At 47.7% G+C, this 287,156-nt stretch overlaps 1 protein-coding gene and 1 long non-coding RNA gene across 7 annotated transcripts; both read left to right on the plus strand.

The window, feature by feature from the left end:
• The first annotated feature begins 5,563 nt into the window (after positions 1-5,563).
• ROR2 (receptor tyrosine kinase like orphan receptor 2) lies at positions 5,564-209,566 on the plus strand. Of its 6 annotated transcripts, none has more exons than XM_023627543.2 (9): positions 5,564-5,944; positions 160,893-160,970; positions 176,721-177,008; positions 177,893-177,923; positions 196,840-196,967; positions 200,609-200,923; positions 202,239-202,484; positions 205,506-205,708; positions 207,086-209,566. In XM_023627543.2, the coding sequence occupies exons 1-9, from the start codon at positions 5,857-5,859 to the stop codon at positions 208,529-208,531; spliced, it is 2,823 nt and encodes a 940-aa protein (XP_023483311.1). In that variant the 5' UTR covers positions 5,564-5,856; the 3' UTR covers positions 208,532-209,566. The 6 variants fall into 6 exon arrangements, with proteins under 6 accessions (XP_023483311.1, XP_023483312.1, XP_070104906.1 ...); XM_023627544.2 differs by having other exon boundaries at positions 5,611-5,944; positions 202,239-202,450; positions 207,083-207,252; XM_070248805.1 differs by lacking the exon at positions 5,564-5,944 and adding an exon at positions 6,822-6,987 and having other exon boundaries at positions 207,083-209,566.
• Positions 123,271-124,078, plus strand: LOC111770215 (uncharacterized). The gene is made up of 3 exons (XR_002803328.2): positions 123,271-123,403; positions 123,734-123,839; positions 123,956-124,078. It is a non-coding gene; the product is annotated as an uncharacterized lncRNA (long non-coding RNA).
• Positions 209,567-287,156: the final 77,590 nt, after the last annotated feature.

Here is a 287,156-nt window from a genome sequence, read left to right on the forward strand (position 1 = left end):
AGCCCCGCCCCTCAACTTCTGGGGAGAGGAGAGGGGCCAGAGATTGAGTTCAGTCACCAATGGCCAATGATTTAATCAATCATGCCTACATAGTGAAACCCCTACAGAAACCCCTAAATGAAGAGGTTCAGAGAGCTTCCAGGCTGGCGAACACATGGAGGTGCTGGGAGGGGGGTGCGCCTAGAGAGGGCGTGGAAGGGCCATGCCCCTCAAGCCCATACCTTGCCCTATGCATCTCGTCCATTTGGCTGTTCCTGAGCTGTGTCCTTTCTAATAAACTGAATATAGTAAGTAAAGTGCTTTCCTGAGTTCTGTGAGCTGTTCTAGCAAATTATCAAACCTGAGGAGGAGGCTGGGGGAATCCCGACTTGGCAGCCAAGTTGGACTGGAGTGTCAGTAATCTGGGCACTTGAGGCTGGCTCTGAGGGTATCTCATGGGACTGGGCCCTTAACCTGTACAGTCTGATGCTAACGGCGGGTAGAGTCAGGCTAGAATTAAATTGTGGGACTCCCAGGTGCTGTTCGGAGAAATGGAGACTTGGTGTTGGAAAAGACCACACATTTGCTGTCAGGAGAGGAAGAAGACCTCTTAACATGATTAAGGAGATTCAGACCAGAGCTCCAACTAGTAGTGGCTTCCTCAAGATGACCACCTGCCAGGTGGGGATCATTTGTGGACAAAATGACGAGCAACAAGGGGCTGGCCCTGTGGCCGAGTGATTAAGTTTGCGCGCTCCGGTGCAGGCGGCCCAGTGTTTCATTGGTTCGAATCCTGGGCGCGGACATGGCACTGCTCATCAAACCACGCTGAGGCAGCATCCCACATGCCACAACTAGAAGGACCCACAACGAAGAATGTACAACTATGTACTGGGGGGCTTTGGGGAGAAAAAGGAAAAAAATAAAATCTTTAAAAAAAAAAAAAAGACAAGCGACAAAGGAAGGTATTGTTTCCTGCCAGTCTTCCCACTGCCCTCATTTCTTGACATAAAGATTGGAAATTTAAGATGAAGTTTCTTTGGTATAATGGTTGCACTCAAGCTTTGTGAACTTCTAAAGTTTGTACGTAGTGGTGAAAACTGGAATCTTTGTTCCATCGTACCTGAATCTGAATTTCTGGAAACCAGAAAGCCTATTTAAGCTGTATGTAGACATAAATGGTTTGAGATAAAATATACTTTACAAAGCCATTGTAGTTTTGGATGGATGTGTAATTTCAGGATAAGCCTATAAAAAAATTCATTCAGTGATGTAAGTGTGAAATGGAGAACCTGCTAGCATTATGTTGTAAAGATTCGCTACACATTAGAGAGAAAGGCACTGGGCCAGTAAATGAAGAATTTATTGTATTTGTCCTAAATCAGAGTTCAACACATGAGCATTTTCCTGCCTTACTTCCTGCCTCCCAGCCTCCCTCCTACATATGCTGCTACCACATCGCAGGCATTGGTGGGGATACACAGGCTGCTTTCCTATGGAGCTTCAGACCATTAGGGAAAACAGACCTCAATCAATAAGCTTGCATCATACGGGTAAGATTATAACTGTGAAATGTGCCTCCAGGGGGCCCTAGGCTCTGTCTGCATGGATCCGTGATCATCGTGGGGTGATGGAGGGAGAGGCAGCAGCCCTTAGGAAGTGACAGCCGAAGGGAGGAGTAGAAGGTACCCAAGTGAAGGAAGTCAGGGAGAACATGTTCCAAGCAGAAAGAAGAGCTTGTGGAAAGGCCCCATGTGGAAGGGAACTTGGCTTCTTGAGGAAATGAGCAAGGACTGGAGCAGAATGAGGCTGGGCATATATGGGTCAGATCCTTTATGTAATGTAAAGGTTTCCATCTTTGACTTGAGAGCACTAGCAAGCCATGGGGCAGCAACGTAGTTAGACTTGGGTTTAAAAGATCTTTCCATATGTGTGTGGAGAGCAGACTGGAGCTGGGTGATGATAGAAATGGGGAGACTAGTACGGAAGCTCTTATCCAGGCAAAAGATGAGATTATCTTGAGTTAGGGTGCTGGCAATGGGGAGAGAGGACAGTAGGCAGAAGGCATGCAGAAGGTAAAACCAGTAGAACATGGTGGAGAGGCAGGTGACAAGGATGAGGATTCAGGACTGGCAAGGAGAGTGGAGAGAGGAAATGGACCATCTTTTTTTTCTCCCTAAACCCCCAGGACACAGTTATGTATTCTAGTTGTAGGTCCTTCGAGATCTTCTGTGTGAGCCACCACCACAGCATGGCTACTGACAGACAAATGGTATGGTTCTGTGCCCGGGAACCAGGCCTGAGCCGCCAAAGCAGAGTGCACCGAACGTGAACCACTAGGCCCCCAGGGCTGGCTGGGAAACGGACCATCTTGTTTGACAAGCTGGGCTATTATCTTGTTTTGTCCTTGGACTTTTGTATCACTCGCTGCTAGTAGAGCAGAAGGGTATAATTCAGTTGAGGATTTTCCCAACTGAAAAAGAAATGAACAAGTGAAAAATCCCCTCACAGGGATGAGCGTGTATTCCACACAAAAGCCCGACAGGCAGAGGGTTGTGGACTGCAGGCACCTACTTTCCACAAAGTTTGGTATGCACAAGACTCCACTCTCACTGATTTTGTTTGGTCTGATCTAGCATTTAGTGAGACTCAAAAAGCACTACCTATAAGAGAAAACATTGATAAATTGGACCTCATCAATATGAGAAACAGCTGCTTATGAAAAGACACGGTTAAAAAATATTAAAAGACAAGCCAGAGACTGGGATAAAATATTATCTGTATCTACAGCTTTATCTGCCTGAAATGAACTTACATCCAAAACACGTAAAGAACTCTTGAAAATAAGGAGATATACAACCTAGTTGCAAGAGGAGCAAAGATTTGAACAGATATTTCACAAAAGAAGGTATGCAGGTGGCCAATAGGCTGCTCCTCAGATACCCTCAGACCCCTCGGCCTTGAAGCCTTGACATTGGCCAGACACTGCACCAGGAAGGTTTTTCCCCAGATGTCTGCGTCTCCCTCTCAAGCCTTCAATGGGTGCCTACCATCTTCCTGCCACTCTTGCTGGCACACACCACGCTCATTTCCTGGCCCTCTTGCCTGTCCTGAGGCCAGCACGGCTGTGCTCCATGTAAGCGGTCAGTCTCCTAGTGTACACACCTCTCTGTAGTCCCCTCTTAAACGAAGAGTGCCAGCAGGTGACACAACAGGATACTGCGGAAATGGCTGTGCGTGAATTTGAAGGCTGAGTTATAAATGATATCGCAGCTGCCACCTGGCTCTCTCTCTGGGGAAGCCAGCTGCCCTGTTGTGAGGATGCTCAAGGAGCCCTGTATCGAGGACTGGAGGCCTCCTGCCCCGCCTCAGCACTAACTTGCCAGGCGTGTGAGCAAGCTGCCTTGTGAAGACCCTCCGGACCGGGTCAAGCCTTTGATGCAGCCTTGGCTGAGGTCTGACTGCGGCCTCGTAGCTGACCCCGGGCCAGACCTCGATAAGCCTCTCCTGCATTCTTGACCCACAGAAGCCACGTGAAATTATAAAGTTTTCTGTTTTAAGCTGTTAGGTTTGGCGTGATATTTATGCAGCAATCGATAACTAATACAGGTGGGGGGAACAAGTGGCTGTAATTGGCTTTGGACCTAAGCTACATTCTGCTAACTGCTTAGAAAGCGCCTATTTTGGCCCCTCTCATTTATGAAGATAAACTTATTGTGTTTATCCTTCAGTTCTGAACCTGGAGAAAGGGGAGGAAGGACGGAGTGAGGGGGAGACAGGGGAGAGCCGGCTGGAGTTATAGGTAGGGAAAATTTGGGGAAAGAGAAATGCTGAAAAGATAATTTTTAAAAAGCTTTAAGGAATCATATGTGATATAACCCACATTTCTGACCCCACCCAAGAAACTGTCAGCAAAAATCGATGTTGTTGTTTAAACTCTGGGGTCAGGTTTGTGAGGAACCCAGTCATGGAAAATTGCACACAGATGAGCTGCTGAGGCGTGATTAGGTCATTTCCCCTAGGTTCACACCGAGAATAAAGGCAGAGCTGCTGACCGTATGGTTCTGGAACTCCCGCCTCAAGCCACATGCAGTGCAGCGCCACAGGAGGACAGGCCCGTGTCAGGGACAAAGCGGTGCTGACCCACCGGTTTTTGAGGGCAAGGATCCCAGGACCCTTGCTGCCGCCAGGTCTGGTTTTCACTAGATCCAGAATGGCGGAGTCTGGAACTAAGTGCTTCAAGACCAACTCTTAAAGCCTTATTTACTCTTAAAGCATCCTTGAGGGCCCCCAAGGGAAGAAAAACCCAAAGATAAACACCTGGCAGTTCTTAAACAGCCCCCAGGAGAGCGGCACCAGCGCGGCAGAAGGACGGCCTGTGCGCCGGGCTGGGGGGCGCGTCTGGATAATGATTTTACCATCGTCTCCCTTTTCCCCCTGGATCCCCGGCGGCCTCTGGCCAGTCACAGTCGCAGGCTCTCCGGTCTGCATTAGGAATGAGAACTGTGTGGGCTGTTCCCCCAAACAGATTCGGCAGAGACAGTGAGAGGCCTTGATAATTTTAACAGGGGTAATGGCCGGGGCTGGCTCGGCCATGTTGTCAGCAGACCCCAGCAAGCGAACTTGTATTTCCTGCCCTGTGAGAGGTGGTGGAGGGTCAATTCCAGGGGGGCAAGCTCAGCCGCCTCAGGGTCTCGCACCCAAGGCCCGGGCTCTCCCTAATTCACCCCAACTAGCAGGAAATGGTGCTTGAGCAAAAAACGCCCAACAATCTGCCTGATAATCAGTTAAAAGATAAATCTCACAAAACAAACAACGGAGACGCTGGAGCTTCCAAATCCTTTCTCCAAGAGAGCAAAAACAAAGAAAATTCCTAACTTACAAACAGGAGGGTCAGGCCTTCCAATTCCAGACCTTGGCACGTGTTAAGCGAAACCAAGAATAAGCAAGAAAATATGCTATTTGAATTGCGTTCAAAATGTCTTTTACAAGTGAAGCAAATTACTTCTGCATGTTCTGGGGCTCTGCAGAGAACAAATAGTGTTCTGCCTTTAATAGGTAAAATTATACAATTTGCTTTTAACAGTCAACCAAAAGCCGCAGTGGCTTCAGATAGCATCGCGCTCCTGAGGGCTCCCTTCACGCAGCTGCACTCCCAGCGGTTTCTGAGCATCGTGGAGGGACGCGATTGTCCCGGAGGGCGCCGGCGGGGACGCAGCCTGTTTCTTTCCTTAAACGTTTCTTTTTTCCAAGCCCTCGCTTCTCTTGCTCCCGCGCCGCGGATTTGCCCCAGTGGAGGCTGGCGGGGCGCAGTGTCGTCCTGAGTTACTGATTTGTGACCAGGCCTCCGGGGGTCCCGCCCCCTGAAGGTGGGTGCTAACTGCTCCGGGCGCCTCTGCGGCGAGGGCAGCCCGGGCCAGGTCTAGCTGGACGCCCCCAAGGCGCCACCTTTGCGGCCAAGTGTCCTGGGGCGCAGGCCGGAGGCACGTCCGGGGAGGGAGCGGCGGCCCCCGGTGCCGGCCCCCAGCTTCCCGCGCGCCCCGCCCGCCGCAGGCGCGTCCCTCCGGCAGAGGGCGCCGGCGCCGGTCTCGCGCTGCCCATCGGGGCGGGCGAGCCGGGGACCCTGCCTCCTGCGCGCCCGCGGTCCGCCCCCCGCGCTCGTCCCGGCGGCCGGCGGGACGCCCGAGCCCGCGCCCCGGAGCCTCGCCGCCAGCCCGCGCCGTGGCCGGAGCCTCGCGGCGCATCCGGGCCGGGAGAGGAGGAGCGCCACGAGTTCCTCGAAAGGGACCAACTTGCGAAGCGCCCGGGAAACAGAGCAGCGGACGCGCGGCCGACAGGGGTGGTGGCTCCCGCGCCCCGGCCCGCACGGCCCGCGGCATGGCCCGGGGCTCGGCGCTGCCGCTGCTGTGCGTCCCCGCCGTCTGGGCGGCCGCCGCGCTCCTGCTCTCCGTGCCCCGGACCTCAGGTAGGACCCGCCGCCCCGCGCCTGCCGCCTCCGTGCGCCGGGGGAGGCTCGCGGCTCGTGCGTCCGTCCCTTCCTCCGCGCCCGTGCCCCCAGCGAGGGGCGCCTGGCAGGCCCCCCCGCGCCCGCCTCGCTCCGGCTCCCCGGCCCGCGCCCGGCGCCCCGCCGCCCGGGGCTGCTTCCAATAAGGCGCGCTCTGGGGACGGCTAAGTGTTTCCAGAGGCCGGGGCGGGCGGCCCCGGCGCCTGCGGGGCGCCCCTCGCCGGGGGTTTCCGAGGGTTGTGAGTGTGGATGCGGCCCGGCCCGGGCTCCGCCGACGTGTCCCCAGGTTCTCAGGCCCTTGACTCGGCCCTACTCCCCAAGGTTACCCTTCCAGGACTCCCGGCCCCCGGGACCTCCATCTGCCCCGGAGTCGCCCCCAGGGTGGGCGCCACGGTCGGACGAGGCCCGGGGAAGGGGGCTCCCGACCCCTTGCCTCTGGGTCGAAGGGTCCTTGGCTTCCCTTTTGTTGGTCCTCTTCCCCCTCCCCCATCTCCGGGAGGAGGCCGAGGCAGCGTTTCCTGTGCCTGGGGTCGGGGGTCCTTGGGCTGCTTTTGGGCTGTTGGGGGCCAAGCCGCCTTCGGGCTGCACCCTTAGACCTGGGACCAGGGACGAGGCGCAGCTGGAGGGCGGGCTCAGCTCCTGGGTGTCGTTCTCCTCGAGGGGCACCCCCTGTCCCCCGGGGGCCCTGCGTGCGCTCGGCTCCGTGGACCCCGGGGCGCGCAGGAGCTGCGGCGAGGCTCAGAGGCGGCGCGCGGGACCGGCCTGGGGTGGGTGGAGGCTGCGCTGGCCCACATCGGCCTGACCGGGAAGCACCTCCAGCCCGCGCGCCGCCTGGCCGGATTTGGGCACCCTGATGGTGGGGAGGGCGGCGGTGCGCCAGGTTTGGAGGCCGAGGAGGTTCGCCTCAAGTCCTAGAGATGTGAGCCGCCGCCTTACCCGTGAGTGGGTTCCAGCGTCGCCCACCGCATGCATCGCGCACCCCCTCCCCGCATTCCTGCGGGCAGGTGAGCATTAGGGGACCGGCGCGGGGGGCGGGGGGGCTCAGCCCTACTGCCCACTGTGCTCCAGGGACCGGTGCTCCGAATCAGGAATGCTGGGCGGCCTTTCCTGGGGGCCGTTCAAGCAGATGCTGATCACGTCGAACATTCCTGGTTACTTGACTTGGCTGGGGGTTTGCATTTATGTCTCTGCCCCTTAAAGCATAAACCGCTCAGGGTGCAGGCTGAAAAGGTGAGTGAGGTAGGACATTCTAAGTCAGTCTGTGGGATTCCACCACATCCCTGTGGATTTCTGCATCCCTGGCCCCGCAAGAGCCCCGCAGGAGCCCCTCTGCCCTTTAGAGTCAGGCTCCTCTTGCTGCGCTGTGGGAGGGGGACAGGAGGGGGCTAAAACCCGGGGACTCGACGTGCGCTCGCGCAGCGTTTGCTTGGCGGCCACGCCGGGGTTAATTCCTCCGCCAAACTCGGGCTCCCAGACGTGGGGCTGCGGGCGGTTTGGGTTGCGTTTGCGGGGGAGGTGCCGTAGGCAGGAATTCGAGGGGGGCGAAGCAGGAAAGGTGAGGGGTCTCCTGCTTACGTCGAGGTCTTAACAAGACCGGGAAAGTTGCTCGCGTTTCAGGGTGGAGAAGTTGAAACATTGCCCTCCTTTCCGTTCGAATTTAAGAAATCTCTGAGGAACAAAGCAATCCAGAGTCAATTTACTTAATTTTTGGACCCTAATTTTCTTTTTTCCAGTAAGGCAATAATAACCTCTATAGGGGAGGGAGTAGGAAAGCTGTTTATAATTCTCTTCCTTCTGGAATGCTAGATTAAGTGAAAATTCAAAGAATACGATCATCCATATTTAAGATATAAGAACAATTTTGTGATTACAGGAGATTTGAGTGTTAGGCATCTTTTCTCCTGTGAAGAGGGATCCCTGTAATTTGAGTGTATTTTGTACACTAAACGTGAGTTGCTATGTGAAAACAGGGAACGGGTATTTATTCTAAAAGGATATGTAAATTCTTATTCTGCATATTTATAGAAGGCTCTGTTCTCTAAGGAGATGAATACCGATTGCGGACTATGTGCCCCTTCTAGGTAGGGTAGGCTGGGACGTGCTGCGAGTGGGGGTTTGGGGGTCCTCCTTCCCCCCCATATCGACAGAGTAGTGTTTACTTCTGGCCCAGATCCCTGGAGTGGTGGTCATAATAAATAATGATAGTGATCCTTCTAGAAGGAAATAAACGAAAACATCTTGAATAAGAAGACTTTGTGGAAAAAGAAAAGTTTTTGTGTATATAGCAAGGCAACATGTTTTTCTTATTATGGCTGTGTACCAAGCAGGGAAGCAGCACACATCTGAAATGTTTCCGTTTTTAACGGTGGGAGTGAGTTTAACCCTGCGTCTGCGTGATGGAGAACGCCATCCTGAGACCCTGCACAAGCCGGCCGTGGGACCCCCGGTGTAAGCTGCTGTGTCCTGCGGTGGGAGACTGCTGAGTGGCTCTCATCAGGGAGGCTGAACTTTTCCTTAGTAAAGCAAGTCATGGTTAGAAAATGGACAAGAAATCTGCTTGATATTCTGCGTGCAAAAAAGCAACATGGGTTTAAAAATATGCGTTTACCAGGGGGAGTTTTTGGTGACGGTGATCTGCCCGTTTACGAGGCAATGTGATATTGCATTTCTGTTTTTATTGTGAAACCTTTTTTCTCTTTGGTCAAAGTACAGCCACAGTTGGCGTTTGTGTGTCACTCTCTGTTATGGTGTGATTTGTGGTGAATTACGTGTTCCCCGTAAACGTGCAGCCTCGGTTTAACCTCTGAGACATTTTAGCCTGGCAGAGTCTGGGCTTAACGCCGCTCTTGCCGTTGGAATCTTTTCCAAGATCAATGGGATAGAAATGCAGGAGTAGGGGAACGGCCCATCTGGTTGGTAGGGAAGATTAATCCCCTAAAGGGGGATTTCTAAAGCAAGATTTCAACTGGAGAAGTGGCGCGCCTTTAAAATGCATTCCACGGGAGGCCAGGATGTGGAAAGTTATCATTATGATTGAAATGGAGACAGGGTGTGAGGGGCTTGGCCTCCCTGTGTTCGGCCCCCCGGCCAGTCTGATTAAGTACAGGAAGTTTGTGTACTCTGTGACTCTTTTCCCTGGGAGAGCTCTAAGTGCTCAATTCCAAGTTGTAGTCAGGGAAAAGAAAGTGGCCTACTGAGTGTTATCCCTACCCCGGGTTTATAACCATCTTCTAAATCATTCATTGATGTCAGAGGCCTTTTGGTGTTTATCTGGTCCATTCCCCAGGGGCCCCCCCATAGGCCTCCCCCCCTCCCCCAGCATCCTGTGGTTACCACGTGCAGAAGGGCTGGATTTACCCTGCTGTGCCCCACGGGGGGCTCCTTACCGGCTGTGACTCTGTTCCTGGTAAAGAAAGTTATCATTAAGAGATTTCCTTCTTTGGGGACCCTGCAGTGACTGCCAAGTGGACCCCATGAGTATCATGCATGAAAGGTTTCAAAGCGAAGTAACCAGGGGCTCTGCTTTCAGAGGAAGCTTTGCCGGTTAAGTCTGGATTTTGCTCGGGTGGGCAGTAGCAATTTCGTGAAAGGACAGTTGGGTTGAAAAGGACTAGTTTTGAAAACGCTGCTCAGTGACCCTCTGGGTTCTTTGGTTTTGTGTCGTTCGACTGCAGTGCTGTAACAGAAATGTTCGCAGTTCAGTGGGTAGTGCTGGCTTCTTGAGTTTCGAAGTAAAAATCTAAGCAACAAGAGTAGCTCCAGCCCATTAATTATGGCTGCAACTGGCTGGGGTTTGTACCAGCCTCTTTCTTCTAGTGTGTATTTATTTGGTTTTGTCGAGGACCTTGCCAAGTTGGAAAGAAGGGCGGGACAGCTCTGCTTGCCTGTGCAGTTGTCATGAAATATGTCTGGGGTGTGATCTGTTTAAAATCATATTAACAGAGTGGCCAAAGAATTGTTGAACAATGTTGGGAATTTTCAGAAAGCTTTTCAAAAATAGGGAATTGTGTTGGTGTGGTCTGCACCATTTTTGGGATGTCTGTTTTTTTCTTTTTAAAGTTCTGTCTCTGAAAGAAGCAAAAAATCAAAAGCCAAAGGGAAGGAAATAATTACAAAAAAATTTAGCCTAATTATACTAAGTGGCTCGTCCTCTAGAATGTCTTGAGTTCCAGGGGGAAGTGGTATGTGTGTCTTTAATTGTCATTGGAATGAGCTTCAGTAAGCACTCTGTCACTTTTGAGATGTTATCTGGGGAGAATGTGGCTGCTTCTTCAAGGCCTCCTGAGTGGGGGAGGGTTTCCCCAAATCCAAAATGCTCCCGCCTGATGGTCTCCACACCCCAGCGCCCTCCCAGAGGGCTAGTTAAGCCACTATGCAGTTGAGTTACAGATAGCCTCATTGTAGACTGGTGCTGTGGAGCGTAGTAGCTGCTAAGTATGTGTAGCTGTTTAGGTTAAAATTAATTAAACTGAAATGAAACGAAAGATTCAGTTCCCTGACCCTGCAAGCTGCATTTTAGTAGTTGAATGTGGCCGGTGGCCCCACTCACAGAGAGGACGTTTCCATCCTTGCAGGAAGCTGTGGCTGCCACCACTGGAAGAGCTGGTCCTCCTCTTTCTCCAGGGTCTGAGTGTTTGTCACTGTTGCTTCAAGAACATCTTGTAGACTCCAGAGCAAGGAGGGGCTTCACCTTTTTTGCTCAGAGTTGTGTTTGTTGACTGCGGGAGATTGGAAGGCAAAATGAACTGGATTGACTCTCATCTGTGGAACTCGAGGGCCCTGCCCTGAGAGGGGCTTAGCAGATGTGTGATGACCAAGGCACCAAACCCTTAGCGCTGTGCTTGCATACCAGACAGTGCCGATTTGGGGGAAATGTTAGTTTTTAAGCATTTGCATGTACCTTTTGGAGACGGGGCTAAACAATATGAACATGTGTGTGCACACACATACGTGTGCGTGTGTGCGTGTGTTTGGGAGGGGCGGCACCCTGCTTCAGGGCCATTAAAAGCCCATGAAGTGAGGATAGTGGCGACTGTTTACTTGAATTAGGCTGAGGCTGACGCAGTGGGAGCTCTTCAAGTGGTGGAAGGAAATGGATGTCATGGAAAGTGCAGATGTGAAGAGCACCAGCTGGGGAAAGGCCCAGGAAACCTCCCCGCTTACCTGTCAGGCCCCCGAGCTGTGCCAGGCACCTTTCGGGGTGCAAACGCAGGCTCCCACGTGGAGACCGAGATCACAGGGCCGGAGGAAGAGGGAGAAGAGAGATGACACCGAGGACGTGCTCATGACGGATTCAGAGTCAAGTCCGAACGGGAACGGAATCGAACGTGCATCAGCTGGGACGCGGTGGGGCCTTCCTGCCGGCGGGCAAGGAGATCTGAGATGAGACTGGCCATGTGGGACTCGTGGAATGTGTGTGCAGATGGGAAGGGGCTGAGGAGAGAGGAGGGCAGAGGAACTGAAAGCCCCCGAGCTCGGTGCTTGGAGCAGGGAAGTGGTGTGCAGTGAGGAGCGTCAGGATCTTGGCTGGCAGGGGGTTCGGGACGGGACCGGTGGGCCAGGATGGACTGGGCAGGGCAGGGGTGGCTGCTGCAGCCTGTTTGAGGGGGATGACTTGGCAGCTGCTGGTGGGGTTGTGGGGTAGTGTTTGTACCTAAGAAGGAAGGTGCGTGAAGAATCAAGGGGCCTGGTGTTGGACTTGTTGGGGAATCCCCAGGAAAGGTCCTGGGTGAGAAGCATCCTGAAGAAACTGAGGCAGGAGGAGAAGTCACTCAACCCTGAGGAGTCTAGGGGAGGACGCACACAACGTTTGGCTCCTGGAAGACAGCAGGCTTTGGAAAGGAGAATGAGTAGAGTTTGGGCACGATGAGGAGTTGGGTGGGGACGTGCGGGTTCCATCTGGAAGGTGAGCCGCCCACGGAGGGACAGCCGAGGGACTAGGAGGGAGCGGGGCGCCGCAGGCTGAGGACGCCTTCGGGCACGTTCGGGGCAGTCCACCTTGTAGCCCTATTTAGGATGTGATTCTGTGTTTTCAACTCTTACAGAACATTTGGAAATGGGGAATCTTCGTTCTGACAGTGAGGGAACCCCCAGGTCACCGTATGGCAGTCTTTGTGTAACATTGGATGCGTTTCTAGCCCGGTGTAGTGAAGGACTGGGGGCCACGGTAGGTCTAGAGGAGGAGATGGAGACGGCAAGAGCTCCGTCTTCCGTGGGCGCGAGGGGAGGGTGCAGGGCAGGATGGGGGCCTGGCTGGTTGAGCATCTGTTTCCTTCCGCAAAAGAAACACAGAAAGGAGAAAGCAGAAAGTGACATAAGTTACCTGAGATCTTTTTTATTATTATTATGGTAATATATGCATAAAATAAACTCTTTTGATCATTTTCAAGTGTACAGTTCACTGGCATTGAGTGTATTTGCCTTGCTGTGCCACCATCACCACCATCCATCCCCAGAACTTTTTTCTCCTCCTCAAAATGAAACTCTGTACCCATTAAACAATAACTCCATATTCCCTGTCCTTCCAGCCCAGGACAACCGCCATGCTACTTAGTGTCTCTGAACTGACTCCCGCGGGTGCCTCAGATAACTGGAATTCCAGGGCATTTGTCTCTCTGTAAGTGGCTTCTTTCACTTAGTGTAGTGTTTTCAAGGTTCGTCCATGTTGTAGTATGTGTCAGTATTTTCTTTCCTTTTAAGACTGAGTAATACTTCTTTCCATACAGACACACACACACCCCATATATATATACACTGCATTTTGTTTTTCTGTCTGTTGGGGGACATTTGGGTTGTTTCCACCTTTTGGCTGTTGTGAAGAATGCTGTTATGAACATGGCTGTAGAGACACCTGTTCCAGCGTCCCTGCTTTCTGTTCTTTCGGGTCTGTACGCAGGAGTGGAATTGCTGGATCCTATGGTAGTTCTACTTTAAACTTTTTGAGGAACCACCATACTGCCACTGCTTGTCATTTTCTGTTTTATTGATAATAGTCATCATAATGAGTGTGAAGGGGTACCTCATTGTGGTTTTGGTTTGCATTTCTCTAATGACTAGTGATCTTGAGCATCTTTTTATGTCATTTGTATGTATTTCATGGCCATTTCTATATCTTCTTTGGAGAAATGTCTGTTCACATCCTTTGCCCGTTTTTTAATCAGATTGTTTGGATTCTTTTGGTTGAGTTGTAGGAATTCTGTATTTTGGATATTAACTCCTTATCATATACGTGATTTGCACATATTTTCTCCCATTCCGTGGGCTGTCTTTTCACTCTGTTGATGATGTCCTTTGATGCACAAAAGTTTTTAATTTTAATGAGTCCAGTGTATGTATTTTTTCTTGTTTTACCTGTGCTTTTAGTCTCATATCCAAGAAATCATTGCTAAATTCAGTGGCAGGAAGATTTCCCCTGTATTTTCTTCTAAAAGTTTTATAGTTTTAGCTGTTATGTTTTAGGTCTTTGATCCATTTTGAGTTAGTTTTTGTATATGGTGTAAGGTAAGGGTTCACCTTCACTCTTTTGAATGTGGATGTGCAGTTTTCCCAGTATGCTTTGTTGAAAAGACCGTCCATTCTTCGTTGAATGGTCTTGGCACCCTTGTCATTTGCCATATATGTAGGGTTTATTCCTGGGCTCTCTGTTCTGTTCCACTGGTCTGTGTGTGTGTGTGTCTTATCCACTGTCTTGATTACTATAGCTTTCTAGTATGTTTTGAAATCAGGAAGTGTGAGCCCTCCCACTTTGTTTTATTTTTCTAGATTGTTTTGGCTATTTGGGATCCCTTGAGAGTCCATCTGAATTTTAGGATGGATTTTCCATTTCTGCAAAAAAACATCATTGGGATTTTGGTAAGAACTGCACTGAATCTGTAGATCGCTCTGGGTAGTATGGACGTCTTCATAAGTCTACTTCACAAACGCAGGATCTCTTTCCATTTGTTTAGATCTTTAATCTCTCTCAACAATGGTTTATAGTTTTTAGTGTGCAAGTCTTTTGTCTGCTTGGTTAAATTTATTCCTAAGTATTTTATTCTTTTTGATGCTATTGTGAACGGAAGTGTTTTCTTAATTTCCTTTTTGGATTGTTCTTTGTTAATGTATACAATGTACTGATCCTTGCCTGTTGATTTTGTATCCCGCAAGTTTGCTGAATACATTTATTGGCTCACATAGACTTTTTGTAGCTCTGTGTGTAAGATCCTGCCGTCTGTGAACAGGCATAATTTTACTTCTTCCTTTCCAATTTTGGACACCTTTTATTTCTTTTAAAATTTTTTTCCTAATTGCTCTGTCTAGGCCTTCTAATGCCATGTTTAATAGAAGTGGTGAAAGTGGACACCCTCGTCTTGTTCCTGATCTTAGAGGAAAAGCTCTGAGCGTTTGCCCGTTGAGTCTGATGTTACCTGTGGGCTTGTCATGTATGGCCTTTATTATATTAAGATAGTTTTCTTCTCTTCTTAGCTTAGTCTCATGTCTTTTTGTATAGTTTTGACTTTTGGAACATGTTGATGTTCTGCATGTTCAAAAAATAAAATTAAATCACTAGAGATAGCAGGAACCTAAACCTGAATTCAGGGAAGTAAATAAACCCAACTGTATTGCAAATGTCACATGACTACAGTGACGGAGAAGAAACATCGTTCATGTGAATGTGGACCCAGGAGTTTGACTGTATATCCTCAGTCTAGATTGAAAAACAAAACCTGAAAACAGATCTTGCATTTTTCTTAGTAGGTTTGTTTTTCATAGTGGTGTGGATATAGCAATTCTGAAACTGTTTTGTATGAGTTGTGGGATTAGGCACATGAGAAGTGTGTTGATAGTGCTGGAGTCAGTGTTCCCGCTGTGGAAGAAGGAAGATGCAAATTTGGAGTGAGGGAAGGCTGGGAAGAACCTGGAGGGGCTGGACTGGAGTTGGAGAGATTGGTATAACTCATGATGTCATGTATATACGTAGACATACACACACACATGTATACAAGATACACAGTATGTATTATGTTAAGATTGTAAGCTCATGATTTGTAAAATATGTATTTTCCTATACCTTACAGTTATTTCCTAGCGCCTCATTAGCAGTGAGCACTCTTAGTGCCCAGGCCTTGGTTTCTAAATACTGTTACACGTTAAAGAAACTAAACCAGCTTGGGCGAGCCAAGAGCATGTTCTTGTGATAGAAAATAAGTGATCACAATAATGGTGACGTATCAGTTGATTCTCTCATGGTTCTGGAAACTGGAAGTCCAAAATCAAAGTGTCAGCAGCCCATGCTGCCTCTGAAGGCCCGGAGGGAGAATTCTTTTTTGCTTCTTCTGGTTCCTGGTGGCTCCTGACGTTCACTGGCTTGTGGCAGCATCAGTCTGATATCTGCTTCCTCTTTACATGACCTTCTTCTCTATGTGTCTCTGTGTGTCCCCTCCTCTTCTTTTTTTAAGTATGCTTTTTTTTTTTTGATGAGGAAGATTGGCCCTGAGATAATGTCTGTCGCCAGTCTTCCTCTGTTTTTTTCCCCCCTCCTCAAAGCCCCAGTACATAGTTGTGTATCCTAGTTGTAGGTCATTCTAGTTCTTCTGTGTGAGACGCTACCCCAGCATGGCTTGATGAGTGGTGTGTAGGACCGTGCCCACGATCCGACCCGGTGAACCCTGGGCCGCTGAAGTGGAGCGTGTGAACTTCAGCAGTTGGCCACAGGGCTGGTCCCCACCCCGTATGTGTAAGGACACTGGTCATTGCATTTAGGCCCACTTTATTTTTTTTAATTTTTATTTGTTTTAAAGATTGGCACCTGAGTTAACAACTGTTGCCAATGTTCTTTTCTTTTTTTTTTCTTGCTTTTTCTCCCCAGATCCCCCAGTACATAGTTGTGTATTTTAGCTGTGGGTCCTTCCAGTTGTGGTATGTGGGACGCCACCTCAGCGTGGCCTGATGAGCGGTGCCATGTCTGTGCCCAGGATCCGAACCAGCAAAACCCTGGGCCGCCAAAGCGCAGCACGCAAACTTAACCACTTGGCCACGGGGCCGGCCCCCTAGGCCCACTTTAAATCCAGGATGATTTCGTCTCGAGATCCTTAATTCATTACTTCTGCAAAGACTGTTTCCAAATAAGGTCACATTTGAAGTTCTGGGTGGGTATGAGTTTTGGGGGGATATTATTTAACCTGCTACATTATATAAATAAATGGAAGGGCACTGCGAGAGGACTCTCCCTTACAGCAAAATGCCAACTAAGAAATCTGAGGTAAGTTAGAAAAATCACATTTTGCAAGAATAAATTGTACAGATTGATTTGGGCAAGAGTTGTCAGTGAATGCTGAACCTAATTGATGGGAATGTTCATGGCTCAAAGTATTTCCCTCAGAGTCCTTCTATGCAAGGGGACCATTAGTGACTGTAGACTAGAGAAACTGCCCGTCCCCCACACTGAGTGACCGAGGCTCGCACCACCAGTGCGCGCAGATGGACGTCGTCCTTCCGAGAAGGACATCCTTAGGTTGTGGTCCAGCTGGGGAGGCAGAACCCGAATCTGATGGTGACAAAACCCAGCATGCCCAAATGGAGGGGCATTTTATGAAACACCTGGCCTGCAGTGGAAAACATCAGTGTCCTGAAGGACAGAAACAGCCGAGGAACGGGTCCAGCTTAAAGGAGGCTCCAGGATGAGACAGCTAAATGCAGTGTCATTCCAGACGGGGCGAGAAGACACACTCATGTGGATTCATTGGAGCATTTGATGAAGTTGGAACGAGGAGGTAAATTATTTAAAAGTGTCATCACAGTTAGCTTTCCTGAATTTGGGATTGTGTGGAGGTTATGTAAGCAGATGTCCTTGCTCTTGAGAGGCATACGGCGCATGTTAAGGGATAAGGGCGTGGTGTCTGCAGCCTGCTCAGGGGGTGCAGAATGAAAACAGTGTGCACGGAGAGGGGTGATGAAGCACATGGGGTGAAACGTGAAAAACTAGTGAATCTGGTAAAGGGCCTGGGGGAGTTTTGTGCATGAATCTTGCACCTTTCTGTAAATTTGAAATTATTTTGAAATAAAAAACTAAAAATGTTCACTGGTACAAACGTGTGGCTGTAGCCACTGGAATCAACAAGAGAGTTCAGCAAATTCTCTTAGAAGAAAGACTCAAACGGTTCTAGTTTTGTTAGAAGTGGTGTCACACCTCACACGGGGAGGGGAGGGGCGGCATCCACGTGCTTTGGAGGCCAGGCAGCGTGTCCTGGACAGGACTGAAAATCACCAAATCTTAGTCTAGTTTCTGGATCGCCAGAACTCCTAACATGCTTTTCCTTAGTTTTTTATTATAGAAAACTTCACAAACATACATAAAAGTAGCCTAGGACAGGTGACCCCTATCTCTTTTTCACCCAGCTTCCACAGTTCCGCCTTCTGTTACTTTGTTTCATTTCCCCTGGCCCACTGAATTTATACCTGTAATGCGCCAGCACGAACTGTAAGGACGGTTTTCCATATAATCTCAGTGCTCTTTCTCAGGCAAGCATCATCTGATGCCCAGGCCCTGCCCAGTTTTCCCAGCTCTCTGGAAAATGGCCTTTTCCACGTGGTTTGTTTGCAGTGAGGTCCAGGCAAGGTGCGCCCGTTAACCTTGGTTTTCACCGTCAGAACGGCCTTCAGCCAGACCCCGGGCTTCCCGTTGGATCTGCAGCTCTGAATTGCAGCAGGTGCATTCCCAAAGCCGTGGGCTCTCGGAGCAAGAGGGAGCCCCGCAGAGCTGGGTCCTGGTTGCAGAGGCCCAGGGTGCCCCCTTGGAGGAGCGTGGTGTGTGGGGGTCCAGGGAGGGCCCCATGAGCTTTGTCTAGTCTGGCCCTTCCCCGTCCCTTCATTCTGGACCCCTCTTTTGGCGGGGTGCTCCTGTCACCACCTCCTGAAGTGCCCTGCAGTGCCCCGCGTGGAGTGGGCCATCCCCACCTTTCTCAGAGCCCTGCGGCCTGTATGACAAAGGTTCTGAAGGAGGGGGAGGGTTTCGCTTTCAGGTGTGTACTGCCCCCCCCTTTTCTCAACAACAACAATAACTCAGGACTCAGTTTTGTGCTTCCTGGTGTAGAGGGTTGGATGTCCCACTTGAAAATTCAGACTGTCGGATGAAGAGAATGAGTTTACACCATATCGGACAGATGAGGGGGTTTGTGTCCAGAATGTGTAAAGAGCCCATAAGACAAATAAGAAAATAAACGCACCACTTTAAAGAGAGACACAGGGTACAGCAGAAAGTTTGCGGAACAACACATACAAAAGGCCAAAAACTTAGGAAAAGATTGGACTTTATTAGGATTCAAGAAAATGCAAATTATGAGACAGTTATCCCAGTGTTCTGCCCGAGCTTAGGCTGAAGTTAGGGGTGGGTAATGAGGAGCATGTCAGCGATGATGTGGCGTGTAAATCGCCACCTTGGGAGCAGTGTGACATTTCCTGTTAACATTTAAAATGCACGTATTCTGTGGCGTGCTGGTCCCGCTGCAGCATTTCTAAGAGTGAGGAGTTGGAAGATCAGCCTGGCTCTTAATGGGGGCCAAGGAGGCACCATGTCTCAACTCTGGATTATTGTACAGCGGCCATAACGAATATGGAGACCTGTGAGTGCCAACAGAGGGAGATTCAAGGAGAGGTTCTGGGTGGGGAGAAAATCAAGTCGCAGAAGGATATGTGCTGCCTGTGATTGATCTAAAAAATCCCAGCCCTGTCCCCCCTTCCTGTGGGGCCGCCAGTCCCCAGAATAAGGTCTCTGATCCACGAGTCAGACTGACACTAGTGGGGGAAGATGGGCGGAGGTCATAGGAATCTTCAGGATCTTTTATACCATTATGCCCCCTCTGCTAGTGATGACTTTGTCAGATCCTTTCCTTAAGCCCCTAGGGAAGATGTTTAAGTAGGGCTGCTGCCACAGTTACTGCCTCTCTCCGATCGTCTTCCTCCTCGCTTTGTCAAAAGTCCTTGTCCGGCTCTGGCCAGAGGGGACGGTGAAGGGAGAACATGGGGAGTCAGTGTATTGAGGAGAGCGGTGCATCTTCAGGGCGCGTCTTGATCTTTGGGGCGTCCTGTGAACAGGTAAAGGAATGGAAGGTTGGAAGAGCAGGGAACTCATCTCAGCTCTTCTCTGGGTTTTCAGACTCTCCATGAGGGGCGTGTCTTGGCTTTATAGACATTTCGTCCACATCCCATGTTAGACCTATTTAACATTTTCAGAGCTGTGATGGAAACTTCCGCCCGAGGCTACTCATGCCAGCCCTACGGTGCGTCCGCGGGCATCCTTGGGCCACCCTTGTTTGGTGCAGACGGGAGCAACCATCTCTGTTTACTCCTGGAATCCCGAGTTTGCACCCAGAGCTGTTGAAATACTTCTACCTTCTGTAAATGGCCCAAGAATCAGACTTCCCTTGATATTCTGAAACTAAAGCAAAATACAGGACATCTAAAAGGATGCTGAGGTGGAAATATGATTGGATCCGTCTTTCAAAACTTACGGTTTCAAGTTTTTATGGCTATTCAGATGGAGATTCATTGCTCTCACTTAATGACTTTTTATAAAGAGAATATTACACTGTTAGAGGTTGAATTGTGTTTCCCCCTAAAAAGGTAGATTGGAGTCCTAACCCCCAGTACTTCAGAATGTGACCTTATTTGGAGAGGGGGCCTCTAGAGGTCATCAAGTTAACATGAGGTCATTAGGGTGGCCCTAACGCAGTATGACTGGTGTCCTTATGAAAAGGGGAAATTTAGATTCAGAGACAGACACGCACAGAAGGAAGACAGTATGAAGACACAGGGAGATGACAGCCGTCTGCAAGCCCAGGAGAGAGGCCTCAGGAGAAACCAAGCCGGCTGACACCTCCATCTCAGACTTCCAGCCTCCAGAACCGGGAGATGGTGAGTGTCTGGGCTTTGTTATGTCTCACACGTACACATCTACACTGACTTGCGTGCTAAGCATGTGCTGCTTTCTATTGATTTTATTTTTGGAGCATCTGCATAGGGATTTATTTGATAAAAAGCTTCCACTGCTCACCGACACCGCTTCTGTTCAGGAGCCCTCGGGGCTTGGGGTGGTAGCTAACTGGCTTGGTCCCAAGACTGGGTAGTGCTGTGGTCAGTAGTGGGGCACAGACTCCGGCACAGACTCACCAGGCCCAGCACGGGCCTCAGTCGGGGCGCCTCTTTGTGCCCCTGGCCTGACACGTTGAGTCACTTGGCATCAGAGGGCAGCTCCATCCTCCCGGAGAGACTGTCATCTGGCACTGCTTCCCTGGATGGTGCTGCGGCCAGCCCCGTGTGGCCTGTGGGGCACCTCTGTGCGGCCGGCCGGGTCCAGGCCTGTTCCCTGGGTGGTTGGTCAGCTGCCCATCGTCTCCTTCACCTTCCTACCAGCTGCTTGCCTGCCTCTTGGGAGGGGACTTGAGGCTCTGACCCCCGGCCTCCCAGAGGTCCAGGCAGAGTGAGGGGCTGGCGCCTCACGTGCTGCCCTCCCGGGCAAAGGCCCCGAGATGCCAGGCGCTGTCCAGGCCTTTGTTTCCTTTGGGGGAGCCTGGGTGACTACAAAAACAAACCCCAAGCGCACAGACATCCTCGGGCTGGGCCCGTGCGGCTGTCAGCATGTGTGATTTGTCCGCCCGGGAGCCTTTGAAGCTGAAGACGGCTGGACTCCTTGGAGGCCGGCACTGGGGAGGCTGGACGAGCCAGATGGAGAGGCAGGGGCCAGGCCGGCTCTCTGCGTCCGGGGCAGGGTCCCGGGAGGGCTGCAGAGGGAAGGCGCTCGCTCGGAGGGGCCTTGCTCTGTCCTCTGGGTCAGAGGGGCCTGCCCTCACTTTTGTGCTGTTCCCAGGCACGGGGTGGCTCCGAGCCAGTGGAGAGTTCCCTGTGGACACAAAAAGGCGTCGACTCCGCGCCGGCCCCGAGTCTGCCAAGGGGGGGCTCCTCGGTGGCTTTTGTGGAGACCCCCGGGCAGTGGGCGGGGTGCATGGCCAGCGGCTCATCGGAGAGGCACCTGGTGGGGGCCCTGTTGGGGCTCGAGGCTGGGGTACCCGGGGCCACGTGGAGGAGGCGTTAGGAAGGGGCACATGTGGGGTGTCAGCTGGAGCCAGGGGCTGGGGGCCCCTGACCTAGGGTGGCTTTAACAGAAGGAGCCCAGAGGATGCTTTGGGTGGAAAGGAGCTGGGTCCTTCTGGTACAGCCTCCTGCTGGGATGTGTAACGGTCAAGCCCATAATTGTTTTACTGGTAAGATTCAGCTAACTTTTAAAGAAAAATTTTTTTTTAAAGATTGGCACCTGAGCTAGCATCTGTTGCCAGTCTCTTTTTATTTTCTTCTTCTTCTTCTCCCCAAAGCCCCCAGTGCACAGTTGTGTATTCTAGTCGTGAGTGCCTCTGGTTCTGCTATGTGGGATGCCGCCTCAGCATGGTCTGAGGAGTGGTGCCGTGTCTGTGCCCAGGATCTGAACTGGCGAAACCCTGGGCCCCTGAAGCAGAGCACGAGAACTCAACCACCTGGCCACTGGGCCGGCCCCAGCCAGCTGTTTTGAAGTACACTACTTTCCTTCACGATTTGCAAAATTCAGTATGTCATTATCATTTTACTTTGGAAGAAGGAAAATCTGTTGTTTCGCAAGGCAGAGCCCGGGCACAATTACCTCTAATTAGTGAAGTGTTTTCAGAGTTCAAATGAGGTTCATGTACTTTTTTTTTTGCAATTATTCTAAACTGTGAGTCCACATTTTCTTTCTTTTTAAAAAATAATAATAATTAAGAAAAAAAGATAGTCAAGTTTCTTCTAGTTGACTAACCACAAATTTCTATGGGGTCTGAAAACCAAGCTGATTCTGAATGAAACAAAACAAAAGAAGAAGAAAGAATGAAAGCCAAGTGTGAGTATAAGTTGATCTGCCCAGGATTAAGTTTTTAAAAATGCTCTTTATGCTTGCTTTTAACCCCAGCCGTGGGATGAGGCTGCTATGACTTTTGGGGGTGTGTGTGGGATATTGAGGGAGCTTGGGCCCAATTATCTATTTATAATTGCAAGTGTTTATTTTTTAAAAATCACTATTAAAAACCCTCACAAACAAATTCTACATATTTTCTGTCTTTTATGTCGGCCGTTGCTTCCAAGAGGTCCCTCCTTGTGTTGGGGTGTGACCCAAAGGGACGTCACGTGGCGTTCTTTGGAATGTTTTAATGATATATCTGGGGAATGTATTTATGACTTAAGTAAAAATAAAGAAAAACAAAACAAAAACAAATGCCGATGGTTTGAAAAAACACAAAACAAAACTGAGAAAGATGTCAAATGAAAAGCATGCCTCACTTCTCACCTCCCTCCCGCTGAGTCTCCCCCAGATAACTCAGCTGACAGTCCGTGCTTCATTCCAGACATTTTCTAGGCACACGTGCTTGTCTGCGCATCTCCTTTATTTTTTTTTTAATTTCAGTAAAATATACATAACATGAAATTAACCATTTTAAATTACACAATTCATTGGCATTTAGTACATTTACAGAATCGTGCATCCACCACCTCTCTCCAGTTCCGGAACATTTCCAACACCCCCAAAGGAAACCCTGTACGTTAGCAGTCACCCTCCATCCCCCGCCCCCCACCTCTGGCAACCACTAATCTGCTTTCTGTCTCTGTGGATTTGCCTATTCTGGAAATTTCATATAAATAGAATCAGACAATATGTGACCTTTGTATCTGGCTTCTTTCACTGAGGATAATGTTTTCAAGGCCCATCCATGTTGTAGCATCCTTGATTTGTTTTTATATACAGTGAGATTGTACCATGCACGCTGAACCAAGGTTTACTGTTTTCACGGAACAATAGTTCTTGTAAATCTTTCCATCTTAGTGCGTACCAGGCACCTCATTTTTTTTGAACCTTTGCTGTTATCTGTCATTTGGATATACATAATTTATTTCACCGGTCTCCTATGGCGGATACTCCTGATTTTTAGCTATTTCATAAAACAGTGCTGTAGGGAACATCTGTACATACATTTTTTGTTTTTTTTTTTCACTTGTGTGAGTATCTCTAGAGTCAGTTCCCAGAAGTGAAATTTTTTTGTCCAACGTATTTCTATAAATTTTTGATAGATTCTACAAAGTTGCTCCCCCGGAAGGTGGCAGCAATTTATACTCCCAGCAAGGATGTGTGAGCTTTTCAGGTTTTTCTAAGCCCGGGCGAACGCTGGGAATTGTCAGGCATTTTAATCTTAGTAAGTCTGAAACAGAAATGGCATGTTAATTCTGTGTATTGACATTTTGAAAATTGTCAGTGAGGGGGCCAGCCCATGGCCAAGTGGTTAAGTTCACGTGCTCTGCCTTGGCGGCCCAGGGTTTTGCCGATTTGGATCCTGGGCGCAGACATGGCACTGCTATCAAGCCATGCTGAGGCGGCGTCCCACATGGCAGAGCCAGAAGGACCCACAACTAGAATATACAACTATATACTGGGGGGCTTTGGGGAGAAGAAGAAGAAAAAAAGAAGATTGGCAACAGGTGTTAGCTCAGGTGCCAATCTTAAAAAAAACCCAAATTGTCAATGAGGTTGAATGTCTTCATAAATCATTTGTGTTTCTTTTTTCTGGGAATTAAATGCTTTTTCTACTAATTTTCTGTTAGTTCTTGATTGTTTCACTGATTTCTAAGACTATTTAGCTCTCTTCCAGATCATATGAAAACGTTTTTCTCTCAGGTTGTCCTTCGACTTTGCTTATGGTATGTTTCCATGCAGAAAGTTTCATGGAGTCAAACTAAGCTAGCTTTTATTTTATGTATTGTGAGCTTTGAGTCATACATTGGAATCTCTTTGTCATTCCAAGATTATTTTTTAAAAATTATCCTTTTTTGGTGAGTTCTTATGATTTATTTTTTATGGTTAAATCTTTCATTCACGTGGAATTTAGATCCAGCTCTTCTTAGTCTCCCGGAGAAGTAAGTTGCCCTGAAATCCTTTATTGAATAATCTGTTCCTTTTCAATGATTGGAAAAGCACTCTTTTTTTTTTGGTATTAAAAATTCCATTTTAGTTTGGTGTTATTTCTGAATTATTCAGTGTCCAACTTGTAATTATCATAGCTTATAAATTTTAATATTTGGTGGGATTAATCTGCCCCCTTACCCATTTCACACAGAATTTTCCTGACTAGTCTCAGTTTTCTAGATGAATCTTAGAACAATTTTATTGTAAGTAAGGCTAGTTCTTAAGGGTATAAATTTTCCTATGAGTGTAGCTTTGGCTACAGCTTTTATATTGTTTTACATGTTGCATAATGTTTTTGTTACTTTTCAGATACTTCATAATCTAATTTAAATTATTTCCTCTGTGATTCAAGAATTGTTTAAGAAGAACTTTTAATACTTCAGGGAGATATTTTCTAGTTTTATTGGATTTCTCTCCTAGAGAGTGTGGTCTGCTGTATTCTGGTGTTGGGGAATTTGATGTTTTTTAGTGTTAAAATATGCTAATTATTTGTTACTCCCAATGGGAACGTAGATATAATCTCAGTTAAGAGCAACCTCATTGATTATGTAATTTCATTTTTCTTTATCTTTACTTAACCTTTTTCTTTTCTTTATTTGCCTAAGGCAGAGAGGTGAATTCGAGCATCCTATGCCATTTTTTCTATTTCTCTGATTTTACTTCAGTTTTTGTGTTTTGGACACTGTGATAGTTGCTACATATACAGAAGCCCTCCCATGCGGATTTCACTTTCCTCAGATCCAGTTACCCGTGGTCTGAAAATATTAAGTGGAAAATGCCAGAAAAAAAAATTCGTAATTTTTAAATAGTGTACCATTCAGAGCAGTGTAATTAAATCTCATGCCGTCCTGCGCCGTCCTGTTGTGTCCCACCCAGGATGTGGCTCAGCTGTTTGTCCAGCAGATCCATGCTGTAGATGCCATGTAGTCACTTAGTAGCCATCTTGGTTATCAGATCGACTGTCACAATGTTGTGGTGCTTGTGTTCAAGTGACCCTTGTTTTAGCCTCAAAGTACCAGAGTAGTGATGCTGGCAATTTGGACATGCCAAAGAGAAGCTGAAAAGTGCTTCCTGTAAGTGAAAGTTCTTGACTTAATAAGGAAAGAAAAATAATTGTATGCTGAGGTTGCTAAGATCTATGGTAACTTTTATTACAGTATATTGTAATTGTTCTATTTTATTTTTAGTTGTTGTTAATCTCTTAGCGTGCCTAATTTATAAATTAAACTTTATCCTAGCTATGTATGTCCAGGAGAAAACATAGTATATATAGGGTTTGGTACTATCCACAGTTTCAGGTGTCTGCTGGGTGTCTTGGAATGTATCCCCCACCGATAAGGGAGGGACTCCTGTGTTCATGACAGGTCCTCATTGAGAATTATACCCTTAATAATTTTAAAGTGTCTCTTTTGCTTTTAATTAATTCATGTATGTTAATGTTATGTGATTCTTTCTTATTTGTGATATTTGCCTAGTCAATCATTGCCCTTAAAAGTTTGTATGCCTCCTAGTTGTTTAGAGTTAGACAGATATTTTAAATATAGCAAATAGCTTTATTTGGATTTGATCCTATCTGATTGTCTTTTTCTTCTAGACGATAAGAACTTTTTACTTAGTTATATTTATTGAGAGAATATGTCTGGCATTAATTCTGTCACATTTTTGGGGTTATATTTTCTGTTTTCAGTGCTTCCTTTTTCTTTCCCTTTTGTTTGATTTGTTTCCTTTGACTTCTATGTAGCATAACCTATCCAAATGCAAGTGACCAGAGGTGGAAAATAAAAAGAAGGGCAAAGATTTGAAAGGCAAATATTATGAATTCTTGAAATTCAGTAACTTCACCAGTTTGTGCTCTGATGACCGATCTGTACCCATTTTTCTTGTGACCCATTGTGCCACTTAATTAATTCTTCCTTTGTTTCATTTTCGTGTGTTATGCCTCTGCATGTATGTTCTTCTGTTTGTTGTGTTCTCTCCTCAGGGTCCCTGCTTGTAGGTATGTTTCGTCTGTGCCTCTGTAGTCAGCAGGTCCGCCCTGGCTCCTCGACTTCCCTCTAACCGAGGGATTTGCAGCCTTGCCTGCGAGATGGACTCCCTTGTGGAGCTTCTCATTAGTCTCGAGTGGGACCCAGGTCGTGTGCAAATGCTTCCAGTCACTCTAATGAGGATCTTTCTTTTCTGGAGAGCTTTAAAAACTATGGTGCCTGGGTTTCCCCCTCCCTCCATAACATTCTAATTAAACTGGCAGGCGTGTGGCTTGCATGTCCTTTTTTTTTCATTTGAGTTCATAACAGTTTACATCAGTGTGCAATTTCAGTTGTACATTATTTCTTGTCTGTCATCACATAAATGCTCTGCTTCACCCCCTGTGTGTACCCCCCACCCCGCTTCCCCTGGTAACCACTGAACTGTTTTCTTTGTCCATGTGTTTGTTTATCTTCCACATATGAGTGAAATCATCTGGTGTTTGTCTTTCTCTGTCTGGCTTATGTCGCTTAGCATAATTCCCTCCAGGTCCATCCATGTTGTTGCAAATGGGATGATTTTGTCTTTTTTTCTGGCTGAGTAGTATTCCATTGTATATATATACCACATCTTCTTTATCCAATCATCAGTTAATGGGCACTAGGGTTGCTTCCACGTCTGGGCTATTGTGAATAATGCTGCAGTGAACATAGGGGTGCATAAGTCTCTTTGTATGGCTGATTTCAAGTTCTCTGGATAAATACCCGGTAGTGGTATTTATCATATGGTATTTCTATTTTTAGTTTTCTGAGGAATCTCCATACTATTTTCCATAGTGGCTGCACCAGTTTTCATTCCCACCAACAGTGTATAGGGTTCCCTTCTCTCCACACCCTCTCCAACATTTGTTATTTTTAGTGTTAGTGATTATGGCTATTTTTTAAAAATTTTATTGAGTTTATGATAGTTTACAATCTTGTGAAATTTCAGTTGTACATTATTGTTTGTCAGTTGTGTTGTGGGTGCACCCCTTCACCCTTTCTGCCCACCCCCCATCCCCTCTTTCCCTTGGTAGCCACTAATCTGTTCTCTTCGTCTACATGTTTAAATTCCTCATATGAGTGGAGTCATATAGAGATTGTCCTTCTTTATCTGGCTTATTTCACCTAACTTACCTCAGGGTCCATCCATGTTGTTGTGAATGGGACGATTTTATTCTTTTTTATGGCTGAGTAGTATTCCATTGTATGTATATATACCATATATTCTTTCTTTATCCAATCATCTGTTGATGGGCACTCAGGTTGCTTCCATGTCTTGGCTATTGTAAATAATGCTGCAATGAACATAGAGGTGCATGGGACTTTTGGAATTGCTGACTTCAAGCTCTTTGGATAGATACCCAGTAGTGAGATGGCTGGGTCATATGATATTTCTATTTTTAGTTTTTTGAGAAATCTCCATACTGTTTTCCATACTGGCTGCACCAGTTTGCCTTCCCACCAGCAGTGTATGAGGGTTCCTTTTTCTCCACAGCCTCTCCAACATTTGTTACTTTTTGTTTTGGTTATTTTTGCCATTCTAATGGGTGTGAGCTGGTATTTTAGTGTAGTTTTGATTTGCATTTCCTTGATGATTAGTGATGTTGAACATCTTTTCATGTGTTCATTGGCCATCTGTGTATCTCCTTTGGAAAAATGTCTGTTCATATCCTCTGCCCATTTTTTTATCAGGCTAGTTGTTTTTTTGTTGTTCACTTGTGTGAATACCTTATATATTATGGAGATTAACCCCTTATTGGATATATGATTTTCTAATATTTTCTCTGAATTGGTGGGTTGTCTTTTTGTTTTGATCCTAGTTTCTTTTGCCTTTCAGAAGCTCTTTAGTCTGATGAACTCCCACTTGTTTATTTTTTCTTCTGTTTCTCTTGTCTGAGAAGACGTGGTATTCAAAAAGATCCTTTTAAGTTTGATGTCAAAGAGTGTACTACCTATAGTATCTTCCAGGAGTTTTATGGTTTCAGGACTTTATCTCCAAGTCTTTGATCCATTTTTGAGTTTATTTTTGTGTATGGTGTGAGATAATAGTCTACTTTCATTCTTTTGCATGTGGCTGTCCAGTTTTCCCAACACTATTTATTGAAGAGACTGTCTTTTCTCCATTGTATGTTCTTGGCACCTTTGTCGAAGATTAACTGTCTGTATATGTGCAGTTTTATTTCTGGGCTTTCAGTTCTGTTCCATTGATCTGTGTGTCTGTTTTTGTACCAGTACCATGCTGTTTTGATCAGTATGGCTTTGTAGTACATTTTGAAGTCAGAGATTGTGATGCCTCCAGCTTTGCTCTTTTTTCTCAGTATTGCTTTAGCAGTTCAGGGTCTTTGGTTGCCCCTTATGAATTTTAGGATTCTTTGTTCTATTTCCATGCAGAATATCCTTGGGATTCTGATTGGGAGTGTATTGAGTCTGTAGATTGCTTTGGGTAGTGTGGACATTTTAACTATGTTTTTCCAATCCATGTGCATGGAATCTCTTTCCATCGCTTCATGTCGTTATCTATTTCTTTCAGTAATGTCTTACAGTTTTCATTGTATAAGTCCTTCACCTCCTTAGTTAAATTTATTCCTAGGTACTTTATTCTTTTTGTTGCAGTTGTACGTGGAATTGTATTCTTGAGTTCTCTTTCTGTAAGTTCGCTATTAGAGTACAGAAATGCAACTGATTTTTGTAAGTTGATTTTGTACCCTGCAACTTTACTGTAGTTGTTAATTATTTCTAATAGTTTTCTGATGGATTGTTTAGGGTTTTCTATACATAAGATCATGTCGTCTGCAAACAGTGAGAGTTTCACTTCTTCCCTCCCTATTTGGATTCCTTTTATTCCTTTCTCTTGCCTAATTGCTCTGGCCAAAACCTCCAGTGCTATGTTGAATAAGAGTGGTGAGAGTGGGCATCCTTGTCTTGTTCCTGTTCTCAGAGGGATGGCGTTCAGTTTTTCCCCATTGAGTATGATGTTGGCTGTGGGTTTCTCATATATGGCCTTTATTATGTTGAGGTAATTTCCTTCTATCCCCATTTTCTTGAGTTTTTATCATAAATGGCTGTTGGATCTTGTCAAATGCTTTTTCTGCATCTATTGAGATGATCATGTGGTTTTTATTCCTCATTTTCTTAATGTGGTGTATCACATTGATTGATTTGCAGATGTTGAACCATCCCTGTGTCCCTGGTATGAATGCCACTTGATCATGATTTGTGATCTTTTCGATGTATTGCTGTATTCAGGTTGCCAATATTTTGTTGAGGATTTTTGCCTCTATGTTCATCAGCGATATTGACCTGTAGTTTTCCTTTTTTGTGTTGTCCTTGTCAGGCTTTGGTATCAGCGTGATGTTGGCCTCATAGAATGTGTTAGGAAGTGTTACATCTTCCCTAATTTTTTGGAATAGCTTGAGAAGGATAGATATTAAATCCTCTCTGAAAGTTTGGTAGAATTCCCCAGGGAATCCATCTGGTCCTGGGCTTTTATCCTTTGGGGATGCTTTTGATTACTGTTTGACTCTCTTTACTTGTGACTGGTCTATTCAGATTTTCTATTTCTTTTTGCTTCAGCTTTGGGAGGTTGTACAAGTCTAAGAATTTATCCGTTTCCTCTATATTGTCCATTTTGTTGGTATACAGTTTTTTGAAGTATTCTCTTATAATCCGTCGTATTTCTGTGGTATCCGTTGTTATTTCTCCTCTTTCATTTCTAATTTTATTTATCTGAGCTTTCTCTTTTTTTCTTTGTAAGTCTGGCTAGGGATTTGTCAATTTTATTTATCTTCTCAAAGAACCACCTCTTTGTTTTCATTGATCCTTTCTACTGCCTTTTTTGTTTCAATAGCATTTATTTCTGCTCTGATTTTTATTATTTCTCTCCTTCTGCTGACTTTGAGCTTTGTTTGTTCTTCTTTTTCTAATTCAGTTAGGTGTAGTTTGAGATTGCTTATTTGGGATTTTTCTTGGTTGTTAAGGTGAGCCTGTATTGCGATCAATTTCCCTCTTAATACAGCTTTTGCTGTATCCCATATGAGTTGGTATGGTATGTTTTCATTTTCTTTTGTCTCCAGATATTTTTTGATTTCTCTAATTTCTTCAATGATCCATTGCTTGTTCAATAGCATGTTGTTTAGTCTCTATATCTTTGTCCCTTTCACAGCTTTTTTCTTGTAATTTGTGGCTTTATAGCATTGTGATCTGAAAAGATACTTGTTATTATTTCAGTCTTCTTAAACTTATTGAGGCTTGCCTTGTTTCCCAACATATGGTCTATCCTTGAGAATGTTCCATGTGCACTTGAGAAGAATGTGTATTCTGTTTTTGGATGGAGTGTTCTATATATGTCTATTAAGTCCAACTCGTCTAGCTTTTCATTTAATTCCACCATTTCCTTGTTGATTTTCTGTCTGGATGATCTATCCATTGATGTGAGTGGAGTGTAGAGGTCCCCTGCTATTATAGTGTTGTTATTAATATCCCCTTTTAGGTTTGTTAATAGTTGGTTTATGTACCTTGGTGCTCCTGTGTTGGGTGCATAGATATTTACAAGTGCTATTTCTTCTTGATGGAATGTCCTTCTGATCACTATATACTGCCCCTCTTTGTCTCTCTGTACCTGTCTTATCTTGAAGTCTACTTTGTCTGATATAAGTATTACAACACCTTCTTTCTTTTGTTTGCTGTTAGCTTGGAGTATCGTCTTCCATCCCTTCACTCTAAGCCTGTGTTTGTCATGGGAGCTGAGACATGTTTCCTGGAGGCAGCATATTATTGGGTCTTGTTCATGAATCCATCTCGCCACTCTGTGTCTTTTTATTGGAGAGTTCAGTCCATTTAAGTTTAGGGTGATTATTGATATGTGAGGGCTTAATGCTGCCATTTTGTCACTCATTTTCTGGTTCTCCTGCATTTCCTTTGTTTCTCATCCTGTGTATTTTGGTCTACCAATCGAGTTATGTAGTTTTTTATGTTGTGTTTCTTTGTTTTCTCCTTATCTATTATTAATGTCTCTATTCTGCTTTTTTGTTTAGTGGTTACCATGAGGTTTGTATTCGAAATCTCGTGGATAAGATAGTCCCTTTTCTGATGGTCTCTAATTTCCTTAGACTAAACCGATTCAGTCCCTTTCCTCTTCCCCTCCTAAGTTGTTTTTCTCACATCTTACTCCATCTTGTGTTAGGAGTTTATGGTTAAAATGACAAGATTATGTTTGTTTTTGGTGTTTTCCTTTTGTTTGTCTTTAATGCTATTTTTGAGTATTTGCTATCCTGCTCTGATTCTGTCTGCCAATTTATCTCCTTACTCTGTGCTTTGTGACCCTTTTCTCCTGTTCTTTTTTTCAGGTCTGAGGGCCTTCTTGAGGATTTCTTGTTGGGGGGCTTGTATCTCTTGGCTGTGAGCTCCCTTAGCTTATGTTTGTCTGGGAAAGTTTTTATTTATCCATCGTATCTGAAGGATAGTTTCACTGGATAGAGTATTCTTGGCTGAAAGTTTTTGTCCTTCAAAGGTTTGAATATGTCCTTCCAGCCTCTCCTATCCTGTAAGGTCTCTGCAGAGAAATCTGCTGAAAGCCTGATGGGGGTTCCTTTGTAGGTTATTTTCTTCTGCCTTGCTGCCTTAGTGTTCTTTCTTTGTCATTCACTTTTGCCAGTTTCACTACTATGTGCCTTGCACTAGGTCTTTTTACATTGACACATTTAGGAGATCTGGCAGCCTCTTGCACATGGATTTCCATCTCCTTCCCTAGGTTTGGGAAGTTCTCTGCTATTATGTCTTTGAACAAGCTTTCTGCTCCATTGTCTTCTCCTTCTGCTTCTTGAATACCTATAATTCTTATGTTGCATTTCCTAATTGAGTCAAATATTTCTCAGAGACTTTCTTCATTTCTTTTTGGTCTTAGTTCTCTCTCCTCTTCTATCAGGAGGATTTCGACATGTCTGTCTTCGATTATGCTGATACGCTCCTCTATGATATCCACTCGAGTGTTCAGGGATTACATATTTCATTCTATTTCTTCCATTGTGTCTTTCATCGCTAATATTTCTGATTAATTCTTCTTTATAGTTTCAGTCTCTTTTGTGAAGTGGCTCCTGAACTCATTGAATTGTTTCTTTACGTTCTCTTTTAACTCATTGAGTTTTTTGATGATAGCTATTTTGAATTCTGTCGTTTAGATTACATATTTCTGTGTCCTCAGGACTGATTTCTGGGTACTTGTCCTTTTCTTTCTGGTTTGGAGATATGATGTTTGATATTGCTAGAGGCAGTGGTTCTTTTTTTCACATCCTGGTGTTATTTGGTTGCAGTTACTGCCTATCACCACTGGGTGGGGGGTGTCAAGAGCCATGTAGTCTGAGCCCTCTGCCGTCAGCCAAGATCCCAGGTGCTGGAGCAGAGCTGCATGGGTGGGAGGAGGGGCGCTTTCTCCCATGTGCTCTCGGGGTTTTCTTGCTCTGCTCTCACTTTCTGCTCTCCTGGGGTGTTAGCTTGATGAGGTCACCCCCCGCGAAAGCTTTTGCCCCAGTAGAGGGCTTCCCTCTAGGCTGCAAGAGCCCACCAGGGTCCTTGATGTTCCCGTGAATGAACGCCCCCTCCCCTGTTCCTTCCCTCTCAACACCTCCTGTGGTCCCAGATTGCAGTCTTTAGGGGAGGAAGCGATATTTTCTCTTACCCCTTTCCACCTCCTCCAAGGTGGGCTCCAGTCTCTCCGCCCTCTGTCATATGGCTGTGTGGGTCTCTGACGTTTTTTGTGTTCTGTCTGGATGTCCTCTGTTGGAGTGTGAATGTCCTTTCCATTGTATGTTGGAGGGGAGAGATTACTGGGGAAGCTCCCTCTGCCATGATGCTGATGTCACTCTCAGATTTTTTTTTTAAAGCATCCATTGAAACCTATTGCACCATCCGAGTTGAGCAGCTGCTGTAGGACCTGAGTGTGGGAATTTGAAACAAGGGCAGTAGATTTGCTTGGCTTTTCCGTCACCCTCGCTCCCTGGTTTCTGTGATGTGGAAACAAGCATGGGAGAGCTCCTTGCTGAGCAGTGACCCGCAGTCCTGTGACCTTTGTCCCTGATGAGGCTGCTTGTTCACTGTGGTTGGGCAGGGATGCCTCTGGAAGCTTTAGGGTCATCTGTTTTCCTTGTGAGGTTATGGGGGTGAGTTTGGGCTCCCTCCTGATTTGTTTCTAGTTTTCTGGTGGGTTGGAGTTCAGGCTGTTCTTACATTGTCTTGAAAATGGGGAGATCTCGCATGGGGAGTAGACTAAAACATCTCGGCTCTCCCATCTTTTATCAGAAGTCAAAATGTGATTGGATCATATGTTGAGTTGAAAAGAAGTTCCAAGAGGACCAGAAGCAAATTCTGATGCTGATTCTTTTGTGTCTTTGGATGTCACTTATTCTCTGGGTGCTGCTTCCATCTCTTGATGATGAACGCCCTCCGTAACACAGGATGGGAGCCGTCTCTCTGCTGGTCACCCCATCATGGAGTTGTCTTAGTCTCCTCTGCTTAACTGCAGAGTATTTGTAGTCTGGTGGCATCCATGCTGACTGCTGTCCTGGCCTTGAAGCTGCCACAGCCTGGTGTGGGTCTCTCACATTCTCTTCTGTGGCTGCAACAGCGTTTCCCAAAGTGGGTTCACCTGTTCACTCCTCCCCTGAATTCCTTCACAGAACAGCTCTGGGGCAGCATACTTGGAGACTGACGTATGCCGTTTCACAAAAACCTGACTTGTACTTTTTATGAGGCCTGAGCCTTTATTGGGGTTTCCTCGGAAAGGCAAGGCTGGGCAGAGTGAACAGCTTAGGACTGGCCAGTTTGAATAATTCTGGGGGGCTTCGGGGTGTGGGAGCTGTCCCCCGTTGTCAGGTATCCAGCCTTGGGATGATTTAGGTCCTAAGAATATTGGCTGTGTGTGTGAGAGATAAAGGAGGTGGTGGGGGTGTGGGTTGTTTGCATATGAAAGTCGTGCCCTCCCACCTTTGCTGTCTCTAAGAGCTGGCCGCCCCTGGGAGGGGCAGTCTCTCCCCAGTGGTCAAGGCCACAAATGCCAGAATACAGAAAATAAGAAAATATAGTGAATATGATTGGGCCTGTGAGGAGTGATGCCAAATAGACAATTCCAGAATCTAAGATGACACAGTGAGAACCCCTGGGTGGGTGGGCCATGCCCTGCGCTTTGGCCCTGGCGGGCTGTCCTCCTGTGAATGGAGAGGAGGGGACAGGAGGGTTCTCCTGTGGGCAGGCTGCCAAGCCACACCTAGGCTCCAAGTATGTGGTTGTTTGGGATTTGGATGAGCAAATCCAAACAGGGTGGGGACCACCAAGTGACTTTAAGATCTCAGTTTCCAAGGGTCTTGGGCTGCTCTGTACTGTGTCGTCCTGTCCCCATCATTTAGCCACTCAGAGTAGTTATTGAGCACTTGCTGTATGTCTGGGGGCTGCTCGTTTGTTGGTTTATTCAACAGTGTCCGTGTAGCATCTCTATGTGCTATGCACTTGGAAGTCCTCAGAGCTGAGTCTTTATAGGGTAACAACATCTCTTGACTGTCTCATACTGTTATTATAAATGTCTTTTTTTTAAGTTGGAAATGTCTTTGGGACAAGGGAGTGGCTATATGAAGGTGGAGGCGTCTTGGGCAGGACGTGCTCGGTGGGGGCTGGGGGAGGCCGTGTCCACTAGCGCCCTGGCGGGATGGGCTTGTGGGGACAGTGCTTGGAGGGGCTGTGAGCTGTGCACCCAGGAAGGAGGGGCTAGCTTGGGCTGGTTTGTGGAGCCTGACAGGAGAGGAAGTGCTAACGCCGAGGAGTCAGTCAACAAGCTTTGGAGAAGAGTCGCATCTCATGGTTTTAAAAAACATTCTTTAAATCTTCTTAACGTTCAACATTTAATGTGGACACCACACTGTTAATGTTTAAACCATTTCTCATTGGATTGCAAAGAAGATGGGACCAACTGGGGAAGCTGGTGTGGCTCCACTCGCCCTCGTGCAGACCATTGGCGGCTCTCCTGGGCACGTGGAGGCGCCGGACTGTGGGTCGGGGTGTCTCTGCCTGTAGGTTTTGAGGCTCCACCAGACTTTTCCACAGCGGCTGCACCATCTTACGTCCTGCAGCAGTGCGGGACGGGGTTCCGATTTCTCACTTCCTTGCCAGCGCTTGCTGTTGGCCTACTTTTTGATAATGGCCCTCCTCAGGAGGGTGCAGTGGTCTCATTGTGGTTTGATTGGCATCTCCCTCATAGCTAGGATGCTGAGCATATTCACATGCTTGTCGGCTGGTCCTACGTCTTTGGAGAAACGTCTGTTCACATCCTTGGCCCAGTTTTACTTGGTTATTCGGTGCAGGCCTCTCCGTCCCCTCGAGGTACAGGGGAAGAGCCTGGTGACACACGGAGGCTTGAGGTGCTTATGATTAAGTACAACGTGAGCCGTGTCCTCTCCCCGCCTGATGTGCCTGGGATTCCCCAGCCCCTGCGAGCCATTGCCGTCCTGATTGTCTCACTTGCCACAAATACATTTTAAAGAAAACTGGGAACAAGTGTAATTCACCCACATAAAAGATTTACCACGTGTGATTGGTCCAAAACTCTGATTCAAAGTTTTTATCTGAAGTCCACTTTTAACTTCACTCTGTATTAAGGAAAGATGTTCTGTTATGTGTTGAGGTTGAGTTCTTGACTCACTTTGTCCCGCAGGTCACAGGGAGCATGAGGATGTGCCCAGAGCCAGCTGGGGGACCCTTTGGGGAAAAGGGTCAGTGCTTCCTCCTGTCCGCCCCTACTTGGGGCTGGCCACTTGTCACTTGGCACTTGGCTGGGATGGGAGCCTAGTGTCCACTCCAGGATGCTGCGCATCTCCCCCCCCAGGGGCAGGTCCACCTCATGGCAGAGACTCTGGCGTGAGGTTAGCTCTCTGGTGCTGGCTCACGTCCACAATGTGTGGCTGATTTCATTATTAGCTGGTTCTATATTTTAGGTGCTGAGAAAGTACTGTATATAAAACCTCGAGCTTCCATTTTGATACAGGTGCGTGAGGCACATCCCTGGCCCTGCCTGATTGTCTGGGGCCACAGTACTTGAGTTATGTTCACTTTACATGTTGGCTTCCATTTCCCATTTTGTCCACAAATGTCCATCCCCTCCGAACATACTGTCTACTTGATCTATTCATGATGCGTGTCTTTTTTTTTTAATTGCTTTTTCTCCCCAAATCCCCTCCGTACATAGTTGTACCTTCTAGTTGTGGGTCCTTCTAGTTGTGGCATGTGGGACGCCGCCTCAGCGTGGCCTGATGAGCGGTGCCATGTCCGCGCCCAGGATCTGAACCAGCGAAACACTGGGCCGCTGAAGTGGACCACGCAAACCTGACCACTCGACCACGGGGCCTGCCCCGCGTGTCTGTTTTGTGTCTGCTTGCCCGGCCCCGGGTGCACGTCTTCCTTTCCTCTGTTGATAGACCCCCCGGGCGCCTGGAAGAGCACCTGCAGGAGCACCTGGAGCACAGCAGGCGTTCAGGAGGTGCCTGCAATGCCAGCCTTCCCCCTCCGACTCTGCCCCCTTCTCTGCGTGTCTCAGGTGGGAGGGGAACGCACGTGCCTGTCCTTAAGTACAAACAAGAGCCAAAAGTTGAAGGAAAAATTAACACCATAGTTCCAGAATTTTCCAATCAGGCACTATGCTATATGTCAATATTGGGGCCTGATAAGAACCTGTCATCTCCTATATAATTCACTGAGGATTAAGTTCTTTTCTAAATTGTTACCAGTTACTCAAAAGAGGAGGAGAAATACCTCTCAAAATTTCCATTTCACAAGGTGTCCTCTTAATAGTGGGGGTTGAATTGGACTTATGGGGGCTTTCTGTCACTTGCAGACACTCGGGGCTCAGGTGGCCTTGGTGGGGCACATGTGGGTGGCGGCCTGGGCTGCTCAGGGCAGTGCCATCCAGCCTGGGGAAACATGTTTCAGAACACGTAGGTTCAGTAAATGTTGGAGCTGACGGTGGGTTCTTCTCTTCCTCGACTCCACCCCGTAGTGCATGGTAGATGCCTGCTCTAAGGGCATCTAAGGCCCCGGCGAGGTCACAGGGAGCAGAATCCGAGGCCGGTGGCCCGCTCTGCCCCTTGCAGCCCCTCGCCCTTGCCATAGGCTTGAAGACCTGAGTGCGCGGGTGGAAGCAGCTGAAATGAGGATTTATATCGCCAACTGTCAAAAGGACAAGTTCCTCCAGAGACTGACAACTAAATTGGTATTGTAGGAACCAAGGTACACATTTGGTAAGAAGAAAAAAATTAAATGAGGCCGTTAAACACGTGAAACGATCCTCTGAGGGTTTTGAACAGCGTTAGTGCTGGCAGCGAGGGGAGGTGGAAGACTAATGCTTGGCAGGCTGTAAATCTCGGGGCGGTTGTTCAGATGGTCCTGTGTCAGAGACACAGGGATCTGTGGGTTCCAGCGAACCGTTATTTTTACGAGCTGGCCTCTGCTTTACTGTGAATTTATACTGGATGAATTTGGTGTTTAAAGAAAGAACAGACTCACAGAAAGTAGGCCCGTGTACAAGTCCAGAGCACATCGTGTCACGCAGTTGGGCTGAGGAGTTCTGGTTGTCAGAGAAATCAACTGTCTAAACACGAGGAATGTTCTGTAAAAACCCTGCCTGTCCTCAGGAACGATAACACTTACGCAGTGCCAGTTTAAGAGCAAAGTGTTGTCTTGCTGACGTGAAGAAGTTCGTTCATGACATAGTGTTTGTCCTTAGAGATTTTCCGCTGTATTTGGGAAGCTGGACTGTGGACGTTTAAACTGATGTGAAATGCTCGGCGGTGCGATTGTGCTGAGAGGCGTGACCTGGACAAGGAGGTCAGCAGCGGGTGTGGACTGTGGAGGCAGGTTGCTCTGGGCGGGGAGCCTAGGGACGATCTGGGGACGGCCAGGAAGCTCAGTGTGTGGGCCTGACCAGGGCCCAAGGGGCCGAACGTTAATTCGGCCTGGTTTCGTTATTTCACCTTCAGTCATCTGCAGTGAAAGCAGTTTTTGCTCTGCGTAAGCGAGGCTCTTAGATTTGACCACAAACAACATGCTCAGGACATTGGCGGCTGCTTCCTGCCCCTTACATGTTAACTACAGAATTATTGAGATGGAGTACACAAACCATAAAGTTCCCTTTCACTGTGTACAGTTCACCGTTTTTTAGAATATTTACAGACTCCGATAGTCATCACGACTATCGGATTGCAGGACATTCCATCACTTGTGCCTATTTTGACAAGCTATGAGGTTGCACCGTCGAGACTGACTGTCTTTGACTATTTTCAGCCTGCAACAATGGCAATCTCATAGGTTCCAGCTTTCCAGCATTTGTCTTAGAAGACCTCCTCTTGAAAGCTGGTGTAAGGTCTTTCCTCCATCTTGTTTTAAGCCATCCTAAAAGTGTTTGGGGTCAGGAACCCCATGTGTGGAGAAGAGTGAAAGGGAATTTCTGGGCAGGCCTCAGATCCTTGACATCTGTCACGTGGGAGAACTTGCCCAGTGGCTCAGTGCGCTTTGTCTTCAAAGGGGACAGTAGGATCACTGGATCGCCGGGAGGAGGTTATTGGGACCCAGGCTTCAGTGTGATACGACAGTAGACTTTCTAGTTATAAAGCTGCCTGACCAACGAGCCGGGCTGCGTCCAGGTATCACTGGGTGAGCTCGAGTGTGGTGGGGTTGGGGGTTGCTATGGCTTCTGCTCACCTGTCCAGGTGCTCTCCTGAACACCCCACATGGGGTGCACACTCAGCATCCTCGGCTTGCAGGGGCAGCCTCTTCTGCCCGAGAAGCCCCCATGTTTGCCTGGCAGACCCCACTCCCGGAAGGTGCCAGCTTCAGTGGGTCTTTGTCCTTGTCTGGGGTCCCACAGGTGAAGGATGGTGGGACCCCTCTCAGGGCTTGTGTCCCATGTGGTCTCGGGGCCCTGGCTCCCCTGATGGACCTGAAGCTCCCCGAGGACAGGACTGTGGCCGCCCTCCTCACTGCCACGCCCCCAGCCTGCTCTGTGGTGGGCACAGGGCCCTGAGGTTCCCAGTCAGGGTCGCAAGAAATGACGGGACTGACCTCGTGAGCAGGCGAGTGTGTGCACGTGTGTGCATATATGTGTATACATATACATATGTCTTATTTTGTATGCATCTAAAGGAAAATGATTCTATTAGGTTGAATGAGCAGTAGGAAATCATTGCCTTTGTAGGTCAAACGTAGTTGTTAGTAAGTGAAAGAAGCCAATCTGAAAAGGATACAGACTGTTTGATCCCAACGATATGACATTCTCGAAAAGACAAAACTATGGCCACAGTAGAAGGGTCAGTGGTTGTAAGGGGTGGGGAGGAGGGGTGAACAGATGGGGCCCAGGGATGTCAGGGCAGTGAAACTACTCTATATGATGGTGAAATGGCAGGTACGTGACTTAGGCATTTGTTAAAACCCGTAGACTTTTGTAACAGAGTGAGCCCTAATGTAACTGGGGACTTCAGTTAACAGCGGTCTGTAGATGTTGGTTCATCATTGTAACAGATGTCTCCCTCCCACGCCAGATGTTGATGATAGGGGAACAGTTGAGGGGGTGCGGAGGGAGGGGGCATTTAAGGAGGGGGCACATGGGAACTCTTGGTACCTGCTGCTCGATTTTTCTGTAAACCTAATCTGCTCTAAAAACAAAGTCTATTAATTTAAGAAAAGGTTGAGTAGCACCAATTTGATATGATTAAACTTTCCTTCTGTTAGATTCTTTTAAAATAACAATAATAGGGGCTGGCCCCGAGGCCGAGTGGTTAAGTTTGCGTGCTCTGCTTTGGCAGCCCAGGGTTTCGCCAGTTTGGATCCTGGGCGCGGACATGGCACCACTCATCAGGCCACGTTGAGGCAGCGTCCTGCATGCCACAGCTAGAAGGACTTGCAACTAAGATATACAACTATGTACCGGGGGGCTTTGGGGAGAAAAGGGAAAAATAAAATCGTTAAAAAAAAAAAAGAACATGAAATGCCTTTAAAAAATAATAATAATAATAGCTTTATATGATTTGCATACCATAAAATTCACCATTTTAAAGTGTATAATTCAGTCATTTTAGGACACTCACAGAGTCGTGCATCCATCTCCACAGTCAGTTTTAGAACATTTTCATAACCGCCGAAGGAACCCTCCACCTTGGGCCCTGGCCGCCCGCCCTCTGCCGTCTGTCTCTGTGGCTTTACCTGTTCTGGATATTTCATGCGGTAAATGAGATCATACAATAGGTGGCTTTTTTCATTCAGCATGATGTTTTCCAAGTTTGTCCATGTCATACCATGTATCAGTACTTCATTCCTTTTTAAAATTAGAATAAATTCTTTAGAGCAGTTTTAAATTTACAGAAAAAGTGCAAAGATGGTCCAGAGACTTCTCATATACCCCACACTCCATTTCCCTAATTCTTAACGTCTTAGACTAGTATAGTCATTTCCCAAAATTAGTGAATCAAACTGCAGTCCACACTTTATCCATATTTCCTTGGCTTTTACCTGGTGACCTTTTTCTGCCCCAGGATCCCACATTACATTTAGTTGTCACATCTCCTCAGGCTCCTCTTGGACCTTGTTTTTGATGACCGTGATGGTTTTGGGGAGTGCTGGTCTGGTGGATGGAGAGTGCCCCTCCATTGGTGTTTGTCTGATGTTTTTCTCATCATTAGACAGCTTGTGGGTTTTGAGAGGAAGAGCACAGAGGTGCGGTGCCCCTCTCAGCACATCACATCAAGGGTGCGTGCTGTCAGCCTGGCTTATCAGGACGATGTCCACCTTGGTCACCTCTCCCTCCTTTTTATTGCTGAATATGTTCCAGTGCGTGAAATACCACATTTTACTTATTTATTTGTCGATTAATGGGCATTTGATTCGTTTCCACTTTCTGGCTGTCGTGAATAATGCTGCTGTGAGCATTCATGGAGCAGTTTTGGCATGGACGCACATCTTCAGTTCTCTTGGGTATCTATCTGGGGCTGGGATTTCGGGGTCATATGGTAACTCGATGTTTAACATTCATTTATTTTTTTGGTGAGGAAGATCATCTCTGAGCTCACATCTGTTGCCAGTCTTCCTCTTTGTGCTTGAGGAAGAGTGTCCCTGAGCTCACATCTGTGCCAGTCTTCCTCTGTTTTGTATGCGGGACACTGACACTGCATGGCTTGATGAGCAGTGCTAGGTCCACGCCCAGGATCTGAACCAGCAAACCCTGGGCTGCTGAAGTGGAACATGTGAACCTAACTACCACGCCACTGGGCCAGCCCCTATGTTTAACATTTTGAGGACCCTCCAGACTGTTTTCCACATTGGCTGCACCATTCTCCATCCCCACCAGCAGTGTATGAAGGTTCCAGTTTCTTTACATCTTCACCAACCCTTGTTACTGTCTGTCTTTTTGATCAATTCTGTTTTCTTAAGAGACACAGGGCTAGCTCTTTGAAATTACCCCTGGACACTTTCTGAGTGTCACGTGTGTTCTCTGTCCTCGAGGCCAAGGAGTTTAGCCGTCTGTCTGTCTTGCAGCTCAGAAGCAGCAGGGAATGGGGTCTGTGCCTGCATGGGAAGCATGTCTGGAGGGTTGGCAGATGTTGGGTGCTGGGTCCTCCCAGGAAGCCTTCTCCGTGTTTCCAGCTCATCCATCTCTTTCAGCACAGAGGGCTCTCTGAGGGTCCAGGAGATGTGGCCCAGTGGCGCCTTCCACAATGAGGGCACAGGATCTGCCCACCTGTTGCATGATGAGCAGTGTCCCAAGACTCCATGGCTTTTTCTGTGACATTAATTGTACTTCCCCATGAAACTTCTTTTCCTGGCAGTTTTTCTCCAGGTGTCTTCTTCCCTTGAGTATCTGGATTTTGATTCTTTTTCCTGAGATGATTTTCAGATAGTAGTGGCCAAAAGTTTGGAAGTAAGAAACCTGCAGAACAGTGGAGGCGGGGAAATGATAGTGTGAAAGAAAGAACCTGGATCTGTCTGAAGAAGGAATTTGAAGTTCGTGCCAGACCAAAAAGGGCTGAGCCGAAGGGCTGCTCTTCTACTGTTTAAGGGAGTGGAAGGGATACAGCAGGGTCAGGAGGAAATTAATGACCGACGACGGCCGGTTGGTGATGAAACTGATAAACAACACTTGAATAAACACAGGGAATTAATTTTGGAGCTACCGGGAAGGAGAAAACTAAAGAATTATGGAAGCACACAGTGTCTCGTGGTTTCATTTGTTGCCTAAGACTCGGGTGCGGCAAACATTTTCCATCCGAGGATGGGAAAGCCTTGACCTCCCGTGGAGCCTGGTCTTTCTAAGGATCTTGAGAGTCTTTCTACCCTGTTGGTGGCCAACCGCAGTTTTCTTCCTTCTTTGCCTCTTTCTCTGGAGAAGGTGGTAGTTCAGTATCATTGACATAAGGTTTCACATTCTATAATTCAGCACCATTGATATAATAAGATTCCGCATTATGAGTGTTGCTAAGTTTCTCTTCTTAAAATTACCAAAAAACAAATAGATTTATGAAATACCTGGTATCAGAGCATGGAAAAGGGCCCCAAACACAGTAATTGTCATCTGTTTGGAGGCTGAATTACCATCAGGAAAACAATGACCATAATGCAAACAGATGGGATCAACTGGCTAATGGTTAGAATACTGATCTTAAGGGAGGGTTTTTGGATTTGAAGTCCAGTGGACGTTGCCACTTGGGCAGAGGAGGGGTCCTGAGGATGGAGGTGAGGCTGGGAGTGGGTGGAGGCCAGGCTCCCTCAGGGTCACCCTGCAGGAGGGAGGTGCTCAGAGAGGCTTTGGGAAGGAGGACCGGGGAGGCAGCAGGAGCCAGGCGAGATGGGGCTGCTTGCTGACTGAGCATCCACAGGCAGGGCGTTCACATGGGAAATGCTTGGCGAGAGTGAAGAACTCACCAACAGAAAAGTCTTGGAAGCTTCCCCTGAATAAAATAAACTAACAGGGCTTGAAATCCCTGTAAAATTATTCATGACTTTGAGTTTCTAATTTCATTCCAGAGTTATGGGCTCCTGGGAAGACCATGGGAAAATTCCAGGTGCCCAAATGATTAGTGGCCGAGGAAACAAATTTCCGTGATTTGATGGTCAGCATTGGCTCCCAGGAAGAGTCACCTTGCCCTCCTTTCTTGTGGCTCTCCTGAGTGGAGCCGGTTGTAGCCAAGATGTGACTTCACACACATCCCAGAATCTGCTGGGCTTCCTCAAGTCCTCTGTAAGACTGTGTTCCTAGAGCCTTTCTCAGTAGATGCTGCGATACGATTGAGGAAGAGATGTCAAGAATTGCCCAACACTCAGTTCTAGAGCCTAAGCGAGCAGCCTGCCCTTTGCATCCCCCTCCTCACTTCCCCCAAAGGAAACAGAAATGTTTTGAACTCTTCTCATGATGGGTGCATAGGAGGAGACGGATCCTAATGAAAAGAGGGCCACTTATGGTGGGCCACCTGTACAGGTTGTCTGTTGGGGGCCACGTGTGGCCGTCAGAGTCCTCGGTTCGCGTCATGATCCTGTGTGAGGTGGAGGCCGTTCTACTTGGATTCCTCCTCCATCACAAGGGGGCTGACACCGGCTGGCCACTAAGCTTGGTGTTGAGACATCAGTGCCTGGAAACACCAGGTACAGAAAGCCTGTGGGCCCCTGCTGCACTTCTTAGGATGGCGGCGCCTTTGTTTGAAGGGCCAGTTGCTGACCCTAGAAACAGTCCTGATGTCAGATGCCACATTAGGGGAATGGAGATGCTCTACAAGAATGATGGAACCACCTGTGGGTATAAAAGGTGGCAGATCGGCTCTTAAGTAGTGGTGTTGAGTAGACTTGTGATGTTTTAACCTGGAAACCAGCCAAAGAAACAGAAGGATTAAGCCTTGTCCATGTTCTCCTCCACCTTCCCTGAGGGCTGCCCTGCCCACCTTCTTGTGTCTGGGAGCAGGGTGAGGTTCTGAACTTAGCCAGGGCCCACAGGACCACTAGTCATGATTGGCCAAGACCTATCATGGCGACCACATTCTCCTTTGCCGGTGATTGGTCTGAGGCCAGTCTATATCCTGGTTCTGACCACTGAGATGTGAGGGAGGGAGGGGCTTCTTTTCCAGGAATGAAGAGAGTTTCTTGGGGAAAGCCTTTGACCATGCCCCCTCTTTGCTGCTCGTTGCTGGTGTGATGCCTGGAGCTGCCATCTGTGACCATGAGGTGACCAGCAGGAGGGCATAAAGGTCACTGCTAAGCATGATGGGATGGACAAGGAACCTTGGGCCTCAGTGCTGTCACTAGACCCCTCCCTGCAGACCCCTTCCTAAGGAAAGACCTTTATGGTTAGGATCTTTCTGTCCTACCTGGGGCCCCAAACATCCTCGCTGCTGGACAGGAAAGAGTTGTATTGCGTGCGTCTCTCTTAGGAATTTAGTCTCATTCTAGTGCTTGATTTGCTGAACAAGACTGAACTGAACTTTATTGGAGGCTTACACTCTCTGAAAATACATTTGGGATATTGTCACATTATTTTTGCTGGGAAAAATAAAATTGATCCAACTACAGGTAGACCTAGTGAGCTAAAACGAAGCTCATCTGTGCCTGACTTCTTCACTTGTGAACTTGAGGTTGACTTAATTCTGCAGAGTTCCATGCCTGTGGCTTCCATCCTTCCTAGGGCCTGGCCGTGGTCGAGGCCCTGACGATGGAGCATGGCCGAGCCAGCAGACGGGTCCACCTGGGCCGGTGCAGCGGTCAGACTGCTGGTTGACTTTGGTGAGCAATAGGCTGAGTATTTCCAATTCGGTATGAAGAGTTTCCCTGGCTGGAAACTCTCCAGAGGGACCAGTAATCTTATTCTGGGAAAGCTTTTTATTTTTTTAACATTTCGAAAAATTGTGGTTGCCTATATACATAAAACTTACCATTTTGGCTGTTTCTAAGTGTACAGTTTAGTGGCCCTAAGTGCTTTCACATTGTTGCACAACCATCACCACCATCCGTCTCCAGAACACTTTCCATCTTGCAAAACTCAAATCGTCCCCATTGAACACTGACTCCGCGTTCTCTTCTCCCCTCCAGCCCCGGGCACCCATCATTTTACTGTCTTTTTGAGTATCCTAGGTATCTCAAAAGTGAAAGCTTTTTGAGAATCACATTTCGTAAACTCTCAAGGCAGGTGAAAGCATAGACTGGCCGGAAGAGAGGAGCACTTGGGAGAGCTTGGAAAGGATGTCCCTGGGCCTGAGCCTCCAGGGGAAGCAGAGCTCGTGCCCTTGGGGGAGTTCTCTACAGAGCAGGAGGTGTTCGTTGCCGCTGCCTAGCAGTCATCCTGAGTTAATCCCTGCCCGTCACCGGTTCTCAGAGCCTTCCCTGGTGGATTTTAATTCTCACCTTCCCATTGCCAACTAGCTTTAACCAGCTGTGTCAATTGATGTTATATTCTTTTTTTTTTTTTAAAGATTTTGTTTTTTTCCTTTTTCTCCACAAAGCCCCCTGGTACATAGTTGTATATTCTTCGTTGTGGGTCCTTCTAGCTGTGGCATGTGGGACGCTGCCTCAGCGTGGTTTGATGAGCAGTGCCATGTCCGCACCCAGGATTGAACCAACGAAACACTGGGCCGCCTGCAGCGGAGCGCGCGAACTTAACCACTCAACCACGGGGCCAGTCCCTGATGTTATATTCTTAATTAATGGTGGATTCTGGGGCAGCTTTTGGTAGTTCTGTCTTCCTCTTGGTCACCTTTGGCCAGTGAGTCCCTAGAAGGCAGCTGAAAAGTTCTGGTGAGTTCTCCCAGCTGCCACACCATAGATTTCATGCCATTTTCATTGATTCACAAAGCCGGGACCTTTTTGTAGAGAGAAAAGAGACTAAATCTTTTCAGCATGATTTCATTCCAAAGAATCAAAACTCCTCAGCCTGTATCAAGCGCGAATCCTCGTTACCAGGTGCAGTTGAAGGCTTTATGTCAGATGGTGTCATCTGATAGATTTTTTTTGGTCATTTTAAATTCTAATAAATATTGTCAGTTTTTCCTTTAAAAAGGTATACCATTTTATCCTTTTCACAGGCCTATTGCTTAAGTATTTCCTTTTTTTTTGAGGAAGATTAGCCCTGAGCTAACTACTGCCGGTCCTCCTCTTTTTGCTGAGGAAGACTGGCCCTGAGCTAACATCCATGCCCATCCTCCTCTACTTTATATGTGGGACGCCTACCACAGCATGGCGTGCCAAGTGGTGCCATGTCCACACATGGGATCCGAGCCGGCGAACCCCGGACTGCCGAGAAGTGGAACGTGCGAACTTAACCGCTGCACCACTGGGCCGGCCCCTTAAGTATTTTTATTTTTGTGATCTCAAGAAAATATTAACTAAATATCTAATTACTCTATTAACTCTAATACAATATGGGAAATAGAATATTAAAGAAATAGTCCAGTTAAAAATTGCTTAAAGAATAATTATAGCTGATAAATCAAAAAGATCCTAAAATTTCACCTATTTCATGTTTGATGGATTTGCTATTTTTTTCCGCAATATTTATCGATAACTTCGTATTCTTTCACATACAAAGGTTTTTGCTTTAACTTCAGAAGAAAGTACATCCTAGCAGAAGAATACACACACCCACACCTGCATTATTTCTCTTTTGAAATACTTTTACATGTATAGAAACGTTGCAAAAATAGTGCTGTTCCCCACACCCTTCACCCAGCTCCCCAGTGTTAACGTCCTGCATCAAAGCAGCACGTTTATCAAAACTAGGAAATTAACGTTGGCGTGATACTGGGAACTGAACCGCAGACCGTATTTGAGTCTTGCCAGTTTTCTCACTAATGTCTGCTTTTGGTTCGGGAACCAATCCAGGATCCCACATTCCATTTAATTTACATGCTTCCTTCTTTTCCAGCCTGTGACAGTTCCTCAGAATTGCTTTGTTTTTCTTGACCTTGATACTTTTGAAGAGTACTGGTCCGTCATTTTGTAGAATGTCCTTTGATTTGGGCTTGTCTGTTTTCTTATGCTTTAGATCTGGAGGATATGTTTTTGGTTGGTCGAGGACGGAAGCGATGCTGTATTATATCAGGAGGTGGTGATGTCCACATGTCCCTCTGCTGCGCACGTTAGCATCATCCCTGGGTTAAGGTGGTGTCCGCCAGGTCTCCGCTGTGCAGCTTCTGCTTTTTCCTTTTTGATTAGTGCCCATCTTGCAGGGACATACTCTGAGACTCTCGATAAATGTTTCTTGCCATGCTCTTGCGCACTGATTTTAACAACCAGAATAATTACTGTGGTTTTTGATTAAGTTGGCTATGTATTTCCATCATCCTTTCTACATCTGGCAATTGGAATGTCTACCTTCAAAGAACCTGTGTGTAGAACACTGAGTGTTGTCTCTTTTAAAAGGAGCAGGTGACAAGATAGAGTCAGAGTGATGGGACCATCACGGGCCCGGATCCCTTTCTTTGTCCCAAATGTTTGTTTGGAAGCGTCATCAGCAGTGAATGCACAGGGTGTTTTAAACATTTTTCTACCGTCCTTCCTATATTAAGTTACTTCCATTGCTCCATATCATCACTAGTAATACATATTTTATGCATTAAATATAAAGCTAAATTTCCTTGACTATGAGTGTCTCTCTGTGTTTACAGCTGTTTCTGAAGTGTGGATTCCCATATGTGAAATTCCTAGGTCCTCAGCATATTTTGGGGATGCAGATATTAGCTGTAATAACAATAATAGGTCCAAGTATCTTGCGGTTTGATAGATCTGACCAGATGGCCTCCAGCACACGCTCGTCAGTCTGCTCTCCAGTCAGCAGTGTCTGCGGTGGCCTGTTCACTACCCCGTTGCCAGCGTCGGACATTGCCATTTAAGTTTCTTTTCTGCTAAATTGACAGGTCAAAAATAATGAGACTCATAAGGCTTAAAAAAAAAGCAGATGATTTGAAGGAAAAGCAGACTATTAATTTTGGGGAAAAAGTTTCCCAAGGGATCAAAATCCGCAGTTGGAATGGTGGGTTCCCAGATCCAAGGTGCAGTTAATCGTGGGAGTGAGAGGCAGAAGCGGGTGAGTACTCTGTGGAGGTTTGGTCTTCGCTCATGGTTTCCCAGTCAGTGGGGATGGACCTCTTGCCTCCCGTAAGAAGAGGAGCTTTCCTGCTTTTGGAGATGGGAACTGGCTGTGTCCAGCCTCGTGCGTGCTGTTTGTCGTCCTCGACTTGTTTGGGCCGCCTCCCAGGAGGCAGCTGTGCGGAGGGGTGGACGCTGCTGCCTGGGCACAAGGATGCACCTACTGGACTCTAGCTACCCCGGTGGGCACAGTGCACCCGTACCCAGAGATTCCAAGACAGATCCCTGGAGAGGAAAAGCTGTTAGCAAGCGTTCTAATTTTCTCATCCGAAAGAAATTCTATAGGTTGTTTTTGGCAAAGCGGTGTGTTGCCATCTACTCTGGTGCTGTGTAAATTAAAGAGTTTTGGGGTCATTGTGGTTTCTTCTTAAATTCCTTTTGTTGGCTCAATGCCGCCAACAGCCGGAACCATCATGATGTGCTAATTTGGGGTGATGGAAGGGAAACTTTCCCTCCTGGTCAGCAGACTCCAACTGTCCAAGGTGTCAGCTTTATAGGTTTCCATAATGAAATTATAAGGGGTTTGCATTTCTAGGAATTTGAGTCACTTTTCTTAATTGGCACTTTCCACTTGAAATCTCAGTGCTGTTTCTCTTGGCTCAGTTGAGTGTTTTAAAATCTCAATGGAGCTCATTTTGGATAATCTCTTAAATATGACATTAATTTTGTTATTCATATCAATTAATAATCAATCAGTTTTGAAGGAACAGTGGAGGGATGTTGAATTTATTTTAAGCATCTTTCTTTGGGACTAATATTATTTCCCCATGCTAATGGTGCTCTGGATTCTTATATAAAAACCCCTCCCCTGGGGTAAGTACTGCTTCCAAACTGTCTCATGGGGTCCTTGTCTTGGGAATTACATGAGTTAATAGTTTTACAGCCCTTAGGACCAGGGCTTGGCTTGCAGAAAGTGCTAGATGGGTGTTTGTTAAAATAACTTTTATAGACCCTGTTTGTGCTCCTTGTTAAAAAGTCATTAAAATTTATATTTTCCCTAGCTAAATATTATATTTAAAAAGCCATTTGCATTCCCATGGTTGGGAGATGTTCTCAGGGGCTGTATCTCCAAAAACAGACTTGTCTCCGGCCTCCTTTGGAGTCTACTAGCCTGTTCTTCGAGGCATGGAGAACGTCCCCTCCATTCCCCTGTGACCCAAGCTCCCAACTCCCTCATCTCTTCAGCCCCCCCCTCCAATTGATAATGCGGTGATGTCAGTTTCAGCCCCAGATTAATTTTGGATTCCTCTCTTGTTCTTATTCCTCCCACCTAACCAGTCCCCTGTCTGCCACCTCCGCTGTGGGTCCCACTTAGATCTGCACAGGACCCTCATGTTGACCTCATCAGGTCCTTTCCTCGACAAGGGCCTGCACGTTCCTCCCGCGGTGCAGAGGTGCCTCCCGCAGCTGCACCGATGTGGGCAGGCACTGCTCCTCCACAGGCACTTTGGGGGTGACACTCAAGCTGCTAAGGAATTCAGAAGTGGCTTCCAGAAGCAGCCTTAGTGCCTGAGGATAACCCCGCTTCCTTTGCCACGCCCTCTCTTCCAGGCTGTGCTCCTGGCAGCCGGCCTCCCCTCCTGCTTCCATGACGCCTCAAATGAAAAGCAGAGCACAGGAGGCTGGAGGACAGTGGCGGGCTTCGTTTCAGGGTCGACATTCCACTGAGCTCGCATCTGCCTTCTCCAGCCTCGTGACCTCCTCATTCTTACCCCCGCCTCACTTAGTCATCACTGTGCATATTTTGAGCGAGCCCTCTGAGATTATCACTGATGGGAAGAGGCGAATTTCTGGCAAAATGACAAAGCCCAGGGTGAAAACCGAAAACTTCCCTGAGGAGAAGAAAACTAAGGCCACCTTGCTTCATAAGGCGCTGCCCATGAATCCTGGTGCTCGTTTAGAAGCATCTTTACCAAATCGAGAATCTGTGGTCCTCAGGCACATAGCTCGGCTCATGTCTGTGGTAATGAACAACTTAATTCCTGGTTTATTAACTTGGAAGGGGGGTGGGGGCTGCCTGTTCCTGGGACCTTGTACCCGGTTCCCTGTTGTCTCCCAAGTGCCCAGATGCACGGAAGACCCTTAATAACTCATCTTGGATTTTTTTTTTTAAAGATTTTGTTTTTCCTTTTTCTCCCCAAAAGCCCCCGGTACATAGTTGTATATTCTTCGTTGTGGGTCCTTCTAGTTGTGGCATGTGGGACGCCTCCTCAGCGTGGTTTGATGAACAGTGCCATGTCCGCGGCCAGGATTCGAACCGACGAAACACTGGGCCGCCTGCAGCAGAGTGTGCAAACTTAACCACTCGGCCACGGGGCCGGCCCCTCATCTTGGATTTTTTAAAAAAATCTTAAAATATTTTTAATTGTGTTAAATCATACCTAACATAAAATTGGCCATTTTAACCATCCAGTTCAAGCAGTTAAACAGTTAAGTTCAACAGTTCTGTGGTATTAAGTACATTCGTGTTGTTGTGCAACCATCACCACCGTCCATCTCCAGAAGTTTCTCTTCTTCCCAAACTGAAACCATTAAACAACAACTCCACATCCCCCTCAGGCCCTGGCAACCGCCATGCTACTTTCTGTCTCTGAATTTGACCCCTCTGGGTACTTCATGTGAGTGGAGTCATCCAGTGTTTGTCCTTTAGTGACTGCTTATTTCACTCAGTATCACGTCCTCAAGGATCATCCCGGTTGCTGCGTGTCAGGATTCCCTTCTGACATCCCATTGTATGGATAGACCTCATTTGGTTTCTCCATCCCTCTGTCCGTGGACGCTTGGGTTGCTTCCACCTTTTGACTATTGTGAATAATGCTGCTATGAACACGAGCGTGCAAATATCTCTTTGAGACCCTGCTTTATTTCTTTTGCTTTCAATTCTTTTCCATACCCAGAAGTGGGATTGCTGCCTCATGTGGTAATCCTCTTTTTGATGTTTCATTGTGGAGTTTTTGCCTCATGGCATTTGCAGTCTCCAAGGAAGTTATTTTCCATTACAGTTGGTTCCGTCACAAACCCCAGATGTTTCCGGGAGGACCAGACTCACTTTCTTTCACCTTACTCTGCACGTTTGCAGTGCCTCCACTGGCGGTGTGGGGTGTCCAGGGCCCGCCGGACACATCCTGAGCCTGGAGGTGGGGGCGGCCCCCAAGTCCTACACCACAGCTGGATGACTCGGAGGAGCCTGTGCTGGCAGGAGGCTCACCATTCATTTCACTCCATTCTCGGGTCCATGTACAAGAGAAGAGTTTCCTTAACGTCTCCCTAGAAGATGACTTCTATTGCAGGGATGCAAGCTGCCCCTCTAGATATTAAAGTGAGTGGAAACTCCAGGTGTGCTGGCCAGGCGGGCCCTCAGTATAGCTGCTGAGGATGCGGTTTTCTCAGAAACATGGCGTAATGGATTCCACTTTGATCCCTTCTGTTTTCACATCACTGTTTCCAGCCCTTTATATTTTGGTTTTCCGTTCTGCAGAATCCCACTTCACTTCGGGATTAACATGGTGAACTCCTAAAAGAACTGGGGCCGGGAAGCCGCCCAAATCCTCAGCCCGAGGAGTGCAGGGGAGTCTGTCCTTCACTCCCTTTCCTTATGGATTTTGGACAAATTCTGTGCATCCATCTGTGTTCGGGATGGACATTCCCAAGTGTGTCGGCTCCCATGACACTGGCACTGTCCTGCCCCGTAGTGCGAGGAAGGGTCTGGGGACTGTGTACTGTTCAACTGGCAGGAAAATATGAGTGCCCCTGAGGCATGGGGCCTGACCTCCTTTTAGGGAGTTTGTAAATAAATGGCTTCCTGTTAGGGTTGAGAGATAATCCTGGAGATTTCTCACTTATGTGGAGCTTCATTGCTGCTGAGGTTTGGCCCCTGTTAGTTGATCTCCCTTGATTCAGAAAGTAGATGAGATCCAATGGGGAGCTGTTGGGGGGGGCAGAGCCTCAGTTTTGCAAGATGAGAGGATCTCTTAAATGGACGGTGCTGCTGGCTGCACAGCTGTGGGAAGGTACTTAGTGCCACTGAACTGCACACTGAGGAATGGCGAAGACGGTAAATTTTACTTTGTGTGTTTACAATTTAGGAAATCTTAAAAACAAAAATATCCTGAAGACTGGAATGCCCTGGGCTGGGTGGAAGCTGTGACATTGGCCAGTAGTCCCCTGTTCTTCTCAGACTGGCAGGGAAAGAACTGCGTGATTTTTTTCCCCCAATCATTGCAAACCAGTGCTTTTCTAAAATAGAATAAAGAGAATTAGTAGAAGAATAAAGACCAAACAGTAAGATGAAATCTATTTAATAATGCAAAGTCCATATGACCATGACTCTGAGGGAAAAGCCAATCAAATAAAGAAGACCGAAGGGATTTTCTTCAGCCCCGTGAAGGAAGGGCCCGTGTGCGGTGAAAGAGCCTGCCTCGCTGGTCCTGGGGAGGTCAGGTGCCGGAGGGGCAGCCCGGGTTAGGTGGTCCTTCGGCTAGAGCTGGGACGGTACACGTGTGATCGCAGCTCGGCGATTTTGGTGGCACCCTGCCACCACGTGGCGGTGGGAAGGCCTCCTGGGGTTTGGTTTGAGCGCAGATGTTGAGCTATCTTCCAGGGGCTCTTGGTTGCTATGCACAGACCTTGTTCTATTGGTCAGGGAAGAATTTTCTTTATAAACCTCAAGTTAGTCATTGCCCACATCCCAGGTCAGCACCGGGGATGAGCTACTGAAATGTCCATCTGCCCTCCCGGGGGGCTGCCTGCAGCCTGGGGACACACAGGCTCCCCTGAAGCAGCTCCTGCAGGCCAGGCCCGCGGGGGCCCTGGGGAGGCTGTTCTCCGAGCCCACGCGTCCCCAACCCTCCCCCTCCTCCTGCAGCGAGAGCTGAGGTCACTGCTGGGACAGCAGGCGCGTCAGGGGCAGCCGATGCCTCTCAGGGTTTTGGTGTGGTTTAAAACGTCCACTGAGTTTTCTTTCTTCTGCCTGCTCAGCAATTATTACTATTTTTTTTAAAGAATTCTCTTCAAATGAGCAGTATTTTTACCTCTTCATTAGTAATAGTTTCTTAAACCAGCAATTCAGCGTTGTACATAAATCTAGTCTGTAATTTTCTACATTTTCTTTAATATGCAATCTTCTACTGGGATCTAGAATTTCCCAGGAAAGGCTCCACTCTTAGGTCTTAAAAGAAAAAAAAAAAGGGCGTGCTGGTCGGCTCCCTTTCTTTGTTCTTGAACTATCTCCCTGATTTCTTCACATTTGCTTTCATTTCCACTTCTGTTCCATTTTGTTTCTCTTCTGCAAAGGGTGCCTTTTTGCTCCCTCCTCTCCCCCGCATTCATCTACCCTGTGGATGAAGGGCTTGTGGTCTTCGAAAAAAGAAAAAAAATTGGACTGTGTGTGTCCATGCATGTATGTGCGTGCGTGTGCATGTGCGCCTGCGCATTCACGTACATGTGCTCGTGTTCTGCAGTTGTGAGCTCGGCGCAGTCCCAGGCAACAGGTGGTATTGAAGGCGGTGAATAATGAGCATTTTGAATTTTCCCTTTTGGATGTTCTGTCTCATTCACTTGGAACCAGGGGCCCCTAAAGCCACAGGTGGCACCAGAAATGAGGAGCCGTCCGAGGCCCACTGGGGAGTGAGGGGATGAGCCGGGGGTGTCTGATCTTGGAGACTCAGCCTGGAAGGGCCCTAAAGTGCGTCTGGTTGTTCTCCACCCTCACACCTTCCTGTAGGGCTGGTGGCTGCTTTCTGTGTGCCGAGGGGAGGCCCCCGCCCTCACGTCTCAAGGGTAGCCTGGGGTGACTGGCACAACGCCTGGATGTCTCTTGCCCTCTGCTTCAGTCTCCTCATTGGGAAACAGAAGGGGTGAGGGTGTGTCTGGCTTTGGCCCAGGTCCTGCCACCCACTTCCGGAAGGTGGCTTGGAGGAAGACGTCCCCTCCACCCCCAGGCTGAACCGGCCTGCTGGAACCTTCTTGCACCCTGGTGACCTGTGGGCATCCTTGGGTCAAGTGACGAGCTCTCAGGTGCTGAGCTGGGGACTCTCCTCACTCCGATATCCTCTTATTGTCCTGCTGCTCAGTCTGGCTCAGGGTTTCCCTGAGGCTGCCACTCTGACAGGGTGGGGCAGCGAGGCCTAGCGTTGTGTTTGGCTCACCTTGTTATCCTTGTTCCTCTGAATATGTAAAGCCACTGCCCTTTAAACATCTTTCAGCTGTCAACTGATTGTGTTCTTGGAAATCAGATGGATTTTGTTTTGAGAATGCTGCAGTATCTCTTTAAATACAGAGAACAAGCATGCACATTTTATTGCTGTGTACTTCTTAGCCGACTCCAGTCTCGGGTATTTTTATGAGCTCCTGGTAAGCTTGCTCTAGAAACTGACTGAATTGCTCATCAGCCCCCTTTGTCTGCAGAGCTGCTTGCGTTTGCCCGAGATGACCAGGTTGACCGTGGAGGGGGGTGGCGGGCTGCCTTCTGGAACATTGAGAAGACCCATTTCTGGGGAAGGAGCCAATTTGCTGGCTTCAGGGAGGAAATTACCTTCACAAAGTATACTTAAGTTGAGGTGGTTTGTTCTGCTGGTGTCTGCCTTTGAAATGTGCCGTGAAAGAATTTGGAGACGTGGAACTAGACTTCATTTCTGACTTGAGAAGAAAAAGTGTGGTTGACCTCTCGGGGCCCAGGCCACCCCAGGCTGAGGCACGGACCCGGACCTTCCTTTGGCTTTTCCAGCGGGGGGTGCCACAGCAAGCGTGTCAGAGCCCCCATGCGGCATCTACACAGGCTCCTGCCCAGCCGGCATGGATCATGGCTGCCCACAGGTCCTTCCAGCCAGAGCACAGAAAGTCTGATCACTCTCTCAAAGCGGCAGTTTTCCTTTTCCTTGAATTCATACTTTAGCAGAGATTTTTCTGTTTTTTGTATTTTGTTATTTTTGAGTATTTTTTTTCTTTGTTTTTTTATGGTGGTAAAATATACACATCATAAAATTGACCATTTTCACCGTTTTTAAGTGTACATTTTGTTGGCATTAAGTACATTCTCCTTCTTGTGCAGCTGTCACCACCATCCATCTCCAGAACTCTTTCCATCCTGCAAAACTGAGACTCTGTCCCCATTAAACACTCACTCCTCCTTCCCCTCCCCCAGCCCTGGCACCCACCCTCCTACTTTCTCTCTATGAATTTGACCCCTCCAGGCACCTCATATACGTGGAATCATACAGTATTTGTCCTTTTGTGACTGGCTTATTTCACTGAGCGTAATGTCCTGGGTTCATCCATGTTGTAGCAGGTGTCAGAATTCCCTTTCTGGTATATGGCTTTTTAACCGGCCATTTGTTTTGCCAGCAGATAAACAGTTCATTTGTGAACTCCACCCCGATGACCAGGTTCATATTAAAATGAGGTCAGCCGTGTTCTTTCATTGTTACTATGGGCTGGTGTGTCAGGGAGGGCCAGTCCCACCCGTGGGGTCTGATGGGGGTGGGATTCTGGACATTCCGGGCCTGACCCACAAGCAGGTAGGGGGTCCCGGTGCGTGGACATCTGTAGCAGCCCCCCATCAGGACCCGCCTTGGGAGACCGGCTCTCACTTGGCGCAGCTGCAGGCCCACGGGGCTGGAGGCCTGGGAAGACCTGACTGCAGCTGAGGTGGGAGGGTGGGTCTGCTGGAGAGCTGATGTAGGGCCTGGGCTTGGGGTTTCCTGGAGGGAGAGAGAAGGAAGGGCCCTGAGAGGGCAGGGGAGGCTCACTTTATTTTGTGCTAAGTGAGGATAGAAAATTGAGCATTCTGCTCAAACTCAGAAATGAGGTGTTTCTCCCTTGTTGGAAAGAGTTAAAGGAAACACGAGGAAAGCTTTTTTTATTAATTGCTTCTCGCCCTTTCCTCTCCATTTTTGTGGAGTTCATGCTCTCAGTTATTTGTGGAGCCTGTGGAACGTCAGTCAGCCATGTTGAGACTGTTTTCCGCGTGACCCGTGGTGGGTGGACTCTCGATTTTGGAGGAGATTCCGTCCTGTTCAGGCCTCGCGTTTGTTGTTCAGGAGAAAGCGCCAAGGCAGAAGGTCCCGGAGCTAGGACCTTGAGCTGGTGGGAGCCCTTGTGAGTTATTTCATCTCCTGGGCCTCAGTTTCTGCATCTGCAAAATGGGCGTGACGACCCCATGGTGGGGATTAAAGTGTTGGGGCTTGTTGAGTGGACTGAGGGAGACGCCCTGCACCCCGCAGATGGTCTCTTTCAGGGGCCTCCACTGCTCTTGGTCTGATGCTCTAGCCTGGGCCGTGAGCCGGCACCTGGCGCAGGTACAGATGCCTCGTTGGCACCGCAGCTGAGAAATGGTAAACAAAGCTCCTCCCCAGCCTCGGGTTTAGAGATGTCACAGCACCTTTCTCTTTAACCCTCTGCAGAAGGGGACAATGTACTGAGCCAGCGTTGGACGTCACAGGGAGCTTAGTTCTAAATTGGGGAGAATAAGCCATTTGGTTGTTGTAGGTTTGGTTACATTTGAAGCAACCTGTAAACTGTGTCTGTCTCCTCATTGTAGGAGTTTCATGATTTCCCACAGGTATCCCAAACCCGTCCACAGACTGTTAACGTGCAGCCTTGCATGTCCGATGGGTATGGTTGGATATAGTATAATTTATACTAGATATATGGTAGAATTTATCTATTTATATACACCAGGTAATTTATACTGTCCCTATTTATAGTATAGTTTGCATTTCAGATGGGTAGAGTTGGGCCTTCAAGTAAAAAGATTTGACAAGACAGCCCTTGTTTCTTTAAGTTGAATGACAGAGAAAAATGAGAACCACGAGGGACGATGGCGTTGAGGGTCCTGTGCCCGTCTGAGCCGTTGGCAGAGGGGCTCACTGTGCAGTTTCCTGGCCTTTAGCTTTTTTTTTTAATCTGCCCAGAAAAGGGATTTATAATCTAGTACCTGATTAAACAATGTGTTTTTCAATTCCAAGAGTTTTACTTCTTAGTTGGTCTTTAATTAATAACGGATTCCCTTCCTAGAAACAGATGTGCATTCCTGACTTGGAAGTTTTTTGCCTCCATGAGGGACTTATGTTCCTCTCTTTTCGCAGAATCAAGGTGCAAAGTAGGTATAGCCATAGTGACAGTTTGGGGACCGTGGTTTAATGACACAGACGAGAGCTGGCAAGGGGGGTCAGCATGCCCAGTGGGAGCCCACAGTCTTCCCTTTTCTGGCTGCTGCTTTTTCAAGCTCCCCTTGGCCGCTTTTGAAAGGTTTTCTCTAGGAAGCCAGTGTATCGACTCTGGAAACTCTTCCTCAACGTTTTCCCCCAGCACCACGGGTATTTAAAATTGCTGTGCACATTACCAGCTCGCAGAGTTCAGTCATTTCTCGTCATTTTGTGTCCCGGTCAGCCCCAGCCTTCACCGCAACCCCAGCCTCCACCCCAACCCCACCCTCATCTGTCAGCCCTCAGGGCAGAATGGCCCCAGATTGAGAGTCTCTGCTGTGCTTCCTGGCCTGGGGGCTGCCCCCACCTGCGCAGACAGGGAGGCCCCCCGCCCAGGGAGGCGGGTGGCAGCAGGCGGGACCACCATGGTCTGTGGCCAGGCTCGGGGGCACCGCTCAGCCTTTCCACCTGATGTCTTCTAGGGGATGCTGTCCTCTCCGGGACCCCGTTTGTCGCCACTGCTGCTCCAGAACGCTCCATGTTTGTTTCTTCTTCACATCCACGTGGTGCCAGCCGCTACTGAGAGGTGCAGGCTGGGACCTGGTGCAGCTGAGAACTAAAGTGTGGGCTCCACGGGGCCTCTCGGGGTTCAGACCCAGGCTCTTCCCGTGTGTTTTTGGGCAGGTCATTTAATAGCCTGGGTCCCAGTGTCTGTCTGTAAAAGGAGACACCACTCCTCCTTTCTCAGAGGTGTGACCGGTCAAGCACTGGCACAGTGCTGGCCACCTGGTATTGAGCGGATGACCACTGTCATCACTTGGGGTCTTTAAGTAGGCCACAGGTCACTTTCCCTCTGAGGGAAGTTTGGAATGGACCATTTGGAGAGAAGAAAGTGGCAGCCATGTGGGACTTCTTTTCCGGAAGTGGTGACCACAGTGGTGAGGCCCCAGTGGTGAGGCCCCAGTGGTGGCGCGTTCTGTGTGGCCTGTCTGTCACGCTCCCTCCATCTTCAGGCATCTTCCATCTGGTCCTTTGTTGCTCCCAGGCGTGAGGGCTGCTCCTTCTATAAACACAAATATGCACGGGGACGTGGTGAGGCAGCCCAGGATGCCCCAGGAGCGCCATCATGAGGGAGGGAGCTCTGGGTGTCCTGGGTGGGTCTGCCCCTCGGATTCCCACCTGGCCTCTCTCTCGGAGCCTTGGAGTGGATGTCCCAGGACGTCAGGTGATTTCGTTTAGAAGTGGCGAGGTTCTGAGTGAGCTAGCCCTGTCAGAGCCCTTCTTGGGTGGGCCCCAACAACTGCCCAGCTGTACTCCCTCCTCTGGGTTCCAGGAAGCCTGTCACCTGTCCACCCTGGGCTCCTCACGCTCCACCCACATCCCAGCCTCTACACCTTTGGCTGGCCAGTTCCTTCCATCTGGAATGCCCTCCTGCCTCTGCCTTTGGAATCCTGCTTGTTGGTCTCAGTGTGACTTCCTGCTTTTATCTGATGAAAATCCTAGAGTGATGGAAGTGTGCACTACTTTTTAGGGGGGCCCCACCACGGGATTATTTACACCATTTATTAGCCCCATGATCTCTGGTAGTGCATTAAAGGAGGGCATTCCAGGAGACCCCAGTACAAATAGGGTGGGAATGTGTGCCCTGAATCTCCATGTGATTATTTTGACCTCAAATAGGAGACTGTGTTTGGATGCACTTTGAAAATTAAGTCATATAGTTTTACTTGCTAATATTAATAATTAGCTTGACTCTCAAGTCTAATGGGACTGGCAAACTCTCCACCTCCCATTTAATTTAGGGGTGTTAATTCTGATCACAGCACCTTGCTGGTCTGGGCAGGGGTCTCTCAGTGCCCTTACCATGACCAGGAGGTACCCGGCTCCCAGCACTAAATTTAACCAAGTAGGAAGAGGAGCTTTTCAGGGGGAGGAAACAGCCTCCTCCTCTTCTCCGCCTCGCTCTCTCTCTTCCAGTGAGCTGTGTTACCCTCAGGAGAGGGTCTGAGGAGAGCGTGAAGGGTGGTGGAGCCCAGCGGTGTTCGCTGGGGCCCAGCCAAGTGGAAAGCGGGCCTGTCAGGAATGATTAAAGAGCCCAGTGTTGGAAAAGAACAGGCCTTTATGTTGGTGGTAAAGTGATTAGGAAGTAATAAGAAAAACGCAGGTTTGGACAGAACATTGTTTTGTTTAATCAGTTCTAAGCCCAAAAGGAAAAAAAAAAAGGACCCTTAGAAGTCATTTAAAAAGGGGATTACAACATACACGTGAACATTTTTCCACCCAGTTTACGGGTTTAAGCTTTAGGGGGAAGGGGCCAGACAAGTCGCCATTCCTGCTTCTATTCCTCATTCGGACGAGGCAGTTTCTATAATGGGAACCTGAAGCAGAGCAGAGGGTGAGTGAGAAGCAGACTGATGTGAGCAGGAAGCGTCACCTGGTGATTGGCGGTTCTGTCTTCTGCACAGATCTTCCCAGAAGCCGAAGGGAGAAACCTGGAATTTGATCACCTTGCAAAGAGAAATGGAGCTTGGTTTTAAGTTAGAGTTTCTGAAGATAAACTTGATGGGGACAGAAGTGTGGGGAAGCAGAGGGTCCAAGATTGCATCTAGAAGATTCAGCCAGAGACAAAGTCACCGGCTACGAACGTGCCCCATGGAACGGCACTGGCAGGGCCTGATGGGGTGGCCTGATGCTGCTTTTTCTTATATACTACAGGATACAGATGACTTGAATTCCCCTTCTCGAGGCAGGAAGGCAGGCAGATTCTGGGACACTTTTCCAATTGTGAGTCCTAATTTCTTTTGGACCTCGTGGATTTTTATCATTGCTTGCAATGTTAAACTTTGGCATTTGTCAAACATCGTGCTGGCTGAATATTGTTAAATAATTTGACACAGGTTAATGCTAATATTTAGCATTTATATTTTATTAATATATTATATATAATATGTATTTATTATATATAATATATTAATATATTAGCATTTATATTATATTTATATTTAGGTTAATTTACTAATATTCTAGCAGTCCCAGAGCTGCTACAGGTCCCTCTGTTCAGAAGCGTTGGCTCAGGGCTGGTGTGGATGGACAAGGCCTTCTCTACATCACCAAAAGCCTGAATCATCAATGAAAGGAAGAAGGGTTTTTGTTTGTTTGTTTGTTTTTAATGGACTTTATTTTTAGAGCAGTTTAGGTTCAAAGCAAAATTGAGGAGAAGGTACAGAGGTTTCCGATATATACTCTCTGCCCCCCACATAAGCACAGCCTCACCTGCTATCACCATCCACCGCCATCATGTATCTTTGTTATAATCGATGGACCTACACTGACACATCATAATTGCCCAGAGTCCATAGTTTACATTAGTGTTCACTCTTGGTGTTGTACATTCTATGGGTTTGGACAAATATATAGTGACAGGTGTCTACCATTACAGTGTCACACAGAATAGTTTTGCTGTCCTAAAAGATCTTGTGTGCTTCACCTATTTACCCCACTTTCCTCCCCAACCCTTGGCAACCACTGATCTCTTAACTGTCTCCATAGTTTTGTCTTTCCCCGAACGTCATATAGTTGGAATCACACAGTATGTTGCCTTTTCGGATTGGCTTCTTTCACTTGGTAATATGCGTTTAAGCTTCCTCTGTGTCTTTTCACGGTTTGATAGCTCGTGTCTTTTTAGCACTGAATAACATTCCATTTTCTGGATGTACCACAGTTTATCCATTCACTGAAGGACTCTTGGTTGCTTCTGGGTTTTTTTTTAAAGATTGGCACCTGAGCTAACAAGGGTTGCCAATCTTCTTCTTCTCCGTTTTTTTTCTTCTTCTCCCCGAAGCCCCTCAGTACATAGTCGTATATTCTAGTTGTGAGTGCCTCTGGCTGTGCTTGCTTCCGGTTTTGACAATTAGGAATAAAGCTGCTGTAAACATCCATGTGCAGGTTTTTCTGTGGCCATAAATTTTCATTTCATTTGGTTAGATACCAAGGAGCATGATTGCTGGATCCTGTGGCAAGAGTATGTTTAGTTTTGTAAGAAACTGCCAAACTGTCTTCCAAAGTGCCTGGACCACTTTGCATTCCCGTCAGCAGTGAGTGAGAGTTCTTGTTGCTCCACGTCTTCAGCAGCATTTGATGCTGTCAGTGTTGGATAGGAAGAGTTTTCAGTGAGGAAATAATTGAGTATCCTGAAGGGACCAGGAAGGACAGAATTCCCTTCATCCCCAGGAATAAAAATGGAGATGCCCAGGGACATCCAATGTTTCAAACTAGGGTCCTGGGCGTATTTTGGTCACCTACAAGTTCTCTATGAAAATTTTCAAGTTTTGTGTTTTTCTCTTCAGTGGTAATCTAATCTACAATTGGTGTTCATCAGTTAGCAAATGCACATATTATGATGTCAGGGGAGATCAGATGAGCCTAGAGCACACTGTGCAAATGAAGGGAGGAATGAGAGCCAGAAGCACTGGGATGTCTGAGGGAAGACCTTTCCTGGGAGAGGGAACGGCCAGTGCAAAGGCCCTGAGGCTGGAACAAGCTTGGAGTGTTTGAGGAACAGCACAGAGCCTGTGTGGCTGGAGGTGGGTCCTGGGGGAGCAGGGCCAGGGCTTGTAGGGCCCTGAAGGCCACACTGGGGATTTGGATTTTCTTCTGCATGCACAGGGAAGCTTTGGAAAGTCTTTGAGCAGAGGAAGGTTGTGGTCTGGTTTTATGAAAAACACCGGCCCCGTGTCAGAGCCAGAAGTGGCGGAATATGGAGCTCAGGCTCAGGTGTCTGGCCTCAGGGCCAGGCTGTTCTGCCTTTCCTGCCCCACTCTTTCGTCATTCCGTTCTATTATGTGGCATGGTTGACTTTAAGAAAGGGAGATTATCTGGCTGGCCTGGCCTTGTCGAGTGAGACCCAGCTGGGTCTAGAGGTCAGAGACAGGCAGCCAGGAGTGGAACTGTGAGAAGCATTTGATGGGCGTCGCTGGCTTCGAAGATGGAGGGGGCTGCGTAACAAGGAATGTGGGCGTCCTCTAGGAGCTGAGCGTGGCCTCTGGCCGACAGTCAGTCAGGGGATGGGGACCTCGGTCCTCCAGACAAGGAACTGAATCCAGACAACACCCAGAGTGCGTCTGGAGGTTGACTCTTTCCAGAGCCACAAGAAACAGCCCTGCTGACCCCTGGTTTTAGCTTTCTAAGATCCTGAGCTGAGGACTTGCCACGCCAAGCCTGGACTTCTCATCTACAGACCTGTGAGCTAATCAATGGGGGTTGTTTTAAGCCTCTAAATTTGTGATAATTCATTATGCAGTAGTAGGAAACTAGTATACTGAGCACAGATGCCTTCTGAACGCTTGAAAACACAGAGGCAAAAATCCTGTATAGAATTCAGCAAATAAGACCTGGCAATGTGTTAAAAGAACAATAATAAAAAAAAGCTTTATCCTAAGAATTCTAGGATGATTTGGCATTAAAAAAATCCACATTAAATATTAGAGGGAAAAATAATCTTTTGCATGCTATAAATGCTTGTGCTAGACTTCGGGATTCTTTGCTGATGGAAAAATTAGCAAAACAGGCTTAGATAACACAATAAAAGGAACGTTTTGGAAACCTACAGTGAATATTACATTTCAAGTAAAACATTTGAAAGTCAGGGACGAGGTATGAATGTCTGCTTTTGTTGTTACTATGCAGTGCTGTTCTGGAAGTCCCAGCCAACAGGGTAATTAGAAAAGATGAGAGAAAGCTGTCATTATTTGTAGATTATATAAATGTTGCTCTGGAAAATTCAGGAGAATCAAGTGCCAAGTATTGTAACCGAGGAGAGCGTTTAGCACAGTGACTGGATATGAGTTAACATGGAAAACCCGTCAGTTTTCTGATGCATCGAGTGACCTATTAGAACAAAACCAAAAAGTATCCAGCACCTTGAAATAAGTATAATAAGAAATGTGCAACATCTATGAGAAGAAAACCATAAACTTTACTAACAGACACCAGAAGAAGACTCACATGAAAGGAGAAACTATGGTTGTCCAGGAAGACTCAGTTTTGTTAAAATGTCAGTTCTCCGCCAAATAATCTATAAATTCAGTGCATTGTTAATCCAGATCCTAAAAGGCTTTGTCATAAAACTCAACGAGCTGACTCTAAAATTCTTGTAGAAATGTAAAACCTCAAGCAATCAAGACCATTTTGAAGATGAACAACAAAAGTGGGGTATCTTACTAGATACCAGAATATAGGCGAAGGCGCTAGTAGTTGGGATCGTGTGATGTTGACATAGGAGTAGACAACTGCTTTGGGCTGAATTCTGTCCCCCACCAAGTTTGTACATTGATGTCCTAACCCTGGCTACCTCAGAATGTGACTGCGTTTGGAGATAGGGTCTTCAAAGAAGAAATTAGGTTAAAATGAGGCCTTGAGGGTGGGCGCTAATCCTAGGGTGGGTGTGACTGGTGACCTTGTAAGAAGAGGAAGTTAGGACACAGATACCACAGAGGACAGACCGCATGAAGACACAGGGAGAAGGCAGCCGTCTGCAAGCCAGAGAGAGAGGCCTCAGGAGAAACCCACTCTGCTGACATGCTGATCTCAGACTGCCAGCCCCCAGAACTGGGAGAAAATAGATTTCTGCTGTTTAAGCAGCCAGCCTGTGGTACTTTGTCATGGCAGAAAACTAATAGAAGAGCCAAATCGGAAAACAGAAGAATCTGGAAACTGAGCCGTGTCTGTGTGAACATCTAATATGAGAAAGATGTGGGGGCTGTTGGGGGTTCATTTGGGGAAAAATAGCTCTTCCCTCACCATTCACAGAAATGAATTTCAGATGGAATATTGATCTGAAAGGTTAAAGAAGTGCATGTGAGCGGTCAAGTTTATAATCCTGGGATGAAAGTCTTCTTAGTGAATACGAAATAAAAAAAAACTACGTAGGAAAAGATTCCTGCGTTTTTTATGGGAAACATATTCCACAGTGACGACTTCAAGTGAGTGATTTTTTTCTATTACTTTCCTGAGAAAATCTCCACTTTGAAATCTGATTCAGCGGTCTCTTGTTCTGGAGAAAGGAGGCCAGCTAACGGGAGGGGGTCGGAGAGACCCCGGGTGGGTGGTGGAGGTGTCGCCAGTGCCGTGCGGGGTTAGGGGTTTTGTCTGAGAGCCACTCAGATCCAGACATGTTTCTGCCGGGTCACATTCATGGGACAGCCAGTATCAGTGTTTTCTCACAAATCCTTGTTTTAAACCGTGTGTGTCAGGCATAGAATCATGGTGTTTACCCCAAAACATGCAAAAAAAAAAAAAAAGCCTCTTTGGCTACATAGAGGGGATCCTTTTTCTGTTGGAAGAGCCATGGAATCATTAATGGACTCAGCGTGTAAATCTTGGTCTTTAAACATTCGTTTTGTGCGGCATCTTTTGAGCCCCTTGAAGCCCAGCTGGGTTTTGTAAGCTGTAGTCACAAAGTCAGTCCAAAAGTTCTGGATTCGGGGTGAGCAGACAGTCTACGTGTACACACGCGGGGGTCCCTGGGGCACCCTGACAGTACCCGGGGCAGCCGGAGCATCTGGGCTCCGCTCTCTGGATGGGGGTGTGGGGAACCAGTGCTGGTTCGAACAGCCTGTCACAGAGAAGTCTGGAGGGGTGGTGGGACACACTGCCCGCAGGAGGGAAGTGGCACCATTGTCCCGACGGACAGGCTGCCCAGGGCCCCTAAAAGTTTCGAGGAGCTGGGGTTCACGTTGCCCTGCTTGAGGCTGAGCGCGGCTCCCTGGGGAGCTAGTCTGCTCACAGGTGTATCCTTGCCCAGCTTGTTGGTGTCCTCAGAGGCGGCCTTTGAATTGCTCTCTGGCCCCTGATGTTTTTCTTCCAGGAAACTGAGGAAAAGAGGTTGTTTCCACTTTTTAGAAAAGAAGGCCTCTGACCCACACTGGGCTCTTGGTGGTCACACGGCTGCAGGCGTCACCCCCCATCCCCCCTCGCCCCACCGTTCAGGGGGCAGCCGATCCGGGTGGGTTGCAGATCCCGCGAGGCCTTCCTGCTCTGCCTCGGGTGGCTGGGCTGGAGCCTCGGCTGCAGGAGCAGCGACTCCCCGACCCCAGCATCACCGCCAGTGTTCCCAGGGGCCCAGGCCGGAGGTATTCTGGGGCCTGTCCCGTGCGAGGGCCTTCCTGTGTGGGTCAGCCACGCAGCACTTGGTTTCTCAGCCTGCAGCCCCTAAAGAGGCGAGGAGCACAGAGGTGGGTTGTAAAGCTGAGCAGTGGGTTTCCGACCTCGAGGAGTTTCCGAGTCAGCCTGTCTGAAACCAGGCCTCTGGGCCCAGTGTGGGGGAGTCAGCAGGTTCTGGGCTGTCTTCGAGGCTGCCCTTGGCCCAGGCATTCTTAGGAAGCCCGTCATCGTCATCGGGGCTGAGGCGGGAAGGAACTGCACAAAGCTCTGGCCCACCAGGTCCCAGGAGGTGCGGTGGCCGGGAGGTGTGCCGGAGAGGGGGCCTCTGTCCAGGCCCCCGGAGGGAGGGATGACGGGTCCAGAGCTCAGGCCTCCTGACCTGCAGGCCCAAGCATGGCAGGTACGTGTCGGGACATTTCTTCTCGGTTGCCCGTGGGGTGACCTTCACGATGTCGGCTCGAGATGAGGGCCTTCACCGAGTGTCGGCCTGTGGGCCCGTGTGTGCAGTGGCCCAGCGGTTGTGTGTCTGGGGCCCCTGAGGGCTTGGGCATGGGCCCGCACCTGGCCGCCGCCTCCGCAGCGGCGTTGTTGCTCAGCTGGTGCCCTGGGCCCGCTGCGTCCTCCTGCCCTCTCGCTGGAGAGGGATCAAGACTTAGCACTGCGTTGCCCACGAGTCAGGGAAGCTGCCACCAGCCTCTCTTTCATTGCACGGCCTCTCTCCCGAACGCGGTTATTCTGGGAGCGCCTGTTTTTTGCGAGGAGTTGTTCAGTTCCAGTTAGAAAGTGAAGAAAAATGGATAGAGCCATAAACGTTAAAAAGGGTTAAAAAGCTTGTTGGACAGCCTGAGGATGAGTAATAGTGAGGAAGGGGCTTCGCCTGGAGCTCCTTGCTCTCCCACCTTCCCCCCGGCGCTGGGGACCAGGGTCAGCTTGGTGGCTCGGAGGGGCTCTCTGGGCCGAGGCCGCTCCTCTCCTGGCGGTCACTGGTTTCTCCTTGTTGGTTTAGTTTGGGCACCCCTTCTCCAGTTACACACCTGAACACGTGCTTGAGATATAGCCTTGGCCTTGATCAGCCTCTGAGGACAGAGTGGTCCAGACGCCCGGGCAGGGAGGGGAGAAGGGTTTCCTTCTGTTTCACCCCCACCGAACCCCCCACACTTGTGACTCTGTAGACAGCGAGGTTAAGCCGAGAGGGAGCCTTCCGAGTGTCTACTGTTAGCTAGAGAGCTAGTGGAACGGTGCTGCATCGAGTCTCAGGGGAGGGAAGCAGTGTCGGGGGAGGGCGGTTATAATCCCCACCGGGTATTTTCCTGCATACATCGTGCCCTGGTGTGGTACTTTCTCCCATAGATCAGTGTGGTTTGTGGTCCATTGTTTGTACCTTTAAGTCTGTGTGAATATCCACATTCCCCTCTATCTGAATAAATGGAACTCAGAAATATCAACAGGCAGTTCTCCTGGGGGGAAGCCTCGGAAAGACTCATGAACTGGGAAACGCAGGTTAAAGTCTCGAGGAGGTCCGCTTTGGCCCCACCAGGCTCACAAAATTTAGAAATCTGGCCCTTCCAAGTGTTGGCAAAAACGTGCTGTAGAAGAAACAGCTGGAGGGAGTGTCCGCTGGTACACCCACGTTATCAGGCAGCTGAGCCCTTCCTGGAAAAGTTGAATGGTGCGTGTCCACCTGCAGTTCCACTCCGAGGCGTGTACCAGGGGTACCCTCACCCAGGGTGGCCGAAACCACAGCGCCATGTTCATAGCGGCTTTGTTGGTTCGCATAAACTGCAAACAACCCAGATGTCCACTGACAGAGCAACGGGAAGACATGGCGATATATTTACTGAGTGGAGCCAGAGGTTCCAACGTGGATGGCTCTCCAAGCATAGCCAGAGCAGGGAAAGCCAGTTGCCTGGGGTACTGTTTATGTAAGGTTAAATCTATGCAAGCAATCTTCTGTGTTGCTTTGGGGTCAAGACATGTGGTAAAAGCATACAGCTATGTTTGGGAATGCTACATATAAATTCAGCGTAGTGGGGACCTTTGGAGGAGCATTGAGAAAGGGAATAGGGCCTTACTTTGGCTGTTGTATTATTCATTCACTTTTTTTGGGTACGTCTGAAGTGTTTACATACTCAAAATATTTCCAAACCTGAAAAACAAATGGACCCTGAGACCTTTGAATAATTGGGTGTTAGAAATGGACCTTTAAAAGATTTTCTTCTTCCCGCTCATTTGCCCTGTGCCCGGGATGGGAGATGTTGCCTGAAAGCAAAACCCCGCCTTGCCTTTGTGGCTCTCTTCTGGGAGCCTGCCTGAGACGTTAAAAGCTGTTTTGCTATGGATTCTTGAAGAGGTTGAATTTCCCTACCCTCCTGGATAAAAGAAAGGCGGGCTGTCTCCCCGACTGTCAGGGGAGCGGCTTCTGGGGCTGTATTTATGTATTCCTAGGATCCTCTCCTGCCGGGCTTTTAAATGGTAAGTAATGGGTTCATGACCCTCGGTGAGAAGAAAGATAACCCCAGCAGGTAATATTATCTTTTCCTTTCATCTGCTAATCTCCCCACGGCCGGCCAGACACCCAAGAGCGAGGGGTCTGTGTGCTCGCCAGAACCCTGCAATTACACCCTTTGCCATCCCTCCCCCCCACCCCCCACCTCCCCGAAGCTGGAGAACCTGATTTTCTTAAGGAGCAAAGAAAAGAAACCTCATCCCGGGAACGGAATTTGGTGTGTCTTTCCAGAGAAATGTGGGGTGGTCAGGGATCACTTCCTGCCCCTCCAGCACAGCCCCCAGAGCGGGGAGTCCCGTCGGGGAGCAGGAGGATGGCCTTTGTCTCAGCACGAGGGGCAGCTGCTCCTGGTCCTGGCCCCTCTGCCCAGATGCTGCGGGGTAGACAGACAGTCCGCGGTGTACATGGAGTCCTCCGTGTGTATGTCATCGGTCCAGCCGGGTCAGCCTGGACTCGTGTTGCTCCCTTGAAATGGGGAGGGAGAGGAACTGATGGGCAGTTTGCATGACAGCGAATTTCAGACTCCTGCAGACGCGAGGGAGCGGTGTGGACCTCCCACTGGCTCCAGCAGTGATTGCCCACTCACCTCCCTTCTCTCCCCCTCCTCTCCAAGACATCCCATCATTTCATTTGTAACCATCTTATTATGTGTCTGAAAAAGATTAAGGACTCCTTTACGAAGGAACCACACTGCCGTGATCACACCGAAAGCGGTGAACAGTAATTGCATAATAGAAAATGTGCAGTCAGTGTTCACATTTCAGTCTTTATTTCGTGGTTTTTAAAAATTTTTTATTGTTCAACCAGGATTGAAATAAGGTCTAGACATTGCACATGGTTGATTGACGTAAACACATTAAAATAAATTAAATTAAATCTCACTGCTGGAGGAGAAAAATCACAGCCTGGGGGGAGGGGCTCTGAGGTCTCCTCTTGGCGAGTCCCCCCAAACCTTTCAGATGCCAGCCTCACCCAGGCATTTGGCCCTGTTCTTTAATTATATGCTGCGTCATACTCACCTGGTGCAGTAATATGGGCGGTGGGGTCGCACTCTAGTTCTGGCCACCGCGAAGCCGCTCCCCTGCCACCCCATGGGGGGATAAAGGGATGCGAAGTCAGTTTAAGATAAGTGGTTGTCCTGACGTGATAGCGTGCCCTGGGAATTCAGCTTTATGAAAAGCACAGTCCTTGGAGGCTGGTTCGTTGCTGGTGAAGAGGTCCAGGAACGGGGCCTGCAGCACCGTAGCCCGCCCCTCAAAAACTTCAGGAGAGGGTGTGTATTTGTTTTAACTTCTCTGCTGCCCTTTGCCCTTAGCCTTCCCCGCCCTCCCTTTGTTCTCCAGCCGGCTGAGGGCCACGCTGCCATTTGGAAACCAGGCTGTCTTGTCGGCCTGATGAACAAATGGGAGAGAGCTGGGACGCCTCTCAGCGAACGTTTTGGGGGAAGGTGGAAAGTGGAGAGAGCTGCTGGCTGTATTACCTTGGGTTCTGGGAACGGCCAGGTCTGGGGCTCCTGAGCTCAAGGCTGTTAGCTGTGTAAGTGGAAGGCTTAGTGAGCTTTGCCTGGTAACACAGAAAATGCTGAGTTAAGGCAATAAAATGTTTCCTACAGTGTCTCCCCGACCAATTAATCACCTTCTCAGCACAGGAAGTCCGTGACTTAATTTAGAAAATATGATTGAAAAAAGTTGGTCCAAAGGCTGTTTGGACTTAATTCAGTGCGTGTTAATATCTATCCAGATTATATCCTGACATTCATTAAAAGGAAAAAAAAGACTTAAAAGTTTTGCCAAACTGGAAATGGAAGTGGAAGCATGCTCAGTGGACGGAACAGTCTTGGATGTGCTTGGCAGCCCGAGGGGTGCTCTAGCTCCAGCTCAGGCCGAAAATCCAAGAGAGGAACCAGTTTGTCAGATACTCAGATCAGAGAGAAGACTGAGGTAAGGCCGCCAGCGTTAATTTTCTGACAATATTAAAAATGATCAGAAAAACAGGCATGGGGAACAGAGAATGTAGAATGCAGAATTTCTTATCTAGAAGGCTTGCCTTTTTTTTTTTTTTAAAGATAATCAAGGATAAGTGGGTAGTAAGTAATCCTCTTTGTAAGTCAATTAGCTAAATTGCGCCTAGATCCTCCCTTAGTGATTCCTGGAGTGGGTGCCATCTGTCATGGGGCCCGCCAGCACATATCGCCTCGAGGTGAAATCTGAAATGCTGGTTCCGAGGCCCTTGACTGGTGTGCATTGTTGCCTGTGTTTATTTGGACTTAGTTCAGCGGAAGCTGTCATGTGGATGGGCGAGGCGGGCTTCATTGGATGGTGTTGAATGAGGAATGATGGAACTGAACTGAGCGGGACTGACAGATGGACAGAGTGGTGACAGGAAGGAGAAAAGAAAGGGATTAGACCAAGTACCTCGACTTCCCACATTGAGATCCCCTGTGGCGACTCCTCCACATTCTTTTCTGTTGAGTAGCGTGTTGGTCCTAGCCAACCAGAAGGTGGGGAGTGTGTCTTCTCTCTGCTTTTCCCTTAGGTCTTTCACGGTGACCATAGCACACTCTTTCCAAGACATGCATTTGCCTGGCGACAACTGTGCTGGTGTGAAATCTCCTGAGCTTTTACTCCCAGCCGGAACTCTTGCTGGAAAAGGGCCCGGGGTGGGGACCTCCTCAGGAGAAGGGATTTTGGCGGGATTTCAGCTCTAGCAAGGGCTTTGTGGAAGTAATGCAGGAACTTCCAGCAGCAAGGGCACCCTGGAGGGTTGGGGCTGCAAAACACAGAACAGAGGCTGAGGTTTCCTCTGGGGAGGGAGAGGATTCTAATCCTTGGATGTTGTGTCCTGATGCCTCTTGTTGGCAAAATTGTATGGAGCAGCAGGGTCCAGTAGAATCTCCTGCCCGGATGGAAATATTCTTTATCTGGGGTGTCCAGATCAGTGGCTACTGATGGCTATTGAGTGGCTGTGGAGCACTTGAAATGTGACTGGTGTGACTGAGGAACTGAATTTCTAATGGTGATACTTGATTTTAATTAATTTAGATTTAAAGAGCCCCAGGCAGAGTGGCCACCATGCTGGACAGTGCAGGATAGAGATCCAGCTCCCTTTCACCTTTAAACGTTTAATATCATCCATGCGAAAGAGTCTATAAAATGCAAACGTACAGTGTGAAGAATGATGAAGTGAGCAGCTGGGTGTCTGCCACCCTCTTTAGGAAACTGAGCTTCCTTCTCAGTTCCTGTGAAGCTTGCTGGGTCCCATTGTCTCCCAAGGAACAATTGTCCTCCATCTTGAGTTTGTGATCCTCTTGCTTGTCTTTGTAGTTTTACCACGTGGTAGTGCGTATCCCTGAGTTAGCGTCCTAGGGCTGCCATAAGAAGGCACCACAGACTGGGAGGCTTGGACAACAGAAATTTATTGTCTCACGGTCTGGAGGCTGGAAGTCCGAGATCAAGGTGTCAGCAGGGTTGGTTTCTCCTGAGGCCTCTCTCCTTGGCCTGCGGATGGCTAGCTTCTCCCTGTGCGTTTGTGCTTCATCTTCCCTCTGTGTGCAGATTTCTTGTATAAGGGCATCAGGCATATTGGATTAGGGTCCACCCTAATGACCTTGTTTTAACATAATCACCTCTGTAAAGGCTATCTCCAAGAGACAGTCACGTTCTGAGGTACTGGGGGTTAGGGCTTCAACCGACGAATCTTGGCGGGACACCATTCAGCCTATAACAATTACTAACTGGGCTTTTTTTGTACTGACATTCTGCCTGGCTAACGTTTGTGCTGAAAATCCAGTTTTGACCTCTTTAACCTTGCTAAGAATCTTCTCAGACAACGTGAGTGCAGACAGAGACAAAGGCTGTGAGTTTAAGAAGAGGCGTGGCAGGATGGAGGTTGGAACTAGACTCTCTGTAGTTCCTGTCTAGGTTAATAAGACTCTGGTGATACTTGGCGAGGTCTTCCCTTGGTCTGTGGGGTCCAGGCTGCGGCCCAGACTTTTCCTGGGGTTTGTCTCTCGGGGGGCATGCCCGATGTTGCATGACTCATGAGGAGGTTTGGGGAGGGATGGTGTGGGTTTGTCCAAGGCCAACTTAACTCCTGCCCGGGCCCCTGCAGTTCTGACCAGCATCAGTGCATGACTGGACATCAGAAGAGAGCAAGGATTTATGGATATTTAAAGAAAGCTGAGGTCATTGCCTCTGCGGAGTAGGGGATGGGTGGCCTGGGGATAAGGAGGCCTTACTTTTAATTCCTTTGTAACTTTTGAATTTTTTGCCTTGCACACACACACACGCACACACACACACATAGAACCTATTCAGAAAATAAATAGAATTTATCTTTGAAAAAAGAAAGTAGAGCGATAAAGAGGGTTGGTGTTGCCTCTCACAGCTTGTCCTTTGTCCTTAAATTTAGAAGGACGTTGTCACCCTCTCGGCTGCCCCTGTGTGGTGGCATGGCCCGGGATGCTGGGATCCCCTGTCTCCTCTCCTGGAAATAGAGCCCAAGTCCTGTTCTCCGGTGATGTGGCTGAATATATGGCACCCATGAAGAGCTCCTTTTTCTGTGTTTGGTCAGTTTCCATGGCCTTTCTTTTGGATTTGTGTTTTAGTGAAAAGTGGAGTTTTTTTGGTAATGAGTTCTTTGTTGGGGGATTCTGGAAATATGGTTGGCGTTTGATTTTTGGTCTCTAGAGAGTGAGAGCCCTTCTTACCTTGTGTACTTCTTAGAAAACAATGGACCACACTTTGGTTTAGGCCTCTGAATGGCGTCGCAAAGAGGCCAGTTTTCCTTATTCATCTAAAAAAACCAAGGGGTGTCAAGGCCAACAGAGTGCTGGATGTGTAATGAGGAGCTTCTGGGACTGTTGGCAAGGAATACACACCCTGTCCTCAGGGAACTCACATTTTATAGAAGGAGCCGAACAAGTGAATTATTGTTCAGTTTGGTGGATGCTGTAAGGTGGGTCTGTATGAAATGCTGTGGGGACCTAGGCAAAAAACACTTGCGTCTGCCAGGTGAGGCCAGGCAGGCTTTGTGGAGAGGATGTGGCCGCTGGAGCTGACCATGGGGGGCAAGGCATCTTCACAGAGAAGGAGGAGGTGTGAGGAACATGGGCCTTAGACCCAGGGAGGGGAGGGGGCTATCGTGGTCTGTTGAGGCTAGATCCATTCATTCATTCTTACTGCCCCTGCCTTCCCCTGCACCCCACCAGACTGTAGAATAAGTGAATTTAATGGACGTTTGCAAAGTGCTGCTCTGGTATTTTCCTAGCAATAGAGGGATTTCTCAGGTACTGTAAATATTCCATTTGTTGGAGGAAGCTGGAGGTGGTACTGGGGCCCTGTGAAGTTCTAAACATTCTGGAAGTCTTGTTAAAGCTGGAGGCTTAAGCAAATTAAGGGGTCTCCATCCTTAAAGCCTTTCTTTGTTAGCCTCCTTTTGAGGAGAAAATAATTGATTATCTTTGGGGATAATAATATCTTGAGTTACTTATAGAGCTCTGGAGCAGTTTGCAAATGCAATCTAATTATAAGTCTTACAACCTCCCACTGAGGTAGGAGGCAAGAATTAGTACCCCTTTGGCCCTGCCTGTTTTAGCAGAAATCTACACCTGGGAGATGAAGCGACTTGCCTGAGTTTAATTTAGTCTGTCAATAGATGTAACAGGAATGTTTGGTATATAACAAAACTCCAGCTGTAAAATGACTTGATAATGTCATTTGTGATGGTTCTTGAGAATTATCAGATGCTGAACAAGAGTTGACTCTTGGGGGTGAATGGTATAGTCTCATCTGGGAGCAATTAATACCTTTCCTAGAAAATCCATTTATTTGGGTACATCTAGATGTTAATTTTCCCGTGATAGGTATATCTCTTCTTTCCCTGAATGCCGTGGTCTTTGGCCTTTTTGATCTTTTTCTGGTCACAGAACCCCTCAGTGCCCTGGGGAGCTTGTTCTGTGTCTCTCTGCCTCCTGTCAGTCTGTGCTGGGCATGTGACTTAGGAGTGGGCTTGCGCCCTGGGGCTGCCTGAGCTTCTTGCAGGAAGTGTGGATCAAACCTTGAGTGTGTGGTGGTGAGTGAGGTGCGTGGAGGGAGGCATAGGAAGAGGAGACAGGAACGTTCTAAGAAATGCTGTGTAAATGGTAAGTTACACACACACACACACACACACACACACACACACACACACCCCTCCCCCTTGGTAGCTTGGCTGGGTATCATTCTCAATCGAATGTCATGTTCCTTGGAACCTCACCCCATAGTCACCTAGTGCCTGTGCTGCCTTCTGAGAGGCCCACTGCCACTTGGAGCCTCATTTCTTTTCTGGTGACTTGTTTTTCTTGGAGAGATTTGGGGATCTTCTCTTCCTCCTTGGCGTTCTGAAATTTCATGATGATCTATTAGATGCACCTGTCTTTTGGTTCATTGTTCTGCTGGTTTGGCTCTTTTAATATGGATTCTCGAGTCTTGCAGCTTGGGAATCTTCTTTGGATCCTTGCTTAGTTAACCCCCTCTCCCATTTTTTCTGTTCTATCTTTCTGAAACTCCCCTTTTCCTTTTTGTTTTCCGTGCTGTGGCTTTTCAGCTTAACCTTCTGACCCTCTATTGAATTTTGCTTTTAATTTTGGCATCGTGTTTTAATTTCCTACAGCTCCTCCTTCTTTGTTACTTTTTCACTGCATTCTGGTAATTTTTAAGGAATCCAATACCTTCTCTATGTCTCCATGGATTTAATTTTCTTTCTTTTGGCTCCTCCAGAGTCGTTTGTTTCTTATCTTGGCACCTCTTTTGGTTTTCTACTCGTCCAGCTATAGATTTGCAGTCCTGCTGTTTTTCACCCCTACCTGCTCTCTGATGCACCTGGGATTTCTGAGTTCTGAATCTTTCTGTGCCTGTACTGGCCACCTGGACCCCTGTGTGCTGTCTGTCCTTCATTACATCCCTCAGAGATCCCCTGGGCTCTGGTTCTCCTGCCTGTGGAACTGTGCGTCTGTTGACTTGCTTCCTTCTACAAATTTGTGGCGCTCTCTCATCTCCTGTGACCTTTCTCTTGTTCTGTATGTGGTTATGGGTTTGTACCTTATTTTATTTCATTCCTATTCTTTTGTGGGGCTTTTAGAAAGGAAAACAGAAAAGCATGTGGTCAATCCAACATTTTTTCACTGCTGGATATAATAATTTGAGAAGCACTGCAATAGGCCTTTTCCTATTTTCTGCTGGCTCTTAACATAAGAAAATTAACCAGTTACTTTCTTAAGGGCACTTGGAAATTCTTTAAAAGTGTTTACATTTCTACACCTCTGTCCTGTGGCTTGAGAGCATTACTGGGATTTCTTCATACGCTTCTTATTGCCAGATGTTTGTTGCTTCTGATTGAGTCAAATTCTTGTCCATTTAAAAAATTGGTATAGAGGCTGGCTCTGTGGCCGAGTGGTTAAGTTTGCATGCCCTACTTTGGCAGTCTGGGGTTTACCAGTTCGGATCCTGGGTGCAGACCTACACATTGCTCATCAAGCCATGCTGTGGCAGCACCCCACAGAGAAGAGTTAGAATGACTTACAAGTAGGATATACAACTATGTACTGGGGCTTTGGGGAGAAAAAGAAAAAAGAGGAAGATTGGCAATAGATGTTAGCTCAGGGCCAATCTTCCTCACCAAAAAAGCCATAGTTTTAAAATAAATAAATTAATTAAAAAAATTGGTATCAACAAAAATATGAAAGCACTTGGAGAATATCTTCAGACATTTCACTGACAGCATCACATGCTGAAATTGGAGTAGACATGGGCTTACGCACTGCCATGGGGACCCGTAGCTGGGTGCGCTAACCAAAAAAATGCCTTTTAAAGTTAGAGGAAGTAATAAAACAATACATCCATTTATTAAACATTGTATTCAACTTAAATCATATAAATGTCTGTGAATTCACCAGTCTTTTGATGTAGGCCAAGGTGTTACAGTGAAGGTCACCTGATAGAGGCCCCAGTTGTCTTTTTTACATAAACTGCATCCAGGGTTTTCAGTTTTGCTTTTTTAGAGATGGAAAGAAAATTGAAAGAAACTTGTAAAGCAGGCCAAGGTCAGACATGTATAATATTTTTTAATCATTTACAGTTTTATGTCCCACCCTTCATTCTAACACAGTTTTTTTCATTATGTTGAGTCTTTTCAAAGCCAACTTAGTTTTCCTAGAGAGAACTCTTTCACCCTCATATTTTCTCATAAATGTTACATATTTAGATATTTAGTTTTATAATTTGATTACTGTAATAAGTGCCACTGGCATAAACAGGTTTGGGAACAGATGTGGTTGTGTCCTGGTGAGCGTGTGCGTCACTTCACGGACGGGAGTGAAGAGTGTGGACTTGCTGTGATTCATCAGTGCATTTGACGGGGGCCACGAAGAGCCTAGCGTAACCGGAGGAGCTGGTTGAGTCGAAGGTGGTTGGGAGCCTTTTGCTGGAATAATTTTGCTCTGAAGCAGACTGAGTTGCCCACCATCCGAGTCGAAATAAAGGATCTTCTCTCTTTCCCTGAGTGCGAGCCCAATTTTAAGGGCTCCTAGAGGCCCCTTCTGGGAGGCAGGCTTTGTCAGTCCCCTTCCAGGTGGCTGCTGTCATTTCCCCCTGACCTAACTTGATTCTTATGGACAGACACTGAATTACATGCTGCAGGTCATCGTCGAAGCAAAAGAAACCCACTCCCCCAGCCAATTCAGCAGACCACCAGACGGAAGGGCCTTTAATGTACTCCTTTCGATGCTCTCCTTTTAAAGTCTATCTCCAAGGAGAAGTGAAATGAAAGTTAATTTGTCAAAGGTAATTTACAGCCTGAATTTTCAGGGGAGAAAAAGTTTCCCTGAAGGCACCTCTTTGTGGAAGAATCTTGATGTAGGACGAGGCGTTGGACTCTGGGATTCAGCTGCTTGGCACTGGATAAATTACAGTGCTGTCAACGCACCGATATATTTTGCCTGGCTGGGTACAGAACGTTACTGTAGAGGTGCTGTGCGCACTGCCCTGGCTGAAATGCACTTCAGATGTCCGTGAAATGGCAACGGGGGGCCTGTTGCACCCTGTCTTCCCTCTGGTGGTATTTAGTCTTCTTGCTGGAGAGTGCTTCTTCCAGTGGTTGACTTGGGTGTGTGGGCCAGATGCACACAAGCAGTAAGTGGTAAATGAGTTGACGTGCAGTTATTTAAGTGGAAGTGATGGGATGGGGGCAGCGCGAGGAGCGGGTAAAAAACAACCCTTATGTTGTTTCATCCAGAAGAAGGAACCAGACCCATGGGGCCAGAGCGTAAGAGTGGGGACAAGCCTTAGCCCACAGCTGTCAGAATTGGAGGGAAGTATGATGGTGACAACAATGATGATAACATGAAAAAGTTGAGTCTCCATGAACTTTAATAAATTTCAGAGGAACTATACCCAGGTTCTTCTGCAGAGTCAAAGATGTAAGTCATGCCACAGTCAAGGGGACACTGGGCCTGTAGATCTGTGTAGGTCTTGTTCTTTAGTTATATGCAAAGCACGCCAAGGTGCCTTTAATTTTTCTCAGTGTGAACAGGACCGCAGTGTCCAGGTCCTTCTCTGCTTCCCAGCATGTGTCGTTACGTTGGCTGTGAGCCATGCCTTCCTAATTTACACTGAGGAGCTGCTAAAGGAGTTCTTATTCTGCGTATTTTTATATTTCTAGCCCAGCCTCCTGGGTTACATAGTAAAATGCATGCCCTGTGTTTTGGCAGTCAACAGTGCTGCCTACTGAGCCATGTGTAGGATGAGGGGCTGCACTGAGGACCTTGCCCTTTAAGCACACCAGCCCTAAGTGGGAGTTGGGGAATACTGAGATGAAAGAAGAGTTAAGTTTCTAGTAACCATACAAAAATCCGTGCTGACAGTAATAGGGTTGATTTCGGTCTAGTAGAAACCCTGCCTGATGCCTCCTCAAGGCTGAGCAGGAGAGTGAGGAGGAGTTGTTGGACATATTGGAAATCTTGGGGATTGCTGACATCTGTTGAGAGAGAATAGCAGCTTCCCTTGGGTTGTGTAATTATTCATAGTCAAAATGACAAGATGGATCAAAGGGCCAACAGTGCCAGCCTGAGGTCGTGGCTCTAAATGCGTTTGTCTGAGGGACCCGGGTCAGAGCATTTCCCGGGAGTTGTAGACATGGTGTGACTGTACCAAAGGTGGGGAGTCTCTTTTATGCTGTTTTCCAGAAAGCACAAAAAGAAACAGAAAAAAGGCAAATGAGGTTGAATAAATAATGTAAACGTCTTTATTTAGAATTATTTATGGAGAGAGTGAAATTCCTCTACAGATCTGTTTTGGTTATCTATTGCTGTGCAATAAAACAGTTCACGACTTGGAGGTTTAAAATGATAATTTGTCATTATGTCCCCCAGTTCTATGGGTCAGCAGGGTTCCTACTTGGGATCTCTCATGTGGTTGGTGGTAAGATGTTGGCTGGGGCTTCATTCTCACCTGAAGGCTGGGCTGGGATGGATGCTAAGATGGTGCACTGACGTGGCTGGTGGTTGATATTGACTGTTGGCTTGGAGCTCAGGGGGTCCTTCCACCTGAGAACCCATACGAGGCCTCTCCACATGCTTGGCCTTCTCAGGGCATGCCACCTGGGTTCCAAGGAATCTCCCAAGAGTGAGTGTTCTAAGGGTAGAAAGTGAAATCTGGCCAGTTATGGGCTTCATCCTGAACTGGCGCATGGTCACGTCCTTTATATTCTATGGGTCAAAGCAATCCCAGGGCCCACCCTGATCCTGGAGGGTGGGAGATAGACCCCAACTCTTGATGGGGGTCTGCCAGGGTCACCTTGCAGAAGAGCATGTGAAATGGGAGGTTTTATTGTTGCAACCTTCTTTGGAATATATAACCTGTCACAAGATTTTAAAATCAAAATTGGATATAAAATCCCTTTAAAATAGGCATGTGCACTTTTGTATTCTTACAGCACATGAGCACATTCTTCTAATCTGCAGGTTGATTCACTCATTCGTTCAAAAGACTTTTATCTAGTGCGTGCTATGTGATGCATCATGGCCAATAAATGATGAGACGGGGAGGAATGCTAGAAACAGAGAGTAAAAGACACAGATAATGGTTTAGATAGAGAAAGACAAACACAGAGTGATATATATATCAGACAGCTGCTCTGCAGTTGGAGGGAGCCCAGTGTATAAACAGAGAAAGTGAGACTCTCACGAGGGGAGAGGGGGAGGAGAGCTGCGTGTTGGAGCTGATGAGGGGCAGCATAGGACCGACCCCCTCAGTCGTCCTTTCTCAACTCTGGAGACAGTGGTGGACTCTCACCCTGTGGGCCATGTTAAAACAAACAGAAATTTCTGTGGCCCAGAGAGTCCCTAAACCTGGATGTTAGTGCTTCTTTCTTTAAAGAGTAATTTGATTGAGTCGTAGACTAATACTGCTTTTAATGTTGGTGTTAAGCATTCTTTGTGATTGTACTTAATACAAACTCTTCTCGTAGCATTCTGGAAACTAAAGGATGGTCATGCCTCTAGTTCTCTTGCCCCTGTGAGTGTCATTAGAATATTTTCCCCAGGTATGTAAAAATATTATACACACTTGCTCAGACTCTCCTTAAAATCAGTTCCGAATCTGTGCCTTAGGGCCATTTGCAGGCTGCGTGAAATAATGCAGTCCAGATTTGTTGAAATATGAGGGCTTTTTTTTCCCTTCTGACATCTGTGCTTTCAGCATTTAGTGTTTTATTCAACATTAAAAAATTACTTTTGATCCTGAGTTGCTTTCAACATCACAAGTATAGATAGATTTGTGTAACCACCAAAAAAATCAAGATGCAGAACAGTTCCAGTATCCTCCCAAACTTGCTTGCGGTACTCCTTTATAGCTGGCCCCCCCACCCCAATAAGCCTTGGCAACCACTGATCGGTTCTCTTTCCTATGGTTCTGTCTTCTCAAGAATGTCATCTAGTAGAATCATAAAATATTTAACCTTCTGAGTCAGCATAATTAATACCTTTGTGATTCACCCATACGTTGTTTCAGGTATCAATAGTCCATTCCATTTTACTGCTGAGCAGTAGTCCATTGTATGGACAAACCACAATTTGCTTGTCCATTCACCTGTCAAAGGGCATTTGGGTTATTTCTGATTTTTGATGATTATAAATAGAGCTGCTTTAATATTTGTGTATGGATTCTTGCGAGAATATGGGTTTTCATTTCTCTATGGTAAATACTTAGGAGTGGGATTGCTGTGTCACATGGTAAGTGTGTGTTCAACTTTATAAGAAACTGCGAAACTGTTTTCCAGAGTGGCCGCACCATTTTGCATTCCTGTCAGCAATGTAGGAGGGTTCCTTTTCACCATTTTTGTTCTTCTTTCATTCCTGATCATGGAAGTTTTTCTGATATTAATTCCGTTCTGTATAAAGTGCTTTCTTTAGCAGTTCTATTACTGCAAGTCTGCTGACAATGAATTCTGTTAGTTTTGCTTCATTTGAAAATGTCACCTTCATGCCTTAAGGCTGTTTTCACTGGATGGGTATGGAATTCTGGATTGATATTTTGTTTCTTTGAGCGCTTTAAATATGCTGTTCCACATCCTCTGACCTTCATTATTTTTAATGAGAAATCTGCAGCCATTAAAATAGTTTTTCCTCTATAAATAATTTGTTGTTTTTCTGTGATTGCTTTTTAGGTTTTTTTCCTTGTCCTTGTCTTTAGTTTTTTGGCAGTTTGATTATTATATGTTTGGGTGTAGATTTTTTTGTGTTTATCTTCTTAGGGATTCACTGAGTTTCTTTATTTTGTGGGTTTATATTTTTTGCAACATTTAAGAAGTTCTTGGCCATTACTTCTTCACTCTTTTCCCCTCTCCTGGAGCTCTGATGATACAAATGTCAGACCAGTTAATTTTGCCCCATAAGTCTTTGAGACTCTGTTCATTTTGTTTTCAGCCTTTTTGTCTCTTTTGTTCAGATTCTGTAATTTTTATTGACACCTCTCTATCATCTCCATGCTAGTATCAATCCCATCCAATGAGATTTTTCTTTCAACTACTACTATATGTTTTCATTGAAAATTTCTGTTCTTTTCTTTTTTATATCTTCAGTTTCTTTGCTGAGACATTCCATTTTTCTGTAGGTTTCCAGAGTGCTTATCCTTCCTTGGAGCATTTTTATAGTAATTGTATTAAAATTTCTGTTAGGTAATTCCAACATCTGTGTCATCTTGTTTTTAATGTCTGCGGATTGTTTGAGATTTTCCTGGTTCTCTGTATGTTGGGTAATTTTGGATTGTATTGTAGAGACTTAACACATTATATTTTGGCTGTGAGACTTGAGTGTTGTTGAACCCTTATGAGGAATGCTAATTTTCTTTTGGCAGGCAGTTGATCCATTTGGGTTCAGCCACAAGTTCCAAACAGCCTTCTGTATTTGTGGTTCCAATGTCAGTCATGCTTTCGAAGCCTTTGTAGTGCTCTTTGGATCTGTCCCATGTTGCACCACGCTCTGGCCAGTCTGGGACCTGGGTGGTGTTCCAGTTTTCAGTTCTATTCTCAGGGTCTGTTTGGGGTCAGATCCACACATGCACAGCTCATGGTGGGGGGTCCTCAGGAATTTATAAAGAACTTTAAGGAATCGCTTTTCTGAATTTCTCCCTCCCCACAATCTCCCCTGTACTTTCTGGTTCCCTGGGGCTCTTGTTTTCAATCCCCTGGCACAAAACCTTCGGCTTTAGCTACCTGTTCTGCTACATACTCACCTTGACTGTGCCCGTGTCCAGGGCTAAGCAGCTGGAGGACAGAAAGAGCAAAAGGCAATGGGGTTTTACCACCTCTGGACTCCAGCTCCTCTGACTGCAGAGGTAAGTTCTTCTGCCTCAGAAGTTTACGCTTCTGCAGTCACCTGTTGCCATCTCCAGCACCACCTCCATAGCACCCCCTAGGGCTAGGGACAAGAGAATGAAGAAAATGAATTGGGTGCTCCCTACGCTTTTAATAAGGAAAGGCGTACCTATCTGTACACCCCACAAGCAGAGCTAGAAGTCTTCTCCAGGCACTCTCCCTTCCATGCTGGTGTCTACGCGTTTTGGGCTGTGTTAAGTTCAGGTCTCGGGGCATTGCCGAAGCCCCAAGTAGCTGCTCCCTGCGTTCGTTCAGTGGGAGAGATGGGCAGAGTGTGCTTACTCCAGAACCACAACCCTCAAGGTGTTTTGATCATGGTAGATAATTTGCAAATTTTATTTTCTATTTTGCCGTAAAACACAATAGCCCCAACCTCAATTTGAAAAGGATTGGCAGATTTCAAGTTGTTTCAAGATCCTATCCATTTTTTCTCCCAAGCAAAAACATCTACCTGCAGTGGTTTATTAGATTCCTTCATCAGTTATGTTCCACAGAACTTTGGGGGATGATGGAAATGTTCCACATCTGTGTGTGATAGCCACTTGCCTCATGTGTCCCTTTAGCACTTGAAATGTGGTTGGTGGGCCTGAGTACCCAAATTTTAAATCCTCTTTAATTTTAATTAACTTAAATTTCTGTAGCCCCGTGTGTCTAATGGCCCCCTTACAGTACAGCGCAGCTCGAAAACGTGCAGCTGCCCAGCTTGGATTCGGGGCGAGGGAAAGAACATCTCAATTTCTCCCTTTGCCAGTTCACACAGAAGTGTTTTCGCTGTAACTTCAGCGTTGTAACACGACACCTAGGTGCAGTGTTTTGATTTAGGTAATTCAGGAAGTGGCTCTTTTTCAATATGTGTTGCTAACTTTGGATAGCGTCCTGTGTTAGAGGCATATCCTCTGGGGCAGTTGAAAGAAAACGTCTTCGTCTTCGTATTACATTTTTGGCGGGGGTGGCGGGGGTTGGGGGAGCCCTATTGAACATCTCTGGCAACTCTGATTAAGCTGTTTAAGAAATGGCCTTGGGCAGGTTGACGTGGCCTCGGAAGAAGCCAACATTTTTTCACTGTTTCCTCCACCCATGCTTCTAGCTGAAAACCAAAGGAGGATTTATTCCACAATCTCATAATTGCGCGTTTAACATAAACTCGTGTCTCAGGCCCATATTTGGAAAATGAAACGTTATCATGCCCTTGTCTAATTTTTTAAGGAATGGTGAAGGACTGATCTCCAAAAGGATGTCTCCTTCTTGCTTAGAATAGGATATTTACCTAATTGCTTTTGGTTGCTGTGTGTGCTTTTAAAAATGAGAGGACTCTGCCGCCCTCCCTAATATTACTCCTGCAAAGTTAGCACTTGGATATCCTAATCTGTCAAGAGGAGGAAAGTTAATGTGATTAAAGTCACATTATTTTCTAGTTATATTAGGGAAAAAAAATCTGGTTTCACAATTGAGTCATTTGATTCCTCCAGTCTCTAATCTGGGGACTGTTTTCCTAGGCTGAGGTGTCACTTACAGAGAGGTGTCACTGTCAGTCACAGGAAGAACCTGTTAGTTGGAAGTGTGCAAACTGCCTGTTTACTGCGAGTGACGGGCTTAAGAACAGGGAGTGCCTTCTTGTGGTTTCTCCCTTTGTTGTCCTAGGAGAGAACTGGTGGAGATCTTTTTAAGCCTTTTATTGCCGTATAGAATTACCGTATTTGAAAACTATACTGAAAAAAAGTTTTAGCCTTAGCTTTTACTTTGGAGATTTTGTAGGTCACAGAGAACCGAGTCAAAGACTTGGCTGTTTGGGGGAGAGTATTTTGCAAAGCACAAAAATTCCTGGCTAAGGGAAATACTGTGGCTATTTAAATTTCCCTTTTGAGGAAGGCTGTCCGTGAGAGCAGTGTGAGGGAACTTGATCGTCATGATTCACCCTCGCGCCTGCAGAGCAGACAGAAGGAAGACATAACAGCGTGTGGGACATCAGCACAAGTGAAACATATGGTGCATTTGGATTTACCAAGATCTGATTTATCTGTTCCTTTATGCATGCTCCGTTATGGTGAAAATAATCTATCTTTGAAATAAGTTGTTGTCTAAAACGAGCACGTTCTGAACACATGCTGGCCTCGTTGACTCCTCTGGCGTGGCCTCATGGACGTTGGAAACAGTAGATTTGGGACTTCTGCTTGGAAGGGGAGCCAGTTTACCGCAGACCCTCTTGATTCCTGTGACTCTTGCAGTCCAGGCTGGGCGTCCTCCGCGTGCTTTGATGTACGGCGGCGTTTTCCTGCAAAGCTTGGCACGAGAATCATACCGTCTCTAAGTCGTAATTGAGACTGGATGATGGGGCTGGAATAGCGTCCCTTTTGCAGTGTGTGCATTGACGCTGCTTCCTGTTTCATGCTCCTTCTCCTCCTCGTGTCCGGGGCCGTATTCTCAGCTCCCAGGAGAGGGCTGGATAGGGGACGGAGAGTGGGTTCATTGATGCGGAGTGGAACGTGGGTTTTGCTCCATTGCAAGAACCAGGCCCAAACCAAAGACGAGTGTGTCAGAAACGGGTGGACCTGTTTCCCAGGGTGATGTCTGGTAATCTAACCAGTCGTGGGTCCTTTCCGGTTGAGTTTAAATTTTAGGGGACACGGATGAGGAAGTTAGTCTGCCTATGAGGATAAGGATGGGAACCTTGTGTGTTGAAGTGGGTCCAAGAGTTCATCTCCCAAACGGAGGCCACCTCCTGCTTTCCCTGAAACCACTCTATTTTCCACTTTGTTCCTGCTTCCTTGCCTTTGTTCTAGCTTTTACATGCCGGAGCCTGTCCCCTTTCCCTTCCCAATTGCAGCGTCTCCAAATTTTATCGAGATTATAATTTACATACAAATGCAATTCAACATTTAAAGTGTGCAATTCAGCAATTTTTAGTATATTCATAGAGTTGCGCAACCATCTCCACCGTCACTTTTAAAACATTTTCATCACCTCAGAAAGAAACCCATTCCCTTCAGCCACCATCCCATCTCCCCGTCCCCCACCGCTCAGCCCAGTCCTTCACGAATGTGCTTCTGTCTCTAGGGATTTGTCTCTGCTGAGCATTTCATGTAAATGGAATCATCCGTATGTGGTCTCTGTGGCCAGCTGTTTTCTCACTTAGCTTAATGTCCTCACGGTTCTTCCATGTGGTAGCATGTGTCAGACTTCATTCCTTTTAATGGCCAAGTAGTATTCTATTGTATGGCTAGGCCACATTTTATTTGTTTATTTATCGGTGTGTGGACATTTAGGTGGTTTTTACTTTTTGACTGTTACGAACAATGCTGCTGTGAACATTTCTGTGCAAGTTTTTGTGTGGACATGCGTTTTAATTTCTTTTGGGTATATGGGCATACCTTGGAGATATTTTGGGTTCTCTTCCAGACCACCACAATAAAGTGAATGTCGCCATAAATCCTGTCACATGAACTTCTTGGTTTCCCAGCATATAAAAGTTATGTTTACACTATACTGTAGTCTTTTAAGTATGCCAATAGCATTATGTCTAAAACAGCAATGTGCCTACCTTAATTCAAAAATGCTTTATTGCTAAAAATTGCTAACAGTCATCTGAGCCTTCGATGAGTCATAATCTTTTTGCTGGTGTAGGATCTTGTAAAAAATGCAATATCTGCAAAGCTCAATAAAGCAAAGTGCAATAAAACGAGGGATAACATCTGAGAATGGAATTGTTGCGTCATATAACTGTATGCCTAACATTTTGAGGAGCTGCCAGACTGTTTCCCAAAGCAACTGTACCCCTTTATATTCCCACCAGCAGTTGTGTGAGGGTCCCATCTTCCCTGTATCCTTGCCCACAGTTGTTATTATGTATCTATTTGATTGTAACTATCTTATAAGGTGTGAAGTAGTATCTCATTGTGATTTTGATTTGCGTTTCATGGATGGCAATGATGTTGAACATCTTTTCATGTGCTTATTTGCCATTTGTGTATCATTGTTAGAGAAATGACTATTCAGATCCTTGGGCCATATTTTTATTATTTGTCTTTTTTGTTATTTAGTTGTGTTTGTCTTAGTCACTTGGGCTGCCATAACAGAATACCATAGACTGGCTGGCTTCAAAAACAGAAATTTATTTCTCGCAGTTCTGGAGGCTGGAAGCCCAAGATCAAGGTGCCAGCATAGTGGGTTCCTAGTGAGAGCTCTCTTCCTGGCTTGCAGACGGTCCCTTCTCGCTGTCCTCACATGGCGGAGAGACAGTATGAGCTCTCATCTCTTCCTCTTCTTATAAGGGCACTAATCCCATCATGGGGTCCCCACCCTGATGACCTCATCTAAATCTAATTACTTCCCAAAAGCCCCAGCTCTAAATACCATTACCTTGGGTGTTAGGGCTTCAACACACGAATTTTAGGGGGACATATCATTCAGTCTGTAACAGTGTTCCTTATATATTCTAGATACAAGTCCCTCATCAAAGATGTCATTTGCAGAGTTTTTCCCCCATTCTGTAGATGTCTTTTAACTTTCTTGGTGATATTCACTGAAGCACAAAAGTTTTTAATATCGATGAAGCCCAATTTATGTATTTGTTTCTTGCCTTCTGTTTTGTAGTCATAACTTAGAGAGCATCATCTAACTCAAGGTCATGAAGACTTACAGCCATGTTTTCTTCTAAGTATTTTATAGTTTTAGCTCTTGCATTTAGGTCTATGATCTATTTTGAGTTAATTTTTGTGTATTTTGTGAGGAAGATCCCAGCATCAGTTGAATTGTCTTGGCAGCCTTGGCAAAAATCAGTTGACGTAAATGTGAGGGTTTATTTCTGGGCTTTGAGTTCTGTTCTGTTGATCTATATGTCTATTCTGTTTTAGTACCATGCTGTCTCAGTTACTGGGAAGTGTGAGGCCTCTAACTTTGTTGTTCTATTTCAATATTCTTTTGGCTCTTCTGGGTCTCTTGCATTTCCATATCAATTTTAGGAGAAGCTGGTCAATTTCTGCAAAAAAAATCCAGTTGAGATTTTGGTAGGATTCTTGTTTAATCTATAGAAAAATTTGGGGAGTTTTGCCATCTTAACAATATTAAATCTTCCAATCCATGAGCATAGGATGTTTTTTCATTTACTTAGATCTGTATTTCTTTCAACAATGTTTTGTATTTTTCAGACTTTAAGTTTTTTCTTTTTTGGCTGAAATTTATTCCTAAATTGTTCATTTTTTGGGTACTATTATAAGTGGAATTATTTTCTTGATTTCATTTTCAGATTGTCCATTGCTAGTGCATAGAAATACAGTTGCTTTTTGTATGTTAATTTTTGTATTTATATTTTGTATATTGATCATCCATATGCTCACAGGTGGATTAAATATCTCCCCTGTGAAGCTGGTCCTTCTTCCTGACTCCTCTGTTCCTGATAAGGTCCCTGTCTTCTTCCAGAGAGCAGGAGACAACCTTGGGTTGGATTCGATGTTTTTCACAATCAGGGATGTCCCCTGTGTCCTGCCTTGCTTCTTCACAAACCCCACAGCCCCCTTCTCACAGTGGAGGAGAGTGGGCTTGCCTCCTTGCTCTCTCCCCTCCCAGAGGTGGAAGGTCTCTGTAAGCTGGTCATGGGCTCACCTTTCCAGAAGTCCCTGCTAGGAAGGGCCTGAGACCTTGAGCCCTTCCTGTGGGTCTCCTGTTTCCTCCTGTGCCTTCCTCAAACTGCCCAACTGGAAACTCCGCTTGCCTCCCGGAGAAAGGCCTCCTGCCCTGCAGCTTTTCCAGAAGGAGCCCCATCACCTATCTGGATAGCATCCTGGGCCTGCAGAACCACACCCTCCCTAGTGCCCCTCTGAGTGGGTTGGGGATGGGGGTGGCTGGGTCTTCTCGCTGCAGTTTTCTTTGTGATGCTCCCACCAGCTGGAGCTGCGCACACCTGTTGTGGCTCAAGCACATGTCAAAGGACAGACTGTAGTTCTTAGGAACTTTACTCTACAACACTCCAGAAAATACCCTTGCCTTCATCAGAATCTTTATTGGGTGTTTGGGAGAAAGACTTTCAAATGTTAGGTCTAATCAGGGCTGAGTTACCCCCGCTGGGACTTTCATGATCCTCACCCTTCATTTGGGGCAGAGTCAGTGCTGGCATCTCCTCGTGGGTCCCCAAAGTTCTCATTGACTGGCCTGCCCTGGCTGGGCCTTGCTCTTGGCTGGATCCATAGGCTCCTGAGCCGTCTGCCCCATTGGCCTTTCTAGCATCTGTGCTTCATCACTCCTCAGCGGGGGCTCTGGAAGGCCGGACTGGGTCCCATGTGATGACTGACATGGTGTGTTTAGGAGGTGGATACTGGGACCTGATTCACTGGCCCTGATACGTCACTAGCTGTGTGACCTTGGGCAAGTTACTCACCCTTTCTGTGCTCCAGTTTCCTCACCTGTGAGGCGAGCTGTTGGTGCTAGCCTCCAAGGTGAGTGCCCTTGTTATTACTGCGTGAGAGTCCATAAAGTGTTAAGTGGACTTGTAAAATCACTCTTTTTTAAAAAAGCATGTAAATGGACCTTATTTGTAGGGCAGATTTTGGTTCACAGATAATTTGGGTGGAAGGCACGGAGGTTTCCCATATACCCCTGCCCCGCACACGCGTGGCCTCCGCCTCCATCAGCATCCTCATCATCGTGGGTTTGTTACAGTCGATGGACCTGCACTGAGACATCCACAGCAGCCAGAGCCCAGAGGGGCTTTAACTTAGGGCGCACTCTTGGTGCGTAGTCTGTGGATTTGGACAGATGTCTAATGACGTGAATCCACCCTCGGAGTGTCACGCAGAGTAGCTTCACTGCCCTAAAAGTCCTTTGTGCTTCCCTTGTTCATCCCTCCCTCCCCCTGCCCCCCGGCAACACTGAGCTTAGTGTCTCCGTGGTTTGCCTTTTCCAGAATGTCATACAGTTGGAATCACACAGCATGTGGCCTTTTCACATTGGATTCTGTCACTTAGTGATAATGCATTTCAGGTTCCTCCAGGTCCTTTCATGGCTGGCTAGCTCGTTTCTCTTCAGTGCTGAGTAATACTCCAACTCCTCTGAATGGCTCTCTTATTTTAAAGCCAGTATTTGGCCTCTGTGAACTCAGACCTGTGCTAGGGAGCTGCGGTTCTCCACCGTTAGCCTGGGGGGCTTGTTACACAGATTGCAGCCCCACCCTCAGGTGCTTGATGCTATAGGTCTGGGGTGGGGCCTGAGAGTCTGCATTTCTAAGGACTTCCCAGGGCTGCTACTGACCACTAGGCACTTCGGGAACCACTGTTCTGTAGGGTATGTGTGTGCATGCATGTGTGCATGCACGTGAGTGTGCACATGTGCACACATACGTGTGCACGAACATGTATGTGCACACACGTGTATGCATGTGCATATGTGCACGTGTGCATTCATATGAGTGCATGTGTATACCTGTGCATGCATGCACAAGTGTATCTGTGTACCTGTAAGCACGTGTCCATACTTGTGTACCTGTGCGTGCATGTGTATACTTGTGTGTGTGTGTTCACATGCACACACATATGTGTGAGTGTGCATTTGCATTTGTTTATGTGTGTATATCCGTGTGCATCTTTCCATTGCCCAGGTGGGCTGCTGATGGTCACCACCCTCCCCAGGTCAGCCCTGGGGTGGGACAGAGGAGCCCAGGTTGGGGGCTGCAGGAACATGGGCCCCCGGGACAGCCCGGGTGGGCATTGTCTTTATTCCCCAGTGTTGTAGTCAGGCGGGGCCGGGCAGCCTCTGCCCCCGGCCGGATTCTGAGTGGGACCCGGCCTGGGTTTTCATTTCCTGGGCTGGCTTCCTCCTAGAGCCAGAGGACCTGTGGGCGTAGTTTCCACCCCTCTTCACATTCACCCCTTTATTTTCTCATGTTCGTTTCAACAGGATTTATGCTCGATTAAGTTACTCTCTTTTATCATAATTAAAGAAAAATGTGGTGGGAGAGCACTCCAAACTCGGCTCAATGAAAACCAGATTGTTGAACCTGCAGGCAGACAAGCGCGGCCTGTCGCGCCTGCGCTGGCGTGTCCCCGGCCTCCGGGGAGACCGAGGGGCCGTGGCCACGGCCGCCTGCCCCCCCAGCCCTGGGCCTGCCGAGGTGCTGGGCCCACAGTTGGCTTGAGTGCAGCCACAGCCCGGCTCATGGAGGCCCTTCCTGGAGGCCTGCGAGCCCCTCCTGCACAGCCCGCGTGACGTCTGTGGAGAGTGCCTCTGCTGGCTCAGTCCCCCAGAGAGGTCGCCTTCGCTCATAAAGGCGACACTGTGTCCGCGTCCCGATGCCACCCTGCTGGTCTCAAAGCCCTCACTCCTCGCCAGGGCCAGGGAGGTGAGGGCCCTGGAGGACGTGACTCAGCGAGGTCGAGGCTGGCGGCGGGGAGGGTCTGGATGCGGAACAAAGACTAACAGGCTGCTGCTTGTGAAATTGCTTCTGTGGTATACGTGGGAGGTTTCGAATGCTCAGGGACGGAGCTCCGAGGTCACAGACCTGCAGAGCTGGACGGGGAGGGGAGGAAAGGGTGCTGAGGAGGGGCGACGGCCACCAGTGAAGTCAGGAGCTGTTGTCCAGTCCCTGTTCTGCTGCCCCCCTCCCACCCCCCACAAGTGTGCACTGGGTGCCCTGGTTAAGGGGCCGTTAGCTGTGTGGGTGTGAGCATGGATTCTGGAACCTCGCAGCCCGGCTCCCAGTCCTGGCCCTGCTGCCTACCAGTAGGGTGAGCCTGGGAGAGCGACTTCTGCAGAGGATGGCCACGTTTGTTCCTCTGTCCATTGTGGATAATAAAAATAATACCCATTGTATGGGGTCGTCGTGGCGACTGAATGAAATCACACACCTGAAGCATCCAGAACAGCCGGCATCCAGCAAGCGTCGGGAATCGTCGCTGTTGTTATGGGCTGTCTGTCTCAGGAGGCAGGCCTCGGACCACGGCATTGTCCCGGTCAGTTGGGCTGCCGTAACAGAGCACCACAGACTCGGGGCTTGAGCCACAGACATTTATCATCCCTTAGTTCTGGGGGCTGGAAGTCTGAGATCGGGGTGTCAGCAGGGCGGCTCCTTCCGAGGCCTCTCTCCTTGGCTTGCAGAGGGCCGTCTTCTCCCTGTGTCCTTGCCTGGCCTTCCCTCTGTGTAAAGAGAGACTGCCCCCTGGACTGTGGAGGAGGCCAGTGTCCAGGGAAGGTGATGCAGGGAGATGGAGGGAGGTCAGGTTTGTCACTCAGCTGGTGCTCACTGAGCCCTTCGTGTGCTGGCACCGGGCACGCAGCGCCTCTGCCCTGACGAGGCTGACAGTTCTGGGGTCTGTCCTCAGTCCTGTCTGCCTCTTAGACCCTCACCTACCACCTGGTTGCAGGAAGCTCATGGGGATGCACTCGTAGAAATATCACCGACTTTGGCTAAGGCATTCTTTGTTCAGCCACATTTCATGAATCCTTGTTTTGCTGACAGTTCGCCCTTTCCTCTCGTCTTCTGTGTCTCTACCATTTTACGCAGTCCGTACGGGCCCCACGGCACTGTCAGACCGCGTTGGACATTCATACGTGGAATATGACAGAACTCAGCTGTTCATGCTTTACTGTCATGGTATCAGCCCTGTGCATCGTCAATTCACGTAGCAGGATGTCAAGCGGGATATGTCTTGTTGTCTTGAATTGGCAACCAAGACTCAAGCTGAGGAGAGCTGGGTGAAGTGTTCCTAGGGGTGGTCCCCACTCTGCAACTCTCCCGAGCAGGCCCTGCCACCTCCAACGCTGGGTCCACCTGAATCTCCTGCTCATGACGATTGGAGGGTAGTGAAGGGAAGGAAGCTGGACAGTGGTTCTCCTAGCCACCTCAGTTTTGTCACAGTGTCTTGCATGACCACAAAGTTGATCCATGTCGATGGCTCATGTGATGTCCTGGGCTTCCTCATCTCCAGGCACTTCTCCTTCTCCCCGCGCCTACACCCAAAGCTCTGTTATCTGGGAAAACCTCCCCTCCTTCCACGTCGTGGGAGCCGCCAGCCCACCTGACCTGTTCACAGTGTGGTCACCACCCTGCCTATTCACCGCGCACGCACCTTTTCTGGTACTCTTTCTTCAGGTCTTTAAACTTGGTGCCTTCTGGTCATTTAGTCCTGGCACCATCTGGTAAGGCCCAGCCCTGGAGAAGTCCAGCTGGCTGTGGTCTTTGAGTCTGGGCCTGGGCAGCTGTGCACAGCTGGAGGGCATCCCATCCTGTTCGAGTGGTCCCATCCTGTTCACTTGTGATCAGGACCCCCTGTGGGGTCTCTCACTGTTTGGCCGACTCATCACCTCGCTTGGGGGGCTTGTCGTCTTCTGCTCCACAATGATTATTTTCATCCGTTCACTCAACCGGGATTTCTTGAGTGCATTCATGGAGCTTAGGTTCAAGAGGGAGCAGAAAAGCAATAAGCAAGCAGACAAAGCTGGATAGTGTTAAGTGATGTGCCGCACATCAAGCAGGATGTTGCGCTGGGTGACTGAGACCTGCTTCACTTGCCCAGTTAGAAACCTCCCTTCCTTTCACCTCCTCGCATGTTCCTGCCTTTTGAGTGACAGAGAAGAAAGACGGCTTCAGAAGGGAAATCCCTCATGTTCCTGGCCTGCATCCTACCAGCATCCTTGCCTTCTCCCTTCCTGCTAGGATGGAAAAGATGTCTTTCTTTTTGAAGGCCAGTTCCTTGACTTACTTTGTGGACCTCATTCTTTTCCAGCTTATTATGGGCTCACATCGTCTTGCATTGATTTCGTTTGTTTGTTACCCTGACCTGTCAGCTGGATTCTTCTCGTCTCGCTTTAGATGGCTCAGATTTCCTGCATTTGGGGATACAGTTCTGCCCACCACACCTCTTGAAGGAAGTCGCCCTGTATTACATCTCGAATGCACCCCCTGGAATGGAATGGAGTGGGGTGGAATTAGTTGCTTTATTTCCCGTCACACACTGGGTAGTTGTATTGTAGTCATATCCAATATTAGGAGAGGCGAAAGCAGTCCCGAGAACACTAGGAGGTCGTAACGAGCCAGATGAGTTTATTTGATACAACAAAGTTTCTCCAAGACAGAGTTAAATGAGGCAAACAAAAGGTATATATTTTTTAAAGTGGTGAAACTATTATTAATTGCAGTTGGTTCAGATTGTCTGTGTATAAAAAATGCAGGGAACTCAAGTTAAACATTTTAGAACTGAGAAGGAGACATGGCGAGTTGGCTGGATTCAGGGTCAACTTAGACACATCAGTATCGTTTTTCTATCCCTGTAATAAACTATGAGAACAAGCAATGGAGAATAGTCCTGTGCACAGTAGCAACAAAACCCATCAGATACCCAGGAGTAACCTTCGTAAGGTGTGTGCAGCAGCTCTGTGACTTACTGAAGGATGTAAAAGAAGGTTGGATTAACCCGGGAGGGAAACCGAATTGTTGGATGGGAAAGCAGTATATGAAAGATACCAGTTCTCCTGACATTAACATATAAATTTAATACAGTTCCATTTAGTACCCCAGTAAGTTATTTTATAGAATTTGGCTTGCTGTTTCTAAAATCCGTGTAGAATTGAAAATTAGCAAAAAGAACCAAGGTAATTTTGACAAAGAAAAACTACTGTGGTCTTTGTTCTATCTGATATCAAAATATGTTATAATAATGAAATAGACAAATAGATCGAAGGAATAGAATAGGTAGTGCATTAACAGACCCACAGAATATATGGGAATTTATTAAATGATAAATATCCCCTTTCAAGTGAGTGGGGGAAATATTGAAGTTTTTAATAAATAGTGTTGGAATAATTTAAGTGTGCTTTTGGGAGAATATCATATTAGACATCTGCTTTCTACCAGTCACCGAAAAAAAAAAAAAAAAAAGAAGGATATAAGAATTTGTTTATGACCTTGGAGTAGGGAATTCATTCTTAAATAAGGCACCAAACTCCATAATAGAAATGATAAATCTTAGAAGCTCTGTTGGGCAAAGGATATTAAAAAAGGAATTTACAGAAAGGAGTAAAAAAATCGACAGTAAAATTAGAAAAAATACTCATCTTTAGTAGTTGTGCAGTTTCTCAGTCTGTTGTAACAAATACCATAAACTTAATTGCTCAAAACAACACAAATGTGTTCTCTTAGACTTCTGGGGGTCAGAAGTCTAAAATGGGTCGTGGGGCTATGCTGCTGCTGGAGACTCAGGGGAGAATTGTTTCTGTGCCTTTTTTAGCTTCTGGAGGTGCCCACATTCCTTGGCTCCTGGCCCCTTCCTCCGTCTTCAGAGCCCGCAGTGGAGCATCTTCCAGGCTCTCTCCCTCTGCTTCGTTGTCACATCGCCTCTTCTTACCCTCCTGTCTCCCTTTTATAAGGACCCTGGTGATGACATGGGACCCACTGGGATAATCCGGGATAATCTCCCATCTCAAGGTCCTTCACCTAATCACGTCTGCAAAGTCCCTTTTGCCATGTAAAGTAACAGAACAGTAGGTTCTGGAGATCAGGACATGGACATCCTTGGTGGCCTGTGATTCTGTCTACCACACTAGTATTAGGAAACAAAATGAGTTATGATTTTTAGCCATCATTTTGTCAGGGTTTGAGGAGTTCGTTAAGGGCTGGTGAGGGTGTGGGGAAATGGGCATTTTCGTAGACTGTGGATTGTAGATCGTGCATCCGTTTTGGAGGGCAATTAGCCATCTTTCTTAGAATCAGCCACGCGTGCCCCATGGACCTGGTGATTGCGTGGCTTGGGCTTGCGTTCCAGACTCCCTGAGTGTGAGGTGCCGGGTGTAGGAGGTATTCCTGGCAGTGTTGTTTGCGAAAGAGAAAGAGAAGCATTAACTCTTCGTTGCCTTGGAAATGGCCAAAAACCCCCAAAAACAAACTCACAAGCATGGCATATTCATTCTAAGGAATATTATACATTTTCTGTGAATGAAATGAAAAAAATGAGGTGGCTCTGATTTCAAAGATCATGGCTCGGTGAACAAAAGTCATTTGTAAAATAACATGCGTACGGTGATGCTATTTAGGGAAAAAGATACACTCAAAACAACATATTTCTGTGGCGGAGAAAGATTTGGAAGCATAAATGACACAGTGCGAACTGGTTGTGTCCGGGGAGGAGGAGCTAAGTCAGAGGGAACCTCAGCTGTGTGTACGCGTGGCTCAAAGTGGGCAGTGCTTTCACCTCCCTTATGCACAGTGTAAAAGAAGGGTGGAAAAGCAGGGGCGGCTTACTTGAAACAAAAGGTCAGATATTGGGTGGTGAGCCCCTAGCAGTGTGGGTTCTTTGGGAACGTGAATGGGATTCCTGGGCTGTGGGTTCCGTGTGAGCTTGGCCGTGTGGCTGGGTCGGAGGCTCAGGCAGGAGCCTCGGCTCTTGGCAGTGGGCTTCCTTGTGAGTGTTAGTCCTCACGGCAAGTTGAAGAGCAGAACCCGGAAGCACATGTCAGAGGTTGCGTTTTCTCACCACTGGGGCCACCTGGCTCGTCCGTGTGGCAGTTTATCTCCACCTCTGGGGCCCCTTCGGCTGGTCTCTTGTTCTCTGTTGCTGCCCCGGGACTCTCAGTGTTGAGATAAGAGAAGCCTGGGAATGCTGTGTGACGGTGGCTGGGATGTACAGTGGAGTTTGCGGGCACAGTGCCTATGAGGCGCCTGAAATCACAGAACCACACAAACGAGTTTGGTCCCACATTACAGTTGACCAAGATGATCTCGCACAGCAAGCAGCCGTCCTGTCGTCGGCTCTGGAATGACACAGTGTGAATATGGACACTTCAGTGGGCTTGTGGATGGTGACGGCAGAGGTCTTGGGCTCTCAGTTCTCTCGGGTGGAGTGTTAAGAATCCTCATTTTCCTAGAGAAGAGTACTTCTGAGAGTTGAGATTGCTTTAAATGTCTTTGAACACAAAAGTATTGCATGTGTTTCTTTCCTTCATGTATTACCTGAAGATTATTATAAGAATGTCCCCAACTGTAGGCCAGCAAGAGTCTGGCATGATAGTATGTACTAAAGCCTTATGTCCTGCTGTTTATTGAAAAAGTAATGCTTCAGGCAAACTGGGGAAGAAAGTGGACAGCCCTGTGCACCTAAGTCATGCCTCCTTGCGTCTCTGGGTGGGTGGACACGCAGATGTCCAGCCCTTTCTGAAAAACCAGCAGGGCTTAGATCAACCTCCCTCCCTTGCTTTAATGACCTTAGAACCTCTCTCTGAATCCTGACCTTTGGGGACGTTCTCAGGAAAGTGTCCTTCATCTGGCTCATGGAGTGGCCTTTTCCCCTGATTGATGAGAACCAGTGTGCATCCCTTATTGGGAATAGAAATCAAGAAACAGAATCAAACCAACACATTTCCTTGTCTGGTTTTCCATAAAGCACATCCCCCGCTCAGGTGTGAGAAGACTCGGGTATCATTAGTTTTGTGCCCCAGGTAAGAAACCCCTTCAAGTTTCTGCTTGCTCTGAAAGATTCCACAATATAAATAACTTTTTCTGTAAAAGGCTCATCTGTTTTACATTTCGAGGCCGTTTCGACACCGCTGGGTGGGGGATGCTAGCCTGGGAGTTCTGTGGAAGCTGGTGTATGCGTACTTCCCAGCCTGGAGAATGAGCCTCTGTGCTTCTTATAAGATCAAAGACGGATCGCGTTCAGCCGAGCAGAACTTCCGCTCTGGGGAGTGTAATTTTTGGGGGCGGTGAAGACAGGAAGGATGCCTTCTTGCTCGGCAGCACCCTCTTGGATGCAAAGAGCAGGGTCCACCGTATGCTGGGGGTGTTCTCACCTGATCTCCCGCCTCACCCAACACAGAAATGAGAAGAACAGCGAGTTAGCGGATAGTTGCATCTTACCTGTTAAGACTTATTTTTAAAGGTTGGAATTGTTGCATTGTTTGTTGCCTCTCCCGTCATCTCCTCTGGCGTCCTTGGAGCCTGCCTACGTTGGGGGCTGCTGGGGACTGAATATCTGTGTCCCCCAAATCCATATGTTGAATCCCCAACTCCCAGTGTGATGATGTCTGGAGGTGGGCTTGGGGAGGTGATTATGTTTAGATGAGGTCATGAGGGTGGGCCCTGTGATGGGATTGGTGCCCTTATAATCAGAGAATCAGACCAGAGCTCGCTCTCTGGACCATCTGAGGACAGGGAGAAGGCAGCTGTCTGCAAGCCAGGGAGAGAGTCCTCACCAGGAACTGAATCTGCCGGCAACTTGACCTTGGACTTCCAGCGTCCAGAACTGTGAGAAATAAAGGTCTGTTGTTTTAGCTGCCCATCTGCAGTGTTTTGTTCCAGCAGCCCAGCTGACTGAGGCAGGGGCGTTAGGTTTGGGAGCCCTACGGGGCGTATTCAGGCTGCTGTGTGGCATGTGAATGCAACCTTCTGTGTTTCCGTGCATTGCACAGAGAAGCAGGGGGATAAGTAAGTACTCAGTAGGAAATGTGACCTTGAAGGGACCTCTGGGAGCTCAGAGAGGCATAGCCCTGCCTGCTATAATTAACATAGGCCTCTGCCGAATGAGAGGACCCAGGAGAGGGATGGAAGGTGACCTCGCCCAGGAGTCAGGTACTGTGCCCTCTCCCCCAGCCCTCGGCTTGGAGCCTGTTGGGATTGGGGGGCAGTGCTCCTTTCCAGACCCCAGCCTGTCCCAGCTATTTGTGGAGCTGGTGCATGCTGATACCTTGAATCTCATCTCATTCCTCTGTTGAGTTTTCTGAAAGTGGGACAGGGTTCTAGCCTGGGCTCAAGGGCTATTGTGAATGGCTGCCCATACAGTAGCCCCAGGATACTTTTGAGAAGGATGGGGGTCATGCTCACTTCAAGCCCAGACTCCTCTGTGCAGCTGCTGCCTCCCACCCTCTTTGTTCCCCACTTCTACCCCACATTGTTTTGTGCCTTGGTGCCTTTGCACATGCTGTTCCCACAGCTTGCCATGTCCTTCCCTCCATTTCCTGGGAGATCCACTCATCTTTGAGCCTTGGCTCTGCCCATGGCATCTCCACACTGTGTGCTCTGGTTGGCCTGGTATCTGATGGGCACAGCTTCTTACGCATGTCTTTATGCACTTAGACACACAGTTTCTGGACGCACAGTTCTGTCCCTGAAGTCATTGATATTTGGATCATGGGCTTTTCCAGGGTCACGTGTCCCATCTTTCTTGGAAGGCAAGGGAGCAATAAATAGAAAGACAGTCTCCAGCCCCGCAGCCTTCCAAGGGTGCTCTCCAGGGCACTGGATTCAAAGGAAGTTCACCCACTGAGGGGGCAGCGAGACCCCAAACCCCAAACCCCTCACACACTTGAACAAGGTAGATCCCTCATGTGTTGAGCTGTGAGGTTTCACCTGAGATTTCCTTCAAGGAAATGGTTCGGCTGCTGAGCTGAAGACTGTCGTGGTCAGCTTGGGGTGCCACAACTGAACAGCACAGACTGGGGGCTTACACGACTGACACTGACTTCTCACAGCTCTGGAGCTGGCAGTCCAAGGGCAGGGTGCCGGCACGGTTGGTTCTGGTGAGGGCTCTCTTCCTGCTTGCAGACTGCCTTCTTGCTGTGTCCTCACATGAGAGAGAGTGCTCTTGGATCTCTTCCCCTTCTTATAAGGACACCAGTCCTGTGGGATCAGGGCCCCACCCTCACGACCTCACTTTACCTTTGTCACCTCCTCATAGTCCCCATCGCCAAATATAGTCATATTAGGGGTTAGGGCCTCAACGTATGGATTTGGGGGGACACTGGCCAGTCTAGAGCAAAGTCCAGATCCACTGTACAGCATCTTAGTTTTAAGATGAAGAGTTTGAGGCTTAGCTTGATCAAGGTCATCCAGATTCGACCAGCAGGCCTGGGACCAGGCCCCCGTCACCCCCACCACCCTGTTGGGCTGTTGGTGTAATCACCTAGCCCACAGGAGTTCTCGGAGGCGGCATGCCCTCCTCTTGTATCACAGCCATCTCTGACCATGCCGGCTCACTGCGGTCAGTTCTGCCAGCTGCTGCTTAGAGCTTCTCGTGGCCGTGCTCACATCGGTGTCTGTATTTGTCAGCACTCACCAAGATGTACACCTAAAATGGGTGCATTTTACTGTCTGTGACTTATACCCCAGTGTAGTTGATTGAGTCGTTCTTTGGTGGGACGGCGTGCTGTGGGTGTACGCCCCTTTGAGTCTACCCCAGAAGAATGGTGGGTCAGGGTTGGAAGCGCGCTCATCAGGAATTCTCATGTGTTTGTCGAGTGGGCGAGTTTTGTGTAAGAATTAAATGGTGATGAGAAGGACGGTGGTTTTTCAGGATGGATTTTTCGTGAATGTCCTTTGGGTTCAACACCTCTTTCAGCAGAGTTGGCCAGGGATTCTCAGCTTTGCGGGGGAGACCTGACCTTGCGGCAGCCTCAGAAGAGATGACGACCCCCCCGGCCGTGAGTCAGGGCCTGGCAGCCCAGGCTGGACACTGGGGGTAAGGGATGCTGGAGGGAGGGGTCCAGAGGCCCCACTGTGTCCTGTGTTGCTGGACAGAGGGCCATTTCTGAGAAAGTGCTCCCCGTCCCGCTGGGGGCACCTGGGGGTGGGGAGGGCAGGGAATCGGGACCCGTCCGTACACCAGCTGACCACTGTAACTTCTCCTATTTTTGATTGGACTCAATTTTGAACTGTGTCAAGAATGCATTTTGCTTTATTTAGCAGCATTTTGCAAACCGTGAAAGGGTTGCTTTAAGTCAGGACACGTGTGGAGAATGCAAGAATTATTCCTCCCTGCTTTCTCCCTTCAGCCCTGACCCACAGGACGACAGCTGAGATTATGGAAAAGAATTACTAAATGGGGCCTTTTTTGCCTCAGTGAATTCATCCAGGTTCTGGCTTTCCTTTCAACCCTGCCAAGTGTGTAGGTTCTGGAGGCATCATGGTGTTCCCCAGCCACAGAGGGAACCTGCTCTGTTGCAGACTGCCGAAACATCTTGAGTAAAACCACAGTGTGTGTGACAGCGATTGGCAGAGAAGTCAGTCGTGGCAGCGTCCTTGGGTCTGTCTTCCTGCCCCAGGCTAGGAACAAGTGCCTGTCTGTGGAAGGAGCCAGAGCGCAGAGCCCACTGCGCCTTCCTGGAGGAGGCCCCGGGACCAGTCAACAGTGTTTCTTTGTGCTCCCGGCTCCCAGGACGCACGGCCTGAAGCTGGTAGCTGGAAGTCTAGCCACCAGGCAGCGGTTTAAATCAAAATAATCACTTTAAGAAACGGTAGGGAGCTTAGCTGGAGAACCATTTCCTCTGCCCGAAATGCACACATTCTGATTTATGCTGCTGGCTCTGAGTGGCTTGCTGAAACTCAGTTATGATGACGCCTCCCTCCTTCCTCCCCCACTCCCGGGATGAAAAGCATTTCAGAAGGAGAGTTCGCGGAGGGCCTTCAGTGCCAGCGAGTGGCTGTTGAAAGGACGCAGATCTGCAGGGAAGTGGTGATGGGACGAGATGCGTGGACAGCGGCTGGGCCAGCTGGCCAGGTAGTGCCCGCCGAGGCTTGTTTCATTTCGTTCTGACTTGAGATTTTTAGGAAAGCTGTGCTCTGCCCCTCTAACTAAACAGGGTCACTTGAATTCGCTGTTGGAGACTCCCCTTCCTCAAAGAGAAGCAGGGACAGTGCCAGCCGTCTGTTGCATTGTCCAGTTGTGGGCCTGACACGCCACTGTGGAGTTACATCATGACGTCACGTAGCTCACCCTGAGGGTGACATCGCGAAGTCACGTGGCTTCTCTCTATAGGTGCCCTGGCTGCCTCAGTTCTCCCCTTAAGCAGATGTGGGTCTGGGGCTGGATGCCCATTTCCTCCCCTTGGCAGCAGGTGGGCAGGTGAGGAGAGCGCTACCCTGATGGGGTGAACGGGCCATGCTGCCTGGCACCCAGACCTCCCGGCTGGCTCTCGTGTCTCCTCCTTGGTCCAGTGAGGAGCGTTGCACTCTCCTGCCCTCAGGGGGGTCTAGTCTGTTGGCTTTTGGTTTTCATCCAGGAACACTTGCTACCTGTGCTTGGGGTGAATCCGATCTGGTCCCTCCTCTCAGGCAGCTTTGTTGGCAGGCAGGGACGACCTCCGGGGACAAGCGGACTCTGCCAGGTGTCTGGGGAGGCCTGAGTTCCAGGAAGAAGAGGAGGAAGAGAGAGGAAGAATGGCGGCAGGTGTTCCAGGCTCCCGTCTGCCCCAGTGATTTCTTACATAGAGACACTGATGTACACGTAGATGGACAGACTGTCGTGTAGGGTCTAGACATACCGTAATTGCTAAGTGGGAGCAAGCTCGTGGGAATGGGCAGAGAGCCCTGTTGGGAAAGTCCATCTTCTCCCAAGAAAGTGGGAAATTGAAGTAATAATGCCCTCTCCAGCCCAGCCGAGGTCAGCATTTCTTACAGATTGCTGTGGGCTGTCAGGATATATTATGTGGGGGATTAAGAACGTTTTTGCAACAATCAGTAATTTTAGGATAAACAGGTCGTCTTGGTGGGGCCATGTGGGTCTTTGACCTGCTCCTGTGCCTCCCCTGGGGGGAGTGTGGCGTGCCCACCGGGGACACGAGCCAGCTGCATCCCTGTGCCCCTGGTGGTCTTCCCACCAGCCCGCTGGCCCCTCCCGAGGCCCCCAGACATCCTCTGTTCTGAAATTCCCTGGAAAACCAGCCCCCAGCGGTGCATCGAGTGAGGAGATTGGGAGCACTTAGAAACCTGAGGGAGGGCAGAGGACAGAGGTGCCAGACTCTCAGCCACCCAACTCCTCAGGCCCCTGCAACCCCCGCACCACCAGCCGTGCGTCTGCTAGGTCTGTAGGACCCCGAGCTACCCAGCAAGCAGCTGGAGGCAAAAGGACAGACGTCATCTCAGGCTGCTGACCCCCCGGGGCAGCAGGGGCAGCATCCTCCCATGGGCCCTCCCATGGGCCATCCCATGGACCAAGGTGCCTGCACACCCCACTAGTGGAGCCCCTGAGGAGCACACCCACCTTGTGACATCACCAGGTTTATTCTTAATCTCCTGTGACACTGTGTCTGTGTCGTGAGCCTGGCCCGTGGGCGCATGTGGCCACGCAGAGGGCCCTGCGCCTTGTGGAGCGCGGGCCCTGAGTATCTTCATTTCAGTGTCCTTTGGACTCCTTGCCAAGTGCTCTTTGGACTTGGGACCCGTCCCTCTGGTGGGTTTTCCTCTCCACTGAAGTGAGATGTGTCCAGTTTCCCCACAGAGTTCACGAAGAAACCTCTCCAGTTTCTGCTGAAGTAGACTTCCACTGTGTGCCAAAAGATGATTTTCTTGTTCTTTGTGCTCTTTTAGTTAAAACTCCAGAGTGGAGCATTTGCTTTTGTGAATGTCGGATTTCGCAAAAGTTCATAACATCTGGAATGGTGAAATGCATAAACACACAATACCTGTTTTGCTACATTAAAAGGGCCTGGCAGGATAGATCACATTTTCTGACTGCTTGGGGTCCCCAGGATCCCAGCCCACACACATCCGGGGAGGACACAGCCAAGCTGTGGGTGTCCCCCTCTGTGCTCTGTCGGGCAGTGGGGGCCCTGGCTGCTGCACACTGGCTCAGAAATGGAGGATTTTTGAATGTGAGAGACCCTAAGTCACAGTGGAAACCCCTGGGTTTGATACCTGAGTGTTTTTGTGTCCTGTTTTATTTAAAGGTGATTTACGATGAAGGGAGACAAGGTAGAGGGCTGCCCTGCAGGCGGGACATAGCTGGTGGTTCTGGAATGTTCCAGGTGAGGGGGGGAGGGAAGTAACTGCAGGTACGTGCGTGGGGCAAGGACAGTTGCAGCCCCACCCATGGCCGGAAGGCACACTTGGGGACCGAGGTGCCTTTCCAGGTGGGCTTGGAGGAGAGGCCTTGCAGCTCAATTCTGCACGGCCTGGGCCTCTGACCAGTGGGAGCCGGGCCGCGGCAGGCACGATGGGCAGCATGGAGCTTCCGACGGGCTGGACCCGGATCCTGTCTCTCTGGGTCATCAGGTTTATGCAATCTCAAACTTGTGGTTTGGGTGGCTTGCTTTGTCCCTGAATGGCCTTGTATCGCCTGGTTTAATTTGCTCGTACAAGCCATCAGGCATAGTTGAGCTTTGAAAGGAATTCTATTTCCCTCTTCTGTCAATTACAGCAGACTCATCTTTCAGGATTCAAAGGGAGAATGATGCACATCGGATGTGCCCAGATTAAGGCATAGGCTGAAGATGTTAACTGCCCAATCAACTCTAAATCCCAGAATAAACTCCTGGACAAGGCAGGAAAAGCTCGAAGCTGAGATGCAAACATGAAACTAGTTTTGTGAGGGTAGTGGGAATATGGGGGGGGGGTGGTTTCTGTTTTTCCCCAAATATGTATTTAATGTGCAGTTTGGCAATGAAAACTATCATTTAAGACTTTTTTTCTTTTATGTGTTCCAGTTAGTGTGTGTGAGCGAGTGGCACTCCGGTCTCCATCTCTTATTTTTTACTCCTGCTTTGTAGTTTAAAGTCAAGGTATGGGGCAGATAAATTGAACCTACAACAGCACTTAAAAAAATACTCTTTTTCTACTTGCCAGATTTGTGTGGATCAATCTAAGAATGCTGGGCCTTAAGACGTTTTCTTGTGCACAGTTGGAATTTTTCTTCTCCTTTTAAAACACTTTAAGCATCTTGAAAATGAGACAACTGGGAAATGAACAATTTATGAGAAGCCTTTGAGAATAACAGCCGACCCTTTAATTGGCCGGCCCCCTCTCCAGATCCCCTCAAGACCTATCGCCTTTGGGTCGTGTTCATCAAACGTGCGGGGTGAGGGCTTGCTGTAATGCAGCCAGGTTGTCCCCTTCCCCTCTTAAAATAGTTAAGTCTCAGCTTATAATATTTGGTGATTTTTTTTTATTGTTACAGTTTTTGGTTTCGTTATAGTGGATGTGATCTCGTTACATTTTTTATATTTTTTTTTGGTTTTAAGACTAGGAAACACTGCAGAACAGAAATTCTTAAGGAAAGATTTAATAATGAACACATAGGTAGTTTTTAAAATCTGAAATGAACTTTTTAAAGATTTGTATTTTTTTCCTTTTTCTCCCCAAAGCCGCCTAGTACAGAGTTGTGCATTTTTAGTTGTAGGTCCTTCCAGTTGTGGCATGTGGGACGCCGCCTCAGCATGGCCTGATGAGCGGTGCCATGTCTGTGCCCAGAATTCGAACTGGCAAAAACCCTGGGCCACCGAAGCAGAGCACGCGAACTTAACCACTTGGCCACGGGGCCGGCACCCCGAAATGAACTTTTTAAATAGTTTTCCTTGGATATATATTCCTTAGAGAAAAATGATTTCATGGATTTTATTCTGATGGTTCTCAAATCCAATAATCTTAAACTATTGTAACTTCTTTCCTCTGGAAAGCAAGATACTGTATACCATTGACTGGAGGACTGGAGTTGCGAACAAAAATCACCCCGATTTTAAGTGTTGTGGTTAGTTCAGTGCATTGGAGCAGATAGATGGAATGAGGGACAGGGCTCAGGTGGCCTGAGGTGTTGTCATCTGGCACCTGGGCTGGGAAGCTGGAACCCTGGGCTGGCAGAAGTCACTCTTCTCTTTCCAGGTGTGTGGGACCCAGGGCAGGTGGTGTCTCACCTGGTGGTTCAGGCTCCCCAGGGAGTGCTCCGGGAGACTGGAAGCAGAGGTGGCCAGGCCCGTGAGACCTGGGCCCTAGAGCTGGCACCACGTCACTTCTACCTTACTCTTCTGGTCAGTGCAGCCATGGAGCCCGCCCAGGTTCAAGGGGAGGTGGGAGAGGACCAAGGCATTGGGCCGTCTTCCGTCTGCTGTGCTACCCCACCGTGGACGCCCCTTTGGGCCATCTCAATAAACAGTGAAGCCCACGCGCATGCCCGGAGACTCTGAGTTCATTGGTCCGGGGTGTGGCCTGGGAGTATGTATTTTTAAGAGTGCCCTCAGGTAGGTCTAAAGTGTGGCCAAGGTTAAGAGCCAGTCGTGATTGAATGGAGTTAGGTGTTTGGTGTGCAAGTTGGCACACGCGGAGGGCCTCAGCTAATACTTATTTAGTAGAGTGAGTTCCCCTAAGGTGCCTGCTTGGGCAGGACACGGATTGTTACAGAGATGACCGTCAGACCCCGAAGGTCTGGATGCACCAGGGGCTGCAGAAGGACATCGGTCCGGAGACTGTTGCTCCCCAACCTCTGCAGGAGCGTCCCAGCACCAAGCATGAGCACCGAGTGTGTCACAGACACGTGCATGGTTTAGTCCTTGGCACGAGTGTGACTCCTGATGGGACAGGCTGGGAAGACCACGGCTCTAGGAAGTTCCGGAACTTGCTGTGAGGTAGACAGCCTGTGAGCAGCAGCTGCGCAGCCCCCAGACCCTGGCTGGGGTGGTCCCTGCATCTTCCCAGCATGGACACAGGAGACCTGGTCCCGAACATTCCCTCTTAAATGAGCAATGGCTCCATGAGTTGGGACCTCTTCAGATGCTGGAGTTGCACAGGCCAGTACAAACGCACGCTTTGAGCCACATGCCACGCCGTGGGTGAACCCCCACCAGGATGTCAAACCAGAGAGGGCAGCCATGGGCGAGTGTGTGGGATTCCACAGGCACAGTCGTTTTCACCCGGGCAAGCAGTGTAGGTGGAGGAAGTATACAGAAAATCGGGGAGGCGATTCCCACAAAGGCATTGTTGTAGTGTCGAGAAGTTGAGAGGCGGTCTCCTTCGGGAGAGTAAGGAGGACAGGGAGCAGGAAGGACACTCGGAGGAGACGTGTCATGTCTTCTTGACAGACAGGCCTCACAAGGCGTCCTTCCCAGGCTGGGGGGCGGCTTAGCCTCACTGGGTCAGCACCCAGTGTCCGCTGTGGGTGCAGGTGCGCATGTCACTGTCTGCTGGCCTGTCTGCTGCCTTCCTCTGCGGGTCTTCCTGCAGACTCCCTGCATGTTAGGTCACGGATCTTACTGAAAGATGCCCAGCGCTGCTGCTGCTGCGGGCTCCTCAGTCCATGGCTGCGAGGTGGGAGCATTACTGGGAACGTCTTTCCTCGTAGATGACGGGGGCCGGGAATGGGGCAGCGGGGCCCGGAGAGACCTGTCTCAACATACACTGGACTTGAAGCAGGCCAAGCCACTGGGGACTGGGCCTGCTGCTCTTGCCGCGGCCACCTTTTCAGCATGTGGCATGGGGGCTGGGCGGGGGTGTGGGGACAGCGATGGCGCCCTTAGACCAACGGGAGGTCACAGTGCAGATGTCTCCTTAAAGAGGCCACCGAAATGGGAGGGTTTGAAGAAGAGGAGACAAGGCTGCCTCTTGGGCACGGTTGGTAAGGGAGGCCCCTCCTTGCTTTCATTGGCCTGCGGCCTCTCTGAGCTGGCTGGCAGTGAAGCCACAGGGCACTGAGGGAGGCGGTCGCCGAGCCAGGCCTCGCCAGCCCCTTCCATCCTGGAGCTTCCAGCAGGAGGGCAGCGCGACGAAGGCCGAGGGGGCCGTGTTTCTGGAGCGTCCTCGGGCACCTTCGGTTCCGTCGCCGCGTCTTCAGACTCAGGCAGGCCCCTGGCCCTCGTCCCCGGCCGCCCGGTCACAGGCCGTTTGTGCTCAGAGACAGAAGACAGAGCGCATTCCTGCGCCCGACTGGAGAAGCAGCCATTTCCTGCCGAGGGCTTGGTGGAGCTGCACAGGGCCTCGCTGGAGCGGCGCCCGCGCCCTCACGTTTTACGAGGCCTGTGTTTGTCTTGAGCCCCGCGGGAGTCAGGCCGCTGCTCGCTTGGAGCTTGTGGGTAACCCTGCGGGCTGCGACTGTGGACCACGCCTTCCTCCTCACAGGACGCACAACTGTTTTCCTCGGCTTGAAAATCGCAAGAGCTTTCGCTTGGGACCCATGCCTTTTGAGAAGGCCTTAAAAATTCGATTCCACGTCAGGTTGTCATTTTGAAGCTGTGTTTGGATAGATGGGTCCATTCCAGTGACGTGTTTGTGTTTGGGCTGGAGCATAAGTCCCGCGCTGTGCGTGGCCTTGAAGGAGCAGCCCTGCTGACCGCGTGCTGGGTCGCTCCCTCCCCGTCATTCCACATGTGTGGCGCGGAGGGGGCGTCTGCCACTGCCGCTAGAGTTAGATGTAATGAAAATTCACACGGAGCACACACTACCCAGTTCAGGATTCCCGTTGCTCTGTGGCTGGATTGAAAAATAAACCACAAAACACAGTTGTCCTTCAAGCAGGGCTGAAGAGCTAGCAGCTGTCGAATGACCTGTGGGTGGTAGATTTGAATGGTGGGAAGCTGTCCTGGTGGCTCCCTGGAGCTGGTGAAGTGAGGGGGAGAGGGACGACCCCAGGGATCCCCGGGGTTTGTCCCATGGGAGGCACACCCTGCTCCAGCTCCCTGAACCATGGCTCCCAGTCCTGTCCCCTGAGTCAGGGGTGTGCCTTTCTCTCTGGGTAACAAGATTTACTGGTCTTCGTCACAGAGATCAATTTGCAACCTGAGACACATTTTTACTTTCCGCTCAGCAGCTGGAACAGAACTTGGGTGAGCTTTACAGCCCTGTGGCCCAGGAGGATAGGCCAGCCCTTCTCCATACCTTCTTGGATCATGCCTGACCTCAGGCATGGCTGCCTGAGGCTGGGGGCAGGACCACTGGAAGAAATCAAGTTTCTCATAAACACCTTGGATTTTTCCCAAAAGCTGAGCTGGGAGAAAGTGTTTCTGATCAGTGCATTCAAGCCACCCCTCACAGAGGGCCCAAGGAGCTCACTCTCATCGCTGGGGTGGGGGGTGGGGTGGAATACGAGCCTGTCCCCTGCATGGGGGCCCAGCAGAGTGGAGAGGAGAAGGCTGGCAGGACAAGAGTCGCTAAGGGTGGTCAGGTCACATGGGGTCCACAGGCTGGGGCAGGATCTAGGCTGTTCTCCTAGTGAGGGGAAGAGGCCCAGAGATGGTGCATGGAGCTGGGATGTGTGGATCCTGGTGGGGGGCCAGGGACCCTGAGCACCTGGAGGATGTGGCTGCCATGTGCTGGGAGGTGGGCAGTGGTGGGTGGGGGCAGAGCTCGGTGCACTTCCCCATCTCCATGTTCCTCTCTGGGGCTCTTGGGGGTCTGGGGAGAGTCCACCTGCGCCTGCCCACCTACTTGTAGTTTTCAAGCCTGGCAGTGCTGGGGGGCTTCTTCCAGGGAGAGCTGGGCGGGGTGGGGCCCCAAGGGCTGTCACTGCAGCCTCTTCTCTGGGACCTCTCCTCACCCACACCTGGAGCCCTCTTCTCCACTGAGATGCGGGCCTGCGGGAGTCTCCTGGTCCCCCCCAAGATGGAGATTGCATTTCTGTTTCTCCCTTGTTTTGGGGTGCTTGGGGAGTGTTTCAGTTGGGGGTCAACAAGAGAAACAACCAGCAGGAGATACGGATGAAGAGATTTATCGTGAGGAACTGGCTGGTGGGGCAGCTGAGCAAGTGGAGACCCAAGGAGGGGTGGGCCAGGGTGGACCTTGAGGACGGGCTGGACTCCTGCTGGCCTGAGGCTGCTGCTCACAGCCGGAATCCTTCCTCCTCAGGAGAGCCTCCACCCTGATCAGTCAGGCCTGCCCGCGTCTTCTGGGATGACCCTTCCTTGATGCCAGCTGGTGATGGATGTGAATGACATACAGCATATACCTTCGTCTTTGATTGGGTGCTGGACTGTAGCCAGACACGTGAACCCGGCCATCAGAGCGGGGAGCACATCTTTTCTCTGCTGTCTTAATGCTTAATTTAACATCTTGTTGATGTTTTAAACAAGCAATCAGTGCTTTCTTCTGTAGCTAATTACTATGTTTAAATTTTAAAGTAGAAAAATGTACCAATGTCTCCCCACTGCCCGGAATGACATGGACTGGACAGCCCCTGTGTCCTGGGCACTATGACTGCCTCCCTTGGGCTCTCTCCATTCCTTGCACCAGTTCTATGAGGTCAGCCTTGCCATGTCTGGTCAAGATGACCAAATAGTCAGTTGGGAAGTCCAAACAGGGCAGGACACTGTGCGGAGCCTGACGTGCCAGGTCTTTGGTTTGGGGATTCCTGGTCTGGATTCCTCTTCTCGAGTCAAGGACATTGTAGGCTAGCACTTGGCCTCACACAGAGTGTCTTTTTATGGGGGTGGGAGATGGGGCAGCCTCTCCTGGCCGCGCAAGCCCCTTGAAGCCGCTCTCCTGCTGTTCTTCAAGGGAGCGATGCTGTGCGCACAGCTGCCTCTAAGAAATGGCAGCACCAAGTCTTTGTTGCTTTCCAACTAAATTCTACTGATCCCTTCCAGGAAGTCATTTGATTCATCCATTCCCCAAAATTTTTTCTTAAAAACAACAAACTTACGTTGCAAAAGTAATGATATGAATTTTGTTAAAAAATTCAAATCATAAACAGTATGTCATGTCAACTTCTAACTTCCCATTTCTCAAAAGCCAAATGTAGTTACTGATAACAGTATGGTGTCTATCTTTCCAACTTTTTTCTCTACATATACAAAAACAATTTTTTCTTTTTGGTAAGAAATGTTCATATTAAATGTTTTTTAAAAGACTTGGTTTTTTCTCTTAATATGGCTACACAAACATCGTTTACTTCAAGGACTGGATGTATAGTTCTTTCTTATTCTTTTCAATGGCTGCAAAATAAACTAGAAGCTCCCTTCCCTCTGTGAATAAACCGACAGTCACCCACAGCACAGCAGCACGGGAGGCTGCTGGGTCCCTCTCCCCCTAAGGCTCCACATTTCTGCTTCCACGCTGGGGCTGTGTGTTGTTAGCTGTGTGTGTCCCCAAACCTGCTTCCAGGAGCTGTGCTTGTCATCGCACATGAATAACTTACTTGCATAACCTGCTAAGTCCAAGGGGATACAGTATAAAAGGAATGGAAAACTCAACTTGAATGCTTTGAAAATGCAGAATGAAGGAAAACTTGTTAAAACAGTTGCTGTTGAATTAGCTCTGAGTCATAATGAAAATTGATCAGAGTTTTGTGTTCAGGTTCCTAGGTATATGTAAACACGTCACTTTAAGGAAACCAACCCAGGAAATCGATGATATAATATATGTGGTTTGTGAAGAAATTAATGTAAATAGAAATGAATAGCTTTTTGCTCAAAGAAAGAGTCTGGGCTCTCTATCAATATGCTGATTAAATGATGGTTCATTTATGTGTTTTAGGTTAAAGTTAAAATAAAATCTTTATTGTAGGTATACGTCATTTTTTAGGATTTCACATCTTTATATGATGGACTTCCATCAGTCAACCATCTATGAATCCCAGTCATGTTGGTAAGAAGGTGCCCACTGACCTGGATTCCAGAACACGGCTGTGCCTTCTTCTCATCACTCCTTGCTCTAATTATTTCAAATTTTCTTTCGTGTGGTTCAAGATAATGTGTAAATACTCACAGATTACACCTGAGCTTGCTGCCTGCTGTGGGATGTCTATTTAATTACAAATGTGCATGCTTATGTGGCCCTATGTTTATGAGAATGGCATCGTGTGTTAACTCATTTGTCTTACTCTCAGTGCCCATCAGGGAGGGGACTGCACATGCAGGTTGTTAGAGGTGCGACAGTGTGACCATGGCTAGTTAGTGTTTGTTTAAGCTATTCCTTGAGGTCTTTTGAAAATAGAATTCTCCCTCATTGTCAGCTAGTGTTTACTTTTTGATATCTGAAATCATTTTTTTTTTTCTGCTTTTTCTCCTCAAATCCCCCCAGTACATAGTTGTATATTTTAGTTTTGGGTCCTTCTAGTTGTGGCATGTGGGATGCCGCCGCGGCGTGGCCTGGTGAGCAGTGCCATGTCCGCGCCCAGGATCTGAACCGGCAAAACCCTGGACCGCCGACGCGGAGTGCGCGAACTTGACCAGTTGGTCACAGGGCCGGCCCCTGTAATCATTTTTAATGATTAAGAAAATTAATCACACATTTCTCCTTAAAAAAAACATAAACTAGAGAAAGAAGGATAACTTTTTATAATGTTAATTAATGTCTATGCCAAACTAAAAACAAATATTAGTGGTATAACCCAGATACTCCCATTCATAACGAGGCCAATTAAAAAAAGCTTTATGTGGCGCTGAAGTCTTGACAATGTAGTAAGACATGAAACAGAAACAAGGGGGGATTTAATGGGTTGTACAAGATGCAGTTATTGCTTTTATGAGACTATGTGCCTTAAAAACCCAAGTGAATAGACTAAAAACTTTTAAAAGTAATTAGTAAATTTATTCATATATTTGGATAAAATATATATTGGAAAAGCTTTCCTATATATCACCAATAATCAGAAGCTGTATAGGGGAAAAATCCATGGCAAAAATCAAAAACAGATAAACCAGAGGCTGGCCCGGTGGTGCAGTGGTTAAGTTTGCACGTTCTTCTTCGGTGGCCTGGGGTTCGCCAGTTTGGATCCTGGGTGCAGACTTATGCACCACTTGTCAAGCCATGCTGTGGCAGGCGTTCCACATATAAAGTAGAGGAGGATGGGTGTGGATGTTAGCTCAGGGCCAGACTTACTCAGCAAAAAGAGGAGGATTGGCAGCAGATGTTAGCTCAGGGCTAATCTTCCTCAAAAAAAAAAAAAAACCACAAAAAACCAACAGATAAACCATACCACCATATCATCAAAGATGTGTACTTCTATTGAAGTAACTTAAAAACTATACCACAGGATATGAGGGCATGTTATAATAATGAAATTTTTAAGAAGGACAATAATTTATTCATGCTCTGGAAGGCTCAATGTTATAAAGATGTCAGTTCTTTCCAGGGTAACAAACACTTAAAATAATCTCAATCCACATCCCAGGAGGACTTTTGGGGGATGCTGGACAGAATGACCCTGGGGCCCATCTGGAAGAATAAACAAATGATGAATGGTAAGAGAATTTTGAGTAGGAAAAGTGGTAAAAGGAGATCATTGCTGTGTTTTAAAAGATATTGTAAAGCTGCAGATGCTAATATGATTCTGCCCCAAATGCCAACTGGCCAATAGGAGAAAAGGCAAAGGAGACGAGTGAATTAGCAGGAGAAAAAGACTAATGGGCGGTACAGAAATTTAAAAAGTCCTCAGAATCCTTCAAAATCCAGAAATAGAAATGAAGCTTCATGATGGACTACTTTTTGGCTGTCAGATTGCAGAGTTTTACAAAGTTCTCCCCTTACACACAGCTGGTGGATGTGTGCATGGAGCAGCCTTTCTGCCCCGTGCTTTCCCTTGTAGGAATCCGTCCTGGGACCATGAGGAGACAAACAGACAGATTTACAGACAGGGCTGTGTATCGCAGCTTCATCTGGTGCAGTTCACGATGAGGGGACAGTCTGAGTGTTCACTCGTTGTGGAATAGTTAAGTCAGCTTTATGGGCTACATAGAGAAGTATTTTGTAGACATTTGAAAAATCACATTTTCAAAGCATAATCATACAGTGAAATCTTCATAGTGTGATGTTATCTATAATGATATGGGAAAATGTTTACAATATAATATTTATCTGTTTAATGATGACAGACTGAGTGCTTCCTATGCAACAGGCAGTGCCCCAAACTCCAGGCATCCCTTTCAACTATTGGCTGAGCCGGGATTTGAACCCAGGGAGCAAAACCATAGGACATCTACAACGATGGCGTCGGCATTCCCTCCTGGAAAAGCAGTTATTTCCCCCACAGCCGGGGGCCAGAACTGCCCTGTGCACCTTCCCATTTTCCCACCCAATTCGGTTTTCATAGAAGCCACAAGGGAGAGTGCCTAAAAGCCTCTGTCCCTGGCACCTGGGGATCCTAGCGGACTTAATGAGCCATAATGCCTTTCATTGATGCATTTGCTACAGGGAGGACCTTCTCTTTCTTTTCCCTGCTGGAAAGTCAGAGTGTTTGCCCCAGTCAGCAGTTTGTGGCAATGGAGAAATTCTGAGGATTCTCTCTGCGGTTTTGCTAAATTGATGGCTCTTCTTTCACAGTTCAATTCAGAGCTGAATCAAAAGTCCTGTGATTTAGAAAGAGAGGACATGTGATTGCTGTCCCCATTATTGTGGGGGTGGGGGGGGCCCTGTCCCTCAGGGCATCCCAAAAGATGGGAGCTGGGGTGTTTCTTCAAAGCTGCCTTCTCCCTCTGTCCTGGGTCTCAGGCCGGGTATTCCTGTAGAAATCATAAACAATTCGGGCAGTGGCGGCTCTGCAGGTCTTCCTAGGATAAGATCTCAAGGTGGTTTCTCAGATACTTTGCTCCCTGTGTCACCTTTTCACCCTAGACTGATTAGAGGCCCAGTTAAATGTGAGCAGGACCTACTGGTTGTCCGGCAGGTTTGGAAAGTTCCTGGCCCCTCAGCATGAATTATCCAGGCTGGGCATGTGGCCTGGGCCCGTCCTGAACGCCCCGTCTCGCATCTCGGAGCATCCGCTTTTGTGTGGGGACAAGTGGCCGAGTGGAGGTTTTCCTCTCTTGCTGGTGACTAGTCTTCCAGGACTCCCAAAAGCCTTCTTCCACATCCGGGGAGGGGCTGGTTTTAAGGGCTTCTGTGTATTACGGACTCATTGCCAGTGGTGGAAACAGATGTGTGTGTTTTTCTTATTGTCCCCTCAGTCTGAAAGACACATGTTATTTGTCACTGGCTTCCTTGAGGCCACAAAGAAACATTCAGGGCCCCAGCCATGTGGCCTGTCTGACTTGGGGCACGTGACTGAAGCCCAGAGCTCCCTCTTCACTTCATTTCCTGGAGGCCAGAGGACTGGGGGTGCCCTGTGGGCAGTGCTGTTCCCTGGGTTAAGGGGGCCTTGTTTTGGCAGAGAAGAAATTACGGCTGGCAAGAGGCCTGGCTGGGCCCTCCCCTCCTGCCGGGGCGGGCTGCTGCCTAATTGCAAACACATGGGCTGGTTCCAGAGCACGGGGATGGATTTCACGGCCCGCCCGGTGAGAGCCGTGTGTGTTTCACCCCGATGCCCTGTTTCTCGTCAAGGAAACCGGGGGGCCACATCCCAGGACCACAGTACAGCTGCCTCAGCTCGGGCAGGCCCCCAAATGTGCCTACCTCCAACATTTTTTGTGTAAGTTGGCGAACATCGGGATTTGGTTCCATTTCAGTCATCCTCGGTTTCCTCCTGCATTTTTGGCGAATGATTTTGAAGTCTTTCTCTCTTTTCCTTTCTCTTCCTCTGGACGTGTTTGCTCTTATAAATACACTCCTTAAACGGGGTGCCCTTCACACGGCCCCACCTCCTGTGCACACGATTCCCCAGGGCATGCTGTGGCTGCCCTGCTGGAGGCCTCCCTTAGAGTGGGAGGGCCCTGCCTAGACAGCAGAGTGGGTGGGGTTGTGGAGACCTCATGGTCTTGGAGCAGACCGATCTGTATTCAGTGCCCAGCTGCTCACTTCCTTGTGGCCCTGACACCTGTTGACCTTCCTGAGGTCCAGTCTCGATCTGTAGAATGCCGGCAGCAGTCTCTCCTGCAGGGCGGTCATGATGATGACTGAGAACGTGTGAAGGAGGGCCTGGCAAATGCGCGGTCAGGAGACCCCATTCTTATTTTCTCCCTGAGAGATGCATTGCATTGCTTTGAGCTAATGGCTCACTGTGAAAGACCTGCCTCCTGAGAGCTCAGCTTGTGGACCTGTGTGGGAAGAGCAGCAAAAGCTCTGAGGCCCTTAGAGGGACCACCCTGGATACAGCAGGTCGACATTTCAAGGAATTTGGGAGACTGAGAAGCCTCATGTGTCAGGAACTTTGTGGGTGCTGCATATCAGCACCCTCCCTGGGAACCTAGCCGTCTAGTTGTAACCCTGTTATTCTGCAGCACCCTGCCAGCGTGGGCCTCTTTGTTTCTCCTCATCTTTTGATCATGAAAGTTTTCAAGTATGTAAAAAAGTTGAAGGTGTGTGCAGCAGACACATATAAACTCTCCACCGAGACTTGACAGTCGTTAATGCTTCTTGTTCTCTCTCTCTGCCGCCTACACACACATTTTCTAAAACTGTTTGTTGAGTAGTTTGAAAATAAGTTGTTGACATCGCGACATTTCCGCCCACTCAATACTTGAGCACCCGTCTTGTAAGAATGTCTTTCTTCTAAGAATGTCTTTCTTCTACATAGCGGCAGTGTGGTTCTTGCACAGAGGACATCAATCATCAATGTTTGCCGGATAGTCACTCTTCTCCAGGTCTCTCCAAAGTGTGCTGGATTCCTTTCTTCTCCCCAAACCAGGATCCACTCAAGGTTCGCTCATTGATTTGGTTGTTATAACTGTTTGGTCTGTTGAATCCAGAACCTCCACAACCGCCACCACCACCCTTTCTCTCGTCTCCATGACATGGACGATTTGGAGCGCACAGGCTCGTTTGCTTGTGGAAGGTCGCGCGTTCTGAATCTGTCGGACTCCTTCCTCCCAGTGATGCTGTGCTGGTTCCTCTCTCCCTTGTGCTTGCTCTTAGGCCGACACTTGAATGTCTGTGGCCGGAATCCTGAATGGGTGAAGCTCTGTGCTCCCTGCCTTATTGTACGTGGAGGTCAAATGGTCCCACTGGCAGGGATGCTAATGCTGACCATGTGTGGTGACCACCCTCCTTTCCTGTGTCAAGGCGCATCGTTTTCCTGTCTGTGAAGACACTTGGACATCTTGCATAGATCCTGTTACCCAAAGAGGCTTCCGCTCAGTGCTTTTGCCTGAATCAGCTGTTACAGAGCAGGTTGCAAAATGACGATGTTCTCATGTAGTCATTTCTACTGAAAGGTGTCTCCCCACCCCAATTTTTGAGAATCGTTAAGGACTGATGATTTTTTAAAGGAACTCAATGTAGGATGATTACTTAAAGTCGTTTCTGTCTTTCCTGATACTCGCATTTGGTCAAGGCGCTGCATTAAGCTGGTGCCTGAGTCCTTCACTTGACTCTGCAGTGTTCGCTGCTTCCTTGCTGTCTGGCACAGTGGTGTCCTGGCTCACCTTTGCATCCCCTGTCCCAGACTGACGATCAGCCATTTTCCCAAGGAGCCTTGTGGTAGAGAAACCAGCGTGTGGGCACTGGGGTGCCCATAGCACCTGGGCTCTCGCTGCTTCCAGGCCCTTTCCGTGATTAGCACCAGGAAACATATGTTTTAAAAAATTGTGACTTTGTCTAGATACTTCCAATCCAAAGTTGATATTGGAACGCAGGCCTCTACATTTCTATCACTTTCCTGAATTCCCCAGGTCCCCCTTTTGGTTAGCTGTTTGTTTGCCATTTGAAGGGTCTTTGCTTGGTTTGTGTTGAGTAGTGAGTTTTTTAAGCTACCTTCCTTCCATCTCTTCTTTGCTCACGTCCACCCTTTGCTAAGTTAAGCACCAGTTTCACGTGACATGCCCAGGAAGTATAAAGAGAGGGACCCTAGGTCCTGGGCACAGGGACGATTTGGTCTTATGTTTTTCAGCCGATTTCTGCTTCATCCCCTTAGAGAAATGTACATTTCTGGGAGAGGGAGAGCCTCACAGCTTGAAAGAATTTGTCCAGTTTTGCTGTATCATTCCTAATGAGTTCAGTGTGTGTTAGACACCCGTAGGACTGTACTCCTGCCCCCGTGGGATATTGCCGTGGGAGGATTATCCTCGCTCCCGTGGCCTTTAGGATAGCATGCCATCTCTTTACAGTGGCCTGCTGGCCCCTCCTTGTGGGGGGCATTTTCAGCTTTCCTCACACCGTGGACGTCTTTAAACCCGTTTCTGTTCTCACGAGCGTTGTGACCCCCTCAGTTCCCTCAAGGAAGCTAGACTGACCCTGAGCCATCTTGAGTGTTCCACTTGCTGACCCTGTGCCCCGTGGCCAGAGCTTGGCTGGGCTGGCCGTCCCAGGAGCACCTTAGGAGCAGGTGCCACCGCTAGTGACCCGCTTGAGAACATGCAAGTGGATGACTCCTAGACAGGCTGGGTGGGTATGGGTCTCCTCTTGTCCTGGGATGTGGGGTGAGTGGCTGCTGTCTCCATGGCGAAGGTGGGTTGCTTTGCTGCCCGGCCTCAGGGTTCAGCAGCACTTTGCCTCGGTCGTGTTAGACTTCTGCTCCACCTCTGAGTGACCTCCGCGTAGCCCTGCAGGCCTGGATGACGGCGGCCCGGGGAAGAGAGGTCTTGCCTTTGTAACACGATATGTTGAAGCATTCCCCTTTGTGTAGAGATTCACGATAGCCAAGTGTTTCACTTGACGTGGATTTGTTGTTGGTGTTGCTATTTTGTTCTATTGCAAGAATCAGTTATCCAATCTCTGGGTTTTCTCTGAGGGTATCTGAAGCTTCTGGATCTGGAAGACCCCAGCTTAGGTCCTGCCACCTGGTCTGCTCAGAAGGGCAGAGCCCAGGTGCTCGCCTGTGGCGGGTCACTTATCTGCAGCCCACCTTGCTGTGCCCGCCACGGGCTACGAGCCCACACAGAGTTTCTGGGACCCTGCCATCCTACCCTGGCTCGGCCAGGGCCACCCATACTTCCTGGTGGAGCAAGGTGATGGAATTAGGGGGGCAGCTGTGACAGGAGGGGTAGCTGTTCTTACAGAGACCCGTGTGTGCGTGAGTGTGAGTGTGTGTGTGTTCTCTGATGACTGGAGACTTGCTCTGCCCTGAGGGAGGGAATTGCCTTGTGCCCACGGATGGGATCTAATGGGTTTCATGAGCATCTAGTTTGTGCATGGCCCTTGGCTTTGTTCTCCGGGGGGATGTAGGAGAAATATAAGCCCTGGCCTTGCTCACTGGAGCATCCAGTCCAATTCCTGCTGGGTTTTTTGTTTCTTTGTTTTGGTGAGGAAGATTGGCCCATGAGCTAACATCTGTTGCTAATTTTCCTCGTTTTGTTTGAAGAAGATTTGCCCTGAGCTAACACTGTGCCAGTCTTCCTCTATTTTGTATGTGGGATGCTGACACAGCGTGGCTTGATGAGCAGTGCGTAAGTCCTTGCCTAAAATTGGAACCTGTGAACCCCAGGCTGCCAAAGTGGAGTGTGCGAACTTAACCACTACGCCACCGGGCAGGCCTCTGATTGTTTGTTTTGTTTTTTGGTTAATAAAGTTTTTATTTTCCCTCTGTTACTTTTATGGCTTGTCTGTTTTCTTTCTCAGTCATTTCATAGATTAGATTTGAGCAAAGCCACAATATGTTTTCTCATGTGGTCCGTCATCACACCTTGGTGAAACTCAGATCGGGCAATTCTGTGACAAGATCTCACGGGTAGCTTGATGCAGTCCTGCTCTTGAGGACATCTCGAAGGGAGCCTGTTCCACCAGTCCTGCCTCACTTGCTCCCAGGGACTGAAGCTTCCAGTGCACTAAGCAAGGGACCTTTGATTTCCAATTTCCTGAGCCAAGATCCACATGCCTTCTGTCTTGGAGATGAGGCTTCGAGAGCTCATATCCCATGCCTGGAGTGAGATGAGAACTGGGCTCCTCCAGTGACCGGGGTTTCTAGTGGCCTACCCTATTGAGTTGTCATGGGGTGGTGTGCACATGTGGCATTCACCACAGGGCTAGGAAATGCCAAGTGATGATGCTGAATGTGCCAGTGTGGTAGGATGGCAGAGCTACTGGGGTCCTTGCCCTGACAGCAAGATGGTCTTTCCTGGCGGAAATGTTTATGTCCTGGAGTGAGCGTCTGAGCCAAGCCTGTGCTTGAGGGAGTGGGAGACTGAGGGTGAGACCCAGGCAGGTCGGCCTGTGTCTGAGTGAGTGGAACGGGGTGACTGAGCAGCACTCTGGCTGTGGAGGGTGGGGTGACAGGAGCCGTGACCAGAGGGGCTGCCCTGGGGGACAGCAGGTGGACCTGTGGGTGTCACTGAGGGAGTGGGCTGCAGTGGGTGTGGAAAGGAGAGCAGGATGGTGTGGAGAGCAGAGTGGTGGCTCTATGGTGGAGGGGAACATTCCGTCACTAAAGAGGAAGCTGGTGAACAACAACAAAGCGGCCTGAGTGCCCGTCACACACCGTCCACGTCAGCTGGGGCCGCTGTGACAAAGCCTGGCCCGCTGGCAGCTCCACCAGCAGACCTTTACCATCTCACGGTCTGGAGGCTGGAAGTCCCAGATCAAGGCGTCGGCGGGGTTGGTTCCTTCTGGGGGCTCTCTCCTGGGCTTGCGGACGGCCCTCTCTTCCCCGTGTCCTCACATTGTTTTCCCTGTGTGTGTGTCTTGTCCACATTTCCCCTGTTTATAAGGACGCTGTCATACTGGATAGGGCCCACCCTAATAAGCTCGTTTTAACTTGATGACCTCTGTAAAGGTCCTCTTCCAAATAGGGTTGCATTCTGAGCTGCTGGGGGCTAGGACTTCAGCCTTTGAGTTTTAGGGGATGCTATTCAACCCCTGCAGGTACATAGATTGTGAAGCTCTGGGCTACATAGTAACCAGTGGTGCTTTGGAAAAATCAGTGCCTACAGGTGTAGGAGGGGGCAGGGAAAGGAGCTTGGGGACAGACCCTCCCCGTGAATGGTTTGCAGCTGCTTTTGTGACTGTCAATCTTGGGACTATGTTGAAGCCACTGTGCCTGTTCTCTGTTCTGGGCTGGGGACGGGACCTCCTGGCTCTTCGTAGGGTCCCCAGGACACCTCCCTGCAGAAAGTTCTGGGCATTCCTCTTTACTTGTGGCATGCTATGCCGTTTCTAGGGCAAACCTCCAAATTTGGTTTTTCAACAGTTTTCACCTGCTGTGGCCACAAACAAGTAGGCAAGTGGACACTCTGCTTTTCTTGGATGAGTAGAGGCGGATGGTGGAAGGAGGGCTGCGCGGCTACGTGGGCACCTTCTGCGGTTGGAATTTCTAGACTTGCTTCTTACTCTCTTCTGCACCAGTTCTTGGTAGATTTTTCTTGCATAACTATTAACAAGTGGCAAAATCTAATGAAAAAGTGCATCTGACCCTGATCTGAGGTCTTCTTTGTTTCGAGGTCATCCCCCTTGTTAATGGCAGTCGTTTCTCTTCTGCTTCTCTGTGGGCAGATCCACTGGGCGTTCTTTTATAGGTGACCTCCACTTGGAAACATTCTCTGTCCTTCTCTCTTGTAGCCATCACCTGTGTGTCCTCTCCTGGCTTTTCTTTCTGTGTCCATCCTCTAAATGCCAAGGGCTGGGGCCAGTCTGCTCCCTTCCCCCCGTGCCCCCTGCCTCAGCTTTCAGGCTCTTGTGGAAGCTGCAAGCTCCCAGATACTCATCTCTGGTCCAGATACGGCCACGACAAGGTTCTCCTTTCCCTTGGAGACACTCCCGCGGTCATCTTGACATCTCCAGGCAGCTTCTCTCTAATTGCTGTTGCTGCCCAGGAGGGGTTATGTGGCCTTCGTAGGTGCCAGGGAGCTGGAGCCTGAGGACCAGGGACGCTGGCCTCTCTGAGGGGAGGACAGGAACCTGCACCATCCCAGGTTCTATCCGGAAGGGAAGAGGCGGAGGGAAGGGGGGGTGGGTTTGCGGATGGGTTCCCAGGGGAGCCAGGGTCAATCTGGAAGCCTGGAACATTGGTGCAAACGCTCCAAAGGGAAAGATAATAAGCGTTCCAGCCCTGGCACCTCCAGGTAGGTCACAAATCCTCAGGGGCCACAAATGGCCCGGTGTGTGCAGCATGATGGAGGTAGCCTTGCTGAAACACCGGCTGCTCTACCCCGGGAAGCGTAACCTCAGAGGACAGAACCCCAGCGAGGGGATCATGGCTGCAGCTTATATTGCCTGGTGTGATCTCATTTGCACGGAGCACTTTCAAGTCTGTTTATTCTTCTGTCTTTTCAACCCTGGCTGCATGTGCTGGAATTTCCTGGGGTCCCAGTCCCGGGGTTCTGATTGCATTGGTCTCTGTGAGGCCCTGGCATCCATCTTGCTCAAATTCCCCAGCTGATTGCCATGTGCAGGCAGCACTCCTCTGATCTAGTCTGCCCCCTGCCTTTTTCAGAAGGACTTGGGGCTTAGGCAGCTCATGAGCCCCGCCTGGAGCCATCCTCTTACTCTGGGGCTGGTACAGCCTGGCTGGAGGAGGTCCCTGACTCCCCAAATATGAGGCGACGGTGGTGAGCTCACACAGGGGAGGCCTGGATCAGGCACGCAGACCTGAAGATGACAGCTGTCTTTGAAATCTTTTTTTCTTTTTACTTAAAAATTAATATGAATTTTGATTGTTCTCTATTACAAAGCCATGTTTGTTTTGATTTTTTAGATTTCCCCTCGAATTTTCAGTTAATAAAAAAAACCCACTGCCTGGGAAGATGGACAGGTTTCCCCTGTGGCTCCTGACTCATCTAGCTCCAGTCACACACACATGCATACAGGCAAAGACACACAGACACACACACACACACACACACACATAGATGTGCACAGAGACATATACACAGACACACACACACTCACACACAGACTTCTCCCCCTGCCTCGGGACCTCACGGGGAGGAGAGTGAGAAGCGTGTGCATTCTCTGTGTGGCTACGAGGTGCCCCGGAGGTGGAGGAATCAGAAGCCTGGGGAGGAGATGGAAGCAGACGGGTGCCGGCTGAGCTTCTGTGGTGTGATTGTTTTGTTCCTGTGCTTTATCAGTTCTTGCCCCATTAAAGGCGTAAACTGTGCTTCATCGGAACTAAGCCCTGGGCTGGTGCATCGTGAGTCCCCAGCGCCCCGGCGCTCTGCTCCTTGCCCCTGGCCCACCCCTCCGTGGGCTGCATTGGAAGCTTCCCTCGCATCCCCGAAGCCCACCTGGCCCAGGTGATTCCCGGTGGTAGGCACGTCCCTGAAGCTGGACCACCAGGCTCCTTGCTGGTGTTGACGCTGGGAAGGAGGGGTGACGTCTTCCGGGTCTGCTTGGGCAGGGCTGTGGGAGCAGTGGGGATATATTTTCTTCATGGAGCAGAAAGGAGGGTGCCATTTTCCAGAACAGAGAAGGTGACGTGGACACACAGAGAAGAGCAGAAAGGAGAGGCAGAGAGCGGATTCTGCAGGCCCGAGAGGTCCTCTTTCAGAACGTCCGCAGCTCCGCCGGTCGGAGGCAGGGAAGTGACCCAGGGTCCGGGGTCAGAGTTCGCTAGCGTTGATTCCCGCTGAGTTGGTTGCATCTGTTCCAACTCAGAGAGGCTGAAGTGCTTACTCCTGGAGCTCTGGGGGCGTCTCTTCCCCACTCTGGGTGGTGTTGTGTGTTTCCAGGCTGCCTTAGTCCTTCGGGCTGCTGTAACACAATGCCACGGACTGGGGTGCTGACAGACGACCGACATTGATTTCTGGCAGTTCTGGGGGCTGGGAGCCCGAGACCCTGAGATCAGGGTGCCGGCGTCGTCGGGTTCTGGCGAGAGCCCTCTGCCAGGTTGCAGATGGCCACCTTCTCCATGTCCTCACTTGGTGGAAGGGGCGAGGGAGCTCCCTGGGCCTCTTGTATAAGGCCACTGATCTCATTCCTGAGGGCCCCACCCTCATGACCTAGTCACCTCCTGAAGGTCCCATCTTCTGATACCATCACATTGGGGATTAGGTTTCAAATGTGAATTTTGAGGGGTCGCAAGCATTCAGACCATAGCACGAGTCCACCGGGGCGGCTGCAAAGTGCCCCTAAGTTCTGCCCCCATTCTTTCTGTTTTCTCTTGTATAAAAGGGTTAAACTTATGTACAACCAGCTCAGGCAGTTGTTCCAGTTCCTTCTACAGAGAGCCACGGGGGTTTCCTCTGTAACAAGTTCTTCCCCCCTCTGCCCCAGAGGGCTCTGTTAGGAACGATTTAGTGTACTCGGTATCTGGTGTCCAGGCAGCATGAGGTGCTCAGCGGGGGAGGGCTGGCAGTGCCACTTAGGGGAAGTGAGTGGCTGTGGTGGGGTTGAGGAAGAGGATTCGTGGGGACGTGTGGCCTTTTGTTCTGGTTAAAGATATTACAAGTGATACTAGTGCATGGAGAGTGTTGTTAAGAAACGTTGAGTGTTTCTGCCCAACTTGAATGAAAGAAAGGCATTTAGCTGTGCATATCAAAGAATAGAAATCTGTCATCTTAGAGGTCACTAATTTACAGTTATGTGACACAGATTTGAGTAATCAGAGGATTTGATCACCAGGCATGTGAAACCTATACAAATGTTGGTCGACGTTCTTGGAAAGAAGTCAAACTTTGAGACTGTTTGAGCAAGTCATGACTCTTTAAAGGTTGCCACAAACTGAATTGATTTAGTTTGGCAGAAACTACAAAAACAAACATGGAGTTTAGAAAAGCAGAGGCTCATGTGATCACAACTCTGGCCCCGGAGAAAAGGAAATGCTTCATAAATTGCACCGTGGACCAGCTTGCTAGGCTCCCTCCCCCCACCTGATAATTTTAAGATCGTCTGGAACAGCTATAAACAAAAGCTGGAGACGCTGAAACAGCCTCATCGGCCCCTCCCCCCTCTCCTGCTTTCTTTCCCCTCCTCCCGTTAATAACCCGCTGGGCTTGTGGTTTCTTTCTGCTTTTACTCCCTAAGTAAATCTTCATCATGGTAGTTAAACCTGGCCTTGACTGTTCCTCTGTTTCCATGGATACCAGATGGGGCCTGGGCTTTGCAAGATGGCTGCAGCACTGCCCAGATCCAGAGGGGCCGTGGTGCTGCGTCCCTGGGCATCAGCACCTAGACCAGGGGGACTGAGGGAGGCCCCTTCTTGGGGCCAGGCTCGTGCCTGCCAGGTATGAAAAGGTGGGATGACAGCCATCAGGGTGCAAACCCCCTTCTCTGGCTCCTTGTAGTACACAGTCTCTTCTCAGATGCGTCCACACACTCTGAGGCCACAGTTACGCTGGTCCTGACTTGGCCTTGCTCATTTATGGTGACCATGTGATCCCATCATTTAGCCATAGGGCTGGCATAGAGGTCTAGGCAGCCACCTCTATCTCTGGACACCATGGAAGGCCTCCCCAACTGTTGGAGACAGTTCACTGTCCTGGAACGACCTCGGGGAGTGGGGGCTACACCCACCAGGTCTGCCCCCAAGCTGGGTCCAAACCTTCCTCCCCCAGCTCAACCGCAGAAGTGAAGCAGAAGTGAAGTTGGCCAAGACTGAGGCCAAGGGCCTCGCCAGCATCGAGCTTCCAGGATGAGTTGCCTGTTGTGTTTGAAGTGGGGGTCAGTGCTCCCCCTTGCCTATGGGAGGGAGGGGAGCGCCTGGGAGGCAGGCAGAGCTGGGGGGTGCCAGAGGCCATGGGGCTGCCTCCCAAGAATCTTCATCTCTCTTTCTTCAGAAATGCATGGTGGCTTCAAAGTAATCCAGATGCATTGGCGGTCAGTTAAAATACATTTTGTCACATTTTTAGGAAAGTCAAAAAAATAATGTCAACTTAAAATAAAAAGTACAATTTGCTAGTGAGTGGTTATAAGTGTTTCATAAGTCCCATTTATAAGTGTCTTTTCTTTTTGAAGTTGGGTTCAAAACCAGTAACAAATGGTAAATCATGGTCATTGACTTACTGTGCTGTGTTCTTGCTTCTTTGTCTCATGTTTAAATTCCCTGTGGGTTGTCATGTCATTTCCCTTGAATATACACAACCCACCAATTCTCGAGGGGAGTAGAGGCCATAAACAGCTAAAAAAACATACAAAGGATTGAGGACAGAGGTGAGGCAATGAAGACGGACTGTGAGGGGATGTGACAGAGTGATGGGGCCTGGGGACCGGGGGATGCTTTCAAGGAGGTGGCATGGAAGGCTAAGCAGGGGCTCATGTATGGAAAGCAGGCCAGCGTCTTCTGGCAGGAAAGGGTAGACCAGGGCCAGCAAGGAGGGCAGGCAGCTGCTCTGGAAGGAGAGGAGGCCTGCCACAGTGAGGACTGGCCTTTGCAGCGGGTGGTGAGGGCTGGGGGCTGCAGTTGAAGTGGGGTGGGCGGCTCCTTGGAGGGTTGGAAGCAAGGAAGTGACATCATGGGATTTATCTTTTGAAAGGACCCCTCTGGCTATGTGCTAACAGATGGGTTAGGGTGGTTGAGTGTGGAAGTAGGGAGCCTGTGTGGAGGCCATGTTGGTGGGCCAGAACAAGGATGGTGGGGTAGGGGAGAAGGAGAGAAGGAACTGGCTTTCGGACCTGTCCTGGGGGTGGAACTGGACTCCTGACACACTGGTGGCTAGGAGTTAGGGGAGGTTAGAGCAAGATGATGGCTGGTGTTTGCCTTGAACAACTGGACCAAAGGTGAGACTGTTCATCAGTTATTAAGAAGGTTTTTAAGAGAGGGAAGCCGTGCGCTCTTAGAGTTCTACAAGGCTGTCTGTTGTCAGTGGCCCGTGGCTGTGAGCCTACTGAGAGAAGGGCCGTGGAGAGCAGGTGTAAGGGCAGCCCGTCCCCTGTTGGTGGTTATTGCTTTTGTGTTGTTGCTGTTGGACTTTTGAAACATACCCATCTTTCAGACATCTGGGTGTTGCCTAGGGATTTGGTGATTTCCTCCTAATCAATTAAAAAGGGCCCCCAGAGCTACTCTGCATTGCAAAGTGGTCCTTTTTGATTTCTTTGGCATTCCATCAAAATAGTTTTGGTTTGCAGGGAATTTACATGATGTTTACATGAAGTTTACATCAGTTTCTCAAAGGCTGACAGTCGAGGTGCTGTCACATTTTCCGTCAGGAATACCCCTCGATAGCCAGCAGGCAATTTCTGAGCTAAGAACAGTATTTACACTGTTTATTTGAGGATTAGTAAAAATCCTGTAATTCTCTATGAGCCTGTCAGAAGCAAGAGGAGCTTGATTTAAGGCCTCAGTCTTGAGCAGAATGCATTCGTTTCACCTATAAATAGTTAATGTTCTCTTTTAAGCACCTTTTCTGACCCTTGTATTCTAATTGCCTTAAAGTTTATTTTTCAAACCGTGTGATAACTTTTATTATGAATGAAAATGCCTGTGGTTTCTTTGCGACTGAGAGGGAGCTGTAGGACTCTGCAATAACCGCTCATCAGAGAGCAGTCCTTTTCTGTACGCCATGAATCTGTAATGGGGCATCTTGGAAGCCATAGATCATTTTCAAATGTAATGCGTATCATTTATTATGGAAAAGGGTAGTTGACATTATTGGATTTCCTCCTTGAAAGTTAATCTATATACCCATGATGTTTTTCTTAAACCCATTACACAAGTAGCCTTTCACAATTCACTGGAAGAATTAAATTTCTTGCATTCGCCAATCCTGACTTAGAACCGTTGTCATTTTTCTGTGCTCTGTTTTCTGAACAGGTGCTGAGAGAGAACTTTGCTGGGTGGCACACACTTGACCAGGCACTCTGCAAGAACAGTTTATTTCTCATCCTTTCCTGTGACTGCAGGAAGCGGGGAGGACTGTCACCGAACAGATGAGCCCCGTGGGTGATGAGGAAGGGTACTCAGTGAGTTGAGCTGTGGAAACCAGCAGGGCCTGGGTTTGAAATCAGTGTTCTTTGTTTTGTTTTTCAAATTCCAAAGCCTCAGTTCTTATTTTACAATCAAGCTTCGGGTAATCGGTACACACCCTATCTCCTTTTCCTCGGAGTTCCATTGTATTCCCACCATCGTCCAGATCCTTGAGCTGCAGGAAGGAACCCTGTCACTTTTAGCTTACAGGGAAGGAATTAGGAGCACTGATGGAGTTCCTAAACCTCAGGGGAACGGAAGTGAACTTTTTTTTAATGTGGTCCAAAGTGTGGTCCTTAGGAGCTGGTCTGCTTTAGCAGTATTGCTTATAGCGATGTTCTCCTTTTGTTTTCTGTCTAGAAGTCAGGCTTGTTGGCGGTGCTGTGGTCACTGAGGGAGAACCCTGGAAGGTGACTAGAATCTGGGATGACTGCCATACTGTCGCCTTCAGGAAGCCCCTGGAGCCTGTCATATCTGCAGGGCTGGTGCCCCTCCTCGGCAGAGCGCGCACAGGGCTGCGGTGGAGGCCAGAGGATGTGTGCATGGGAGTGGTTTTCTGTTCTCTGGGTGCTGACAAAGCTGGGCTGTTGCCCTCCAGACATGGGAGATGACTTCCAAGGGTAGAACTATACCAAGGTTTCTTTTACTTTAATTTCTTTCCCCTTGAACATTTTTCTTCTTGACAGAACACCTCATTTTGCAATTTCTTCTCCTTTTGGAGAGAAAATTCAGTGCCATTCAGGATTACTATTGAGCACCCATAGTGCCCACCAGGTCCTCAGCTCTGCTGTTCTGCCATCTTTAAGTTTTCCCAGTGGATTTTGCTTATGTCCTTGTGTCCAAGGGCCTTGTCTTAACTGGGCTTGAGGAGCCCTCACAGTCCTGGGTCGTCAACACTCTCTCCCGTGGCCTGCATGGTTACGATGGGATGCATCATAGGGAGGGTCAGAAGGGCCTATTCAGAGAACTTTCTAGAGTGGGCCCTGACTTCATACTGAGTGGTGCATTGCAGCCAAGGGGACAGAATCTTCTAGAAGACTGCTCTGGGCTCCGGGCAGGGACGAGTTGGGTTTCTGCGGTTGGATGTTTTTTGATATCCCATTGCTGTGTGGTTACTCAAGGATCTAGAAAGCAGGCCTCACAATGTGGGCCTATTTACAATTCACAAAGACCCTCTCTCACGTCATAATTTCCCCTCTGCCCATTTATTTGGCTCCTTTAAGCGTGTGGGTTCTGAGTGGTGTTCCACAGACGGCAAACCCGCCCCGACCCAGACGCGCCAGCCCCAAACAATCTGGTTACTGTTTAAACAACCGGTGTAAATAATGAGTCCCTCCATTCCTGGGAGTATAAATACATTTAGACAAGTAGGAGTTCTGTCGAGTGAAAGTTTAGGTTATGCAAAAACAGCAGCAGCTGTAATTTGTAGGCCCTTGTAGAGAGAGGGGTGTGAGTGATGTAAACTGGAGAAAGCCTGCGTTCCGTTTATGTATATTTTGTCATTGTGCCAAGAGGCTAACTTTGCTATATTCCCTTCGCTGTGAATTAATCTTGAGAGGGCAGCACCTGCCAGAAATTCTTTTTTTTTTAGCCAAAAGTCAATTTCGTACGGGTGGCTGGTGTTAACGAGCACCCTGGCAGGCCTGGGTTGGGGATGACCGTTGACTTTGTGTGGGGAGCAGAGTTGGTTAGCTGCTCTTTTCCTAGCGCTGAGAAAATAATTAAAGGCAGACCCCAAAGGCGTGTGATTAAGGTGAACTCAGCAGCAAGGAGACAGAGGCGCACGCACAGAAGAGCCGGTGGTGGCGCTGGGCCGGAGCCCCGTGCTTCCCGACTCTCGCAGCCACGGAGGCGGCTCAGCCAGCGGCGGCTCTGGTGGGGCCCTCCTGGGGAACGGGCAGAGCAAAGGCCCCCTCTTTTTATTTTTTTGGCCAAGGTAGGAACTGTCTGAAGACCTATAAAATTAAGTGTTCTTTACAGGGAGAAACCGGCGAGGCGAGGGTCGCTGGTCGTGGGGGTTTACTGGGCCTTCTCCCCACGATGCACCCGTCACGCCTTCCCGGCTCCGATCCAAGGCCTGTTTGAGAGGGTCCCAGTGTGCGAGACGGCCACACACGTGTGTGTGCCTGACCCTCAGAGGCACAGATCCCGCTTTATGTTTCAAAGTAACATTTCTGTCGATTTTCACAGTCACTGTGGATTTGTGGATTAGCTTCTGAGGCCCCCGCCCAACGTCGCCTCCCACCCAGATGCTCAGCCCAGCCTGGGGGCTGAGGACATCTTTGCTTTAAGATGACCCCTAGGGAAGGTGTCCGGATCACGTGATCTCAGCTAGCTGTTTGCCAATTCTGCTCATTTTCTTCCACGGCTCCACTTCCAGGAGACACGAGCTGCTGATTCCACACGCACACACGAGGCACTGAAGGGGTGGTATAGGTTTTAGTAGAAATGAAGAGTCAGGTGAACTGAAGCCCAGGGCAGGCCAAACCTGAGTCTAGAGTCAGAGGGAGGCAGGCGCTTGCTGTGGGGGGCCTTCCCCTGACAGCCAGGCCCTCTTCTAAAGTGTGCCTGGGATTTGTGTCCATCAGGTAGGGTGAACGCCCTGATGTGGAAATGACTGTCCTGAAGAGAGAAGTTCGTATCCTTGTGGATTCCTCGAAACAGGAGGCAGGGCCTGCAGGGCCTCGTGGGGAGCACCAGGGTCAGGCAGAAGGCAGAGGGGACATGTGGGCAGGAGCCTTTGTTATGGGTTTCGTGGGAAGAAATGGGTGAGGCCCAGTGAGCAGGCTGAGCAGCTTAGGGTGAGGGCCTGCCCTTGTTGTCTGGTCCCTGGCCCTGGTGATGAGGGCAGGGCAATGGGTGTGGGAGCCTGGGTTGGTTTGCGTATTGGCCAGCCCTGTGGGGATGGGGGGGCAGTCTCTCCAGGGTCTGCAGGCTCCACATGTCAAAACATCAAAAATACCGAAGATGAAAAGGAGTAATTCATACAGCCCCTTCCTCAGGGAGGCCTCTGCTGGAAAACAGCTGGACGGGGCACTTAGGGGAAGTGGTCAACTTTCCTCAGCAGGCTGAACACAGACTGCTCCCAGCCACATCCAGGAGAAGGCTGTTCTCCCACGGGCCTGGGCTTTTCCTTGGTCCCTGTATGTGGGCCCAGGTGCCCCGGAAGGACATCTCAGGGCCAGCATTCCCACTGCTCCCATGTGACAGCCCCACAGGGGAGGGCTGCTAGCCCGTGGTCTGGTTGGGGAGCTGACGGCGCTGCAGGGCAGGGCAGGGGTTCTGTAGGTTCTTCCTGGGGGCAGTGCAGGATGAGGGGGCTCAGTGTGGGTGAATTCCATGCAGAAGCCACTGCCCGCCAGCATCCCCCATCCTCCCAGCCACCCCTCCTTGGCCCCTTAGGCAACAGGGAATGGGAGCTCTCCTCTCTGTTTGTCACTGTGCTTGGGTGAACTTTACCCACTCCCTAGTCCTTTGTGTGAGACTGCACATTGTACTTCTGCTGGGGAAAGAGTCCAGAGGCACGCAACACGGAATCAGCACCATTCCCCCACCTTCCCCGAGAAACTCTAACAAGCATGTTGGGTGTTTGTTCTGGAAATGCTCCTCCACGACAAGACAGCCTTTTCCTATCATTCCTAGTCTGTTAACTATTAAATTGCCAAATCATAAGGACATTTGCTTGTAGTAGCAACAACAACGTAGACACAGTGACTGCAGAGCCCCAGGGGAGAGCAGGGTGCGTCCTGTGCATTCATGCCATGGACTGTGCTGCTGCTGCTAAGAAGAGTGGGGTCGAGCTCTGTCAGTATCGAGAATACTTTTGGAGAAAAGAATGGAAGGATGCTTGGCAGGCTGTACAGTGGTTACCAGATTATTTGGAATCAAAATGTGATCCAGGGGTTGGCCCCGTGGCCTAGTGGTTAAGTTCAGTGCGCTCTGCTTCGGTGGCCCGGGTTCACGGGTTGGGACCCTGAGTGTGGACCTACACCACTTGTCAGCCATACTGTGGTGGCAACCCATGTATAAAGTAGAGGAAAATTGGCACAGATGTTAGCTCAGGGCCAGTCTTCCTCAAGCAAAAACAAAAATAAAAAAATGTGGTCCAAGGAAAAGGTGAGATGTGTATGTCCCCGGGGAGATAGTCCAAGACTGTCTTAGACTATATGAATAGCTTAGAATATATATATGTGTGTATGTATGTGTCTATCAGAGAAATCATTTTGTTTAGCTTTTTTGGATCACAGAAATGTATTAGGATCCTGGGCATCAGAGTTCATTTCCTTCACCAATATGTGATACTTATATGAAGGGAAAACGAACTAAATCATTGTGAGAAGAATTTCAAACCACAGCTGGCCGGCCGACCCTTTCCTTGTGCTGCCCAGCTCGCCGTAAACAAGGCATAGAGCGGTTCCAGGCAGTTACGAGATTGCAAAGCTTCTCATGTGTTGGTGTATCTATCGCCTTACCTTCTCCACTCATGCAGTTCTGGAAAGATAAGTCACCTGGGCATGTGGTGCTTCTCTCTTCTTGAACCCGAGGCGCCATCATCTCACAATTCTGTGTGCTGGAATCTAGCCACTCGAAGGTGGGCCCCAGCCTGCAGCCCCGTTCAGCTCTGCCGTTTGCTTCCTGTGGGTTGTGCTCCTGAGCCTCCCAGGCTGGTGAAGACCAAGTCCGTATCCGATCAGGAAATGTGCTTTGGGATTCACTAGGCAGATGGTTTCGATGATGTTGTCATGAAGACCCTTGACTTCTTCTAACTATTCGCTGTTCCTTTCAAGGATACATAGGGATTCTAGTTGGACTCTAGAAATTTATTACCCGATGGGGCCTCAGAGTTCATTTATTGTCCCCTGTCCTCATCCCAAAAAGGAGCTGATGGCCGTGGCGTGAAGAGTTGGGGCTGTTGGTTCTGCTTCTAGCAGGACTGGAGATTTGCCCTGACGCTGCTTCTCATTGACGTTTTAGTAAGTGGCAGTGGAGTAAGCAGCTGCGGGGAGCTTGGGGTTCAGCCCGGCATCGTGCTTCTTCACTGTGGACATCCTCCTCATCCAGTCCAGGCCCCTGCATCCTCGCCATCTTGTCCCGCTGCAGACCACCCTCACTGCCCTGCTCGGTTTCCTGACTCTCTGGCATCTTCTCCTTCAGCCCGGCTACCTCGTCCTCCTGGTTCCCCTCACAGCTTGCCCCTTCCAGGGCCCTGGAGGGCCTCCTCCTGGCCACACTCGCCTGTCTCCCCAGCTTCTCACCCTCAGCCCGACCCCTGCAGGGGACCGGCCACCTCCGTTGGCACGTGGCAGGGTTTGTGGCCTCTCGCTGCTAGGTGTGAGCTGCAGGAGGGCTGGTGGGATCGTAGGATTCTTGGAGTCTTTCCTTGCAGGTGCCTGTGAGTTGTCCTTGTCTGCATAGATGGCCACACCTGAAGGCTGGCAGGTGTGTGGAGGCCCAGCTCTGATGTTGTGCAGCCCAGAAAAGAGGATGCCTTTTTACACTGGGAGAGATGACTAAAAGCGGATTATAAATTGTTGCAGGAACAACAGCAGGTAAAAGCGGCAACAGCAGGGAGCCGGAGAGGGCTGGCCTGCTGTTTGACTCCTATGGGAGACGAGCACCACCCCGGGCTGCTGCAGTGGCCTTCGCTCTGCTCCTCCACCCTGTCAGCACTTAGCGACGGCTCTTCTTTTCAAAAGATGCTGTATTCGTTTGCCAGGGCTGCTGCAACAAAGTGCTGCAGCCGGGGAGGGTTAAACAGCTGGCATTCATGGTCTCAGTGCTGGAGGCTGGAAGGCCGAGGTGGGGTGTGGGCAGGGCTGGATCCTGCTGGGGCCTCTCTCCTTGGCTTGCAGATGGCTGTCTCCTCCCCGAGTCTTTGTGTGGTCTTCCCTCTGTGTGTGTCTGTGTCCTAACCTCTCTTGTAAGGACATTTGTCATAAGGGATTCAGACCTACCCTAATGACCTCATTTTACCTTAATAACCTCTTTAAAGGCCCTGCCTCTAAACACACTCCCATTCTGGAGTACTAGGGTTTAGCACTTCAACACATGGATTTTGGGGGACACACTTCGGCCCGTAACAGATGCCAACCTGAGAAAGCAGGAAAGTGAAGCTCATTCTATCCACGGGGCAGACTGAACACCAGTCAGTGGTGGGAATCCTTGCTGGGCTTCTGGGACCTCACCTTCTGTTGTCCCCATCACTGGCACCTTTGGGAGGTCTCTGGTCAAGGTAGGGAGCCACCCCCTCCCTGTGCAAAGTGACCAGGCCATGTGCAAGTCAAACACACCATTGTTCCCCTCTGGGCCCCTCGTCCTGGCAGGAGAAGTGATGTCATTGCCAAGGCCTGTCCTCACAGGGGCTACATTCCGTGTGTGTGACCCGCATGGCAAACAGGACCGGTCAGTGACTCCCCGCCTTCCTGGACGTCCCTAGTCCTGCTGTGCCCTCCATCACCTCCCAAGCCAGAGCTGTGAGCAGAGACAGCCTCGTCCCTGCTTCCCAGGCCATCTCCGTGACCCAGGCTGCAGGGCTCACCATGCTGCACTCAGTGAACCATGTGGCACCTTCTTTCTTGAGCATGCAGGCTTCTGTCGGGAGTACCTGGGAGGCGCCCTGTGTTAACACCCTGTTTGAGGGTGAATTTATCCTGTGTTCGCCATCTGTGGGCTGCAGGGTGTCATGTGTTGTGGCCTCCTCCTCCCAGTGTGGCCGCACGCTGCAGCCCTGGGCCGGGCTCCACACAGCTGACAGCGAGGAGTGCAGGGGCCTGGAACCGGGCGTGCCTCCACTCATCCCAGCCAGATGCACAGAGGCAGGGCCAGCTTCCCAGCTTGGCTGATGTGTTTTGGCTCCTCCCGTGGGACTCTGTGACCGTGTATCACAGGATCACAGGTAAGCAATACCTGCAAAAACATCTGCTTAAGCACAGTGCAAAACCACACCTGTCAACCTGGCATGCCTTGGGGTCTTGATAGTCGCTTCTAAGAAGGCGTTTGCTGGCTGCTGCAGACATCCTTGTACACGAATGCTTTAGAATGAGCTTGTTTCCACCGTGAAGTAGTAGGATCGCTGTGAAAGCTTTCCCAGAGGCATGGGCAGGTGCGAGAACACTCTGGAAATTCAGGAAGTCCTTATGCCCCCTTCCAGATTCTGTCGCCGGGGCAGCCTCAGGCTTGGCGGAAACCAGCTCAGCCCAGTGTTGTGAGCGCGGTACCTGGCCTGGTGGCAGGCTGTCACCTCCTGTCACGCTCTTGTGCTTGGTCGTTTCAGAGGGTGGAACCTAGCCGCCTACACGGCAGAGTGTTGCTGGCTATTAACAACACAGTTTGGCTGGCATTTTTCCTCTCGGCGCATATTATCAGTTTTATTAAATCGCCACAATTTTGTGTCTGAGAGAGGCACTTGTGTCCAGTCACGGCTGCCCTTACTCTAGACACTGTGATTGGGTCAGGAATGTGTTCAAGCCAGTTCCTAGAGATGTCATTCCCATCCCATTAAAGGTTGACATGAGCCCTTAGAACGTGCTCAGTGGGGTTCATGGAAACTCCAGGCCTGGACTGGGGGCACGTGTGCTTATGGATACACGAAGTAGTGAGGGCGCCCACTCCCTTTGTCCTCCCTTGCTGCCCACCAGTCCCCAGAAACCACCAGGAGACGTTGCCACATGTCAGTGAAATGCTAAAAGTGAATCACCCTGGGGAGTGCTGGCAGGCCGCTCACTGGGATTGGAGTTTGGCCCAGGACCTGCCCCTTTAGTACAAGCTGCAAACAGCTAGGAGGCAGGCCTCCTCCCCCCCTTCATAGCTCCACCTCCTTCTCCCCTTTGCTCCCTCACCTCCTCCGTCTCCTTCTTCCCCCCACTCCTCCCCCACCTCCTTCTCTCCCTGTGAGGCAGCCCTGGCTTTTCCCTTTCACAGCCCTTCTTGATCCTGCCTCCTCGCCATCCTTTTCCCCTCCTCCCCCCCTTCCTCCTCCTCCTCTCCCTTCTTTTTCTCTCTGTCTCTCTGGGATGTGTATGTGTGGGGGTCGGGCAGGGGGGTCAGTGGCTTATCAAAAAGGATGTAGAAAACTGTGAAGCAAAATTGTTGTTTTTGCCAGAAGCGTGACTGAAAACGTATGTGGTTATTTGCAGAGCAGCAGAAATCATAGGAAGCAGAGAAAAGCTAGTGCCCGCTTACTGCTGATGGGCCCAGATGACAGAGGGCAGGGGAGCAGCCCATGGCTCCTGGCCTAAAAGGACCCTAAACTCTGTGCTGGCTCATGAGCAAAACGTTAGGCTTCCTACCAACATTGCTATTGAAGGGATTGTCTGCATTTTTTTCAGGGAATATTGGCATAAAAGCATACCTGCTAAGGATGGGGGGAAGGGGGGAAGGGAGGAAGGAAGGGCATTGTGGACAGTTTAGGGACCCCGGAAAGAGGCAAACCATGGAGATCCCCTCATGGGAGCATGAAGCTTTTGATATCCAAAGGGGCACCCAAACTTTCCTTTCTTTTAGGGCATGTGGGGTTCCTAAATGAGAGACGGCCCTGAGGTCCAGTTGAGGAAATGGCATCGCACCTGTGGATTCTTCTAACGTGGCTGTAATTTCTGTGAATGCACCTAAATTGAGGGCCCAGTCTCAGATCCTGTCTCGGGTGTGGCTCAAATGATGTGACTGTGGGCAGAGTGTCCAGAGGAGCTGTTGTCGGGTTGGTCCTGGACCTGCAGCGTCACCTGGGGACAGATTGGACATGCAGGTTCCTGGGCCCACCCAGCCCTGCGAGCAGGAAGCAGCCGGTGGGCACAGCGCTCTTTCCACAGGCTCCCAGGCGATTCTGATGCCCACTCAGGCTTGAGGCCACTGGGCGCAGGAGGCTGCCCCTCTTACGGGAATGGCCTGTAGGGCCACGTGGGGTGGATAAAAACCAAGCGGTCTTGTGACTGTCGTCAGCGAGTGGGGGTGTCCAGAGCCTGTGCTGGCGCTGTGTGTCTATGTGACAGCAGCGGGCCTGTGCGTGTGCTTGGCAGTGTGTGCACGGAATGCCGAGGCACGAGAGAGGGATTCTGTGGGGGCGCGAGAACAGTCACATGGCTTTTGAAGACCAGAAGCCGTTTAATACGGTGTAAGTCACCGAATACTGACTGCTGGAGTATTAAGGAGTGTTACATGGAGAAGTAAGCGCTCTTCTGTGAGGAGAGGAGGTTTATGGCATGTACCTTATTCCTTCCCTGCTTCTTCGTTTGAGCTCTTAAATCATAAAGAAAAAGCAAAAGAGATTTTCCTGGGTGACAAAAAGTACTAATGGAGAAGGTAGCATAACACAAATGAAGCTTTCGATGATTCATTAATTAAAATGGGGGAGGACAACTCAAAAGTCGACTGCTAGAGGAATTTAACAGCCATGTCATTCATCCTTTTAGTCTCCAGAGCTCAGGGCTGCCCCACTCGTAATCCACTGCTGTAATTTCGTCCCTGAAGATTTGTTCTTGGTGGTGGATCTGGGACCTGGGGTGGCCTGGGGACTGTGGTGGCATCTCCAGGAATCGGCGCTGGGCAGGAGCCACCTAAGTACAAAGCAGCCGCACTAATGATGGCAGGCGGGGTCACGCGCCCTGGGAACGAGGCTCTGTGTCAACCTGCCAGATCCTGACCCTGAGAGGTGGTGGCCTTTCTGTCCCCTCCGTGCCCAGGCCAGGAGAGAGCCTTGGTCCTCTGTGTCCGTGCCTTGTGGTCACACAGCACTTGGCCCAGGGAGGCCCTGCTCGGGTGGTCCTGAGTGGCTGCAGTTTAAGAAGAGGCTGCCAAGCCAAGGCCCCTCCCAGGGCAGTGGGTGACCTTGCAGCTGTGGGGACAGGCACAAGCTCTGCCAGAACAGCTCCTGGGTAACAGTGGTGTGTCAACTGACTCCGTGTTTCAAATCAGAGGGCTGTTGGAGAGGAGAGAGTGGACAGCGTCAAAGACGGTCTGAAGTGCTTTCCAGCGTGAGCGCTGAGTTAGGTGATGCTTGCGGTGGGGCCAGCTCGGCTCAGTGCGCCTGGGCCCGGCCCCGTGCTGCGCACCGTTCAGGGCTGGGTGCTGTTACTATTGCTCCCCTTTCCAGATGAGGAGACTGAGCCACAAGGAGCTCCCCCGATGTCAAACGTTTAGAGACGAGTGTGTTTCTGGTGGTGATAGCCTCCATGGAGTCACAGTACATGACAAATAAAATCTGAAGTGTCTTCATCCAGAGGAGAGATGACCCCACAGATCATGTGACGTGGGCCTTGGTGTCGCCCTGACTCAGTGGGATTCTAGGCAGCCTTGAAGCAGAACTTGAGTAGTCAGAATAATTCTTGAAAGTGACTGAGGCCCCGTGGGAAGGACACACCATGCGGCTTCGTGTGCAAGGCTGCAGACAGTCCCCAGTGCACGTGCGCCTGTGTTCGTCCACCTGCGGCTGTGGTCCCACCGAGGGCATGTACATCGTTCTGCATGAGGACATTGGCACTTCTCTGCTTGGAGCATTCTATGTGGGTATCCCGGCTCCAGCCTCTTGTGTCTTTCTGTGGAGTTCTCATCTAGCTTGCGTGGGTTTGTTTTTTAATTGGGGTGAAAAAAACCTCCTAACATAAGCTTTAGCGTCTTCACCGTTTCTGAGTGTAAGGTTCAGGAGTGTTCAGTGCATTCACGTTGTTGTACAACCAAACTCCAGAACTTTTTCATTTTGCAACACTCTAGCTGTGTACCCATTAAACAACAGCTCCCCGTTTCTGTGCACGTGACTACTCTAGATACTTCATAGGAATCGTGTAATAGTCGTCTTTTCATGACTGGCTTCATGACTTAGCGTACTGTCCTCAGATTCATGTTATACTATGTGTTAGAATTTCCTTTTTAAGGCTGAGTTGTATCCATTGTGTGTATATTCCACATTTGTTTATCCATTCATTCATTCATTGGTGGACACTTGAGTTGCTTCCACCTTTGGGTATCGTGAGTAATGTGTCTGTGGACGTGGGTGTGGAAATCTCTCTTCAGGACCCTGCTTTCAGTTCTTTCGGGTGTATACTCGGAAGTGGAATTGCTGGGTAGTGTGGTGATTCTATTTTTAATTTCTTGAGGAGCTGCCATCCTGTTTCTCCGCAGCTGCACCGTTTCACATCCCCACCAGCAGTGCGCAAGGCTTCCAGTTTCTCCACGTCCTTGCCAACGCTTGTTATTTCCCGTTAATGGATGTGAAGTGGCATTTCGTTGTGGTTTTGTTTTGCATGTCTCTAACGATTAGTGATCTTTTCATGTGCTTGCTGGCCATTTGTATGAATGTCTTTGCAGGAATGTCTGTTTCTGTCCTTTGCCCATTTTTCGATCATTCCCTTCAACTCTTTATGAGGTGGCATCCCTGTGCAGCCCCCACGGCCCTGCGCTTGCTTCCTGGAGTAATGGTGTGGTGGTTCCTTCACCTCCGGGTGGTCAGGAAACCAGGAAAACCTTGCATTTTTTCCACCTTGGCTCTCCTGGCACACGTCGCCCGCTCAGCCTGGATTCAGGCCATTTCCTGTGGGCAAGAGGGGAGGCGTTGCTGGTGCTGTTTAATGGATGTTCTGAGAGCCTCCCCCCTGCCTTCTCTGCCTGTCTTTGCCGAGCCCTGGAGTTGAAGTTGCCTATTAAATGGCGTTTGAAGAAGCTCCACGGTGGGGAGAAAGCACTGCTCTTAGAGCCGTGGGCTACAAACAGCAGTGCCTCTGGAAATGGTTTCTTCTGCCCACAGTTGAGACTCAGGAGGAGTCTCCCCCCCGATGCCTGCAGGGCTCAGGTGGGTAATATGAATGCCAAGTGTGTGCTCCACCTAAAACCTCCCAAATCAAGAAAAGGGTTCTTTGGGATGGGCTTTGTTGACCAGTCAAAGGAGCTGGTGATGGCTGCCAGTCTTAACCCTGCTCATCCAAACGGGCATGGCCCGTCTGCCCGGAAGCCAAAGACGTCATTGCTCAGAGGGGTCCACAGACCAGCAGCATCGCATTGCCTGGGAGCCATTAGGAATGCAGAATCCCAGGCCCCACCCACAGAGTCAGAAGCTGCTCTTAACACGCTCTTTGGGTGGTTTGTGTGCTCGTTCAAGTGTGAGAGGGCTGGTCCAAAGGGATCACCTCAGGGTAGACACTCACTGCTCCTGGCTGCTACCCAGAGGATGGAAACTTATGTTTGCACGAAAACCTGGCCACAAATGTTCTTAGCAGCTTTGTTTGGAATAGCCAAAAACTGGAAGCAGCACAGATGTTCTTCAGTGAATGAGTGGATAAACAAACCGTGGTCCATCCATCCCGTGAAATACTGTTTTGCAAAAAAGATGAATGAATTATTTCTACAGGCATCAAATTAGATGGCTTTCAAAAGCGTTATGCTGAGTGAAAGGAGCCAGTTTCAAAAGGGTGTGTAGGGGAGGGAAGGAATTTCCTCTACTCACTGAGGTTCTGTGACTGGGACCTGGGAATTAAACTGACAAAAGACAGCTTAACAGGAGAAAAGGCATACAGATTTTATTGATGTTTATATTTTTATGTGTAGGAAGGCTTTACAGAAAAAAGTGAAAACCCAAAGAAGTGATTAGACTTGGGTGCTTATATACCATATAAACAAAGAGTGATAAAATTGTGGATATGTGATTAGAAAAGGGAAAAGAGTTTGGGCTTCTAGGGGCAGAAGATTGTGAGAAAGTGACTAGGAAATGTATGTGGGAAACTAATGGTGGGTAAGAGTTATTTATGCCAACTCATCTTGGTGCCGTCTCCATCTCCAGTGATGGGTTGTTCTTCCCTTCCTGGTCCAAGTGAGGATGACACCTTCACAAAGGGAAATTTATGTCCTGCTTTTAGGCAGATGGGGGAGGGCAGAAAGCTCTTCTTGTCTCTGCTGGTTCTCAGTTGTCTTCACTTCAAAATAATCCTTATGCCAAAGTGGCATATTTTTGGGGTGGCGTTTTCTGATCCCGTTCAGTTATATACTGTATGATTCCATTTTTCTCAAAAGGACAAAACTATAGTGATGGAGAAAAAGTCAGTGTGTGTGTGTGCGCGCACTCGCGTGCGCATATGTGTAGTATGGTGTGATGTGTGTGTGACTGTAGAGAGAGAGCATGAGAAGAATTTTTTGGGTGATGACACCGTTCTCTATGTTGATTGTGGTTGTGGTGACATGAACCTATTTGTGTGTTACAATTCATAGATCTGTGCACCAAAAGACAAAATACAAGTCAATGAAAATGCAAACAGAAACAAAACTCAGTGCTTCAGTGAATGACCGTGCACACATCATTTCACACACGTGAGTCATTTTGTAGGATAAATTTTCTAGTGGTGGACTTGTTGGGTCACATGTGTGTGCCTTTGTGGATACAGTCATTGTCCTGCATAGTTTTTCCCAGTTATACACCCACCGTGTGTCCTACCCTCCCTCAGCCTGGCCTGGTCATGGTGTGACCCAGCCTAGTGACCTTTGCGCTCTGATGGGGGAAAGCCATCACGGTTTTTACATGTTGGGTAACCTTTGGTTCGTGGGCAGCTTGCAGCCTGGACACCCAGGTGGACTGTTGTGTGTTGGAATCGTTTCCACGGCAAAGCTTCACCCACTTCCCCTCCAGTTAAACTGAAAGAATTAACTCCTGTTGGCAGCCTGTCCACAGTAGTTTGTCCTGCATGTGCACTTGTCACTCAGGACATGGTGGCAGAGCAGCCCCAGGCCCCCTCCTTAGGACCTGGCCACAGTCCACCTGTTGACAGGTAAGGATGCTCCAGGGGGTTTGGACAAACAGCAGCCGCCCTGGAGTTCTCGTTTCTTCTCCGAGTCCATCCTTGTCCAGTCTGCTGTGCACGGCTGCTCCCTGGGCCCTCAGGGGCCCTCGTTTCTGATGGCCATCCCATCTTTGAAGATCCTTCTCTCCTTTCCGAGTGGACGCTGCCTTTGTCACTGTGCGGGACAGCCGGTGTGGCTTGGTCCGGGCACTGGTTTCTGTGCTCACCGAGGAGAATTTGTCCCCACCAGGTGCCTAGCTGTCATTCTTCCCTTTTGAAAACTGCCCTGGAGATGGTCTCGGGACTTTTCTTTCCTCTTTCACTTCCCCCTTTAGCACAAGGCCTGGGGGTGTGAGTCCACAAGAAGCCTGGGGAGAGGATGAAGCTTCTCAGGCTGTGGCCAGCCCTGCCCTGCCCATCTTATGTCTTGGTGGTCCCTGTGTTCAAAGCCTCCTCAGGGAACTCGCTATGGGAGAGCAGAGCTGCACAGAGCCCCCGGGACTGCTCAGCCTCCTGTCGCGTGTGTGTGCAGTAGACTTGTCACAGATGCCGGTGTCCACTTTATCTAAACTCGTCCATGCTGCAAATTCTTTAAACATGAAGATAACGGTGCAGAAAAGTGAGGCGGGTGGGGTCTGCTCCTGCTTCCTCTGTGGGAGCGTCTGTGCTGCTGGAGTGCGGAGTCCGGAGGCCACCTCATTGGATGCCTGGGTCTGACACCCCCATTTATGCAAAACCTTACCCTCCAGGACAGAGGTTTCCCATGTGTTTTTTACATGGTGTTAGACTTGGCGTCTGTTTTGGTAAATATTTTAAATAGGGCTGTGGCCCATTAGGAGCTCCGTACTGTCTGCATGCCAGTGCACACTCGAGGACGGCTTGTTTGCATAAATAATGAGTCTCTTTGGAGACGTGGCTGTGAACTTTACTGTGGTGTAGTAACTAAACTAAATGCGAAGCCAGCTGGGAAGGGTTTCCAGGATTGGAGTTGTGTGTTTGAGTGGGTGTGTCCGCCATAGCCTCTGGCCCCTTCATTCCCCTGGCCCCTTCACCTCTTTCCATGTCTCTTTCCTGATCCAGCCTATGTTCTGTTTCCTTGAACTTCCCTTTCGTGTTTGCTTTTTTTATTTTTGGTGAGGATGATTAGCCCTGAGCTAACATCTGCTGCCAATCCTCCTCTTTTTGCTGAGGAAGATTGGCCCTGAGCTAACATCTGTGTCCACCTTCCTCTACTTTATATGTGGGACGCCTGCCACAGCATGGCTTGATGAGTGGTGTGTAGGTCCGCACCTGGGATCCGAACTGGCGAACCCCCGGCCACTGAAGCAGAACATGCGAACTTAACCGCTGCACCACTGGACTGGCCCCTGTGTTTGCATTTTTATTATGATGAGAAACCCTGGGATGGTGAGTCCACGAAGTCCTTCTCGCCCGTGTATAAGGGCAAGAGTTTCCTCAAATAGTTCGAATGTCTAGGCAACCGGAGTCTCTCTCCAGCCAGCGACAGCATCCCCACCTGTCTTATACTAAGAGGGGCTGGCACTCCACAACACACTGATGATGACAACGTCTGCAATGATGTCGCTTTCTGAGAAGCCAGATCGTTATGAGAAACAAATCAAAGTCACAGAAAAGGAAAGTGAGGCTCTAAGCATTGGTTCTGCCCCTTCCCTTTCCTTCCTAGCTGTGACCTCCCTGCCTTGTGACCCCAGGTCACATATACCTGGTGCTGATGCTGGTCCCAGTGGCCGTGGGGCATCCCACTGAGGAAGGAGCCGTGGCCCTGGCTGAGAAAGCGTTCGTGGTTGTCCACAGGCCTCACAGGCATCAAGGGATATCTCCCAACTGAGTTGGAAGAGGAGGAAAAGTTAGAAAAAGGGGGACAGATGGAGAAAAAGAATAAGCATTTATAGGCTTCTGTGTAAGGAATGTAGAGCACATCCGAAAAATTTTGTGTGAATCTCATCGAATTGTCACAGCAACCCAGGAGTGAGGCCTCCTTGTTGCCATTTCACATTTAATTAGACAGAGATGCCCAGAAGCCGTTCCTCTCACCCTCGGTTCAGAACTAGTTAGTGCAGAGGCAGGACTTGCGTGGGCGTCCGTCTGACTGAAGGTGGGGCTTTTCCGGCAGACCAGAACCTTTCGGAGGCTCAGTTTCTGTATGTGAACTGGAAGAAGGATGAGCAAGGAGTCGACGGCTGGATGAGAGTATGTCTAGATTTTGCTTCAACTCTCAGGCTTGCTGACTGTAAGAACATGCAGGAAAAAAGAAGTTAGAATGGACTCGACCAGAGTTCCTCAACCTCACACTGTTGACACCTGGGGCTCAATAATGCATCGTGGTGGGGGCCGTCCTGTGGACTGAGGATGTTTAGCAGCTTCCCTGGCCTCCACCGACTAGATACCAAGGGCACCCCCCGCAAAGGTGTCTCCAAGCATTGCCAGATGTCCCCAGGGGGCAAAACCCTCCTGCCTGTTGAGAACCACTAGATAAAGGAAAGATCCCTTTGGGGGGGCAGAAAGAGAATTGGACAGAAAACTGAAAAGGGTCCACTACAACTTCCTGTGCCCCCCACCAGAGACCCCCAAAATGAAAAGGGAAAATACAAAATTAAAGTGAGCGAGAGGGAGAGGAGAGGGGTGTGTGTGAGTGTGTGTGTGAGAGAGAGAGAGAGAACGAGTAAGGGAGAGGGAGGGAGAGAGAACTTGATCTCTATTAACTTGGTTCTGTTGGAAAATTCTTCACAGGTGCGTTTCCAAAAGGGTGTTTTGTCCATGAGAAATTGCCTGCAGATGAGCAGGGAGGGGATGTTCTCTCGCTGGCCGCTGCTCTCTCCCTCCTGCTTCCTCATCCCAGGGTCCACCCAGCCTCACAGAGATGTTAGGGGCAGAAATAGCAGGATTTCCTCTGAGTTATGCATTGGGAAAGAAAGTTTTAGGAAAGTAGAACACAGTGCTGGAAGATTTGATAGGAAGCATCTTGTGCTGCCATTTTCATGGCAAAGAAGGAGAGCCCAGGGGTGTCAGCCCCCACCCACGTGCCCAGGGATGTCAGCCCCCATCCGTGTGCCCAGGGATAACGGCCTCCACTCATGTGCCCAGGGATTCGGCCCCCATCTGTGTGCCCAGGGATGTCAGTCCCCATTGTTCTTTTCATCAGGTCACATTTTTCTCTGAATCCAACTGCTTAAGATTGCTGGAAGCTTAAACCCATGAGGAGGGAGCCACAGGGAGCCTCTGGGTCGCGGGAGCACGTGTGTGTGCATGTTTCCTGGGTGTCCGGCGTGTGTTTACATTCATGTGCGTTTTTGTGATAATGACTGGGAGAGAGCTTCCCGGGCGCCATTTGGTTGTTGAGGCGAAAGTGCTTTAAAATACCAAGCTGAGCGCGCACCTGCAGCCTTGAGAGACAGACAGGCCAGTCAGCCGCGTGGTGATTACCCATGACATTAGGCCATGACTGATTAGTTTAGGGCTTCTGGCTGTGAAAATAAAAAAGCCGCAAAGAAAAGCCTGAAACAACCGTGATTTATGAGTTTAAGAGTCTCAATTAGATAAAACGATGGATTGAAAAATGTCCTTTTTTATAGGGGCACGGGAAATAAGGAGTGTCTGGTGATGTGATTGCTAACTTAATTCTTTCCATAAATTCTTTTCTTTGAAAGGAGAAGCTTAGAAAAAGCAAAGACATTAATTTATAGACAAGATGATAGTTGGCAGTTACCAGTGGTGTATATTGCTTTCATATATTCAATATTAATTCTACAAAACTGTAACTATAAAATAAAAATATTTGTGTTGCTATTACAAAATCCTTGCTTTTTATATTGAAGACATCAGACATCATCCAGTGGTACCCCCTGTGGAAAGATGGTGGGTGGAAGATATTGAGGAAATAGAGTCTGAAGCCTCTGTCTTCAAGTTGTTTGAAATGCGTGGGGATGGGGGCAAACAGAGAGACACAAATACAGCTACATCTGATGCAGTAGATATTTTAACTTATATAATTTACTAAATTGTTAACATTCTTAAAAAACTAGAGAATCTCGTTAATTACCGCATTTTCAAGGTGAATTATTTTCTTTTACTTTAAAAAAAGATGTAACTAGTGTTTTTTTTTAATTGAAAGTGAAATAGCTAAATTCATTAAAACAATTCAGACGCAGGCTCACACTGTTCCCTGAAGTCTCCTCACTGATCTGTTTCCTGTGTAGCTTCCAGCGACTGTAACCAGCCCAGCCTGTGGGTGACCACCGGGGCTGGCAGTGCACAGTTGGTTCTTGCCTTGCTCACTTGTGAGTCTGTCTTTACCACTCTTCTGCATCTTGCGCACAGTTTCTTCGTGCTGCAGGCCCCGTGAAGTGTAGCTGTTTCTTTATGGGTGATTGGAGGTGACAGTAGACGCTCACGGGGTCCTTTGAGAGTTAGACAAGATAATCCGTTAAGTTATGCCCAGCATGGGTTAGATGTTCAAAATTTGTGGCGATTGCTATCATTATTGTGTAGGTACTATATCCATTATTATCTGTTACACTTAATCTTCTGTGTCTGTACCATTTACCAACCAGTAGTGGCTTGATCTGTATTCGGGTACCCTCCTGTCTTCTGCTGTGACAGCCAAGGCTGGAACAAGCACCCTTATAGTGGTACCTTCATGTCTCCAGAGTACCTGAAGGTAAACTGCTGGCCGTGGCATTGCTGCCCGGGGACCTGGTTGGTTGGGTGGATGGCCACAGTAGCAGAGATTCTGAGACCCTCTGCCTGCCCTGGGCCGGGCAGGAGGTGCCCGCTTCCCTCCCTTTCCGGTGCAGCATGTGAACGTTGGTCTCCCGCTTCAGTTCACCTTTGTTGAATTAACGCTGTGGTTTTAAGTCTTTTCTTAGATTTATTAGCCATTTGAATTTATTTGCAAACTCTTCGTGTCCTTCCGCTCTCTGTATTGGGCTGTTGGTTTTTTTCTCATTCATAAGCAGAGCAGTTTATGCATGGTTTCGTATTATATGATTAAGTCTGTGATCAGCTGGAATTTAGTTTTTAATGAAGAGTGATAGAGTTTCAGCTTTATTTTTTTTCCAGATGGCTATCTTGTCCTAGCGATTTGTGGATTCATTCCCACTTAGTTGAAAAATTTTATTTCTAATTGCTGTTTCCATGTATACTCGGGTCATTTCTGGATTCGCAAATACCATCCTATTGATCTGTCTATCCATGTACTAGTGGGAATAGACATCTCTCCAAAGAAGATATGCTGTCTATTTGTATTTTGTTGAGAACTTTTGTATCTGTATTCATAAGAGGTATTGATGTGTGGTTTTGATATTGATGTGTGACGTCTTTATCTGGTTTTTGATATCAGGGTAATACTGGTCTTAAAGAATGAGTGGAAACTTTCCCCTCTGCAATTTTTTTGTGAAGAATTGGTGTTAATTCTTCTCTAAACATTTGGTAGAATTCACCAGAGAAGCCATCTGGTCCTGCGCTTTTCTTTGTGGGAAGTTTCTTGATTACTAATTCAATCTCTTTACTTGTTATAGATCTGTTCCGATTTTCTATTTTTTCTCAAGTCAGTTTCAGTAGATGTGTTTCTGTAGGAATTTGTCCATTTTATCTAAGTTATCTAATTTGCTGGCAGACAATTGTTCATAGTATTCTCTTAAAGTCCTTTCTATTTCCATAAGGTCAGTAGTAATTTCCCCTCTTTCATTTCTGATTTTAGTAATTTGAGTCTCTTCTCTTTTTTTCTTGGTCACCCTAGCTAAAGGTTTGTCAATTTTGTTGGTCTTTTTGAAGAACCAACTGTTGCTTTCATTGATTTTCTCTGTTGTTTTTCTACTCTCTATTTTATTTATCTCTGCTCTAATTTTTACTCTTTGCTTTCTTCTGCTAGCTTTGGGTTTAGTTCGCTCTTTTTTTTATAAGTCCTCAGATATAATGTTAGATTATTAATTTGAGACCTTCTTTTTTAATATAGACATTTAAAGCTATAAATTTTCCTCTAAGCACTGCATTAGCTGTACCTCATAAGTTTTGTTATGTTGTATTTCATTTTTATTGATCTCAAAGTATTTCTGATCTCCCTGCGATTTCTTCTGTGACTCCTTGGTTATTTAAGAATGTTTTGTTTAGAGGCCGGCCCCGTGGCTGAGTGATTAAGTTCACACGCTCTGCTTTGGTGGCCCAAGGTTTTGCTTGTTCAGATCCTGGGTGTGGACTTGGCACCACTCATCAAGCCATGCTGAGGCAGTGTCCCACACAGCAGAGCTGGAGGCACTCACAACTAGAAGATACAACTATGTTTTGGGGGGCTTTGGGGAGAACAAGAAGAAGAAGAAAAGATTGGCAACAGATGTTAGCTCAGGTGCCAATCTTCAAAAAAGAAAAAGTTTTGTTTAATTTTCACATATTTGTGAATTTCCTATATTTTCTTGTTACTGATTTCTAATTTCATTCTGTTGTTAGACAACATACTTTGTGTGATTTTTAACCCTTTTAAGTTTGTTAAGGCTTATTTTATGGCCTATAATGTGGTCTATCCTGGAGAATGTTCTGTGTAAACTTGAGAAGAATGTGTATCCCACTGTTGGAGTTGGAGTGTTCTGTAGTGTTAGGTCTAGTTGGTTTGTAGGGTGATTGTTGTTGTTGTTGTTTTTAAAAGCTAACCTCTTTTCTTCGTTGTCGTCGTCGTCTTCTTCTTCTTTTTTTTTTTGGTGAGGAAGATTGGCCCTGAGCTAACATCTGTTGCCAATCTTCCTCTTTTTTTTTTTTTTCTTTCTCCCCAAAGCCCCGGTACATAGTTGTATATCTTAGTTGTAGGTCATTCTAGTTCTTCTCTGTGGGATGCCATCACAGCATGGCTTGATGAGCAGTGTGTGGGTCTGTGCCTAGGATCTGAACCAGCGAACCCCAGGCTGCTGAAGCGGAGCACATGAACTTAACCACTTGGCTGCAGGGCTGGCCCTCGTAGTGTTGTTTAAGTCTTCTACTTTCTTGCTGATCTGCCTAGTTCTTACATCCATTATCGAAAGGGGGGTATTGAAGTCTCCAGTTATTATTGTTGAATTATCTATTTTTCCCTTCATTTCTGTAAGTTTTGCTTTGTGTGTTGGGGTTTTGTTGTTAGTTGCATGTATGTTTATCATACATTGGTGGATTGACCCTCTTATTATAAAATGTCCTTCTGTATTTGTAACAATGACTTTTATCTTGTAGTTTATTTTGTCTGATACTAGTATAACATTTCCAGCTTTCTCATGATTGCTGTTTGCCTGATACATCTTTTCAACTTATTCGCGTTTTTGAATATGAAGTGTGTTGTGTAGACAGCATACAGTTGGATAATTTTTTAAATCCATTCTACCAATTTCTGTGTTTTGATTTGTCCTTTTAACCCATTTGCATTTAATTTAATTACTAATGAGGTAGGTTACTTCTACCATTTTGCTACTTTTTTTCTATATGTCACTTCTTTTTTGTCCTTCTCTTCCTTGATTGCTGCCATTTTTGGTGTTAAATGCGTAGTTCCTAGTGTACTTTAAAAATTCCTTTATTCTCTCTTTCATATATATACTTTTTAAAAATTATTTTCTTAGTGGTTTTCATGAGGATTATTATCATATTTTTTAAAAATCCAGGTCAGATTAATACTGACTTAATTTTAATAGTAAATACTTTACTCTAGTATATTGCTCCTCTTTTCCCTCCTCACTGAGCTATTATTGTCATATAAATTACATCTTTATGTATTTGAAGTCCATCAACGCAGTTTTATGAAGTACTCTTTGAAAATGAATAGTAGAAGAAAAGAGTGACAAACAAGAATTTGTTTATATTATCCCTCATAATACTTCTGTAGTTACCTTCCTGCTACTCTTTCATTCCTTGTGTGAATTAGAATTCCTTCCAATGTCCTTTCATTTCATCTTGAATGACTCCCTTTACTATTTCTTGTAGAGCAGTCTGCTGACAAATTTTCTTTCTTTTTTTTTTTTTTTGCTTATCAGGAAGTGACCTAACTTCTTCATTTGTGAAGAAGAGTTTATCCAGATACAGAATTCTTAGTTGACAGTCTTTTTTTTTTTCCAACTCTTTTAATATGTCACCCCACTGGATTTCTGATGAGAAGCCAGCTCTTAATCTTATTAAGGATCCCTTGTATGTCATGAGTCACTTCTTTTGCTACTTTCAAGATTCTGCCTTTGTTTTTCGAGTTTATGATGTGTCTAGTTGTGGATATCTTAGAAGTTATCCTTCGTAGAGTTCCTTGGGTTTAAGTGTGTAAATTAATACCTTTAATCAAATTTGGTAAGTTTTTGGTCATTATTTCTTCAATATTTTTTCTGCTTCTTAGTCTCCTGGACTTCCATTATGTGTGTGTTGGTATTCTTGATGGTGTCCCACAGGTCTTTAGACTCTGTTATTTTTCTCCATTCTTTTTATTTTCTTCCCTTCAGACTGCATCATCTCTATTCTAGTAAAGATATTAAACTGTCTTCCAGTTCACTGATTCTTTCTTCTGCCAGCTTGAATCTGTTTTTGAGCCCATCTAATGAATTTTTGTTATTGTTCTTTCAACTGTAAAATTTGTATTCGATTTTTTAATTACTATTGCTTTATTGATACTATTTGGTGAGCTAAAGTTGTTGTAGTTTCCTTTAATTCTATGGATATTGTTTTCTTTAGTTCATTATACATAATTAGAATAGTCTTCGCCCCCTTGGGGACGTTTTCTGTTGGGGATTTTTTTCTTCCTGTATATGTGGCGTACTTTCCTATTTCCTTGCATATCTTTGTAATTTTTTGTTAAAAACTGGACATTTTACATAATAATATTGTAACAACTCTGGTAGCAAACCCACCTACCCTTCAAAGTTTGTTGTTGTTGCTGTGGTTTTATTTTTCATTTTGGTTTTGGGTGGTGTTTTTCTTGTTACTGTTTATTTGTTTAGTGGCTTTCTTTTACTAATTCTGTGGGTTCTGTATTTCCTGTAATGTGTGACCACTAAGTTATCTGCTTTTCTTTTTTAAGTTCCTTAGATTTTACTTTTAAAACCACTTTATTGAGGTATGATTGACATTCAAAAAGCTTTTCCAGATTTTAATGTACATAACTTGGTAAGTTTGGAGATAAGTATACATCTGTGAAACCGTCACCACAATCTGTGCCATAAACATATCCACCACCTCCAAAAGTTTCCTCTCATCCTCCTCATTTGTTATTATCACTTGTTATTACTATTATTATTTCATGTGTGTGGTAAGAACACTTAACACACAGTCCTTTTTATTTTTAAGCCTGGATTCCTAGGGGTCCCATCTGAGTCAGTGTAATTGTGTGGTGAGCCAATCACTGGTCAGAAGACTTTCTTGCATACCTGGCTGTGGGGCTTGCACCCTTTGCCCAGGGGCTCTGTGTGAAAAGGCAGGCCGACAGGCTTCAGCCTTAGCTGTCACTTCCTGATTGCACCAGAGGCGAGGGACTGCTGCCTTCTCCTTCCTCAGGTCTTTCTTGGGCACGCGAATAGCCTTCATGTGTGCACAGCCTTTTTGATCCTGGAACCACATCGGAGCTTTTGAAGTTCCCTGTGGTCCTCTAGTTCTCGCGGATTTCCTTTTTGATTCTGGGCTGGGCTCATGTTTACTGCAGTTGTAGTCACAATATCAGGCAGCCGAGGTGTTGCCAGCAGTTTGTTGTTGTTTGGGTAATGCCCCAGGGGTAGCCGCCACCTGCCACCCTCCCACAGCCTACCCCCAGCCCAGCTCTGAGTCAGACCTAGAGGTTTCCCAGGGCACTGCAAGTCCAGACAAGATAGCGACTATGAGATGGCACTTGTAACAGCACCTTGAATCATCAGATCTGCTCGCTGTCTGCAGGGCTGCTGGGGACGGGGGCATGGTGGCCGCAGCCCACATTGACCTGGCGCAGCCCTGTCGTCTTACTGAGGTTCAGTCTTTTCTCTTAGACGGATGATTTTTCTCTTCCTTCTGTGGCTCTGATTAATTCCTCAAGCTCAGACTTGGTTGGTTTTAGCTGTTCTGCCTATATTTTTGTTGTTTTAGAGGCAGAGCGAGTTCAGCAAGACCCTCATGCCACCATTCTGCGAGTTGATTCTCCAGTGTGTCGCTGGTGAGCCTGGCTTCTTTGACTTGGTGGAGTGCCCCTGAGATGGCCTGCTAGGAGGTGTGTAGCGGCAGTTGGCTCTTTTTATGGTGGAGTTGTGTGTGGTGCAGTTTTAAAGTTGTGAGGGTTTCTGGGGCTGGCCCCGTGGCCGAGTGGTTAAGTCTGTGCACTCCGCTGCAGGCGGCCCAGTATTTCGTTGGTTCGAATCCTGGGCGTGGACATGGCACTGCTCATCAAACCACGCTGAGGCAGCGTCCCACATGCTACAACTAGAAGGACCCACAGCAAGGAATATACAACTATGTACCGGGGGGCTTTGGGGAGAAAAAGGAAAAAATAAAATCTTTAAAAAAAAAAAAAAGTTGTGAGGGTTTCTTTTCCTTCGCTTGGAGTTGTAAAGATGTATATGCACACTTCAAAGGGCATGTTGTCAGAGAGATTGTGGAACGTGGGGCCTGGCGGGCTCCTCGGGGGGGTTTTGAGGACTCTCAGGTCCGAGAGCAGTTGAGTGGGGTAGAGTTCACTAATGGTTTGAAGGAGCAGGAGCTGGGCCTGCAGCAGGTCCTGAGGGAGCAGAGTTGTGACACCGTTGTCTGCGTCTGGGAAGAGGAGCTGAGCGGGGGCAGCGAGGAGGTGCAGGGGGCCCTGTCCACACCCGGAGCAGGTGCAGGCCCCACCCCATCCTTCACACCGTGCGCTGAAACTCAAGGCTTCTCCTACAACACGAGCATGATGGTCCCCCGACCCTGCAGAGTGTGTTTATTCCTCATACGGCTGGGGCGCGCCTTGTGCGTGCTGGGGTTCCAGGTGCTGCACACAGACCGTCACCCAGAGCCCGCTGTCAGGGACCACCCTCTTCTGACATGAAACAGACACACGCTGCTCTGCAGAGAAGTGCAGCAAGGGACTGGGCTAGTGGAATGCGGGCCCGGATGTTTTCAGTGAGGGCGAGGGGAGGCCCCTCCTACGAGCTCACGCAGGAGCAGAGGAAGCGAGGGGTGAGCTGCAGGGAGGTCTGGGAAGAGTCTTCCGGGCAGGGAGGAGAAGAAATGGAAACCCCAGAGGGAGAAGGGGCTGCAATTGTTGCTGAGGGTGTGGCGAGAGGAGGCGAGGGGAGGCCAGGAGGGTGTGTGTATGTGCATGGAGGGGATGGACAAGGGAAGCTTTGGCCTCTGAGGAGGTGGAAGGTGCTGGAAGGTGTTGAGCACAGGAGCATTCATTCATTCATTCGTTCATAAACGAACAGCTATTGCTCTCTGCTCCAGGTGCTGGGGATAGAGCAGTGGACAGACAGACAGAACGTCCTGCTCCAGGAGAGGAGACAGGAGAATAAATGAACTAGTTGTCTCTTGTGAAAGTGAAGGGGAAAAGAAGCTCTGGAAGCAGGTTGGGGGCAGGACTGTGTGTGTTGTGTGGAGGGAAGTGTTGGGCACAGTGAATGAGGGCAGGGCGGGCTTTGCTCAAGGAGGTAGCAGTGCAGGAGAGGATTCGAATACAAGAAACGTGGTGGGCTTCGTGTCAGTGTAACATACGCAGGTAAACGGGCATGAAGTCCTACATTGCTAGGCCACGCCAGCAACCTCTCAGAAACCTTTCTTCTGCCCCTTCCAGCCTTACCCACAAAGGTACCCAGTCTTCCCACCTCCATCACTGCTGATGCCTTGGCTTCTTTTTGACCTTGGTGTAAGTGGAATCAGGCAATACAGGCTCTTTAGTGTCTAGCTTCTTCTGCTCAGCCTCACACTTTTGAGATTTGCCCCAGCTGTCATAGGTAATGGTCTTTGAAGTCACCCTTTTATTTTATTTTATTTATTTGTTTGAGGAAGATTGGCCTTGAGCTAACATCCGTGCCAATCTTCCTCTATTTTGTATGTGGGATGCTGCCACAGCGTGGCTTGATGAGCAGCACGTACATCCACACCCAGGATCCAAACTCACAAACCCCATGCCACCAAAGTGGAGTGCATGAACTTAACCACTATGCCACCAGCCCGGCCCCTGAAGCCACCCTTTTAGGGGTGCAGTGTGGCTGCTGCATGGAGAGCAGACAGCGAGGGGAGAGTGGACCCACGAAGTCTGTCCAGGAGCTGTCGTGTGGTCCAGCAGAGCTGGGAGCCACTGGGACTGGGTGTGAGCAGGGAGGGGTGAGGAGCATCGTATTCTGATGCATTTTGAAGTCAGAGCGACCGGCACTTCTTAATGGCTTGGATGTGGGATGTGGGAGGAGAAGGAGCCAAAGATAAGCAGCATCTGTGGCCTTAGCCCGTGGAAGGGTGGCGTCAGAATTTAGGAATGTGGGCAACTGCAGGGGGGCAGTCTGCGGAGGAGAGCTGGACTCGCGTTTGGACAAGTCAGCCGGGAAGTGTCTCTCAGACATGCAAGTGGAGGTGGGAGCAGGTCCTTGGATTCTGAGTCTGGCTTTCTGTGGAGAGGTCTGGCCCAGAAAAGTATGTTTGGGGGTTGTGGGCATTTTGCTGTCATTTAAGGCCAGGTCATCAAGGGGACAAATGCAGAAAGAGAGGGAAGCTTTTGCAGGCCCAGCTCTGGAGCGGTCCAGCGTTTAGAGGACCAGAGAGGAGGAGGCACTGGCAAGGGAGACCGAGGTAGGAGGAGATCCAGACGTGGAAAGTCAAGTGAAGGGAGTCGTGAGGACGACGTGCATAAAATGGGAAGCACTGTGTAAATGTTGAACAACGCCATTACCAAAAATGGTCAGACAGACCGCAGAAGGCCGGGCTCCACATCCCACCCCGGCATTCCCTCCAGGCCTGCCATGCTGCTCACTGGGAGGAGTGGCAGTGTTATAAATATTATGAGAAAAAGGAATGCCAGCCTGGGAGGAAGGGGCCTGGAAAGGTGCCACGGCTCCTGCTGGAAACCTCGGGGCCGTGAAGCGCAGAGGACAGCGGCCCTCAGGGTGATGAAGCACAGAGGACAGTGGTGCCCTGATGGATGTCTGTTCGAGGGCAGCCATGGGGGATCATCTTCAGAAGGAAGGAGCTGGAATGCTGGAAGAGTCAGCAGCAAGGTGCTGGCAGTTCCCTCGGGCATGAGGGCAGCCGCACCCCAGCACCTCTAGACTTAGTTCAAACACCTTGTTTATTCTTTCTCAGTGAGGCTTTCTCTGGCTCTGTTGGCCTGCCTCACGCAGCTGCAAAGGTCGCTTTCAAATCAGCATTGATTGTAAAGAAGCTTTGAGATGAATAACACTACCTGTTATGGGTCGAATGGTGTTCCCCCAAAGTCGATCTATTGGAGTCCTAACCCCCAGGATCTCAGAATATGACCTTATTTGGGGCAAGGGTCTTTACAGAGGTAATGAAGTTGAAATGGGGTCACATGGGTTGGCCCGAATCCAGTGTGACTGGTGTCCTTATTGGAAGGAGTGAAGACGCAGGCACAGAGGTAAGGCCATGTGAGCACACAGAGAGAAAGCGGCCACCTACAAGCCAAGGAGAGAGGCCTCAGAGGAAGCCAGCCCTGGCCACATCTAGATCTTGGACTGCTGGCTTCCAGAACAGCTGTTAAGCCGCCCAGCCTGGAGCACTTTGTTCCAGCAGCCCTAGCAAACCATCCAGCAGTTCCCTTTAAAAAATTACTGTCGCCACCATTGATTACAACTGACGTTCACCCGTGTTTGTTTCCTGAACTCGAGGCCATCCCTGCCCACCCATCTTCTGCCTTCAGACATGCCAACTGGTCGACCCCTCTGGGGCCAGAGGTTTCCGGCCACGTAGGCCGGAGAGAGATCCCTGTTTGATGGAGGCCTCTGCAAGCCTTCAGAACTCCTTCCCTGGGCATCTCCTTCACCCCACCCTAAGATTTCTCCAGTCAACCCTGGGTTCCCAGGTTGCAGCGTATGCAGCTGAGGCCTCCAAAACTCTGCCTTAAGCAGACGGAAAGTAACGTCCATCGTTGTCAGGGGCCAATACACAGTTTAGTTCTTTTTTTAGGGGCTGGTTTTTTAAAAAAATATCTTTTCCCTCCTTTAATTAAAAACATGCTAGAGATTGAGAGTGAAAAAGTGATTCCTTGTGTGCGTGGGAATAACTGATACTCAGCATGGTCTTCTTCCCTGAAACCAAACGGAAACAGGGCATGAGCGAGGAGTCTGTCGCCAGCATCTCTGTTTGTTCTTTATCTGCTGGTTTCGCTGCAGTAACAAGCAGGCACGTCAGCAAAAGCAGGTCCGGAGCTTGTGTCTTGGTGAAGGGGTGGTGGGCCCGCCATCCCAGCCACCTCTGTCATGGGTGTGGGCGCCCAGCCTCCCGGCCCTGCTGCCACTGCAGGGGCTGTAGGTGTTGGGAAAGAGAGAAGGTCCATGAAAGGCCCCGATTCAGCCTCCTGAGTGGCCTCTCCCCCTCCTTAGCCAAATATTCGCCTGGCCCTGACAGTGGGACCTTTGTCGGGGGCTCTGGGGCTGCCAGGGACAGAAGGTAGGAAAAGCTTGATGAAGGCGGTATTGGAGGGAGTCAGGCCTGTGCGTGGACTCGTTGGGGGCGTTGATATTTTTGCTGCAGCAGTGGAATGAAAGCAAAGGTTCGATCAGTGGGAGACACTGGTTACTCCATGTTTAGGCTGTTGGATTTTGCTTTGTTTTTCTGGAGCAGAGTTATCCAGCCCTTTAAGGAATACAGAACCAGAGCCTAATATTTACTCAACTCAAGGTTAGAAATAATGAAAATAAAAAATTACAAACTGTTAAGACTGCTACCGAGTAGGTACTGGCAGCTCACCTTTAGTGCTGTGTGGTTTTCTAGCTGGCAATTAAGACACGCGGTGTAACGTTTTAATAAGCGCATTCCCAGAAACATTATCGAGTCTCTTTACTATTGACATACGTTCTCTGGCCTGGTTCCCAGACTAATGGACTCACCTTTTAGGACTTTATACTCTGCTCCTTTCCAGTTATTAAATTTTTTTCCTTAACTGCTGCATTTCCAGCGTCACGGATGTTTTTGATCTGACGTGTGGCTGAGCTAAGAGATTGTTCTGCAATGCATGACTGACATTTCCAGTTGCAAATGGATGTACTGTTTGAGTTTTCACGCAGCACAGCTCATTGTGAAATCTCTACCTGCTGGTCCCGAGGCTCCGGGCTGCCGCATGGTTGCCCTTTCAGGCTGTGGTCTTTTCCTGTGCGTGACTGCTATTCCTTCTCAGATCCTGGAAATGACACCTTTGCATAGGGACAACCAAATCCGAGAATGCCGAGCTTTGGTGAATAAAATATCCTCACTAATTAAAAGGAGACTGCTTTGAAGTTGTCCAAATATGCCAGAGACTGCATCTAATTAAATCAGAACAAGTGTACTGATTCAGATCACCAGGTAGAGATGAATGGATGAATAGTCTGAATAACAAAACATTTTTAAGAGGCACGCAAATCAAAAACATAATAGCACCATGGACTCAAATCCAAGGCGTGGGCTGAACGTCATTAGTAAATTCTTGCTTAATAGTGTCTGTGCCTTTAATGAGAGAGCTAGAATTTTAATACTAGAGGAAAAGCCTGGAAACCAGAACAGAGCCATTTGCTACTTTGCAAATTTGGTTTCTCTTATCTTATTGATGTCATAAACCAAGAAGTCACATTAGAGGCCCTGTTGAGAGAAGGTCTGCTGAAGATTTTGTTGGACTGGTGTGTGGTTTCTAATTACTCCGAATTTGCACATTTGGGTGGGTGTGCACCTCCAGCTGTTGCAGGCCCTGTGTGAAACCCTGACTACTTAACAAGCCCATCAACATCAACAACGGATCCTTTCATCTGGTCATTCTGCAGACACCAATTGGTTCAGCCCTGAATATGCGTGACATTGATAAGGGCTGCCAAGACCAGGTTAGGAGCTGGCATCACCATGCCGGGACAATTAATGTAAGACTCAGCTCAAAACCCAACATTCTCCAAAGTGATTGAATTTCCGAGAATTCGCTGGCATGCTAGTGAATCTTTAAATAACCTATATTAAATTCCAGGATTCTGTGTTGTGTTCTGTTTATGCCATTAGCACTCAGGCCTGGCTTGGGGCCTGTCTCCAATGATTATGTCATTAAGAATGTAGGGCGTTGGGAGGCAGGATCATTCCTAAAGCTCTTCTTTCCCTGGGAGCCTTGGATAAGGGCTTGAACAAGGTAATGGAATGTGTAATTGCTTTTCAGTAAACTTTTATTGTACAGTAAAGATAGTATAGAGTAGTAAAGTACAATAAGGTAGTACACAGAGTTCCCACGTACCTCACACTGGTTTCCTGTAGCGTTAAATCTTACATTTGTGTGGTATAGATGTGCCAACATTGATCCATTATTCCTACTAAGATTCATACTGCTCACAGTTCCTTACACTTTACCTGGTATCTTTTCTCTGTCTGGGGTTCTATCTGGGTTACCACATTGTGGTTAGTCTTTGCTCTAGGTGTTCAAGTGTAATTTTGACATGGATCAAACATTTAATGTATCATTGCATTGCAACCTTTCACACTTAAATTTTTGTTTCACATTGTGTTCTTTTTTCTTTAAACATCAAAAAATGAAGAAGGAGCTAATAAATCACCACTACACGATTGATGCCTCCATAGATTTGAGTTTTCTGGTATCTTTACTGGTCTCCCTGTGTGTTTTTACAGTGAAAATCACCCACACCCAGTGGGAAAAGTTAGAGCATCATAGGTTGGACACCCTTGATGGACACGTGGCATCATGCTAAGCACACCTTTGAGTATTTTACAAAACAGAGGACATGTAATTTGCTCTGAGTAGTATCCTCATTTTCAGAAGGAAATAATAAAGCCTGAGGAGTGAGGGCAGACGAATCTCCTCTCAGAATCTTTTCTCTCTCTCACTCTTCCCCTTTGTCCCGTCAGCCAGCTGGGCTGAGATGCCAGCACCAGGTTAAACCCAGGTGGGCCTTTGTATAAAGAAGCACTCAGGATGGCCATATGGGCGATGTTACTGGGCGCACATGACCTCGGACCAGTCCCCGACTGGACCGGGCTGGCAATGCTTGTGAGGCAGGTCATGGGGTTAAGAAGGTAGATGGAGGTCGTTCAGCCAGCCCTGGTGGCATGCAGAAGAACGTGCTAGTCAGGGAGAAAGCAGACGATGTGAGTTCCCAAAGCTGCGACCATCATGGTGGCCCCCAAACTTGCGGTGATGACATCCTTTCTTAATCCATGGCGGGAGCCGCGCCTTTCCCGCAGCAGGGGCGTGGCCGTGCGCTGGCCTCCTCGCCCTGAGCCTCTCAGCAACTAAGCCGGCGCGTCTTAGGATCGGTACTCCTGACCGCTCTGGTGTTTTCAGTAGTTCTCGCTCTTCCATCCTTAGTCATCTCTGAGTCTCCAATGTGTCCTCCACATCCTGTTCCACATGGGGAGCCAGAACCTCCCCACAGATTCTGGGCAGTGGTCTGACGTGCTGATGTGGCGTTTAATGGCCTCTGTTAATCACCAAGCACAGCCTGCTTCCATGCAGCTTTCTTCCTTTTTTTCTTTTTCCTCCTACCAGGCATGAAATTTAAAAAAATCTAATCATAAGATTGATGTTTGTTCAAAAGGTCACATACTGTATGATTTCATAAAATATTCCAAATAGATAAATCCGTGGAGACAGAAAGCAGATTGTGGTTACAGGGCCCGGGCGAGGTGGGGATGAGGGAACAAGGTTTCATTTGGGGGTGATGAAATAGTCCAGAATTACATGGTGGAGATGGTTGCACAAGCTTGTGGATATACTAGAAACCACTAGATCGTGCACTTCAAACTGGTCAATTTTACGGTATGTGAATTATATCAATTTAAAAATTGGTGCTTATTTATGTTTTTAAAGATAAAAGAAGATATTTAAATTACCTCTGTAATTCCAGATAACTCATAGTGACATTTTGATGTGTGTGTGGTAGTTTCTGTTGTCTTGTTGTTTTTGTTTTGTGTTTATTTTTTTTCTTTGGGTTTTGTTCTTAACCCTTTTTGGGGCTAAGAGAAGCCCTGGTGGAATTTGCTGAGACACTGGACCTCTTCGCACTTGACCTCACTCCCCAGGTTCACGTAGGCCCCTGTGACATTTGCTTGTCAATTTTAGGAGGCTCAGTATCTTGAGAGAGGACGACCGTTCTGTGCCTAAACATTATGTAGTGTGGGAGAATGATACGTTTTAATTTAAGAATTATGATGGTGTCCTTATTTCTCAGTTAGGAAGCAACAATAGGGCCTAGTTTTATTGAAATGTAAGGTGTCAGTTCAAAGGACGGTGGCGATTGGACATCCTGGATTCACTCACGTATTTGACTTGTGGAGGAAATACACTGGGCCTTAGTCGTAGACGCTTAAGCATCCATGTCTCAAAGCTTGGGGGGCTCTGGTGTTGGCCTAGTGGGCTACTTGAAATTTTACCCGTTTGTCCAGATCTGTAGATGATAGTCTTTTGCTGAAATGCCCAAACTAGATTTTACCTAGGGTAACCTTTGAGGCTGACGGAAACAAAAACTCAAATCGCAGCCTGTGTACTGACCCGCGCAACATATTCAGAGAGGATCCCAGCATTTCTAATGTCAACGGTGACTTTGCATGTCTGGGTGGAGGTGACATCTGCTTACGAGTCACAGAAGCACCTGGATCACCTCCGGCTCTCCTCCCAGGAGGAGTGCGCTTGTCCACACGCCATGTCCAGTGCCTGTGAAATTCCTATGCTTCTGAATTGAAAGCTGCCTCGGAAGAGCTGGGAATCTTTTCCACAGTGGAATTGGACTAATGGTGCTTATTTTTCTTTAGGGTGTATATTTATTTGACTGTTTCACACCATTTGTCAATTTCTAAGCAGTTAATAATTTTTATGCCTCTTTCAGATGTGTGTATATAGTACAAGTGTGTTTTGATTTCCTGTGGTCTCTCTACATTTAAACACTGCTGAGTGATGGTTTGTGTAACATGCCAATTTAAAATTTCAAACTCAAACTGAAGCCTTTAATTCTTGAGCAGATATCTATTGACTGTCTTGAATAGCTTATGCTTCTCTCTGTTCTGTAGCACACCAGGATTCTGTTTAGGTTTCAATGCTAGCACCATTAGCCCTCCCTGGGGATGCCGCACCTGCTGTCCTCCAGCCGTTTACATTGCACCACTGACTCAGGGGAGAATGGTATGATTGCCACGGGAGAGGTGTATGGTTTGGAGGCATGGTTTTAGAGAATAAAGATGTTACTTCTGAATGGTTGATCGGGAACATTTTATGAAAGATGACATGGGAGCGCGGCTTCTGAAGGGCGGGCAAGTTTGGTCTAGAAGTGATAAAAAGAAGGAAACTTCCAAAATTGGATGTGGAAAGCCACGGGGAATTTCAGAAACAATCTCACCTGCTGGCCGATTGGGAGCTGGGGCTGAATTCTAAGAGCGCTATAGGCCAGCATGACACCTCGCGCATCCCGTGTTTTAGGAACCAGCAATATGGAGAGGATTACCTTAGAGACACCAGTGCCTTTATTTATTTAGCTAAACAGTTTGAAGAAGCTTGCGTGTCTGGTTCTGTCTGAAAATCACTCGTCTTCCAGTTTTAGACCTCAGCTTTTCTGAGCAAGGCGTCATCTTAAGAGGAGTCTGAAGTGTCTGGGTTCTTTGTTCTTGTCTCTCATCTCGTTTCTCAACCAAGTGGGATGACCCAATGTTGAATTATAAACTGTCTGACTTTTTAAAATACACAAAACGTAAAACTTACCCTCTTGGCCATTTTTAATTGCACAATTCAGTGGCATTAACGCATTCACATTGTCGTACAACCGTCACCACCATCCATCTTCAGAACTTTTTCATCTTCCCAGAATGAAACTCTGTACCCGTTAAGCAGTAGCTGTCCATTCTTCTGTCTCCTGGCTGCTGGCACCCACTGTTCGACTTGCAGTCTCTAGGATTTGGACTACTCTGGGTAGCTCGTATAAGTGGAACCATATGGTGTCTGTCTTTCTGTGATGGGTTCATTTCACTTAGCATAATGTCCTCAAGGTTCATCAGGATTTCCTGCCTTTCTAAGCTGCATCATATTCCATTGCATGTGTGCCCCACTCTTTGACAGGCTTTGATGCCGTAATCCCAGATCCATCCAGGAGATGTGTTGTCAGAGTCACCCCTGACTTCACCGTGTCTGACCTCCTATCCCCATCAGTGAGACCCAGTCCAGGCCGAGGTCCCAGATGAGAGTCTGAAAGTGAATGGGAAGGGGACTGGGTTGGAATACGGAGAAAGGTCTTTGTGAGGCCCAAATGGTTTCTAGGGCATCAGTCACACCAGCCCATCTTTCCCCTGGATTTGGGGATGGGAGCCCATGTCTTTGTGCTGTATTCCCAGTGGAGGGTCCAGACCTGAGCAGACCAGATCTTTCTTGCCCTTGGTGTTTATGAGTTTGGTGTGGCTGCTCCTGCTGACACAGTCTCTGAGGGGTGGGGTTGCTATTGTTTTGAAGATGAAAACCATCTGTCCTTAGGGGTGTGGGTAGATCCGTGCTTGGCCACTGGCTGCCGGTGGGTCTGGGGACCAGGAGTGGAATGAGCTGCTTCAGAAATTATCCAATTCTGAATTTATTCAGAATTATCAAGGGCCCATACCTGGAGGGTAACCTGCTTAGTCTGGCTACAGAAGTGTGTTATTTTGCCAGCTGGCGTTTTAATTTCTCGCCTCTCTGAATGAAGTGCAGGGCTTCAGCTGCACATTTGCTTTGTCTGTTCGGGCTGCAGACACTTACATTTTGCCACTCTGGCATAAATTTAAGAATCGCTTTTACTGTTATATCAAATCTGATGCTACAAATCCCTCCAGAAGTTAACAGAACGCCTTCTCCCTTTCGGTTTTCTATAAGCGGTGGGCGGTGTTCCTAGAAGACAGTTGTGTTTGCATGAGAAGCAGATGAAAGGGCCCTGCAGTGTCTCACTAACGAGTGTGCTGTGCTCTCTTGCCCAGGGGAAGTGGAGGTTCCTGATCCGAATGACCCCTTGGGACAACTGGATGGACATGACAGCCCTATTCCAACTCTGAAAGGTAAACTGTGCAGTGCTCTTTGCATGCAGGGGTTTGGACATGTTCTCAGAGTACCATGTACAGAGGTTCCCGGTTGGCTGGCCATTTCTACTCCCAGCTTGGCTGGAATTGATGGCCAGGGTGCCGTGTGGCCCGGCGCTGCCCCATTGTGGGCGTGGGGCACGCTGACCTCCATAGCTGTGTCTCTTGACACAGTTGTGAGGGTGTTGAGGGCTGGCTGGAGCCAGTCAGAAGCTGGCAGGTGGGAGGTGACGGGGCAGGGGTAGGTGGATAGCCACCAGAGGGAGGTCCTCTTTGGGGGTGGGTGCTTCGTGGGCCTGAGTGGTGCATTGGGAGCTGGACTCCTAGCTTGGCCACTAAGTGTCCTGCTGACAAGTGGCTGTCTCCTGGGGTTTTTCTCTGCGTGTAATTGTCCAGAGTGGGTGGGCACCTCAGGCGGGCAGGTGGCTTCCTCCACCGGTCACCAAGGAGCAGGTTCTTTGTCTTGTTGCTTCAGCCTTTCCCAGAGGTCAGTCAGGGTCACTGCTCACTTGTAACCCTTCGTAGGCATCTGAGGATTGTAGAGTCGATAGAACGCATTTCCTCAGATGCAGCCCAGTTACTTGAGAAAGTGGCTCTTTTCCTGCTTCGTCCGCTGTCTCCATATTGCCTTAGACTCTTGCCTCAGTCGACTCAGGCTGCATAAACACAGCACCACAGACCAGGCGGCTCAATCGGCAGGAGTTTATTTCTCACCGTCCTGGAGGCCGGAAGTCTGAGATCAGGGCACTGGCATGGTGGTTCCTGGTGAGAACGACTTCCCGGCTCGCAGATGGCCCTTCTCCGTGTGTCCTCGTGTGGCGGAGAGAAGAGAGCGCTCCAGTCTCTTCCTCTTCTTCCAAGGGCGCCAATCCCATCATGGGGGCTGTAACGTCAGGACCTCCTCCAACCCGCCTCACCTCCCGAAGTCCCCGCCTCCAAATACCGTCACACTGGGGGTTAAAGCTTCAGCATGTGACACAATTCAGTGCATAACAATTATCCATTAAAACAGCCACTTTATTTCTACTTGACTTTTTTTTAGCATTATTCAAAGCCGCAAAATAGTTTCTCAGCCCCCTGCACATTGAGAGTCCCCTCAGGAATGTGTTCACCTCACAGGTCCAACGCCAGGTCTCCTGAGGGTTGAGCAGCAATGACTGAGCCTGCCCATCTCAGCCTAGGTGGCTAGAACGTCTCTCTGTGTCCTCACGGAGCTTCTCGGGGTCACAAAGGGTGCAGAGCTCCCTTCTCCCCTCAGAGTGCCTCCCCGTGTCCCTGCTGTTTGTGTGGAGGTCAGTGATTTGAACCAGGCTGGGTGGAGCTCCGCCTGCTGGTGGTGTCTGGTGTGTAGAGGCGCCTTGGCGAGGATTCCTCTTCAGTATGTTAAATGTAGTAAAGGCACGAGCTGGTTCCTCGTATTGACCCCCTCACAGTCCTTACGCCGTTGCTGTGACCTCGCACCACCCAGGCTGCTCATGGGGAAGGTCTCTATCAGGGCCAAAGGCCTGTCCTCTGCATGCTTGTGTACCACGCTGGGCCTCGGGACATGGTTCTTAGGAAGAAAGACAGTTTTTCATGGTTAAATTCTGAAATCATTTCTCAAAAGTCTGACTTAGCCCTTGGTCCAGAGGGCCCACACATGTTTACTGACTGCCCCGCTGTACCAGGCACTGTGTGAGGCCCGGGCCCACTCTGCTGTTCAAAACGGGTGTGGTCTCTGCCTCCCAGAGTTCACTGGACTGGGGAGTCAGCAAGTTATTGTAAAATCAGGAATGGTAGTGAGTGGCCCGAAGGAGGAGGGGAGGACGTGGTGAGCTGGAAGGACAGGAAGGGCATCTTGATTTGGGGACAGGCTGTTGCACGGAGATCTGAAGAGCGGACATTGGCCAAGAGGAGGTGGGAGGGGCTGTGTCCTGCGCCCTGGGGAAGCTGAGGGGCAGGGGCAGCTATGGGCTGGGGTGTGAGGTCGGAGAGGCTGCGCTGGGGCCCAATACTGCAGCCCTCAGCCCGCGGGGCTCTTTAAATTTAAATCCGTTAAAATCAAATAAAATTAAGAATCCAGTTTCTTGGTTCTACTAGCTACATTTCAAGTGCTCAGTTGCCATGTGTGGCTAGAGGCCACAGAGACGGGCAGCACAGATCTAGAACATTCCGTCATCACAGAAAGTTCTGTCAGACAGCACTGCGTAGAGGGTGCACAGCTGTTTAGATGGCAGGAGAAAGTTCTGTTTCACCGTAAGGGCCATCCTCTGCCGTGGAAGTTTCCAGCCTGAGACATGGTGTAACCCGATGCGTTCTCTGCGAAGATCCTGCGCTGGCAGCCCTGCAGGAGGATGGAGGGGAAGTGGAGGGGGCAGTCAGGAGGGAGCTGGGGCTGGGTGAAGAGAAGTGATGGTGTAAAATCCAACTTGTGGTCGCTCTGTAGACTCTAATATGCCCTTGGAAACCCTCCTGAGATGCAGCAGACCTCTGCCTAGCCTGGTGTGCAGGCCTCTGGGTGGGCCTGGGCTGGGGGTCCGCAGGGAGGGGTGGGGAGCACCGACCCACCTACCACCGTCCTTTAAGCGGAGTGCCCGCAGTCGCCCTCTGGGAGGCAGAAGCGGCTGCACGGCTCATGGTCTGCTTAGATGGAAGATGCCTTTGCTGATCCAGGCGCAGAAACAACCATGGGCTGAATGTTTGCAGAAATTTTTATTCCCATCTAGCCACCAGCTCCAGACATTGGTGAAGCTGCTCAGGGCAGCTTCAGTGAGAGGTTGGAAGCTCGCCTTGGACCTTGCCAGGGCGTGGAAGCACCAATTGCAGAAGGTAACTGGTCAAGTGAGCGTGCATGCGTGTGTCTGCGTGTCTGTGTGTCCGTGTGTGCGTGCACGCTTGTAAAAGGGCAGTACAGAAGGACGCAGAGAACCACAGCAAGCTGGGCCCGTCTTCCCCATGGTGGCAGCGTGGCAGTGCAGCTGTCTGAGCTTGGCTTGGCCAGAAGACAGACCTGGATCAGATGGTGGCTCCACCGTCCTGTCAGGGCCAGGGCACTGCTCCCGGCCCAGGGCCACCCCTGGCCATTGGAGGGACAGAAGGGCTCAGCGCACAACTGCCACCCAGAAACTGGTGGCTGGATGCTGCTGCCATTGGTATCACCACAATTAGGATTGTCAGCGTGTCTGGCAGCTTCCGGTGTCAAGGCCTCGCCGGCCCCTTGGGGACAGAATCCTAGTGAATGGCCCCCAGGAGTCTTGGGGAGTCTCAGGGGCCCCAGTCTTTGCCTTGCAGCCCAGTTCTCTGGTCCCATAGAGTGATTTTCCTTCCTTTTGGTTTATGGTCTTGCACAGAAAGGGCCTCACTCCACCCTTCCTTTGCGCGCGGCCTGGCACTGCCAGACTTGTTAGCCCAGGTGCTTTTCTGTTTAAGGAGCTTCAGGGACTGTCACTGCTTGGCCCCATTTGGCTTAAATCATATATAAAAAGTAATAATAGCTGAATGGACTGAATGAGCTATTTCTTTAATCCAGTTACTATTTGTGATGCCCACACATCTGTAAACTCACAGGCAGGTGAGAATGGTAGGTGGGCCAGTCTGTCAGTGATAGGACCGCTCTGCCTTGGCTGAGCAAAATAGGTCTGAGAATTAGTTACAAGCATAAAAAGCATTTGTGTTCAGATGCTGTGCCAGTATTGAGCACTTAACATTTAATTGGCGGTTGGTATCGAGAGAGAGATCCTAGAGCAAAAAGCCTATATAGAAGAGAAAAGGAACGCAAAAGACATGATTTACAGCTGCAAAGTTTGCCAGAATGTTCTGTGTGCCAAAGTACTGTCATCGGTAGGACTGAAGCCAGCCTAGGACTCCGGTTATAGTGCTGGGTTAACATGGGAGTGGAATTTAACGGGAGTTTTTGTATTCCTGGCTGCATTAGACATGCTATTTATTATTATTCTTATACTTACAAAAGCGTACATTTGGCCTAGAAACCATTTGCTCTTTTGTTCCAAGGCTGTGTTTTAAGTGCATATGTAACACATCTTGGGTTTTGTAGAATCAGTACTTTGGAATGTTTGTGGGAAGTGGATGATTTCTGAGAGGCTGGGCGGGTGGGTGGCGCTGGTCTTGTCCAGCCTGCAGCCTCCCAAAATAGGCCTAGCATTCTTGTGCCTCCTGCCTTGGGAGAGGAGCTGCTCATCGCCCACCTGCAACCAGACGGCGGATTCCTGACTCTCCCCCTGGGGACGTGTAGCAATTGTAGATGATCCCAAAGCCATCCTTAATCACAGGGCAGGAGTCGACGCCTCACTCCCAAGCTGTCCCCTGACATTTGTGACATGTTATGCTGTGGTGCTGAACTGAAATTTCCCTGGACGGAGGAAGCGAAGCAATCAGCCGAGTTCACTGTGTTGGCCTGGAGACGAGGCCTGTTGTTTTCTGTTTACTGCGTGTTGGGCTCCTGATTTATGTAGGAAGCATGGATTGATTACCACGTGTGTTGATGCATTTCTGGTTTATTCTGGAACTCTCAGTGTGTGTGAGTGTGTGTGTGAGTGTTTCCTGGAGTTTACTACAGAGTGAGGATCTCCAAGGCTGACAGGGTAAAACTGATAACAGCATCCTCGGTGCAGACACAGTGTTAAGTCTGTGTCTGGGAACTTGGGCGTGGGCTCCAGCTGAGTCTGGGCCCCTGCACCTCCCCGCAGAGTGGCCCCTGGCCGGTCATTGAAACCTGGGGCTCTCCAGGCAGTGAGCAGAAGGCCTGAAATGTTTCCCAACTTGCTGTCGACAGAACCCACGTGGGGTTTCAGGGCTCTGAGGCCTGTGCCACTCTCGAGGTGACGGCCGTTTATGGAGCACCTCGATCCTCCTGTCAGTGCCCTTTGGGCTGTCCAGGGTCTGGAGAAACTGAGCGATGTTGGGAGATAACCCCAGCCTACAGATAAGACGCTTCAAGCATGCGCAGTCGTGCTGTCCGGGGCCGAGACTGGGCGGCCCGGGGCCTCGTGCTCGGGCACATGAGCCCACCCCAGGGAGGGCGGGGATGCAGCCGGCTTCTGGAGCAGGGGGCTGACTTCTGCCTCCAAGACTTCCTCTTTATTCCTCCTTCCTCCCAGAGTCCCCCGAGCCCCCTCTGGCTCTCCGAGGCTGTCACACAGCACCACAGACCAGGTGCCTCAAACAGCAGAAATGGATTCTCTCTCAGTCTGGAAGCCAAAAGTCCAAAATCAAGGTGTGGGCAGGGTTAGTTCCTTCTGGAGCCTGAGGGGGAAGCCGTCCCTTGCCTCTCCGAGCCTCTGGTTCCTGGTGATCTGTGCAGTTCCTTGGCTTGTGGCCACATCAGTCCAATCTCTGCCTCTGTTGTCACACGGCCTTCGTCTCTGTGTCTCTGTCCCAATGTCCCTCTTCTGATAAGGACACCAGCCAATGGCTTAGGGCCTGCCCGTATGACCTCATCTAAACTTTACATCTGCGGTGACCCTGTTTGCCAATAAGTCACATTCACAGGTTCTGGGGCTAAGGATTCTAACACGCTTTGTTGGGGGACACAGTTCACACACTGCCCCCTTCTCCAGATGTGCAAGCAACAGCCTCACACACTTGTCTCCATCTCCCAGGTCCTTTCATTTCGTCTTCCCCTGTTTCCTCATTTCTCTGATTCCCATCCTTTCTAGTCTCACATCCTTTTCCTGCCCCCCTTGCTCCCCCCGTTAAGGCGCCCCCCCATTTTCTACAGCTAGTTCTCTGCAGACCACTAGACAGCTCAGCAGGAAAGTCTGAGCGGGAGTGACCCATAGCCACTGTCGCCCGGTGATTTATTGATCTGTATATATGTCCCCCTGGGGAGAGCATTCTTTATGTCCTCCGTGCGGCTCTCAGGGTCTCCTCGTCACCTGCCCTTCCAGGCAGGTTGTCTGTTGTATTTCCCACCAGTCCGAGCCCTGCGACCTCTTGACCCTTAGTACATAAGCCTTTCCTTATCTCCTTCCCAGACCAGTCAGTGTGGCCTGGCAAACAGGCAGCTCCTCAAGCACCTAAGTAATCTGACCAAGTGGGTGAATGTATGGGCGGTTGGTTGGGATTAAAAAATCATTAATCCTCGATCTGACTGCAAGGCAGGAGTGGTGTCCCTGGTGACTGACTCTCCCCTTCCCTCTGCCCTTGGTGTGTCCTCATGCTTGGACTCGGCTCCACTGTCCGGAGTTTCGGGGTGAGCAGAGAGCTGGCCTGGGCATCGGGGAGACGGAATCCGTTGGCACCAGTTGTTAAAGCTCCTCCTCTGTGAGGAAGGGGAAACTGGCTCAGATAATTACAGGGAAAACTTCCATTCTCTTCTCTGACGCTGTGGGCGCCGACTGGATTCACATTAGCCGAATTCTCCGTCCCCCATGCCCGGCTCCTCTTGGCCTGTTCAGTCATGTCTGGAGGGGTTTGGGGCAGCTCTAAAGGAAGCCTTTGTGAGCTAGAGGAGAGCTTGGCAATGGTTAGCACAAACCCCATATTTTGCACATAAGAGAAATGAAGCTGAGAGAGGTTAAATGGCCGGCTGTGAATTAGACACCCAGGGAGAAAGCAACACTGTGCCTCACCTTCAGAGAACTTTCTCTCTGCCTTTCATTTTGGCCTCCAGAGAGTTGAGGATGGTGAAAATGGTGGACCACACTAACTTAACCACCCTCCCACTTAAATTACATACAAGTGCTCAGTGAAATATTAGTAAAAGATGTCAATGCTTGGATGAAATTGCGAGAGATGGTGAAATGCCCAGGAGCTAGAATAGAAAGGAAACAGAATTGTCAGTGACAGCCCTGGGCTGCTGCAGTGGTCCCACTCTGTTGGCAGCCTCAGAGAACAGCCCAAGTATCCTGGGGAAAAGTTCACCTGAGACAAGGAGTTGATTCTGCAGGTGGCCTGCAGTTATGGCATGGGCTCCCCAACACTGAAAGATGATGTCACCACATGGCTGGGGAGCTGATGTGGATGCATCCGCAGGCTCCAGAGCAGAAGGATGCCAGTAAGACAGAGACACCGCAACCAAAGCTGGTGTAGCAAAGGGCAGCTGCAGGCACATCACATCCTCCAATGCTTTGATGCTGGAATAGCCCCTGGGACATGAACACTACATTAGAGAGAACACTCAGGAGAAGAAAATTCCTGATTGAGATTATGTGAAATAAATCCCTTCAAGTTACTCATTTCGCTTGGAATTGGATGGATGGTCTTACATTTCCTTCAATCAGGAGAAATTAGGAGTTGAGACAAAAGTCAAGTTTGGTTTTAGGAAAATGAAGGAATTTACATTTCTTTTACCCTAATATAAGGCCAATGAAATATCATCCCTGCCATGGAAACTACTCTGCTAGGTTCATCAGGAGCCTTGGGTTTCAACATCAAGCCAGAAGGAGGCCCACGGGGGCCAGAGGACTCAGGTGTTGTAGGTAAGCCCTAGGAGACCTGAGGAAAGAGGGGTGGTTTCACCCATCAGCCAAGGGAGGTGGGAGGGGGGCTTGCGTCAGCCCTGGCTGGGGTGGCAAACAGGCTTTCCCACGAGAAATCAAACGTGGACCGCACCTCAGGAAACCGAATGTCCATTACCAGAATGTTGTGGGGAATCCCAAGCCCAAGAGCTAACATGAAAGCTTGGCACTGTCTGTCACAGGAACCCAATCCTTAAGGGATTCCCACGGAAAACCAGCCCTAACGTGCAAACTTACAGAGCAACTCAGAGAGGCCCAGGCTGAGGAGTGAGTGAGTAAACAACAAAGCCAGAAGGATTAAAGATAAAGGGAGAAAGGGCAGTGGTGGATTTGAAAAGGAACCCAAGAGACCTTCTAGAAAGAAAAAAATGTAGTCGGTGAAATGAGCGACTTGATGAACAGGCTAAGGAGTAGATAGTGCATAGCTAAAAATAAAGAAAGGATAGGGAATATAAACGTAGGTGAAGAGCTCCGAGGAATCAGGTGAGGAAGTTCGGCGTATATCTAGAAGGAGATTACAAAGGAGAACGGGGGAAGGGAGAGAGAATATCTTCTGAGACGTTGGTGGAGAGTTTTACAGAATCAATGGAAGGCATGAATCTTCAGATACGTGGAATGGCACTGAGGCCGAAGAAAATTCACAGCTAGCGATACTTTGGGAGGGAAGGAAAGTGGCCTATAGAGGTCAGGTTACCTGTCCAGGAAAAGACCAACAGGACTCGTGACAGTAACAGCCAGAGCCGGGGACAGCTCTGCAGCTGCCAGCCTGGAATTCCATACCCAGCTAAATAACGACTCAAGTGTGAGAGTCACAGGTGATTTGAGACCAACACCCAGCATGTTTACAACCTCAGTCCTTTACCCAAAGAACGAATGTGAGTCAGCAAGAGCTCAGCTGAACCCAGGAGGAAGGACTGAGATGCAAGCAGTGTTGGCAAGGAAAGAACATGGTACACAAGTCGGCAAATCTACATAGACCCCTTTAGTAAAACGTGGCAATAATGACAAGACTGGGGGCTTCTGAACGGAGTGTAACTAAACACTGGGAAGCAGTAACTCGAAGTGGTGGTGGCCAGGGGTGACTGCAGCTCACAAGAACTCATAGATTAACACACATGGACTCATCAATTAACATGTTAATTTTCGTGTTGTTTACAAGATTCGTGTCAAATATATAATCATAAAAAAATGATTTCAAAAAATTAAAAACATAGCACAGGCCTGTGTTAACTAAAAGTACTCTGAGGTAGCTACATTAATATCAGACAGAAGCCTTACATGACAATGTGAAGACCAGATGACGTAATAAACCTGATGTTTATGCAGCCAGCATCCTAGTTTCTAGTGTATGAACACACTTGATAGAATTATTAGTAGCCACTTGATAGATACAGAATCAGTTAACACAGAGGTCATTGAAACTAATAGATAAGCATATTAAAAATTTGAACAGCAAACTTGACAGGCTTAACCTCTGATGCTTCTATATAAACCCTGCACTGAGCAATTAGAGAAAACACATTCTGCCAATCAAATGTGGAACGTTTACAGGAATTGACTTCTGCTAGGCCGTAAAGCAAATCTCACTGGTACCAAAGAATTGTCATTAATGGACCATGTTCTGTGACAAGAGTGCAATTAAAACACGCTGTTAATAACTTGGGGCTAAAAGAAAAGACTATAATGTAAATTACAATATAATTGGGTCTGACCAACCATATGGAGATTAAATAATTTAATGGATGGCTAAAGAAGAAGTGGAAGGGAATTTTCACATTTAATGCATATATTAGAAAAGGAAAAAATTCATTACCTGCAGAAGTTAGAAAAAGAGCAACAGAATAAAGATTTGAACAGATAGCTACAGAAGGAGAGCCCCAGTGGGTGATAAACCTTCCAAAAGATGAGGAATTCGTGCTCCTGAGGAATTCTTAAGATGCAAACTGAAACAACAGCACTATTTCGTGTTCATCAGATGGCAGGCATGTCAAAGCCCCCGAACACTAAAGGTTGGCAAAATTGTAGGGCAGACACCTTCGCTCGATGTTGATAGTTGAGTGCAAATGGTTTCAAGCACTTTCGAGACCTGGGTAAATGGAAGGTTTCAGGGCCTTGTATAACTTATCACTTCTGCACCCAGGTGGATGCCTTCAGGGTATTCTTGTCTGTGTGCAGGATGAGACACGTATACAGGCGGTCGTTAAACACTGTTTGTGCTAGCAAAAATGTGGAAACAACTTACTGCCCCTCATCTGGGAAATAAAGAAATTGCAGTTTGTTTGCACAGTGGAATATTAGACAGTAATTAAAATAAGTGAACAACATCAAGAAAGATAAATCCCACACTGACTTTCAGCAGACCAAAAAAACAAAAACAAAAAACCCAACTAGCAAAGATGACCTTTCAGGGAAAATTTTCAGAAATATAATATAAATATGCATTGGAATAGTGCATCCCAGTTTTCTGGAAAGGGAGGGAGAAATAAAGGAAGGCTGGGCTTTATTTGCACTTGGGAACTTTTTTTTTTTTTTTTAAGTATTGTAGGTCAGATATGGTGAAATGTTAGCACAAAACCTTGATGTTGTGTACATGGGTACTATTGTGTTAATAGCTGTGTTTCTCCGTATGTTTGCAACTTTTCAGTATTAGAAATCATTAAATCAAGAAGAATTAATATAAAAAAAAACAACCAGGCAAAAGGAGATATGAGCAGTATGGATTTTGAAAGCATAAAGGCTATGTTATTATTATTTGAAGAAGATGATATCTGTATAGAAAATCCAAGACAGTCAACTCAGAAACTAACAGACTAATAAGATAGTTCAGTAAAATGGCAAGATAAAAAAAAATACATGGTGGGCAGAATAATGGCCTCCCAAAGATGTCCACGTCCTAACCCTGAGAACCTGTGGGCATGCACCTTTTCATGGCACAGGGACTTTGCAAGATGGAATTAAGTTAAGGATTTTGAGAAGGGAAATGATCCTGGATGATCCAGGTGGGTCCAGTGTAATCACAGAGGTCCTTATAAGAGGGAGGCACGAGGGTCAGAGTCACCAGTTGGCGACGTGATGATGGAAGCAGAGGTTGGAATAATGCAAGGAAGGCACCACGAGCCAGGGCGTGTGGGCGGCCTCCAGAAGCTGGCAAAGGCAAGGAAAGAGACTCTCCCAGAGCTTCCAGAAGGAATTTGGCCCCATCCACACCTTGATTTTGGGACTTCTGACCTCCAGAACTATAAGATAATAAATTTGTGTTGTTTTATACTAAAGTTTGTGCTAATTTGTTACGGCAGCAATAGGAAATTAGTACAATTTATAGAAATCTAATAATTTTTCTATAAGCCTTAAGGTATTTAGAAATAATAGAAATAAAACCAATTCATAGTAGTAAGGAAAATTATAGAGGACCTAGAAATTTACCTAAAAATAAATGTGAAGATCTGTATGAAAAAAACGATAGAGCTTTTCTGAATCGATGAGGTCTGAAATAGAGACCTAAACCACACTTCAATATTGTCAAGAGGGCAGTTTTATACAGATCGTCTGTAAATGCGGTTCTCTCTCCAACACTACCCTAGTTTTTAAAAGAAACTTGTCAGGATGATTCTAAATTGAATGTGGAAGAGAAATAGCCATGAAATTGAGAAAGTTATCCAAAAATGTAACATTTGTTATTCTTGATGTCCAAATGTATTTCAGTCATCCTAACTTAACACATGTGATGGTGCCATAGCAAAGGCCAAGATCAGTGGGGTGGGGATGGGTTAGAAATGAACAGAGCTTGTTTTAGATGGCGCACCAGGGAAACACCCTCTATGGAGGTGACTTTTTGGCAGATAACTTGACCCTTGAGAAACAGCAGAGATCTGAGGACAGGGTGTTCTTGGCCATGCACAACAAGGGACCAGGTTGGTTTTAGGAAGAGCAAGGGACCCCCCTTCTGATGGAGGAGAGTGTGGGAAAGGTAGGGAAAATTCCAGGAGTGTTGACACCGTGGATATAAATTAGCTTTCCTCCATTATCTGTCTTCTAATTTCTTCCTGAAGCCTCAGTTTTCCTCACCTGCCTAGGGAGGGGTCTATGAATTGATGATGTTACCCAATTATCGACCTACAGCTTTGGTCTTGCTGAGCTTCCAGTAGAGCATGAAGGAGGCTGATTCAAGGCCTGGGTCGGGACATGGGTGCTATTTGTGGAGATCCTGCCCCGTCCGTTCCCGGCTGGACATGCCTTTTCTATGCCATAGCATCCGGGACTTCCCCAGGTGTAGGTGCTGGCCACTTAGGAACATTCTTTCCACTTTGGTGCTTCCCTCCAGCGGTGCTTCGTCTCAGTATTGTTTCTGGTCTGCCTCAAGTTCGTTCTTGGATGGGTTTGGTTCCCTGAAACCACAGCCCCTTCCTTCTCCTCAGCCCTTTAAGCAGAGGGTCTCAGCCCAGGCTGCACACTTAGAGCTTCTGACAGAGGCCACTGCCCAGGTCCCCACTGGGACGTAATTGCCGTGGGGTGCAGGTGGATCTTTCTCATAAGCTCCCAGGTGACCCCACTGTGAAGACGGAGTTGAGCCCCACTGGTTTGGACAGTGTAGGATGAGAAGAGTTGGTAAGAACTCCACCTGTGGACTGGATCACTTCTCTAGATTCTGCTTTGTTTTCTGTGAACGGAGACGGTGTGGCTTCAGGGCTGAGCGTTCATCTAGTTGAGAGTGAAGGGGATCTGGACAAATTGGGCACCTCAGGCTTGGAGGAAATCAGTGGAGCCCTGACCCCCAGGTCCCAGCAAAGCTGAAGATGGTCACCAGCACTCTGGAAAGGATGCTTTTAACAGAGGGGCCTCCCTCTTTGCCTGACACCCCTCACCCCCCCAGCTGCTTCTGCGTGGTTGGTCCATCTGATCTCGCCTTGCCCATTTCTCCTCAGGGGGTGTTTCCTGACCCCAGGACTACATTTGTAACGTTGTGCAACCATCACCACTCTCTAATTCCAGACATTTTCATCACCCCAAAGGGAGACTCCATACCCATTAAGAGTCACTCCCTAATTTCCCCTCCCCCAGCCTCTGGCAACCACTAATCTGTTTTCTGTCTCTATGGGGTGCAGATGAATATCCATTCTGGATATTTCATGTGAACAGATACAGCCAAGAGCGCTTTGATGATTAAATCAACCGTGTAAGGTGCTTGATTCCAACACACGAGGATTTCTTCAGTCCATGTTAGCTGTTACTACTAAAGCATCTAAAAGGGAAAGACTGGCACAGTCTGAATTTAGCCTAGCTCTGACTCCAGTACGTGGTCTCATAGTGTCCTGTGTGGAAGGATGGCTTAACACCAAGCTCTCCGTGCTCCTGTGGAGGGAGGGCAGAGCCGGCAGGAACTCCTCTTTCCTACTCTGCACTTCTCAAAAAGGAGTCTTCTTGGGGAACAGCAAAGACTAGGGCTAAACGTTGTCAATCTGGCGATCAAGGATGTGGGAGAAGCTGTTGATGGGAACAGTGAAGAAGAGTTCCATGTTTCCATAGCCGTTCCATGTAAAAAACATATTCTTGAAAAAATGTAGATCCCGAGGTCTATTTACGGTAATTGGACGGTCCTGGTTGCTCCCCAGGTTTCCTTCTAAGTTGTACAAAAGGAACCGTCTCCTTAACTTTCTTCTCTGACCACTCCCCTCTCTTTCCTCCCTTTCTAGAAAAATGTTTTTTCCATGTTGAAGACGATCCTTCTATATCTTTCAAGATATTTAGCTGATCAGTGGAGATGTCCCACGTTTTGATATATGCAGATGCCCTAAAAATGGAGGGGCATGGTGACAGGACAGCTCTCAAGCCAGTCCCCAAACGGTTGAACTGAGAACCAGCAGCGACTACCATGTCCCTGCCCTCAGAACCCCTGGGCCTGCTCCTTTTAGATTTTTGCAAGTCAGCTCGGAGGCACAGACCCTCACATCCTACTTTACACGAAGCCATTGCGTGTGTCTACCGGGAAGCCATGGTTTGTCAAATGTCTTTGGAAGAACTGTCATCAGCGTAGAGACGAGAATTATAATTAAACTTGTGCCGAAAAGAAGAGATCATTGTGACTTTAATCTAATATGTCATTTGCTATTTTAAATTACAATTTGGTGACTATATCATATGCCCTCCTGTTCATTTAGTGTTATGAACACCTTAAGGTAGCGTCTGAGTATTAAGGAAGTTGAAAGTGCCTCATATGAAACCCTCTGGTTAGGACGCGCTCTGGCCGGAACACAGTGAAAGGGTGCGTTTGCTGTAATCTGGGCAGCCCAGATGACATCGAAGAAACCGCTTCACGTTGTCAGATCAGATTCGTTCTTGTGTTCAAAGGGGACACGTCTCTCCCCAAGCTGAGCTTGAGCGGTCGAGTTCATGAATGAGCGTACATCCTGGAGGTCACCCTGCTTGATTCAGCCCATCCTTTCAGGGGGTTGTCATGGACACTTTCGTGACCTTCCAGCTTTGTGTCATCCCTAAGAATTCTCTTCTACAACTTAATTCAGAGCATTGAGAAAAGGGTTGGCTAGGAGAGAATCAAGGTAGAACCTGATGATGTTGTTACTAATAAATAATAATCAGTGCTAATTAGTGATACCTCTTCAGACAGATATCTGTCCGTTCTCCCTTGTGAATAAAATCCATCCATTCCTGTATTTTTCCACCAACTAAATAAGTAATAACATATATGCCATCTTATAATCTTTTGACATCATAAAAAGAAGAAAGAATAGGGACCAACCAGAAATCAAGCAAAAAGACTCAGAACATGAAAATATTTTGTAGTCATTTTCAGATTGCTCTATTATCTTAGTTTTGTCTGAAGTGAATTCGTCTCCTAATGATTGATTGTCTTGTCTGTCCAGCCTTAGTTTTCTTCAGGTGTTATAGAATTTTAGTGTGTGTGTTTGTCTTGACAGAGTAACCTCCTGCCCTTGACTACATCATGCCCCTGCCCCCTGCACACACATCACACACACCACACACACACCATACACACACATACCTAACACCCTATACACACACACCATACACACCATACATGCACACATACTACACACATTATACACACACACACATCATACACACACACACCCCTCCCTTCACTGTCCGTTTCACTTCCTCTGGTTGCCCACAACCTGTGTCGCCAGCTGAGAGCTCCTGCCCCTGGCTGACCTGGGCCCCAAATTCAAAGGTGGTGTTTCCAGCCCCGAGTGCTCTGTATTCTGGGTACTCTTTGGCCATGTTTCCCCTCGGACTTGAAAGCCCTGGACGGCTTCTGCCTGCCTTCGGTAGCCCTCAGCCCCGTCGGTTCTCTTCTGTTTGGGCCAGTGACAAGCTTGCCTTTGAGGATTCCCTGTTTTGTCACACATGTTTTCTCTTTTCCTTTTGTGGATTTGTGCTTGGGGGCATGGTAGGAGGGAAGATGGACTCTCTGAGCAAGAATTTATATCGCAAATTGGTGAGATTAGAGTAGATTTAGAGCTTGGAAAGAGAAGTACCAGCCATCCTCATTGTTTGCAGATTCCATATATGTGAGTTCAACTACTGCCTAAACATGTTTGTAACCCCAAAATCAGTCCTCACGATGCTTTTGTGGTCACTCACAGACGCGTCCAGAGCAGTGACAGTCTCGAATTGCCCGATGCACACGTTCTCGGCTGAGGTTGAACAAGGTGACACTCTGCCTAATTGTTTCAGCTCATGCTGTGAACAGGTGTCCTGTTCATGGTCTATTTAGTCCCATGTTTTTCACATTTTTGTGCTTTTTGTTGGTGATTTTGCTGTTTCAAATGCCCTCAATGATAGTGTTGCAGTGCTGTCCTGTGTTCCTGAGGGCGAGAAGGCTGTAATGGCTCATGGAGAGAACACGTGTGTTAGATGGGCTTTGTCCAGGATGAGTCACAGTGCTGTTGGCCCTGAGCTCAATGTGCATGAATCAACAGTGCATATTAAATAAGGTGTCTGTAAACAGAAACACACATCAAACAAGTTCATGCATGGATCGGCTGATGAAAATGTGTGACCAGGGGCTCACAGGAAGCTAACTCTCTTTTTCCTGGGAGCGTGGTTCAGTATTTGCTAATCAGTGTTCTCAGCAACATTCTAGAGCATAATTACTGCCGCTTAGGGGAGTGGAGTGTCTGTATGGGAGGGAAGATGGAAGCCTTCCCTGAGCAGGTCACTGAGCTGGCCCCAGGCAGCCCTTTCTTCCAGCCCTCACTGAAGTTTGCTCCTCTGTGACCGCTCTCCTTTGCAGGTTACTTTCTGAATTTTCTGGAGCCAGTAAACAATATCACCATAGTCCAAGGCCAGACAGCAATTCTGCACTGCAAGGTGGCCGGAAACCCACCCCCCAGCGTGCGGTGGCTGAAGAATGACGCCCCGGTCGTGCAGGAGCCACGGCGGGTCATCATCCGGAAGACGGAATATGGGTCTCGGCTGCGCATCCAAGACCTGGACACGACGGACACCGGCTACTACCAGTGTGTGGCCACCAACGGGGTGAAGACCATTACCGCCACCGGCGTCCTGTTTGTGCGGCTTGGTGAGTCGGGCCAGCTGAGGCGTGTCGGTTATCAGATAGGAACGTTCACAGCCACCGAGTGGGAGGTTAATTTGCAGCTTGAAACTGAACACACACAAGCCCGCAGAGAGGAAATCAATAAAACCATTCCCCAAGGCCCTTCCCATTGTGCGCGACGTCCCGGCTTAACCTGTTACCCAGTTACTTGTCATTAAAGAAAATCGACACAGAGGGAAGGGTCTGTAAACATGGAGTGCAGAAAATAATCCCAGACGCAAAGGTGAGCTGCGAGGTGTAGGGGGAAGGCCGTGGGTCAGAAGGTCGCCCCATGGGGAGGCTAGCCACCCACAGCCCAGGGCGGCCCTGGGGGCCTCTGAGAGGCCCAGGCTGAACGAGACAGGTACCTATCTGCCCCATAGAAACCTGGGCCCAGCTGAGAAAGGGTGGAGAGCAGAGCACGATGGCAGTTCTGTGCTCTTGTGCTTGTCACAAGTGGCGACAGAATTAAATGACTGGAAGGAATGTGTCCTCTTTTCATCTCAGTTGTGAGAAAGTCCCCACAATGCCCCAGCTCATCACACAAGCCCCAGACCACTCTGTCACCCATTAGTAAAGTAGATCTCGTGAATCAGGGTTGATGAGAGGAGAGAGAGAAAAGACTAAAAACTCCCGAAATACCTCCAAACGTTTCTGCATGAGTGGAGAGCGCCCTTTCCGTTCCCTGTGGTTTTCTCCCCCGCTGGCATATAATCGTGGGCAGGAGCAGAGCCCGGGGCCCGAGGACAGCTCACCGCAAATGAGCACGCTGGGCTGTGGCCATCTTTTCCACCGTTGGCTGGGGTGGAAAAAAGTTTTATTCCAAATCATGAAGTATTAATAACTTGTCTTCTTTTTTTTCTTTTTAGGTCCAACACACAGCCCAAATCATAACTTTCAGTAAGTATCCGTTTTCCTCAAACCATTTTCTCATTCTCCGAGGGTTTCCGTTATGTAAGAATTCAGGTTTTAAATCCGGCAAACACATGTCTTTGCTGAGTTTGCTGGAAGTTGGCTGGACTTCACACAGGGATGGCAGTGTGCTTCCTTTGGGCTGGAAAACTTATGTGTTTCCTGTTTAGTGTTAGGAGAAAATGTCATGAAAACAAACATTGTTCATCCCTCTCAGCAATTGGGACCTTACAGGACAACTGGAAGGAGTGTCAGCATACAGACCAGGCTGCCAGGGCCCCCAGGACCTGGAGTCCCAAGGACGTTTGGAAATGGGGGGGCAGTTCTCACTGAAATGCCAGCACCACTCGTAACTGCGTCGCCAGCTGCAGTCTCTGAATGAGTGCCCCTCGAGCCGCAGGGCGCCTGCAGCCGTGGCCGGGGTCTCAGACCCGCCTCAGAGATAAGGAGACTGAGGCTCAGAGGCTGGCTCACGGGTCGTTATCGAGCTGTGGGGGGTTCGGGCTGTGAGTTCAGGCTCTCGTTTCCAGTTACAGCGTCTTTCCACCGCACCCGTCCGTCTTGGGAAGGCTCTCCTCTGGCCTTCACAGGTTCTGTCGTCATGTGTGTGAGGATCACTCTTTTCAGCGCCTCTGTTCGAGGTCAGCAGTGGCTGTTGGATTCCTCATTTCCCTGGCAGACAGATCCGAGAGCAAGGCTTCACTTCCAAATGTTCTGAACAATGACACGGAGGCCATGTTGGGTAACTGAGCAGCATCTGCTTATCCGTGTCCCCCAGGCACCTCGTAAACAGGGGCCACTGGGGTGAGGTGGGTGGGCGGGGGGGCTCCTGTTAGCAGACATCAGGTGCTGCTTGCAGAAGGCAGGCTTTGAGAACGTTCTGTGCTGAGCAGTAGCCCAAATTGCATAGAGTCAGGAAAGAAGAAATTGCATCAAGGGCACACGTGTGAGGTTCAGAAGAGGTGTAAGTCGTTTCAAAAGTTGAATTATTGTTTTCTTTTATATTTATAAAATGTACAATTCATTTATATAAGTATACAATAGAAACATATTATAAAATATATTATTTTTATGTAATTATAATGTAATTTATTAACTATCAAATATATTTACATATTTAAATTTCATACAAAACTTTAACAATATTTTTACATTTATTTGCTTCACATTTTTAATTATGGATTAAATCAACACATTCGTGTAGATAATTGGGGCAGTTCTGGTAAAAGTGAATGTTTGCCCCGTCCGGGCTTGTGCCCCAGGATGGCCTCCGTGGCCACGTGGATGTGCCAGACCAGGTCCTTCTCAGTATTTGGTACATATACATACCTGGAGAGGTTCATCATCTCACTTTTGTTCACGTTTTTACATAATGATATTGAATTTGACATGTTTAATTAACAATGTCAGTATATGTCAAGTTTCCCTGACAATCTTTCTCCCTCTCTCTGTCCCCGGAGCATGTGACTCTGCCCACAGTGACGGGAGTTTCCATGTGTCCCATGTCCGTGTCAGCCTCCCTTTTTGTGTCCTGAGACCGGGGCGAGGTTCTCCAAGGCAGATTCCACAGAGCAGGCCATCAGGGCACAGGATGTGCCTTTCGTAAGCCACCCTGCCTGGGCGCGTGCCCAGGTCGCTCCCTGCCACAGCATGACAACCTCTTTCTCCTTATCTTCCCAGCTGATTTCCAGCTCTGTTCGTTTTTGCCCCTCTGAGGAGGAGAATGGGCATCAGCTGCTTTATTCTCCCCCGTCACCAATGAGGCATGCTCGGTGATACTCATTTCCTGGCATTCGTGGTTCCTCTTTGTCAACTGTCTCTTCATTCTTTGCCCATTGCCCTTACCTTGTTTGTTTCTTAAGGATTTTTTTTTAAAGATTTTATTTTTTTCCTTTTTCTCCCCAAAGCCCCCTGGTAGATAGTTGTATATTCTTCGTTGTGGGTCCTTCTAGTTGTGGCATGTGGGACGCCGCCTCAGCCTGGCTCGATGAGCAGTGCCATGTCCGCGCCCAGGATTTGAACCAACGAAACACTGGGCCGCCTGCAGCAGAGCGCATGGACTTAACCACTCAGCCACGGGGCCGGCCCCTCTTAAGGATTTTTAATGATTATTTATGTCTTATTTCTTGATCATCTAGGAATTAAAATTTTTCTGTCATTTATCAGTAATTACCCATAATTTCTATGGGTTTTCACGTTGTGTCTTGTTAAAGGAACTCTCTGATTTACTGAAAGCCAGCCCTGGTGGTCTATTGGTTATGATTTGGTGCTCTCGCTGCTGTGGTCCAGGTTGGTTTCCCAGTCAGGGAACCACACCACCCGTCTGTCGGTTGTCATACTGTGGTGGCTGTGTGTTGCTGTGATGCTGAAAGCTATGCCACTGGTGTTACAGATACCAACAGGGTCACGTGGTGGACAGGTTTCAGCGGAGCTTCCAGACTAGACGGACTAGGAAGAAGGACGTGGCCACCCACTTCCAGAAAAGGTAGCCATTAAAACCCTCGGAACAGCATTGTCTGCTACAGCGCCCGAAGGTGACAGGACGGTGCGGGAAGACCGGCAGGTTCTGCTGTGCTGTCACAGTCGCTAGGAATCAGAATCGACTCCACAGCGCTGACAACAACCACGGTCTCCTTGGAAACTTCTGATGCTATTTTGATTAAGATTACAGTGAATTTTTAGATAAATTTGGTGAAAATTAATATCTAAATTGAGTTATCCTATTAAGGACCACTTTCTTTGTGCTTTGATATTCTTTTTTCTTAACATTTTATTATGAAAAATTTCAAACATGGAAAAGTAGAAAGAATTTTGTAGTGAACCTCCAACCCATATATCTACCAACTGGACCCTCCCATTTACGTTTCACTGCACTAGCTTTATCAGTGATCTTGTCTCCATCCATCAATCCCTCTCACTTTTTGATTCATTTCACTGTAAGTTGCAGATGTTTGTATACTTATCCTGAAATGTTTCAGTATGGAAATCATTAACAAGCGTTCAATATCTGTGTACTATTCTTGTTTCTTCCTTTTGAATGAACACTTATATACTGGGGCCGGCCCCATGGCCGAGTGGTTAAGTTTGTGCTCTCCGCTTTGGCAGCCCAGGGTTTCACTGGTTCGGATCCTGGACACGGACCTAGTACCACTCATCAGGCCATACTGAGGTGGCATCCCACGTAGCAGAACTAGAAGGACGTACAACTAGAATATACAGCTATGTACTGGGGGGCTTTTGGGAGAAGAAGAAGAAGAAAAAATTTGCAACAGATGTTAGCTCAGGTGCCAATCTTTAAAAAAAAAAGACACTTATATACAGCAAAATGCACAAATCTTAAGTATTCCATTAATAAGGTCCAATAAGTACAAAACCCTCTGCAATCCAAACCCCTCTCCAGGCAGAGAACATTCCTATCACTCTAGAAAGTTCTATCATGCAACTTCCTATTCCTAGTCAGCACCCTACCTCCCCAGCAACTACTGTTCTGATTTTTTTCTACCATACTCTAGTTTTACGTGTTTTAGAACTTCATAGAAGAAATGAAATCTTAAGACACATAGCCACTTAAGCCTGGCTTCCTTCACTTAACATAAAGTTTTCAAGATTCATCTATGTTACACGTGTATCAGTAGGTTGCTGCTTTTTATTGCTGAATAGTGTTCCGTCAAAGGACTATACCAGTTGCTTTATCTGTTTTTCCTGTTGATGGACACCAGGTTGCATCTCTTGATTGTGATGCATAAGCTGCTATGGATATTCTCATACATGTTTTTTGTGGCCATATATTTTCATTTCTGTTAGGTAAATACCTAGGAGTAGAATTGCCTCCTTTGGGGTATGTGTATGCTGAGCTTTGTAAGAAATACCAGATCTTCTTCTAAGGTACTTTGCACTTCCACTGGCAAGTAGAAGAATTCTGGTCACTGCACATGTTCACTAACATTTGGTCTGGTCAATCTTTTTTTCTTTTTCTTTTTTTTTTTTTGGTGAGGAAGATTGGCCCTGAGCTAACATCTGTTGCCAATTTTCCTCTTTTTGCTTGAAGAAGATTGTCGTTGAGCTAACATCCAAGCCCATCTTCTTCTTTTTGTATGTGGGACGCCACCACAGCATAGCTTGATGAGTGGTGTGTAGGTCCACACCCAGGATCCAAACCTGTAAACCCCGGGCTGCTGAAGTGGAGTGCAAAAACTCAACCACTATGCCACTAGGCTGGCCCCTGGTCAATCTTTTTAAGTTGAGCCATTCCGAGGTGTATGTAGTGGTTCAAATGATCTTTTATGTCATTCTAGCTTCTTGAAAAAGTAATTTTTCTTAGCCATTTAAAATTTTCAAGCAAATGCATTTAAGACTATGAAGTTTCCTCTGAATACCATTTTGGCCACATCTGTTTCCCTTCCAGGCACATAGGCTTTTATTTTTTGTTATTTTTGTTACATTATTATCAGTGAATTTGGGGTGTATTTTACTTTTGGTAATTTGTTGAGATTTTCTTTGTGGCCCATTAGATGTGGTCAATCTTTGTGAATATTTCCTCTTGTTTCAAAAAATAAATGTACTCTGATGGTGGCCACACAGATCTCGATTCATATATTACATCACATATGTTAACTGTGTTATTAAAAGTATCTATATTTTTTTGTCCACATGAGTTACAGATATCTGAAAATGTGTGAAAGTCATCCAAGGTCTTCTGGCTTTACCAATTTCTATCAGTTTTCTATTTTTCTTTTTATTTTGTGTGTATGTTCTTAAATACCTATAGGTGTGAAGTTGTATAGCTTTTGTTTTGTTTTTAAATGCTTTCAATGCTTTTCACCTTGAATTCACTTTTGCCCAACAATCATAATGCTGCACCTGCTTTCTTTTTATTCACATTTTTCAGGAACCTCTTTTACTATTCCTGTCCCACTTTCTTCTTCAAACTTTCTGTGTTCTATGTAGATCTCTTAGGAATAGCATATAAGTACATTTTTTTTGAAGGTTGATGAAGAGGGTTTTCCAGTCTGCAAGTCCATGTTAAAATATGTAGGTTAAGTTCATTTTAATGAATGTACATACAGTAATCCCCCATTATCCTTGGTTTTGCTTTTTACAGCTTCAGTTACCCATGGTAAGCTGCAGTCTGAAAATATTAAATGGAAAATTCTAGAAATGAGCAATTCGTAAGTTTTAAATTGCACAGTATTCTGAGTAGTGTGATGAAATCTAACACCATCCTGCTCCGTCCCAGGCGGGACACGAATCATCCCTTTGTCCAGCAGATCCACACTGTATATGCCACCCGCCAGTTAGTCAGTAGCCTCCTCAGTTATCAGATAAACTGTTGTAGTATCATTGTGCTTGTGTTCAAGTAACCCTCATTTTCCTTAATACTGGCCCCAAAGCTCAAGAGTAGTGATGCTGGCAATTTGGATATGCCAAAGAGAAATTGTAAAGTACTTCCTTAAAGTGAAAAGGTGAAAGTTCTCAATATGGAAAGAAAAATAATCATATGCTGAGATTGCTAAGATCTATGGTAACTTTTTTTATGGTATATTGTTAGAATCTTTCTACTTGATTATTAGTTATTGATGTTAATCTCTTACTGTGCCTGTTTTATAAATTAAACTTTATCATAGGTATGTACGTATAGGAAAAAAACACAGTATATATAGGGTTTGGTACTCTCCACGGTATCAGGAGTCCACTGGGGGTCTTGGAATGTATCCCCCATCAAGGGATAAGGGGGGATGACTGTACTCCGTTCTGTGAGTCAGTCCCACTTAATCGTGCTTGTCCCTGCTGAGTGAAGGTTAGTTGTTTTCACTGATACAGACCGTCTGGTGTGAATGTCCCTTCTCCTTGTCCCTGTGGCTTGAGTCCTCCAGCATCAGAGATCTGGGAGTGGAATTGCAGGCATGCGCCTCCCACCTCTACCAGGTTTGGCCAGGTCGCCCTCCAGAGTGGCTACGGAATTCACAGTCCCACCAGCAAAGCAAAACTTCTTTCCCCATGTTTTCCAGAACGTCAGATTCTGAGAACTTAAAATTTCACCAATGTCTTGGGTGTCAAATAGTAAGTCATGGTAATTTTACATTAGATTTCACCAGTAAATAGTGAAGTTGAACATATTTTTGTTGTTTTAATAGCCATTGAATTGCCCATTCGTATACAGTCTATCCTCCTTATTTGCAGATTCCAAACTTGCAAATTCTCTTACTAGAATTTCTTTGTTAATCCCAAAATCAATACTCAGGGTATTTTCATGGTCACTTCTGGGCGTGTGCAGGGCAGGGAAAAATCTGAGTGCCCCGAAGTGCACGTTCCCAGCTGAGGCGGCCTTCCTGTTTCAGCCCCCCTATTGGAAACAAGTGTCCTTTTCCCGGTCTGTTGACATTTTGTGCTTTTCTCGGCGATTTCGCTGTTTAGAATGGCCCCCAGCATGGTGCTGAGTGCTGCCTAGCGTTCCCGAGGGCGAGAAGGCTGTGATGGGCTCGTGGAGAGACCACGTGTTGGATGAGCTTCGTCCAGGATGAGTCACAGCGCTGCTGGCCGTGAGCTCAGTGTGCGTGAATCATGGACACATTAAATAAGACGTCTTTAAACAGAAACACACATAAACCCGGGTTATGCATGGATTGGCTGATGAAAACATTATAATCACAGACTTGCACAAAGCTGTCTCTGTATTTCCCCAAGAGCTATGGCGCAGTATTTGCTAGTTCAGTGTTTGTGGCGACTTTATAGAAAATAACTAGTGCAAATAACCAGAGTAGACTGTATTTTGTCCATTTCTCATTAGATTATTTTTTTTCTTATTGATTTGCAAAGATTTTAAAACATATTCTAGATACAATTTTGTACTCCCTCTAGAATTGATTATTATGCTGGTATAAGCCAGGGTTCTACTGTAATATTTTTCTACATCAATGGCCTCATGCCTTGGCACCATCTAATGAATAGCCTCATCTGTGATCACTAAGTTTAATGTCACCTCTGTAATATGTGAAATTTCTTTACATATGGATCTGCTTCTAGACTCTCTATTCTGTTCCAGTAGCTTCTGTACCTGGAATAATACCATCATCTTCTAGCCTGTATAGCTTAATAATGTATCTTGCTATATGTAAAGAAATAGCCTCACCTACTGATATGGACTGAATTGTGTCCTCTTAGATGTGTATATTGAAGCCTTAATCCTCCCATGTGACTGTATCAGACTGGGCCTTTAAGGAGGTAATTAGGTTAAATGAGGTCATAAGGGTGGGGCCCTGATCCAGAAGGACTGGTGTCCTTATAAGAAGAGGAAGAGACACCAGAGATCTCTTTCTTCCCCTCTCCGTCTCTGCCATGTGAGGCCACAGCGAGAAGGTGTCCATCTGCAAGCCAGGGACTGAATAGGAGCAAAGGCCAGCACTTTGATAGGGAGCTTCTCAGCCTCCAGTGCTGTGAGAAAGCACTGTTGTTTAGGTTCCCCGGTCTGTGGTGTTTGTTATGTGGCCTGCGCTGACGGATACATCCACCTTATTACTGTACCATTTTTCTAAATTATCTCGACCACTGTCTTTTACTCATATGTATGAATTTTATGTTATGTTGATTGGAATTGCATAGAAGTTCATTTTTGAGCTACTTTTTCAATTGCAAAGGTGATTGTGTAGTTTTTCTCCTTTCAACATGTTAACACTATGTTACGTAACAGAGTTCCGATTACTGAGTAACTTTCCAGTTCTAGACTGAACTCTTCTCCGTCTGAGTGGGTTGTTCTTTTAACGTGCTGCTGAATTGACCTGTGAACTTTGTGCTGGCAGATGACCTTTGATCGGATGCCTTGTGGTGTGAGGCTCCAGCCCCATTGGCGGGTATCTTTCTGTGGCCATGATTTCTTTCTTCCCATTGACTGTGATTGTGTTTCATGGGCTGCCCTCTTCCTCTTTTACACCTTTGGAAGTTGACCAAAACGAAGACAGAAGGAGAGAAAATCAGTGAGCCTAAAACAGAATCATCCACAGGTTCTCTTTCTTTGTCGCTGGAGTATCACCAGTGTGTCCTACACTGTGACTCCTCCTTGGGCCGTTTCCTGAGAAATTGCATAGCGGTTGGAGCTCTTTCATTGTTGGTCTAGTGGTGTGTCCCGTACCTGCAGATGGAGAGTGGGAACAGTGGGTGATAACAGAGCCTTGGCTGACCCCTGTGTACAGCGAGGGAACGTCCGGACGTGCTCTTGTTGGTTCTGAAACGGGAACAGGCTTGGCTGCGATGACTCAGTCCCTCTGAGCTTGTCGCTCTCTTTCCCCAGCTGCTGCCCTCACATGTCCACACGCGTGGACGCCGGCAGTGTGGTGGACGTCAGTTTGTGTGTGTGGAGGGAGGTGGGGGGTGGAAATCCTCGGAGGTTAAGGCATCTACTACCATTTAAACATTGTTTTTCCTTCCATCCCTTTGAAAGGGGGGTGAGGACGGTGTCTGGAGAACAACAGCTTTAAGAACAGGCTGTTTCTCCACAGATGTAGGTTCAAAGACGGAGTTACTCGAGCTTACTCAAGTAGCAGTTTGGGTAATGCGAGGGGATTAATTTGAGGTCCCGTGTCTCACGTTTCATACATGGGTTTCATTTTTACCTGCTCCTGGAAAAAGTGGATCATTTTCATCATTGTAGACCATACATACCCTGGTGGGGCAGCCTGGTGGCATGGCAGTGGGGTGGGGGGGCAGGGCAGGTTGCGGTTGGTAGGGTCGGGGCTGCTCCCTGGAGCCTGAGCATCAGAGCTCCCATGTTTCCTGTTATCCGGGGCCAACCTCATGGCCCACAAGTATGTGCACGTATAATATGCTTCAACAAACAGCTGCTTAAAGGAAAGTGTTGTGTTCTTTTGCACAATTAAAACTTATGTTAATTATGGTATTGGCCTCTGGGAAATCACCTTCCTGGGGGCCATGTCCTGAGCCCTCTTATTTGCTAACTTCACAAACTGCAGGTAAGGCTTTGGCCATTCTCCACCTGTACGCTCATGACCCAGGAGTCTCCATTTCCAAGTCTGACTTATCTCCCCATCTCCAGGCCCCCAAATTCAGCCTCGTAGTGGGCATCTCCAGGCGGATGACTCACAGGCACCTCACGCTTTGCGAGTCAGAATGGAACTTGGCCACCTTCTACCTCAAACTCCTTCCATTGCTGTTTTTGGGGAGTTGTCATAAGTCTGCTTCAAACTTTATCCTAATTACAGGAAAACAGCACTATAAAAAAAACCCCTGAAACTGCCAACTGACAAGCTAGTAATTAAAAATGACTTCAGGGGAACCAATCTGCCTTATGGTTGGTAAGCAAACGAACTCAGGCAAAAGGCTGACATTTAGCATTTGACCTCAAAGCCATTAAACACCAACCTAATCAGTCGAGGTGGGAGGAGGAGAGAAGCCAACCTAACTTTTATTCTCCTTGACTTCAGCTTATATAATAGGTTCTGTCTTCTAGAAAATGTAACTCTCCTTAAATCCCATAGTGTGCAACTGGAATAAAAGATAGAACTTAATTCATTTTAGTATTATGTGATACAAGCAGTAAGTGTCTAAACAATCAGTGGTGATTAGAGAAGACACACACGCTATCCTTAATTCAGACCACAGTGACACAATGAAAATGTCTGCACTTTAGCAGTAATGATAACGTTAGCACTTGACATGTAGGAACACATTTAATGCTCCCATTAAGTCTTTTCGTCTTCACTGGAGCCCATGTGTTAGCTGCTGTGCGCTGTTATGCATGGATGAGAGCTTTTTACACACCGACCTGCAAAGCCACCCAAGGAAATAGCAACCTTTCGAGGTTTCCCTGGGAGGGACCAGCCCCCTGAACACGGTAGAAGAGAATAGTGTTTACTTCCCGGTAACTTTGGAGCCACTGTTTCTCTCCCACCCCGACCACCTCATGTGATCCTGGCCTTAGAGATGGCCGTGGCAAAAGCCAGTGTTTCTAAAAGGTTCTTTCTGAAACTTGGGTTTTTATGACACGATTTTGATGTTGGATGTGTTCAGTTGGGCCAAGTGGACATTATTGCCGTGTCTAATATGACATCAGTATAATTGGATGCTAGGAGTATTTCATCTTCGAAGTAGAAATAAGTATAAAGTATGGTGTCTGACTTTCAAGGAAATCATTCATTCATTTAACAAATTTATGTTGAGGACCAACTATGTGCCAGGCCCTGTTCAAGGTGTTGGGGAACAACAATGAATGAAACAGACAAAAACTAAAAATTCCTGCCTTGTGCTGCTAACATTCTCTTGGCAGACTCTTAGGTCGGGCTTCTTTCACTAAATGTGAAGGAAAAATTCACAGGGTCTTCCTGTGGTTGCATGGACAGCAGTTTGTTCTTCTCTACCGATGACAAGTATTCAGTTGTATGAAGATACTACAATAGGTTTATCTGTTTGCTTGTTGATGGACATTTGGGTTTCCACTTTGGGGCAATTATAAATAAAGCTGCTTTGAACGTTTGTGTTCAAGTATTTTTGTGAACGTGTTTTCATTTCTATAGAATAAATTCTAGGTGTGAGATTGCTGGGTAAGATGGTAAGCGTATATATAAAATCTATAAGAAATTGCCATAACCCTTCCCCAAAGAGGTCTTTCCACTTCACACTGCTACCAGCGGTGTATGAGGGTTCCAGTTGCTCCACATCCTCACCAGCATTTGATACTGTCAGTCATTTAATTGAGCCATTCTAGTGTCTCGTGTCCTGATGATTCATGGTGGTTTAATTTGCATTTCCTCAGCCACTAAAACAGGGACCGTCTTTTCAGGCCACACTTTCGTCAAGTCTCTCTTAGTCCTTCTGTCCAGTTTTACTGTGTTGTTTGTCTTCCTATTGAATTATAGGAGTTGTTTATATATTGTGTATACAGTTCCTTTGTCAGATATATAAAATGTTTCCGCAACCTGCCGTTTGCCTCCTTATTTTCTTCATGCTGTCTTTTGATGAGCAGGAAAATTTAATTTCGATAAGTTTAATTCATCATTTTTCTCTTTTCTGCATCATGTCTGTGAAGTCTTTGCTTTTGCCTACCTCAGTATTATAAACATATTCTCCTAGTTTCCTTCTGTAAGCATTATAATTTTAACTTTTGTGTTTAGGTCTATGAGCCATCTCAAAAGCAATTATTGTGTATGGTGTGAACTAACGGGTGTAAGTTCATTTTTTTTTCCCCATACAATTATCCACTTGTTCCAGCACCGTTTTTGAAAAGATTGTCCTGTCCGCCTTGAATGCCTTAGTGCCTTTCTTGAGAATCAGTTGACCGTATGTGAGGTATTTTGGAATTCTCTATCATGTTCTCTTGATCTGTTCTTACATCCCAATACTACATTGTCTTGATAATTATTACATTTCAGTAAGTCTTACGATCAGATGGTGTAGATCACTCTTCTTCTCTTTCATGATCTTTTCGCTATTCTAGTTCCTTTGCACTTGCATATAAATTCTAGAATCAGTTTGTCAGTTTCTGGAAAAAGTGCCTACTGGGATGTTTTAATTTTTGATTTTGAAATAATTTCAAACCTACAGAAAAGTTATACAAATAGTACTAAGTAATCCTGTATGGTCTTCACCCGGGTTTACCAATTTTTATCCTTTTGCCATATTTGATTTATCATTTCCTCCATGCGTATTTGTAATTACTATTTTTTCTGAACTATTTGAGAGTAGGTTGCATTCATACACCCCTTTGCCCCTTAATACGTCAGTGTGTCTTCCCTGAGATCAGTGGTATTTCCTCACAGACCAACAGCTTCAAATTCAGGAGATATGTCTTTGAATTGCCATCCATACTCCAGTTTCTTTCATTGTCCCAGGGATGCTGTTTAGATCCGCCCTTGCCTCGGTCTTGGGTCCTCATCACGTTGCTTTGGTCTCCTTTAATCTGGAGCAGTTCCCCCATGTTTCGTGACGGTGACGTTTTTGGTTGAGTGCAGGGCACTTCTTGTATAGAATGTCTCTGCATTTGGGTTCAGCTTTCGTTTACTTGTGATTAGATTCTGGTTGTGTGTTTTTGACTGAAATAGTACATAAATGATGTTTCCTTCCCAGGGTGTCGCATCTGGAGGTGCGTGATGTCAGTTTGCCCCTTATTGGTGATACGAATTTTACTCACTTTTGGTTAAGATCCACTTTCTCGTTATATAGCTATTTTCCTATTGTAATGAAAAGTAACCTGTGGGGAAGTCCTGCTGGGATTTGATGGGGTGGTATTGCACGTTGGGAGAATGGACATCTTAAAACGATTGAGTATTCAACCTGTGAACATGGTATATATTTCTACTTAGGTTTTCTTTCCTTTCTCTCTGTAGTGTTTTGAAGTTTTAAATGTGTAGAGGTCTTGTACCTCTTTTTTAAGTTTACTCATAAGCATTTTAACCATTTGTAAGCGTACAGTTCACTGGCACTAAGTACGTTCACCTTGTTGTGCAACCATCACCACATCCATCTCCAGAAATTTTTCATCCTCCTGACACTCTGTCTTCATTAAACACTAACTCCTCATTTTCCCCTCCCCACAGCCCCTGGCACCCACCATTCTACTTTGTGTCTCTTTGAATTTGACTACTCCTTCGTGTATTTTTAATGTTATTGTGTATGATATGTATATATTTAATTCTTCTCCCCAAAGCCCCCCAGTACATAGTTGTGTATTCTAGTTGTGAGTGCCTCTGGCTGTGCTATGTGGGACGCCGCCTCAGCATAGCCATGTCCACGCCCAGGATCTGACCCGGCAAAACCCTGGGCCACCGAAGCCGAGTGCACGAACTTAACCACTTGGCCATGGAGCCGGCCCCTGTATATGATATTTTTTTAAAATTTCATTTGCTAATTGTTACTCACGTATAGAAATACAATTGATTATATTCACTTTCCTGTGGCCTTACTAAATCCATATTAGTTTCAGTAGTTTTTAAATATATTCCTTAGGATTTTTCTGTGTAAATTATGATATCATAATGAGTAAAGACAGTTTTATTTCTTCCTTTCCAGTCTTAAGCCATTTATCCATCTATCCACCATCTGTCTGTCTGTCTCCTTATAGCAATGATTAGGACCTCCACAGCAGTCAGTGTTGCATAGAAGTGGTAAGAGCAGGCATCTTTGTCTGGTTTCCATTTCAATGGGGAAGACATTCCTTATTTCACCATTAAGTAAGGTGTTCATACAATGAATACCGAGGCTTCTCATAGGTGCCCTTTTTATTAGATTGGGAAGGTTATTTTCTTTGTTTGTTGAGAGTTTTGATAATGAATGAGTGTTGAGTGTAGTCAAACGCTTTTTCTTTATCAACTGAGATTATTACATGCTTTTTCTGTCTCTGTGTTTTCCATGATTGGCTTTTAAATGTTGAAGTAGCCTTTCATTCCTGGGTTAACTCAGTTGGTCCATTACCCATTTCTGTGGTGTCTTTTTATTTTGTTGGGTCCAGTTTGCTGCTGTTTTGTGGAGCATGTCACCCCTTTGATCAGGAGGCATATTGGTCTGTAATATCCTTGGGACATCCTTGCCAGGTATTTGTATCAAAGTTATGCTTGCATCGTAAAATGAATTTGAAAGTATCTCTTACTCCTGTATTTGTTGAAGGAGTTTGTATAAAATTGCTGCTGTTTCTTCCTTAAATGTTTGACAGAGTTCACTGTTCCCGTTATTTGGGGCTGGAGTTTTAATCGTGGGAAGATATTTAATTATAACTTCAAGTTCCTTTAGAGATTTAGGGCTATTCTGAGTTGTTATTTCTATTTGCACTAATTTTGGTGTATTGTGTTTTTCAAGGAATTTGTCATTTTTTTCTAAATTGTTGGATCTATGTTCTTATGTTTCTTCATATTTCTTATTATCTTTTAACATTTGTAGGGTCTTTGGTAATGTCCCTTTGTGAATTCTTGATATTGGTAATGTGTGTTTTCTCTTTTTCTTAATCTAGGTGTTATCAATTCTGTTAATCTTTTGGAGAAGCAACTTTTTGCTTTACTGATTTTTATATTGTTTGTTTTCTATTTTATTGATTTCTGCTGTCATCATTAGTATTTTTTTTCTAATGACTTCAGGTCTAATTTGCCACTCTTTTTCTAAATTATTAAGGTGTGAAACCTTAACTAATTTAAGCATTTAAAGCTATAAATTTCTCTCTAATTACTGTTTTAGCTGCTTTACACAAATTTTTAGTATCCTTTTTTCATTTTTCATATTTTCATGTTCCATTTAAAATTTAATTTTCCTTGTATTTTCTTTTTTGAGCCCAAAGCTTATTTAGAAGTATGCTATTTAATTTCCACATATTTGGAGAGTTTCTAAATATGTATTTTTTATTGATTTCTAATTTAATTCTGTGTGATCAGAGATTTATGGTTCCAGTTCTTTTAAATTTATTGTGAGATACCTGTGGCAAGCACATGGTCTGTCTGTGTGGACGGGCCATGTACACTGAAAGGTGTACGCTGTCTTCTTGGGGGTACTGTTCTACAAATGTCCATTAGGTCAAGGGGTGCTTGACCTAATTTTTCCACTGTTGTTTCCTCACTAATGTTTTTGCGTAGTTCCATTAATTGCTGAGGGACAGGTATTGGAATTTTCCGTCTATAATTGTGGGTTTTTCTGTTTTGTCCTCTAGTTCTGTTCATGTCGTACTCATATATTTTGAAGCTCTGATATTAGGTGCATTCATGTTTATGTCTTTTTTGGTTAATAGACCCTTTCATTGAAAAGGTGTTTTTGCTGGGTATGGAATTCCGGGTTCACAGTTCATTTTCTCTGCCAGGGCACTGAAGCTGTCATTCCCTTGTCTTCCGATTTGCATTGTCTCTGATGAGGGGTCAGCTGTTATTTATCACATCTCCTTTTTCTATTCATCCTAGGTTCTCAGCAGGCGGACTGTGATGTGAGTAGGTGTGATTTCCTTTGTATTTATCCTGCTTGCTTTTCACTGACATTCCTTGATCAGTGTGTTACTGTTTTTTAATCAAATTTGGAAAAATTTTGGCGATTACTTTTTCAAACAATTTTTCAACTCCTTGCATCTCTGCTTTCCCCCCGGATTTGATTACACGTAAGTTAGATCCCTTGTACTTTCCCACAGATCACTCAGGCTCTATTTACTTTTTGTGAATCTTTTTGTCTCTCTTTCTTTCAGTTTGGAAATTTTCTATTAACCTGTCAAGTTTACTGATTTTTTTTTTCTGTTTTATCCGATCTGTTGTTAATACCATCCAGTGAATGTTTTATTGGAGATTGTGTGTTTCACTTCTTCCACTTGATGCTTTTACGGTTTCCATCTCTCCTGAAATTACTCATGTCCTCATTATACTTTGTTCCATGCACTCTTTTCCATCCTTCCAATTCCTTAAAGTCCTGGTCTGCAAAGTCTAACATCTGGGTCATCTTTGGGTTTGCTTCTCTTGACCATGGGTTATATTTGCCTGTTTCTTCACATGTCTGGTAATTTTTTATTGTATAGTAGACATTGTGGTTTGTACTCTAGATTTCGTTACCTTCCTCTGAGGAGGGTTCTGTTGCAGCAGCCCATTAGGTTACTGTCAGGGCTCCTGAAGCTTATGGAGGTTAGCCTCAGGCTTTGTTAAAGTGGTTTATTTCAGTTTATTCTTTGTGCTTTTGCTCTGCCCCCCATTAAATTGGAGATGTAGCTCCCTCTGCTTCATTCAAGTAAGCAGCCTGTTTATTACAGGCAGACCCTTTCATAACAGGAACAACAATTGTGAAAATGGTTTTACCACTTTTAACAAAAAAATTGTTTGGGGGAAAAAGTGACCTTCCTACGCCATATGTAACTACATTTAAATTCCGACATTGGTTACTTTTCAGCTATAAAGGAGCCTACTTTGCTTTAAAGGTCGTTCATTATTTACATCTAGGAATTTTTCTAAGCTTTTCTTCAAACCAGTGTTTATTTTCAGCGTGTTCCACTGCGGGGGCGGGTACCAGTCGGCCCCACCATCTTCTCGACCCTTCGTGAAGAAGCACTTTCTGTCACAGCATGATGGCCCTTCCCCGTTTCCTCTCAGTCTCCTCCTCCTTTCCTGATGCCTTTTTAAACCAGTATTGTGGTTATTTCTCTCTGACTCCTCCATGACTGTGAACTTATTGGTGTGTAAACTTCTTCTTCATCTGTGTCATTCGGCCTTGGATCAGTGCCTGCAGCATGAGGAACGTAGGAGATTTCCCAAATTGAATTGCCGTACACAGATGTTGTGTGACGTGGTGAGCACGTCTGTTTCACTGGCGCGGGTTAAGGGATTTTCAGACAGCTCTTGTGTGTCAGTGCTCTGGTCTCTAAGTGACTGGTTTTACAGACTTTGTCCAGCTCTGTCACTCTCCAGAGGTCCCACACTATGCCAGGTAAAGATAAAACATCATTCTTTTTGAAACTAGAAAGTAATTCCCACTTGCTTTCTGAAAACTTAGAAACCTTAAGGATGTCATTTTCCAGCCACTTCAGTTTGTGTTTTTGGACCTAAAATTCAGATCAGAAGCCCACGGAGCAGAGCAAGCTGTGGATGAGATGTGATGGCCTTGAGCCCCTTCTCAGCATGTCTTCCCTCTACCTCTGTTACTCTCCACATCCTGTGGGCGCCTGACAGTGGCCAGGGAGAAGCCCACAGCGAGGGACCAAGCTTTTCTATTCCTTGACTCTTGAATAGAGAGAAGAAATTGCTCACTCTTGCGGGGTCACCCCGAGGCACTGACTGAATCAAATCCCATACCCTCGGCATAGCTGACGTTAATCAGAGCACAGGCATCATGCATCGTAATGATTTTCCTGGCATGGTGGGCAGGCGCTCCGAGCCCAGCTTGCAGTGACATGGAGCACACACACCGGGGCAGGGGTGACTTGCACTTGTGTCCGTGTGTTTGGCAAGTGTGGCGTTGGTTTTAATTTAATCAGCAGTTAACTCCAGCTCACAAAGAGTGAAGAGGGGTGGGCTGGGTGTGTATTGTTAGCACGTGTGCTTGCCTATTCAAACTACATTTCAAACATCCTTGACCCAAAGAAATAACGGCCAGTGAGCTTGCAAGAAAGGGCGTCCAGCTCTTGTTGACACTGGAGTCTCCTTATTTAGATTACTTATGGCTCCAGGTTCTTTTCTTTGAAAGAAAGGTTTTCCTCAGAGGCTGAGAAGACAGCAGAGGAGGGAGGAGCCAGAGGCGGCTGCAGAGGGCGTGTCCCACCAGACCCCTTGACAAGAGACCAGATTTTGCATTTTCGAGAGAGCTAACATGGGGATTTTTCAGTCCATTTGGTTAAATTGCACACAACACACATTGCGTTTGGGGATGGTCTGAATCAGTGTACAGTGGAATGACAAGTGGCGTTAGGCTAATGTGCAGGTTGCAGATTTGCTAGAAAGTAGGTGACTTAATTGCAGGCCTGAGGCACGTGTCAGAAGCTTGTCCTGGGAGCCCAGGCCCCCTCTCCTTTGCCCTCATGTATCTGCTGTGGCCCACCTTTACTGGCTCCTTGGAGCATCCTGACGGCCACTTTGAAAAGCATTTAGGTACTGAGAATGACTGATTCCATCGGCTGAAGGATCAACAGGTTCTACCAGAAAGAGTTTGCTACACACTCCAGCGGGGCCCTGTGCAGGCTGTTCCCTGCAGGCTGGGGAGGTCGAACTGTGGGGCCAAGAGGGAGGGCTGCTGCTTCTGGGAGTCTCCACCTTCTGTCCACCGTCTGTACGCACGTAGTCTGTGCGTCTACGTGGCAATGACGGGGTCACACCCCTGTTGTAGGATAAGCACATCTCGTTGTGCAGATTCTTTGAGGGCCAGACATTGTGGAATCCCCTCCCCTGCTTTTCTCTGTCCCAGATTACTCTCCTGCAATCTGACGGTAGGACACAGCTTCTGAATTATCATCGTTTTCATAAAGTCCTTGCTTGCAAACAACCGAAGCTTATGGGCACGTGCCGTAGTGTTTCTGATGTAGTTTCAGGGGAAGATGAGCCGTGTTGATGTTTAGCCGTCTGTGTGTATTTGTACACACATGCGCACGAACACATCCCCACCCACATGTACACTTCACATTTATAAGCCATCTTTCACACTCAATTAGTCCTCCCCGGTTCATGTCCCCTCCTTAAAGATGCTAGATTTTTTTAAGTTAACTGACTTTATATTTTAGAGCAATTTTAGGTTTACGGAAAAATTGAACAGGAAGTACAGAGTTCTCATGTTCCCCGCCATCTACACATACAGTTTCCCCTTTTAGTAACATCTTGCGCTGGTGTGGTGCTTGTTACAACTGATGAGCTCATGTGGATACATTGTTATTAAGTAGAGTCCACAGTTTACATTAGGATTCACTCTTGGTGATGTTCATTCTCTGCGTTTGGACAAATGTATGACGAGTGTCCACCATTACAGCATCATACCGAGTAGTTCACTGCCCTAAAAGTCCTCTGGAGCCCATCTTCCCCTGATTCCCAGCCCCCGACTCAGCAGCCACTGATCTTTTTACTGTCTCCATAGTGTTGCCTTTTCCAGACGGTCATAGAGTTGGAATATACAGGATTGGCCTTTTCAGACTGGCTTCTTTCACTTACTGATGTGCATTTAAGGTTCCTCCATGTCTTTTCATGGCTCATTTGTTTTTGGTGCTGAATAATATTCCATTGTCCGGATGAACCACAGTTTATCCATTCACCTACCCAAGGACACCTTGGTTGCTTCCAAGTTTTGGCAATTATGACAAAGCTGCTGTGAACATCCGTGTGCAGGTTTTTGTGTGGACGTACGTTTTCAGTTCATTTGGGTAAAGACCAAGGAACAGGATGGCTAGACCATAAGATGCTGGATTTAAAAAGAAAAAAAACCATTGGGGATACTTACACCATCCGGCGTGCTTACAGACTGTGTGTTTTCCCAGAGACGACTACCATGAGGAGGGGTTCTGCCAGCCTTACCGGGGGATCGCCTGTGCACGCTTCATTGGAAACAGGACCATCTACGTGGACTCCCTCCAGATGCAGGGGGAGATTGAAAACCGAATCACAGGTAGGAGCCGCAGACCTGCGTTGTGAGGCAGTGCGCATGGGTGCAGCTGCCTGTGCCGCACAGAGGGTCCCATTTGTGTGTTTTGTCTGGTTACTCCCAGACCGGGAGCCCCTGTTCCACGTCTCTTGGATAGAAAGTCAGAGACCTTTCTTAGGAGTAGCTGCAGTTGCCACCATGGTTTGTCCTAAAATGTTGCTGTTTGTATGTTCAAATTAGCAAGTGCAGATGGCTTAGAATATACTCCTAACATGCTGAATGAGGCCCGCGTGTGTCCGAAGCCCTGAGCTGCCTTTTTTCACTGCATCACAGGGGTGTCCTGGCCCGGGGCTGCCACCCTGGTGCAGGCAGCCCGGCGCCCAGGACCTTCACTCTGCCTGACTTCTCTGTTCTGCCTTTCCTGACTCTTGTGCCCTCTTGGAGTGTGCCGGGTTGAAAGACACACAGGCCTGGTGTCAGCTGTCCCGGAGGGAGCTTTGCAGGCTGTCGGCCATGCGTGGGGACGCTGCAGTGAACTCAGCTCTGCGTCAGCCTCGGTTCCCAGGTGTTCAGGCGCCTGCCTCACGGCATGAGAAGTGAAGCAGGTCATTTAGCAATGATGCTGCTCGTTCTCTGTCTCTCTAGGAGTCACCATCTCTGGCTGGTTGGTAGCTCTCAACACACCAACTTTCCCACCTTGTCTTTGGGGAAATTCCTTGAAAAGTGAGAAAATGCATTAGACCTGCTGTCTCTGCTGTCCCCACAAACACACACCTTCTTCTCTCCACACTGCAAGGAACAAGGAAAATCATGGGAAGACGACAGGTGTCCTAGTTTAGCTGGGTTCTCTACACAGTAGTTCTTGACCCCGGCCGCCCAGCAGGCTCTCCGGCTGACCTCTGCTGCCAGCTCGCCGGGAGGTTCTGCTGGGGCTGGTACAGCCCGGCCCCATAAGGGGCAAGAAGGAGGATCTGCCTGGGACGCTGGCCTCGTCTTTCACCCTCAGTCTGGAGGGTCTGAGGTCATGGTCACAGAGGGGGCTGTCTGGACCCTGCTTGCGGAGCCCCCGAGGGCGGGGCCCGGTGTGCAGTGAGAAACGGAAGGGCAGTAATGGGACCTGGAGGATCCCGGAAGGCAGTGTCCTGGACCACTGGGAGAATGTTTTGAAACACTGGTATCTCTCATTGGGAAAGCTTTCTATGCCACTTAAAGTAGAACTTCTCAAACCTGTATGACCACAACACACAGTAAAAAGACTGCTTTACGTCTGACTTAGTATATGCACACATGGATTTCATAGAACCAAAATGGGTCACAGCAGACAACATTCACCCTTACCAAAAGCAGCCACTCGATTTTTCTCTTCAGTTTTATTTCATTAAAGTAAAAAGTTGGTTATCGCCTTAATCCCAGCCATGCCCTCTGACATCCTCTGTTCTTTCCTAACTGTCTTTCAACATACTAGCCGCAGACTCCAGCATTAACTTTACCTCCCGCTAATGGGCCAACACTGATTCAAGGCACGAGATTGTCTCTCCGTTATTTCTTCAGGAATTGTTTAAAGGATGGAACAACTCAGATAGCTAAGCAGACTAATTTCATAGCAGTTTTTAGATAAAAATTTAGGGTGAACATTCTCTAGATTTGTGGATTTTTTAAAAAATCAGTTTGAAGGTGCTCTGGACTGACTTGTGGTTTAGACTCTGTATTGACTGTGAAGGCAGAGGTTCTGTTTAGAGAGCCTGCTTGTCAGAACTAGTTCCTGGGACTCCAGAAGCTTCCCAGGGAATGGGCCACAGGAAGCCTCAGAGGGACGTGCAGGGTGGACGACAGCCAGGACCTCAGTTGTTCGGCCTCCCCGATGCCGAGAAGTGAACTCTCAGAAAGAAGCTCTCTCCTGATGCATTCTGAGGGCAGGGGGAGGAGGAGAAATCCTAAAAGGGTCAGCCGTGGCATCCTGTGGGTTGATTATCCCAAAAGCCACCCAGGTTTGGCTTCCTTAGACAATCTTTCCCTGCCTGGGGGTCAAGGCCATCTCCACAATGTGATGGGTTTGAAGTGGGTTCAAACCTGGGTCTTCGGCCAACTCCAAGAGACCCTGCAGCTTAACCTCTTACCTCTCTGTTCCTCAATTTTAATATTGGCCAGAAGGGACCAGGAGCACTAAGGATGATGTTACCAGCACGCCGCAGAGTGCCCGGCGCACGGCACTGCCCGCAGTGCATGGACACAGGCGGTTACCCGACCCTCCCTGACCATTCATCTTAGCAGCCATTTTATAGGCTCCATGTGGGCTTTCATTCCCCAGTGTGCAGGCTCAACACATCACCTGACAGATAAAGACACAGGCCCAGAGAGGACTGAGTGAGGGACAGTCCTGTAGTTAATAATGAGGCAGGGCCGAAACTGGGCGCCCGCTCCAGCTCGTCTAACCTGGCGGGGTCTCCTGGGGATAATGAGGGGCCAGCAGCGCCACCTGCTGGCCGCACCGGGCATGGCACTACAAGTCATGGGTGGAGCAGGGGTGTCCCAGGGCTAAATTTGAACTACTTGGCTTTTCTCCCCTCTCAGCAGGGGGGGTAGGCCAAGGGGCCTCTCTTCCTTTCACTGTCCAAGATCAGATGGTTAGAAAGAGGTGCTTCACATGGCAAAGGGGGGCGGGGTGTCTGATGCCTTCCTTTGAGCCCGGGCTGCACAGCCTGGAGGAAAGGGCGAGCGCGGGGCCTTCCCTCTTGCCACAGCAACCCTGCCCCCTGCCCCACCTAGAAGACCTTGTCCCTGCAGCCCCCAACCCCTTCCTTTCTCCAGAGCAGGTGTCAGGTCCTTCTTCTCCGCATTCATTCCCATCACACGCAGATGTCCATCCTGTGATGTCTTGCCCCTGAAAAGCAAACCAGCCCTCGGTGGCTCCAGACCCTCCTGCCACGGCTGCTTCTCTGCCCCCCTTTACACAGAACTCTCCCTGATGTGTAACCCCGCCCTCTCCCCACTCTGCGTCTCCCCACTGTGCACCTCCTCCAGCTGTCTCTGGGTGCCCCCAGCACTGCACCCAAGGCCACTTCATCTCCTGCCACTCCCATCCTTGTACTCCGCCACCACTGACTTCGCAGGGCGGATGGTCCGTCTTTTCATCCCCTGGGTGCCCTTCCAGGCTGCTGCATCGTCTGCTTGCAGACGGGGATGTGGGGCGACCCAGGCTGGGTCTTTGGACCTCTTCTCTGATATCTCCTTCTAGAAGTCGCCCAGCCCTGAGGCTTCCCCTGCTGTCCTGGCTTGCAGAGCCCCCAGTTCATAGCAGGGCTTAGGAAGCGGGTTTGGGGTCTGAAATCGGAATCTTCTTGTCATGGGAGAAGCATCTAGCTGGATGAGATCTTGGGTCTAGTTTTCCCTCTTTGTTCCGCTTTCACATTTCTAAGTCAAGGACTTTCTACGTCTGGTGCAGCTCAGGGCAGCTCATATTCTCCCCGGGACCTTGCTGGTGGGAGAGCATCTCTGGGGTGGCGCAGGACAGGGTGGAGGGCTGGGGGGTGCAGGGGCGGGGGGAGGGGGAGGTGGGGCGGGGGCACAGGTGAGAGATGGGGGTAGGGGCGCCAGGTCGGGTGTCGGGGCTCCGGAGTGGCAGCCCACCGTGCCCTGACGCCAGCCTCGCCGCCTCACCCCCGCAGCGGCCTTCACCATGATCGGCACCTCCACGCACCTGTCGGACCAGTGCTCGCAGTTCGCCATCCCATCCTTCTGCCACTTCGTGTTTCCGCTGTGCGACGCGCGCTCCCGGGCGCCCAAGCCGCGTGAGCTGTGCCGCGACGAGTGCGAGGTGCTGGAGAGCGACCTGTGCCGCCAGGAGTACACCATCGCGCGCTCCAACCCGCTCATCCTCATGCGCCTGCAGCTGCCCAAGTGCGAGGCGCTGCCCATGCCCGAGAGCCCGGCCGCCGCAAACTGCATGCGCATCGGCATCCCGGCCGAGAGGCTGGGCCGCTGTGAGTGACCCCCGCCCCGCGCCGGCATCTGGGCCCCTGAGTCGTGCTCCTTAGAGCCTGGGACCCCATTCTGTCCCAGGAAGCCCCACAGCCCAGGCCCCTGTTCCAGTCGGGCAGTCACGTGGGGCTTACGAACAAGGGTGTCCGAGCCCTCTGTCTCCAGGCGCGCACCCCAGCCCAGCCCCCACAGCCTATCTTAGGGACTCAAGTCATCCCTCTGCCTGTCAGGCCTCAGACCACTTCTCTAAGATGGGAGTGCCTGCAGCGCTGGCTTCCCAACCCGCCTTGCGGTCCACAGCTCGGCTCATCACTGACCAGGTCAGGGGTGCCGCCTCCCTGAGGGGGACACAGGAGGAGGCCACCTTCCTCGAGGCCATGGCCTGTATTCACTTCTTTGGCCAGACTGGGGCTTCCGGGATACGGCCAGGCTCCTGATCAGGGCAGTTGGAGCCTGGGCTATGGACCCACTGCACACGTCCGAATCCTGGCTGCTGGATTGGTGTGACCTTGGACCAGTTGCCTAAATCCCAGTTTCCTCGTATTACATGGGGATAGTAACTGCTAACCTCAGGAGTTGCAATGAAGATTATGAGTTACTATTTAGAAAGTTCTTAGAACAGTGCCCGCACCTGGTAAGCACCATAACCGTTGTTCAGCAAGTGCACACCCCCCAGGTCTGGCTCCGAGAATCTTCCGAGTCTCCTTGGTGGAGGTGGAACAATGCATGGGCTCTGCTCACATGAGGCTCTGCTCACACGAGGCTCTGCTCACACGAGGCTCTGCTCACACGAGGCTCTGCTCACATGAGGCTCTGATCACATGTGGTTCTGCTCACACGAGGCTCTGCCCACATGTGGCTGAGCCCAGCCTCCTCGCTGGGCACCGAAGGGGACATCTGAGGTTGCGGGCCAGGCCTTGGAGTTTGTCTTCCCTCCTTCAGCTCGATTTTCTTTCTGGTACAAGTGAGCAGGAGTTGGAGTTGACATCCTCATTCTGGAGTGGGGTGCCTGGCGGGCACCGAGGGGTGGTGTTAGGGTCAGGGAATAATTCCTGATGGGGTTTCATCCCCATATATGTCCCTGATGCACCCCCAGTTTAATTTGTGGGCTTGGGACTTAATATTAAGTCATTACTTTTAATACTGCTTTTCTTGGAAGTTACGTAAAATCCTCTGGTCGTTTGGAATTCCAGTCTGGGTACATGCAGGCAGAGTGGTTTCTCATTCCTTCCTGGGGTAGTTGAACAGGGCACTCTGCCCTGGAGGAGGGCTGCTTCCTCTTGGTTTGTGGGCCTCCTAAGGCATCTTCTCTCGCAGACCATCAGTGCTACAACGGCTCGGGCACAGATTACAGAGGAACGGCGAGCACCACCAAGTCGGGGCACCAGTGCCAGCCGTGGGCCCTGCAGCACCCCCACAGCCACCACCTGACCAGCGCAGACTTCCCCGAGCTCGGAGGGGGGCACGCCTACTGCCGGAACCCTGGGGGGCAGATGGAAGGCCCCTGGTGCTTCACGCAGAATAAAAACGTACGCATGGAACTGTGTGACGTACCCTCTTGTAGTATGTATTCTCTCTCTTTTTTTTAAAGTGTTGACTGTTGAGTGCACTTTGTGAAACGTGGGACCAGGAGGCGGTGGCTCTGGGTAGCCCCTCTCCCCAATTTCACCACCATGATCATTTGTTTTCCACAAAGCTGTTGCTGGTTGTCAAAGTAATATCTGGCCATTATAGGACGTTTTAAATTATAGAAAAGTCTGAAGAATAATGTGCAAATTCCCTTCATGTCACCACTCAGTGGGGACTACTTTTGCAATTGGGGGCCCTTCTGTCAGCCCTTTTCCTACGTGGGGTCGTGGCCTCTCATTTCTCCATTAACATTGTCATGTAGTATTTCCCAGTATTATCAAAAAGGCTCCCCACTACGGGCACAGCCAGCTCCTCCGCCCAGCATCTGTATTGGGCGCAGGACGCATCTCACTCCCCCTCCCCTCGCCTCCCGCTCAGCTCAGCTTTTGCACGTAGACTTGGCAGAGTGAGGAAAAAGTGGAACTTAAGTCTCTTAACCGTTTCCCTGCTCTTCCTCTGTTATATTACGAATAGGAGAAGAGTGTGTAGTTAATGGTTGTAAACTTTCCAAGCATGATCATCTCTGTGTCTCAGTCATTTTCGTCTCACCAGCTCCAGGAGGCCTGAGACTCCACTGCCTCCTGAGTCTTACATGTGGGCACCTGGAGGTAGAGGGTTGGTGGAAAATTACTGTGAGACGATTGATAAAGAGAGATTAACGGGTGAAGCAAATCAAGGCTCAGGCTTCACCTGGAAACCCCCGCCTCACGGCCCAGGGACCCCGCCTGCCGCTGATGGGAGCGAGAGCTGGAATTTGTTACCTTCTGGAAGTGTGGTTCGGCTATTCCCTTAACTCAGCAGTTCACACACAGATCTTCAAGAGTGTGTGTTCACTGCAGGAGTAAGTTTTAAGAAGGAAATGTCAGTAGTTAGATGATAGTGTAACTACTCTGGACCACTACGGTGGTTTAAAACAGGTTCCTGCAAGGACGGATGTCCATGACATCCTGTTGAGGGAGAGAAGCAAGGTGTAGGACCATAGCTGGCCTTCTCTCTCCTCCTTTCTCTGTAAAAGAGACAAAATGAGTGAAAAGTCTGTGTGTGTGTGTGTGTGTGTGTGTGTGCGAGCGTGCACACAGGCGGCTGTATTTCATGGATGAAGTTCTGGAAAGATACACACCAAACTCAGCAGCGATTTCCCAGGACCTACAGAAATGTTCAAATATAAGACGTTTTTACAACGAGCAGCTAGTACTTTTGTAAGTAAAAATGAATCAAAGCATAAAGAAAAATGTGTATGTTCTTTGACCTGGCATTTCCAGAAATCTTATGTTGCAGAAATATTTGCACTTATAGGGCAGAAATGCCGGGATATTTATTGCAGAATCACTTTTATTAGCTAATAAGAAACAGACTCATTGTTGACCAGTAGAGGCTGGGTGCTAAGTGTATCCCTGCCACGGAACAGGGCGCAGCTGCTGAAGAACCAGGGCCTTGAGCTGTCTGTCCTACGTGAAACATTGTCCGAGATACGTTATTCTGCCCCAAAACCAGGAGCAGGAAAATATGGACAAAATGATTCTATTTAAAATGAATTATACTTAAAATTCTATTTTAAAGAACCATATGAAACTGCTGCTTCTGTGTGTGAAAATAGTTGAATATCGGGTGTTCCATGTCCAACTTAAAGTATACATAAAAAATTAGGTGCACACCAACCTATTCACAGTGGTACAGCCTTTGGTGAAATGGGCTATTAGGAATATTCACGTTTCTATAATACTACAGTTATTAAGCATGGGTTCCGTTGGTGATTTAAAAACGATTGTGATAAAATAAATGATCGTACAAATGTTTGGACTGTGCTCACATCTCTGATCTTGGCCTGAGGGGTGTGGGGTCCCCCCAGCCCTAATAATGAGAAATGACCCAGTCTCCACGCCCTGAGGCCTGGGAGCATCTCCCTCCAGGATGGCTCTGTGTGGGGTTTAATTTGATTTTATCTTATTTTGGAGGCCAGGGCTGGGGGGGGAATTGGGGGCGCGACACTGGGTTTGGGACAATACTTTTTTACCAAGGTGGCGATAGTGTTTCATTTTTAGAACTGAATTAGCTCTTTCAGAAACCATCTTGACCAGAAGTCGTTTGTTTGCTTCAGATGGAGAGCTCATTACCCGATAGTCCCAGGGATGCCCAAGTCCCATGTATTCACAAGGTTAAGGAGAGAACTGCGGGGTGTTAGAGGGGGCCTCCTCCTCCTCCTCCTCGCAGTGCTCCACCCCAGCTCCCCCTCAGCGGCCAGCACCCCCTGCCTGGTGCCGGCTGGCGTCAGCCTTGCAGCCGCCGTGCCCGTGCACTCTGTGCCTCCTGCAGAGGGAGCCAGAGCACTACTGTTCCCTGTGGAAGAGGAGGACGTGCCTGGAGGCCGCACCCCCTACGTCTTACCCTCATTTGTCAAGAATGTTGCTGCCTCGTGCATTGGGTCAAACTCATCGGCCGCTGGTGCTCTTTTAAATCAAATGCGTGTTTAATTAGTGTCTTGAAAGAATATGTATTCATTATGCAAAAATGTGGGAAATCCTACAATGTTGAATGAAGAGAAGGATCAATTCTAATCCCACTGCCGAGTTTCCTCTGCCGAGGACAAGGGCGTCAGGTGCTTCATCAAGTTCCCTGAAGACGACGTCGGACAGAGCACCATGGTGTCCTGCAAGGGGACTGTTACTGATTGCCACTGTGAGGCCTCCCGAGTTCATTTGCTTCTTGTGCTGTGTGTTCCGATTTGTCCCCGTGGTGGGCAGTTCTGCAGTGTGTCACAAATACACAGCAGGATGCGCATTTTTCAGTACCTCACCTTTTTTTTTTAGGTTTGGTGGGCCATACTGCCCATTTGTGCCATTTACCTGATTATTTGCTTGTACTTAACTGTTTTAGTTGGGGGCGGGGGCTGGTAGAGAACTTGGAGTTGAAGAAAGGGTGTTTTCAGGAAACTCATGAAAGCCTTGCTGTTCACAGGCCCCCAGGACGGCAGCAGGATGGGGATCCTGTACATCCTGGTCCCCAGCATTGCCATCCCCCTGGTCATCGCGTGCCTCTTCTTCTTGGTCTGCATGTGCCGGAACAAGCAGAAGGCGTCTGCCTCCACGCCACAGCGACGCCAGCTCATGGCTTCCCCCAGCCAGGATGTGGAGATGCCGCTCATCGGCCAGCACAAGCAGGTCTCCGTGCTTCGTATTTAAGGGGTGGCTCCCCCGGGCTTAACCTCTCCCTGGGGTTAGTTGCCTGCAACATCAGCGTTCTTAATTTACTTGATACACAGCACGTAATGCTTTTAAACCGTCCTTTGTCATGCCGTTTCTTCTCTGAAACATAGCAGGACATTTGTGTACACAAAGTAAATGGTAGGTGTGTTCAGAGCTCACCGGCCCACAGTCCATGGGCTTCTCCCTCTACCGAGACCAGCCCCATTAGCGTGGGCCCCAGAGGGTGTCCTGACTCTGTGACGATGCAGCTGTCCCCACGGGAGGACACAGGACAAGGGCTCAAGTTGTCCCCGCTCGAGGGTCACTGTGGCATTTCTAAGGGACAGGCGCTTGTTTTCTGGTCAGTTTGGGGTGGGGTTGGTTTTGCTTGTTTCATTTTCAGGGAAGGATAGAGCAACAGTCTCGTAGTGGAAGTGAGAGGCCAGGCCAGCCCCACGTGCTAGGAGCTCTCAGGACAGTGAGAACACACTGGAATGCAGCCCAGCTGAAGTCAAGGGCGATTATATACATCACAATCTTTGGGGGGAAAATCATTCCCGTCCGGGCTTTGAACGGGCAGAGTGGACTCACTCAGTGCTGTCGTCAGGAGTCCCTGAGTGTTTGCTGGGGGCGGAGTTTCCTGGATGGCGGAGAGACCCCGGGGGCCTCTCAGAAGGATGGGGGCCGGGCGCACAGAAGGGGCAGGAAGTCCTAGAGGCTGAGAGGTGTGGATCCTGGGAATCCACCTCACCCCCGTGTGCTCCTGTCACTATGCTTCTAATCCAGAATCTGATCAAGAGGAAACGAGACAGGCCCACTGAGGAGCATCTGTAGAGCAGCTGGCCTGGACTCTCAAAATGACAAAAGTCGTGGGAAGTGTCCCCTCGGGGTTTGTGAGAGAAAGACGTTGGGTCTCGCTGTGATGAGCAGCAGTGGCTGGACCTCCCGTGTCAGGGAGCAGCAGGAAAGGCTTTGGTGGGGGGACACAGCTGGGAGAGCACAGGGGTGACTCTGGGGCAGCTGGCAGCTGGGGAGGGGGTGTGTGTGAATAGGTGTGTGCACACACATACACACACTCTGCAGTGGTATCCCACATATTGCCATATTTGGGGGGGGATGTAATTTGCAGCCTGGTTGGGGCCCATTGAAGGTTTCAGGCAGCCTCATGGCATCGAGCAGAGAGCAGTGTGTGGGGCAGGCTTAGCTTGGGGCCGGCAGGACCAGCGGGTCCTCTGCAAGGCCGTGCTGGCAGGTGGCACAGGCCTGACCCCAGAGCCCCCTCCCAGCCGCCCTGCTCTTCCTCCTCCTGTCGCAGTGACAGAAACGTTTCATTGGGGCTTTTCCTCTCAGCAGGCCAAGCTCAAGGAGATCAGCTTGTCCACCGTGAGGTTCATGGAGGAGCTCGGGGAGGACCGGTTCGGGAAAGTCTACAAAGGCCATCTGTTTGGCCCAACGCCGGGCGAGCAGACCCAGGCTGTGGCCATCAAAACGCTCAAGGACAAGGCGGAGGGGCCGCTCCGGGAGGAGTTCCGGCATGAGGCCATGCTGCGGGCGCGGCTGCAGCACCCCAACATCGTGTGCCTGCTGGGCGTGGTGACCAAGGACCAGCCCCTCAGCATGATCTTCAGCTACTGCTCGCATGGCGACCTCCACGAGTTCCTGGTCATGCGCTCGCCGCACTCGGACGTGGGCAGCACAGATGACGACCGCACGGTGAAGTCGGCCCTGGAGCCGCCTGACTTCGTGCACGTCGTGGCACAGATTGCTTCGGGCATGGAGTACCTGTCCAGCCACCACGTGGTGCACAAGGACCTGGCCACCCGCAACGTCCTTGTGTACGACAAGCTGAATGTGAAGATCTCGGACCTGGGGCTGTTCCGCGAGGTGTACTCGGCTGACTACTACAAGCTGATGGGCAGCGCGCTGCTGCCCATCCGCTGGATGTCCCCCGAGGCCATCATGTACGGCAAGTTTTCCGTGGACTCGGACATCTGGTCCTACGGCGTGGTCCTCTGGGAGGTCTTCAGCTACGGCCTGCAGCCCTACTGTGGGCACTCCAACCAGGACGTGGTGGAGATGGTGCGTAGCCGCCAGGTGCTGCCCTGCCCGGACGACTGCCCCGCCTGGGTGTACGCCCTGATGATCGAGTGCTGGAACGAGTTCCCCAGCCGACGGCCCCGCTTCAAGGACATCCACAGTAGGCTCCGGGCCTGGGGCAACCTGTCCACCTACAACAGCTCGGCGCAGACCTCGGGGGCCAGCAATGCCACGCAGACCAGCTCCCTGAGCACCAGCCCTGTCAGCAACGTCAGCAACGCCCGCTACGGGGGGCCCAAGCAGAAGGCCCAGCCCTTCCCGCAGCCCCAGTTCATCCCCATGAAGGGCCAGATCAGACCCATGGTGCCCCCTCCCCAGCTCTACATCCCCGTCAACGGGTACCAGCCGGTGCCAGCCTACGGGGCCTACCTGCCCAACTTTTACCCGGTCCAGATCCCGATGCAGATGGCCCCACAGCAGGTGCCTGCTCAGATGGTCCCCAAGCCTGGCTCCCACCACAGCGGCAGCGGCTCCACCAGCACGGGGTATGTCACCACTGCGCCCTCCAACACGTCCGTGGCGGACAGAGCAGCCCTGCTCTCGGAGGGCACTGAGGACACGCAAAACGCCCCAGAAGATGTGGCTCAGAGCCCCGTGCAGGAAGCTGAGGAAGAGGAAGATGGCTCTGTCCCAGAGACTGAGCTGCTGGGAGACAATGACACTCTGCAGATGGACGAGGCCGAGGTCCAGCTGGAAGCATGAGGGGCGCGGGGCTGCCGGGCACTCGGGGCGGACTTGGGCTGCCTTGACAAGTGAGCCCCCGGCTCTGGTGGGCTGGCTGCAGCCTCCTGATGTGAAATCCTGCGCCTCTGCCCTCCTCTCACGCACAGAGCTGCCGCCATGGCCAGCTGTTTGGTTGGAGGTCTTTTAGCCAGTGGTACCTTACCAGGCCGGGGTGGTGGCCCAGCAGGATGCACGGTGACCCCCGACGCTGCCTGCATTTCCCCGAAGGCAGACCCATAGTGAGCGTTGCCTGCACTTTGAAGGAAAATGAGTGGCATCCTCCCACCGTATTGCATGTGGATTGAATATTGGGAAACTTTGCGAAAACAGGCCTGCCAGAGGCAGCGGGGTGGGAGCGTGGACTCTGCCGTTCCCAGCGACTGGCCCGTTGGTTGAGTATGGAGGAGGCCGCTTTCTCCCTGCTGTCCCCCTGCCAGTAGCAGCGCCCCTTCACCACCAAAGACTGGCGGGAGCAGGCCGAAGCCACCTGCCACGTGCCATGGTCCCATGAGAAAGGGGCTTCTGAAATGGGAGTCCCCGTATGGAAACAGAATGTGCCTTAAGAGAAACCGACTAGATTTTGTATTTTTGTGAAATGATTTTAATTATCCTGCATGTGTATTCTGCCCACTTCTCTGGAATTCAAGGGAAAGCGTTTCTGGGGTTTGGAATGTTACAGAGGAGGCAATATTGTACAGAGCACAGTATTGTTATTTTTTTTTTTAGAACCATGTACAGACCCTAAATGTAATTTATATGGTTTTTCTATGCCATTTTCAGTGAAGTATTTTGAGCTTAAAATAATGACTTAGTAATTTAACTGTTTACGTTCCCCACTTTGGGATGCCACCCAACTGTATTCTGTTTGCTAGCCTTTGTACCACGTGTGAACGAGGTCCGTCCCTTCAGAGCCCCTGCGAGAGAAGGCTCGGGGGCACCTGCGTCTGGTGCCCGGGATGGAGCGCTTGTGTAGCCCCCACACCTGGTGTATCCAATAAAGCGACACAGAACGTTTGCTCGGCTCTCTGCAGGTTGTGAGCAGGTCAGGCAGCGGGAGGTGCAGCGTGACAGAGACGCCGAGCAGTGATGGCTTGGCTGAGCCCTTGCAGTGGGCTGGGGGGCCGGTCCAGGGCCAGTGACTCCGTTTGAGTGTGGCTGTACGTTGGCAGGTAAATGATGGGAACAAGTTGCATTGCTTTTCTCTGGTGAGGCCTCTGGATGAATCGATGGCAGACGATGTAAAGTTGGCCTTTGGTTTTAAACCTCTCCCCTCCTGAGGTCCCAGGGCCCCTGACCTTTTAGACCTGGAGGCTGGCACTTTCCAGGGCACTGTAGCAGGGCTGGGGGTGAGGCCATGATGGGGAATCGGCCTTCTTCACTCCCTGCGCGGCCACCTGTGCCTCTGCTTCTCGGCTGTTCGCCCCCTGAGCTAGAGTACACCTGGGCCAGGGTCACCCGGGGGTCAGTGCTCCAGAGCTTCCAGTCGGGGGACGGGCACCGTAACACCGCCACAGCCTGGCTGAGGCCTGGAGAGCTTCTGCCCCCCAGCAAACAGCCCTCGGGGCCTGGCCTCCCTCCCCGGTCCTGACCTTCCCCCCCGCCGCCCCGCATGGCCTGGGAGGTTTCGTGTTTTTTGGAGTGGATCCACAGCCCTGGGGCCCCGGGAGGCGCAGCTAGGAGTTGGCTTCCCGGATGTGGGCAGTGGTTCTTCAGCCTGCCTCAGAGTGTCTTGCAGGGCTCGTCACAAGAGGAGCAGGTCTGGGTGGGGCCCAGACTGAGGACTTCTAACAAGCACCCAGAGGGTGCTGATGCTGCGCTCAGGGTCCTCAGAGAGCCACTGAGGCACTGAATTGAGGAATGCTGATTGTCCAGCCCCTCAGGTCATCCTGAACTTCAGGTCTGTCCTGTGCCCCCCTCACCCCGCTGCTGCAGCATAATGCGGCTCGCGATAGAGCCACACACACAAATAAAGCATCAAGATGTCTGAGTGTAGATCTGAAATCAGAGGGGATGCTTCCCTGGTTGGCGAAAGGAAGGAATGTGACCGGGGCGAGGACTGGGAGCCCCCCGGAGCCCCTCTCCCCGGCGAGTGTGGTCCAGATTGCATATTAAAAGAAGAGGGGGTAAAATGGAGCCACTTCTCAGTTCCACTGATCTGAAAGAGGAACTTGATCTGTCTAATTTGGTCCACCTGATGGTTTAACTGTTGAGCTGAGACCTGAGAGTCAAAAATGGGAAATAGCGCTCTGGCTGCACGGTCAGGGAGGCGAGCCGCCACTTCAGTTTACGGTCCCTCGGCCCCCAGACATGACCCGGAGGCTCCAGGCCACTGACAGCCCACAGGGCCGGGCGGGCAGCCCAGGTTCTGCAGAAAGGCGGCTGGAGGGTTTTTTGGCAGAGCAGGGGAGGTTTTGATTTGGGGGATTTCTTTTTTTTCTTTTTTTTGCTAAATATAGCATTTGTTTGTTACGGCTCATTCTAACTGTAAATTCTTGATGCATCTTTAGGAAGATGATTGAGCTTTTAAAGTTCACGCACTTGAACAAAAGTGACTCTATTGGGATGCTCCAGAATAATTGTTTTTAGAGCTAAGTTGCGTGATTCAGATAATGTCACTCATCGCATCCACCCAGCAGCCTGCCTCCCACAAGAGGGAGATTTTTGCAGCTCCTGAGTTTTATTCGAGCCAATGAAGCCACAGATGCCTTGTACGCTCTTATATTCTTTGATAAACCATCCTTGTTGAAACAACCCATCGGGGCAACAGCTATCTTTTCTGCACTAATTTTAGGGTGTTTGACTAAAGGCTACAGTGTACAACAGCTTCCCACTAAATCAAGAGAATCCTCTTCTCCCCACAGCGGGACACGCTGTTTCCCTGTGCTCACCGGGGTTTACTTCCAGCTCTCCATTCACTATTGATAGTTATTTTCAGACAGTTTGTGATTTTACAACTATGTCTGAGACGAATCTTACCCAGACGTCGGTTCTGTGTGAGTTTCCTACAGGAATATTTAAGAAGGAGGTTGTCAGAGTAAACTGACTTCAGAGCACTATCCCGAAACCCGGTCACAGCGAGCCCCTGTGACCTCCCCAAGGTCGGTCCCGCTCCCGCCCCGTCCACTCTTCTCCCCTCATCGGTCCCCATGGAGACTGTACGTATTTCTTGGCCTGATGCTGAGTGAGTGCCCAGTAATGGGCTCTGGAAATAACAGCAATGCTGTACTGAGGTGGAGAAGGCCTGGATTTAGGTCACCTGACACCTACACAGAAGGACATGAGCCTGTCAAGTGTTCACACTTAAGACAATAGAGCTTATACGATACTGTTTCTTTTTCAATTTCATTTCATTTCATTTATTCAGTTACTGAATAGCTCATGCATTCCTATAGTTAAAGACGCAGTGGGAAATCTCTCTCCATCCCCATCTGCCCAGCCTCCTTGCCCCACTCCACGTATTGAACGTCACAGGCTTCTTGTGGATCTTTCCACATTTTTTATGCCTGTATAAGTAACATACCTATATGTTATGTTTCTCCCTTTTTTAAAAAAAAACACAAGTGGTAGCTTCTCTACAAATTGTTTTCTGCCTTGCTTTGGTCATGTAACAGTGTACGTTGGAGCTCTTTGCCTGTCAGTAGGTGGGAGCGTGTCTGCGGAGGAATTCTTTGGTGGCCTTGCTGGTCAGTGAGGGCAGGAGTTGTCAGGGGGCGGTATCGCCTCTCCAGGGGGACGTGCAGTGTGCACTGCCCCAGCGCTGTCTCAACGGGCCGGTCCCTGGTCCCAGACCCTAGTCCTGGAGTGCCGTTCTCCTGCAGGTGCAGGTGGGGAGAAGGCTGTGCGTGGGGCGGACCTGGGCACACTTGCCTCAGCTCTAATGCGTGTTTTTAAAAAGACAGGGCAAGGTAACATTTTTAACTCATTAGTATTGTTTTTTCACTAATTTGTCCCAATCACTCTCTTTCCCAGTCTGAAGTGCTGAGATTTTAGTGGAAATGTTGCCCAGACGCAGAGAGGTAGATTCGAACCCCCCCATGGGTGTTGGAAGGCCTTGCAGGCTGTGCAGGTACCCAGGGGCGGGATAGAACCAAATGACCGCTTCCTGGAACTGCAGAAGTCAACTGCATCACCCCCCAGGATGGCAACTACAGCCCCTGCCCCCCGGGACAGCTACGTCTTCTCGCCATGGAAATACAGCAGCCACCCCCCAGGATGTCAACCCCCTCACCCCCCTCCCCCCAGGTCACTACTGCGTCCACCCAGGAGCAGAGTTCAGAGGACCTGTGGGACCTGCTTTAATGGTGTTTCTCAGGTCTAGATGGACAGGGGGAAGGGAGCGGGTGTCCAGGAGGTTAGGAGAGAATCTGGGGGAGGGGGAGGCAGCCTGGCCCTCCCCATGCTCTGCCGCCCCCATTCCTGTCGCTCCATGTTGATCAGGTTTTTTAACAATCATCTTATCATTACCATTTGTATTACATTTTATATTTTGATGTCTCATCCCCGTGGGTCTTTACTGAAAGCTGCACTGAAGCCACCCCTTTGGGGGAAAGCCAGTCTAAAGTAACAAGAATGTGGAACCATAAATTTGGTAAGGGAATTCACCATGACTTTGAGATACACAGAATAATCCAAATTAGACTGCAGGGGCCACGGGAAAGCCTGAAGAGACTAACGTGCCAGTTGCCTGAAAGATAGGTTTCGTGTTTAGGAGGCATCCTCCTGCTGTCTTGATTTCCATTCTCAAGTTGCTGGACAGCTTTTCCCATCACCACGCACGGGCAGACTTCAGCCACGGCACTCAGACACTCGTTGGGAACGCGGGCATCCCCCTGCAGAGAGACAGCCTGAGGCAGGGCCGTGGGCCTTCCATGTCTGGCCACCGTCTTGCCTCCAGTCTCTTCCGCGCTGCCCGCTTACACTTCTAACCTGGAGGCCCGGCATTTCGTGACAAGGAGTTCGAGTTCGTGCTGGGTCTCCCGGGAAGGCACTGCCCTTTCCCTCAGGTGGAAATCGTGGAGCTCACCTAGTCCCGCTGGGAATCTCAGAGAAGACTGAGCCACCACTTTTTTTTTAACAGCTTAATTTTGCTGTAATTTACTTCTGTACAAGTCACCCATTCTAAGTGTGCGGTTCAGTGATTTTTAGTAAATTTGCAGAGTGTGCAACCTTCATCCCAATCTAATTTTAGAACATTTCCTTCCCACAAGGATCCCTCATGCTTGTCAGCCCTGGGGTGGTCTGCTGTGTTTTCTGTCTGAATGGATTTGCCTTTTCTGGGCATTTCATATAAATGGAATTATACCATATGTAGCATTTTGCTTCTGGCTTCTTCCACTTAGCGGAATGTTTTTGAGATGCATGCATGCTGTGGCACGTATCAGAAGTTCATGTTATTGCTGGCTAGTATTCCACTGTGTGGATGGACCACATTTTGTTTACCCACGCATCCATCCGTTCACCCATCGATGGACTTTTTCCACTTTGGGGCTATTGTGAATAATGCTGCCGTGAACATTGGCCTATGTTCGTGTGTGGACGTGTGTTTTCATTTCTCTTGGGCGGCTTCCTAGGAGTGGAATTGCTAGGTCATATGGAAAAATCATCGACCTTTTTAAGAAACGTCCAAACTACTGTCCAAAGTGGTTCCACCATTTTAACTGCCCACCAGCAATGAATGAAGGCTCGTTCCTCCACGTCTTCACCAGCTCTTGTTATCATCTGTTTTATTTTCGTTAGAGCCATCCACTTTTAAGAATATCAAAAGAAAACATTGCTTAGATGAAAGGATTGAGGTTGCAGGACGAGTTCTATGAATTGTCTTATTAACTCTCACCAAATGCCCTTCATTTGTTTGTTCATACAGTCATTCAACAAGTATTTCTTGAACATGTGCTGTTGGCTGGATTCAGTGGCGAACAAGATAGGAAACAGCATCCCTCCTTTCTCAGGAGGAAGGTTTTTAAGCAAGTATTGTGATAACAGGATTGTACCGTCTCCCTGGGGAAGCAGTGTTTGCTGTGCGATGATGCCCTGGGCAGAGCCTCGCCGTGTCAATGGATGAGGGTCACAAGGTGTCATTAGATCAGGTCCCTGAACTTGCAACTTGCAAGTGACAAAGGACAGACACTGCCTTGTCTGTCATGGGCACACTGGGGGGCTTGGTCCCAGCCTCGTCTTCTAGAGCTTGTGAGTACAGGTGGCTGAGACTTTGGAGGCACAGCTCTGTCTCCATCTGGACATCCCAACCTTTCCTGGGTCCCAGGACACGGGGGCGAGCCCTACCCCCGAGCCCAAGAGCCCCCTGACCTGCCTGTGAAGGTAGGTGGGGAAAATCTCGAGTTCATTTTCACTAACCTCTAACTGAAATGTAGCATTTCCTCTTATTATAGACGTAGGAAAAAACCCAAAGATGTGTTTACCATCCTCGTGGCTGGTCGCCAGTAAAAATCGGTTCTTTTCATGTCACGCTGCCGTTGTGGCAGGTGCCTCAGCGTTTGGTTCTGCTCCTCACTGCTCCAAGAGTACGCCTGTTATCAGGCATGCTGGGAAATCTTGTTACCGAGTTAACACAGAAGCACATATATTACACCATAATGTGTTAAAAAATATTTTGATAATTTCAATATAGATATTTTCTTTGTAATTCAAGTCTTTTGTTTGCTGCATTAAAACCATATATCCCGAGAAGGGACCCCAGTGTGAAGGGGTCCGTCTGTGGTGCAGAAAAGGTTAGCATCGCTTCATTATGGCTTCTCTTCCAGGACCACGCCACAGAGTGCCGGCGCCCTGCTCCTCCCAGGATGCTGTCCTTCCCTCTTTCGTCTGCCCGAACGCTGCCCACAGACTCAGCCCCGCCCGTCTGCCAGCCCCAGCACCCAGGCCGTCCTCTTCGGGGCCCTGCCACCCATCCCACCTTTCCCACCCACACCCTGGCTCCTCCATCTGCTTTGGTCCCGGCGAGGTGGAGGGTCTGCAGAGGGGCGCTGTGGCACCCACCTCCTTCCTACTTTCTCATTTGGTTTCAAAAGTGCATGGCAAGAGCTGGCCCCAGGCCGAGTGGTTAAGTTCATGCACTCTGCTTTCGTGGCCCGGAGTTCACTGGTTCGGATCGTAGGCACAGACCGACACACTGCTCATCAAGCCTTGCTGAGGTGGCGTCCCACACAGAAGAACTAGAAGGACCTACAACCAGGATATACAACTCTGTACTGGGACTTTGGGGAGAGAAAAAAAATGTGCACGTCAGGAAGACATGGCAACACAGAGAAGCAGGAAGCTGAACAGGAGCACAAACTGGTTCAGCAGTTTTTCAAAGGAAACATCAATTGTGCTGCTTTGTCCCGCCGACGGTGCTCACAGGATCCTGCAACACAGTGGACATAGGGGCCATTCCCTCTGAGCGCCCCTGGCCCTGGAGAGCTCCGAGGGACCTCAGGCTCCTGCAGGCTCCATCTGCAAGGCCCCTGTCTCACCAGGGAGAGCAATGCTTTTTTTTTTTTTTTTTTGCATTCAGGTAAATGTTCTTCAAGTTTTAATTATTATCCAAAAAGGGCAAACTTCTTAAAGTAGTTTTTGGTATGGATTTAATTAGCATGAGATAAACGTCACATTTCTTTCCTACGAAATACAAGTTACCGTGTTTATTTTAGGAGTGACAGGGATCTGATGAGCTGGGTTGATATGCAGCCCCATAAATATGCGTATTCATCGCACAGGTTGTAGTCTCTTAATAAATTTCATTAACTTGGTTATAGCTTGGGGGCATTTTTTGCTAAAATAACTTAGCATGAAAACCTGATATGTGCAGGAAAACTAGAGTGCGTCTCAGAAACGCTCTGCTCCTGCTCTCCTAACAGTTCTTCAGCACAGCAGAGAGGGAGTTAACTGTGGGTGAGCTGCTCTGCCCCAAATGCAAAGGTGCAGCCTTACAGATTGGGCCACAGAAATCACAACGAGATCCCCAAACTGATCTGAGCGGAGATTACTAGCTAATCTGGCGACAAAAGCTGGTGGTGGCCTGTGGGGGGCCTGCTGCCGGGGTGGCGCAGAGAACCGAGTAGAGCCTGCAGATGGACCCAGCAGCCAAGGGCCTTCTGTAAGGTCTGCAGGGTTCGCGTCTCTGAGAAGACGCTGGGGGGTAGGGGAGGTTCCTTGGCCCGAGTGGGTAGTTTAAATAACCCGGCCTTCATTCAGCAAATGTGCATCTAAAAAGTACTGTGATCAAGAACCATCTAAAAAGGTTTGTCTTCAAAGTCCCTTCCTGTGTAGTGAGAAATGGCTTTTTCACCCTCTTTAACTGGAAACACAAACATCAGGTATAGCAACATAAGCAGTTCACTGATGCAAGAGAGAATCACAGAAAACCCAGAAATTCACTCCTGCTGTTAAAACAAAAATACATCCCCATAAACAATGAATTTCCGGTTCATGATGCTAGGATCTCAGGGTCACGGAGAATGGGAGAAGGAAACTGGTGGGGAGTGAATTGGGTTTTTTTGGGGGACAAGAAACCAATCTTGCCCCCATGATTAGCTTCGCAGGAACCTTCGGTTCCTCCAGCAGAGCTCGGAGCCCCCCAGGGCGGCTGCTCGGAGCCGGTCCCAGGCCTGGGGGGGTCCTCAGCCTCTCTCCATCCCTGTCTCCAAGCAGAAGTGATGCAACTCTGAGAAACGCCACTAGAGGCCACTAGAAAGTGAATCCTGATTAATTACTCCGTTGAGAACCTTACATAGCTCTCTTTCCCTAAAAATAAATTTAGTTCACAGCCAGAAAAAAGAGCAAGACAGCTGCTTGGTGCACCAATTTTAAGGGAAGGGGGCACAAATATAAACACAAACGTGAACAAACATAAATGTAAATGTAAGTCAATGGAGAGCAGTGTGTCCCAGGCACCTCTCGAGCGAGAGCCCCAGGTCAGTCCCACCTGCAGAGCTGGGATCACGGGAGGGCAGGTTCCAAGGCAGGGATTTTCTCTCTCTATTTTATTCTCTGCTGCGTCCCTGGAGTAGGTGGGGGCTGGGTGACTTCTAGGCCTTGCTGGGCGGGATCATTAAATCTGGAGCCGGATCCGAATCGCCCAGAGAGGGAGGAGGAGGCTGTTGGCCCTGCCACGCCCAGGATGGCCCCCCGGGAAGGTGCTGGAAGACTTCTCTGCCCAATCAAGTGTCCGGACAGACCGTAATGAGGACCAGAACGTTTGTCTCACACCTACGCTTCGCTAAGAAGTCACTTAAGGATGTGTTCCAGCAAACAGGAGGAGGAAATTAAGAGAAAGGATGACGCGGGATCCAGGAACGGTAACAAGAAGGCCTCCTGAAATTCCTTTCCCAAATTTCCTAACTCGGAGTAGCTGCTGTCTCCCCACCTCCCTCCCTCTCTCACTTCCTTCCTCCTCCTCCCCATCTGCCTCGAGTCTCTAAGATGGCCAGAGGGCCGACACCACACACACACACACACACACACACACACACACACACACACACTAGCAATCTCTCTCTGTCTGCATTCACCCCCAAAGACTACAGTTCTTTGCTCACTGACTGCTTTTCTTTCTGAAAATCCTCATGGTGACTTTCTGGTGAGTGAAATTCTCCACGTCTACATGTGTTGAGTCTGAGCTATTTCTAAATGTCTGCCATTGTGATGTTGCAGCGAACATTCCTGTGCACAGAACCCCAACCTGCTGCCTGGCAGAGGGAAGTGTGGAAAGCTCTCTCCCATCTTCCGCGGAGCCCCGCTGAGCCGACATGTCTCGTCCGCCCTCCCTTCACTCTGTGTCCACTTTTGTTTGCCTCTGCAGTCGTGTCTGTTCTAATACCCTTTTCTCTCCTCTGAGCCACGCAGATCGTCTCTTCACGGGCCTGTGCCTGCTGATGGAAGCTGGGGGGACCAGTTTCACGTTTCACCAGACCTCTCATGTTTCAAGTCCACCCCTCTCTGCTGGACTTGAAGTGCAGCCGAGTAATAAAGCTGTCACACGCGAGGCTCTGTGGCCAGAGGTCTTGGTCACGGTCTGCAGGAATTCAAATGCACATGCGTTGTTGAAAATAAACGTAGGATAAAGGCCATGAAATTAAAGTATTGAGATTTTCAAGATGACCTCCCCCATGCCGAGGAAAAGTCTCTGTGTTAGTCTTCGTTCCCATTACAAAGCGAGACGCCAGGGTGGATGTGGGAGGAAACAGGGCTCATGTGGAGTGTGGACGTGCCGTCAGAGGTTAACCCTTCAGTAAGTTATGTCACCAAACGGTAGACGTCGTCCGCACGGGGCCAGAAGTGTCCCCTGTGCTTGTCAGGCAGAGGTCCTCGCCCACCCAGCCCTCCCCCCAGCAAGGTGAAGTGACTGGCCCGAGGTCAAAAAGACAGATGGAAAAACACAGAAAAGAAGAAGGAGGTCACTGTGAACATTAAATACAGCAGGATTTAGGGCCAAAGTACTCAAAGAGATAACAGGGGGTCCGCAAAGAAGTCCTGGAAGCACAGATGTTTACACACCAAGCTTGGCAGAGAAATACACAAAGCAACGACTCCCAGGAATGAACCGCCACGGTGGGAGCAGTCAATGCATCTTTCAGAAACTAAAGAGCAAGTCAGAAAACAAAAGCAAACACAGGGAGTATTTGAGTAGCACTCCCAAGCATGAGCTAATAAACAAGTGATAAGTCTTTTCTTAGGGCACACTTTCAATCATCAATCATATACCTGACAATAAAGTCAACCTTAACAAAAGCCCCAAAGCAGAGATGTCGCAGGCTCTCTGACCATCATCCCAGAGAACTGAAGATGGCCCTCATCTTCTGACGTGAGCAGAGACAGAGACACGCTTTCCTGATTTTCTCACTGGCGAGAGCGTGGGGCTCCGGGAGGCCTGGAATCCCACTGGCCAGGACAGTCTGTCCTCGGGGCTGTGCTGTGTGTGGACTGCTGCTCCTGGCTGGTCGGCTCCCTCCGCCTCCCCCGTGGGCACCGCCAATCACTGTCCACTGGCACATCTACAACAAAGAAGGAATGAACTTTTGAAACGATGATGCCCAGGAAAGTCTGGGGTTTTTTTTCCTTCTGTTTCTCGTTTGTCAGAAGTAAATTGGTAGCTATTGATTGCTGATGATTTTTTTAAAAAAACATTTTAATGATTCTATGACCCTGTAACTGAGCACCAGGCATGGGCGAGCCTTGCTATCATCTGGGTTCTCTTTTTGACCCACCCCGGGACCCAGGACCCTTGAGAAAGCTTTTCCATTCTTTCCACCTCTCTCACGGACACAATCAGGTGAGTGATTAGGAGGTGAGTGACCCAGGGGGACGTTAATACAGGTCTGAGTCTAAAACAATCGCAGGCGGGGGGAGCCATGGTCTCCCCCCTTCCTTGCACGCACACTTGAATCCTCTGGGAAGATGACTCTTGGGATCAAGTCAGCATCACCCTGTGAAACCCTGAAGCTGCCCAAGTGTCATCTCTGTCCTTTTCTGGTAACAAAATCTAATGGACTTGTTTCCATGCTGGGTGTGTGTGAGGCCTGTGGTGTGCAGCCTCTGATAAAATTGCCCCCAGAACATCAGCCCTTTAATTTGTCTTTTCTCCTGGAAAAACTAAATCACACGGGTTAAATCTGGCGTTTCTTTAAGATTTCTTTCTTTCTTTCCTTTTCGCCCCAGGTATGGGTCAGGCCCTGGACCTAAGGCCCGCGGGCTCTACACCACTTTTACTGGGAAACTCATGAAGTCGGGGATGGGGCCGAGAGTCAGGGAAGGCGGGGGGGGGGGGGGGGGGGGGGGGGGGGGGGGGGGGGGTGGGGGGGGGGGTGGGGTACGCCATGAGCTTCTGAAGAGAAACTGCTGTTACCTCATCTCTCCTCCTCCTCACAAAGCCCGACAGGGAGCGAGGCCGTCCTGTTCCCGCTTTTCAGCTGGGGCAACCGAGGCCCAGGGGAATTGAGCGACCCAAAGCGCAAGGCTGTGACCCGTGCCTGGGGAGTGGGAACAGACATTCGAGGTGGCGAGGTGCGGGGTTCAACACCTGGGGGGACATGGCCATCGGCCCTTCCCACCGCGAGGCGCGGCCTGTGGCCCTGCTGGGCGGCCGTGGGGAGCGGGTGGCGAGGGTCTGCGCGGGTCCACCTCCCGGGGGTGGAGCGCAGGGTCACGGGAGCGGGTGGCGCAGGCACTCAGCCGGAGGGTGGGGCCGGCGGGCTCTGGGGCTCACCGGTACTCCTCCCGGGGCTGGGGCGCGGAGTCTCAAGGGAGGTTAGTGTGGGAGGCCGGGACTCCTTCCGGGGGCGCCCCCGCGGCCACAGCGCGCTCCAGGACAGGGCCCCAGGACCTGCCCACGTGCTGGCCCGGGGTGGGGGGCGCTGGGCTGAAGGACCTCCTGGGGCTGCGGGACAGATCGCCGTGGCCCCCCAGAGTTCCCCAGGAACAAGCCTCAACCTGTCCCTGGCCACGGAGATTTTGGCCCATTTATTTTCTCTCCGTCAATTACTTAATGTTAATTTAACTAGAAACCCAAACATTAGCAAAAATGGGGTTTTATGATTTTGTTACCTCCAAAGGGGGGAAACCTGTTTTCTGCTTTTTAAAATACTGTAAAAATACATGTTAAATACCAAATTGAAAGCTTATGTTACTAAAACGGCATAGATCACCCTCCATTAGTTTTATTATTGTTCTTCATAATTTTGTATTCTATGTCCCAAGTCATAGAGCTCCCATTAGGCACAACCTTCTAGAGTGGAAGACACACATCTTTGAGGAAGTTGATTTCAGCAGACAGAGCTAGCAAACCTCAAGGTGATAGAGGAAAACCAAAAACATGAGAAAGAATAAATTGCCCATCAGAGGGTTGCTGAAAATCTTAGACAAAATTCTCCCAAATATCAAAAACATTAGGTACTGAAAATAAATACCTATCCTCTCCCCTTTAAAAAAAGTCTTTTTTTTTTTAAATGCTCAGGTTTAAATCTAGTTTTAAAAGTTTAACTTCTCTGATTTTTAAAACCTACCTCTGGGGAGGAATTCTTCAAAAGTTAGTATTGCCTGAGCGGGAAAACCAGAGAAGTCCATAAAATGGAAATAATTGATGAAGAAATCGGCCGTGTGCCCTTGGCTGAAGAATCGGTTAATGTTTGTTTGCTGTTCTAGTTTCCCAAGAACAGTGGAGGCAAGTAAACTGAGGCAGCAGGTGCGCGCCGCGCAGCTCGGGCACCCAGGCTGGGCTGGCAGGGGCCTTGGATTTCAGGGCTTTATTGAGGCTTCTCCTGACCTCAGGGACCCACCCGCTGTGGGGATACTCGGAGATTTAGGACACATTCCTGCCCTGGGGGACTCAGCAAGGGGCAGGCGGGTCACCTCTACCCCCCAGAGGGCAGAATGAAGCCACGGTGTGTGCAGTTAGGCCCCTGGCAAAATCAGAGATGGACTTTCCTGTCCTGGTGGTGTCACAATCACTTCAGAAAACTCTCTGGCACTTTCTTATAAAGTTTAACGCACGCCGACCATATGATCCAGAAGTTCCACTCCTAGGTATTTGCCCAAGAGAAATGAAAGTGTATGCCTACCCACACGTTGTGCAGGAGCATTCCCAGTGTCCAAACATGGGAACCCACCCAAATGTCAACCCACAGGTGAATGGAAAACCAATTCCAGTACATCCATACAAAGGAATACATCTCAGCAATAAAAATAAACAACACACACATCCCCCCACACACAGTAACATGGGTGGGTCTCAAACCTCATGCTGAGCAAAAGAGAACATGGGAACCCACCCAAATGTCAACCCACAGGTGAATGGAAAACCAATTCCAGTACATCCATACAAAGGAATACATCTCAGCAATAAAAATAAACAACACACACATCCCCCCACACACAGTAACATGGGTGGGTCTCAAACCTCATGCTGAGCAAAAGAGAACAAACAGAAAACGGTGCATAAGGTATGACTCCGTATGAAGTTCGGGAACAGGAAATACTAATCCGTAGCGACAGGCAGCATCTCCAGGGTTCTGTGGAGCCCAGGGTGCAGGTGCAGGCAGAGACGGCAAGGAGTGATGGGAACGTTCTGTAGCTTGAATGTGGTGATGGTCACACGGGTGTACACGTTTGTCGAAATTCACCAACTTAGACACTCTGAGAGGATGCAAATTATATACTTTAAATTATACTTGGAAAAAGTAGTGCCTTTTTTTTTGAAATACAAAGAACCCTTCTAATGCTCTTAAACACAGATGCTAATATTTCCCAATCACAAAATTTCAGAAAGGCAGAGTATTTACACATTCAAATGTAATTTAAAAAAAATCTTCACACAGTCATGTAGATAGAAAGACAGTTTCTTCTTCAAGCTTGGAGAGGGGCATGTCATTAGGTCATCAGGGGCAGGCCACACACAGGACATGTGAGGTGACCCCAGCCTCAACCACCAAGGGACTGCCAATGCCTGGGAGATCCTGAGCCCAGTCCACCCAGACTCATGAGCAAAACAGGTGAGTGTGGTGTTGGAACCACTGTCTGGTGTGGGTTGTTGGGCAGCAGGAGAACTGAAGTCACCAGGTGTGACGTTGGCTCTGGCAAGGATGGGCTTGTGTTGATGGAGATGGGACCCATCTCCTTGGATCTGTCCTCCAAGTCGCTTGTCTTTCTTCTCTCTGTATTTCCCTCTGTGTGTGTTTGCTTTGTGTCCTGAGATATTCATTCTACTCGATCTTCTGTAGAAGAGCCAAACGAAGACTGTTCTATTATCTGTATCTTGTGCTTTCGAGAACATGCTGTACTCTTTCAGCACCGAGGGAGATAAATCCCGTAAATAAATAAATCAATTCATAATGCAGATAGCGTCATTTTGCGCTGGCGCAGCAAACCCTAAATTTTGTCAATCTGATGCATATGAAATGTGTCAACTTAAAAAGCAAATTTGCCTGTTGTTTAACCCTCAAAATGAGTTTATTTGCGAATAGCCGAAAGAATTCCAATTTGGGATGTGCACCGTATAGCAGACCATAGGCAAATCCGGAAAATAAAGGAGGGGATTGCTTTTATAGAGCAAAAGGGGGAGTAGGGAGAGGCTGTTCTAAATGAAAGTTCATTGGAGGAAAGTAACAGTTCAGGGTAGCAGTGGCCTTTCATTGGCTGGGCTGTGGCATTTCTCATTGGCTGGGCTGTTGCTGGGTAGGGAGAGAAATCTTCCTTCAGTAGTAAAGTGTTGTAATTCCTATCCAGATGCAAGTGTAGGTCTCTTCCTGTGTGGAGTAATTGATGACGTATGATAGGGCATGAGAGCTCCCTCTACATGCCTTTCCAACTCTGATTTAGTTGAGGTTTCTTTTATTCATTTCCCAAATGGTACCTCATTTAAATTTTTTAATTTATCTTTTTAATTTGGTTTTAATTTGCACCTCCCTGATTACTTGAGAAGTTGAACACCTTTTCATATTTCCTGGCCATCTGGTTTTCTTTACCACAAATTGAATCTTCCTAACTTTTGTCTGTTTCTGTTGAGTGGTTTGTCATTTTCTTAGTGTTCTACAGGAGTTCTTTACCATATTCTCAATATTAATCCATAGTTGGCTGGATGAATTAAATATATCTTTTCTAATTTATTGCTTGACTTTTAACTTTGTTCATAATATCTGTCTCACAAAACCGTTTATTTTAACCTAATAAAGTTAATCAGCTTTTACATTATGCTTTCCATCTTATTCAACATTTCCTTCCCTATCCCTATGATCTGTAGGTAGCTGCCTATATTTTGTTCCAAAAATTTTACAGTTTGCTTTTCACATTTAGGTCTTTAACACATTTAGGATACAACTGTGTGTGTGTTGTGAGGTAGGGAAATAAATGTGCCTATTTTTCTATAGGATAGCCAATTGTCCAGCACCATTTGTGAAGAGTCGATGGTTCTTTGCCGATGAAATGCCACTTCTGTAACACAGTGTCTTATGTGTGGCTAACATACAAATGGACGGACAGCATAGGAAGAAGTCTGTTTCCAGACCATTTTCTCCACTGGTTGATTTGTCTTAACACGTTTTAAAAACAAATGCTTCTTTAAAGCCAATAATATTATACTTTTAAGATTCCATTTTTGTGTTTTATGCTGCCCATATAAGCAAATACCTTATGGTGGGTTGAGAAATTACATTCTTGTACCACAATCAACTAGTCCTAACTTACCCATCTCTTTCATGTGGGTGTTAGAGCCCAAGACGGAGGAATGCTATCGTAGCGTTGAGCCTCTGAGTCGCTGCAGGGCCACATGGCCCGTGCTGCTTTCTCTCACTCCACCTATGGATCCCAGAAGGCTTTCGGACCCTCGGGGTCACCCTCCTAGGCAATCAATCAGCAAACATTTGATTGATAAACAGTTTGCTTTCGTCCGCACAATGAGATTTTTTCTTAGCATGTAAGGCATGGCAATGCCAGTCTTGAGGAATTGTGTCGTCTATCCTGTTATTTGTTTATTTTTCTTTTAGAACTCCCTAGCATTTCATGATGTAGTCATGAAATTTAGCGTTGCAGGCTTCTGAATTGTTGAGCAGTGTTCCCAGTCTTCAGAGTTTACAAGGAGGAATCATTCGGGTGAGATGTACAGCCCATCTTGGATTAGCTTTATTTTCTGAAATAATATATACTCGAGAAATAATAGCTGTTTTTCCTTTTTCTCCTTTATACGTTTTGGGAATTAGATGTGACGATAACTGTGAGGGACAGCCCCTAAGGTGCCCCCTGCCATGATCCCACCTCCTGGCATTCATACCTTTGATGATCCCCTCGCTTTGAGTGTGGGCAGGACCTGGCTCTTGCTTAAACCGATACAATGTGGCCAAAGTGGTGGGGTGTCACTTGGTGGCGAGGGCGTATTGTGTAGGACTCTGTTGCTCTAGACTCGCTCAGGTCTCTCTCTCCATCGCTGGCTTTGCAGAAGCAAGCTGCCAGGAATCCACAGAGAAACCGCCTCTGCCAGCAGCCCGAGGGAGCTTCTCAGTCAGGTGTCTGATGAGAGTCAGCCCTGGTGGACGTCCTGACTCCAGCCTGTGGCCCTAGGCAAGGACCCGGCTCAGAGCGCCTGGACTTCTGGCCCAGAGAAACTAAGAGATAAAAAATGTGTGCTGTCTTAAGCCGCAGTGTAGTAGTGTGGTAACTGTTACGTAGCAGTAGGAAACTAACGCATTAACTTACAGATAATTTCTGAAAGTTACTTTTCTGACTAATGCATACGTTGGTTGGAATGTTCCAACCAATTCCACCAAGTTCGTATTTATCCAGATAAGAGGTATGAGAATGTTTATATTAACTCTCTCCCAGCTGAAAAGTGGCTATAAAACAGACACCATTTCCTGCTTTCCCTGTCTACGTCCCCCGCGCTCCGAGTCAGAGTGCTCAGCTGACAGCCCAGGGAGCGAAGGGGCCGGTCTTTCCAGTTCGTGCTGTGTCCCAGCCTCCAGCCAAGGCCTGGCACACAGTGGGCTCGATAAATGTTTGTCGAAGAAATGGGTAAATGGACCAACAGTTGTCATCATATTCTTATTGTTACTGTAATCCTCTGTCTCAGGCTCTGTGGTAAGCTTTTTATATACGTCATCTCCCTGAATTATTAAAATCGCCTTGTTAGGCAAGTGTGTCAAGTTCATTTCACAAGGGGGGAGCTGAGGTTCCGAGAGCTTGGGGATTGCTCAAGAACAGGCGGGCCGGAGCGGCCGCCCTGGGGCAGAGCTGCTCCATTGAAAACGCAGGTGCGCGCACACACACACGTACATTATATATATACACACAAATATCTATACGCACACAGTCACGTATACATACATATAGCTATATCTATGTAAATTTTACAAAAAGACTGAAATTCTCTTTTATCTGCACTGATCACTTCCCTCTAAGGCAATTTCAGTTTGAAGCTCAGTGAGACCTGAGGTCTGTTGGCACTTCCCGCTTGTCCTGTCACCTGTGAATACCTCCGTGGGCTGTAGATGGCGCTTGAGGTCTTGTCGCTCTGGTTTTCTTCTGCTCCTTAGAAATCTCTGCGTTTACTCCCAGCATCCTTGGCTCTTTAGAGAGCTTATTTTCTCACAATTAGTACAGATGGGTGGTCCCATTATGGCCGATTCTTCATCTGTGAATTATTTAGCGTGAAGAGAAGTGCTGGCACATGCTTAATTTCTAATAGCGATTTAGAAACCTCCGTGCTAACCACGAGGAGGGAGATAGGAAAAGCTGAAAGGCTTTTTACAAATCTGCTGTTTTCCTGGTGAATGAAGGTAACCAGGGGTGGGAATTCGCATTATGAAGTGCTTACTCTGTGACTTTAAATGACTTACTTCACCTCATTAATCTCATAACATCCTTATGAGGGAGGTACGATTATTACGCTTCTCACAAAGAAGAGGAAACAGATCTGGAGGGTAAAAATATTCTAAAGAAAGGGAAGGATTGGGAGCGGCCCTTGGTTTAGATTCAACCCCAGAGGCTGCTCCCACAGGGTGCCAGCCCCACATCGGGCGCTGGTAGGATAGAAGGAGAGACCTCTTTAGGGACTTTTGTTGTCATTGCTTGTTTCCTTTGTGTGTTGACAAGACCGAGCCACAAAGCAATGGAGATGAGCTCAAACCTCATTTTTTTTTTTTTTTAAAGATTTTATTTTTTCCTTTTTCTCCCCAAAGCCCCCGGGTACATAGTTGTGTACTCTTCGTTGTGGGTTCTTCTAGTTGTGGTATGTGGGACGCTGCCTCAGCATGGTCTGATGAACAGTGCCATGTCCGCACCCAGGATTCGAACTAACGAAACACTGGGCCGCCTGCTGCGGAGTGCGCGAACTTAACCACTCGGCCACGGGGCCAGCCCCTCAAACCTCATTTTTGACAGAGCCATCTAAGGGATTGTGTGACCCGTGGCCCCTATGGCACAGGGGTCCACACCCTACAGTCAAATCTTCCCCTGTTGAGGGAGGAAGGGGGTTGGGGAGCAGTGGAGAGCCTGAAGGCGGGTGCTGGTGACTTTGGGGGCCCAAGCGATGTGTTAGGTGGGTGTAGGGGGAGGGGTGGGGAGAGGTTGTCACAGAGGTCTTGCTGTTGTAAATAATTTCTATGTTATTTTCAAGAACCAACCCTAGAAAATATTAGACAAAATGGGATCCAACTAAACATGAGGAACCAAAGGGATTTGAAATGTGGGTTGTTCTAGTTTACATCAAGGCTAGCTTAAATAGATCTGAGCTCTGGTTTCTGTAGGGTTCCATGGCGAGGGGTTGGCTAGTGGGGGAAAAAGCCGAAGAGAGATCCTTTCTACAAAGCCAAGGGAAGCATGCCTGACTTTCCTAATTCATCCAGTTCAGTGAGTCGTTGGGGCTGCCGGGAAGGCAAATGCCAGCCACTCCCTCTTCTGGCATCACGTAACTAGTTAGTCAGTTCCAGGACATTTAGAAATTTACCAGGAGACAGAGTCTCTTTTTCATTGAATCCGTGTGCTTGCCAGGGCTAACAGAGATCCTAATAAAATGATGAAACAAACACTACGAATTGAATTACGCTAATTTTAGCTATAAGAAAACCACAAGTTGTCGTTTGCATGATGAAGAAATCAGCATCGAGGCAGAAGAACTGCCTGATTCACTTGTAGGTGTGATGTGGAGGGGTCTGGCCCGGTGCGTTGCCCTAGGATTTTTGATCCCTCTCATCTGAGGCCATGGATTATTTATCACTCGGTTACCGAGGAGGCCAAGTGGTAGTGTTGAGTTGGCTTTAAATCCTTTTTTAGCTGAATGACTTACCCGCAACACTTTTCAACCTCACAGATTCTGCCACTTCTTTTCCAGAATTGGTGCCTTAGCACTCCTTTCTCACGTAGACTTTCCAGACGTTTTTGTCTCGATAACACATGACGGGGGGCCAACACTCACCCTTGTCTAGCAGACTGAAGGTAGGGACTGTGTTACCAGTGTTCAGTTCGTAAGTAGAAAGTGCTCCATCGATACTGATGGATTGAAATTTGAGATGAATTTAATAATGTAGCCCAAAAGATAAAGAGACCTCATTCCCTTATTCCTCTGCCTCAACAGATCTTTTCTAAAAGCTTATTAGGGTATAAAGGAAATGACTGATTAACACTCAAGAGTGGGGCAGTATAAATTTAGGAGAATCTTTAAAACCCTTTATTCTGTTGCTTTTCTGGAAGTACACTTATAGACTTTTTAAATTACTCATCAAATATTCTGTAGGTGTATATTTCCTAATGAGCCAATTCCTGAGAATGCAGCAACCAAACACAGGGACCGTATTTTCTGGAGCGTGCAGCTTCGCAGGGAGACGGTCAATCAAGCAGCACAGGGTGGGGGAAAGTTAGAGACAGAGGGAGCTTTGGAGTCTATGGGACAACAAGAGTTAGACCAGCAGTCTAGAGTTAGACCCGGCTCCCCAGGAGGAGCAGGAGTTAGCCGGACGGAGTGTGGGAAAGCCTGCTGCAGCTTCGGGCCAGCCCAGCGAGGGTTCCAAGGTGCAAAGGGGAGAAGCAGTGGAGGACCTGAAAGAAGATGGGTGTGGCTGGGGCGTTGGAGGAGGAGGCCAGGAGACTCAGAAGGCCTGGAGAAGCAGGGTCAGCGGTGGCACGGTGCCCTCAGCAACGGGAAGAGTCACTGCGGCCTTTTAAGCACAGGAATGACCCGGTCACACTCAGGCCAGGAGGAGCCAGCAGGTTGGCAGTGCCTGTATTCTCCACGAGGGCACCCAGGAGAGCACGGCTGTCTCTTCTCAGCTCGGTCCCAGCGCAGGTTCATGAATGACTTGCTGTACGTTTTGTTCTTTGTCTATAACCTAAATTCATTGAAAAAAGTTTTGCAGCTGAATCCCCAAGGTAGTGTAACTCCATGCACTCATTTGCTTGGGCTGCATAACACAGTGCCGCAGACTGGTGGCTTAAACCACAGAAGTGTATTTGTCACACTTCTGGAGGCTAGAAGTCTGCGATCAAGGTGTCAGCAGGGCTGCTTTCTCCTGAGGCCTCTCTCCTGGCCTTGCAGAGGGCACCAGTCACATTGGATCAGGGCCCACTCATATGACCCCATTTTAACTTAATTGCCTCAGTAAAGACCCTGTCTCCAAACACAGTCCCATTCTGAGGTCCTGTGGGTTAGGAGTTCAACATATGAACTTGTGGGGGGCCACAATTCAGCCCACAACACTCCACTTAGGTAAAATGCTTTTCCCAAGATATTACTGCAAAAGAATTTTTTTTTTTGAGGAAGATTAGCCCTGAGCTAACATCTGCCACCAATCCTCCTCTTTTTGTTGAGGAAGATTGGCCCTGAGCTAACATCCGTGCCCATCTCCCTCCGCTTTATATGTGGGATGCCTGCCACTGCACGGCTTGCGAAGCAGTGTGTAGGTCCAAACCCAGGGTCTGAACTGGTGAACCCTGAGCCTCCAAAGCAGAATGTGTGATCTTAGCCCCTGTGCCGCCGGGCCGGCCCCTGCAGAAGGATTTAGAAGCAAAGGAGCCAAGAGATTCTCTCTGGCGGCTCTGGGAGCTCAACCAGCCAAACTTAACTAAGTTCAGTTACCAGTGAGTGCATGCGTCGGCACGCAATGCACTCCTCTAGAGGAAAGCTTGTCTTCACCAAACCTATGGAACTGAGTCCCCGAAGATAACTTCCTCCTCCTCTTTCACTCCCTCCTCCACCCCGCCCCCGCCAAGTCCTTTTATCCCTTTCCAGTAAGGAGAAGAGAGAACTCTTCTGGGCATGTTTACATTTTCTCTTTAAACAAAAAGAAATGGAATCAGACACTGTAAGCCAGGCCATGTTACATGTCAATGTGAAATGAAGACTCTCTCTGACCAGACGTTGCCCTCCACCTGCACACAGGCTTCCAGCCTTCTCGGGGTACCTGAGACGGAACGTGGTGAGAGAGGAAAACGAGGGACTCACCAGGACCATTACAATATTTGTGACCATAAGGATGTTGTTACTTAAAAACCCTTCAGTGCTTTTTATTGAATTTAGAAGTTCCACGTTGCCTTAAATACTTCTCCTTTTTCCAATTTTACTGTGATTTACATCATAGTCTCTTACATAAAAATTACTCTCCAGACCAGAAATTCTTCCTTCTGACATCTGTCCAAAAATGTTCCTTCTGCAACTTGCAGTCATAACTACTTGTTTTAAACCACCACCTCCGTCTTCCTGCTGTCATGTTCTTGCAGAAAAGGCAAGTGAAAGGAAAACAGCCCTCCTGGGAGCCCGGGAAATGCAGGAGAATTCTCCCTCGAGTGATTTTCTATATTTATGTAACCCGTAGAAAACAAACACAGACATGTACTACAATCAGGAAACCCCAGCTTTCTCTATTTTAAAAAATCTTGGTCTGCTTTCTCAAGAAGGAAAGCCAGCTACAGCCAGAGTTTATAGATTCTTTATGCCGGGGACATCTCATGCAAAAATTAACTTAAGGACTTCTCATTTAAAACCAGTGAGATGAGAAAGTGGACCAGATGCCCCAGGTAGCATAGTACTTACTTTCCGGAGCTCACAACCCTACCACTATTGGCAGAAAATTGGGAAAAATGGAATTTTCCATAATAGAGTATTGTGGTGTGGTAGAAAAAAAATCACTGATGAGGAAAGACATATGGAGGCAGAACCTTATAATTAACCTGGTACGTATGAAGTGGAAGGTCTCTGATCTTGGCATCTCCATTAAGTATCCAGGGCCGATATGTTAACCAAAGACTTTTAATTGCTCTGAAACGGGACCATGAATTCTTTACAATTCAGTTACTGAATGAAGTGACTGGGTCACAGTGACCTTACATTTAATGTAACCCCAAAGGGAGTTGTGAGAGAGAACTCAACAAATTTATCCCAAACATTCTCTGAAAGAGCAAAACATAATAGCCCATATAATTTTAAAAAATAAAGAAAACTGGAGATTTCTTTTCCTTACCAGAAGCAAAACAGACTATAGAGACTTCTACTTCTGGGGAAATGGAGCAGATGGGCATTTCCCTATTCCTCCAATGGCTACAACGAAAGCCTCCAGCAATTAAGTACAAAACAAATATGAGAATATTCTGCTTGGCAGAGAGAAGAAGGCAGACTGTTTAGGGACCTTGGGATCCAAGGAATGACACAGTGGGTTTTCTTTCTGCTTCGTGTATCTCAGACTGGACACTGGAGAAGCTGGCACTTGTAAACACTACTGTGCACAGGACAAAAAAAGTTCCAAAGAAAGGTCTACCCCTCCAGACAAAGGACCAGGAAAGGAGCAGCCTTGCAAGAAAACTTTCCCACAATAACTGCTATGTTCAAACCAAACACCACAGAAAAGGCTGAGGTCCAACCTCCATGTGCACAGCTGGTCGAGTGGGGAGCCTAGAATTTCACCCTTGACCAGCCAACAAGATGCCCCAACCTCCCACTGGGGTGGTGTCAGAAAGGCAGAGGGAGGAATCGGGACTTTCATTCGCACTGGGTGGTAAGAAGCCCTTCTCTTGTATCCTGTAGTGTCGGTGGAGTTCACAGGGGGAGGTTGGACTTTCACCCCCACTCAAGGTGCACCTGCCCCTTCTCACAGGGGTGATGTCAGAGGAGGCCAACTAGAGAATCAGGACTTTCACCACCAATCAGTGGTTAAAAGGCCATCCTCCCAATGGTGTCACGGGAGGCCTTCTCCCCAGGATGGTATCAGTGGAGGTCTCGTTGGGAGCCTAAAAACCTAGCCCTGTCCAGCAATAACAATAAATTCCTCCCCTCCAAGGGTCAATGGAGACCAGTTGGAGGACCTGGAATTCCACGCCACCTGGCAATAACAGGGTGATACCCTGCCTCCACTTCATTCCCTAGAGTGGTATCAAGAGAGGCCTGCTAAAACTTGTCTTATAACATAATACCCACGAGTCCAGGTCACAATCAAAACCACTTGGCATACAAGAACCAGGCAGGTTTCAACTTGAACAAAACAAGACAGTGAATAGAAACCAGTGCGACGATGGCACAGATGTAGAATTATCTGACAAGGACTTACAGCGGACATTACAAAAATGCTCCAGCAAGCAATTATAAACACTCTTGAAATGAACGGAAAAATAGAAAGTCACATGTTGCACACCTGAAACTAGTATAATGTTATATGTCAGTTATACCTCAAGAAGAAAAGTAGAAAGTCTCAACAAGGAAATAGATGATATAAAGAACCAAATAGAAATTTTGGAACTAAAGCATACAATGACCAAAATAAGAACTCGATCGATGGGCTCAACAACAGAATAGACAGGACAGAGGGAAGAAATTTGAAGATAAAATAGAAATTATGCGATCTCAACAATAGGGAGAAAATAGACTGAAATAATGAACAGAGCTATTTGGACATGTGGAACTGTAACAAACAGATCTAACATTCACGTCATTTGAATCCCAGAAGAAGAGGAGAAAGACAGTGGGGCTGAAGATTATTCAGAGAAATAAGGGCTTAAAAAATACCCATATTTGGCAAAAACATAGACCCAAAGATTCATGAAGCTGAATGAACCCCAAACATGATAACCTTATACCACAAACTTGATAAACTCAAAGAAACCCACTCAAGGACACATCACAGTCAAACTTCCAAAAATTAAAGACAAAGAAAAAGTCTTGAAAGTAGCCAGGGAGAAATAACAAATTACCTATAGGAGAAAAAACAATTTAAATGATAGTGGATTTCTCATCAGAAACCACACAGGCCAGAAAGAAGTGGCCTAACATTTTCCAATGTGCTGAAGAAATTTTTTCAACCCAAGAATTCTATATCCAGCAAAAATATCCTTTAGGAATGAAGGTGAAATCTGATTAATCTTAGATGGAGGAAAGCTGGGAGAATTTGCTGCCAGCATACCTCCCTGAAAATAATGGCTAAAGGAAATTCTCTAAAAAGGAAAAATATGAAAAAGAATATTGGAACATCAAGAAGAAAGGGAAAACATGGTAAGAGCAAAAACATGGATAAATACAACAGACTTTCCTTTTCTTGAGTCTTCTAAATTATGTTTGATGGCTGAAGCAAAAGTTATGTGGTTTTCAGTGTATGTAGAGGAAATATTTAAAACAATTATATTATAAATTGTGGGGGCAAAGGGGTATAAAGAGAGGTTATTTTTCTCTACCTTGCTTAATATTGATAAAATAGCAACACCAGTAGACTTTGATAAGTTGTGAGTATATGAAATACTGCCTAGAGCAACCACTGAAAAACCAATACAGAGATACAGTCAAATTGCAATAAATAAATAAAAAAGATCAAGTAACCCAAGAAAGGGGGGAAAAAGAAGAGAGAGAATGCAAAAAGGAAGGAAAAAACAGAAAAATAAAATGGCAGACTTAAGCCTTAACATATCAATAATTAAATTAAATGTAAATATTCTAAATACACCAATTAAAAGACAGAGATTGACAAAGTGGATTAAAAAACATGACCCAACTATATACTGTCTACAAAAAAATCATTTCAAATATAATGATAGACATAGGTTGAAAGTAAAAGGATGGAAAAGATACACCATAAAAATGTTAATCAAAAGAAAGCAAGAGTGGCTACATTCATATCAGATAAAGAAAATTACCGGGGCGAAAGAGAAATATTACATATAGTCCACAAAGAAACATAGCAATTCCAAATGTGAATAAACCAAACAAAAGGGCTGCAAAATATGTGAAGCAAAACCAGATAGAACTGAAAGGAGAAAGTCAAGTCCACATTGAGAGCTGGGGACTTCCACACTCCTCTCTCAACAGTTGAAAAAACTAGATAGAAAAATAGCAAAGATATAAAAGAGTTCAACAACATTATCAACAAATAAGATCTAATCAACGTTTCTAGAATGCTCCACTGAACAACAGTAGAATATACATTTTTTTCAAGAGCCCCCAGAACGTATACCAAGATAGAGCCCATTCTGGGCCATAAATTCAACTCAACAGATTTACAAGAATTGAAATCATGCAGAGTATGTTCTCTGACCATCATAGGATTAAAGTAGGAGTAAACAACAGAAAGATAACTGGAAGAATATCTTTTGGAGGTACTTTTCTCCAAGTGTATGGAGAAACATTTGAAACATATACAGTACACTTCCAGATAATCCATGGGACAAAGAAGGAGTCTCAGAGGAATACGAAAAAACACTGAACTGAATGAAAATGAAATCCCATCTTGTCAATGTTTGTGGGAGACAACTACCACAGTGCTGAGAGGGAAACTTGTAGCACTGTGTGTTTACATAAGAAAAGAGTAAAATTCTCAAATGAATAATATAAGCGCCCATCATAAGAAACTAGAAGAAGAGCAAAATGAACCCAAAGCAAGTAGAAGGAGGGAAATAATCAAGATAAGAGCAGAAAGCAATGAAATTGTGAACAGAAAAACAACAGAGAAAATCAATGAAACAAAAGACTGGTTTTGGAAAAGATCAATAAAATTGACAAACCTCTAGCAAGACTGACAAAGACACAAATTATTGCTATCAGGAATGAAACAAAGGATATCGCGACAGATCCTACAGACATAGAAGGATAATAAGGAAATTCTGTGAACAACAGCACACACGTAAATTTGACAACCTAGATGAAATGGACTGATTCCTCCAACAGTAAACTGCCACAATTCACCTAATATGAGAGAGATCATTTGAGTAGCCATTTAACAATTAAGACAATTAATTTGTAATTAAAGGCTTCTGAAAAAGAAGTCCCCAGCCCAGTTTCACTGGAGAATTTCACCAAGTGTTTAAGGAAGAATTATCACCAATTCTACACGCTATCTTCCAGAAGATAGAAGAGAAGGAAACACTTCTCATTCTATGAAGCATTACTCAAATAGCAAAACCAGACAAAGATAGTACAAAACAAGAAAACTATACACCAATATCTTCATGAAGATGTAAAAATTCTTAATGAAATATTAGCAGATGGAATTCACTAACATGTAAAAAGAATTACACGTCATGTCCAAGGTATGCGAGGCTGGTTCAATATTCAAAAGTCAGTCAACGTAACCCACTATATTTACAGGCTAAAGCAGAAAAGTCACACGATCGTGGCAATTGATGAAGAAAAAGCATTTGAAAAATCCAACACTCGTTCATGAAGAAAACTCAGAAAATTAGGAGTAGAGGGGAACTTCCTCAACTTGACAAAGAACTGCACAAAAAACCCACAGCTGAAAATCATACGTAACTGCGGAAGGCTGAATGTTTGTCCTCTACGATCAGGCACAAGGGGAGGATGTCCACTCTCACTCTACCATTCGGCACAGTGCTGGCGGTTCTGGGCCATGTAACAAGGCAAGAAAAGGAAATAAAAGTCATATGGACTAGAAAGAAAAATATAAAACTGCTCCTATTTGCAGATGACATGATGGTCTGGGTAGCAAGTCTCGAGGAAAATACAAACAAGTAAACAAAGAAATAAATAAAAAGTTCCCCAAATCCTACAGCCAGTAAATGAATTCAGCAAGGTTGAAAGATATAAGATTAACATACAAAAATCTGTTTCATTTATATATACTAGCGATGAACATATGGAGACTGAAATTTCAAATGCTATACACTTTACAATCACTCGACAAATAATGAAATGCTTAGGCATAAATCTAAGAAATCATGTATGGGACTTGTATGTTGAAAACTCATTGACTTTCTAAATAAATGGAGAGAGAATCTGCATTCATAGATGGGAGGACTCGACAGAGTAAGGAGGTTAATTCTCCCCAGATTGATATATAGGTTTAAGACAATCCCTATAAAAATGCTAGGAAGATTTCTTTTTATTGATATAGACAAGATTATCCTAAAATCTATATGGAAAGGCAAAGGAACTAGAGTAGCCAAAACAATTGTGAAAAAGCAGAATTAAGTGGAAACAATCGCTCTATTCAATTTTAAGACTTACATATAGCTATAGTAATCGAGACTGTGTGCTATAGACAGAAGGATAGACATGCAGGTCAGTGGAACAACATAGTGGGCCCTCAGATAGTTCCAGAATTATGGCCAACTGATATTTGACAGAATTGCAGAAGTAATTTGATGGAGGAAGGATAGCCTTTTCAACAGAGAGTGTGAAGCGATTGGATATTCACAGGCAAAAACTTACAAAAGAACCCTGACCTAAACTTCACACTTCATGCAAAAATTCATTCAAAACGGATCATAGACTTAAAAATAAAACATAAAGCTTTTAGAAAAAAACAGGAAAAAATCTTTGGGAGATAGGGTGTGGTGAAGAGTTTTAGTCATGACATCAAAAGCGTGTTCTATAAAAGAAAGAAATCGATAATTTGGACTTAAGCAAAAATCAAAAATTTTGTTTTGCAGAAGACCCTGCTAAGAGCGTGGAAAGACAATGGAATGAAATATTTGCACGCCACATACGTGACAAAGAACTCATATCTGGAATAACAAAGAATTGTCAGAAATCAACATTAAAAAATAATCTGGTTAGAAAATGGGCAAAGTCATGAAGAGGACGTGCAGATGGCAGATCACTTGAGGAGGTATTCGGCATCCTCAGCCTAATTTGCACTAAGGAAGTACGAATCAAGACTGTGGCGGGGGGTCACCGCACATCTATCAGACCAGCTAAAATAAAAAGTAGTGATATCACTGAATTCTGGTGAGGAAGCGGAGAAACTGGGTCCCTCATGCATTGCTGGTGGGAAAGGAAAATGATACAGCCGCTTCGGAAAATAGAGTTTTAAGAAAATTTGCAGTTTCTTAAAAAACTAAACATACACTTACCAAACAATCCAGCGGTTGCCCCCTTGGACATTTATCTAGATCCAAGAAAAACTTAACGGCTGCAGAAAAACCTGTAGATAATGGTTCATAGTAGCTTTATTTGTAAGAGCCAAAAAGTGGAAACAATGCCAGTGTCCCTCAATGGATGAATAGTTAAGAAAACTGTGATACATCGTACATGGGATGGACAGTCAACACACGGAGCCACTTGGATGGGTCTCAAGGGCATTATGCTGAGCAAAAAGCCAATATCAAAAAGTCACATACTATATGATTCCATTTATATAGCATTCTTAAAATAACAAAATTATAGAGATGGAAAACAGATTAGTGGTTGCCAGGGGTTAGGGGTACTGGGATGGGAGCGGGGGGTGGGTGTGTCTATGGAGGGTCCCACAGGGCAGATCTCCGTGATGATCTGGATTCTGCATCGTGACTGCAGTTGTAGTCACACAGATGTGCATGTGGGGTAGAATGACATGGAACTGCACACACATACACCCACTGTACAACGTCAGCTTCCTTGTTCTGATATTGTGCTGGAATTGTGTAAGACATAACCATTGGGAGAAACAGGAAAGGCTATATGATATCTTTGCAACTTCTTATGATCTATAATTATATATTTTAAAAGTTCGAAAAATAGCAAAATATAGAGTTACACTAATTAAAACAGTGTGGTAGAGATCAAAGGATCAATGGAGCAGAACAGAGTCCAAAAACTCAAGTAAGGAAATATGGAAATTTGGTGCAGGAGAATAGTAACATTTCAAATCAGTGTAGAAAATATGGATTATTTAATCGAGAAAATTGGCAATCCAAACCAAAACAGGTTAGATATCTAGACCAAGTTACAAAGAAATTCCGGAAACATTCAAGAACTAAAATCCTATTTATGAGCGGCAGGAAACAGATAACTTTTATAACATTCAGATGGAAAGAGTCTTTCTAAGCGTGATGTGGAATTCAGAAGCCTAAAGAAGGATAACAGACTTGGTACTTAGAAATAATGCATTTGTACTCAGTAAGGCACACGATAAAGAAAACAGTAATACCTATGACAGATTTAGAGACTATATTTGGAAGACAATAATGAATAATAAGTAAGATGCTCCTATTAATGAGAAAGGGAATATGCAATAGAATAATTGATCAAGGAAGTGATCAGGGAAGAGAACAATCAAAATCCAAGCAACATCTGGAAGAAGCTCAGTCTTACCAATAATCAGTGGGACACAATTGCATATATTATTGAGATATCATCAAACATTTCTCACGTTGGCAAGGATTTGAAGCGGATCATTTTCCCCTGTGTTCTGAGGATGTGAGGACCTGGGCGCGCAGAGAAAGCTCATGAGCGGCGGCACTATTGGGGTTACGATTTGCAATTGCTACAAAAATTTAAACATGATGACCCTTCTAGAACTTTATCTCATGAATTACTTGGGAGAGAGGGTCAACTTGTACGAAGAGGAAGTTATTTGCAGCGTTGTTTGTAAATCTCCAAGATTAGAACCACTTTAATGTCTTTCACTCAATAGTTAATTGGTTAAATAAAATGTGGTGTATCCATATATTGGAACATTGAGTGGATTAAAAAATAGTGAAGCAGAGCTATATATATGCTATATATACATGCTAGATATTTGAAAATGTAGGAGGGGAGCAGTTCAAGTGAATTTGAGAGAATGAGGAGTAATTTAAGCTTCTACCACATATGTTGGCAATTATATGTGTATATATTTATACACATATAATTATATATATAAATATAATATACGTTCATAGAATATTTATAGATAGGCTATTTATAGAATATTCATAGATATTTATAAAAAGATGCACAAGAAATTGATAAAACTCTAGAGAGCACTGTGTGATGGGGAATTTGAGAAGGATTTTTGTTTGTTTGTGCTGAGGAAGATTAGCCCTGAGCTAACAGCTGTGCCAGTCTTCCTCCGTTTCTTTGTATGGGACACAATGTGGCTGGTGAGTGCGGTAGGTCTGTGTCCGGGATCTGAACCTGGGAACCTGGGCCATCAAAGCCCGGATTATTTCTCTAATTTTTATGGAAGTGATACAGATATGGTGACTAAAATGTGAAACAACACTACAGCGTTTATAATGACACCAGCCATAAGTGTGGATTAAAGGTCTCCAGTTAAAGATAATTTGAAAAGGAGAAAACACCACTGAAGAAAGAAAACAGGTGACACTGAAAATGAAAGAGAACAAAACGTGAATTGGCCCTTTCAGGGATCCACACGTGGCAGAGACACGCATTTATCTTCCTATTTTGTGATTCTTTATGAGCAGAACACTGTGGAACCTTCACTGATATTTCCAGAGTAAGAGACCATCTGTATTGATTTAGGAGCCAACCAGGCCAGGAAATAACAGTGGGCATGACCAGCTCCTTGGCGTCTGAAGGACATGAGTGAGTCAGACAAATGAAATCAGCAGGAGTGTGCGTCTCCTCTCACGTTCTAGAAAATCGTAGCAACACATTATCGCTTCCCTGGATGGGGACTGGCCAATGTATGATCATGAAGACACCAAAATTTCCCCGAGACACCAAGGGCTGGCTAGACTCCCCACTTTGTTTCCTCGGATTCACAAATGTGCCACACTCAATGGTGGCACCTGGAATGTTTGGTCTGCAAAGCAACATGGTGGACCCACAAAGATCACCAAGGGTCCGTGCTGCACATGCCTCAGACTTTCCGTGGAAAACTGGGAAAGGAATCTGCAATATGCTCATTCTTGCTGGACCCTATTCCTTAAATTCCAGAATTCATGCTTTGTTCAAATTATTAAGCTTCTTTTCAAATGGTTCTGGGGACTGCCAAGCGTGCAGTATTTCTCTTAGTATTTTATGTCTTTCTTTTACGTTAACAAGCAGCAGTGTTTTCTTTGTGGAATTAAACTCCACAAAAATATCTTTGCAAGCAGATTTGTGTCTTGATAACAATCTGTTGATTAATTTGGCTGCAGAATGCTGATGGAATGCATGAAGCTCTGGGAGGACTTCCAGCAGATACGCATCGGTGTAATTAAATTCTTCCAGCATTTTACAACTGTCAGGGTGACGTTCTACCATTCTGACACCCGGTCTGCCTTCAGCTTGAAAGGGTGTGAGCGTGTGTGTGTGTCTTTCGCAGCAGTTCGTGTGCCGTGTTCACACTGCCCCCTGCCCCAGTTTCTTTGGCGGCTTCCTAAAGATACACGAACTTGAGTTCCAAGGGAATGCAGGCCTTACTCTGCTATCCTCCTTTCCCCAAAGAGCCTTCTCTGCTTTGTCCGAAGGTGATCACAGAGGCATAAGAAGAAGGCAGGTAAGAAGTGGGGAGGAGCGTGGGTTTTGGAGTTAAACAGAGCCACATTGAAATCCCGGCACAGCTTTTTCCAAGTTCTGGGATGGAACCTCAGTTTCCTCCTGTGTCAAATGGAGTAACAATGTTTTAATAGGAGATTATTTCACTCAGGGTTCTCAGGAGAAACAGAACCAATAGAAACAGAACAATAACAATATTGTTATTATATTATTATCCATATTATAGACAGAGATTTATTATAAGGAAGTGGCTCACATGTGGATGTTGATAAGTTCCAGGATCCGCAGGGTGAGTCAGCAAGCTGGAACGCCAGGAGAGCCGATGGCTTAGTTCTAGTCTGACGGCCCGCAGGCTCAAGACCCAGGAAGGGCCGATGTTTCAATTTGAGTATAAAAGCGGGAAAACTCTGATGTCCAGTGTGAAGGCAGTCAGGCACGAGGAATTCCCTCTTCCTCGGGGGTGGGTCAGTCTTTGTGATCTATTCAGGCCTTCAACTGATTAGATGAGGCCCGTCCGCACTGGGGAGGGCCATCTCCTTTACTCAGTCCACTGATTTAAACGTTCAGCTCATCCAAAAACACCCTCACAGAAATACCCAGAATAATGTTTGACTAAATATCTGGGTACCTCGTGGCCCAGTCAAGTTAACACATAAAATTAGCCTCCCAGAGACTTTTGAGGATTAGAAGTGGATGTCTGGGAACTGCCTTAGCACAGAGAGAGGGACATATGGGACTTAGAAAGTTCTTAATAAATGGTTGTTAAAATAAAAAAATGTTTTACGTTATTGAATCATTTTGTCCCCATAACAACCTGAGGAGGTGGGTAGGGCGGAGGTATTCGCCTCGTCTTAGAGGGGAGGAAATCAAGGCATCAGTTGGTTGTACTATTGGTTGACCAAGGCTTTCCAGAACATACCAACCCTTGTGCTTTCGAGGTGGGGTGGGGTGGGAACAGAGGGGTGCATATAAAGACTAAGAGCGTGAGGGCGAGTGAGGAGCGTGGCACGTGTTCTAAGCCAGCAACAGGTATGGAGTGCTCCAGACTCTGAGACCTACGAAAACCTTTGAGGGATAGTGGAATGGAGGCAGCGGGGTAGCTGGAGAACGGCTGCTTATTTATCTTTTTGTGAGTAAGTCTGAGAGTCGATTACCAAATGTGGTAAATCTTCATAACGCGGTAAATCCTCTTCACACCAGGAGTGGTTGCTCTGACGGGGTTCAGCGTCGGTGAGTGGCAAGGAGTTGGGAAGCAGAAGCCACACGGGGACTGTTTAGAGCCCACATCTTAGAATTTCTGATAGTTCTACCCGCGTGGGTCTGCAGTTTAACTGCACTGTCTCGTGAGTCACAGAATGTGGGCATTGGAAGGGACCTGAACGTGAATCCAGCGTGGTCACCCATGACTCCACAACCGCATAAGGATACCTGACATCCCAGTGAGCCAGGGTTTGTCAAACGCTTTCAGGAATGTTGTTCACAACAGACGCACATCGTGACGGGAGAGGTAAATGACCTGTTCAAACTCTCACGGCTTCTAGACAGGAGCCAGGACAGGGGCTCCAGGGCCTTTCTGGCCTCTGCGAACCTCCTGGAGACGGGGACACCTGCGCCCCACCCGCGCCCCACGCTGTGTAACACCCTGCCGCAGGTCGCTCTGTGTTGAGGCTGTTTTCCCTTATTCCTCGTCCGCTGACTGTAAGGTCTTTATCTGTAATACGTTTGTGTAACGTCTGTGGGTAACTCATCAAAAAGGGCCAAATCTCTCTTCCAGAGGACAGCTCTTCACAGTTCAAAGACGACTGCATGTGCCGCGTGTGCCCTCCTTTGTACTCCTCTCCGCCAGGCCACACCCCCAGTTCCACGAGCCCCCACAACCCACGGCAAGACGGAGCCCTGGCAGTCCAGTCGCTTTGCTGGGACGCACCCCAGTAAGTCCTTACAGAGGGCGTCCTGCCGGCAGCTGTGGGGCTCTGGCGTGGACTCAGCCGTCAGAGCAGCACGCGTGTTCGTCCCTGGACCCTTCGCCCCAGGCCCTCACAGACTGAAAAACGCCAACGGCGAGCGACAGCAGCTCACGCGGCCGGGCTGTCGCCCCGTCTCCACCTCCGCTTACTGCCTCCGCTTTGCCCCACCTCCAGTGCTTTCACGGTTTTTTGGCCCCTGGTGTGATGACTGCTGGACCCTACACTGACCTTCTTACATTTGGGCTTCCCTCTTCCCTCTGCTGGGTAGGTGGGTTTGGGCCTCACCATCATCTCCTGGATCCCTGGAACTAGACAGACAGGGCTGACCCTACAGACAGCATGCACACGTGCAGGAACTGCGGCCGCCTTGCTTCTACACATGGGAACCTTGCTGATGCACTCTGTGCCCGCATTCGCTTTACTGAAGAAGTGCTGGTACTGGTTACTGTCAGCGAAGCCCACCTCCAGGCTCTCTTCACACATCCGCTTTGTGTTGTGCTGTTAATGGCTTGGATCCGAGCACAGGTGCTCACATTTACCCCATTACACTTTCCTTTGTAACATCTGCTCTTCATCCTGCAGTTTAAGGGAATTTTGTCCTTTCATCATTAGTGCTCACCTTGCTTCAAAGCTTCCAATCATTCATTAAGCTGACTTTCATTTAAAAAGCTTTCCCAGGATCCTTTCTTCTTCTTTTTTAATGTTTGAAGTCTTTTCTTGTTTCCGCCTCCTTGTCCACCTAATCATGAGCACACCTGTGGTGACATTTTACTTCTCTTACATGCACATACACACACATACACACGCGCACATTTTCTTCACTTGGGGGTTTAAGAGTCCATGTTGAAGGAGAACCAAGACTAATCAGCCCTGGTCAACGTTCACCAGGAATTCAACTATTAAATGAGGATTGGGAGCCCCATGGGAGGCCCACCAAGACTCACATACCTGCAAGATACGGTCCCGTGGGAAACCTCAGAGGAGGAGGAAAGCGCTGCAGACCCCAGCGTGTGACAGCACAACTCAAAATCAAGGAAGGCCGCTCCAGGTCACTCCATCAAGAATATGATGGGAAAGATGGAGAAGTGAAAAGTTTCTGCTAAATGGCAAGGATGCTGCCGGTGCCACTTAGCAAAGTATTTGTCTTTTGAGTTGCCGAGAAACCCAATCAGGGCGGCAATACCTTCACAAATTCTGCTTGACGCGTGTTTGGGACTTGGGACTGAGACAGTGGCTCCTTCTACAAAGAATCCCAAGAGAAGAATGTGGCTCACCAAGCGCCAGGACAGAATGCCTGCTGGTTTCTTTTATTATTATTATTATTACTATTATTATTTTTTGAGGAAGATTAGCCCTGAGCTAACTACTGCCAATCCTCCTCTTTTTGCTGAGGAAGACTGGCCCTGAGCTAACATCTGTGCCCATCTTCCTCTACTTTATACGTGGGACGCCTACCACAGCATGGCTTGTCAAGCAGTGCCATGTCCGCACCTGGGATTCGAACTGGGGAACCCCGGGCCACCGAAGCAGAACGTGCGAACTTAACCGCTGTGCCACCGTGCCGGCCCCTGCCTGCTAGTTTCTAATATAGGAGTGAAACATTTAATGAGCATTTCGACAATCATCTCAAATACATTTAAATTCAGTGTTGATGTTGGAACATTTCACCGATGTATTTTCCCCAGCTATTATTGTCTTCACCATATCGAATGCGTCCTGGGATTCCCTGCTGCACGCAGAGTGAATCTAAGTGCTATCTCTGGTCGTTCAGTCCACCATATGAACTATTTCTAATATGTAGTAAACGATCATATCTTATATAGTGTATAATAAAGTGTATAATATATGACATATAATATGTCAGGGATTGACAAACTATGACCTATAGGCCAGCCACCTGTTTCTGTAAAGGTTTCTTTGAACACAGCCACATTCACTCATTTGCAGGTTGTTTTGGCTGCTTTTGATACAAAAGTAGAGATGAGTAGTGACAATACAAGCTGTGTCCCCCATAAACCCAAAATATTTACTATCACTCCTCGTAAGATAAAGTTTGCCCAATCCAGTAATATATAATATATAACATATATGTAATATATCACAATATTATATATAAACATAATATGCAATATAGGACAATGTATAATCATTATATTTGTCTAAAGTTTCGGGGTAAGGTATTTGGTGGTTTGTACACTCAAACCATTAAAGCAGTTCTCTAATTTAGAGCATTTGTCATGTTGGAAAATCTGAAAATTGTCCTGTGGGACTGATTAGAACATATAGAAACTGTTCTACGAAAACAGTGATTGATACAGCAATTAACAGACATGATTCTAGTTGAGTTTTTTTCTGTTTTCCAAATAAATCATTAACAGCTGGAGTAACTTCTAAGGCTGGTCCACATCAAGGACAATGGTTCCAATCGGGGTTGAGTGACTGATTCTCTGAGCCGTTCAGAGAACACACACATTGGCATGAAATCAGTAGATTTGAATTTTGTGGCCCAGATGGAGAAACAGCTTTGGGGTCTAGAGCATTCAAAAGCTAATTCTGAGGGCTATGGTATAAAGTCCAAATGTGTTGAGCAGATGTATGGAGATTTTTCACTGTGTGCCTGTCTCAGACCCATTCGGTTGCTGTGCTCTGCTCTCCAGCCGTCTTTACTGCACAGTACGAGGGCAGAGTCGGTACGATCAGCCTTTACCCCACACGATGGCATAAGGAGTCAGGTCATTTACCTCCTGTAGAGCTGTCGGCGCACCGAGCCTTCCTTTCCTGCCCTCGGATTGCGGTAGGCAGGTCCCTCGTCACAGAGCTCTTTCGCTGGAACCTACGCAGCCGACGCAGGCCTTGGTTAACGTGCACTGACAACGAGTACGCAAACTTGGCAGGACTGCACACCGCTTTCTGTTTGTTGACAAAGAGACATTGCATAGTCTTACCGGAGCCAAACAATTCTCATCTGATGCCTATGAATATTCATTGAGTGCACAGGAATTAAATCATAAAGGCATCTGTTACACCGTGAGGGCCTTAGCGGCTATGCTGGGCACCTTCGTTTATTTGGAACCTCCACAAAGAGCCTTTTATCTGCATAAGGCAATAAAGGTCTAGCATACCTCTGCTCAGGCAGACAACAGAGTCCCTTCCACTAGTGTGGGAGCAAGCCGCGGCTGGCAGTCCATGCGCTCCCGTGGAACTCAGATCAGCAAGGTGGTGACATTGGAAAAGCTGGTGGTGTTTCTTTGTGGTCTCTAGTCACCCACTTACCCACCTCCTGTGCTTACTCTCCTCCCTCCTCCAACCCTGCTTCTTAGGGCATTAATTCTTGGAGGGTTAGTGACTGGCGACAGTGGCTTCGGTGGCACAGGAGATTTGCCTGTTAACAGAGGAGCAGTGTTAGAAAGCTTTAACTGGGAAAGATTTCTCTGGCACCTCTGTGTTTCTCAACAGAACATCTCCTGCAGGAAGAACAGTGTCCACTCGCTCGATATGTCTTGGACAGTGCTTTCCAGAATGCATCTCGGGATTTTTGTAGCTGGGCCACAGTGTGTGAGGGCTACATAAGGTGGACTACGCACTAGCTTCATCCTCGACAATGCTCTCTGGGAATACTTAGGTGTGAGCAGCTAGTTGTATATTTTTAATACATCCTTCTTTCCTACCAAAGGCAATAGTACCACAGTTTGGGAACTGCTGCCGCTGGACACCCTCTTGGAAATGGGCACCTGGGGCCTCACAAGTCTATCTAAGGATGAGAAGGAAAGGGGTCATGAAATGAGTGACACATGTAGCCTGCCCGTGGGTGGAGCGGGAGGTCTCGTTAGTGGGGAACCGTGATAAAACAGAGGGGAAAACGATCCTGTAATTACCTGTGGACTTTTCCCTCTATTACTAATTAATTTTCCTCCCCATCAGGCAGCACCAAGCTCTTGCTGAGAGAAGAGATAAATATCTGCCCTCCCAGAGCCGTGTGCTCTCACCCCGTTGGCACCGGCATCAGAGAGCTGGCACAGGTCGAGGCATCGGCCTCGCAGATCGGTTCTGGCACAGCCTGTCTACCTTGTGAGGCTTACAAAGCCACTGACGTTTCGAAATCCTTTTGAGCTTTGTTGTTCTGCTGTTATCCCATCGTCCCTTGGGGGCAGTGTGTCATCTGCTAATTATTCCCGAACGCTCATTATGCTCATCCTGCTGTGATGTAAGGGGTGGGGGCGCCTCTCCACCTGCAGGTGGCCCACAACGGCAGCTACATGGAGTTCTGAGGGAGCCAACCTGTTGGCCTTGCGGTCTCACTTTGTTTTCACATCCAGTGGGTGCTGTTTGTTTGTTGACGTGGTGGATTTGGAAACTACTCTTCTTTCCACAGGTGCTGACAGCCCCAGCTGCACAGACGTGAGCATCCCATGTGCAGAGAACTTAGCTCTAGCCTCCCAAAGCTGGAGCATGACTGGACTGTTGCCAAGATGAGAGGAACGATGGGATCGACAGACAGACTTTGTTAGACGGTTCCTCAAAGCTGAAGCTGACTCTACGTCTGGGTTCGTCGAGACAGTCCTGGTTTGTGCCTGTCGTCCTAGAATAATAACTGACAATACTCCCTTCCACTCTCAAGGGTGTCCTGGTTTGAACATCACGTCCTATGGTTTCCTGCTAATAAGCAGTCTCCTGAGTGGGTTTGAGCTGGTGTCTACGTGATGAGACATGAGGGAAACCAAGACTCCACACTCATGCACAAGTGTCGTCAGCCTCGGTGTTCCAGCACCAGGTCCCTCCTGGGACGGGGAAGCTTTCCTTCTTAAAGGTCCTGTGTTCAAAGGGGTGGGTGAAGGAGCTAGACTGGTGAACTACTGACTTCTGGCTGACTACACAGTGCATTCATTCGTTTAATCCTCAAAGGAATACTGAGAGTATATCGAACCCAATTTACCATTGAGAAAAGAGGTTAAGAAGTTTTCCCAAAGGTACGAAGTAAGTGGGAAGATGGGGCTTTGAATTCGGGTATGCCTGCTTTGAAGCACATGCCTGTCTGTGATACCACACTCATAAGGGAGACAGGTGGCACATGCACTCCAGTAGCAGCTAAACCCTGGAGGATTGTCACGGGAAGGGGAAAAAACTCTCTCCTTCTGGGACTGAGTAATGTGGGAAGAAATGGAGATGGAGGAAGGAAGGCGACCCAAGGACGGAATTTCAGGGGAGAGTCAGGTGAGAGACGTTAAGAAGTAAGTCAGAAGCCGCCTGTTGAGGGTGTTCTCAGGCCCACACTTCTGGGGTGGGATGTGTAAGTGATTTTGGTGCCTGACCGGGGACCTCGTTGGAGGGGTCACTGAGACAAGGGTAAAGAGACCCTGCATACAAACAGTTCTTGGAGCAGGTTCTCTGGCTCCAAGACCAAATAGCTTGGTTTGAGGACAGGACCACGCTCCCAGCTGAGCATGCATTTGGGGAAAGAAAGTACTCCTGCACAGAACTGGGTCTCTGCAGAGAAGGAAGAAGGAAAAATTAATGTTGGAAAATTGGACACTGATGTTGGAAAGGGAAATCAATGTTGGAAAGGGGAAATTGATATTAGGATGGGGAAATTGATGATGGGAAAGAGGAAATTGATGATAGGAATGGGGAAATTGATCTTGGGAACACCAATAGCATTTGCCTTGCCCTTCAAGTGGTTACCAGGTCACCCTAAGAATTCTTGGTTGCAGGCCTTGGGCCTCAGTGTTTGCCCCCCATCCAAGCGAGTCATGCCAGCTTGGGGTCTCGGATGGCTTGGGTTAATGATCAAGCCCATGGTCAGGCAACAATGGTAAGCAGAGGTCAATATCTCGACATCCCTTAGTATTGTATTGAGTAGATAGTAAAGTACCAGTAACCCTCCTTGATTAAACTTTGCTTTGTGGTGTCATGAAATTTCTGTTTCCCTGCAATCACAAGAAAGCAAGGCCCAGTCCAGAAGGCAAACCTAGCCCTAAATTTGGTAGGTCCTAACTACGCAGTGGCCAATAATCTTCTCATTCCATATCTGGACTCACCACTGGCCAGCAGCTTTTCTTCTAATAAGTTTTCTTTCCCAGACGGTGAGCCTTTTCTATTTTCTTCTAGTCTAAGATTTCCCTGCTGTCCCATAGCCTTGAGTCTGTTGACTTTGCCTCTCACCAAGAAGTGGATGCACTGGAGGGAAAATCCCTTTCTCTCCCCAGGGTCAAATCCTCACACTGCCCACTCCATTCCTGTCTGTGGCTGATTCCTCCATCTGAGCTTTCTTCCCACTTTAACCCCATTGTGTATCCCTCCCTTTCCTGGACCCCCCTCCCTCTTTCCTGATCTTTCCCATCAGTGTGCTATTGTGCTCCATATCCCCATCTGCTGCTTTCTCTCTATTAGTGTTTGCATGATATATATTTTCCATCCTTTTACTTATAACACACTATATAATTATATTTGAAGTGAGTTTCCTGCAGATAGCATAGAATTAGCTCAAGTTAAAAAGAACAAAATCCATTCTGATAATCCTTCCCTTCTAATTGGGATGTTTAGACTGTTTACATTTAATGTAATTATTGCTTCTAGGATTTAGGTTGTCCATTTTATTTGTTGTCTGTTTGTTCTATTTTTCATTACCTTGTTTTATCACTTTCTGACTTCAGTGAGTCACTCGAGCATTTTTTAGTATTCCATTATAATTCATCAATAGTTTTTGTGTGTATCTTTGTATATTGGGTGTGTGTTTGTGTGTGTATGTGTATGTGTGTGTACTCTAGAGACTAAAAATCCATCTTCTTAGTGTATTACAGTTTCATAGTATCAATATTTTACTACTTTCATTGGACTGTAGAAACTTATCATCATTTGTGTCCCTCTATCCACCACTCTTCTTACGATATAATTTTCTTAAATATTGCCTCTATATACGTTAAGAACAAAATCAGGCAATGTTATAACTTTTTGCTTTCTACCACAAAACATTATTTTGGCATCTTAAGAGGAGAAAAATAGCATATTACTTCCAACAAGATATTTATCTTTTCATTGGTCTTTCTTTCTTCTTGATTTTTCAAGTTTTCTCTTTTTTTATTATTTCCTTTCTGCCTGAAGAACTTCCACTAGCAGTTCTTTTAAAGCAAGTCTGTTTACCATGAATTATCTTAGTTTTCTTTCATCTGGGAGTATCTTTATTTTACTTTCCTTCCTAAAGAATATTTGTGATCAATATAGAATTTTTAGTTGACATTTCTTTTCTTTCAGCATTTGAAATATATTGTGCCACTTTCTTTTCATCTTCATGGTTTCTCATGATCAATCCAGACTCATCTGAATCACGCAATTAGTGTTTCATATCTCTCTGGCTGCTTTCAAGTATTTTTCTTTGTCTTGTATTTTCAAAAATTTGATTAAAATGTATCTAGATTCTTTGGATTTACCCTACTTGGAATTCTCTAAACTTCCTGAATATGTGGGTTTATTCTTTTCACCAAGTTTTGTAAATTTTCAGCCATTACTTCTCCAAATATTTTTTCACCCCCACATTCTCTCTCCCCTTCTTCTGGAACTCCTATGACACGAGTGCTAGATCTTTTATTATTTTTGTGCGGCTCAGAGGCTCTGTTCAATCTTAAATCTATTTTCTCTCTCTTGTTTAGTTTAGATCATTTCTATTGACAGATTTTCAACTTTATTGATTGTTTCCTCTGTCATCCTCATTTTGTTATCCAGTAAGTTTTATTTTCTATTTTTCAGTTTTAAAATTTTCATTTGGTTCTTCCTTATGTCTTGTATTTGCTGAGATTTTCTATTTTTCAATTGTTAGAAGAGTGTAATTGCTTGTTGGTGCATTTTTGTGGTTACTGCTTTAAAATCCTTGCTGGATCATTTCAGTGTCTGTGTTATCTTCACATTTGTATCTATTGATTCCCTTTTTTTAATTCAAGTTGAGGTGTTTCTGGGTTTTGGTATGACAGGTAAATTTGGGTTGATCCCGCAGATTTTAAGTACTATGTCATGAAAGTTTAGTTCCTATTTAAGTCTTACACTTTGTCAGGCAGTCAACCCATTTAGATTTAGAATGCATATCCTGGCTTAATTCTATGGGCTGTGGTTCGAATGTCTGTTTAGTTTCAAGTATTTGCAGTGATATTCTGCATTCCCCCATTGTGCGTTGCCCAGAGGCAATCTGAAACATGGGCAGCATTCCACACTGTAGCTCCATTCTCGAAGTCATTTCACACTTGGGCTACTCAGGGGTATGCCTAGGACTTTACTCTCAGATTAAAAGATTTCTTTCCTTAGCTTCTTCTTTTCTGTTAACCACTGCCCACCCCTTGCTCTATCACGACTTTGCTGTTGTTCTTTATAAGACAAGGAGTGCTCCACCCAGCAGTCTCTGTGCCAATGTGTCTGGTGAGAGAGGTTGAGGGCAGCCACCTCTGCTTGTGTCCCCTAGGTGTAGGGAGGGGATAGTCAGCGTGGCTCTTCTCCACGGTCTCTGTGGCTGACGTATCAGATGTATATGGGGATACGCCATCTCTTTGCCGATGTTCACTTAGTGTAGGGTGGGAACAGTCAATAGGGCTCCCTTCCGCCATCTCTACTGCACCCAGCGGTGAGGGGGAGGGAAGCTGTCATGGCTTGCGTTAGTGCAGGGGTGAGGGTTGACAACATTCCACCCCAGAGTCTCTACAGGCCCAGGGTCAGTGAGGAGGGGTGCAACTTCCTTTGCGGTGTTTGCGTTAAGTAGAGCAAGTATAGTTTACGTGGTTCCAACCTGCAGGGCTGCCGTATTTCCAGACTTCAGCTGGAGATATTAGGGCTTGCTTTATTTATTTATTTATCTGCGCCCATTGGTGATTCTGGGTTGCAGGTTGGTTTAGAACCCAGACCAGGATGTATAGGAAGCCAATAAATCCCAAGGAGCTCATCCTTAAGTTGTCTTTGGAGTCATGAGGTCCTTGGGCAGTCTCTTTCTTCTACTTTTCAGTCTTCTGATAGTTGCTTTATGCATTTTATCCAGAGTTTTTGGTTACAATTAGCAGAAGGAATGGGGTGCAAGGTGCCTACTCCATCTTTTCTGGAACCAGAAACTCCTCCCTTTTACTTTTGTTGGTAAAATCTTAATGCACTTTTGACTGTCTCCTTGCACCCGAGAATACACCAGTTTTCATGATGTTCCTCTCTCTCGAGTTCTTAAAGTCCTTTACTATATAATGTAATTCAGCACATAATTATACACCAGCTTGTAGTTCTTGCTGATTCATTCACATTTTTGGTCTTATCTCCATGTGGGAATACATGAGATGCATTCTCTAGCCCCATAGTGCTATCACAGTTCAAGTTCAAGGTTGGGACTCTCCACTTCTGGGATGAATTAAGTAGAACTCTGGAACCAATATGCTTCCAAAGCCAGATGGACCCGCATTCAAACCCTGTTTCTACCTAGTACTTGTCGTAACACCTTGAATGAGTTAACTTGGTCTCTTTGAGATCTGGTTTCTTTATTTATAAAATAGTTTTACTAATACCTTTATCACATAAGGTAATGTCGTGACAATTAAAAGTCAAAATCTGCATTAAATGCCTACCGCACTGAAACATAGACGCTCAACATTTTTTCCTTTTTCTTCTTTCCTCCTTTGTTTTGTGATAACCCATCCCTCAGTTCATAAAAAGAGAATGATAAGAGTTGAGAGACAAAAATGGAAGTTGGGAGAGACTCCAAATATAGCTTTTCTTTAACTGGGCTTACTTGAGTCCAAAATATTGCACCCTCGACAGCTCGTGCTGCGGCATAAGCTCTTTTTTCTTTGCTCCTCGTCGAACCTCCCTCGCTATTGAAGTGTCAACGTCCGAGCGTTCAGGAGTTTGCTCCACACGGTAGCTGGCTCTGGTACACCAGCACGGTGTTCCCACCCTCCTTTCAAACATTCGGGCCTTTCCCACTAGACCGTCATAGAAGTCGGCCCAGCTGATTGTATAAGCACGGGGGACACTTAAAAAGCAGCTGGATCCTGTAGACGAGGCCAAGAGGGAAAAAGGCCAGAGCTGTGAGCTGTGAGAGTTGCTGATGTTGACTCCTGGAGTCTGGGAGGCCCTGTATGCTTCTCCTGGGAACTAGTACTTGGAGTGTGTGGCAGTGCAGTCCAAGCAGCCACTGTCCCCAAAGGCCACGGTGTCTCTACACTGGTGGAACTGTTTGGTGAAAGGGAAGTGGGGTCAGGCCTAAAAGGGACACTGACTTCAGGTCACTGATGATGCGTTTGGGGCAGAAGGGCATGATTCAGGACAAGAAAACTTGTAAAGGGAGGAAAATTAATGCAACCAATTGATGAGTTTTGTTGAGAACACCAAGAAAGGGCTCCATGGGAGGTGAAGTTAATCTGGAAAGAGTTTGAGGAGATGGTGAGGATTTGGGGGTGGGTACGATGGGGACTCTCTTTTAAGGAGGATGGCCTCAAATTGTTGAAGAGAAAATCAAAGGGGCGTGTTTGCAGGACAGTGGGGCTGGCAGAGTGTGTTCAGTTATTCACAGGTCAAACCTGCAGGTGCAAAATGGAAGGTGGGCGGGCTTGGCAGAGTCAAGACGGTACCCTCTGTTGATGGAGCAGCACGAAGCTGGCTGGCTGTGCATCTTCCTCCACTGGGTGTCAAGTGTATGCTTATAATTAGGTCTAGCCTTGAAACTTGTGGGAGGTGAGGCACGAACAAGTTTAGTACCCCTCCAACTGGGAGTTCCACCCGGCTTGGGAGAGATTGAGCTGGTCTCAAAAGTTGGTGTTTAGATTTCCAAAATGGTTCATTGCCACTTTTTTCTATTCAATAATATTTGTTTTCCTGGGGAGAAAGACGGTGGCTGGGAACCACCCCTCCTGATACACACAAGCACAGAAACACACAAGCACACACTACAGAAAATTTCAAGCAAAAGTTCCCAGAGCCAATGTAACTGTCATGTTTCATAATCAGCTCACAAGTATGCTGTAGCTGATGAAGAGCAAACGCTCTGCATTTTCACATCCCCATGCAAGTGTGCGATGTGTGTGGCTTATTGATGACCACTGGGGGAATTCCTGATTTGTTATTTGTAGGCATATATGAGTCTAGCAGCAACACTGATGTGATGGAATTTTCTCTGCTTAATTTCCCCCGTGTGCTTGTAATTATTGATTTACCAAATGAAAGAATTCTCATTTCAGCAGGCAGTCATTACTTCAGCTAGTCCTGTCCTGGCTCCATGCTGGATGAGCTCTGTGCTGTCCTATGCTTCAAAAGCCTGTGTTCCTTTCTTCTGGGCCCTGCCCCCAAGGAGCAGCGACATTTGTTTACGGGCTTATGGGCCTGTGATTGCATACAGAGCACAAGATCTATTTACTTGTGTGATTTCTGCAGTATTTTCATTAATTTCCAGTTTGTGTGTAAAGCTCTACACTACTTAAAGCCATACACCGCAATGTTTAAAATAAGATAGTATGATCTCCAGGCACAAGATGAGCAGCCGTCTCCCTACACTACACTATAATCAGTGTTCTGTCACCCCTGCAGTTCTCAAAGTGAGGTCCACGGCCACAGCCTTAGCATCACCTGGGAAGTGTTTGACATGCAAATTCTTGAGTTCAAACCCCATGACCTGTGTTTTAACAAGTGACCAGTCTTTACTTCAGCTGGTACTGCTTTGGCTCTAAACCTGGACAGTGGGGACCTGAGGCTTTCCATGCTGTCATGGATTCCTCCTGGGGCCTGCTCAGCTCTCAGAGCCTCATCCCTTCCTCCTGGGCAGGATTCTGATGACGCTCAAGTCTGAGAAGCACGGGCCCTGCTGACACCTCCCTCTTAAGTGATATCACTTTTTCTCTATTCCTTCTTCCCAGAAGGAATTTCTTGGCTCCTTTTCTCAGTAGGGCGTCTACCTAGTCAGCTATTTGGAGCTCTCCATGCCCCTCTGGTCGCTGGCCACGTGCCCCACATATGGAAGTCCCCGAGGCTGTGACCCACCTGTGTGACAAGCATGGCACAGCTTGACTTTTCTTTCCACTGCCCATCTTCGATTTGCTTCGTGGAGTAAACTTGCCCTGCCCCGGAAAGCTTGGGCAGGTCCCATGACTTTTCCACTCACTCTCACCTTGGCTTGGAAATCAGAACGTCCTTTCCAAGACAAGGATAAAGCCCTGGACCTGAATGTGCTGTCAGCCCTGCTGCCAAGCCCGGCCAGGTGCACCAAGACGAGGTGGGGTGGGAAGGGCGCCATCTTCCCCTCGTTCTCACTCAGCCCAGGCCCCTGCCAGCTGCCCATGCTGCCCCCTGCAGGCTGGTGGTCAGGTGAGGGGGTAAGGAAGGAAAACCTGACCTGGTGGGATCTTAGTCTGGCTTTGCATCCTCTGGGCCTGGCAGGCGCTGCCTCTTCCTGCTGGAGCGGCTGACTTAACTCATGAGTTTTCTCTTGTGGGGCCCTGTGGAAATCACGGGGCGCTCAGAGGCCCTGCCTGGCATCTCCGACTTTCTCTCCTTGAAGTCCGCAGTCTGTGGTGGCCACAGCCCACCTAGCCCTGGTTCTCGGCTGTTCACTTCACACGTCCTGATCATGGGGTCCATGGCACCTTCCAGTAGGTTCTTTCAGGCAGGACTAACAGTGGCCAATATTGTAACTTTGGATTCTCCTCCAGGCCTTGGCAGTCGTGCCCCATGGAACCCCACTCCCCGCTTCCTGGCTGCGCATAGGGCATTTCTTCTCAGACACAATGGGAACTTGCCTTTTCTCCAACCTCACAGCCGCTACACCACCCGTCTCTCCCGTCAGCCTCATTCTCCTGGGCAAGAATCACTGTACTCCAGTGTGCATCCCAAGGTCTCATGCTCATGTCCTTCCTCACTGAAGCCCCTCGGCAGCCCCGAGTGAGAGAGGTGGGGCCCACCTTCCCTAGGACTCAAACACTCCACGGCTCTCTCTCAAATCCTCCCCATAAAATCCTCTTTCTCCAACACCCCTCCCTCCTTAAGGCAGAGGAGCTCAAGAATTGTGAAGCTGGCTCTGAACCACCTCTTTTGAAAATCTGGGTCTGCATCTGGATCCTAGTTTTGTAATTTCATGTCTATCACGTCTTGGTGCTTCCGTTTTAACCTCTCGATGCAGCCGTTTGAGAGCTGTAGGGTGTCTTTCCGTGGCGACTCCCGCAGCTACTTACGGGGGCAGGTTCTGTTTTCCAAGGTTGGCTCCAACCACCTCTCCTGGTGCACAGGCTCTTCTGCAAGGTGACCCCGATGCTCCTCCCATCCAGGGGAGGTGTCTATGTTCCCTCTCCTGTACCCAGGCAGCCTGGTGAATCTATGTGACTTCTGAGGCGGTACAGTTTTTACTTGGTTCTCTTGGAGCTCTGAGTTGCCTTGTAAGAAAGCCAAAGCCGCCATGCTGTGGGGAAGAGCAGGCTGCGTGGAGAAGCCACGTGTGGTTATTCTGGCCGACAGCTCCAGGGGAGGTGCTAGCCAACTGCAGTGTCCACTGCTAGACCTGTCAGTGATTTTGTCTCCAGATGGTTCCTGAGCCCAGCCCTGGAGTCACTGCTTCTGCTTTTTGGTCCTCCCAGTTGAGGCCCCAGAAATGGTGGACAAAGCCACCTCCACTGTGCCCTTCTGAAGTACACAGAGCCAGTGAGCATAATAAAATAGTATTCTAAGCCACTAAGTTTTGGGCTAGTTTGTTACACAGCAATAGAGAATTGCTATCCTTGCTGGCTGTGTGTCAATGTCCCAGGCTGTCACTCTGGACCTCAGATTCCTCAGAGTCCTGAGGCCCAGGCCCAGGGACCCTCCTCAAAGTTTCTGTTTTAATAAATCAAACTTCTTTATCCCTCAGGCCCTAAGACTGGATGCTGCTTTTATGGTGGCTTACGGTTCTTTTTTTTTTTGCCATTTCAGTTGTCTGGTTAATACCTGTCTATGTATTTACCAGCTCTTTGTATTGGATTCTCTGTAGTCAAACAGCAGCTCTGGCTTCTGTCTTCTGACTAGACTTTGATATTAAGAAGATAGCTGCCATTTGTCACGCTGGGTAAAAAAGACCAGCAGTTTTTATTTCACGAAGACGTTTTTTAAACAATCTCAACCATTTAGAGAAGTTGTAAGTGCAATGCAAAGAAATTGTTTTTATTTTCCTGCACCATTTGAGAGTATGCTCCTGATGCCCCATTACACCTGAATGCTTTAGCTTGTATTTCTCATGGACAAGGACATTCTCCCACATAACCACAATACAGCCATCAAAATCAGCAAGTTAACACTGCTATATTACAAGCCTCTAATCCACAGGCCAATTCAAGTTTCACCAATTGTCCAAATAACGTCCTTTGTAGCAAAAATCTCCAATTCAGGACATGTGTCACATTTAGTTGTCATGTTTTTACCCTGGAATGATTCATTCCAGATATATACAATCAATTAAATAGGACTTCCAAAAAGAGTGAGCAGAGAAAACTAAGATAATAAAATTATATATATATATATGTATTTTTCTTTTTGAGGAAGATTAGCCCTGAGCTAACATCTGCTGCCAATTTTCCTCTTTTGTGCTGAGAAAGACTGGCCGTGAGCTAACATCTGTGCTCATCTTCCTCTACTTTATATGTGGGATGCCTACTACACCATGGCTTTGCCAAGCGATGCCATGTCCACACCAGGGATCTGAACTAGTGAACCCTAGGCCTCCGAAGTGGAATGTGCGCACTTAAGCGCTGTGCCACTGGGCCTGCCCCTAAAATTATATTTTTAAAAAATTGAAGGGAATTCCCAAGGCTGAATGAGGTGAATCTTCAGATTGAATGAGTCTGTTGACTCCTAAGTGCAGTGAATGAGAAAAAACCCCCCTCTGAGACATGTCCCCAAGAAGTTTCAGAACACCAAAGAAAAAAGGAAGTTTCTAGAAACTCCCAGACAGAAGCAAAAAAAACACAAAAGATCCTCTTTAAAGGAACGAAATTCAGACTGGCATCAGACTTCTTAGCATGAAGCAACATCTTCAATGTTTTAAGATAAAACTATTTCTTTAACTTAGAATTCTCTTTCCTATCAAAATTCAGTGAAGAGCAAGGATTCAAAAATTGTTCTCTCTTTCTTGGAAAATCCCTTAAGCAAAATGAGAAAGTTGCGAAGAAATAGGAAAGCTGAAGATCCAGGAATGTAGCTTCAGATGAGAAGAATAGTGAAGAAATACCCCAGGATACCGTCACATCTGGGGATCTTGGACCAGTGCCATAGCCCATGGGTATCATATTCCTTATCAATGAGGGGGGGAGAAGGTTGAAAAGACCCTCTCATGGTGAACATTCCATAAGTCTATGTGTTAGTTGTCTGTGCTGCATAACAAATTGTCACAAACTTAGCATCTTAAAACAACATACATTTATGATCTCAAAGTGTCTGTGGCCAGGAGTCTGGGTACTGCTTAGCTGGATCCTCTCCTTGGGGTCTCAAAGCTGCAATCAAGGTGTCGTTCAGGAATGGGTTCTCATCAGGGGCTCAACTGGGGAAGGATCCACTTCTAGCTGGGCCTCTACAAAGTCTGTCCATAGTCTGCCTGTTCTAATTCTCATAACACAATGTACAATTTCTTTAAGACTGAGAAGTAGACTATAAGCCACAGCTGGAGGGTTGTGGCCAGGAAGGCTGGGCTCCATTGTGAGGCAAACGGGAATGTGATCTGTTGGCAGGAAAGTGCACTGGGTTTCACAAGCAACTGAGATGCTAGGGCAGACAAGTGAAGGATCTCAGAACCGGAAGAGGAAAACCTTACTGACTCTTAGAGGAGAGATGGGGGGACGCTGGGTTCTCTGTCATCTTAACACCGGGTAACAGGCCTTACTTCATTTCTGTGAGATTTTCTAAGGAGAATCCACTCCACTCCACTCGGAAGGTCTCTGATTGCTGGGAATCCTGAGGTGAAACTGCTGGTATCCATGAAGTTCACTTGGTTACTACAAAAGTAAAAGATAAAGAAAGGAGGGATAAATCATCCATAAACGGATTATTCTTGGATGTTATAAACACAGATTGAGAGAAGGCCTTAGGGAAATAAAAGTTTTCTCATCTAGTCTTTTAGTTTCCTTTAGAAAGAAAAGAAATTATTCAGGAAATATTGTGAAAATGTCACATTGTTCTTTCTGGAACATATTTTACAGTCAGTATCTTGTTTTGACAATGTGTTCTGAGTTTAAAGAGGCTGTAACTATTAAGTGTTGGCGTACCCATTTCTTCTTGTCTTTATTAAAATAGTTTACAAAGTAAAAAATAGCCTATTGTTTATCCTTACGGCTTTTTATCTACACACTTTGCAGTTTATTTTCCTTTCCTTTTTGCCTTTTTCTCTCTTTCTTTTTTTTTTTCCAACAATCATTTTCCTACATTTTCCACTCAAACAGCTTTATAAAGCACCTTTTGTTGCTGAAACCCAGGCTTTTGTCTCTCTCAACAGACTAGCTGGTGAACATTTTACCAAACGCTTTCTGGAATTAGTCACCAAAGATAAAGCGACATAAAAGAGAGTCACTTTACCACAACCCTTATGCTTTGCTACTCTGTTGCCCAGAGTTTCCACGTGGGTAATTTTTGTTTTCAATGAACCTGCCTGGCTTTAGAGATTTTCATTCATCTTTTCCCAGTTTGATAGCCTGTCGTTAATTTTGTCTTTAATATGTTGATGAGATGAAATATACATGAATATTTCAGAATTACAAAATCAGAAAAAGAACCCTGGAGGATACACTTATGGTCGTTAGGAAAGAAACAGGTACGTATCTATGCTTGATGGACTCTATCCATGACTTCTTTGTGAAAAATATAATGTAGTTTGGAAACATATGGCTCCATTCTAGTGCTTATTAGCAGGTGCCATAGCTTGTAAGTGCCTTAACTTACTCTACACCTTATCACCATTTAAAATGGATTTTGAAGGATTAACTTTAAAACAGGATACTATTCTTCAAGACACCGTATAACCAACTCATACACAAAAGTCACTCCTGCCACTCTTGTTGATGTGTGAGAGAGACTGGGAAAGTCCTTGAGGGGACCTAGGCCATGCCTTAGATAAACCACTCCAACTGAGCGCAAACACAATTAGAACGATTGACTGGAAAGGACCGTGTGGGCCCACAACTAACAGGAGAGGTGAGACTGGACAGCACAGCGCATGGATATGCTGGAACAGAGAAGAGAACCAGAGGGACTGGAGGAAGATCCCCCTGCCTCTACCTCTATTTTTACTTTGAGCTCTTTGAGGGAGCAAGTGGACTTGCAAGGATTGTATCATTTTTAGTACTTGAGAACTCATGAGTACCCTGTGATACGGTCTAATCCTTCAGGCCAGTTAGTGAATGAGTCAACCTTAATGAAACTCTTCATAGCCGTCTCCACCCGTTACAAGTAATCTGTTCTGTGTATGTAAAACAGATAACTATTAGAGTGTATCAGGCTGGAGAAGGTGGCACAGCCCTGAAGGAGGGAGGCTATGCAAGGGGAGTGGCGAATGTGGGTGAGACGCTCAATCCAGGTGTACAATAGATTCCTCGTTTTATCACATCGTCCATTGAAAAGGAAGTGAGTTTTCAAGCTAATATCATCAGAAACCCAGAGGCTCCTTGACAAGAAGGCTTTTGACTGACCCTCAGATGGACATGTTAGCTTCCCACCACCCAGCGTGGCATCATTATTCCACCCACTTTCTCTGCATGTCAGACTGGCTGCAATTTTTGGTGTGCCATCGACACTGGGCACAGAACCACCAATAGAGGCCCACTGAATGCCCTGCTTCCCAGACCTCCCCCTCCTATCCCCGCTTTGTAGCAGCAACCCCATCTTCTCATGACAGTCAGGGTCAATGACTCCATCACACAGCAACTCATTCCATCACCTGCTGGCCCACAGGCAACCCAGTGTCAGCCCGCAGTGTCCAGGTGGTATGTACAGCTTCAAGTGCAGCAGAGCGCTCACACGGCTCCCCGGTGGAAGCACTGCCCGTGGGAGTGGAATTGCTGCTGGAGCAGAGTCGGAGTTTGTGGGAATGGGAGGACTTTTCTCTGCTCTCCTTTTCTTTTCTTTTCTTTTACCTCCCTCACTCTCTCCTTCTTATCAACCATACTGAGGTAGAATGTATCTGCAATAAAATGCACACATCTGAAGTATACCATTTGATGACTCGACAAATGTACATACCTGTGTAACATCACCCCAGAGAAGATATAGATCATTGCCGTCATCCCTATAAGGTTCTCCTGGCCCCCTTTGCAAGTCCAGGAAATAAAAAGATTTTCAAGGCAGTTCTACTCCTCAGGTGCTTTACTACCTAAATGGAGCCATAGGGCAAACACATTTTTTTCTCCCACTTGCTGGCCCAGAGGCCCTTTGTTGGATTCTCTCTTTTGAAACCTGGTTTCGTGGAGTGTGTATTTCATTACTGTTCCAAATCCGGTGCTCACAGCTGAAGACCATGTCCTGGAGGCATAATGGACTGAGAGCAAATTATTTTTAGTTTAATTAACAAAATGCGCAAAGGGATCAGGAACTCCATGGCTGTATGAGGCTAAGGAAATTGGCTGGTGCCCTCCGTTCCCGCCCTGCAAAGCCACGATTCTGGCCCTGATGAGTGCTGATGCCATTTCTGGGTGAGGGAGAATCTTCTGCTCAACTCCTGCCATTCCTCAGCTTGCTTGTACTCCTTACCCGCCCTCGAAAGTGAGATTGGGCTGCATAATTCTGAGAGAGGCAGGGAAGAGAGTTGGAGCTTCTTTTTCTCAAGTTTGCCTCTTCATTTCCCAACCCCTCACCTCCTGATTGTTCGAATGGCTTTACTTCTGATCCCTATCTCTATCTCTCTCCACCCTTCTCTCTCTCTCCCTCCCTTCCCCTCCCCAGACTAGGAGTTGGCCAGGTGTGCTAGGAGGAGCTGGGGGCCAGGCCTGTCAGAGAAGACTTTGTGCTGAAGGTAGGACTGGATTTGAGAGAATCTTGGAGGAGTAGGATGAAACACAACCTGGACTGGGAAAATGGCAGGAGCAGAAGGGCAAAGACAAAAATCTAAACAGCAGAGAGAGATGGTCTGATAATACAGGTCTGGGGAGTCTGACAGAAACTTTCTACTGTTGAGAGACTTTGGGCGAGTTATTTAATCTCTCTGACCATCAATTTTCACATCTTTAAAATGAGGAATAATGAGTACCTATGTTGAAGGTGGATGTGAAGATTATTGCTGACATATGTCGAGTGTGTATGATGTGCGTGGTGTTCATGAAATGACGTGAAATGATGGCTATTATCATAATGGGATGCGGTCAGGAGCAATGAGCAGACCAGTCTGGCCGAGGAAAGGGCAAGCATATAGAATTTGAAGAATCCAGTAAAAACCAAATCATGGAATAGTATTAACTGATATGATTTCTTTTAAAATCAGTCTCTACTTCTCAAAGCTTCTTAAAAATGGAAATACGTGGAGGATGCATGGAAACTGCCTCCTGCCTTTTGAGATTTTTTTTCAGATAAAAAGAAAGTTAAGGAACTAAATGCAATCCTACCACTGTGCTCTATGTAATGAATGGGTCTGCACTCTTCATTATTATGAGTAAGGTAATGTAAGGAAAATACACTGAATGACTCTTGATCCTAATGCAATATGACTTCCTGTTAAGATAAAAAGGAGTTTATTACGGTGGTGTTGAGAGAATGCTGATGCTGCTGAGAAACTGACCCTAAGGAAGTGATGGGTATGAATGTAAGTTTCCAGGGACAATGTACTCAACAAATATTTCTCAACAACACGCATGAATATGTGGTGAATGCCAAGCTCTATTTCAGGTCTTCTGCCCTTATTCTATACTTCGGAACCCAAAACTCCACTCTAGAGGTGCAGATGGACAGTGTCCGAGTTTGTGACTGAATTCATTTCTATTATAGCGTCTTGTCTCCTCCTTCATTTGGTATGTATGAGCTTTCCCTATATTAACTCTGTATTATACAGGAAGTATCTTCCCCAAGTTTTTTCCCCAACTTTGACAGTTTTATTGAGATATAATTGATCTGCAATAGAGACCACATATATTTGTTAAGTTTCGACACATGTATACATCCACTAAACCATCGTCACGACCAACATAATGATCATCACCTCCGATGGTTTCCTCTTTCCCTTCGTAGTCCCTTTCTCCCACCCCTTATTGAGTTGTGGGCAACCCTTGGGAGGTGGGGGCTCCGTTCCTCTACCCAGCCCTGACTTGTGGAGTGGACATTCTACCTTTGGCACAGCATGCTGAGAATACTGGGGTCTTGATCACCCTTGCCTCAACTCATGAACAGTGGTTTCACATCAAGAGAGTCAAACTAAGATAATCTCAGGCTTCAGCCCCCTTTCACTGTGCACTCAAGTCCTAGAGTGGAGATGTCACTGTGAGAGAAGACTGCCATTGTCCCCACCTTTAGCTTTAGAGCTCTGGCTCAGCGATTTTGTCTGGAGGGGAGAAGCAGGTCATAAAACAGATAGCCACTAATCTCCTTCCAAAGGAACTGATTTCATTTGAAGTAGAGCATAGAGAAGTTCAAGCCCAAGGGCACTTTCAAGAATAGTGGAGATTTTGTGAAAGGCAATTGGAAGGAGCTTCAAGACACAGGCTAAACTGCGGGCCTTAGTTTACAGGAGAGAACTGGGGAACAAGACAGCTGAGAGTAGACCTCCTGGGCTCAGAACAAATATTAAATACTGGCCTCAGAAACTATTCCTTCAAAGGAACCAGAATTTGATTGGATTTGTTTGTAGAGCAATTTATGCCCCAGGACATTGTTGAAAATTATAGAGCAATCAGTTGTCAATTAGTGGAGTTTAAAAGCTGGGGGTGGCCAGGGAAAGAGAGGAAGAAGTCCTGCCAAAATCACCGTCATCCCAGGGTGACTGTGAGCACACCCAAAGCCGAGCCTCCCTCAGGGGCAAAAGCAGAGGCTTAATACTGTGTGTGCGGTGGCTGGGGGAGAAACAGACCTTCCTAAAATAATACTGCCGGTCGCTAAACAAATAAACAAGCAAATGACAATAAGAAACCCCCAAGGGGGGAGGGGCTACCAGTACCTGGAGTCGCTACAACATGTAATCTAAAATGCCAAGTTTCAAACAAAAAATTATGAGGCATACAAATACAGAAAAGCGTGACCCGTACACCAAAACAAAAGCAGGCAACAGAAATTACCTGGGAGAGCAACCAGATGTTGGATTTATCAGAAAAAGGACTTTAAATAGACAAATAAAATGTTTACAAAACTAAATAAAACAATGATTAAAGAAGTTAAAGAAGGTATAGTGACAATTTTGCATCAGATAGAGAATATTGATCAAGAGATAGAAATTATAAAAAAAGAACAAAATGGGAATTCTGGAGTTGAAATGCATGACTAAAATAAAAAACTCACTGGATGGGCTCAACAGTAGATCTGAACTGGCATAAGAAAGAATAACCAAGCTTAAAGACAGATGGATAGAAATTGTGCAAGCCAAGAGAAAAGAACAGAGAAAAATGAAAAGAGCCTAAGGGAAATGTGGGACACCTTTAAGTGTACCAACATATGTATAATGGGAATACCAGGAAAGGAGAGAGAGGAAGGATCAGAAAATGTATTCAAAGAAACAGTCTTTGGAAACTTCCCAAATTTACTGAAAAACAACCAGCCACACATCCAGGAAACTCAATGAACTCCAAGTAGGATAAATGCAAAGAGATTCACAGATACATCATAGTGAAAATACTTCGAGACAAATAAAAATTCTAGAAAACAGCAAGAGCAAAATGACTCATCACTTACAGTGGGTCCCCAATACAATTAACAGCTGACTTCTCAGCAGAAACAATAAAGGCCAGAAGACAGTGGGATAACATGTTCAAAGTGCTCGAAGGAAAAAATGTCAACCAAGGATCCTATATCCAACAAAGTTATCTTTCAGAACTGAAGATAAGACAAAGACTTTTCCAGATAAAAGCATAGAATTTGTCACTAACAGACCCACCTTAGAAGAAACTCTAAAGCAAGTTCTCCAGGTTGAAAGCAAGAACCAAGATGGTAATTCAAATCCCAACAAACAAAGGGCACTAGTGAGAGTAATTATGTAATTACAAAAACTCAGCATAAATGTATATTTTTGTCCTTTCATCTCTTAACTGATTTAAAAACAACTATAAAATAATATTATAAAATGTATTGTTGGGCCTATTACATATGGAAATGTAACATATATTATGTCCTATATTTGCCAAATAATAGCACAAAGGAGGAGTAGGGAGCAGAGCTCTATGAGGGTAAAGAAATAACTACAGATGGTAAAGAAACAATTATAACTATTTTTTGTTGTATTTGTAACATTAAGAGATATAATATGTATAATAATAATACCAGAAAAAGGGAGAAAATGGAATAGAGCTTTATGGGACTAACATTTCTATGTATCACTGGGAGTAAGTGATTATAAATCTGAAGCTGATTTGATATGTTAAGATGTTTATGTGAACCCTAGAGTAACCACTAAGAAAATCCTAAAAAAACATAGTGAAAAAATCACTGGGGGCCAGCCTGGTGGCATAGTGGTTAAGTTCATATGCTCTGCTTCAGTGGCCTGGGGTTTGCAGGTTTGGATCCCAGGCATGGACCTACACACTGCTCATCATGCCATGCTGTGGCAGCATCCCACATACAAAAAATAGAGGAAAATGGACACAGATGTTAGCTCAGCAGCAGTCTTCCTCAAGCAAAAAGAGGAAGACTGGCAATAGATGTTAGCTCATGGCCAATCTTCCTCACACACACACACACACACACAAATCACTAAAGACAATGTAACATTAGAAAATATTCACTTAATTGAAAGAAATGAGTAAAGGAGGAAGTGAAAAACAAAAATTAGTAAAACTGCAGTCCTAAATGCGGCTGTCTCAGTAATACGTTTAAATGTGATGAAGCACATACGTAACCCAACCCAGAGGCAGGGATTGTCAAACTGGACACAAAAACATGACACAAGCATGTACCATCTGCAGGAGACACAGTTTAGATTCAGAGATATAAATAGATTAAAAATAAAGGCTGAAAAAAGATATATCATAGAAAAAGACACCACAGGAAAGCTAGAGTCGATATAATAAAGGCCAGTGGAGAAATTAACGAAATAGAGAAGAGAAAAGCAGTAGAGGTGGTTCTTTTTAAAATATCAACAAAATTGACACATCTTTAGCTAGACTGACCAAGGAAAAAAGAGAACAGACTTAAATGACTGAAATAAAAGGGGACATTCTTACTGATTCTGTTCAGGGAGGAGGGTAAACATGGTCCCTTGTCCTCCATCTTAGAGGCGGAAGTCTCTTGTGAGTGACAAGTGGACTACACGCATTACCACATGGTGATGAAGGGACGGCATGCAGGGGTGGGAGGGTGGAGGTCAGGGGCACACTCAGGGATTAGCCCCTACCTGGACCTGAAGGAGGAAGGAGGAGGGAGGTGTCACTGGGACCTGGGGAGAGCGTCACTAGAGAAGAGGGCCATCTGGGAGGAGCTGGGACCACAGGGGAAAATAGCCACTGCCAGCACCTTGGGGTGCAGAAAAGAGTCAGGTGGGCCTGACTGCTGTTCTCTGAAAGGCCTGCTTGCAAGGTTGGCCTTTGGCTGGCCTCTGGGAACTTGGATCTGGGAAGAATTCCCACCACCCTAACTGATAAGACCTGCTCACTGTGCCTAAACTGTGTGCAGACAATGTGATTTGTCCTGAGCCCCTGTTTTCCTTCTGGAGTCTGGAATTCCAGCACAGGCTGGGCAGAGGGTGTCTACATGGACCAGCCCCCCAAGAAAATTACAGGGAGCTGAGTCTCTAATGAGCTTCCTGGGTTGCAACATTTCACGTGTTGCCACATCTTTTTGCTGAAGGAATTAAGTGTGTGACTCTACTGGGAAGGGACTGGGAAGCCTGCGCCTGGTTTCCTCGAGTCGCGGCCCCACGTGCCTTTTCCTTTTGCTGATTTTGCTCAGTATTTTTTCACAGCAGGAAGTCATCCTTGTAAGTGTGACTTGTGTCGAGCCCTGCAAGTTGTCCTAGCTAATCATTAAAATGGGGGTCTTGGGGACCCAGACACACTTGGAGAGGCAAGGAATGAGCAGGGGACGTATGTACTCCAACTTCTCTCTCTGTCTAGGGCTGACTTCCCGATGGTGAGCAGGACTCGTCTGGAAGCCAGAAGGCATGGAGCTGGATGGCGCAGAACAGAGAGGGGAGCCTCGGAACAGGGTGGGGTGGAAAGGGTGGGGAGTGGACGGAGGGCTGGGAGGCAGAAGGCGGATAACCAGCATGGAGTCAGAGCAGGCACCACGGGCTCCCTGCTCTGCAGCGACGTCCCGGGGCCGCTGGATATAACACCAAAGCATGCGGGGCCACAGGAAAAGTTAAATTCTAAACTGTAAAAGTTCAAAAGATAGCAATTTAAGTTTTAAAAATTAAACCTAAAAATTAGGTTTAAAAAACCTAACATTGGGAGCTGTAATTTGATCTAAAATTCTCGATTTATTCTCTTCTTCAGTTGTCACTTTCAACCTTCAAATACCTTTATTAGTGAAAAGTGCTTTCAATGTCAATGATTTCTGTAAACATCATTGTTGAAGAAGACTAGTAACAGGACATCTATGGGATTAATTTAGGAACTTTCTTAAAGGAAATTCCGTTTTAAATTTAGTTATAAAGAACTTTCATTTCGACCAAGCCAGTACATCAAGCATTTGAGCGATCTTGGCAGTTTTCTTCTCCCTTGGTACCAGCATTAATTTCTCCACACAGTAAGTAGTTTTCGCATACCTACTCTGTGATAGGCACTGAACGAAGCATTTAAAAAATAGCTAACTTCCATTTCAAAAGCAGTGATGGTTTTTCTTAGGAGAGATTTATTATTAGACCTTACAGAATCTGATATTTCTGTCTGTGCAGTGTTCTCTCAGACTCTCATTTAAACTAGAGGGTGAAAACTTGTGCATACCTTTGCAAAGATCCCCTCTAATCTGTCACATCCCAACTCCTCTACTTGGTAAATAACAATTAAATGAAATTCTTAGCGTCAGTATTAAATATCACTGAATCCTTAGCTAAGCAAATGCCTTTCTAAGTGTCCAAGAGAAATGAAAAGTCGTGAAAGGTTTTCTAATTGAGATGACATTCTAGAGGGGTCCAGAGGACATTCTGAGGACACTGTAGCTGTGTGGTGCTGTGTCTCCCAGGATTGCCTGGCTGACAGCAGCAAGCAGAGTCCTTGGAAGTTCCAGGTGAGAGGTGAGGGGAGGCTCCGCCTGTCAATCAAGGGCTTCCCTGTGGTTCTCCAGGAGGCAGTGGTGGGCAGCAAGGGGGCATGACCAGCAGAATGACAGCCTTTATCCCAGGCACGCTGCCTTGTCTTTCTCACCAACCACCACCCCCTGATAACCCTTGGACTCTTAGTTATCCAGAAGGAAGATAAAACCTGCTGAAAAGCTGGCGGGTGCATAGAGCTTGGAGTCTATTCTAGTTCCAGCTGGAATGTTTACGGTGTGAACCTACTGGCCAACTTATGTAACCTTTTGAGCTTTGGTTTTTGCATCTGAAAACTGGGAACAGTGGCGATGATATGACCCGTAGTATAGGTTTGTGTAGACTGCTGAACTCAATTAATATTATCTGCCTTTAATTCACTTTTAGCTACTAAGATTGAAGGTGTTGATGCAAAATCCCCTGCATGCTAATCAGAGTCCTGAAGACCTATGTACCCTGCAATGTCTGCAGTGAAGGCTTCTTCCGTGAGGCCGGCGAGAGCGTAACAGGGTACACTGCTAGGAGAGATGAGTAGAGATTCCCTCTGTTCTTGGTTCTTTACAGCCCTATCTGAATAAATCTTTTTTTCAATGTGCTAATTTTATTTTGAAATCCAAGTATTGAGAAAAGTTGCAAGTAGTGAACTGTACAAATAACTGTTTTTTCCTGAACCATTTGAGGGTAAGTTGTGGCTGGGATGCCCCCCCCCCCCCCCCGACCAGTACAGCCTGCACGTGGGGTAACAAGGACATTCTGCTGGGTAACCCCAGAACAACCATCAAAGATCAGGACAGTACACTGTGCGTTACTGCCATCCAATCCTCAGACCCCACTCAAGAGTCACCAAAAGTGTCCTTTATAGTCAAAGGATCCACCCCAGGAGCATGTGTTGCACTCAGCCACCAAGTGTCTTTAGTTTCCTCACTCTGGAACAGTTAAGACCTTGACACAGGGGGCCAGCCTAGTGGCATAGCGGTTAAGTTCATGATCTCTGCTTCGGGAGCCCAAGGTTCGCGGGTTCAGATCCTGGGCATGAACCTATGCACCACTCATCAAGCCATGTTGTAGCAGGCATCCCACATATAAAGTAGAGGAAGATGGGCATGATGTCAGCTCAGGGCCAGTCTTCCTCAAAAAAAAAAAAAAAGGCCTTGTCACGTGAAGGAGGCATTCTGTAGTATGAGCCTCATTGTGGGTTTGTGTGTGACTTCCTCACACAGTTGGTTGCAGGTATGAATTTTTGGCAGAATATTACAGAAGTGCGCTGCGGCCTCATCCCTTCTGCCAGGTGCTGAGCAACTTCAGCGTGTCCCATTCGGGGTGACGCTAATGTCGGTCTGGATTGAGGAAACCTAGAGTTCCAGGTTTCCCTGTAAAGCTGTCCTTCCTCTCTGTGTAAGTGGCATTTTGTGGAAGGGTACTTTGAGACAACATGATTGCCCAGTTCCTTATCAAACTTACACCCACTAGTTTTAGCTCCTGGTGATGTCTCTTGGCTGAATTAATTATTATGATGATGTTTGGCATTTTCATTTAAATTATTGGCATTATATTGTAAGGAAAGATTCCTTTTCTTCCACGTGTATTTGTTTTTGTGTTTACATCTGTATGGACTCACGGTTCCCTATTTTATCAAAAGGGTTATAATCCTTTATAACCTTTATTTGTTTTGGTATTCACATTATCCCTGACTCGGCCCGTGGGAGCCCCTGCACGTCTGCCTCCAGGTCCTGTTGCCATGTTCCCACTGTTCCTGAAGCACTTTCTCACAGAATGTTCCAGGCTCATCTTATATTTGTCTTACTCCAGCCCTGGAATCAACTATTTCTCCAGGAAGCCCTGATTCTTTTTAGTGGGGAATCCCTGAGGATTTTCTCCTAAGTTCGGCTGCATGGCTGGGTGTTCCTCCGGAGCTGACGGCTATAGACCGTGAGCTCACGTGTGACTGAACTCAGTCTGAGAAAATCCTCAGGGTTATAATAGGTCACTTTGCAACACAGAGCATTTTGTTTGCATCGGCTGGCTGGAGCCTCACGGCCGGTTCGGGAGCTTGCGCCCAGAACCCTAACCCTGCCGTGGTCCAGACTCGACTTTCTCTTTGCCGTGCCGTTCTCAGGATTTCTCTCCGGATCTTCATACCTGCTCCCTGCTCTGTTCAGGTTTCAGCTCACCTTTGCCCTCCCTTTTCCTCCTCGTCTTTCTCATCCTTGCTGTCTTAGGAGCCACGCGTGCCTGTTCTAGTGAGAGAATCCTTCAGGGTATGGAGCATCCTGCAGCGTCAGCCGCATTTGATACCCGTCATGAGAGTCTACAGCGAGAGCCATACAGCCACAGACTTTTTAAAAACGTAAATCTTTCCTGGTTGCAAACTCTCAAGTGGGCCTCCCCTCACTGAGAACAGAATCAAACGCCTTCCCCTGGTCTCTCAGGCCTGCGTGGTGCGGTCCACGCCTGGTCCTCTGACCACCGCATGCCTGGTCCGTAAGAGCATCCTCTTGTCCTTCAACAGGCCCGCCTCGCTCCCCTTCAGTTTTGCACTGCATGTTTCCTGCTGGAAATTCTCCCCGTTTCTCTCCAGCGCCAGTTCCCTCCCTGGCCAGTCTTTGCCCGATCAAAGCTTTCTTAGTCAGATCTCAGCAGCAATGACGCAGCCTGACTTTCCAGAGCCACGCCACCGAATGCCATCTCCCCCACACACACCAGCCACTCTGTACCACGTTTGCTTGATAGCACTTATCACTATCTGAAATTGCTGTCATTGGTTTTAAGTTTCCTCTGTCTATTTTTCTTCTTTACTAGAACGTAACACCAGGAGAACAGCGACTGCTGAGCTCCATGCTGAGAAGTTCTGGCAGAGTAGTCACTCAATAGATATTTGTTGAATAAATAAATGAAAGAAAAGTTACAACTCAGAAATACTGTATTAGAATCCTCGAAAAGTACATTCTCTTCCATTAGGAACCTATGTGGCGCAAGGAGAGAGATGGAGTAGGAAAACCAAGGGGGGGGCTTGCCCTCTGTGTCCCTGTGTTCAGCGGGCCATGTCACCTCGCTGTCTTGTTCACAGTCCACCAGCCCGGCATTCAGAGTCCACGGAAGGTCAGCTTTTGGCTTTATCTCTCAGCCAGAGTTTACTCTTTTATTTACTGGGCAAAGTAGGGTGTGCTTGCATCCACTCAGGGTTTTTTTTTAGTATTCATGGAACTCGCAAGACTTTGGACAAACACACATACCCACAAAGCTAAAACATACTTCAAAACCAGTCCTGTTGAATCTACCTAGACACTCTTCCTGGGGCAGCACGATAAAAGTCGCTCTCTCGGGATCTAATTCAAAAAACGCTTGTGCATACTGCATGCTCAGGAAATAAAACATTGATGGCGCTTTTTGGTGTAAAGTGGGGAGAAGCCCAGCTCTTCTTCCTTGTTCGACGTCAGCCCTGGGCCTGGCGGTCTACACTCTGGATCCTGCTATGTGCAGGGGACAGAGACCGCAGCCTGGGCTCCATCTGCTTGATGAAAATGTATTTTACTTTCTCTCTGGCTCTCTCTTTTCCTCTCAGTCATGCATAAACTGGAAACTGGAAACACATATAAACATGTCACAGAAATTCAAGCATTTAGAAATGTCACTGTCCTGGCAGATGTGGTTAGTCTTCAGAAGATGGTCACAATGACCCCTCGATGACTTCATTTTAACCTTACCAGTATTGATTCTTATGGACGCAGGGCTCCTGTGAGGTCCTGAGAACTACTCGGGACCCGAGCTTAGCGTTTGTCTTCAGGGACTTCTCTTTATTTTTTTGAATTTTCAAGCCTCACTGCTGACTTGAGGCCAACCAGCTGTGTTTTATATTGTAAATTGGTTTTGACTCTGAAGTTTGCATTTGCACTCAAGCCTGACACTAAGGGTTTTGCAAACCTGGTTTTCCAAGCCTTCTCATATATCTTGGTGCGTGATCCATGCTTGTGTACATTGATCACGTGAATAATCCTTGCTCTTGGCAGAAATCAGTTCCAAGAGGTGAACTTTTAAAACAATTTTCTGAAGTCCAATTCTCTTCTATTTATTGCCTCCAGGATGGTGTACACTATACCCCCAAAAGCAAGATCAACAATTGTCATTAGTCATCGTGGCCAGAGAGCAGCAGTAGCAATGTTACCTTCTTCAAGTGAAAAATAGGGTCCATTGTCACCTAGTTTAGTTTTTCTCTTGGATAGGTTTTGGGAAGTCATACAAAGGAGGAGAAGGTATTTAGATTTATTCTTAGGCAGTAAGGGGAGATCTTCACATCTCTCTCTGTTGGTGAATAAGAATTGCACCATGTAACCATGAACAAGCTATGAAGATGCTGTATAATGAAAAGCTTGGCTGGTCTTGGTCCCGGGTTGCTGGCATGGAGCTGCTAAAACCCTTAGAATTCCCTCAGTGACAGAAGAGTCTTTGTGACTTACGAGACCCTCGGATCACTCCTGAGTTTACACTCATGCTGTGAATCCAGGAGCGTCTCTAAATAGCTTCAGGATCGGGGGAGTGTCTCCAGACAGAACAACCACGTGCTTAGAGGGTTGGGACTTTGAGCCAGCCCAAGCTCTGGGTGGGGAGGGAAAGCTGGAGGTTGAGTTCAATTGCCAACAGCAATGATTTAATCAATCGTGGCTGTGTAATGAGACCACAATAAGAACTTTGGCGGGGCCGGCCCCATGGCTGAGTGGTGAAGTTCACACGTTCCGCTTCGGTGGCCCGGGGTTTCACCAGTTTGGATCCTGGGCACGGACCTAGCACTGCTCATCAAACCATGCTGAGGCGGCATCCCACACAGCAGAACTAGAGGGACCTACAAGTAGAATATATGATTATGTACTGGGGCGCTTTGGGGAGAGAAAGGAAAAAAAAAAAAGAAGTTTGGCAACAGATGTTGGCTCAGGTGAGACTCTTTTGCTTTTTTGAGGAAGATTAGCCCTGAGCTAACATCTGCTGCCAATCCTCCTCTTTTTGCTGAGGAAGACTTCAGGGCCAATCTTTGAAAAAAAAAGAAAAGAAAGAACTTGGGACACTGAATCTCAGGGGAGCTTCTTGGTTGATAAACACATTGATGAGCCAGGAGTGGGACGGCACTCTGATTCCATGAGGAAAAGGCAGAGAAGCTCCGAGTTTGGGGCTCTCCCCGACCTCACCCTGTTGTCTCTGCACTTGGCTGGTCCTGAGTTGTATCCTTGATGATTAAACTGTAATGGTAAGCATAGCACTTTCCTGAGTTCTGTGCGTCACTCTTGCGAATTATCAAAGCTGATGGGGCCGTGGAAACTCCTGAATTTGTAGCCAGTTGGTCCGAGGTGTGGATGGCCTGGGACCCCTCTGACTGGCGTCTGAAGTGGGAGCAGTCTTGTGGGGGATGGTGCCCCTCGTTTGTGGGGTCTGGGCTAATTCCGGGTGCTCAGAGCTAGAATAGAACTGCGGCACACAAGCTGGTGTCAGAATAGAGGCAACACGAAAAGCTTTGAAGCAGGCTAAATGACAGACCTGGTACACACATCTGGGGGAGCATTTAAAGGCCTCCTGAGGGAAGAAGGGTGGCAGACAGGCTGCACACGAGGCCCACGTTCTGCTCATTTTGAAGCACCGCTTCCGTCCTCCTCAGGAGATGCTGGTATCTATTTCCATCTGTCCATATGGATAGGGGATTCTGTTTTGTGTCTTTGGAAGTCCTCACGGGTTTTCAAAAGGGCAACTGTCACCGTCACCGTCAGGCAGAAAAAGGGAGACTGGGTGGCAAAGGGAGTGAGCGGGTCTGCCTCCTGCCCTGCTCTTGAGCCAGTGGGGGCCTTAGTGGTGGAGAAAGAGGGGGCCAGTGCTGGAGGAGCCACTGTCCTGGGAGACTCTGGGAACACACCCTGGTGCTTAAGAGCCAGCTGACAAGTCCCAGCAAAGAGCTGGGGACCGGGCCATTCTCCCCACGTTGTGTGCAATACACGTACGCTCTGGCTTCTCAGAATTTGGAAGCTGGGCAGCATCAAGAGGCATAAGAAATGGTATCGTCGTGATGAGTCCTGTAAGCAGTGATGGCTGAGACTCCCCTAGTGGGTTCAGGACTGTGGACGTATCAACAAGTCGGACCTGGAGCTGCGAGAGGCAGCACCGGCTACGCCGAGTGGGGACTGTGGCTGGTACCCTGGTTGGGAGCTCAAATGAGACACCACTTGGGGTGGCCTGAAAAGAATCAGCTGAGGTGGTTCTTCGAGTGTGTAAGGGAGGACCTGGCCGTGCCGCTGTCCGTGTGGGTTCCTGCGTGTGTGGAGGGCAGGAGGCTGTGGCGTTGAGGTATAATGGGGTCTTCTGGATGCATGACACGGGGCCAAGGCCCCTTGAGACAATTGCTAGATGAGGTTTATAAACAACATTTATTTTAAATTTCAGGCACGCTTCGGTGTGCTCCCCACCACGCAACACAAGAGCCTGTGGCTTAGCGCAAAGAAAGCTTGGGGACGGATCTGCAGGGAGAATGAAACACTGGAAAAGTGACCTGCCTGGTTTCAGGCCAGTCCTCTTGCTGAGCCCTAGAAAACCCAGACAAAAAATCCCTATGAAGGAACTGGAAAGTTGGCAAAAGTGCAAGGAACTAAGGTCACAGAGGCCAGCCTTGGGTGCTGTTTTTCCTCTGGAGGCATCTGATGATTCTCCGGCAGCAGCTGAGGGGCTGGGAGGCTGAGAGCCGCTGAAGTAGGAATGTCCGAGACCACTCTCTGTGGGGATGGAAGGTTCCATGGTCTGTGCTGGTCAGTATGAGACCCCCTAGCCACACAAGGCTTCTGAGCACTTGAACAGGGCCTAGTAAACTGAGGGGCTGACTTTTTAATTTGATTTAATCTATTAATTGTAATTCATCCACAGTTAAATTTAAAGAGCTTCATGTGGCTGGTAGCTCCTGCATGGCACAGCGTGGACCTAGGGGCCCATGAGGGCCTGGGGAAGGAGGGGTGGCAGGACATCAATCCCGGCTTGGTCCGGGGTAACTGTGAGACCTTCGGGAGATTAATTTCCTTCTCTGTGTTCAGTTTCTTCATCTATAAACAGGGAATAAAGACTACCTCATAAAATTGCTTCATATTTGAGGGCCTGCACATAGTATGCATTTAATAAAGATTAGATGGAAAAATCTTTAGATAATAAGTTGGAAAAAACCTACCTCATTTTTGAAAGGCTACTTTTATTGTCTTCAAAACCAAATGTCAATGTTTATGTTATTGAACTTATTTTTGCTTGTATTTGCTCTCAAAAACCCACCCACATGTTATATTTGGAAACTAAAAATATCTTTCACCATATATATACTCTAAAGAAACTGCTTTCTTAGGGAGCTGCCCAGGGTTAAGTACATTATCCAATAAATATATCTCGACTTGACCTTCACATGAAATGATCTGGGACAAAAAAGCGTTGTTTTCCTACCACTTGGAGGCCTTTTTCTCCTTTTTAGCAATAAAAAAAGCTAAAGTATGGTTATTCGCATAAAGAAATAGCACGTTAGGGGGCACACCGTCTTTGGAAGCCACTTTCAGAAAAGTCTTGGTGCTGAAATGGGCGCCATGTTTACTGTTCTGTGGGCAAGAAAGACTTCTCGCCAGGGTCACTCCCCCGAACACGCCAGGAGCCCACTTGCAGTGGTGATTCAGGCTTGACGCCATGAGACACAAGCAGAAAATAATGTTCAGCTGCTTTCGATCACAAGAAAAGAGCTCTGATTGTAACTATGGACCTTAGGAGAGCGACAGCGAAGGAGAGAGTATTCCGGAATGTGCCAAGACACTCCCAGCAAATTACCACGTAGCGTGGTAACGTTCTCTGCGCCAGACCAGGTCGTCCAAAATTGTAAGTGATATACCTTCCCTTTGAAGAAGGAAAGAGATGCTTGGGGAAATGTGGAAAAGGATAAAGTGAGGATTTCACCACACACCGGCCATTTCACCATCATGAGATGGAGTGTTGCCTTCGCTCGAGTGTTTGAGGCGATGTGTGGGCACTCAGGCTGCTCCACCTCAGCTCCACCCCCCACCCAGGAGAGGACATTGTGTTGACCTTGAAGTGTGGCAGAATTTTGTGGTGGCAGAATTTGGAGTCAAACCCAGGTCCCCGTCTCCAAAGTTGATTCTCTTCTCTGCCAACTGACGCCCTTCCCTGAGGGACGCATTGAGGAACGATAATCCTACATCTTGAAGGGCTTTTATCTGGAGAAAATAGAGTGGACAAGATTCAAAATAAGTTTGTGCCAAGATGTTTGTACTAACCCACGGGAAAAATCATAAAAATCTGAAATGTGTTTCTAATAAAATAAAATGCAGTAGTTGCTGTGCTCTGAGCACTGTCCCATAGTTTTATACAGGAACTCACCGATGTTGACAAGAACCACAAGAGGGGTGTTCTAATATCACCCCCTTTCCCAGATGAGGAAACCCAGCCCCGGCAGTCAGTGACCTCCCCAAGGCCCCACAGCTCGTGGGAATGCGGGAGCTGGGACATGGGGCTCAGGGTCTGGTCCAGGGCCTGCACCTGTCTTATCACAACAAGAACAGTTGATAGAGGACAATCACAGAACAGCTGATACTCAGGGGCGCACTGCTGGATCTGTTGTGTCTTCGGAGGGCTGTTTCTTTCGACGGTCCTCAAGGTGAGTCTCATCAAAGCATCTTTCAGCAACTTCTTTGGAATATTCCTCAAAAGAGTATTTTATAAAAAGAGGAGAAAACCTGGAAAAGAGCGCCTCTTGGTACCATGGACTCTGCCCCCTTCCAGGGACGGCTGGCTGGCATCCTTGGACCCCAGGGGGCTGCAGAAGCAGCCCATGAACTTTGTAGACAGTCATGAACTTGGCCTTCCCAAGAGGACCTCTGGAGCTGTCCCTCTCGGGTCAGTCAGGAGAGCTCCTTCCCTTCTTCCCCAGAGCCCCTGGCTTGTTCTCTTCCTCCAGGACACTTATCCTGTCTCTGACTGCACTTGGCTCCTGGTGTCAGCAGCGGAGAGCTGAGTCAAGCCGAGACTGCCTTCCAACATACGGCGCATCTCGGTGGGAGCAGAGACTGATCTGGCCGCTATACTCCACTCTTATTCTCCTCGCCCCCTTTCCCTGCCTTTTATCAAAAAAAAAGAAATCTTAATAGTGTTTCTATTTTTGTGAGCTGCCTTGAATCGTTATTTGAATCAGCCTAGTTGTAAATATTTAAACAGTTGTCTTTTGTGTTTTACGTAGGCATGGGTGTCTGATTTTCTTTCTCTTTTTCTGCTTCTGTTAGTTCCACCTACACCACAGGGAGAATGGAACACTCGAGAAAGTGTTCTGCTAGGTAGCAATCAAAAAGAAAATGTTTCCATCCTTGGGGTAATTCCTAGCTTCTGGTTCAAAAATCTTCTAGAAGAAGGCTCCTTCACCTGGCCCTGAGCAGTTTCACACAGGTCAGGATGCACCCTGAGCACCTGTGGGTCAACGTGCCGCTCCCCTCCTACAGTAGAATCAGCGAGGGGGTGCATTCAGAGCTTGGTCTAGGGATGGAGGTGATAGTAATGTTGTCTTTAGTTTGCTTGCTTATTCCTGCCTTCATTTATTTAACAGAGTTTTTTAACTGGGAAAGATTCGCCCTGAGCTAACATCTGTCCAATTTTCCTCTCTCTTTTTTCTTTTTCCTCCCCAAAGCCCCAGCACATAGTAGATTCTAGTTGTAGGTCCTTCTAGTTCTTTAATGTGAGCAGCTGCCACAGTGTGGCAACTGACGGATGAGTGGTGTGGTTCCACATCTGGGAGCTGAACCCGGGCTGCCGGAGCGGAGCACACAGAACTTAACCACTAGGCCATCAGGGCTGGCTCTTAACAGATATTTATGAGTACTTTCTACTATATGATACACATTTTTTCTAAATGCCTGACATACATCAGGGAATAAATGAGACAGAAATCCCTACCCTACGGAGTTTACATAACAGGAGGGGGAGGAAACAGAAATAAACAATAAACATAGCCAATACATAGATAAGTATAAAAATAAACACATTAGTAAACATGGTTAATAAATAAGTACAGAGTCAGCAAACCACAGCCCATGAGCCAAACCCAGCCCACCGCCCGGTTTTGTACAACCTGGAGGCTAAGAATTGTTTTACATTTCTAAATGGTGGAAAAATGATCAAAAGAAGAATATTTTGTGACATATGAAAACTCTATGAAGTACAAATTTCAGTGTCCACAAAGGAAGTTATTGGAACAGCCACATGCCTTCAGTTGCATATTGTGTCTGGCTGGTTTTGCCCTAAAACGGCAGTTGAGTAGTTGCGACAGAGGCTGCGTGGCCTCCAGAGCTGGCCATCCTCACAGTCGGCCCCTGTGGATTTGCTGGCCTGTGCTCCGGACGATACCCTTGGACCAAAATGTAAAATAATTGTGGTTAGTAAGAATGTTTTGCCTGCAAAACAAGCCTAGATACTTTATGTTCACAGAATAGCCATTACAAAAATTATAAAGTATACAGAAGTGATTAGGAGCACTACATATTACGACACGTAAAAGAAACAGTGTGCAGAGGAGCAACCATGCAATTAAATGAATTTATTAGAAAAGACAAAGAAATAAAAAACTCATGAGTTAAGGGCTCAACTCAGAAAGCTATATTAAAAAAACGAAACAGATTAAACCAAAAGCAAGTAAGGAAATAAGGAAGAAATAAGGAGCAATAAAGAAATTAGAAAACCAAAAATAGCAGGGAGAATTAGCAGAAGCAGGAGCTAATTTTTGAAAAGAAATGGAGTCTAGAAGCTGTGGAGGGTTTAATTAGAAAGAAAAGAGATGACAGCAAGGACTGTAGGGGAGTGAGCCCAGGGCAGCTGCAGCTCACAGGGAAGTGAGAGCCCCACTTGACGCATGACTCCGTGCCCAGGAACGGGAAAACTCGACAAAGTGGTCATGCTTCTAGAAAAAATGCACGCTCTCAAAATGGACGCAAGAATAAATCAAAAACCTGAATACGTCTATAACCACAAAAGAAATTAAATCAGTAGTCAAAAATCATTGAACAAGTAAGCACCAATCTTAGATGATTTTATGAGATTTGCTATATTTCTGGGCAACCAATAATGTTTTGTCGGTAGGACAGCTCCATGAGAGAGCAAGAGAGAGAAAACCCAACAATCTCACTTAAGAACGTGAATGCAAAAACCCTAAAAAATTATTTACGAACAACGTGCTTCAAGTGATAATATTATCACACATGAGTTTATGACACCTGAGAATGTCAAAGATAAACATTAGGGAATAGGCTAATACGATTATCATGCCCAGATTAAATAAGGAAAAGAATCACATCCTCAAAAGATACAGAAAAAAAGCATTTGATGAAATCCTGCTCTTACTTATTATAAAACACACTAGGAAACTGTAATAGAAGGAAACTTTCAAAGCCAGGTAAACATTATCTACTGAAAATCTACAGTAAATATTACCACTTAGCAGGCAAAGATTGGAAATGGTCCCTTTAAAATCAGGCGTGAAGTGGGGCTGACAGCCATCACGGTTCTAGTCAGCATTGTCCTGCAGGCTGGCCAGCAAGACAGGACAGGGGCAAAAAAGAGACAGAACATTTAGAAAGAGAACAAAAGTCAAAACCATTGCTTGCAGATGATGTGTTGAAATATGGCAAATGCAAGAGAAAGCAGAGACAGAAGTGTAACCAACAGAAGATTGATATTTTCATAATATATGAAGATTTATGCAAATCAATAAGAAAAAGACAATTGTCTTAGTCTGTTCAGGCTGCTATAACAGAACACCACAGACTGGGCGGGATAGAAACAACAGAAAGATATTTCTCACGACTTGGAAGCTGGGAAGTCCACGGTCAAGGTGCTGGTGGATTCAGTGTCGAGTGAGAGTCTGCTTCCTGATTCACGGGTGGACTTCTTCTCGCTGTGTCCTCACACGGTGGAAGGGGCGGGCATGGGAGCCCTGTGGGGTCTTGTATAAGGGTGCTAATCGCATTCCTGCAGCCTCTACTCTCACGACTCAATCACCTCCAAAGGTGCCTCCTCCTAACACCACCACGTCAGAGATTAGATTTCAACACATGAATTTGGAGGGGACACATTCAGTCTAGAGCAACAGTGCAATAGAGACAATGGGCAAAAGAAGAGGTAATTGACGGAAAAGAAAACCTGCATGGTCAGTGAACGCTGAAAGAGGATTAACCTACTAAAAATGCTGAAATGTAGTTTATAAATGAAATAATTCACACCCATCAGATTGGAAACGTTATTAGGTCTGATAATTCCAAGAGTGGGTAGGACGTGGAATGGTGAGGATGGTTGCTTTGTGGAGTGATTTAGCAAAAGGCGGGGAGGTACTTGGCAAATTCAGTCCTAGGTGTACTTAAGGGAAATCAGCGAATGACCACATAGAGACCTAACAGAGGCGTGTGTTGGAGCATTGTCTGTAACAGCAAAAATCTGAAAACCACCTGGTTGTCTGCCTTTAAGGAACTGGATAAACAAATAGTTTTATATTTATACAATGAAGTAATGTTAATCAGTGAGAGTGGATCTAAAGTCCTAAGTATCAACAGAAACCAACCTTAAAAACACTTGTTGAATGAGAAGAGTAAATTGTTGCAAAGGAAGGCATACCTGGGTAAAATCTTAAAACACACACTGCAATATTACAAATTGGTTTTGGATACGCAATAGTAAGGTAAAGGTCTCATAAATCCCCACACGCTTCGGCAGAGGGGTTCCATCTGGGAGAAAGGAGCACGGAGCCCGGGGCTCACCTGTATGGGTGAGGGTGTACTGAGAAACAGAAGTGATTGTGGCAGTTGTGAGCAGGTGATACATTATTGCCTGTACTCTTTGCTTGATTTATCTTCTATGGAAGAAGAAAGAGAGGGAAGGCGGAAGGGAAGACGGGAGGGCATACTTCCTCGCCGTTGAGAGGGTCCAGCTCCCTGTGCCTCTCTTGGGGCTCCTGCGTTAGCAGGTGCACTCTGCAAAGCCTCCTGAAGGTGGAAACCCTCAGCGCAGTGAGGTGAGGAGGGTGCTCCCAGAGGGGCGGGGCCGGGGCCAGCTTGCCACCTGCGGAGGGAGACCTGGTCCTCGAGTTCAACCCGACCTCTGCGGGGAGACCTAGCTGATGCACAGGCTCTAGTTCTTTTTAAGAAAAAACCAAAATGAGACAGAAAACAAACCACTGGCTGGGGTGCGCCGTCCTTCTTAAGGTCCATTTTGAGTGGAGCTTCCAGGAGCCAAAGCTCTGGAGCCAGAGATCTCTCCGGATTCTCTGAGGGAGTGGCAGTGGAACCCTCTGGAGGGCTTGGGGAAGCACGGACGATGTTCCCCTGAAGGTCCTGACTCTGCAGGCCCAGGGCGGGCACCGTAGGTGCATTTCTAACGCATTCTCAGGGGATGTTGAGGCTGCTGGCCTGGGGAACACACTTTGAGAACCACAGTTATCTCAAAGCCGATTGGCATCTGGATGGCGAGAAGACAAAGGGAGGGTTTCAGCTGTGTACTCTGAGCCTTGGGAACGGTTTTGGAGTCAGTGCGGTTTGGCACCGTGCAGAAGACCCTGTACTCAGTGAGAGCCGAGATGTGTCTATTCCCTCCTTCACCTTTTGGGGCCCAGAAAGAGTAAGAAAGAGGACAGGGACTTTCAGGTTCCACGTGACTAAGCACAGGGAGGGAGGCAGTCAGAGACACCCCTCCCCCACGTGTGGGGACCGTGAGTCCCTCTGAGGCAGGAGGGAGCTGGTCGAGGCAGGAGGAGGGGAACCCAGGGTTGCAGGCTCAGACCTGTCTCTCGCTTCTGTGGCTTCTGGTGCCGAATCTCGGATGAAAGCTCAGCAGCTCACGTGTGCACAGTCGACAGCTCACTGTAAGCCTCACAGCGTTGCTCAGATTCGCTAGTAGGCTGCCTCTTTCCGCCTTGCTTCTGAATCTGCCAAATCCTGGCTCACCACTTTTCTCAGGAAGAGAAGAGCCCTCCTGCAGGCGTGGAGGAAGACAGCGTCCAAATCGGAAGGAAGGATTAAAAAAAAGAAAGAAACTTATCTCCCAACCAGTTAGCAACCAGGTGAAGCTGTTGGCTATTAGGAAATGGGGGCATTGGTTTGTTTGTTTTATTTTGTTTGATTTCCATTTGAAACCTGCCACAGAGATGTGCACAGAATTTTTTTTTTAAAGATTGGCACCCGAGCTAACGACTATTACGACTGTTGCCAGTCTTTTTTTTTTTTTCCTTTCTACTTTTGCTCCCCCAATCCCTCCCGTTCATAGTTGTATATTCTAGCTGTGGCACGTGGACTACCACCTCAGCGTGGCCTGACAAGCGGTGCCATGTCCTCGCCCAGGATCCGAACCATCGGAACCCTGGGTCACCGCAGCGGAGCGCGGGAACTTAACCACTCGGCCACGGGGCTGGCCCCGTGCACAGAATTTAATGATCACGAATTTGATGAGACCTCCCTTCCATTTTCTCCTGATGGACTGTTGTCACCACATGGTGCTTCAGTGAACCACTGACGCCAGCCCTTCAGCAGGCCCGGAAGGAGAGAGAAGCCAGCGAGCCTGGGGTGGGGCGCAGGGGCTGGGTGGTCCCACCTCGTGCCAGACGCCCCTGGACCGGCCCTGGACCTGGCCTTGCACGGCTCGGGTGGGAGCTTCGGGTGCTTGGGGACCGCTGAGTAAGCTGAGCTCATGACAGTGTCTTCTAGATACTGGAACCGACGCACCGACTCTGCTGGACCTGGCCAGGGCGATCGCTCCCTGAGACATCTGTCCAGCAGACGGGGTGCAGGGAGGGGGCGGCTGCCATCGCAGACACCAACAGATAACAAAACAGGGACGGGAGACAATTCGCTGCGATGGCCTGTGTGGAACAAGCTGGTCCTCCGTAGCTCTGCTCGCCTGTTCCCCGGGCAGGGGATGTCAGCAGAGGTCCTGCTGGCTCTCCCTCCCCCCTTCACACCACCACGCCCTCTCTCCCCCATCTCCAGCCACAAGCCTGAGTTCGAGTTTCCTGGGACGAAGCATGGAAGCAGGAAGGCCTGCCTCCTCAGGGATCTGCAGTCTCCCCAAGGCTGAGGCAACAGCATCCCCTTGGCACTCATGCACCAGCACACACGGGCTTTCACACAGACATCATGCCCAGCACAGTGTCTCACTCACAGTGCCCCTGGTTCACTGAGTGATGAGCCGATATATTGATTAGAAATCAGCCAATGGGGAAAAGCCGCCCTCGTGGGGCCTGCTCAGAGGCCCGCCTCATCCACACTAGGCTGTGGGCGGCTGAGTCATGGAGAAGAGGCCCTGCTTTCTGATAATGGGGACCTCCCACTTCAGCAAACCAGCCAGGTGGACCTGGGGCCACACAACCCTTGACACCCACTGGAGGCATGCCCTGTTGTTTGCATAAAATGGAACAGAAACAACCAAAAACTCAGGCCAGTGCTTGACCTGTTGGCATAAAGATGGCTTTAGCTGTGCACCCAGGAAACCTCTGCTTAAGGGAATTTTCTCCTGGCAAGCCTCCTCGTTCATATGGGAGAGAGAACCACGATAGAAAAATAAGTTAATGGAGCAAAGGAACTGGTGACAGAGGGGAAAGGAGCCAGGGCGGGGAAAGAAAACAACAGGCAAGGAAGCTTGATTTGCCAGCGGCCGATTCTGAGTCACCTGACCCCTGGCCCCGTACATTCTTGTGATGGTTAATTTTAAGTGTCAACTTGGTTGGGCCATGGTGCCCAGGGATGTAGTCAAATATTATCCTTGGTGTTTTTTGGAGGGTGTTTTTGAATAACATTTAAATTAATGGACTTTGAATAAAGCAAATTGCTCACCATAATGTGGGTGGGCCTCATCTAATCAGTTGAAGGCCTGAAGAGCACAAAGACTGACCTCCTCTGAGCAAGTGGGAATTCTGCAGCAGACTTCAGCCGCAGCATCGGCCCTTCCGGGGTCTCCAGCCTGTCAGGCCACACTGCAGGTTTTGGACTTGCCAGCCTCCATAACCGTGTGAGCCAGTTCCTCATAATTATCTCTTTCTCTTTATATAGATACACAGCCTATTGGTTCTATTTCTCTGGAGAGTTGGACTAACACTCCCCACCTGGCAGGGCCTACAGTGCTTTCCGCCTCAGCCCAACCATGAGGGATAGCTGGCCAGACAATCTAGGTTGGAAAGGAGAAAAATGTAAAGTAAGGAGCATTCGAGGGGTGGGCAGATTCTTGTGTGTTTGCACATCTTTCTGAGGAGAGTCTCCATTCCTTTCAACAGATTCTGGAAAGATCAGTCTGTGGCCTAAGCAGGGTTAAAAACAGAGGTGAAGAACACTGAGAATGGAAAGCTCGTGAGCAGGAAAAACAATCGAAGGGGTAGAGGAAAATAAGAAGGAAGGACAGTCAGCTCCAACATTGCAGAAACAATCCCACATTCAAGGCAGTGTGATTGTCTTTCTTTCTCTCTGCAGATATACGTGCGTATTTATGCTTGTTTAAAACCCAGATCCTTAATCAAGGCCAGAGCTGTATTTTTGGAAGATCTTTGGGCATCTCTGCCAGTGCTCTCCACGTCTACAATCCTCAGACTTCAAGAAGCCGGAATCTACAGTTTCCTGAAGCGAAACTGTTTGGTTTGGATCGAGGAATTCAGAAATGAAGAAAAATGCTTTTTCCTTCCTCCTTTTCCCCCAAACAGGACCAAACTTCCCTATTTTGTTGGCATTACACCTTGGAGCCTGTCAGTTATTGGAGTAACGTTTGATTGACAAGGCAACACACACAGAAGGGAAATTTATCTGCGTGTCTACAACGGGCCTGTTCTCCAGAGCTGTTACATAGACCGCGAGATTCATTTAGAAAGCAACCAGCAAACAGTTGTTTAATGAAAATCTCTAGTGAGAAAACAGAATTTAAAGTTTTTAAGTGTCAGATTTGTATTATTAGAGAGTCTCCTCTGACAGACTGGTGTGTAAATTCCACCCTGTGCATGGCTCTCAATGAACGTTTTATTGAACAAATGACAATAATCGGAATCGTGTCGGGACTGGCCAAGGGAGCAGAAGAGAAATGGTCTCTGAATGTTCACGACCCTCTTCCCGGAGTTGCGCTGGCCAGAAAGATGGAATGCTTTTCTGGAAGATTGGATGACTACCACTAACAATGGTATTTGCCAAGCACTGTGCTAAGCGTTTCACAGAAATGCTAGTTCACATTCGTTTTTCTTGTGGAGTCTTCCTGGAACCTCCTGAAGCTAGCGCCCTGAGGAGTCTCCATTTCAGAGGAGAGCCTGGCTCAGAGCCCGTGGGCAGAGGCCCAGCCCGCCAACTGGGACCGAGCAGAGGTGGATTCGGGCCTACGCAGTCCATGCTGGACAGAGCGCATTGGCCCCGTGTCCACACTGGTCTGAGTGGAGCAGACAGAGAAAGGAGCAAAAGGGTTGGGGCGCGCTCTCTGTGGGGCACCGGGTGAACAAGTCATCACTTCCAGCCCTGCCTCACTGTTTCCCTGGGCACCCCAGACCCAGAGAGCCTGGTGCCCCGGGAGTTGCTGTGGGCAGTGTGAGAAAGGAAGGCATTTGCCCCACTGTGGTTAGTTTTCATGTTAACTCTGTACGAGAAACACGGCTCCCTCTGAAATGCTCCACACGGTCCACACCTTATAGAGCAGAGTTGAGCTGGTGTTGTTTTAGTTTCTTTCTTGTCTGAATTTGTTCTTTGTTAACAAGGAGGCCCCTTTGTTTTAATAGTCAAATTAACATCTTTCGTCATTGTCTGGCAAGGATTCCAGAGTGTTCTGTAAGCTGTGGTTCGCTCCCCAGGCGAGAATGACATGCTCGGCTCGGCGTGCGCAGATGGTGGTGTTGCCGCTCTCGGGAGAGTCGGCTGGGCAGGTCTGGCGGCTGCAGGCCACATCAAAGCTCTCTGTGCACGGCCGCCTGGCTTCCGCAGTCGCTCCGCATTCTGCAGGGGTTTGCTTCAAACCCTGCAGCCGGCGTCGCCTCCAGTCCAGACGCCACTAAAATCCACACATAGAAAACCAGCTGCGAGCACTTCTGTGCTGGTGCTGGGAGCCGGCGCGTGCATGTTCATCCCGAGGGAGATCGTTTATAACAAGGGCCCCCGTCTAGTGGAGGGTTGGTTCTGGCTGATACATTTGGGATTTGCAATCAAGGAGACCTATTTCCTTCCTGAACTCTCTGACGTGGCTGCTCAACAGGACCTCAAGCCATGACTCTGTCACGGTTACACAGCGTTTCCTGCATTGTCGCTTATGTCCTCAGCAGCCTTCATCATCCACCTCCAGCCCCCAGCTCAGCAGGGACACACCAATCGTGCGTGGTTCCTGTTCAGGTCAGGTATGCGGGGCTGTTTCTTGTGGGTCCTGACCGCCAAGGACACCTTTTCTCCAATGAAACCAACATTTACTACTAAAATAGTAACATCAGCGAACCATTGTTCACTTCTTATTGTGTGTCAGGCACTGGCTTTGATACTTTACACAAATTGCTTCTTCACACCACTGTACGAGGTGTGGGTCCTGCTGTTATTCCCCTGTTACAGATGAGAAATGGAGGCGAGAGAGGTTAAATAGCACCCACACGTTCACGAAACTAAGCGATGGTAGAGTTGACATTGATGCCAGCTCTGATTACGCCCAAACCTGGACCTGACTCTCTGGTGCCAGTGCCCCCTGGCCTCCTCCCTTCCCAGGACGTGGCGCTGGGGACTGACTAGAAACCAGGAAGCTCTCGCTAGCTCTTGTGAAGTCGCCAGGTGCTGAAGAGCCCCCGGACTCCTCGGTTCCACCCGCATAGCATTCCGCTGGCGCCTTCTTGGACAAGGCGGGTGTTGGAGGCTGCAGGGTGGACCTAAACTGAGACACTTGGACCCAGATGGCCACCGCTTGAGCCCCAGCTCTGCTGTGTGACCTTGGTTAGTGTCCTCCCCGGGAAAATGGGGACGATGATGATGATGATACTTCCCCTACAGGGTTGTTACAGGGAATCACTGAGAAAACGCACCTACCGCGACCAAGCTGCACAGAAAGGGCGGCCAGACCTTTAGGAAGGGGCTCTGTGCTAAGAAGTAAGTTGATCTTGGGCTTAAAAATACTATTTTAGCTGAAAGTTATTCAATATTTATGAATTTTTAAAAGGGACTATGAGGTTCTTTGTGACACCACCACAGTTCTGCTAACTTT

The sequence above is a fragment of the Equus caballus genome, chromosome 23, assembly GCF_041296265.1.
Source record: "Equus caballus isolate H_3958 breed thoroughbred chromosome 23, TB-T2T, whole genome shotgun sequence".
NCBI classification, from domain to species: Eukaryota; Metazoa; Chordata; class Mammalia; order Perissodactyla; family Equidae; genus Equus; species Equus caballus.

What these genes read in the sequence shown, in the direction of transcription:
- ROR2 (XM_070248805.1), top strand. Translation starts at nt 6,837, where the DNA reads ATGGTGGGGAGGGCGGCGGTGCGCCAGGTTTGGAGGCCGAGGAGGTTC. An exon ending in CCCCGCATTCCTGCGGGCAG is followed by an intron (nt 6,988 to 160,892) that starts GTGAGCATTAGG and finishes TCTCTTGCCCAG; the next exon opens with GGGAAGTGGAGGTTCCTGAT. An exon ending in TCATCGGCCAGCACAAGCAG is followed by an intron (nt 205,709 to 207,082) that starts GTCTCCGTGCTT and finishes TTTTCCTCTCAG; the next exon opens with CAGGCCAAGCTCAAGGAGAT.